This window comes from Stegostoma tigrinum, chromosome 2 (assembly GCF_030684315.1).
Source record: "Stegostoma tigrinum isolate sSteTig4 chromosome 2, sSteTig4.hap1, whole genome shotgun sequence".
Classification (NCBI taxonomy): Eukaryota; Metazoa; Chordata; class Chondrichthyes; order Orectolobiformes; family Stegostomatidae; genus Stegostoma; species Stegostoma tigrinum.
This window is the reverse complement of record NC_081355.1, coordinates 54,571,824-54,817,057: the sequence shown is the minus strand read 5'-3', so window position 1 is coordinate 54,817,057 and position 245,234 is coordinate 54,571,824. Positions and strand designations below refer to the sequence as shown.

The 245,234-nt window shown below is 40.9% G+C and overlaps 2 protein-coding genes across 9 annotated transcripts; one reads left to right on the top strand and one right to left on the bottom strand.

The window, feature by feature from the left end:
* Nucleotides 1–7,241: 7,241 nt before the first annotated feature.
* LOC125463153 (antizyme inhibitor 2-like) lies at nt 7,242–20,789 on the top strand. Of its 2 annotated transcripts, none has more exons than XM_048553980.2 (3): nt 7,242–8,104; nt 9,953–10,034; nt 18,485–20,789. In XM_048553980.2, exons 1-3 carry the CDS (start codon nt 7,908–7,910, stop codon nt 18,560–18,562), a joined length of 357 nt encoding a protein of 118 aa, XP_048409937.1. In that variant the 5' UTR covers nt 7,242–7,907; the 3' UTR covers nt 18,563–20,789. The 2 variants fall into 2 exon arrangements, with proteins under 2 accessions (XP_048409937.1, XP_048409946.1); XM_048553989.2 differs by lacking the exon at nt 18,485–20,789 and adding an exon at nt 10,517–12,965.
* On the bottom strand, nt 10,199–235,800 carry LOC125463139 (apoptosis regulator Bcl-2-like). Of its 7 annotated transcripts, none has more exons than XM_059653999.1 (3): nt 235,079–235,800; nt 87,374–87,434; nt 10,199–10,673 (listed from the first exon to the last, which is right to left on the bottom strand). In XM_059653999.1, the coding sequence occupies exons 1-2, from the start codon at nt 235,544–235,546 to the stop codon at nt 87,393–87,395; spliced, it is 510 nt and encodes a 169-aa protein (XP_059509982.1). In that variant the 5' UTR covers nt 235,547–235,800; the 3' UTR covers nt 10,199–10,673; nt 87,374–87,392. The 7 variants fall into 7 exon arrangements, 4 of the variants coding, with proteins under 4 accessions (XP_059509982.1, XP_059509983.1, XP_048409923.1 ...); XM_048553966.2 differs by lacking the exon at nt 10,199–10,673 and adding an exon at nt 86,206–86,815; XR_009447135.1 differs by lacking the exon at nt 10,199–10,673 and adding an exon at nt 91,050–93,053 and having other exon boundaries at nt 86,850–87,434.
* Nucleotides 235,801–245,234: the final 9,434 nt, after the last annotated feature.

The following is a 245,234-nucleotide window of genomic DNA, read 5'->3' as shown; positions in this document are numbered from 1 at the left end:
GCTCAGGGCAGCTGTTCAATCTTTGCAGTCTCCCCAGGGTCTAAGAGGCAGCAAAGACAGAAATTTTCATTGCAGATTACTGTCCTTGAGCTGTTTATAACAAAGAAGACATCCAGACAATGTCAAACAGATTCATAAAGGCTTTCAAAGCATCAGGTTCCAAATCAATGTCTCCAAAACTGAAATTATGTTTCAGACAGCACCACACATGAGTTTTGAAGCACCAGAAATAACCATTCATGGCACTGATCTCAGATCATAGAAACACTCTCATACCTTGACAGTATGCATGCTGGGAATGTCACATTAAAGAGAAAATCAGGACATGCAGCCAGAAACTAAACGGTGCCCCAGCCCACTCCTTAACCATGTCCAGCAGCAGTCATCAGCCAAAAGTACCATGGGGATGATCCATCTCAACCTCCTCCGTGGTACCCAGCATCACAGATACTCATGTTCAGCCAATACAAATCACTCCACATGTTATCAAGAAATGGTTGGAGGCACTGGATACTACAAAGGCAATGGGTCTGGACAACATTCCAGCAATTGTACTGAAGACATGCACACCAGAACTTGCCACTCCCGAATCAAGTTGTCCAGCATACCCACAACACTGCCATCTACCTGACAGTGTTCAAAATACGTCCTGTACACAAAGAGCATGACAACTCCAACCCAGCCAATTACTGCACCATCAGTCTACTGTCGATCATCACCAAAATGATGGAAGGTGTCATCCATAGTGATATCAAGCAGCACTTGCTCAGCGATAAACTGCCTGAGTGATGCACAGTTTTGGTTTCGCCAGGGCCACTCAGCTCATGGCCTCATAATAGACTTGGTTCAAAAGTGGGTGAAAGAGCTGAATTATCAGCATGGCTACATGTTACTGAGCATAAACATCAAGGAACCCGATCAAAGCTGGAATCAATGAATCTCAGGGGGAAACTCTCCAATGGCACACACAGAGATGGCTGTAGTTGTTGAAGGCCAGTCTTCTCAACTCAAGGACGTCTCTGTAGGAGTACCTCAGGATTGTGTCCTAAGCCTAACCATCTTCAGCTATATCATCAATTACTTTCCCTCCATCATAATGTCAGAACTGGGAATGTTCACCGTTTATTCCACAATGTTCAGCAACTTTCGCAACTCCTCAGATACTGAAGCAGTTGGTAGTCAAATGCAACAAGATCTGGACAATATCCTGGCTTTGGCTGAAAGATAGCAAGTTACATTCATAGAACATAGAACATAGAACATTACAGCACAGTACAGGCCCTTCGGCCCTCGATGTTGTGCCGACCTGTCATACCGATCTCAAGCCCATCTAACCTACACTATTCCATGTACGTCCATATGCTTGTCCAATGACGACTTAAATGTACCTAAAGTTGGCGAATCTACTACCATTGTCGGCAAAGCGTTCCATTCCCTTACTACTCTCATCACACAAATGCCAGACAATGGCTATCTTCAATAACAGACAATTTAACCACCACATCTTGACTTTCAATGGTGTTACCATCACCAAATACCCAATGATCAACATGCTGAGAGTTACCACTGACCAGAATATAATGGGACTCCCAATATAGACTCAGTGGCTACAAGAGCAGGTCAGAATCCAGGAATACTGTCGTGAGTAACTCATGTCCTGACTCCCCAAAGACTGTGCACCAGCTGCAAGACACAGTCAGGAGTGTGATGGAATTATCCCCACTTTCTGACAATACTGAAGAAGCTTGACACCATCCAGGGAAAAGCAGTCTACATGATTGAGAGCACATCCTCTTCCTGCACCACCAGTATTCAGTAGTAGCAGTGTGTATTATCTAAGGTGCACCACAGAATGCACCAAAGATTCTGAGACAGTACCTTCCAAATCCACGTCCACTTCCATCTAGTGGTACGAGGAAGCAGATACTTAGTAACGCCATTACTTGCAAGGTCCCCTCCAAGCCAATCACCACACTGACTTGAAAAGATATTGCTGCTCCTTCACTGTCACAAATCATGGGATTCCCCCTCTAACGGCATTATGGGTCAACATACAACTCACAGACTGTATCAGAGATAATGGGAACTGCAGATGCTGGAGAATCCAAGATAATAAAATGTGAGGCTGGATGAACACAGCAGGCCAAGCAGCATCCCAGGAGCACAAAAGCCGACATTTCGGGCCTAGACCCTTCATCAGAGAGGGGGATGGGGTGAGGGTTCTGGAATAAATAGGGAGAGAGGGGGAAGCGGACCGAAGATGGAGAGAAAAGAAGATAGGTGGAGAGAGTATAGGTGGGGAGGTAGGGAGGGGATAGGTCAGTCCAGGGAAGACGGACAGGTCAAGGAGGTGGGATGAGGTTAGTAGGTAGGAGATGGGGGTGCGGCTTGGGGTGGGAGGAAGGGATGGGTGAGAGGAAGAACAGGTTAGGGAGGCAGAGACAGGTTGGACTGGTTTTGGGATGCAGTGGGTGGAAGGGAAGAGCTGGGCTGGTTGTGCGTAACCATTTCCACTCCCCCTCCCATTCTTTAGATGACATGTCCATCATGGGCCTCCTGCAGTGCCACAATGATGCCACCCGAAAGTTGCAGGAACAGCAACTCATATTCCGCTTGGGAACCCTGCAGCCTAATGGTATCAATGTGGACTTCACCAGCTTCAAAATCTCCCCTTCCCGCACCGCATCCCTAAACCAGCCCAGTTCGTCCCCTCCCCCCACTGCACCACACACCCAGCCCAGCTCTTCCCCTCCACCCACTGCATCCCAAAACCAGTCCAACCTGTCTCTGCCTCCCTAACCTGTTCTTCCTCTCACCCATCCCTTCCTCCCACCCCAAGCCGCACCCCCATCTCCTACCTACTAACCTCATCCCACTTCCTTGACCTGTCCGTCTTCCCTGGACTGACCTATCCCCTCCCTATCTTCCCACCTATACTCTCTCCACCTATCTTCTTTTCTCTCCATCTTCGGTCTGCCTCCCCCTCTCTCCCTATTTATTCCAGAACCCTCACCCCATCCCCCTCTCTGATGAAGGGTCTAGGCCCGAAACGTCGGCTTTTGTGCTCCTGGGATGCTGCTTGGCCTGCTGTGTTCATCCAGCCTCACATTTTATTAACTCACAGACTGTAGCAGTTTGAGAAGGCAGATCTTCATCGCCTTCTCAAGGGCAACGAGGCCAATGAATGTTGGTGAGCTAACGATATCCATATCCCACAAATGAATAAAAGAAAAAGGCAGTCAGTTTTAGACATGACAAACAATGAGGCCATTCATCGTATTGAAACCTTGGCAACTCTACATGGAGAAATCAACTCAGTTCCACTCTGCTGTTCAATCTCCATTGGCCTGCACATTTATTTCTTTCAAGTGCCCATCAAATTTCCTCTTCAAATCTTTGATTTTTTTTCTGCAGCCACCAGCTCTGTGTACAGCAGTTTCAGGATTATTACTGCCATGTCTAAAATGTTCTTCCTAGTTCACCTGTATCTTGTCCAAAAAACAGAGGAGAGCTTTCCCTGTGATTCCCATTTCCACCAGCTTTGAGAGTGTGTCAACAAGGAATCTTAGCAAAAGCGAAGGCAATGAAAATCAGGTGGAAAGATGGTTGTGGTTGTTGGAGGTCAGTCATCTCAGCTCCAGGACATCTCTGCACATGTTCTTCAGGGGAGTGCCCATTGCCAAACCATCTTCAGGTGCTTCACTGATGTCTTTCATAAGGTCAAAAATAGGGATGCTTGCCCAATGATGGCGCAATGTTCATCAGCAACCAAAACTCCTCAGATATAGGCAATCCATGTCCATATGCAAAACGACCTGGATATTCTTTGACATTTTATGAGGGATTCAGCAAATGACATGCCATGATTAATGTCCTGGCAGTTACATTCACCAGGAAATGAACTGGATGGTTGTATAAATACTATATTTGCCTGTGTTAGTGTAGCTCCAACAATACTGAAGAAATGAGAGAATTTCCAGGACAAACAGGGTGAGTAAAATGGAGAGTAGTGTATTCTGTAGAATACTTTTCATTTGCCTGTGTTAGTGTAACTACAACGATATTGAAGGAGCATCCAAATCCAAATCCCACCAACATCGACCCAGTCAAGTCCCCTCAAGATACACATTTCAATTAAACCATTTCTGACTCTTCTAAACCTCAGAGGATCGAGGCTTAGCCTGTGTACCCTTTCCCCAAAGCACTAACTTGCTTACTTTACACAGATGCTACGAGACCTGCGAAGTTTCTCCAGCAATTCCCATTCCTGTTTCATTCATTCCAGGTGCAAGTCTCAGAAATCTTCTCCGAACTGCTTCCAATGCATTCAGATCCTTCACAAATGTAGACTGACTAGTACTTTGTACAATACACTGGATGCAGTCTCATCAATGTCCTGTACAACTGAAGCGTAACCTCACCACTGTTACTTCCCCTTGCAATAAGTCACAACAGTGTTAGTTTTCCTGATAATTTGCTTGAACTGCATAATAACTTTCTGAGATTCATGCACCAGGATACCCAGACCTCTCTGTATTTCAGAATTCGACGAGTTCTCACCATTTATATAATGTGGTTCTTCTTTTACTTTTTTGGGAAAAAATGGGCAATTTCACATTTTGCTTCACTGTCATCCATTGGAGAGATCTTCGCCCACTTACTTAATCTGGCTATGTCCCTTTCCAGGCTCCTGAGGTCCTCTTGACAACTCAGTTTCCTGCCTATCTTTGTGTCATGAACAAATTTAGTTCCCATCCCTTTGGTCCCTTCATCAAAATCATTGATATAAATTGCAAAAAGTTGAGCTCCTAGCACAGCCCTTTGAGGCACACTAGTCCTGACATCCTGCCAGCCTAAAAAACACACATGAATGAGAGCTAGGAACCCAGAAAGCACAGCAACCAGCAGCAGCTGCAGAGGAAGAAACAGCAGATGAAGATCCACCAGGGAAGCAGAGGAGAATATTTTCTAAATGGGGAATAATTTGAGAAACCTGTAGCACAATGGGACTTGGGTGTCCTAGTTCAAGCTTAACTCTAACATTCAATTGGCAGTCAGAAGACAAATACAATGTTAGCGTTCACTTCAGGAAGGCTAGCATACAAGACAAGAAATGTACTGCTGAGGCTCTGTTCAGAAACATTGTGAGCTGTTTTGGGGCCTGTATTTAAGGAAGGGTGTGCTGGCATTGGAGGGGTCCACAGGAGGTTTACAAGAATGATCCTGAGGTTGAAGGGCTTGACATATGACAGGCAGTTGAGGACTCTGGGTCGATACTTGCTAGAGTTCAGAAGGATGAAGGGATATCACATTTAAACTTACAGAAAGGCCTGAATACAGTGGATGTGGAAGTGTTTCCACTGGATGGAGAGATTAGGAGCTAAGGGCACGTCCTCAGATTGAAGGGACTACTCATAGAATGACATGAGGGGGAAATTCTTCAGCAAGAAGTTGGTGAATCTGTGCAACTCATTGCTGCAGAAGAATGTGGACACCAAGTCATTGAATGTACTTAAGACAGAGGTAGAACTGGATATTGATTGGTGAGGGCATCAAATATTACGGGGAGAAGGCAGGGTGATAGGTTTGAGAAACAAATGAGCCATGACATGATGGGTTGAATGTCCTAACTCTGCTCAAATATCTCATGATCTTCAACTGTAAGTGAGAAAATCCAGTCTCTGCATCTTCAACTCTGATCTCACAGGTGATGTTCCCCATATTCCCCCTATCACTGGTGGCAGAAAACATTAGTTTTCTTGCTCTATTTTCTAGAATGACAACTTGGAAATCTCTGTGCCTCACAACATCCACTGCATCCTTAAACCCTTCACAAAATGCTTCCTATCATTTCGGCAAAATCTTCCATTACTTTGAGACATTTGTTGCTTTGAAAGGTACAATGTAACTGCAATTACGATACGTGTGAAATTGTCATTCTTGATGTTTGCACCTGAACAATGAGCATGAATGATCTGATAATGTCCCATGAAAGTTGCTACAAAAAGTCCAGCTTTAGGACTGGAAGCTCCATTTGACTGTGGTACTCTCTCCCTAAACTTGGATGATGAAGTCAATGTGTACCTCCAATGTCAATGGGTAGAGAAATGTAAGAAAAACAGAATAATAACAACAGCAAAGAAAAAATTTTAGAAGAGATTGGCAGCTAACATGAAAGGAAATCTACAGATATCAAAACGGTAAATGGGTGCCAAAGGGAAGTTATTACATGCGAAGCACAGTATCTACAAGCACTCTTCAACAGCCTGTCAGGAGTGAGTGCCTGCTCCTAATGTTTCCTCCCCCCACCCAATCCCCTCTTTCTCCTGTTCCAAGGTAGCCTCCAGATTTCTAATGAAGTTCACTGGCATGGCATGCTCAAGGTGACTAACTCTCATAATTTAAGAGTCCCCTTTGCGTGGAAATTGGCATGCCAGCATGGGGGGAATCAGATTGTAGTGGGGGTGAGTGGCGCACAAGAGAAGAAGGGTGGAGAGAGCTTGGCAGACTGCTGAGCACAATGAGATGCTGTCATATGAGGGGAAGTGCCAGTGTTTTTAAGATACGTTTGCTCGACAGTCGTAATAGTGGCAGAGTTGTATGAACTGTGAGGGCAAGGGTGCTTGACAAACTTGGAAAGGTTGTTATTTGTGGGTAAAAGGGAGAGCAAAGGGGAGGACATGAGAGATGCGTGATAAGGGTGGGCAGTGACTGGTGGAGCTGTAACAGCAACAAGTTGAAGGGACAGTAAGTTGGAAAACCTAAAACAACAACATGGGTTTGTGGGTGCAGTAGGGAGATTGGCAGATCCCTGGGAACAGGGGAGCAAACCACTGGGGGATTTACACAGATGAGAATGGACATATCAAGAACGTAATGCTGCAGATTTCAGGACAAACAGCTTCCTGGGTGGTGGCATTTCAGGACACAGGTTAAATGCTACAAAATAGGAGTTTATGGGATAGTTGCTCACCAGTTGCACTATGATGGCATAGTAACCCTTTGTTCCTCTACATCTCTCAGTAGGTTGAAGCTTGCAGGGCCAATTGCAACCAACCAATTGTTCTCTGCACCCTGGGAATCCAGTTATCGTGATGTATCCACTAATTATGTTTCTCCATTCTCCGTGAGGACAAGAAGTATTGTTGCTCTACATAGAGAGCCATGGAGTCATACAGCTTAGAAGCAGACCCGTCAGTCCATCCACTCCATGCAAACTCTGTTCCCAAACTGAACTCATCACACTTGCCTGCATTTGGCCCATATCCCTCCAAACCTTTCCAATTCATATACTTATCCAAATGTCTTTTAAAGGCTGTGAGTGTACCTGCATTTACCACATTCACTGGTAGTTCATTCCACATACTAACCACTCTGTGTAAAACAGTTGCTGCTCATGTCCTTAAATTTCTCTACTCTCACCTTATAAAAGCTCCCTAGTTTTGAACTTCCCTCCCCGAGGGTAAAGACCTGCGATAGTCACCTTATCTATCCTCTCCAAGATTTAATAAACTTCTGAACAGTCACCCCTCAATCTCCTGCACTCCAGTGGAAAAATGTCCCAGCAAGTCCACCCTATAACTCAAACCGTCTCTTCATGGCAACAACTTGGTGAATCTTTTCTGAATCCTCTCCAGCTTAATAATACCCTTCCCTTCTCTGAAATGTTCCCACTGCGTTTCTGATTGAGCTGGGCAGTTTTGGATTGCTCATCCAGGTACACAATGCCTCATTAATTTGGCATAAAAGTAACCAGTGATAAACTTTTGCCAGAAAAGCACAGACAAACAAGATACTCCAGGGATGTGCATGGTAAGTTGGGCAGAAATCAAGCATGAGAGACATTACAGAGACATGGCAGGTAATGAATGTGGTGCATTTAATTTGGTTTGTTCTCCTTGTTTGAGATGATTCTTGCAATCCTGTTTTATTCTGCAATGCTAAAGTCATTTTCCTACTGCTGTCTCAGAATGGTTCTGCGCATTGCTGTAAATGATTTTACATCCCAATCGCCCTTGAGTGGCAAGTTTGGAGCATCTATGTCTGAGTGCAGACAGCTACTGGAATATGCAAAGGTCTTGAATTTGGACACCATCGGTGTTAGGTAGGACATACATTTTTGCTTCTTCTTATTCTTAACTCTTTTTCATAGGAATTGAGGATTGCGGACAAGGCCAGCATTAGTTGTCCATCTTTGTTTACTTTTGAACTGACCAGCTTGCTTTTATGATTTTATGCACATCGTAAGAATTTATCAGTGTTACTATTCCCTATTTATAGGAAACCCCTGTTTCAATTGGAAGATTTGCACAGCTTACATTGATGACATTCTGCTAATGATCCAAAATTATCTATTTTGTTGCCTTGTTATACAAGAGGTAATAATACAAAAAGGCCATTAAACCCTCTTTCTCCATTAATGTTACAATTGTGAGGTTTGGTTGCCTGTCCTCACTCCTCTGGCAGGTACTGTTTGCTCTTTGTTCATGTAAGGTGAAGATCAAGAGCGTTTAAGGCTGTAATACTGTCGAGCTGAACACCACAAGTCGAATTTGCATGTATTAATTCATACAAAAGTTTAACATTGTCCAAAATTTGTAGCACAGTGAGACTTTCCCTTGGGTAAGGTTGACATGGTCACACGTGTTCTCAGCTTTCCTGAGCAGTGGTTGCTTTGAGGTTCAATTCTGCTCAGTGAGGTGCAAGTCAGAAGTCACATGACATCAGGTTACAGACCGACAGGTTTATTTGAAATCACAAGCTTTTGGAGCAATGCTCCTTCGTCTGGTGAAGTGAAATCCAGATCATGCACTTACTTCATGGCTGTCATCTGCACCCAGCATGCTAAAAAGCCTTTCATATGTCAGACAGAAATGGAGGGACTTCCTGCACCCGACACAGATCCTGATCACACATTATAACCTCTCACCTATCTAACATCCTGTATCACATCTGCTTACTCCAACTGGGTGCCTTCTCCTGCTGTTGTCCAGAAATAATACATAATTATCTCTGTTTTCACTCCTCCTAACATAAACTCAGGGGGGTCTATGCTGATTCTTTGATCTGCACTCTGTGACTGTCTACAGTGCACGAGGCTCTTGTAGACTCAGTTATAAATTGGTCTGCCTGCAACCACATTGACAGCTGATGGAGGTCCATTACATAAGGCCAGCAACATAAAGCTCCCGCCTCTTGAATGTGCCTGTCATCCTGAGCTGAGTGCTGACTGAAGAGATGAGACAGTAATTGGTTGCCAACTGCACAATGACGTCAAGCAAATTTCAACCTAGAAAAAGGTCAGGCTCTGGACTCTCTTTGGAAAATGCAGCCATCTGTTTCTGACAAGTGGCCATTACAGTTAGGCTGAAGAGGGATTCTGTAATTGATAGAGAAGGTTGTGCTCAAATAAATCGTGCTATATTTTACAATGTAGAAATGTGGGCACCTTTGAAAAGTTGTACTGCTGGCAGGTTCAAGCTGCATTTCAGTTTAGAAATGATATGTGTGGCTATGAGTTCTTCTCAAACTGCTGAACACATTCATAGAAAATGAATGGCTGTAATATTCCTTAGATGGCAACATAGTCACTGAACAAGTAATCTCGAGCTTCTTGTTAATTGTCTGAGTACATGGGTTTGAATCTCATTATGGCAGGGATTGTTGTTTATCATCAATAAAAATCTGGAATGAAAACAGCTGGTATAATGCTGGTTATTGAACACTATCCATTGTTGCAAAAACCTATCTGTTTCACAGAATGACTTTAGGCAAGGAACTTTGCCATCCTTACCCAGTCTTGCCGACATGTGTCTCCAGGTCCATGTCAACATTTGGACAGTTGGTGGTGGCCAATAAACATTGGCCAAGCCAGCAATCCCTAAATCTCATAAAACAAATTTTAAAAGTCCTGGATTTCAATTGGCCCTAATGGTACCTCTTCTTTTTCCAGTTTCCATGTTGGAAGTGGTTGTACTGATCCAAAGATTTTTGCTCAGGCCATAGCTGATGCACGTGTTGTCTTTGATATTGGGGTATGTTTTTATTTGGAATTTCGCTTGAAAGGTAAACAAGTAGAAATTTTCAAAAATACATTTACAATAAGACCAAAAAAACTTGTTTGACATTTTAGCAATCAGTGCATTTATTTCAGAAAGATTATCCTTTTATTATAATCATAAAAATGATCAAACTTCATGATTTTTTTTCAACTTTGAGACTACTGCACTTGGTGGTTGAGATAAAAACAGTAAATTTTACATTAAAGGTAAACACAGATGATTACATTACAGTTGCTAAATGCAGCCAGGGTAAATGAAAGTGTATTAGCAACAAGAAGGACATCCACTTGCAATAACCATCCACTAAATCCATAAAACATGCGAATTGATATGGGAGTGAAGAATCAGCATTGTGATAACCTCATAAACCATGATGTAAAACTGTATGAGAAAATCTGATGCTTGACCATTGTGCATTGTGCCAAAGTTGGATACCTTTTCCCCCTATTTTACAGATTAATCTTGGATTTCAGATGTATTTACTTGATATTGGAGGTGGATTTCCAGGAACTGGAAAAGGATAAGTCACGTTGGAACAGGTCGAACTCTTACGATCCCAGCTAATGCTGCTTGAAATCTGGCTTGATAGCTGATAAGTTGTTGATTCTTTCACTGAAACATGAGCACACAAGACTACAGATATGATTTTTACACTAAAACAGAAGTTTATTACACATTGAAATAAAAATCAAATAAAACAAACTATGCAATCTAAATATAATGCAGTTGGAAAAATTTCAAAACACACAGCAAACCAAAGTCCAATCTTTTTACCAACACTTCACATTCAAGAGAACATTGTGCTTTCTATCTAATCTACAGATTTGACTTAACTGCTTCTTTTCAGCTCCTGCCTAGTGGATTGTGAAGTCTTTTTCCTTGAATATTCACACAACTGAGAGACTAAACTTTCTCTGAGGACATTGCTACTCTTTAACTACTTTGAACAATATTCTTTTCTAGAATAAACTATGCAACGCCTGACCCCAATCAGGTCTCCATCAAACTGAACTAAAGCATTTGTACAATATCAAAACAGATACTTACTAATCCTGGATTCTGATGGCTTGGTGTTTTCTCTCCCAGTGCAAACCTCCACACTATTAGCAAAATCCCATTCTTGCAATCATCTGCTCCCTGTCACAAAAGGTTTAAAGCCCATGGTTCCAGAAAGACTCACATAATTAATTTATAAACCCTACACAAAAATATGACCACCATAAAATCCAAACACTACAAAAAAAAGCCTGAAAATGATATTGAAGATGAATAATTTTTTTTATTAACATTAACATTAACGTTTATCTTATGAAGAGAGGTTGACTGAGCTCAGACTTTTTTCATTGGAGAAAAGGAGGAGGAGAGGGGACCTAATTGAGGTATACAAGATAATGAGAGGCATAGATAGAGTTGATAGCCAGAGGCTATTTCCCAGGGCAGAAAAGGCTAACACGAGGGGTCATAGTTTTAAGCTGGTTGGAGGAAAGTATAGAGGGGATGTCAGAGGCGGGTTCTTTACACAGAGAGTTGTGAGAGCATGGAATGCGTTGCCAGCAGCAGTTGTGGAAGCAAGGTCATTGGGGTCATTTAAGAGACTGCTGGACATGCATACGGTCACAGAAATTGGAGGGTGCATACATGAGGATCAATGGTCGGCACAACATCGTGGGCTGAAGGGCCTGTTCTGTGCTGTTCTGTTCTATGTTCTATGTGAAATTGAAAGTGTGTGTGCACAAGCACAGAAACACATACGTTACCTCTTTTAAACTTCACATTACAGCAGCTCTTTTTACTGTTTAACTAATCTTCATAGTCTCATTCGGGGTAGTCCTGGCAGTGTCAGGATAAGCACTAGCTACTGGCTGACTACAAGACATCCTAAGAAGGAAGGCACCATGGATACCAGTCTAAGGTGAGCCCACGTTTCACTGACAGGGAGGGATTAGGTACATTACGGAGATTGAGTTGAGGAATGGGAGGAACTGGCTGGGTTTGGAGGTTAATGTGAAAAGGGAAGAAATATCCTGGGAGTAGGGAATCCCAACTGGAATACAGCAGCTATTGGGTGGAGATAAAATTCTTCCTTACCATATTTATATATGAGATGATAAAGAGGTAGGCTGACATCCTTTGTTCCACTTTTCTCAGCTATATCTAGTAGTGCAGCAGGTCTGTATACAGACTTTCAATTTGGCTAATGATTGGTCTAAGAGAGAACAGCTACATGACGCTCCACCTTCCCATGGTATTACATTGAAGGGGCAGGGGAAAAGCTCAGTAGTCTTGCTATTGTCCCATTTTACATGTGCTTCCCAACTGCAAATATGCCAGCAGCACGGCTATACTATTCACTGGGAAGTGTCGGAGTCTCAGAAGATTTGAATGAGCTGGAGGTCCAAGGCCTGAAACAGTGAAGTAAATATGGCAAAGTACTTGCAATCTTGAACATTTTCTGAGACTCTGTTTGTCCTGTGGGTTAGACAGTGGAAAACTGAACCTCTTATGATTGATTCAGAAACAAGACCTTCCTTACACAGCAATCACAAGTTTGCATTACTGAAATGTGCTAGTTATTTGTAATACATTAATAAATTGTCTGTGCAAGTTATTCCTAGTCAGTGGCCAAGGCTATCATCATAAAAACCAGGCTCGGGGAGTTCTAGTGCCTAATCTATTTAAAAAGGTTGGATTAAAAAAAAGCAGATGTGTTATTGGTTAAATTATTTTGAGGTCACGGTTATACCATTTTACGTATCCTTTGCTGCAATGGTTGAGCCCTTACCCCTGAACCGGGAGGCGTGGCTTCAAAACCCACTTTCTCTAGAGGCATTTAACAATATAAGTCCTGCCAGAGTATTCATGCATTTGTGCTGCTGAAGTTACCAGCCAATAAGATGGAATTTTTTATTGTAAATTTTATGTTTTGATTGCATGTCACTGAATTCGAAATTCAATTGAAAAAAAACAATATTAGTTGTAAAAGAAATATGTAATTGCTTACACATGACTTAATGTAACTAAAATTCAATTGAAACGTAATTATAACTGAAGCCTCGTGGGCAGTTTCATGTTTTTTACCGAAAAGAAAATTTGGATTGATTGGAATTGGGATTATTTTGGGATTATACTTCAGTTAATAGGAGTCTTTTTTCTTTTACGTACCTCCCATCCCTGGCACTACAGTCAAATTCTTTTTATTTTGTGCTTGGATTCCAGAAATTTGCCACTAATTGGCCCAACCTAATATTTTGGCATTCCTTTCAAAACAGCTATTTGAATGCGTCAATTTGCATATTCCATTTCACAGGATTATTATCATAATGTATGCATCTAAAGTAAAGAATAATGCGCTATTCTAAATTGAAGGTGGTGTGGAATTTATGGCACTTCGTTTGAAACTGAGCTTCAAAAGTTTATTGGAAGTAAAATTAACCATAAATAATGTGTTCAATTCTTTTGACTTTAAAGCCTGCTGAGAAAACACACTTTCAATCATGAAATGTTATACCTGACATATTCATAAATTCTACTATCTCGTAAATTATTTTTCTTGCCCTTATTTGTTCAAAAGCAATCACTGCAGATGATCTTTGGGAATGGGTGTGTGCAAATGCATTTAACAAAATATTTCTAATTCATTTTGTTTAGACACTTTTTTAGCTATACCTGTTCTAGTATATGAAGTTCAACACAAAGTAGATTAAAATGTGACATCTGGAACTGCCTAATTACTCATTATGCAGCAATAAAGGCAGCAGTATGTTATCACATGAGACTTTGTATACTGTACGCTCTTTTTTGTGTATCACGGAATTTTTTGGAGAACAAATCTATCTCTACATTTCAGGCAAGAATTAGAGCCATTGGGCCCAATTGGTTGACATTTAACTGACAGATATTTTCTAATCAACCTAATCAGAGGTGTAATTACACAACTATCCAAAATGAGAGGTTTATAATCTTGTATTTACCCACTCACTCAACTTGTCCAAATCACACTGAAGCAATTCTGCAATCTCCCACTCAACTTTGTGTCATCTGCAAGCTTGGAGTTTTTACATTAAAAGTTCCATCATCTAAATCATTGATACATTGTGAAAATATGATCCCCATTTAGCCTGGGAATATTGTTCCATTCAATAAGATCGTGGGTGATTTGGATGAGAATGGACAAGGCATGATTAGTAAGTTTGCGGATGACACTAAAATAAGTAGTATCGTGGACATTGAGGAAGGTTATCAGAAATTGCAGCAGGATCTTGTTTAGATGGCGAACTGGTCCAAGAAATGGCAAATGGGGTTTAATTTAAGTGTGAGGTGTTGCATGTTGAAAAGTCAAATCAAGGTAGCAGTTTTGTGACGACTGATAGTGCCTTAAGGAGTGTCGTGGAACAGAGGGACCTGAGCGATAGTTCAGAGTGCCAGTGTGTTTGCATAAGCAAATAACGGTGTTTAATTGTAGATGTATAAAAGATTGTGCAAATTTAGAATGGGTTAATACTGGTGATTATGGGAGACGAGCACAGCACAACACAATGAGTTTTAGTGGGTTGACTGCCTGCTGGAGTGTCCCGATCTCCAAATGTGTGGCTGGTCTCTTCTCTGGCCAAACCAAATAAGATGTGCCGTGGCAGAATTAAAGGGAAGACGCTGGCACTTACCCTCGGAGAGGGCAGGGCATCAGTGATAATCTCACTGACATGTGCGGCTGTTTGGTCCAGCTTGGGTGGGTCTGCTGATATGCTTTTCTTATCAGTCAGCAAGAAAAAGGACAGCCTTTTCTGTCAGATCTGTGTCCTGGACACAGGAAGTGGTTTGCCATTCCTCTAAAGCACTGTTAAACTTCATTAAACTTGATGGTCAGGCCCAGCAGTTTAAGAGGTAGCTCCTAGCTTCCAGCATCAGGCATGCAATGTAGCAGGGCTTTAGGTATGGCCCCAGAGGCATGTAAGATGGAAGGTCTCACTGGTGCTGAGAACTTCTGCCTCCCCACCACAGGGTTCCATGTGAATTGCATACAACAGCTCAGTTGCAGAATTAAAGAATTGAAAGGTGAGAGAACATCAATAACTCTGTCCAGAGCTATGGTGGACTGGTTGCCTTGACACTCACTCAACATTCTGACAAGGTGCTGCACAGCAGACTGCTAAATAAGATAACAGCCCATGGTATTACAGGCATGGTACTAGCATAGATAGAAGATTGGGTGACTGGCAGAAGGCAAGAGTGTGGAGAAAAAGGAGGTCTTTTCTACAGATGGTGGCCAGTGACAAGCAGAGTTCTGCAGGGGTCACAACTGTGTTCGGACCACAGCTATTCACATTATACATTAACAATCTGGATGAAGGAACTGAGGGCATTGTCACCATTTCTGCACATGCCACAACGATAGGTGTAGGAACAGGAAATGTTGAAGAGGCAGAGAGGCTACAAAAGGATTTGGACATGCTAAGAGTTAGGGGAAGAAGTGGCAGATGAAATATAATGAGGAAAAGTATGAGGTTATGCATTGTGGTAGGAAAAACACAGGAGTAGACTATTTTCTAAATGGGGAAATATTTTGAAAACCTGCAGCAAAAAGGGACTTTTGGAATCCTAATTCAGGGTTCTCTTAAGGATAACGCTGATGTTCAGTTGGCAGTTAGGATACAAATAGAGGGTTAGCATTCGTTTCAAGATGGCTAGAATACAACAGTGAAGATTTACTGCTGAGGCTGCATAAGGTTCTGTTCTGTTCTGACTGTGTTTGGAACATTGTGTTTTGTGCCCTGTATCAAAGGAAGGGCCTGCTGGGAGTTGGATAGGATCCAGAGGAGATTTACAAGAATGATCTCAGAGATGAAGGTTTGTCATGTGAGGAGCAATTAAGGACTCTGGATTGGTACTTAATGGAGTTTAGAAGGACATGGGGATCTTGTTTCAACTTACAGAGAGGCTTAGATCGAGTTGACATGGACATGTTTTCACTAGTAGGAGAAAACAGGACCCAAAGCATAGCCTCAGAGTGAAGGGTCAACCCTTAGAACTGGCATGCGGAACTGCTTCAGCCAGAAGGTGGTGAATTTGTGCCACTCATTGCTGCAGAAATATGTGGACACCAAGACATTGAGTGTGCTTAAGACAGAGATAGATTGGTTATTGACTGGTATGGGATCAAAGATTACAGGGAGAAGGCAGGGTGATGGGATTAAGAATCAGCCTTAATCAAATGGCAGAGCAGACATGTTGGAATGAATGTCTGAATTTTACTCCCATAACTTATGGTCATATGGTCACCACACTTTAACTGCAAAGGAGAAAACCCACACTAACCAACCTTCACACCTTCACCTCTGATCTCATGGGTACTGTTCCCTGTATTCCCTCTGTCACTGCCAGCAGAAAACATAAATTGTCCTGTTCCATTTTTTTGGAACTTCCTGTAACCTCTTTTCCTCACTACATTCCTGATCCTTAAAACTTTCTCAAAATGCTTCCTGTCATTTCTCCAAAATCTTCCATTGTTTAAGGTTTTTGTTGCTATGAAAGGTACAATGTAGTTGCAATTATGATACCTGTCAAATTGTCATTCTTGACTTTTACACCTGAACAGTGAGAATGAACGATCAGATAAAGTCTCATCAAAGTCGTGACAAAAAGTCCAGCTTTAGGAGTGAAAGCTCTGTTTGACTGTTCTACTCTCTCCCTAAACTGGGATGAAGAAGTCAATGTGATCCTCCACTGTTATTAGGCAGAGAAATGTAAGATAAACAGAATAACGTTTAAGAACCGCAAAGAAAAGATGTGAGAAGAGACCGGCATCTAACATGGAATAAAATCTACAGACATTAAAATAGTAATAGCATATAGTGAGGGTGGCAAAGCAAAGTTGTTGAACGGGGAACAGAGTTTCTATAAATGCCCTTGAACAGCCTGTCAGGAGTGTATGCCTGCTCCTTACAATTCCCGCTGCCTCCTCTTTCCTCTCTTTTAAAGTAGCCTCCAGTTTCCTGGTGAAACTCATTGACATTACATGCTCATAGAGACCAACTCTCAGATAATTAATTTAAGGGTATCCTTGGCATCTAAACATGGTGTGTCTGGGGTGAAGGCGGGGGGGGACGTGGTTGCTGAATGTCTGGCAGACACATAAGATGAGGAAATCTGGACAGATCTTGGCAGGCTGCTGAGCATGGTAAGATGCTGGGGTGTGAAGGGAGCTGTCAGTCTTTTAAGAGAAGTTGGCTCAGCAGGGGTAATACTGGTTGAGCTGTATGTGTTGTGAGGACAAGGTACTTGATGGACTTGTACAGGGGTCAAGGAACAGTGGGGGGTATGGGGGCAAGCAAAGGGGCCAAGCAGATGATAGAAATGTGATGAGGGTGGGCAGTACTACACAGTAAGTTGGAGGGGCAGTAAGTTGGCAAATCTAAAATAGTAGTGACATTGGCAGGAGTTTGGTGCTGATGGTGGTGGGGCGGGGGGGCGGAGAAGGCTGTATAGGAGTTGGGAGATATATGCCAGACTTTGACAGTTCCCTGGAACAGGACAGCAAACCACAAGGGGGATTTACACAGATGTGTATGCAAATATTAAACATTTTGTGGTGCAGGTTTCAGGGCAAACAGCTTCCTGGAATGGTGGAAACTGAGGACCCAGGCTCAATGCTACAAAACAGGAGTTTATAGGAAAGCTGCTCACAGGCCACACTTTGATAGAATAGAGACCTTTTGTTCATCTACCCCTCCCCATTTAAATGAAACTTAATTGTTCACTGCACCCATGGAAATCCAATGATTCTGATGTATCCACTCATTCTGTTTCTGCATTCTCTGAGAGGACAAGTGGTATTGTTGTTCTACATGATTCTAACAATTCTGTTTTATTCTACAAGGCTAAATTCATTTTCTTACTGTTGTCTCAGAATGGTTCTACGCATAGCTGTAAGAGGTTCTACCTCCCGATCGCCTTTGAGTGAAAAGTTTGGGCATCTATAAGTGAGTGCAATCAGGTTGCAGACTTGCTCGCTGAGACAGTGTGTCTGATTACAGATGATTCATCACTCTGCTAGGTCACACTGCAGTGCCCAACTGGTGAAACGCTGGTGTTCTGTCCTGCTTGTTATTTATATGCCTCGGTTTACTGGGGTGGTTGGTATTATTTCCACTTCTGTTTTTCAGTGGTTTGTATATTGGGTGCCATTAGATGTGTTTGTTGACAAAGTTCTGATTGGCATGCCAGGCTTGTGCTAATATGGATGTGTTGTCCCAGACAAATTTGTGTCCTTCTTTGTCCATGTGTATTGAGACCAGGGGGAATTGGTCATGTGAATTCTGAGTGCAGACAGCTAATGAATTATGCAAAGGCCTCAACTTTGAACATCATAGGCAAAAATGTATTTCCTATCTCATGCCATGTTTAAAATTCTGAATTCTGTTTCATAGAAAGCGAGGATCCCTGGCAAATCCAGTACTGGTTGTCCATCTGTATTTATTCTTGATCTGACTGGCTTGCTTTTATGATTTTACAGACATCAGGTAAGAATTCATCAGTGTTATTATTCCCTACTTATAGGAAGATGCTGCTTCAATTGGAATGATGACATGCAAAAGACACAATTGTCTATTCTATTGCCTTAGTGAAAAAAAGAGGTAATACTACAAAATGGCAATTAAACCCTCTTCCTCTATTAGCATTAAAACTGAGAGGCTGGCTGCCCACCTCCACTCCTCTGGCAAGTATTGTTTACTCTTTGATCATGCAAGGTGGAGATCAAAAGTGTTTAATGCTGTCATAATCTCTAACTGAACATTATGAGACACATTTGCACATATTGGTTCAAGCATGAGCTCATCACTCTCCAGAAGCTGCAATACACTGAGCCTTTCTCCCAGGTGCGGGTGATCTGGTCACACATGCCCTTAGCCTTCCTGAGCAATGGCTGCTTTGAGGTCCAATTCTGCTCAGTGAGATCTAGATGATGCAGTTGATGCAGTTACTTCATGGCTGTCAGCTGGATCCAGCATGTTACCCACCTTGTCACACATCAGAGAGGAGATGAGGGACTTCCTAAGTCTGACGAAGATCCTGATCACACATTGTAACCTCACACCCCTTTAAAATCCCTTAGTCGTGTCTGCCTACTCTGACTGGGTGACAGTCTCCTGATGTTCTCCAGAAATAATACATTTCTCTAGGTTCTCACTCCTCCTAATGTAAACTCAAAGGAATTTATTATTGAATCTTTGTTCAGCCTTTCCATGACTGTCTACCATGCACTTATTAAATCAGTCTGCCTACAACCACACTGACAGGTGATGGAGGTACACTAAATAGAGCCTGCAACATAAAGATGCTGTCTCTTGAACGTGCCTGTCATCCCAAGCTGGATGGTGACTGAAAGTATCAAACAGTAATTGACTGTCCCCTGTACAATGACTTTGAGCAAATTTGGACCCAAAGAAAGACTCGAGATCGGGTTCCTGACTCTCTCGGGACAATGCAGCCCTGTATTTCTGACATATGGCCCATGCAGTTAGAGGGAAGAGGAATTCAGTAATGAACAGAGATGATTGTGCTTAAATACAGTACGCTATATTTTGAAATGTAGAGATTTGGGCATCTTTGAAAGATTGCACTGCTGACAGTTTCAAGCTACATTTGAGTTGAGAAATAGTATATGTAGCTATGAGTTCCTGTTAACCTATGCATGAATGCTGAATACATTTGTAGAAAATGAATGGCTGTAATATTTGTGTGGTGGTGGCATAGTCACTGAATAAGTCATCCAGAACTTCTTGCTAATGTTCTGAAGACATGGTTTTGAATTTCACTCTGAAAATCAATAAAAATCTAGAATAAAAATGCTGGTCTAATGCTGACTTTTTAACATTATTGATTGTTGCAAAAATCTATCTGGTTCACACAATGACTTTGGGCCAGGAGCTCTGGCATCCTTACCTAGCGTGGCCGACATGTCAACATTTGGGGTGGGCAACTAACAGTGGCCAAGCCAGCAACCCTTATATCACGATATAATTTTGCAAAGTTCTGCATTTCAATTGGAGATTAATGGTAGCTCTACTTTTCACAATTTTCATGTTGGAAGAGGTTGTGCTGAGATGTTAATGGGATAACATCCCATTGATTTTTATGCTCCTTATCTTCTTACACAGGGGTATGTGGAAACTGTCTTAAACTTCCTGCCTGAATAGGAGTGGGTGGGAAACGTTTGTAAAGGTGTGAGACTTCTGTAATTCTGTAAAGGGGTGAAACTTCTGTTTCTACTGAAGTGGCCAGGTCAGTGACCTTTGTTCAAGCCGAAGTGACAGAATGCGATTTCAAGCCGCCAAAGTGTGGCGGCTTGAAATCGCATTCTGTCACTTTGGCAATTTAAAATCGCATCCTGTTGTTATCAGTCACTTCATGAACGATCGATGCTGTATCCTGTTCTTTTTTTGTTCCAAATGTAGTAATTGTTTTAAGTATCAGCCAATTCATAGAGAATAAAAAGCGGGGACTGTCCGCTGTTCGGGGAGAATCCTTTACAGAACTCAGCACTCTGTGCCGGGTTGCGTACAGCGATCCTCCGCAGCTTGTACTTGCTTAATAATAAAGGATTGTGTTTTTGTAGCCAGGTCAGTGTCTTGTTATTGCATCAAGTCCATGAGGGTCTCCGAAAAACAAACTTAACAGTGCTGATATAAAGCTTTTTGCTCAGGCCAAAGCTGATGCATGTGTTGTCTTTGATACTGGGGTATGATTTTCTAATTTCAAGTTTCACTTGAAATTTTAAATAGAGCATTTACAATGAGACCGAAAATAGTTTGTGTGATTTTTACCAATCAGTGCATCTACTTCATAAAGATGATTCCGTTGTTACAATCGTACAGAAAAAAAATCAAACTTCATGAAGTTTTCAATACCACTGCAGTAACTTTTACATTAAAAATACAGGTGATAACATTACACCTGCTGGTATACGAGAGAGTATTAGCAACAGGAAGGGCATCCAGCTGCAAAGACCATCCACCATGTCCAAAAAAATGAAGATTGATATTAAGGTGATAAATCAGCATTATGGTAACCCCATCGACCATGTAGTAAAGCTGAATGAGAAACCATAGAAAATCTACCAGCGCTTGATCATTTTGCATTATACCAAAATTGGATCCCTTTTCCCTATTTTACAGATTCATCATTGATTTCAGATGAAAGACAGGCTTTGGGGAGGCATGAGTTAGTAACAGAGGTCGTACTTCTAGGTTCTGATCTAATCTTGTAGCCACTGTATTTATCTAGACAGTCCCTGTTAAAGGGAGCAGACTGCCTCCCTAATCTGTGTAGCATTGATGAGTAATAAGTTCATTTTTATCCCTGTATGAAAACATATCCCTTGACAGTGAGTTTCATTCCTTGTAAGGCAGCTGCCTTAAAGCATAAGAACAAGGAGCAGGAGTAGGCCATCCAGCCATTTGAGTCTGCACCATTATTGAATAAGATCATGGCTAATCTTTTTGTGGCTTCAGTCCCACTTAACCAACCTCTCACCATAACCCTTAACTCCATTACTGTTCAAAAAAGTAACTATCTTAGTTTTAAAAACATTCAATGAGAAAGCCTCAACTACTTCATTGGGCAAGGAATTCCCTCTGGGTGAAGGCACTCCTCCTCAATTCAGTCTTAAATCTGCTCCCCCACCTAATTTTGAGGCTGTGTCCTCTTGCTCTAGTTTCACCCGCCAGTGGAAAAAACCTCCCTGCTTCTTTTTTATTTATTCCCTTCATAACTTTATATGTATCTAAACGATCCTCCCTCATTCTTCTAAATTCCAATGAATATAATCCCAACATATTCAGCCTCTCCTTATAAGCAGCCCCCTCAATGCTGGAATCAATCTATCTGCACCCTCTCCAGAGCCAGTACATTCATTCGCAAGTAAGGAGACCAAAGCTGCAAGCAGTACACCAGGTGTGGCCTCACCAGCACCCGAATTCAGCTGCAACATAACCTCCCTACTTTTAAACTCAATCCCTCTAGCAATGAAGGACACAATTCCATTTGCTTTCTTAATTACCTGTCGTATCTGCAAACCAACTTTCGGTGATTCGTGCACAAGGACACACTGGTCCCTCTGCACAGCAACATGGTGGAATTTTTTAACATTCAAGTAATATTCTGTCGCAGCTAGGAGACATATCTACCTTTAGCTCTAACAGCTTGCCCAAAACTACCCCTTTCATGATAATGATTGTGTCTAGGTCCTCACGTACCTTAGTCTCCTTGTCATCAGTTACTGGCAAGTTATTTGTGTCCTCCACTGTGAAGACTGACGCAAAATACCCTTTCAGTGCTTCAGCCTTTTCCTCATTTCCCATTATTAAATCTCCATTCTCATCATCTAAAGGACCAATGTTTACCTTAGTCACTCTTTTTCATTTTATATATTTATAGAAACTTTCACTATCTGTCTTTAGATTATGAGACTAAACTAGCTCAGAATATATCTTACTTTTCTTTATAACCTTTTTTGTGGTTTTCTGTTGACTTTTAAAGTTTTCCCAATCTTCTAGTTTCTCACTGGTATTTGACACTTTGTATGCCTTATCTTTCAATTTGAAGGCCTCCCTTATTTCCTTAGACATTAATAGCTGATTACCCCTTTTGATACAGTCCTTCCTATTCATTGGTATATATTTTTTCTGAACACTTTGAAAAATTGCTTTGAAAGTCCTCCATTGTTCTTTAATTGTCCCACCATACAGTCTTTGCTTCCAGTTTACTTTAGCCAACTCCCCCTTTATTCTATTGTAGTCTCCTTTGTTTAAGCACAGAACCCTGGTATTGGATTTTATCTTCTCACTTTACATCTGTATACTAAATTCAACCATACTGTTATTGCTCTTTCGAAAAGGATCCCTAACTATGAGATCATTAATTATCCCTGACTCATTACACAGGACCAGATCTAGGGTAGCTTCTTCCCTCATCAGTTCTATTACATACTGTTCAAGAACGCTATTGCGGATACATTCAATGAACTCTTCCTCAAGGCTGCCTTGGCCAACCTGGTTCAACCAATCGACATGTAGAATAAAATTCCCCATGACAATTGCCATACCATTTTACAGGTATGAGTTATTTCTTTTTTTATTGCCCATTCCAATGTGATGCTATTATTTGGTGGCCTATAACTACACCTATCAGTAATAAAAAATACAATAAGAACTGCAGATGCTGAGAAAGGGTCACTGGACCTGAAACGTTAACTCTGTTTTCTCCTTCACTGATGCTGCCAAACCTGCTGAGCTTTTCCAGCAACTTTGTTTTTGACACCTATCAGTTTCTTTTTCTTCTCATAATTTCTAATTTCCACCCAAATGGATTCAACCTTATTCTCCATAGAACCTATGTCATCTCTCACTACCACCCTGACATCATCCTTAATTATCAAAGCAACACCACCTCACTTACTTTTCTGTTTATCCTTCCAAATAGTCTGATACCCAATCATGGCCATTCTGCAACCATATCTCCATAATAGCTACTAAATCATACTCATTCATGATAATTTGTGCTGTTAACTCATCTATCTTGTTTGGAATGATACAAGCATTTAGGTAAAGTGGCTTTATGCTAGTCTTCATACATTCTTTTTGAATTCTAACATCTCCAATAATAATATCTCCTGAGTTTTCCTTCCTCTTAACTCCCCTCAAAGTCCTTGATGTAGTTAAACCCTCCTGCATAAATGTTAACCTCTGTTTCCTTTTCTATATACCATTCTATTTCTTGTCATTTTCCCCTTCTCTTTCCCTCATTTTATTAGTTTAAAGTCCTAGTGAACAGCCTACTTATCGTTTCCCTGAGAACACTGGTTCCAGATCAGTTCAGGTGGAGACCGCCCCAATGATACAGATCCCTCCTGTTCCACACCTGATGCCAATGCCCCTGAAATAAAATCTCTTTCCCACACCACTCCTCTGGCCAGTTGTTTACTTAATTACCTAATTTTCTTATCCCTATGCCAATTTGCATGTGGCTTGGGTAGTAATCTGGAGATTATAACCCTTGGAGGACCTGTTCCTTGGTTTCATTCCTAGTGCTTGATAATCCCCAAACAGGTCCTCCTTCCTAGCCTTGCCTAAATTGTTTGTCTGAACGTAGACCACAGCAACTGGATCCTCACTCTCCCACTCTAATATCTTTCAAGCCAGTCAGAGATAAACTTAGTGAACTATAACCTGGTGTTGTGTGACTTCCAAGTTAGATAACTCTTGGAAACAAGCAATGCCTGGGTTACTTTCTCTTGTGTATACTTCTCATTTACGCATTCCTTCCTATACTGCTAAGTTTTTTGTTCTAGATTATATACATTATAGAGTGATTTTCCATATGAATACTGTATTACAGTGGTGTGCAGTATTGCAACAATTTACTGTTATATGTAACCACGTAAAATTAGCATATGTAGCTGTGACACACAACACTTTACCACCTTAACTTATGTGCTCATTTAAAGTACCTGATCCACATCTATGATGACTTCCATTCTAGGTCATCTTTACAGCATGTCTACCTCATGAGGCCACTTCAGCTTTGTACTTTTAGATAGTGAACGATATTCACTAGTGCTCTTTTCATTAAATGCAACAGATCATGCAAATGTTCAAGTAAAGCAAATTTTTAAAATGTAACCAGCTACAACAACAGCAACTGAAATGAACAGGGCACAGAAATTAGCCAAAAAGCAAAGTATGGTGGGAACACTCAGTGCAGCACAAAGAGAAAATTCAGTCTGATGAGACTGTTCAGCCGGAAATGCACTACAACACATTAGCAAATGAAAAAAAGAGTGTGGAGCTGGATGAACACAGCAGGCCAAGCAGCATTTTAGGAGCACAAAAGCTGACGTTTCAGGCCTAGACCCTTCATCAGAAAAGGGGGACGGGGAGAGGTTTCTGAAATAAATAGGGAGAGAGGGGGAGGCAGATCAAAGATGGATAGACGAAGGCGGTGGAAAAACTGCTTGATGACCAAACGTGGCTAGTCTTCAGGACATGGTCGAGCAGTTTCAAGGCTGAAGAGATTATAAGAGAGTTGCAGTGGGAGAGAGATCCCCTGAGGTTTGTCCGGAGGGAGGTAACTTCTTCAGGTTAGGCATCCCTGGAAGAGGCTTTGCAGTGAGGTGAAAATTGTATCAGAGATAATGGGAACTGGAGATGCTGGAGAATCCGAGATAACAAAGTAGGGAGCTGGATGAACACAGCAGGCCAAGCAGCATCTTAGGAGCACAAAAGCTGACATTTTGGGCCAAGACCCTTCATCAGAAAAGGGGGATGGGGAGGGGGTTCTGAAATAAATAGGGAGAGAGGGGGAGGCGGATCAAAGATGGATAGGCGGAGGCGGTGGAAAAACTGCAAGATGTCCAAATGTGACTGGTCTTCAGGACATGGCCTAGCAGTTTCAAGGCCAAAGATATTACAAGAGAGTTGCAATGGGAGACAGAGGGAGGAGGGTAACTTCCACGGCCGCTCAACATTTCCTGAGAAACAAGTCATTGCTAAATACATCGGGCAGACAAAAGACCAGGTGTATGTTCTGGGCCAAAACCAGACATCCAGGCTCCAAAGTGGACACAAAGAGGGAAGTTAGCAAGCCACTGAAAACCATGAACAACACTTCAAGGTGATGAAGCGAATTAACCCGAATCCCAGGACTGGACAAGTCTTCGCGAAGGTACCCGCTCTCCAGCGAACCTGAAAGCACGATAGGACAGGACATGGAGCAGAAGGAGAATCAAACCTGAACGGACCAAAGAATTCGACAGACCGGCAAAAGTTACAAGTATCTGAGAAGTATTTAAGTATCTAAAGAATTGGATAGTTGAGAATAAATTTGTTAAACTTGTAAAATTTAGTTCTTGCCTGTATTGTCTTCAAATAAAATCACGCCCGTTCCATTCTCCTCCCCCTACCCCCACACTGACAGACACGCGCAAAGGTACCTGGTTCAATTTCATCTCGCCCATCCTAGTACAGTGGTTCCAAGATAACAAAGTGTGAAGCTGGATGAACACAGCAGGCCAAGCAGCATCTCAGGAGCACAAAAGCTGATGTTTCGGGCCTAGACCCTTCATCAGAGAGGGGGATGGGGTGAGGGTTCTGGAATAAATAGGGCGAGAGGGGGAGGCGGACCGAAGATGGAGAGAAAAGAAGATAGGTGGAGAGGAGAGTATAGGTGGGGAGGTAGGGAGGGGATAGGTCAGTCCAGGGAAGACGGACAGGTCAACGAGGTGGGATGAGGTTAGTACATAGGAAATGGAGGTGCGGCTTGAGGTGGGAGGAAGGGATGGATGAGAGGAAGAACAGGTTAGGGAGGCAGAGACAGGCTGGGCTGGTTTTGGGATGCAGTGGGGCAAGGGGGGATTTTGAAGCTGGTGAAGTCCACATTGATACCATTGGGCTGCAGGGTTCCCAAGCGGAATACGAGTTGCTGTTCCTGCAACCTTGGGCTGCAGGGTTCCCAAGCGGAATACGAGTTGCTGTTCCTGCAACCTTCGGGTGGCATCATTATGGCACTGCAGGAGACCCATGATGGACATGTCATATAAAGAGTGGGAGGGGGGGTTGAAATGGTTCGCGACTGGGAGGTGCAGTTGTTTATTGGGAACCGAGTGGAGATGTTCTGCAAAGCGGTCCATAAGCCTCCAAGATAATAAAATGTGAGGCTGGATGAACACAGCAGGCCAAGCAGCATCTCAGGAGCACAAAAGCTGACGTTTCGGGCCTAGACCCTTCATCAGAGAGGGGGATGGGGGGAGGGAACTGGAATAAATAGGGAGAGAGGGGGAGGCGGACGGAAGATGGAGAGTAAAGAAGATAGGTGGAGAGGGTGTAGGTGGGGAGGTAGGGAGGGGATAGGTCAGTCCAGGGAAGACGGACAGGTCAAGGAGGTGGGATGAGGTTAGTAGGTAGCTGGGGGTGCGGCTTGGGGTGGGAGGAAGGGATGGGTGAGAGGAAGAACCGGTTAGGGAGGCAGAGACAGGTTGGACTGGTTTTGGGATGCAGTGGGTGGGGGGGAAGAGCTGGGCTGGTTGTGTGGTGCAGTGGGGGGAGGGGATGAACTGGGCTGGTTTAGGGATGCAGTGGGGGAAGGGGAGATTTTGAAACTGGTGAAGTCCACATTGATACCATATGGCTGCAGGGTTCCCAGGCGGAATATGAGTTGCTGTTCCTGCAACCTTCGGGTGGCATCATTGTGGCAGTGCAGGAGGCCCATGATGGACATGTCATCGAGAGAATGGGAGGGGGAGTGGAAATGGTTTGCGACTGGGAGGTGCAGTTGTTTGTTGCGAACTGAGCGGAGGTGTTCTGCAAAGCGGTCCCCAAGCCTCCGCTTGGTTTCCCCAATGTAGAGGAAGCTGCACCGGGTACAGTGGATGCAGTATACCACATTGGCAGATGTGCAGGTGAACCTCTGCTTAATGTGGAATGTCATCTTGGGGCCTGGGATGGGGGTGAGGGAGGAGGTGTGGGGACAAGTGTAGCATTTCCTGCGGTTGCAGGGGAAGGTGCCGGGTGTGGTGGGGTTGGAGGGCAGTGTGGAGCGAACAAGGGAGTCACGGAGAGAGTGGTCTCTCCGGAAAGCAGACAGGGGAGGGGATGGAAAAATGTCTTGGGTGGTGGGGTCGGATTGTAAATGGCGGAAGTGTCGGAGGATAATACTCCGATATCCTCCGACACTTCCGCCATTTACAATCCGACCCCACCACCCAAGACATTTTTCCATCCCCTCCCCTGTCTGCTTTCCGGAGAGACCACTCTCTCCGTGACTCCCTTGTTCGCTCCACACTGCCCTCCAACCCCACCACACCCGGCACCTTCCCCTGCAACCGCAGGAAATGCTACACTTGTCCCCACACCTCCTCCCTCACCCCCATCCCAGGCCCCAAGATGACATTCCACATTAAGCAGAGGTTCACCTGCACATCTGCCAATGTGGTATGCTGCATCCACTGTACCCGGTGCAGCTTCCCCAACATTGGGGAAACCAAGCGGAGGCTTGGGGACCGCTTTGCAGAACACCTCCGCTCAGTTCGCAACAAACAACTGCACCTCCCAGTCGCAAACCATTTCCACTCCCCCTCCCATTCTCTCGATGACATGTCCATCATGGGCCTCCTGCACTGCCACAATGATGCCACCCGAAGGTTGCAGGAACAGCAACTCATATTCCGCCTGGGAACCCTGCAGCCATATGGTATCAATGTGGACTTCACCAGTTTCAAAATCTCCCCTTCCCCCACTGCATCCCCAAACCAGCCCAGTTCATCCCCTCCCCCCACTGCACCACACAACCAGCCCAGCTCTTCCCCCCCACCCACTGCATCCCAAAACCAGTCCAACCTGTCTCTGCCTCCCTAACCGGTTCTTCCTCTCACCCATCCCTTCCTCCCACCCCAAGCCGCACCCCCAGCTACCTACTAACCTCATCCCACCTCCTTGACCTGTCCGTCTTCCCTGGACTGACCTATCCCCTCCCTACCTCCCCACCTACACCCTCTCCACCTATCTTCTTTACTCTCCATCTTCGGTCCGCCTCCCCCTCTCTCCCTATTTATTCCAGTTCCCTCCCCCCATCCCCCTCTCTGATGAAGGGTCTAGGCCCGAAACGTCAGCTTTTGTGCTCCTGAGATGCTGCTTGGCCTGCTGTGTTCATCCAGCCTCACATTTTATTATCTTGGAATCTCCAGCATCTGCAGTTCCCATTATCTCTGGTCCATAAGCCTCCGCTTGGTTTCCCCAATGTAGAGGTAGCCACACCAGGTACAATGGATACAGTATACCACATTGGCAGATGTGCAGGTGAACCTCTGCTTAATATGGAAAGTAATCTTGGGGCCTGGGATGGGGGTGAGGGAGGAGGTGTGGGGGCAAGTGTAGCATTTCCTGCAGTTGCAGGGGAAGGTGCCGGGTGTGGTGGGTTTAGAGGGCAGTGTGGAGCGAACAAGGGAATCACAGAGAGAGTGGTCTCTCTGGAAAGCAGACAAGGGTGGGGATGGAAAAATGTCTTGGGTGGTGGGGTGGTTCCTCAGGATCCTAAAAGGACCCTCTGCACCGCAAACTGTTTCCCTGCTGTCAAAAGTCTAAGTCCCACAGACACAGTTGACAGGCAGTTTCAGGCTTAAGTACGTGTTCTTGGATTCGAAGAGGGTCTTGGAATAGGAAAGGAAATACCCAGTCGACATCGTTTGCATAGGGCTGGGACTGGACTTTGGACTCTGGAAGCAATTCTCTGCTCTTGCCTCCGAAACCCCCTTTTCCCACGACTTCCACTTCTCGAGAAGCGACAAAGAAACAACTTCCTTCAAATCTCCCTCTTGGTGAGATGAGCTGCTGGCACCTGAATGGTTGCAATCTCCTGGTGATCTGCTCTTGGTCAGCGCTGGGCAAGGTGATCGGCTCACAAAGTGGTGAGCTCTCTCCACAGCGGGAGGTCAGTCACCATCTGCACCCTCTCCCACAGCGTGAAAACGGGACAACGTGGCCATTGAATAGAAAATGGCAATGCAGTGCGGTATCTTTTTAACAGATCAGACTTCGCTAAGTATGTAGCAATTACCACATCGCAAGATTGTAATTTAGCATTGGTCAAAAAATGGCGCTGTATTGAGTGACATTTCGGTACTGTGTTCACCATAAGTGGCTATAAAGTCAATTAAGTAAAGAAGCTAATCTCATTTCTGTTAAAATATGTAATGCCACAAAGAGATATCTGCTAGATTTGGAAAAGGAGACATCCTAGCAATTTCCTCCAATGTCGAGCCTGATTTGAACTCAGACAAACTTTTTGGCTTGGAATGTTGCTTGTTACATTCTTCATGATAATACACTGACCAATCAGAACCCACATGCCAAACATAACCTTGAGTGCACCGGGGTTTAAACGAAGCTCAGGGATTGAACTGAACTTTCATGTGCCTCCCATGTCTGCAGATCGACACCCACAAAAAAAAACAAAGTACTGCAAATCAGAAACAAAACAGCACGTATTGGAGCGATTCCGGAGGTCTGGCAGAATCTGTAGAAAGAGAGAGTTCACGTTTCCAGTCTGATATGGCTCTTCTTTGAAGTTTGAAATCATATTGAAAGAAAAGCATTAATTCCAGTTCCTCCACGCAACAAACCCTGCCAGATTTGCCAACCGACTACCAGGAGGATGTCTCATTCACAGGCATTTTGCTCTGAGCAAGACAGTGGGCTGAGAAAGAACTATGGAAAGACATCTCCCCACAACCTTGCATTCGGCCTCCTTCTGTCCCCAAGACAGCAACTGTCTCCATTACCTCCATACTGTTTCACCTCTATCTTTTCTGATGTCAGTAGCCACTCTCAATGAAAGCCTCAAGACAACGCAGACAGCAGGCGTAACTCCCAGTGGTAAAGGGAACTGCAGATGCTGGAGAATTCCAAGATAATAAAATGTGAGGCTGGATGAACACAGCAGGCCAAGCAGCATCTCAGGAGCACAAAAGCTGACGTTTCGGGCCTAGACCCTTCATCAGAGAGGGGGATGGGGAGAGGGAACTGGAATAAATAGGGAGAGAGGGGGAGGCGGACCGAAGATGGAGAGTAAAGAAGATTGGTGGAGAGAGTATAGGTGGGGAGATAGGGAGTGGATAGGTCAGTCCAGGGAAGACGGACAGGTCAAGGAGGTGGGATGAGGTTAGTAGGTAGATGGGGGTGCGGCTTGGGGTGGGAGGAAGGGATGGGTGAGAGGAAGAACCGGTAAGGGAGGCAGAGACAGGTTGGACTGGTTTTGGGATGCAGTGGGTGGGGGGGGAAGAGCTGGGCTGGTTGTGTGGTGCAGTGGGGGGAGGGGACGAATTGGGCTGGTTTAGGGATGCAGTAGGGGAGACTGAGAGGTCCAGGAAGGTGAGGGATGTGCTGGAGATGGCCCAGGTGAACTGAAGGTTGGGGTGGAATGTGTTGGTGAAGTGGATGAACTGTTCGAGCTCCTCTGGGGAGCAAGAGGCAGCGCCGATACAGTCATCAATGTACCGGAGGAAGAGGTGGGGTTTGGGGCCTGTGTAGGTGTGGAAGAGGGACTGTTCCACGTAACCTACAAAGAGGCAGGCATAGCTGGGGCCCATGCGGGTGCCCATGGCCACCCCCTTAGTCTGTAGGAAAAGCTACACTTGCCCCCACACCTCCTCCCTCACCTCTATCCCAGGCCCCAAGACGACATTCCACATTAAGCAGAGGTTCACCTGCACATCTGCCAATGTAGTATACTGCATCCATTTTATCCGGTGCGGCTTCCTCTACATTGGGGAAACCAAGCGGAGGCTTGGAGACCGCTTTGCAGAACACCTCCGTCTAGTTCGCAACAAACAACTGCACCTCCCAGTCGCAAACCATTTCCACTCCCCCTCCCATTCCCCAGATTACATGTCCATCATGGGCCTCCTGCACTGCCACAATGTTGCCACCCGAAGGTGGCAGGAACAGCAACTCATATTCCGCCTGGGAACCCTGCAGCCTAATGGTATCAATGTGGACTTCACCAGTTTCAAAATCTCCCCTTCCCCTACTGCATCCCTAAACCAGCCCAGTTCGTCCCCTCCCCCCACTGCACCACACAACCAGCCCAGCTCTTCCCCCCCACCCACTGCATCCCAAAACCAGTCCAACCTGTCTCTGCCTCCCTTACCGGTTCTTCCTCTCACCCATCCCTTCCTCCCACCCCAAGCCGCACCCCCATCTACCTACTAACGTCATCCCACCTCCTTGGCCTGTCCGTCTTCCCTGGACTGACCTATCCCCTCCCTATCTCCCCACCTATACTCTCTCCACCTATCTTCTTTACTCTCCATCTTCGGTCTGCCTCTCCCTCTCTCCCTATTTATTCCAGTTCCCTCTCCCCATCCCCCTCTCTGATGAAGGGTCTAGGCCCGAAACGTCAGCTTTTGTGCTCCTGAGATGCTGCTTGGCCTGCTGTGTTCATCCAGCCTCACATTTTATTATCTTGGTAACTCCCAGTGGCGCTGTTTGTAATGACAGACAGACTGACAGCTCTCAGGGGATGAGAACTCGGCCCTACTAGGGCTTTGACTCAGTGGGGGACTCTGAAACTATCAAGATATGTACCTAATCACACTGAAATACATCAGCCCTTCATGGAAACTTGACACAGAGCTCCCAGAGTTTCTTCAACCAGTTGCTGAGACTTTGATCATCTCAATACGGTGAAATAACTTCTTATGAAGCACAAGGAGTGTGGTCTGCCAAACTGACTATGCGGGGAGGCAATGACCCAGTGGTATAATTGCTAGACGATTAATCCAGAGACCAAGATAACCTTCTGAGTTCGAATCATGACAGTTGGTCGAAATTGAATTCAATAAAAATCTGGAATCAAGAATCTAATTATGACCCTGTAACCATTGTAATAGGAAAAAGATCTAGTTTATCAAAGGGAAAAAACTGCCATCTTTACCTCATCTACACGTGATTCCAGGCCCAAAACAATATGGTTCACTCATGTTTTAACTTAATTAGGGATGGTCTAGGCCAGCGAATGTGAATCCAAAGTTGAATCATTGTCATACAGCATGGAAACGGACCCTCTGGCCCAACTCATCGATGCCCATGCAGGAAGTGCTGCCTGGTTCACTGTCTACCAACTCCCTGGTTCTGACACTGGGCTTATGTGTGTGATATGGTTTGGTGGAATAACTCTGAAGGCAGATGCTTCAGAGGCCAAGAAAACTGATTTAATTAAACAAACAAGCAAAAATTTATATATTTACAAAAGAAGAAAGTGAATATTAAATTGAACGCCCCCCGTCTCTGATTGAGAGTGTTTCCCAGTTATTTAAGTACAGTGGGTAAAATAAATTCAATGGATGACTGTTACTATACTAATAGGGGAAGAGAGAGAGAGAGAGAGAGAGTTACCTGTCTCCAGTAACCCCACCCTCGTCTATGACTGGCCCAGCTGGGTTAGAGGTCTCAATGACCTTAGTCTCTCCCCCCCCGGTATGAAAACCGCGATTTTGACAGCCTCTGGCCGTGGTCACTTGCCGTAGCTGGGACTCCGCGAAGGGCCGCAGGTCCCGATCACAGTCGATCGGGTGGTGTCTGTCGATGCGTTTGGGAGGCGCCTGGTGAGTTCCCTGGGTTTTTATCCTCCTCCTGGTAGTTTTGTGAGTGGGTTGTTGTTGCGGTGGTGGAGAAGAATGTTGGTGGTGTTGCCCGGTTAGTGTGTTGTATCTGAGGATACCTTCGGTTGTCTCCGGACGTCGAGTGGAGGTTCACAGTTAGTTTTCAGTAGTTGGTCTCGATGTGCAGGTTCCGCGGTGTCCCACTCACCGTGTAGTATTATCACTCTCTTTTCTGGCTTCTCTCTCTTTTCCTTTGCTTTTTGCTGCACCTTCCACTTCACTCTCTCTCATGTGCTGGGCTCTGGGTGTCCAGTTATACCCCACTGTAGTCCCCCCGCCCCATCTCCCGCCGAATCTGTGATCACTTGTTCCTCTTCTCAGGGCTGAAAGGGTTTCCTGAGTACTGGAGTGGGTGATTCTCATTTTTTAGATTGGAAAGGATGGGTTTGTAATGTCCGGCATTTCCTTTGGACGAGTATCTGTTTCGCGCAGTGGTGTGAAGGTTCCAAGGTGAAACAGGTTTGCATGTAACACTATGTCCCAGGGCTTGTAATATCCCCACTCTGTTCCAGGCAGCTTTTCCTAGCTCAGTTGCAGCCCCTGCTTCATGAAGTCCGAGTGACTTTAATCCAATATACTATCGTAACTTCTCCCTTGAGAGGGTTTTTAAATCCAGGGTATGTCCAACAACTGAAGGGGATTTTTGGCCCACCTTACACAGCTCCCCGCTTTGATACTGTACATACTACAAGTATCACCTTAGGTGGGCAAAAATCACTGAGACCTCAAAACCAGCTTCCCAGATTACCTCACCTAGACTCGTCTTGCAATGGTGCATGGCCCTCCTCCTGAGGAAGATAAACAGACAGGATCAAGGAAAAATATGTGGTACATGTTATATTACAGTCCAAAACCAACACCAGTATTTTACGGAGATAATAGGAACTGCAGATGCTGGAGAATCCAAGATAATAAAATGTGAGGCTGGATGAACACGGCAGGCCAAGCAGCATCTCAGGAGCACAAAAGCTGACATTTCGGGCCTAGACCCTTCATCAGAGAGGGGGATGGGGAGAGGGAACTGGAATAAATAGGGAGAGAGGAGGAGGCGGACCGAAGATGGAGAGAAAACAAGATAGGTGGGAGAGTATAGGTGGAGAGGGGGTGAGGGAGGTGTAACTGATGTCCATTTCAAGCCCACCGACTCCCACAGCTACCTAGAATACACCTCCTCCCACCCACCCTCCTGCAAAAATTCCATCCCCTATTCCCAATTCCTCCGCCTCTGCCGCATCTGCTCCCACGATAAGACATTCCACTCCCGCACATCCCAGATGTCCAAGTTCTTCAAGGACCGCAACTTTCCCCCCACAGTTATCGAGAACACCCTTGACCACGTCTCCCGCATTTCCCGCAACACATCCCTCACACCCCGCCCCCGCCACAACCGCCCAAAGAGGATCCCCCTCGTTCTCACACACCACCCCACCAACCTCCGGATACAACACATCATCCTCCGACACTTCCGCCATCTACAATCTGACCCCACCACCCAAGACATTTTTCCATCCCCTCCCCTGTCTGCTTTCCGGAGAGACCACTCTCTCCGTGACTCCCTTGTTCGCTCCACACTGCCCTCCAACCCTACCACATCCGGCACCTTCCCCTGCAACCGCAGGAAATGCTACACTTACCCCCACACCTCCTCCCTCACCCCTATCCCAGGCCCCAAGATGACATTCCACATTAAGCAGAGGTTCACCTGCACATCTGCCAATGTGGTATACTGCATCCACTGTACCCGGTGTGGCTTCCTCTACATTGGGGAAACCAAGCGGAGGCTTGGAGACCGCTTTGCAGAACACCTCCGCTCAGTTCGCAACAAAACAACTGCACCTCCCAGTCGCAAACCATTTCCACTCCCCCTCCCATTCTTTAGATGACATGTCCATCATGGGCTTCCTGCAGTGCCACAATGATGCCACCTGAAGGTTGCAGGAACAGCAACTCATATTCCGCCTGGGAACCCTGCAGCCTAATGGTATCATTGTGGACTTCACCAGTTTCAAAATCTCCCCTTCCCGCACCGCATCCCTAAACCAGCCCAGTTCGTCCCCTCCCCCCACTGCACCACACAACCAGCCCAGCTCTTCCCCTCCACCCACTGCATCCCAAAACCAGTCCAACCTGTCTCTGCCTCCCTAACCGGTTCTTCCTCTCACCCATCCCTTCCTCCCACCCCAAGCCGCACCCCCATCTACCTACTAACCTCATCCCACCTCCTTGACCTGTCCATCTTCCCTGGACTGACCTATCCCCTCCCTACCTCCCCACCTATACTCTCTCCACCTATCTTCTTTTCTCTCCATCTTCGGTCCGCCTCCCCCTCTCTCCCTATTTATTCCAGAACCCTCACCCCATCCCCCTCTCTGATGAATGGTCTCGGCCCGAAACGTCAGCTTTTGTGCTCCTGAGATGCTGCTTGGCCTGCTGTGTTCATCCAGCCTCACATTTTATTAACTAGTATTTTACAATGACTTGATCTGTACAAAAACCATGATGTTCCTGCAGAACACAACCGTGTTTTAATTCTGTCCATATGGAACCCCAGGTCTGTTGTGGATGTTTCGTTGCCGGCCCGATAGCTGGCCGGTAGCAGGTACAGCACAATCCCCAACTGACATACTATCCATCCTTGGGAGATCACCCTAATCCAGATGAGGATTTTCAACATCTAACGCCAGGATCCACCATGATTGTAGTGTCACTTCTGTGATCTCCCTTCCGATCTTCCCAGTAGTCTGTTCAATGGCATAGAAGTGCTTTTGCGAGATTTCTACTCCCTTAGACAATGATGTGAGGTATTCTGCTGGGAGGGAAATAGGGTATCCAAAGTGGGCCACACAGTCCAGTAGGTTGGTGACATTTTCCCTTAGTGAGGTAAATTGTGGACGGTTCGGGAATCGGGGTGATGTGTTCCTGGACCACTTGAACGTCCACATGTGGGTTGAAACAAAACTGATGTCACTCGCTGCACATGTCAAGTGCTGTTGTACTAATAGCTGGATACGCTCATGGTGACACAATAGGTCCCATCGCCTGGGAATGCCAGCTGTGGGAGAATGTGGCTAAGTGCTATTATTTCCAAATGCAATTTCTAGGCTCCATATTCACATTTCATATTTCATGGAGGGCCACATGTCCATTTCAAGATGGTCCCACCCTATGTCACAAAGTGGGGTCATTCTATGATGGGGACTGAAATAAACACACACTGGAACCCACACTGGGGTCAAGAGAGGGAATTCAAGTGCTGGGGACACAGTATTACATGTGCTTCCTGGCTGCAGCACCCTGACAGGTCAGTCCCCATCATAGAATGACCCCACTTTGTGACATAGGGTGGGACCATCTTGAAATGGACATGTGGCCCTCCATGAAAGACTCCAATATTCTCCACCCTGTAAACCAGTACAGGGCGCAAGTCTTCAGTAATCACTGACATCCGCATGACTGTTCCCATTAGTGTGTAGTTAGACTGTCCGCAATCTACAGGGACAGGGTAGGACTCTGAGGCCAGATAGAGCTGGCATGGGCTGAGTGAACTGCTGAAGGGTTGGAGTGCCGCGAGGTGTTTATCGCTGATCCAGGAGGGAACCTGGGCCGTGCTGTAAATCCTCCAGTTTATCCTGACCTTTATCCAGTAACCAAGTCCCATACAGCGCACACACCTCATTCCTTATGGCCTCCTCAGAGGCATTTCTGTCCTCCCAAATTAAAGCATTCACGATCTCAGCCTTCTCTCTCCAGCTTGGCAATAATTTCCTTTGGTGAACCATCATGGCCTGGTTCTCCCAGAGTTCTGCTCCCCACCACTGTGTTTTCTCTCTCAGAATTTTGTGGAGCTGGTCCTTCAAACCCTTCATGTGCAGGGCTAGCTGAATGTCATTCAAGTTGTTGAGGACTGACAACCCGATGTTAAGTGCTGTGGCTAAGTTGTTCCAGGCCCCCCCTTTTCTGTCTTCCCATCTCCCACTAGTTGAGATTCCCTGTGGCAGAAGAAGTAGGTCTGTTTTGACATTTTCCTGAAGTCTGGGTTGTAAAATCCATGGAACATTTCCCGGAGCAAGGCCTCAATCTCCCTTGGGCACCACTCAGGTTGCTGGAATTCGTTTAAGTTTAATGTCACTGATGTGGGGCCATAGTGTACCCCCAGTGCAGTAGCTTGTCGATCGGGATTAGAACGAGGCCACTCTTAGGATACTTGGTGGTAGTGGGGGCACCTATCTATGCCAATCCTGACAGGAAGGTGACTAGGTGAGGGTTTTCAGGGGACCTCAACAAGTTCAGTGGTGTTAATGGCAGTTGGGGATTCTTGGGTATGGGAATGGATGCCTCCTTATAGGAATCTGAGGAGGAATGTTGTTTTGTACAGTAAAGAAGCAACAGCCTGGAATTCAGCTTGAGAGTAGTGGAAGTCCAGAGAATATATGATTTCAAAAGGAAATTGAATGAGGGAAATAATCTTGCAAAGCTGCAGGGATAGAGTGAGAAATGGGACTGACTGAGTTATTCTACAAAAAGCCTGCAGAAACTCTGGGCCAAATGGACTCCTCCATTCATACTGGTTCTATGACATAAATATTCAACTAACTGTATTTGTTTATTTCAACTCCAAAATATTGAAGCTGCTTATTTATAGCTGTTGATCACTGAGGAGACAAACTCTTCAGGTTGTTTCTTTTTCCCCTAGACTACTTGCTTATATCACGTTAATTATTTTCATATTTTTATATTTTCATGATGTATTCTGGTGAAGCAAATTTGTCCTGGAATTCCATGAGCATGTGTCCAGTTTCTAACAGCAATTGTAATAGGAGTCTGTCAAAATTGTCCAGACCAGATGCAGCCTGACTTAGAAGATGGCCTGCAGGTGTGTCTTAGCAAAAGAATCATTTAGTTATCTTCCTGATGGTATTCTGGTAGGGGGAGTTAAAGTAGAGAGGGACAAGCTTGTGGGGAGCATAAAGATCAAAGTTGTAAAATTAGACTAAGTAGCCTCTTTGAGTGTTGTAGCTTTGTAATTCGATGTAACTCTGCTTCCATCAAAATTTATATTACTCCCTTTCATTACTTAAGTCTGCTGTTGTGACTAAACACCCTATTAATCAGCTGCAGCATAACCACCTCTTTGCTGTTGTATTTTCTGCTGCAGCTAATAAAAGCAAATATCCCATGTGCCTTCTTAACCATTTCTTTCTACCTACCTTGCTTCTGTCAGGCCTCAGTGGATATGCATACCAATAATCCTCTGATCTGGAGTTACTTTTCATGGTCCTACCATTCAATCCCTTGCTTTGTTAACCTTCCACAACTGCTTTGCCTCACAATTTGCCACCAATCACCCACCCAGCTGGTCCATTGATATCCTCCTACAGTTTACAGCTGTATATCTCACCATTTATCTACTTTTGCATAATCTATATGCTTCTTAAAATTACATCCTACTGTCAAGGCCAAATCATTAATGTAAATCGTAAACAGCAAGGGGCCCAGCACATAGACATGTGGAACCCTACTAGAAATAGACTACCAGTCAGAGAAAAAACACTCTACCATCTTTCTATGATTCCTGCCTCTCTGCCAATTTTGGATCCAATACGCCATGCTGCCTTGGGTCCCTAGGGCTCTTACTTCCTTAACTACCCTGCTACAAGGACCTGTCCATCCTGCTGCCTTTCTGTTCCATTGCAAAGTATATATTGAGAACTGTGCCTAGGTCTTTTGGATCCCCACAATGACTACTGCTATGGCTTTTAATACGCCCTACTCTTTCCCTCTACTGCTCAGCAATGCTTTCGCATGCATTTAGTTTTCTTTCCTAACTACCTTTCTAAGTTCCTTCCATATACTTCTTGTACTTCTCTAGGGACTCTTCTGTATTGAGCCCTGAGGCAGCTGGTGGAACCTCAAGTAGTAGGTTTCTCTTTAATCATTGCTCAAGACATTAATGATAAAAGTAGCCTTTCCAAGCAGTGTAACAGTAGTGTTTCTGGACACTATTTCAAACAAAGCCAGGTTACTAGTGCTGTCCTCCTGTTTCCATAAAGCTGCACGATCCTAAACATATATAAACTGTCTATACCCACATACTGAAGAAGAGTTGGAATGAAGCATTCAGTTTGTTAGTCTTTGAAGACTAACAGCCACAGCAAATTCTTCCCATGTTTATTACCAACCTTTACTTGGAGCCTAAGTGCTAGCTTTGTGAATATTGGATGCAGTGAAGATGAAAGCTCAAGTCTAGCACTTATCATTTTTCTGTGTACAACAACCCGCATAGGGATTTTTTTGTTAGCGAGTTTAGAAATGACAAGTGTCTATATAACGGTCATTATATATTTTTGCCGACACACATATCTTTGCAATAAAACTGCCCAGCAACTGGTTGGAAAAACTGTTCCCAACACGCTTTAGAGCAATGGTCTGTAGCTGGAGTCCAAGGACCATTATTGTCTGTAGCAATACTTGAGACCCACAATATAATGTGCATGGGTTGATTGCTGTGGTGGTGTGGATCAGGTGATCACTGAAGGAAAATATTTTTATTTACCAGATCCAATCTTGTCTGCTGTCCCTATTATTGCCACTGACCGGATGGAATTGAAATCATGTCTTCACGCTGAGCACCCTCAATCATATTGTTGACTACGACTGTGCTAAATGCAGTAGATTCAGAACAGTCTCAGCAGCTCAGAACTAGGCATCCATGAGGCAATGTGGGCTGGTCTAGTGGTTCTTCTGATGCAGTGGTACTAACCCTACCCCGATCCAGGAGGTCGCAAGACCTGCAGATGTTGGAATCAGAGACAACATGGTGTGAAGCTGGAGGAACATAGCAGGCCAAGCAACAAGAGTCCCGACCTGAAATGCCAACCTCCCCCCTCCTCTGATGCTGCCTGACCTGCTGTGTTCCTCCAGCCTCACACTGGGTTATCTCTGATCCAAAAGCCTTGGTTCAAGTATCACCTGCTCTCGAGTATGTAATAGCATCTCTTAAACACGTTGATTAGAAAATATCTAACCTCCATGGCCTGGCACATCCAACTCCACCAAGTTCACCAAGCCAGGCGGTCAACCCTGATTCAATGAAAAGCACAGGAGGGTTGGTCAGAAGCAGCACCAGACACTTCTAAATATTAAGTAACAACTTGTTGAAGCTACAACATAGGACTACTTGTCAAACAGTGGAATATACATGCTTAGTATATAGAGCTCAGTGATCCCACAACCAGTGGTCTGTGGTTACTTCAAGGAGATATGAGATGTTAAGTTCAGAGCTGCTGAGTCTGTTCTGAATCTGTTGCATTTAGCACAGTGATAGTGAACACAATACGTTTCTGAGGGTGCATGTATATCATCGTGAATGGGTACCTGTTGCTCAGAATTTCCTATCATATGCTAAAAGACCCCAGACACCAGGGTATTTTACTGTTCCTCCTCCTCCCCTCCTTGTTCCAACAAAATAAAATCACAAAGCAAAGAATCCTTACTGGAATCTAATGCTGCATTCTTATTTTGTCATTTATAGCAACCCTCTCAAACAAAGAACCGTGAAATAAGCCAACACAAAATAAATGTAAAGCAAGAAGGGTCCCAACCTGAATTGTCAACTTTCCTGCTCCTCTGATACTGCCTGGCCTGCGGTATTCCTCCAGCTCCACACTCTGTTATCTCCGACTTCAGCATCTACAATTTTTACTATCTCTAACTCTAAAACTAATGTCATGATTATTATATGGGAATTTCTGTTCTTGCTGTGATGCATCGCGTATTGGGGGCACAATGAGTATCAGAAAGTCAGGGCTTTGGAGTGCAGGCCTATAAATTATCTGATCTAATCTTCCTTTTATTTTATTAAACAAAGGAAAAACAAGCAAACTCTTTACTGACATTTGCTCTCAATTATTCACTTTTCCATTTTTAGCTGGGCATTCCTACAGCAGACACAATGAAATTTGGGACATCAGTCAGTTATAAACACCCAACTTTAAATCCTTCATTAATACAACTGTACTACTATTAAAACAGATCTTCATCCACGCTCCTTATTGAAGGAACATGACAGCAGAATTTGACAAGAAAGCAGATCAGAGCCATATCTCAGATATTGAAAAGCATTAATAATCCATCATATTTCTGCCAAACAAAACATTACAATTTCTAAGATTTTATCTTTAATTAGAATTTCCTAAAAAAAACCAACACTAAGGTGCAGTTTTAAGTTTCTCCGATTGGTGGGAATGGACCATGGGAGGGGACCATGGGAGCAGTTAGAATGGAATATTTCCACTTCCCACTCTATTCCTGATGCTCCATGGTTTAGCCAAAGAAGTAGTTTCAGTAGAAGTGTGGCAACAGCATCTTTAATAAATGCAAGTTGCAGCCAAGGATTTACATGACCCTTGCTGGAATTTGAATTGCCTGCTAAGGAGGCAAACCTGTCAGTAGCTTATTCAGCTAATTGCAACGAATGAACTCTTTATTGTAATACTGAACAAGTCTGATTCCAGAAATAAACTCCAGGCTTGATGAAGCGACTGTCTGTGTGAGTTTGCACATTCTCCCTGTGTCTGTGTGGGTTTCCTCTGGGTGCTCTGGTTTCCTCCCACAGTCCAAAGATGTGCAGTTTAGGTGGATTGGCTATGCTAAATTGCTCGTAGTGTTTAGGGACTGTGTGGATTAGGTGGGTTATAGGAGCATGGATCTGGGTGGGATTCTCTGAGGGTTGGTGTGGACTTGTTGGCTCGAAGGGCCTGTTTCCACACTGTAGGGATTCTGTGATTCTGTGATATATTTAATTTTTGCTGATGGTTTCTGTGGGGTTAGTTACTGAAATATATTTGTGAGGCTGCAGATGCTGGAAAACATAAATTTATTTCACAAATAATTAAAGGATAAGCACTAAGAAGATTAGAAAGATCTAAACACAAACAAGGAAAAAAGCTCCAACTTTTCTTCAAAGCAATCTTTTATTAGATTCTTATAGATTTGAGACAGGCGTAAAATTTTAGGCTTTAAGTTTTTACTTACCTGACTCCTCACAGTTTCTTTTCCTCAAAATGCAAAGACAGTTCTACAGTTCCTTTCTGAGAATGATGGCATCAGCGTTTCACAATTCTAATGGCCTAAACCTTCAGTTCCAACAACCTCAGGTTTCTATCTGTAGGAGTCACTAATACCTGACCACACTAAGCGGCCCATGCCTGGTTACAAGTTGGCAGACACATGCTAGGCAAAACTAAGCAGCCTGCTCGCAGTGAAATACAATGGTACCTTTTTGATCAGAACTGCTGGAAGGTCAGTAAAGGAACGTTGTATATTCTCATCTGAGACAATTCTGATGAAAGAATGCCTTAGGACAGACAAATCATCAAATTCCAGCCTTATTAATGAAAGGATGATTGTCCCAGTAAATGAATAACATCAGGTACTAGATTAGATCCCTAAGCAGCTGCAACAATAACAGCTCAAGTTATTTCATAGTAAAAGGCTGCCTCTCTGAAGCTCCCAGCCATATTAAATAGTTTCTATCTAAAAATGCTCTCATTGTAGCAATTGGTTTCATTACATAACCTGAATATAATGCAAGTCTTTAAACTAATTAAGCTTAGATGTCAAGATTAACTAACCTTAGGAGACACCACCTCTTTTTGCTCTGAACAACATAGATTGATTACAAAATGCTGACAGTACAAGTAGTTGTATAATGTTATGTTATAAAGTTAATTATAAACATAAGGTAAACTTATAGCAATTATTTAAAACTAACATTTTCTATTTTTACATTACGTAATTGGGACAATGGGAAAGTAAAAGGAGTAACTGAATGTGATAAAAGACAACACCAAAATATAATGGGTAATAGAATTCAAGCTGTCTTTACAGGTAAACAAGCCTAAGAATTCCTGAAGGAGTATAGCCATTAAACCTTTGGAATGCAAATGCATAGAAAGATCCCAAGGCCAAGAGATTACAATGTCTAGCCAATACCATAGGATCTTGGGAACCTGGAGCTGTACATAGAAGTGCCCATCATTGATTAGGTGTCTCACCAGATTGGCTGTTTTGGACTGGGGGAAGCTCGGTGAATGTATTGTATTAAAATTCTGTATTTCTTTGTAAAAGCAGAGGTTGCGTCATTGATCTATCTTCCAAAGCCAGATTCAGGGAAGATCCTTTGGTCCTCTCCCTGCATAAACCGGTTTCTGCTTGAATAAACATCTTCCACTTGCCTGAATCCGGCGTGCCTCCTGAGTCTCTCTCCCGGATCAGGTAAAAATAATGCTCCTACACCATCCAAATGTTCCCTTTTTGTTGTGCAGCTGCTAGATAGTTCTGAACATGCTGGCAGCATGCCAATATATTGGCTTCCACTTGCAGAAGCCATGGCAGCAACTGGACCTTGGAGTTTATGCAGTGGAAAACACTATTCCAGGAATCAGAGATAATGGGAACTGCAGATGCTGGAGAATCCAAGATAATAAAATGTGAGGCTGGATGAACACAGCAGGCCAAGCAGCATCTCAGGAGCACAAAAGCTGACGTTTCGGGCCTAGACCCTTCATCAGAGAAGGGGATGGGGTGAGGGTTCTGGAATAAATAGGGAGAGGGGGAGGCGGACCGAAGATGGAGAGAAAAGAAGATAGGTGGAGAGAGTATAGGTGGGGAGGTAGGGAGGGGATAGATCCTGGCACGGAAACTCCACAAACTAAATATACTTTGCCTTGTGTGATTAGTTCTATTGAACAGAAACTTTGACTCTCCGAACAGGAGAAACTGTTCTCTCCTCTGAACTGAACTCCTGATTCTTCTGAATTAAAACTCAGACGATGAAACTAATGACTCTCCTGATCTGTTTTTAAATCAGCAATATAAACATTCCAAGCGTTAACATTACAGGGGTCTGTGCCGATTGGGATGCCAATGCATCAGCTCCCACTTGTGCATGTTGCTGCCATACGTGGACTTCCAGCTTCTTGACTGCGGTTATACGCTTTCTTTGAATTGATACACTTAGGTTGCTGTTACAAATGACTTTGACACTTTTTTTAAAAAAACCTTAACAGAACTGACTCACATCTATTTTAAAATCCAAATCTCAAAATATAATAGAGACTTAAAAAAAACACTTTCATTACATTCCGTAACTTATCAATCCTTGCGTCCTGGGGTTGAAAGGGCTAGGTGTTCTTGAGGTCCCACAAATCACATCCAAGCCTTCAATTCCTCAGGCTCCCTACTCCTTCGTCCTCATGTAACTCAGCAAATACCAAACTTTCCAGTCCTTTTCTGCTTCTTATTCAAATATAAAACAATTTAGCAAGGAAAACTGTGCAGCTGCTTCTTCACAGGTATAATTTACCAAGCGTTTAACTGTCTAAAAGACAGCACCAAAATATTATGGGTAATAGAATTCAAGCTGTCTTTACAGGTAAACAAGCCTGAGAATTCCTGAAGGAGTCTAGCCATTAAACCTTTGGAATGCAAATGCATAAAGAGATCCCAAGGCCTAGAGATTACAATGTCTAGCCAATACCGTAAGATCATGGGAGCCTGGGGCTGTCTGTAGAAGTGCCCATCATTGATTAGGTGTCCCACCAGATTGGCTGTTTTGAACTGGGGGGGTGGCAAAGACAGTGAATACATTGCGTTTTGCATTTGTATTCTTCAAATGTTTTCCATTTGAATGCATTGATATATTCATTACAGCAAAATTAAATTTGGTCCTTCAGTTAACTCATTACATTTGAACTTCATATTTGGATTAAAACTGACTTTGGGAATTGCAAAATCATTTGTTAATTAGGACCAGCATAAATTGTTCCTTACAGACTCCATTTTGTTTTGTTCACTCATGGGATGTGTGCATCACTGGCTGAGCCAGTACTTATTGCCCATCCCTAGTTGCCCTTGAAGTGATGGTCAGTTCTTTCTTGATCACTATAGTGCATTTTGTCCAGGTAGACCCATAATGCTGTTAAGGAGCAAGTTCACAATTTTGACCTAACAACATTAGAAGGAAAGATATGCTTCCAAAATCAGAGGCTGGGAAGCACAGTTGCGGGTGGTGGTTTTCCCTTGTAACTGCTGCCCTTGTCCCTCCAAGTGGTAGTAGTTTTGGGTTTGGAAGGTGTCATTTGAGGAGTTTTGGGGAATTTCTGCAGGGAATCTTGTAGATAATACATACTGCTGCTACTGAATGTCAGTGGTAGAGGAAGTGAATGTTTGTGGATGTGCTGCTTTCTCCTTGATAGTTTCAACATTCTTAAGTGTTGTTAGAATCTCAAGTGTTATTTCTCTTTAAGAATTGTCTGGAGTCACATGTGGGCAAGACCAGGTAAGGATGGCAGTTTCCTTTTCTAAATCATGTTATTGAACCAGATGGACTTTTCCTGACAATCGACAATGATTTCATGATCATCAATGGACTCTTAATTCGAATTTTTATTTCCTTATTGACTTCAACATCCATTACCTGTCACGGTGGGATTCAAATCCAGATTCCAAGAACATTACCTCAGTCTCTAAATTAATAGTCTAGTGATAATACCATTAGGCCATCTTTTGTCAGAGACTTCATGAGGTCCGGATTCAATGTTGAGGACTCTGAGGGTAACTCTGTCCTAACTGTATATCACTGTGCTGCCACATCTGCCAATAGAACAGAACATACCACAGAATGGTGATGGTGTCATCTGAGACATGGTTGATAAAGGTATAATTCCATGAGTATGATCTTCAAGCTATTGATTAACTAGTCTGGTAGACAGATTGCCCTTTTTTTTCCACTAGCTCTGAAATGCTCGAAAGGAGGACTTCGTAGGGTCAACAGGGGTGTATTAACAATTGTCATTTTTGGTGCTTTAGTCAATACCAGGTGGTCTGACTGGTTCCTTTCCTTTTTTTGATACCTTTTTAGCAGTTGATGCAAGTAGCTTGCAAGCCCACTTTAGATAGCTGTCAGGAGTTAATAGCATTGCTGTAGATCAGGAGTCACATGTAGGTTAGACCAGGTAATGATAACAGATTTCCTTCCCTAAAGGACGTTAGTAAACCTCGTGGGCTTTTGTGGAAATCAGCAGTGGTTTCATGTCATCCATTGGAGTTGAATGAATGAATGTATCAGAACCTCTTGTACAATTATGTAATACTAACATGCTCCTATGTGTCAGATTATATGTTCTGGTTGAAAAGAAACCATTACTATTCTTGTGGTTGTGAAAGTATTTTAACGTGAAAGGGCTTTACCTGACATAAAAATCTTGGAAGGGGGGAGATGAAGAAGTTTACATGAAATGCAAAGTTAGATGCTTAGGATAGATCTACTTCTGTACTATTAGCAAATTTCTGAATTAGGAAATTTTCAGTGATAGAAAAATTGTATTTTTCTTTCTCACAGAAGCCCTCACAAGTTAAATGGAAAGCAGCAATAACGCATCTGGCTTTGTCGTTGTGAAGGATGCTGTCATTAAAAGGGATGTCATTGACCAGAAGATCAAAACACTAACCTGTCAAGGGCAAATGGGAGTGAGCTACAAATGCTGGCTGCCCAGCAACGCTCCTGTCCTACGAGTGAATTTAAAAAACACTCAAGATGAGTGCCCACTTGGTGACAATTGCTGGCAGGAAATTAAGAAATTTCATTGCTCACATTAAAAAAGTAAATAAGATTGCTTCACCTGGTCAAAGATATCTTAGATTCCAGCTTTGGAGTCCTTATATTTAGCCTGACAGTATATTTGGAATGGGAGTCAGAAGCATTTAAAATTGGGACTTAAAGCATTTATATTGTTTTGCCACGAGGGAATGAGGGGATAAATGAGTTTCTGCTCAAAGTATCAACGTCGTGACAAAGTAATTTGTTTCATTTGTTTAATACAAAACATTGAATGTTATAAACAATAACTCTCTAAAGCCCATTAATCCTGACAATATTTTCAAGCTGCTTCAAACACACTATGTTCACAAAGATTTTTAAGGATAGACAGGGTAGATGAAGGTACGATGTTAGGAAGGAACCAGACGGCAGAATTTAATATGAGTGATGACATTATAGGATAGAGATGACAAGAATTTTTTTTAAAAACTCATTGAGTTGTGAATCTTTGGAATTCTCTACTAGAGAGTATTGTGGAAGCCCAGTGTTTGAGTACAGCAGAGTAGAGGTTGGTAGATTTCTGATCACCAATGGTAATGGGTTTTGGAGACAGAGTGTGGTTAAAAGGCAGAAATGTAATCTCTCATTCTTTGTCAAGCTCTATTTCACTTTAAGAAATGATTTACTTAAAGCCCAAACATCATTGTCATAGGTTCCACCTCAGTTGTATTTTTACAGTTCAGCTCTTCTGCAAAAGGTCAACCAATCCTATTCTTTCCAAGCCTCTGCTAACGTATTATCTGCTCCTTTTTTTAAAAAATCTCACTCCACAATTGATGATTGTTCCTGTCTTCTGGAATTCTACCTTGATTCACTAGCTTTACAACCTCCATTCAAAATATTTATTTCAAACAAATATTCTCTTTGATTTTGACCCACAAGTCACCCATCCATTCCCTCTTTTGTCTCTGATATGAGCCTGTTCTTTCCAGCTCAGTGTCAAATATGCTCATTATATTCTGTTGTCCTACTTTTTAAGTGACAAGGAGAGGTACAGTAAGGTTTTCCCTGAGCAAATAATTTATGCTGTTTTTGTCATGAATAAAAAGGGGAATCATGAGAGCAATTGGATCAGGTTAAAACAGCCCATGAAGCCTGCAACAGGGCCTGGATGTTAGAAAACAAAGTGTGGGGCTGTATGAACACAGGCCAAGCAGCATCTCAGGAGCACAAAAGCAGACATTTCGGGTCTAGACGTTTCAGAGACGGAGATGGGGAGAGGGTTCTGAAATAAATAGGGAGAGAGGGGGAGGCGGACCGAAGATGGATGGAGAAGATAGGTGGAGAGGAGAGTATAGGTGGGGAGGGGATAAGTCAGTCCGGGGAGGACGGACAGGTCAAGGAGGCAGGATGAGGTTAGTAGGTGCGGCTTGAGGTGGGAGGAGGGGATAGGTGGGAGGAAGAACAGGTTAGGGAGGCGGGGATGAGCTGTGCTGGTTTTGGGATGCAGTGGGGCAAGGGGAGATTTTGAAGATTGTGAAGTCCACATCGATACCATTAGGCTGCAGGGTTCCCACACAGAATATGAGTTGCTGTTCCTGCAACCTTCGGGTGGCATCATTGTGGCACTGCAGGAGGCCCATGATGGACATGTTGTCTAAGGAATGGGAGGGGGAGTTAAAAAATTTGTGACTGGGAGGTGCAGTTGCTTATTGTGAACAGAGCAGAGGTGTTCCGCAAAGCGGTCCCCAAGCCTCCGCTTGGTTTCACCAATGTAGAGGAAACCACAACGGGTACAGTGGATGCAGTATACCACATTGGCAGATGTGCAGGTGAACATCTGCTTAAGATGGAAAGTCATCTTGGGGCCTGGGATGGGGGTGAGGGAGGTGGTGTGGGGGCAAGTGTAGCACTTCCTGCGGTTGCAGGGGAAGGTGCCGGGTGTGGTGGGGTTGGAGGGCAGTGTGGAGCGAACAAGGGAGTCACGGAGAGAGTGGTCTCTCCGGAAAGCAGACGGGGTGGGGATGGAAAAATGTCTTGAGTGGTGGGGTCAGATTGTAGATGGTGGAAGTGTCGGAGGATGATGCGTTGTATCTGGAGGTTGGTGGGGTGGTATGTGAGGATGAGGGGGATTCTCTTAGGGCGGTTATTGCGGGGGTGGGGTGTGAGGGATGTGTTGCGGGACATAAAGCTACTAACCGTATACTGCAAAAGGTAGAAAGTGGCCTTCTTCAAAGGTCAGAGTGGGGAACACTTATCAAAATCTGGATTTCGGATCATAATTCAATATTCAAATGTGCTACTAATACCAAGCTAGGTGGCAGAGGGCACAGCAACTGGGGGGGGGGGGGGGGGAATTATGGGGGAATGATCTTTTGTTTTCATGCTGTCATCCTGCACTATCCCCTTAGTGTCCAAAAATCTACCAGCTTCAGTCTTTGATGTTCTCAAATGAGAATCCAAAGACTTGCGACAATTTAGAGTAGAATAGCCTTTATTGTCACATTCATTTGAATCAGTGCAGTGAACAGGTTGTAATGTTGCTGCTTTGTTGGCATCTTAAATACAGGGCACCCAGGTGCAGATACTTCAAGTATTTGTTACAGAAAGTCTAGCATAGCTATATAAAGTCTTAAATAGTACTCAACTTACTCAAAGTCCAGAATAAGAATAAAAAAATCGAGACCACTTCCCACGAGAGCCTCTCCTTGACAAAGGCAGACATAGAGAGCAATATTCATCACCTCTGTTGTGCTAGAGTTTGACCGACTGAAGGAATGTATAATTGAGGATCAAGATCCCTAACCCAAGACTAAGTACTAATTCCTGCACTGCTTTATATTTTTGGAAACTTGAACAACCTTAGCAGGTACATCAAAGCACTGGAGAATTATTGTGAGTGGTGCCTTCACAAGATCCTCCAAATCCCAGACAAGAAATTTGGAAAGTTGATCCAGCAACAGCGTTGTCTCCCAAATTAACTTGTCCAACATTGAGACACAAATCATTTAAAACAAGTTCCAGTGTATGGGGTGTGTAATTCAGTCCCTAGTAACAGACTCTCATTATTGCTGCTCTATTTAGAACATAGTCATCCCAGGAGACTGTCAGGAGGACAGTGCAAAGGATTTAGCAATATCCTATGAACATTCTTGAAGATGTAAAACACCCCTTCCATTGGACACTCAGGCCAATGACAGATCAGTGTGGAGAGGCTGATGTGGAAAGGTCCAAACACATTGAGAGATGTTGAGAACATACAGAGAAGCAGATGAGATATTAGGGAAGTGCACAAACTGTAGTGATTATAACAAGGTCAGCCAGTTGGACATAGAATACAAGTTTCTAGATTAACAGCCCCCATCAGGGAGCCCTGGCTGACAGACATAAACAAGAGTGTCAGAGGTTCTGTTTACTGTGAAAAATGGCTGTCTCTCTAGCTCCTGACCTGGATCCCGCTCCTGCCCTCCTTCCCAGTTCCTACATGGCCTGGGATCTGTTCTTCAGCTCTTCTTCTGGTGGCTGCCACACATTCTGCACTGAAGTCCTGTGCTCCATCCAGTGGTAGTGACCAGCTGATACCTGCATCAACCAACCTGTGCTAATAGATAGATTGGAGCCATGTCAATCTAAACATAGTTCTGCAGGTGATTACTTTAAATACTTTTCAAGTTATTGTAATGTATACAATATCCATTTTACATTTAGTGATTTTTTTTTTTACTTTGCAAGTGGGAACTCAAACATGCTTCAAGTGTCCTCAGTGTCCACTTTCACAGCCAGGTTGTCAGATTGAGGACGTGAGCTCAGGCATTTGGAGTTCAGAGACCACTGACAACTCAGCAGCACATTTGCAAGGCTGAGAACCACTTGGAGAGCACATGCTATGAGGTGGTCATCCAACAGCTTCAGGTTGTGCACACAGCGAAAGAATGGCTGACTGCCAGACAGACAAGGAGGGCATGGCTATAAAACAGGAGACCCTTAGTGTACCTTGTTTTCTAACTATTAGTTATTTCTGAATCCAACTGAGGGGACAGCTCTCCCTGGAGAATACAGCCAGTACCACGTCACTTGCACTATGATCCATCTAGCTGTGCCCTGGGGGAGTGCAAAGGAGAGGACAGCAATGGTGATTGCAGATTCAAATATTCAGAGGGAGAGATGAGCCTCCTGCAGAGGGTTTTGAGAGAGCTAGAACAGAAAATAAGGAGTAGGATCTCCAAGGTAGCAGCATTCAGATTACTTACAGTGCTTACGAGTACAGAAATAAGAAGTGAGTGCAGCTGACTGCAAGATTGGAGAAATGGTGCAGGAGGAAGGACTTCAGATTCCTAGGCACTGGAACAATTTTGGGGGAGGTTACAGCTGCATAAATTGGACAGGTTTCCAAGGATTGACAAGGGGGTCAGTATTATAGTCCCTGCACACATTTGATCAAGATGTTTCATTGTGGAAAGGTCATATTTGTACATAGGTGGTCATATTTGTGTGTATATATATATATTTACCTCTAGTGTTCACAAAGAAGAAGGAGGTTGTGAAGAATCAAACAATTCTGATAAATCTGATCATTGGGATATGAGTAGAGTACTTATAGTTGCGACAATACAATTTGTGTCTGAAACCAGTTTAGATCTGCAGAGTCGGACAGACTTGATGACTGAAGTGGAAAATGCAGTTCTAGACCAAGTTCGAATTATGTCTGTGCTAGAGAAAACATCTTGCTAAAGTCAGTCCCAGATGGGTCAAGGTCTTCCCTCAAGTCTTTACTTAAGAATAGGAAAGCAGCGGTTAAGTTGGATTTTTAAAGAATTTAAAAATCAGCAAGATATATAAATTGTATGGAAATTGAACTTGTGCGCAACTTTTCAATTGAGGCAGCAGTATAATCGCGCCCTCTTGTGGCTACCAGGGGCCACTAATTTAAAGTAATTCTCAGGAGAATGAGAGGATTGCCAGTGTAATCATTCCAGCAGAATTTTAAACTTACCTCCTGAAAGTGCTATATACATCTAAAAAAAAATTTAGATATGTGCTTGAACTGCCATATTCCAAATGAACATCATCTTTAAGTTTACTGACCATGGTAGGCCAGATAATAAAACAATGATGAGTCAGAATACAGGAACAAGATAGAGTGCTTGGTATCATGGTGCAATGATAATCTTTCTCAAAATGTCAACAACTGGATATTAACTTCAGGAAGAAAGGAGGAGGACATGCTCCAAAGTACATCAACAGAGCTGAGTTAGAGAGAGTTGAGAGTGTCAAGTTCCTAAGAGTCATGTAACCAACAATCTGTCCTGGACCTCCCATAGTCAAGAAGGCACAGCAATGCCTGTTCATCCTCAAGTGGCTTAGGAAATTTGGCATGTCCAAAACGATGTTCACCACCTTTTACAGAAGTACCATAGAAAGCATTCTAACAAAAACAAAAGTTGCTGGAAAAGCTCAGCAGGTCTGGCAGCATCTGTGGAGGGGAAAAAAAAACAGAGTTAACGTTTCGAGTCCAGTGACCCTTCCTCAGAAAGCATTCTATCCAGGTTCATAATTGTTTGGTATGACGGCTGTTCTGCTCTGGACCTTAAAAAGCGACAAAGTTGCCCAACCCAGACCATCACAGAAACTAACCTCCCATTCATGGACTCCATTCACACTTCTCATTGCCATGGAAAAGCTGCCAACATCAAAGACTCCTCCCACCACCGTAATGCTTTCTTCTAGCTTCTTCCATCAGGCAGAAAATATAGAAGCTTAAACACACATACCAACAGGTTCAAGAACAGCTTCTTCCTTGCTGTTATTAGACTGCACATCTCTAATGTTAATCTTGCTTTGTGCACTCCTGCATAGTCGTAACTTGTATGTTTCACTTTGTCTAAATACCTTATGATCTGTATATCCTTTTTTGCTATGATCTGCCTGTACTACACACAAAACACAATTTTTTTTGCTGTAATCAGGTACATGTGACAACAATAAATCAAATCAAATATTCTAAAGGTCTACAGACGGAAAGCTGGAAAGTGAAATTAAGCTGTATTATCAGATGACACAGACATGATGATCCAATTGGCTTCTATCTATGTTGCAAATATTTCTATTATTTTTAAGCCTTTAAATGCAGTCTTAAGGTTCAGGAAGATGGAGAGAGAATTAGCATGTAGTAAGGACTGGATTATATCTAAGTTCTAACACTTTTGTCCATTTTCCAAACATAATACTCCTTGTTAATTTATTTTGAAAATTAGAGAGAATTCTTTGGATTGCTCTCCAGTGAATACAGAGGAAATTGAAAACTGAGATACTAGTGTACCACTACCAGCAGGAGTGTACAACTGCAGCATGACAAGCTATCAGTAGTTTGCAATCTTGATATGGACATAATCTAATAAATTTGTGGATATGCATACTACCTTTCAATGATTATCTACTTTTAAAGTCCAATGCTTGTTGACGTTATTAGTTGCTATTGTTGCTCATTCTTTCCTTCAAGACTTCCATCATAATTATATTCCTCAACCCAATCCATCTGCTGCCTATTCTTACAATTTCGATCTTCCTTTCTTGAATATGTTGTCACTCCATGTTGTCATTTCCCAGGGTACACATTCATTTCTCCTGAAATCTCATTTTGGTTTTTACCCAACATAATTGTCTTGGCACACAACCTTTTGGAGTTCAATTCAGCCAAAAGCTCAGCTTCAAATGTCCTATCATTATCCACAAATAAGACTATTTACTTCCAGGCTCATAAATAGGAATGCATCAACCCCTCCTGAATTCTCCTGCCACCAAAATCACTACTTCACTACTTACCACACTTTGTGAGCCTGTACCTTTAAATTTTCCTCATCACACTAGGAAACCGCACACTAGCTGTTGAAGTTTTCTTGTCCACCCCTAACACTTACAGCATGCATTAAGTATCGGAAGAACTTGAACATCATGTAAAGGAGTTGAACCTACAATATTGAACTTATGATATTCAACTTTCACACAGGGATGCTTATCATGGCAGTGATACAAGTTACACAAACTGCATAACATTCCCAGCTTCTCTTTTTTTACCCCTTCTGCCAGCAAATCATGGAGCTGCTTCTCGGTGATTTAGAATTTCTTTCAGATCCATTCAAACTGGCAAAAACATACAATACATGTAAAAACATAGATCTCATTTTGCCTAAAGTAAGTGCCGTAAAGGCAGTAACTTCACTTAGATGCCTTTCAAACTGAGAACTGAGGTTACAATGAAGAGTCATTTGGTATTATAGAACTTGAGTATTGCTGGAAAAGTATAGATTTTGTCAAATTGTGCACTCATCAGGACAGTTCATGGTGACACAAAATTTAGGGGGAAACTGTTGTTTGGATTTCTCATGGACTCGGATTGATAGAAGCACTGCAAGTGAGAATGTACAGCCCATGTTGATTGACAGGTAGTCTTAGGTTTCTTTCACTTTAAACCAGACAGATTAACTCTGATTGGTCAAGACATTGCCTTGAAAATGGACCAGTGAATGGCTGTCATGAATAGAGTTGAAATAAGTGCTGTGTATAGAAGTGTTCTTTTAGCCACAAACAGGTGTTCCCTGTCTATTAATAGATGTGGCTTCAATTACATGCAAGTGCACAACACTATGAGCTCAAGTGACCATCCTAAATTGGTTATCAAGGTAGTTCATTGCACACTCAGAATGAAACAATCCCACAGACGGCATGTATCTGTCACCAAGTCATCCTTTATTTACACAGGAACAATCCTAATATTTGGTACTGCCTCATTCAGTCAGATACTAGAGAGTCAGCTTCTCTGATACTCCCCTTTTTATCTGTCAGCCAGGGCTCCTGGTTCAGACCAGATTAGCAGCCCCATTCAGGGACCTATTCTGTGAGGTTCACAGGGCTGGCTTTGTTCCAGTCTCTACACAGAACTATCTGACGATGTAGTCCAATTGCAGAATTACAGCAAACGTTGGACACTGGTCTGCTCATTTTGGAAGTGCAGGGGTGGTTTGGGCCTGGTCAGTATCTTGTTTGTTGTGAACAGTTGAAGAGATATGCTGTTGGATCTTATGGCCTACATACCTGGCATCACACTGGCACTGAAACTCATATCACATCAATCATTTGTGTGATAAGCAAAATGTCTTTTCTCTACTTGACAGTAGCAATGTTAGTGGTAAATACCCCTCGAGCTGCTACTGCATAGAAGTAACTTGAATCAGATAGCTTCGCCTGTTGCTCAAACTTTTAAGGTACCTTACCTTCTGTGGGTCAGACACCTTTTCAGGACCAAATGTGATAATCTTAGGGGAGGTTCACAAGTTTGCATGATATACAAAGATAAATAATCTGATCAGGGTAGCCATTATTCCACAGATGAAGAATATGTCAAGTAAGTTGTTTTCTCATGTTAAGTCCCTGTTAGTTCCCTCACCACCTGGTGCATGTCCAGTTTCACAGGAGTCTGTCTAGACTCAGTCTGCTTAGTCAGTCTCTAGCAAGCAACCTGTGAAAGCAGACATTGCCATGCCTCACTAAGAATACATCTTGTTCTCATTTCTAACCCTCAGTGCTTCCTCCAAGGGATGTTCAACATTGATTCGTTGGTTGGGAATGCTGATGGAGTTAGTGGATGGGTGGACAACAGTTTAAAATTTTCCTTGCTCATCTTTACTTTAAGATCAGAGATTTCTTGGGCCCCAAAGAGACACTAGATCAGGTGATTGTACATAATTTTGATACATCTCATCTAGTCCTGGTGATGTAACTAAGGATATTGAGGGGAGAAAGGGCAGAAATTGCAGATGCATGGGCCATATGTTTTCAATCATGCCTAGAAATAGGTGTGGGGGAAGGCGAAAGAAGACTAAAGAATTTCATCTGTTAGACCCTGATTTATGTGTGTATAAGGGTAAGCCCAGAAATTCCTGGCCACTCAGTTCATCTTTGGTAGTGGGAAAACTTTTAGAAACATAACTCTGGGGCAATATTAACATTCACTTTTTCAAATGCAGGTGGAGTTAAGGAGAACCAGCATTGATTTGTTAGGAGCAAATCATATTTGGCTAAGTTCTCCAGGGGTGCAGTGTTAAGATTCCTGTTTTCCTTTGTTCACACTAATGGTTTAGACTTCAGTATAGAGAACAACATTACTGAATGTATGAATGTCATAAAACTTGGTGGGATTGTGAACTGTGAGGTGGCTAGTGTTAACATTAAGAAAACTTAGACAGGTTGGGGAATGGATTCCAGTGGCGGATAAAACGTAAATATTGAGAAATGTGAAATGATGCATTTTTGATGGGAAGAATGAAGTTAAACAATGCAACATTACAGGCATAATTCACACCCTATGAACCGACCTTTGAAACCATGCCTTTGCAATCAGCTTGGTGTCTGAGATCTTGTCTTGCCAACTGATCTTCCTCTTGTCATCTCAGACAGTTGAGGTGAAAGTGATTCAATTTCTGAATGTGTGGAGTATGTGTTGTCCACATTTAAAGCCATGGTTTTGGAATACAACTTTGACTATTTTGACATTGGTGTGCAGGCTAGTGTCTGTTTTTTCCTTCAGAAATACTCAAATGGAGTTTGCTGAAAGGTAGGGTGGCATTGCCAATTTTAACTCTGATAGGTTGTTACCAGCTTGGTGAATCTGTGCACAGCCTGAAATGTGTGATTGCTGAAAGTCGTTTGACAAACGATAATCAAAATCAAATGGTATGCAGACTTCTAAAACTTAAAAAAAAATTTGGAGGTTAACTTGCTAAAAACGACTTATGTTGTTTCTAAGTCCACTCCAGCTCGAGCTAATGAATGTAGATTGTGAACTGATTCAATGTAGTCTCCAATACCAATGCTACAACACAGGTATCTACTCAACAATGTGGGAAATTGCCCAGTATGTCCTGTGCGTAAAAAGCAGTTCAAATCCAACCTGGCCAATTACTGGTTCATTAGTCTACTTTTGATCACCAGTAAAGTGATGGAGGAGTCAGCAACAGTGCCATCAGGCAACACTTTTAAAGCTGTAACCTGTTCACTGATGCTCAATTTGGGTTCTGCCAGAACCACTCAGATCCTGATCCTATTACATCCTTAATTCAAACATGGCCAGAACAGATGGTACCAAGGGGTGAGCTGAGACTGACAGCCCTCAACATGGCTACATTCAACTGAGTGTAGCATCAAGAAGCCGTAGCAAAACTGAGATCAGTGGGTATCGGGGATAAACTCTGTGCTGGTTGGTCATACCTGGCACGTAGGAAGATGGTCATGGTTGTTTGGAGGTCAGTCATCTCAACTCCAGGACACCTCTGCAGGAGATCCTCAGGGTAGTGACCTAGGTCCAACCATCTTCAAATGATTAATCAATGACCTTCCCTCCATCATAAGGTGAGAAGTAGGATGTTCATTATGCAATCATTAATGTTCAGCACCATTTGTGACTCCTCAGATCCTGAAACAGTCCACGACCATATGCAACAAGATTGAAACAAATGACATCTAATCACATCTTGGTTGATTCCTGACTCAGATCTGTCCCTTACTGCCCAAATATGACTATGTACTGGCTTTTGCCTGTGTTTTCTTTACTCTAGATGTGACTGCCTTTTTATCTCAGAATACACTGCTAACTATTAACCGTTTCCAAGGTCTTGTGCTAACTGACCTCTGTTAAAGTGCTTTCAGCTACTACCCAACTTGGTGCATCTTTCTTTAAATTGCAACGCTTTTAAAGTGGTAACTGAAAAACATTTATTTTTTACTTTTCTCCTTCAGGTTCTTTTAGGTTTCTTTCCAGATGATGGAACTCTTAAACCCCAACCCTCTCGCATGTCTTAAGAGTGATAAGACCTAGCTACCATGTTACGGAACAGTACTGCAAACCTTTCTTTGCTAGTCCAGGGGCTTTATATTAGTCTGTGCTGAAGGATTAGTCACGAGTAAGTTTCAGCAGAAAAGGCTCTCGTCTTAGATAACAAAATGCAGTTTATTGCATCACTGTAACTATATGCAAGTTACATTAACTATTAGGTTAATTAAATATTACTAATAAGAGGTAGGTAAAACATAATGTGAGGCTGGATGAACACAGCAGGCCAAGCAGCATCTCAGGAGCACAAAAGCTGACGTTTCGGGCCTAGACCCTTCATCAGAGAGGGGGATGGGGGGAGGGAACTGGAATAAATAGGGAGAGAGGGGGAGGCGGACCGAAGATGGAGAGTAAAGAAGATAGGTGGAGAGGGTGTAGGTGGGGAGGTAGGGAGGGGATAGGTCAGTCCAGGGAAGACGGACAGGTCAAGGAGGTGGGATGAGGTTAGTAGGTAGCTGGGGGTGCGGCTTGGGGTGGGAGGAAGGGATGGGTGAGAGGAAGAACCGGTTCGGGAGGCAGAGACAGGTTGGACTGGTTTTGGGATGCAGTGGGTGGGGGGGGAAGAGCTGGGCTGGTTGTGTGGTGCAGTGGGGGGAGGGGATGAACTGGGCTGGTTGAGGGATGCAGTGGGGGAAGGGGAGATTTTGAAACTGGTGAAGTCCACATTGATACCATATGGCTGCAGGGTTCCCAGGCGGAATATGAGTTGCTGTTCCTGCAACCTTCGGGTGGCATCATTGTGGCAGTGCAGGAGGCCCATGATGGACATGTCATCAAGACATCCCAGATGTCCAAGTTCTTTAAGGACCGCAACTTCCCCCCCACGGTGATTGAGAACGCCCTTGACCGCGTCTCCCGCATTTCCCGCGACACATCCCTCACACCCCGCCCCCGCCACAACCGCCCCAAGAGGATCCCCCTCGTTCTCACACACCACCCTACCAACCTCCGGATACAACGCATTATCCTCCGACACTTCCGCCATTTACAATCCGACCCCACCACCCAAGACATTTTTCCATCCCCACCCCTGTCTGCTTTCCGGAGAGACCACTCTCTCCGTGACTCCCTTGTTCGCTCCACACTGCCCTCCAACCCCACCACACCCGGCACCTTCCCCTGCAACCGCAGGAAATGCTACACTTGTCCCCACACCTCCTCCCTCACCCCCATCCCAGGCCCCAAGATGACATTCCACATTAAGCAGAGGTTCACCTGCACATCTGCCAATGTGGTATACTGCATCCACTGTACCCGGTGCGGCTTTCTCTACATTGGGGAAACCAAGCGGAGGCTTGGGGACCGCTTTGCAGAACACCTCCGCTCAGTTCGCAACAAACAACTGCACCTCCCAGTCGCAAACCATTTCCACTCCCCCTCCCATTCTCTTGATGACATGTCCATCATGGGCCTCCTGCACTGCCACAATGATGCCACCCGAAGGTTGCAGGAACAGCAACTCATATTCCGCCTGGGAACCCTGCAGCCATATGGTATCAATGTGGACTTCACCAGTTTCAAAATCTCCCCTTCCCCCACTGCATCCCTCAACCAGCCCAGTTCATCCCCTCCCCCCACTGCACCACACAACCAGCCCAGCTCTTCCCCCCCCACCCACTGCATCCCAAAACCAGTCCAACCTGTCTCTGCCTCCCGAACCGGTTCTTCCTCTCACCCATCCCTTCCTCCCACCCCAAGCCGCACCCCCAGCTACCTACTAACCTCATCCCACCTCCTTGACCTGTCCGTCTTCCCTGGACTGACCTATCCCCTCCCTACCTCCCCACCTACACCCTCTCCACCTATCTTCTTTACTCTCCATCTTCGGTCCGCCTCCCCCTCTCTCCCTATTTATTCCAGTTCCCTCCCCCCATCCCCCTCTCTGATGAAGGGTCTAGGCCCGAAACGTCAGCTTTTGTGCTCCTGAGATGCTGCTTGGCCTGCTGTGTTCATCCAGCCTCACATTTTATTATCTTGGAATCTCCAGCATCTGCAGTTCCCGTTATCTCTAGGTAAAACATATCTGGCTCCATGAGGACACTGAGCCAGATATCTGCTAATTGCCTAACTGATCTGAGATTGGCCTGAACTGTCTAATGCTGCACGCTATGGCTATTATATACCAGAGTTGGTGGAGTATCATCCTAGCTAAGATTAAACCTTTTTTGACCTTATATGTCACCCTCAAGACATTTTCTTCTCCTTCGTTAACTCACTGCACGTGATAAAAGCAACTATATTACATTTATCACTATGACCATGTTCAGACCAAGGAGCCAGTCTGAAAGTCTATCACAGGCCCACAAAACAGAGAGCTTTCTGCTGCATATCATGTTTCTCTATCTGATCATGCTCATAGTGCAAAACAGACCCAGTTTGTGACACCCACCCTGTTACCCGTAGCTGAAGAGTGTTTCCCTCTTAAGTTTGTTTTTTGGAGACCCTCACAGACTTGATGCAATAGCAAGACACTGACCTGGTTACAAAAACACAAGCCTTTTATTAGTAAGCAAATACAAGTGGTGGAGGATCGCTGTACACAACCCGGCACAGAGTGCTGAGTTCCATGAGTGATTGTTCCCGAACAGCAGACAGTCCCCACTTTTTATACTCTATGAATTGGCTGATACACAAGACAATTATTTGGAACATAAGACAACAGGATACAGCATTGATCATTCGTGAAGTGACTGATAATGACAGGATGTGATTTCAAGCTGCCGAAGTGTCTGGCTTGAACAAAGGTCACTGACCTGGCCACTTCAGTAGAAAGAGAAGTTTCACCCCTTTACAGAATTACAGAAGTCTCACACCTTTACAAATGTTTCCCACCCAATCCTATTCAGGCAGGAAGTTTAAGATAATAAAATGTGAGGCTGGATGAACACAGCAGGCCAAGCAGCATCTCTGGAGCACAAAAGCTGACGTTTCGGGCCTAGACCCCTCATCAGAGAGGGGGATGGGGAGAGGGAACTGGAATAAATAAGGAGAGAGGGGGAGACGGACCGAAGATGGAGAGTAAAGAAGATAGGTGGGGAGGTAGGGAGGGGATAGGTCAGTCCAGGGAAGACGGACAGGTCAAGGAGGTGGGATGAGGTTAGTAGGTAGATGGGGGTGCGGCTTGGGGTGGGAGGAAGGGATGGGTGAGAGGAAGAACCGGTTAGGGAGGCAGAGACAGGTTGGACTGGTTTTGGGATGCAGTGGGTGGGGGGGGGGGAGAGCTGGGCTGGTTGTGTGGTGCAGTGGGGGGAGGGGACGAACTGGGCTGGTTTAGGGATGCAGTAGGGGAAGGGGGGGATTTTGAAACTGGTGAAGTCCACATTGATACCATTAGGCTGCAGGGTTCCCAGGCGGAATATGAGTTGCTGTTCCTGCAACCTTCGGGTGGCATCATTGTGGCAATGCAGGAGGCCCATGATGGACATGTCATCAAGAGAATGGGAGGGGGAGTGGAAATGGTTTGCGACTGGGAGGTGCAGTTGTTTTGTTGCGAACTGAGCGGAGGTGTTCTGCAAAGCAGTCTCCAAGCCTCCGCTTGGTTTCCCTAATGTAGAGGAAGCCGCACCGGGTACAATGGATGCAGTATACCACATTGGCAGATGTGCAGGTGAACCTCTGCTTAATGTGGAATGTCATCTTGGGGCCTGGGATAGGGGTGAGGGAGGAGGTGTGGGGGCAAGTGTAGCATTTCCTGCAGTTGCAGGGGAAGGTGCCGGGTGTGGTGGGGTTGGAGGGCAATGTGGAGCGAACAAGCGAGTCACGGAGAGAGTGGTCTCTCCGGAAAGCAGACAGGGGTGGGGATGGAAAAATGTCTTGGGTGGTGGGGTCGGATTGTAAATGGCGGAAGTGTCGAAGGATGATGCGTTGTATCCGGAGGTTGGTAGGGTGGTGTGTGAGAATGAGGGGGATCCTCTTAGGGCGGTTGTGGCGGGGGCGGGGTGTGAGGGATGTGTTGCGGGAAATACGGGAGACTCGGTCAAGGGCGTTCTCGATCACTGTTGGGGGGGGAAAGTTGCGGTCCTTAAAGAACTTGGACATCTGGGAATTTAAGACAGTTTCCACATACCCCTGTGTAAGAAGATAAGGAGCATACAAATTAATGGGATGTTATCCCATTAACATCTCATTCTAAGGAGCATAAAAATTAATGGGCTAACTTGTTGGTAGCAGAGTGAGAAGTAAAGCATTGCTACAACAGGTTTCGGTGAGCACAAAGTACAGGTAAGCTCAGATAAAGACCTTTTTAACTTTCCTCTTACTCTAGAGCAGTATGGATGGCAGTTGGGGCGGTGGTATGCTCCTCCTGCAGGATGTGGGAGCTCAGGGAGACTTCCATCATCCCTGATTAGTACACTTGAGGAAAGTGCACCCAGTTGCAGCTCCTGGGAGACTGTGTTAGAGCGCAGGAGCTGGATGCACTCAGGATCATCTGAGATCTCACGCATCATAGATAAGAGTTTTAGTGAGATGGCCACATCTAAGGTGCAGGCAGAGTGTGGCTGGGTGACCACCAGGAAAGGTAAAGGGAATAGGCAGAGAATGCAGGAATCCCCCATGGCCATTCCCCTTGAAAACAAGTATACCATTTTGGATACTGTTGGGATGGATGACCGATCGGGGAAAACAGCAGTAGCCAGGTCGGTGGCACTATGTCTGGCTCTGGGGTACACAGTGGGGAAAGGGTAAATGTAAACAGGACCTTAGGTGATGGGAGACTTGATTAGTTGACTGGACAGACAGAAGATTCAGTGGCTGCAGATCAGAATCCAGGACGGTGTGTTGCTTCTCAGGTGCCATGGTCCAGGATGTTTCAGGGTTGCTGCAGAACATCTTCAAGGGGAAGGGTGAGCAGTCAAAAGTCGTTGTGCACATTGGCACAAATGACATCGGTAGAAATAGGAACGAGGTCCTGCGGAGTGTTTATAGAGAGCTAGGAAACACTTTAAAAACCAGGACCTCAAAAGGTAGTAATTTACAGATTACTTCCAGTGCCACGTGCTAGTGAGGTTAAGGACAGGAGGCTATAGCAGATGAATGTGTGGCTAAAGAATTGCTGCAGGGGGCAGGGATTCAGATTTCTGGATCTTTGGAATCTTTTCTGGAACAGAGGTGTCCTGTTCAAGAGGGACAGGTTGCACCTGAACTGGAGGGAGAACCAATATCCTGGTGAGGAGGTTTGCTCGTGCTGCAAGGGAGGATTTAAACTAGATTGGCAGGGGGGTGGATCCTCAACAGCAGGGAGGCAAGTATGAGGGCTGGAAGGAGATACAGTAATCAATCAGAAATCGCTAGTTGAAGAGACAGTTCAGCAAGAGGGCTGACAGGTAAGGTCGACGAACTCGGGACTTGGATAGATACGTGGGACTAGGATATTACAGCTACTACAGAAACATTGCTAAGGGAGAGACAGAACTGGCACCTTAGTGCGCTGGGGTACAGGTGCTTTCGGAGGGACAGAGGTGGAAGAACGAGGGGAGAGGGAGTTGCAATTTTTGATTAAGGGGAGTATCATAGCAATAGTTAGTGATGAAATAACTGAGGGATCATCGAGTGAAGCTTTGTGAGTGGAGCTAAGAAATAAGAAGGGAATGATGTTGTTATTGGGTTGTACTATAGACTCCCAAATAGTCAACGGGAATTACAGGAACAAATTTGCAGGGAGACTGGGGCAACTTGCAGGAACAATAGGGTGGTCACAGTGGGGGATTTTAAATTTCCTAACAGAGACTAAGACTGCCATAGTGTTAAGGGCTTAGATGGAGTAAAATCTGTTAAATGTGTTCAGGAACATTTCCTCCAAGCAGTATATAGAAAATTCTATTTGGGAAGGGGCAAAACCTGGCCTAATCTTGGGAATTGGGCAGGACATGTGACTGAGGTGACAGTGGGAAGCACATTGGGAACAGTGACCAGACTTCTATTAATTTTAAAATAATAGTGGAAAAAGACAAAACTGTTCTATAGGTTTAAGATCTAAATTGGGGCCAGGTGAATTTTGATTGAATTAGACAGGAGCTTGCAGGGATTGATTGGAACAGTTTGTTTGCAGGCAAGGGAACCTCTGGCAAGTGGGAGGCTTTTAAAAGTGTGATAGCTAGAGTTCAAGGTATATATGTTCCTGTGAGGGTGAAGGGTGAAGTTGGCAGGAGTAGGGAACCCTGGATGACAAGAGATATTGAGGCTTTGACGAGAAAAAAGGAGGCATGGCTCAGGAACAGGCAGCTGGGATTAAGGGAGTCCCTGGAGGTATATAGGGGATTCAGGAGTTTACTGAAGAAAGAAATCAGGAGGATGAAAAGCGGGCTTGAACTAGTTTTGGCTTGGAAGATTAGGGTGGATCCAAAGAGATTCTTTAAGTATGTTAAATGAAAAAGAATAACTAGAGAGAGAATAGAACCCCATAAGAACCAAAAAGTGGACATAAATGTGTGGAACCACAGGAAATGGGTGAGGTCCTCAATGAATATTTCCCCTTTGTTTTTCATGGTGAAACCATGAAGACTTGGTGAAGTTAGTGGTGATATTCCTGGGGATAGTCCATATCACAGAATGAGAGATGTTGGAAGTATTAGAATGTACGAAGGTGGATAAATTTCCTGGTCCTGATCCGATATATCCAAGAAACCTACAAGAGGCTAGAGAAGGAATTGTGTGGGTCCAGGCTGATATATTTACATCATTGTTAGACATAGATGAGGTCCTGGAAGACTGGAGGGTGGTGAAAGTTGTGCCTTTATTCAAGAAGGGCTGCAAAGAAAAACCTGAGAATTATAGACCAGTAAGCTTAACATTTGTGGTAGGTAAGTTACTTGAGAAAATTCTGAGGGATAAGATATACATGCATTTGGAAAGACTGGGTTTGATTAGGAGTAATCAGCATGACTTCGTGTGTGGGAGATCATGCCTCACAACTTTGTTACAGTTCATTGCTTAAGTGATCAGGAAGGTTGATGACAGAAGGGCAGTGTATGTAGTCTATAGGGATTTCAGGCCTTTGATAAAGTTCCACATGGCAGGCTGCCATGGAAGGTTCGATCACATGGAATCCAGGGAGAGCTGGCATATTGGATATACAATTGGCTTGATGGTAGGAAGTAGGAAGTAATACTTGAAGGATGCTGGTCTGCCTGGAGGCCTTTGACTAGTGGTGTGCCTCAGGGTCAGTGCTGGGACCATTGCTGTTTGTTATCGATATCAGTGATTTGGAATGAGAATATACAGGGTGTGATTAGTAAGTTTGTGGATGATACTAAAATATATGGTATTGTGGACAGTGAGGAAAGTTATCAGAAGTTGCAGCAGGATCTTGATCAGCTGGGGAACTGGACCAAGAAATGGCAAATGGAGTTTAATATAGATACGTGTGAGGTATTGCATTTTGGAAAGTCAAATCTAGATAGGAGTTTCATGGTGAATGCTACGGCCTTAAGGGGTGTAATGGAAGAGAGGGACTCTGGAGTTCAGGTGCACGGTTCTCATTAAGTGGAGTCGCGGGTAGACAGGCAGCTTTTGGCACACTGGTCTTCACCAGTCGGGGCATTGAGTATAGAAGTTGGGAACTTATGATGCAGGTGAGGCTGCACTTGGAGTAGTGTGTTCAATTTTGGTCACCTTACTATAGGAAAGATGTTATTAAACTGCAGAGTGCAGAAGGAATTTACAAGGATGTTGCCAGGACTCAAGAGACTGAGTTGTAAGGGAGAGGTTGGACAAGTTAGAACTCCCCCCCCCCCCCCCCCCCCCCCCTTACAGCATCGGAGACTGAGGGGGAATCTTAAAGAAGTATATAAGATCATGAGAGGCATGGCTAGGGAGAATGCACTTTGTCTTTTTTCCCAGGGTTGAAGAAATCAAGGATTAGAGGACATCAGTTTAAGGTAAGAGAAGAAAGAATATATGGGAATCTTAGGGGCAACTTTTTTTGTTTTACACAGTGGGTGGTACACATATGGAATGAGCTGCCAGCAGAAGTGGTTGAGGTGGATACATTAAAAACATTTGAAAGAATAAATGTATACAAAATATTTAGAAGGATATGGGCCAAGTGCAGGGACATGGTCTTAGTGTGGATGGACAGTTTGGTTGGCATGGGCTTGTCTCTGTGCTGTAGGATTCAATCAAGCTTCTGCTTTGATGGTGGGAAACAATGGACTAGGACATCTGTGGATGTCAACATGCTTTTGAGCCTCTGTAAAGCATTCTCCAGATGCATGCTCTGATACCAACTTGTGTCTTCTTGAGAAGTTGACTCAAAGGATCTGTCCTGCTGCCACTTGCTACCATACCCAAGAATCTTTGGAGATCCTGGACTGAATTTGGAAAGGAGAGATGTGTAACAGTTTCCTGAGGATTGCCGATTGCATCTTCACTGTTGACCACGCAACCTATGAATCCAGTAGATTATTTGTAAAATTCACATTAAGGATGAGTCGTTCTGCTGGTCAGTGCTTTAAAACTGTATGAACTCTTTTTGTTCACAATCCCCAAGTGTTTCCCCATTTATCAATATATCATGCATGGGGCATACAAATCTATGAAGACCTTTAGCATATTAGGTATAGTCCACCGGAAAATTTGGATACCATATGTTAAATGATTGAAAAAAAGTCGACCAGTTTGCTGACTGATTGGAAAACACAATCTTCATTGTTTTACCGAGGACATCTCCTAAAATCTACAGTTTACATTAAATCACAAAACCTCTACTTTTGGATAGTTTAGCTTAAAAAAAATTGTCAATCTTATATGGGCCAGAGAAGGACCACAATACAGGCAGTCAGCAGCACCTACAGGAACAAGTGAGCGAAGGATCCAATCACAGAGAAATAGACAGAAACAGGGAACAGTAGTATCACGGGAAAGTTATGAGTTGATTGATTGGTAGGTAAGTAACTGTTGTTAGCCACTATCTATAAGAGTGCTAAAATTGAGAAGAATGTATTATTTTGAAAATTACCTCACTTGTATTTACTTGAGAGAGAGAGATACTGTCAGAAGGGAGGTAAGGAACTAATGATTTTATTGTTTAATTCAGCCACCAGCTTGAGTTACAGATACTGCAACTCATCTGAGATAGGTTGGTCACAGCTCAGGCAAAGGATTGCAAGTAACAGGGAACAAGTGCAGGAGCCTCAGTTTTTACAATTGTTCAGCAAGTGTGAGGTTCTTTCAAATTCTTTGGATGATAGTGAAGACTGCAGGATGGATGAGCTAACTGACTGAAGCACTGGGCTACAGGAAGCCATTCAGTTGGGGAGACCAAAAACAATGTAGCAGAGTAGGCAACGGTATACTGTGTGGGTTTCATACTTTCACTGCAAAAAGGATTAGAGTCCAGAAAGCTGTGCTTCCTTCCCACTCCCGTTGCTGTCAGGTTCAGGCTGATGAAGAACATAATGAGAGAGCGATTCCAATCTTAATAGAACATAGAACATTACAGCACAGTACAGGCCCTTCGGCCCTCGTTGTTGTGCCAACCTGTCATACCGACCTGAAGCCCATCTAACCTACACTATTCCATGTACGTCCATATGCTTGTCCAATTTTCAAAATAATACATTTCTTCTCAATTTTAGCACTTTATAGACAGTGGCTGGCAACAGTTACTTACTTACTAATTAATCAACTCATAACTTTCCTGTGATACTACTGTTCCCTATTTCTGTGATTGATCACAAGATTGGAGAAGGATCCAATGTAGATAAATAAGATGTAGATAGGATAGGAATGAGGTTTTGCATAGTTAATTTAAGAAGCTAGACAAAACTAAAAAGCAGAACTTCAAAGATATTAACTTTTTTGCATTATTGTGAGACGTGCAAATCAGCACAGGGTATATCAGATTAAAGAAATCAGTACATGTCTTAAACGCATGATATAGTACAATTGGGTTCCAGTTTGTGGGCACTGACACCAGCACTGGGAAAAGTAGGGGCTATAATGTTGGCATTAATATCAGAAATGCTAGACTGACATGAAGGAATATAGCGTACAAATCCAAGAGTAAATCAATGGATAAGATTAAAAGTTTTTTTTAAATTATAAAGACAAAACTAAGGGCCTATATCTCAATACATTTAGAATTTGGAACCAGATGAGCTGATGCTGTAAATGGAAACAAACTTCTGATAGCCATTACAGAAACACGACTGCAGGATGACATAGATGGGGATCATCTCCTTTTAGGGCTGATCTGAGTTGCCTCTGAATTTATTCACCATCTGAAGGACTTTATATTTGAGTCGGATTATTTTTGGACAGTCATAAATCTGAAAAAATCCATTAGGAAGTCCAAACACAATTCCATCTCTTATGAATTCTGACTTGAAGTCATCATGGTCACATTTCTCCTTTAAATCTGTAGAGATCATTAATCAAGTTACAGTTTGATTCCCTTGGATGCTTAACTCAAATTAAATCTTGATCTTTCAAGATTTGTATTAGTTCTGTAATTAAAGTAAAGTAATTGTCAAAGACATGCTGTACCTCTCAAAGTATCTGCTGCTACTCTCAGTTCTTAAAGAACTTTGGTATTATAGTCCCAGTTGTGTATACAGTAAAAGTGTATTTAATTGTGCAGCTTCTAATTTTCTATCTAATTACTTATCTGGGAGCTATTCCATATCTCAGATTGTTAGCCAAACTCTGCAATTAAGTCATCTTGGCACTATTATTTCCATTGCCCTATCTTCCTAATGTGTTTATGTATTGTTGCTTTCTTAAAAGATTTTTTATTTAACAGCAATTCTACTTTTTGCTGCTGTGTTGGAGGGTATAAAATGAAGGATTACAAAGTGTGCAGGTGGATGAACAGAGCAGGTCAAGCAGCATCTTAAGAGCACAAAAGCTGACGTTTCAGGCCTAGACCCTTTGTCCAGCTCCACACTTTGTTATCTCGGATTCTCCTGCATCTGCAGTTCCCATTATCTCTGATAAAATGAAGGATTCCTTCTTTTTTCATGGCCTGCCTGTATGAATCCTGTTATTCACAGCTTAGATAAATTATTTTTGCTTTAATCATGGTTATTAAATGATTCTCAGCTTTATTGTGGTTTGTACGTGGGATTCTTCACTTTTTTTACTGGGGCCTGAACTTTCTGCACCTGTTAGACCAGGTCTGCTCAGGCTTTTACTTGCTCAATAAGGTCCTGGAACAGGAGAAGATAATTGAGCCCTGTAAGCCTGCTCCATTATTTTATACCATCATGGCTAATCTCAGCCTCAACTCCACTTTTCTGCCACTCTCCATAACTTTTCAACTCATTACTAATTAAAAATCCATCCATCTTTTCCTTAAATTTACTCAATGTCCCAGTATCCACCGTACTCTGGGGTAATGGATTCCACAGAATTATGGCCCTTTCATAGAAGTAATTTTTCCTCAACTCTGTTTTAAACCCGCCACCCCATTATCTTTTTACTGGATGCCTTAATCTAGATTGCCCCACAAGTAAACATCCTTTCTAATCTGTGTCAATCTCCTTCAGGATTTTATATGCCTCAATTGGATTGCCTCTCATTCTTCTAAACTACAGAGAATATAGATTTAAATTTATTTGTGTCTTGAAGGAAAATACACACCACAGTCTAATACTTTTACTTGAAAGATATAATTAATTGCATGTTAGCAATTAATTACGCATTTATTTTAATATGATAGACATTGTCTGCTATTCTGCAAAGATTCTGACATCAGGTCTCACTCCCTCAAGACGCTGGATCCCCAAATCCAAATGACAACATTGCAGTGGGTGGTGCTGATGACACTCCTTCCTTTAGCCCTAAGAGACCTATCACCTTAGCCACCAACAATACAACCCAGCTACAACCTCATTCAACTCATCGAACAACCCATTCTACCCACTTAACTCATCCAACTACCAATCCTCACACCTGATATTTTAAAGGCTTCCTCTAAATCAGATGACTTGTGATAGTTGCTTGCTTTACTGTAGATCCTCACTGTTTTTTGACCAGTGACTGGCCTGAAGAGATGCTGGTTCATCTGGTTCAGTTAGAGGGAAGTTAGAGTATAAGCTGCATTGGATGAAAGCTTGTTAAAAACAATCTACATAATTCTCTCATTTTTGAGAGAGAGAGAGAAACTCTCGCACTCAGGCTGAAACTATGTGTTTTTTTTGATTGAAGAAGCATTTCAATATTGTATTTCTTGAGCAACTGTAGCTTATTGTTTAAATCCTGATGTAGATAAGGCATTTTAATGGTCAGCTTGGTATGGGAAACATACCTTGATTTTATGCTGTGACCTATGGGTTAGTGGGTCTAGCCTGACAATACAAATCTCCAGCCTCAGTCATTACAGGAAAATGGATGCTTGCAGCATGATACCTGGCAACATTTAATTGGATAAGGATAAATTAAATACACCAGGATTCTTCTGCATTACTATACTAAAATGGTTGTTGTAGTTGCTAAATCTTTTCTAGGTACGGAAGATGTAATCCTAAACACTTTGCAATGAATGACCTGGGCTAGGCAAATTGAATTGGCAGAGCATTTACAGTGAGAGATAATAGTAGAAACTAGGAAAGCAGACACCTTTCAGGTGACGACACTACATTTGAAACTGGAAGAATAACAATGGACACCAAATGGTGACTAAATTGAGTTAGTGAGAATTCAATTGCAGACAAAGCAGTTTGAACAGCAAGATGGAATTGAATTAAAAAGAACTTGAAGTTAAAAAGTTTCCAGGCATTAGTAAAATGAAAGAGGAAAAAGCAATTCAGAGGGAAAAAGAAAACAAACTGAAGAATTTAGAACTAGAGAAAAGGATAGAGAGAGAGTATAACAACAGCCTAAAAGGCTATACCTGAAGAGGTCTCCAACTCCAGGGTTCATGCTTATGAGAAAAGACAGGAGTTTATTTCAAGATCAAATGGGGACTTTTTAACCTTGTGTAGCCCTCCTAAAATTTTGTGAAAGGGATGTAATGGCATATTTCATTTCTTTTCAAAAGACAACTTAGCAGATGAGGTGTCCAAAAAAAAAATTAGCCATTGCTCATGTCAGATCTCATGAAACTTACACCTTCCTTCTATACAAGCTGGGGGAAATAAAAGGCTATTCATAGTGTATACTAGATAAAGTGTGGAGTTGGATGAACACAGCAGGCCAAGCAACATCTTAGGAGCACAAAGGCTGACGTTTCGGGCCTAGACCCTTTTCTGATGAAGGGTCTAGGCCCAAAACAGCAGCATCTTAGGAGCACAAAAGCTGATGTTTTGGGCCTAGACCCTTCATCAGAAAAGGGTCTAGGCCCGAAACGTCAGCCTTTGTGCTCCTAAGATGCTGCTTGGCCTGCTGTGTTCATCCAGCTCCACACTTTGTTATCTCGGATTCTACAGCATCTGCAGTTCCCATTATCTCTTTTAGTGTGTACTAATTGGCCCCTGATGTTTAGCCAGACACATGAACAGGCAGGGAATAGAGGGATATGGAGAAACTTCAGAATATCTGGAAACAAACTTATACAGAATTTAGGAAGGCAAAGCAAAATAATTTGAACACTGGATCTAGGTATTAAAAAGGTAGAGATTACTTATAAAACCTTGAGGGAGCAATTCTTCTGGGAGAATTTAAATATTCATTCCCTTCCATCATACGGCCTTACACAGAATAATGGATGGTTGCAGCAGAAAGACAAATAGTTGGGATGGCTGACAGTATTGAGCTGGTCCAAAACCATGTTGCTCTCAACCCCATAAGAAGAATAGAAAGTGGAAAGGTGAAAGAAATAAAAACAGCAAGGACAACTGGGAAGATCCCAGGATGTCCTCCTCAGGCCTGAAAGTATGGCAGGTGGAAGTGATAGAATATTACAGCACAATAATAGGCCGCTTGGCCCACCATGTCTGTGCTGACCATGGTGCCATACTAAATTAATCCCATCTACCTATGTATGGTCCATATCGCTCTATTCTTTGCCTGTTCATGCGTCTGTCTAAATTCCTCTTAAGCATTGATATTGTACATGCTTTTACCACCTTCCCTGGCAATGTATTCCAGATACCGATCACCCTGTGTCAAACTTTCTTTGCATATCTCCTTTAAATTTTTTTCCCTTTCATCTTAAATCTATGTCACTTAGTATTTGACATTTTCATCCTGGGAAAGACTCTGACTATCCACCCTGTCCAGGCCTCATAAATTTTATATATTTCTATCAGGTTACCCCTCAGCCTCTGATGCTCTGGTGAAAATAATTCACATTTGTCCACCCTCTCCTTATAGGTAATACACTCCAATCTGGGAAACTTAAAAAACCTCTTTTGCACTCTATCCCAAGCCTCTACATCCTTCCAAAGACAGTGACTAGAACTGTACCCAATACTCCAAACGTGATCAAACTCAATCTTTATTTAGCTCCATCTCGACTTGCCAACTTTTATAGTCAATGCCTCAACTGACAAAGGCAAGCATGCCGTAAGCATTCTTTAACCACCTTATCCACTTGGTGTGGCCACTTCCAAGGAGCTATGAACTTGCACCCCAAGATCCCTTTGTATATCAACCCTCTTAAGGGTCTTGCACAGTTGACCTCACGCTTGGAAAAATGTACCATCTCACACTTGTCTGAATTGAATTCCATCTACCATTTCTCCACCCAACTTTCCAACTGATCAAATCCTGCTGCATCCTTTGACAACCTCCTCACTATCCACAACTCCACCAATTTTCATGTTATTTGCAAACTCACTAATCAGACCATTTACATTTGCATTTAAGTCATTTTTACAAAGGCAGTCCCCATCATTCATCCTTGTGGAATACCACTGATGATCACATGCCTTCAAATCAGAAAAACACCCCTCCACAACTATTCTGTCTGACCACGTACCCCACATGACTCAATCTTCTGGACCAGCCTACCCTATCAAATGCTTTACTAAAGTCCATGTAGACAGTATCCGTCATCTTACCTTCAATTATCTTTGTTACTTCCTAAAAAACTCGTGAGTTTGTGAGACAAGATCTCCCCCATACAACACCATGTTGACACTACCCCAAATAAATCCATTCTTTTCCAAATGTGAGTAAAGTCACTAAGAAGCTTGTCCAGAAACTTCCCTATCACTGATGTAAAGCTCACCAGTCTATAAATTCCTTGACTATCCTGTTGCACTTCTTAAACAAAGGAACACCACTGGCTATTCTCCAGTCTTCTGGGATCTCGTCTGTCGCCAATGAGGATACAAAGATCAGTAGAGTAGTTCAGTGGTTAGCACTGCTGCCTCACAGTACCAGGAACCTGTGATCGATTCCACCCTTGAGTGACTGTGGAGCTTGCACATTCTCCCTGTGTCTGTGTAGGTTTCCTCCCACAGTCCAAAGATGTGCAGGCTAGTTGGATTGGGCATGCTAAATTGCCCATAGTGTTCAAGGATGTGTAGAGTAGGTGGGTTATAGGGGAGGTAGTTCTGGGTGGAATGCTCTGAGGGTTGGTGTAGACTTGTTGGGCTGAAGGGCCTGTTTCCATACTGTAGGGATTCTATGATGAAAGATCTCTGCAAAGGCCCCACCAGACTCTTTCCCTTGCTTCCTTCAGTATCCTGAGAGATTCTCAGGTCCTTAGGACTTATTACCTTGATGTTTTTGCAAGTTAGTTAGTCAGATGTTTTACTGCTTAGTATGAAGATACCCTAGAATATTAATATACCCTTCCCAGATCTTGCCATCATTCATGTTCTTCTCTTTGCTGAATACTGATGCAATGTAGTCATTAAGTACCTCACCCACTTCCTCTAGCACTACGCAAACTCCTTCCCTTTTGTCCAGGATGTGCCCGATTTGCTTTGATTTATTGTTGTCAGATATACCTAGGTTCGGTGAAGTTTTGTTTTGTGAGCAGTACAGGCAGATCATAGGAAACAAGGACATTCAGATTATTCAGTGCTTAGAAAAAAAGTGAGGCATACATCTACCATTTCCCTGGCTACTCGTTCCTAATATACATATAAAATGCTGTGGGATTCTCCTTAATTCTACTTGGCAAGGACATTTCATGGCCCCTATTAATCTTTCTGCTTCCTTGTTTAAAGTTCTTTCCTGTTTCCTTTATATTCAACAAATACCTTGTTCAATTTCAGTTACCTATATATTTGCTTCCTTTTCTTTTTACTAAACTTCCAGATGGCACTTGATTGGTCAAACTGCTCAACTTTAAGCAAAACACACATTTTTACACTACAGTTAAAATATAGAAAAAAAATTAAGAATTGGCCAATTGTACCTTTTGAAATGCTTAACATAATAAAACATATTAGCTATTACTAATCAACTGTTCCAATATGGTAGTATCCCATAAACACACCCTTGGCAAAGGCAAATTCAGTAAAATTGATTGTCTCACAAGCAATTTTAGCAGGAAGAGTATCCCAGCTTTTAGCTGTAAGAGAAGTGAATAAAATCTTCCACATCTAGCTTCAAAACCGTAGCAACTGCTATAAACTAAATCTAAAAATCCTGGTTCTATGGGAGCTTGACCCCCACCCATTCAGCTTGCATCTATTGTTCCAAATTGAAATAAAAACCCAAAGCCTCACAAGCCATTACTCTGTTGACTTTGAGCAGACTGCTCGTTGGCTGTGTCTCATCGTTGTTTCATCTTAAAAAAAAGGGCAACATACACCTATTAAAACTATTGTCAAGTCGTAACTATTGATTTGTGTATATTGGGGCATTTAAAGTAACAAAACTAGAATGGGAAAGCTGACCCAGCAGAACACACAATGGTCTCGACGATCTAATGTCTGTTGTTCATTGAATTAAGTCATTGCTGTGCACCTCAACTACATTTATGTCCATCTGCCATAGCCCTGGATATCATAATCCATACAAAACATAACCTATAAAAATCCTAATCCTGAAAATTCTAATGAATCTAAGAATAGCAGTCTTTTGGAGAGAGAGTTTCAGATTTTGACTAGCTTTTTCTGGACTTCTTCCCCCTAAATGGCCGAGTATTAATTTTAAGATTGTGCTCCCTGCCTTGATTCAATTTCCAGAAATATGGCATAACATCTTTGTGTCTACCCTATCACAAACATTTATACTATAAGAATTCTGGTGAATATGCACTGCAACCCTTGAAAATAAAAGGAGAAGATTCTTAACAAATGAGCAATTAAACATGAAACATTTCTGTGAAGGAAGAAAATTTTGATCTTGACCATTAACCAAGTTGGAGCTACAGCTGGAAATGGAAGAATTCACATTTTAAAATGTATGTTGAGAAACAACTTGCAGTTCGCATGTTGCCATGAAATTGCGTGCATGACCACCAGCAGTGATTCTGTGGACTTGAATTTATACAAAGATGATTTCTCAGTGGTCTTATTCTACTGCTGGGTTTCCAAGTTGATAATTGGAGATGTTGATCATGTGTAACAGCCAGTTGCATAATGTTATTATGTTCTGCATATTAACAGATGTGGCTATGGTCTCATTTGGAAACATGACTGCCTGGCCTAAGATAGGATCCTTTCACTAGAGACTGCTAAGTGTAGACCTTTTTGGATATAGGAATATTCCTAACTTGGCATTTTAATAAAAGCAACAAACAATGCTGCCAACAAACTGGGATAATAATCTTGAAGATTAAACAGCTAAAACAAAAATTATCACAATGAAGTAAAATCCAAATTTATGTATTTTAAATTGAAATAAAGCTTATTCCTAAACACATCAACTTTGCATAATTTGAAACAATGTCTCACATTGATCATTCGTGTTATTTGGTAAACTGAGTGCACAATCTATTCCCAGCCAGAACATTGTGTACTATAATCAAAACTAACTTACCAGGTGACTTTTTTTACCTCAGACAAAAGATCACAACGACCCACAAAGACAGACATTAATTTCCAGGCCTCAATCATGCATTCCATTCTGACATTAGTTCAGACAGACGAAAGCATAAATTTTGCTGTTGTTATGGTGGGTAAAACCATGCCACATAACTATTCAGCAAAATTTATGTTTGAGTAAAATTTTCATATTCACAAACCTAATGTTGAAGGCATGATCATGTTCTTCCCTGGGTTGCAGGAGAGTTAACTTTATTGAAATTAGTACATAACAAAACATGTAAGAATTTCTGAGAATGTTGTTTCTGATCTTTTCTTTGATCATGTTCACAGCAAGAATAAACATAGCACAGGTCACTCAGTCGGAACAGCGTGGCAAGGGATCAATAAACATCTTGTTTTCCTCAATTTTCCTTCTCTAGCTTCTTAGTGGTTACTTAAGGCAGACTTCGATCTGATAATGCAGTTCTCATCCTAGCAGTTTTAGTTAATATCTTGCCTCTCACCAACAACTCTCCAGATGAGGTGATCTGTACCTTGCAGATTGATTAGAATGAACATATGGCACTCCAAAACTTAAGATGCATCTATTAAAACTAATGTAACAGTCATCTCAACTCATGCATCATTCTTTCTGGGTGCATGGCCACTTATTTTGCCTCGATGAGGATTCTAAGAGACAGGGCACTGGATACGTAGGGATGGCTGTAGCACAGAGGTAATGTAATTGGACTAGGAATCCAGAGGCACATTCTAATAAGCTTAGGATATGGGCTGGAACTCCAAGACAGATAGCAAAATTTGAGTTCAGTTTAAGTCTGTAGTAAAAGCTAACCTAATGGTAATGGTAGCACAATCTCTGACCGCACAGACTTCCACCAGACTAGCACTGAAAGGCCACCGCAAGGGCTCTTTACACATGTGGTCTGACACCCAACTGACGCATTGCACTATGCTGCAGCTCATGACTGCTCCCTTGCTCTTAGAGTTCACTCAAATGAGCCCCTACATTCTTGCCCTCAGTATCCCTGCCTTGCCTTTGGGTATGTTAGCACAGTAGCAAACACAGGGAGCCTGTCTTGCTGCTAAGCAGCCCTCAGTCCAGGCACTGTACATTTTTTTGAGTGGCAGTGCGCCATGTCAATTTTACACCTATTCCATGTACCTGTAGCATACATAGCTACACACTACACATGCAATCAAGCAACCATGTAACCAACTTGAAGGGGAGCAGTCTTCACTGAAGTCCATGAAAGCACCTATCAGGCACGGAGTCCTGGCTAATGAAATCAAGGCTGGCCTCTTATATCAGTCCACAGCATGGTCAGTAGGGGTGTTCTTGATCAGGGAGTCCATGCCTCTGTAGTCAGGGGAGTGATTCATGTGCAGTCAGAGTGTAGGGCTCATGCAATCGGATGATATATAGACACATGGGACTGAGCTTTGGGGGTCAGTCTTCAACACTAGGGGCTGCAAGCTCAAGGGAAGCGTACCTTGTCAGAGACCATGAAGTGCTGCCAGACAGTCTAACAATATGCTTAGCACCTACCCAGACAGGCACTCAAACCTATAGAGGCTAACATCAGTTTATACGTTAATAGTCACATAAGGGGGAGGCAATAGCCAAGTGGTAATATCATTAGTCTATTAATCCAGAAACTCAGCTATAGTTCTGGGCTCTGGGTTTGAATTCCACCAAAGCAGATGGTGGAATGTGAATTCAATTAAAGATATCTGGAATTAAGAATCTACTATAATTGGAAAAACCCACCTGACTCACTAATGAACTTCATTATTTTTCTTCAGGGAAAGAAATCTGCCATCCTCACCTGGTCTGGCCTACAATGGGACTCTAGGCCCACAGCAATGTGGTTGACTCTCAGCTGCCCTCTGAAATGGCCTGGCAAACTACTTAGCTGTATTAAATGCTATGAGGTCTCAAGAAAGAAATGTAACTGGACAGACCACCTGACATCAACCCAGGCACATTATCTGTTAGGTATGATTCCATGAATATGACTATATCCCAGACACCAACATCACCCGAGTACATCCTGTCCCATCAGCAGGACAGATGCGGCCTAGGAAGAGGCACAGCAGTATACAGAAGAGGAATTTCCCTTAGAGTCCTCAACATTGACTCTGGACCCCAGGAAGTCTCATGGTTTCCGGTTAAACATCGGCAAGGAAACCCCCTCCTGATTATCACATGCCATGCTCCTTTGGCCAATGGATCAGTATTTCTCCATGTTGAGCATTGCATGGAAGAACAACAGAAGGTGACAAGGGGACAAAATGTATTCTGGGGATTTCAATATCCACCATCAAGAATGGCTTGACGGCAGCACTACTGATCAGTTCCTAAAAGACATAACTGCCAGACTGGGTCTGCAGATAGTGAGGGAACCGACAAGAGGGAAAGTAAACTTTGACACCATCCTCATTAAGCTGCCAGCTACAGATGAATCTATCCATGACAGTATCAGTAAAAGTGACCACCGCACAGTCCTTGTGGAGATAAAATCCTTCATTCACAATGAGAATTACCATCCATCATGTTCTGTGACACTATCACAGTGCTAAATGGGATAGACTTTAAACAAATTGAGCAACTCAAGACTGGACATCTATAAGGCACTGTGGGCCATCAACAGCAGAACTGTATTCCAGCGCAATCTGTAACCTGTAATCTATAGTGGCCCAGCATATCCCCCACTCAACCATTACATCAAGACAGGGATCAACCATGGTTCAATGGAGAGTATGGCATGCCAGAGGCAGCACCAGGCTACCTCAAAATGAGGTGTTAACTTGGTGAAGCTACCAAAACAGGACTACTTACATGACAAACAACATAAGCAGTAAGTGTAGACAAAGCGAAGTGATCCCACAACCAACAGATCAGATCTAAGCTCTGCAGCCTTCCACATCCAGTCATGAATGGTGGTGGATGATTAAACAATTTGCTGAAGGAGGCTCCATAAATATCCCCATCCTCAATGATGGAACAGACCAGCACGTCAGTGCAAAAGATAAGGCTGAAACATAACAGCGATCTTCAGCCACAAGTGTTGTGTGGATGCCCACCTCAGTCTTCTCCAGTGGTTCACAGCATTACAGATACTAGTATTCAGTCAATTCAATTCATTCCACGTGATATCAAGAAACAGTTGGAGGCACTGGATACTGCTATGACCCAGACAACATTCTAGCAATAGTCCTAAAGATTTGTGCTCCAAACCTTGCCCCTTCCCAGCCAAGCTATTCAGTGCAGCTATAACATGGGCATCTACCCGACAATGTGGAAGATCACCCAAGTATGCCCTGTACAGGAAAAATCCAACCTGGCCAATTACCACCCCATCAATCCACTATCGATCATCGGCAAAGTGATTGAAGGAGTCATCAACAGTGCTATCAAACAGCACCTGCTCAGCAATAACCTGCTTAGTGATGCCCAGTTTGGGTTCCACCAGGGCCACTCAGCTCCTGACCTCGTTTCAGCCTTGGTTCACATGAATTCCAGAGGTGAGGGGAGTGACAACCCTTGACATCAAGGCTGCATTTGACTGAGTGTGGCATCAATGAGCTCAAGTAAAACTGGGATCAGTGGGTATTGGGAGGCAATTTCTCCACTGGATAGAGTCATACCTGACACATAGGAAGATGGTATCAGTGATAATGGGAACTGCAGATGCTGGAGAATCCAAGATAATAAAATGTGAGGCTGGATGAACACAGCAGGCCCAGCAGCATCTCAGCTTTTGTGCTCCTGAGATGCTGCTGGGCCTGCTGTATTCATCCAGCCTCACATTTTATTACAAAGGAAGATGGTTTTGGTTGATCGAGGGCAGTCATCTCATCTCCAGGACATCTCTGCAGGAGTTCCTCAGGGCAGTGTCCTAGGCCCAACCATCTTCAGCTACTTCATCAATGACTTCCCTCCATCATAAGGTCAGAAGTCAGGTTGTTTGCCAATGATTACACAATGCTCAGCACCATTCGCAACTCCTCAGCTACTGAAACAGTCCATGTTCAAATGCAACAATATCCAGGCTTGCACTGACAAGTGCTAAGTAACATTCATGCCACACAAATGCCAGGCAGCTACCATCTCCAGAGACAAACTAATCACTGCCCCTTGACATTTAATGGTGTTACCATCACTGAATCCCCTACGATTATTGACCTGAAACTTAACCGGACTCATCACATATAAGCACAATGTCTACAGAAGCAGTTCAGAGTGTAGGAATACTGCAGCAAGCAATTCACCTCCCAACTCCACAAAGCCTGTCCACCATCAACAAGGCGCAAGTCAGGAATGTGATGGAATACTCCCCACTTGCTTGGAGGAGTGCAGCTCCAACAACACTCAAGAAGTTTGACACCGCTCGGGACAAAGCAACCTGCTTGACTGGCACCACTGACATGCAGCAGCAGCAGCAATGTGTACAATCTACAAAATGCACTGCAAAAATTCAAAGATCCTCAGACAGTATCTTCCAAACCCATGACGACTTTGATCCAGAAGAACAAGTGCCACAAATACATAGGACACCACTATCTGCAAGTTCCATTCCAAGCCACTTACCATCCTGACTTAGAAATATATTGCTATTCCTTCACTGGCACAGGGTCAAAGTCCTGGGATTTTCTCCCAATTAGTATTGTGGATCAACCTACACAGATGTGGACTGCAGCAGTTTCAGAATACAGCTCACCATCGCCTTCTCAAGGTCAGTCAGGGAGAGGCAACAAATGCTGGCCAGCCAGCAATGTACTTTTTAAAAAATTCACGTAAGTACAGACAAGTCTCTTCAACTGTGCCAAAGTGACCACAGTAGGTTTACTACTTCTTGCTGCTTCCACTATATCTTAGTTTGCACAGCTCGGGCAGAGGCAGTCTGCTCTATGGTTGACTCTGTTGGTCTTGAGGGCACGTGTCTCACTGGACCAAACATGTCAAGGTTTTCTTGCCTAAGGCTAGTTCATGGCAATAGAGTCAGAGAGAGTCAGACAGAGTCAGACAGCACTGAAGTAGGCCCTTTGGTTCACCATGTCTATGTCAACCAACAAACACTAATCCCTGTTGACTGGGGCTTGATCCATAGCTTACCATGCCTCAGCATTTGAAGTACTTATTCAGATGTTTCTTAAGCGTTGCAAGAGTATCTGCCTCTAACACCCACTCAGGCAGCATTATCCATAATACCTACCACCCTCTGGGTGAGATAAAATTTTCTCACATCTCCTCTAAACCACTTGTTCCTCATCTCAAATGTCCTCGCTTCTTAGATATGTCTGCATGGAGAAAATATGTTCAAGTCTACTCTGTTGATGCCTCTCAATTTTGTATTTTTCAAATCAGAACCCCCCCCCCGCCCAGCCTTCTCTGTTTTGATGAGAAACAAACCCAGTCTATCCTCCGAAGACATTTCATCACAGGCAACATCCTGGCGAACCTCATCTGTACGCTGTGCAGAGTCATTGCATTCTCCCGATGGCGTGGCAACCAGAATTGGACACACAGTAATCATCTGAAGCCTCACCAACTTAATTGGAACAATACTTCCTTGTTCCGGTATCCTTTACCCCAGCTAATGAAGACAAGCATCCTGTGTACCTTCTTCACCAGCTGGGATCTGTTGACTTGTATAGTCCATACTCAGATGTACAGCATGGACACAGACCTTTTGGTTCAACTCATCCCAAGACAAGCAGATATCCTAAATTAAACTAGTCCTGTTTTGCAGCATTTGCCCCACATCCCTCCAAACCCTTCCTATTCACATACCCATCAGATGTGTTTTATATGTTGTAATTGTTCCAATTCCCACCATGATTAGATTCCCTACGATGTGGAAACAGGCCCTTTGGCCCAACAAGTCCACACCGCCCCTTGAAGCATCCCACCCAGACCCATCCTTCTAAAACCCACACACCCCTGAACACTACAGGCAATTTAGCATGGCCGATCAACCTAGCCCACACATCTTTGGACTGTGGGAGGAAACCGGAGCACCTGGAGGAAACCCACGCAGACATGGGGAGAATATGCCAACTCCACACAGACAGTTGCCTGAGGCTGGAATTGAACCCAGGTCCCTGCTGCTGTGGTGCTGTGAGGCTGCAGTGCTAACCACTGAGCCACCGTGCCACCCCATCTTCTTTGGCAGCTCATTCCATAAATGCACCACCTTTTGCATGAAAAAGTTGACCCTTAGGACCCTTTTAAATTTTTCCCCTCTCACCTTAAACCTATGCCATCCAGTTTTGGACTCCTCCACCCCAGGCAAAAGACCTTGACTTTGCACCCTATCCATGCCCTTCATGATTTTATAAATCTCTCAAACATCACTCTTCAGCCTCCAATCCTCCGGGGAAAATTGCCTCAGCCTATGTAGTCTCTCCCTATAGCTCAAACTCTCCATCCCTAGCAACAGCCTTATAAATCTTTTCTGAACCCTTTGAAGTTTCCCAACATCCCTCCTATACCAAAGAAGCCAGAATTGAATGCAATATTCCAAAAGTGGCCTAACCATTGTTCTGTACAGCTGCAATATGACATCCCAACTTTTGTACTCAATGCACCGAACAATAAAGGCAAGATTACAAACACCTCCTTCACTATCCTCTCTACTTGTGACTCCACTTTCAAGGAACTATGAACCTTCACCCAAGGTCTCATTGTTCAGCAGCAAAGCTCAGGACCTTGCCATTAAGTGTACCAGCCCTGCCATGATTTATCCTACCAAAATGCAGCAACACATATTTATCTAAATTAAATTCCTTTGGCCAGTCCCCAGCCCATTTGCCCAACTGATCAAGGTCCCATTGTACTGTGAGGTAACCTTCATTGTCCACTATACCATCAATTTTAGTATCATCTGCAAACTTATTAACCATATCTCCTATGTTCCCAAAGTCATTTATATAAATGACAACAAGCAGTGGACTTAGCACTCAACACAAGTTTCTCTTCTGTAATAAGGAGGAGATGACAGTGGATACATGACTGTTTAGTGCTGATGCATGTGGGGAAAGGTGATGTGGTGTTTTAAAGGACTGAGTGTATAGGGCATGCGGGTTAGTGCTGTGGAAATTTGATGGGGAGAGCAAGCGAGGGAAGGTGGCTCATGCAACAGTGAATGTTAGTGAATCAGACTTGATGGGTGACTGGTGCAGTAGAGAGATAAAATGAGTGTAAGGTGTTGGGGGGAAAGAAAAAGGTATGGCACTTACCCTGGTGGAGAGGAGGTCACTGATCTTCTTTCTGCACTGGTGGCTGTTCCTATGCATCCTTGAGATGGCACTGACCCTGGTGGTGAACTCAGAACAGGCTGACAAAATAGAATTGTGCAGCTTCCTCCATTGGTTCTCTAGGAAGAGGATCTCTCACCTCTGGACCACAGCAGGATCTTGTCAGCAAGTTGTGTTGCCACCTTCCCTTTCTCAAACATGTTTCAGACTCCGTCCCTGACGGAGCAGCGCCAGCTTCTAAAAATGTTGCAGATGCAAGGATGTCAATGTTTCAGCAGTTATCCACTGAGTGGTAAGCTGTTGCAAGAATGGTGCGTGGCTTACATGGGTGGAAATCCTACTTAGACATGCCATAGGGGCAGGGTACACAAGCAACGAGGGAGGTTTGGTGAGATTGGGTGAGAAACCTTACCAGGCCTTGGAACAAAAATGCATCCAAAAAAACTATTTGCTTTGTAAAAACGGTATTCATTCCTGTAAGAATTCTTTGATTACAGTAATAATGCAGGGCGTTTAGGGAAGGAAAATCTGTCTTGCTTAGCTCGCCTGGTCCACATGTGCCTTCAAGTCCATATCGATATGAAACCCTTAAATGCCCTCTGAAATGGCCAGGCAACAGCTGAAAGGAATAATCTACACAGATCACCTGGCAGCAATATAAGCACCAGAAATGATTTTGTCAAACTCAAGCCTGTTGACAATAAGAAAAAAAATGGCAGAATCAGAAACAAAAACAAAAATTGCTGGGAAAACTCAGATCTAGCGGCATCTACAGAGAGAAAGCAGAATTAACGTTTCAGGTCCAATGACCCTTCTTCAGAACGCCAAACCTCTCAACACTCTTTCCTAGTTGTCTTCATCAACATCTGGCAGCTTGTCACAGACAAGTCAAATCAACAGCCTAACTCTCAATCATACCATACAAATCCCCACATATAACCATTCCACAGATTGGACAGACCCAGCAGAAATGGTGGCACATACAGTCAGGAAGGAGTAACAATGAGTTCAGATGCCATGAAGTCTCATGATATTGGTCAAACTTTGACAAGGAACTCTCTTGCCACTTACCACCTATACCTCTCTCTCCTGCCTGTCTGATGAATCAGATTTTTTTGATTTGAACACCAATTGAAAGTACCTTGGTGTGTGGAAAGTGCACCAAGTGTATTCCAGGTGGGGGACTTCAATATCTATCACCACTAATCATTGGGATGGCTGATTCCTAAAGTATATGGCTGCTAGGTGGAAATGTTGGAACTAACAAAAAGGGTAAACCTATATCGCCTCATCCTCACCAAACTGCGTACCACAGATACATTTATCCATGACAAGTATCTGTAAGAGTGGTCACTGCACAGTCCTTATGGAGCTATTTGCATATTGTTGCGTGACTCTATCACCATGCTAAATGAGATGGAATTCCAAAAGATCTAATGATACAAAACTGGGCATTGATAATGTACTGTTAGCAATTAACAGCGATGGATTTGAATTTATACACAGTAATCTAATATAACCATCACTCTATTGTTACCATCAACCTAGGGAAACTAATCCTGATCCAAATGAAGAATGTAGGAGGATTTTCCAGGAACAGCACCAGATGTACTGAGAAATCAGGTGTCAACCTGATGACATTATTAACAAAGACTACTTGGAAGCCAAACAGCGTAAGTAACATGCGACTAACCAGGCTAAGTGGTCCCACAATCAAATCGATCTCAAAGCTCTACAGCCCTCCCATCCACTCACGGATGGTGGAGCACAAATAAATAACTAATTAAGTTATTTGTGGAGGGTCCACATATATGCCCATCCTTAAATGATGGGAGAGCCCACCACATTAGTGCAAAAGACAAAGGAGAATTATTTGCTTCCATCCTCAGCTAGAAATCTCTCCTCCAGTGGTCCCAATAATACACATCCCAGTCTTCAGCCAATTCGATTCATATCCATGTAATATCAAGAAATGGCTGAAAGCACTGGATATTGTGAAGACAATGGGTCCCAACATTTGTATTGGAAACTTATGCTCCAGAATTAGGCATGCCCTGAGCAAAGCTGTTCTAATTACAGCTCCAACACTGGCACCTACACAATAATGTGGAAAATTGTCCAGGTATGTCTGTTCACAAAATGCAAAACAAATCAAAGTGGGCCAGTTGGCACCCCATTTATATTCTCTTGATCACTGGCAAACTAATAGAAGAATCAAAAACAATGCTATCGAATGGCAATTGTTCAGTCATAACCTGTTAAACAGCACTTTTCAAACTCTATACCTCTATCACCCAAAGGCCAAGGCCAGCTGTTGTATAGGAACATCACCACTGCAAGTTCCCCCTCCAAGGCACACATCATCCTGACTTGAAGATATATCAAAAGATCAGGGAAATAGTTCATTTAGCTTTCCAGGCACGATTATACTAAATATTAGTGCTCATTGGAAACAAAAGTTGCAGGGGACTGCAAACCTAGAGGTGGTTTCTTTCAGTGGGTAGTATGCAACAAACTTAGGGCAGTCACCATCAGGGAGTAAAATTCAAAATCCAAGCGTTGGTTTCAAAGAATTCCACAGTTACAAACAGCATAAGTAGCACTGTGGTCTCTGCTGCAACATTGACAAATTTGTCAATTCCCTCCCACTACAATCTTACCCTTTGGGAATATTTTAGGCTTTTGTTCAAAAGCTCCGTTAAAGTTGTGGTACTTTTCTTGTGACATTAATGTACCGTGTAATTAGAAAAAATACTGAAATTACCAAATGCACGAGTATTAGTGTCAGTATGGAGGCCTGCATATCACTAATCATATCACCAATCTTTTCTCCTCACTGCATTTTAAAAGAATTTGCTTGTAGATACTGGGTTCAAGCCTGTTTGCTTGTTTCAAACATTGGGGCCTGTTTAAATACATATAGATTTTTTGAATGAACGCACAAATTAGACATAGCAGTACATTTAATACATTTGTTGTCAAAATGGACAGGCGTCTGTTTACTAATTAATTGTAAAGTTTAATTTCAAAAGGGATGATGTGTACTGCCTTAATTAATGGATATTGGCATCTATGATGTTGGGTAACTTCAGAGGAGGCAAAGTGCTATCATTTTTGCTTCAGGCATGTTTCTTCACCTCATCTCAACCTAATTTTATCACTACAGGCCACTCACTTGGAATTTTTAATTCAAAAATTGTAAACATAGCACATCAATTGAAATCTACATTGACCCAGAATCTGAGAAGGTAATTTTCAAAGAAGGTAACTAAACTGATTTATCAAACTACAGACAATTTAGTTTTCCATTAAAATTAATGGAAATTATCTGGAACAAACTGATTCTGATTCTGCAAACAGCAGTCAACACGGTGCTGTAGGTCCAACATAAGAATTTCAATTCATTCTTTAATAATCATATTCATAATGAATTGCAGAAAGCTGTGTGTCATGATCTGTCTCAACTTCCAAAAAAAGCATTTAGCTCTTCAATAAATTTACAAATAGTACTGCAGACATAGTTATGAGAAAACAGGGTAGAAACATGGTGCTTCTTTGTGAAATGTTCTTGGAGCTATATGAGATTGTAAATGATACAAAAACACTTATCCAGAAAATTCAAAGTAAATCATGAAACTAGGATGGGGTAAATTCAAATTAAGAATACAAGCCTTAAAGTTTGTTGTTGAAGAGGTTTTATGACGTGTGGGATCATATCAACAGTTAGTTGCTTGACTGGGAATAGAAAAATCTACTGGATAATTAATATAATCATCATAGAATGAAAAAAAAATCAGTGCCAAAAATATCCAGTATAAACAATAAATTGATCTAATCATTCCTCATTGGCTTCGAAAGGTAGACACTGTCATCTTTCTTTGCTCCCTCCCACCAAACTTCACATTTATGTGAATCCCTGTCAAGGCACAAGGTTTTCATTTCTCCATCAATCAAACTGAATGACGCCATGCTCTGTAAAAATTCAAAGAAATAAAGATCGGCTTCATTAAAAAGCAAAGCAAATTGTTATTTTGTTCTGTGCAACATTACATCAAGAGTGAATGAATATTGACAGTGGCATATTTGTCATGACTGTTACAAAATAATCACACGCAAGTATATTAAAAAGTCTTTAAGTATTTTTGTTAATAAACAACTGTATAAGCATTTGCTACATTAAAGTCACACAATGTTTGAAATCTTTCAACAATTACAAAATTCTTGACATTTTTCATAATACATTTTAAAGGAACTTATACATAATAATGTAGCTTATATAGGAAATCTAGACTATTTACAAGTCATGTGTCCTTAAAATTCATCTCTCCTGAAGGTTACATCAAAAAGGCTGCCATTTGCAACAAATTAGCATTTACTATTTAAATGTGTCCTTTATCCAAAACTTTATTCCAACTCATAACATTCCCAAACGTACAAAGCTTTTCATATTTAACGGAAAGGAAATAGCAGGACTCTCTAACACAAAATAAGGTTTGACTTCACTACTTGCAAATTGCAAATAAAACTTACGAAAATATCGGTGTTAGCATTATCCTTCTTTGTCACTCTGGACTACAGTCAGTGATAGTGCCTGTAATATATACATGCAAAACATTTTATTCTTTTTTTAATTTCACAGTTTACATTAAGGATATAAATAGATGATTGAAACAACACATTTGATTCTGATTGCATTTGAAATTGTGTGGCTAGGAACTTGTGTATGAAAATAATTTCAAAAATGCAGGGAAGAATATTGTTCACCAAAGGAAAAACTTGGTTGCTTCACTGGCAATGCCAGTTCAATAAATCAGTTTTGCAAGGACAAGGCACTCAAATGATTATTTGCTCCTGAACACCAACAGGTCTCAAGCTCATTGAGCAAAACTGGAATTTAATTGGAAATACAAGTGTAATCTGGGCAGGGGGTGGGTTTAACCCTTTTTTGGAAGGGTTAAGAATCCTTTAATGTAGAACAAACAAAAGATCACTTTTGCTACTTCTGAAAGAAGGTTGGCAGCCTGGTGGGAGAAGGGGATTAAATCAGGTGACAGGTACAGGTGGCCTTGCTTGTCAACTGTCCACCTCTACTGGAATTGTACCAGTGACAGGGTAGATATTGGGTGGTCAGCCTGGCTTTGGGTCAACTACACCCTGCTGATCTCTCTCTATCCCTAAAGCATTACAATGTGTTTATTGGGGAGCAGATAGCGGAGTGATATTATCATTGGGCTACTAATCCACAGATCATGTTCTAGGGACCCAGGTTCAAATCCTGGTGGAATTTGACCTCATAATTCTGGAATTAAGAGTCTAATAATGATTGTGAATGCATTGTAAATTGTCAGTAAAACCATCTGGTTCACTAACGTCCTTCAGAGAAGGAAAGTGCCAACCTCACCTGGTCTGGTCTCCCTGTAACTTCAGACTCTCAGCAATGTGGCTGACTCTTAACTTAGGGATGGGAAATAAATGCTGGTCTAGTTAGCAACACCCACATCCCATGAATGTATTTTTTAAAAATGGAAAAGCATGCCCTACATCATGCAATATGCACACAATCTGGGGATGGGAGAATGGTGGGGAGGGGAAATTATTTCAGCAGCCCGCATTGAATATAGGCTCCCCCAGGTATTAGTAGCCAATTTTGACACAACATCTCCTCCATTCAATAGGCTGACCACTGTCAAATAAAATCACAACCACCCAACACTGCAGAGAAGGGCATATTCCGATTATTTCAGCTGGAACACACGTTCACTTCCTCCATGATAGAGCATAGCTGATACTCTAAGAATGGACTACAATAGCATAAAGTAATGGCTCTTTCAACATGCAAGCAACCTCTGAAAAATTGACATTCCATCTAATAAACAAGTATATTAATCTGTAATGTCTGTTAAGTACTTCATCAGCTAAAACGTCAGTAATTATTGGCATGAATTTTTTGTTTTCACTGCAAATAAAAAATAAACACTGGTTGAATTAACATTCAGTTTATATGCAAACCACTTCTGTCTAAAGCAAATTGAAAAGTACCTAAGATGTGGTTCTTGCATACCAGGAGCATGACTAAATGAACAATATTTTCAGTATATCAATAGCCAAACAGGGACAATAGTTAAAATAAAATCAGTCAAGGATTCCTGGTTGGCTTTATAAAAGTGATCAAGTCCTCAGCAACACCTTTCTTACATGCACGATGTCACTTTCATTGCAAAATATGTTTAAAGTCATTATGAGACATGGTACAGTTGATTGTATAGAATATTAAAAAGTATTATGAAACTCAGTATCAAACAGATTTTGATGCTTCGTACCCAGAATCATGACATATCAATTCTAAAGTTACCTATGGTCCATGTATAGACAATGGATTCGTCCATTCTCCCTGACACCCATTCACTGAAGTGGCCACATTCTGTTTACATGTGTGCATATAATTCAAACTACTTTAATGAACTTGGCGACAGTGCACTCAAATCAGAAATCATATACAGCCATCCCCAGTGTTCAAATGTATTCACTCAAAAAAGCTTAAAATGTAAAAAGAAACATTTGCTATCTCGGATTCTTTTCTCACTCAATACCATCTAGAGACAACAAACATACAATGCTTAAAATCAGTTTGGACTAAAGTAAGATTAGCAAAAAAGTTGGCCAACTGAGGTTAAACCATTTAACTTGAGGTTTGTTTGCGAGTCTCTCTTATTTGCCACAAAAGTGGGTACATATCAAATGAAAAATCAGAAATATAAATATAACTCCGGTTTGCTTTTTTTTAAAAAAAAAATTATACCAGAAGCAGACACTTTTGAAGCTAACCCCATTAGACTTCATTCTGTTAGAAAATGACTCAGTTATCTAACGTGTACATTAGTGAGACTTAAAAGAAAACGACAGTTTCAGAATGTCCAATTCAATTTTCAATTACACACTGCTATTTGGTGTTGAGATAGGGGAAAATAAAAACGATAAAATGTCTTTTACCTCTGATGAGATATTAGTCTCCTTACAATACTGTTGGAAGGAAATGAGATTGAAAATCCTTCATTTTAAAAACACAATTCTATCAATAATTTTCCATATGCTGCAGGCATACTTAATAATTTGGAAGTGTGCTAAATCAAAAGAATCCCAGGACAAGGAACAAAAATTTCCTTACAAGCATTAAGTGTACTGAAATGGTGAACCAAATAAAACGTTGTTAACTGAACATGGCGCTGTTGAATTCGGTTTTATAAAACATCATTGGTAACAACTTGTAGAACTTTGTGAAATCAAAAAAACATCACTTGCTTCAATAAATATTGTAGAAATTAGTTACTACGTACTCTGTTTAAATTGAGTCCATAAAGATTACATACTTAAATAAGGCTTGTAAAGCCATCTCCAAAAGAGCACTAAATTCTTTCAGAAAAATACATGAGAATTCCAGATATTGAGAGGTTTTTTTAAGAATTAAAGTCAATAATGTATGTTTTTTAAGTCACTCCTCTGTCTCAGTCACACTGCAGGATAAGTGTGTCCATATAATAGTCTGGATGTTGCATAGTATAAATGGTATCGGGTAGAAAAAGGCTGCTTAATTGGTGCTGGATATTTCATAACAACAATTCAGTATGATAGTGGCAAGATATGTCTACTACAGATCACACCCAACTAGCTTGACTAATTTGCATTAAGGTTAGGGAGTTACTTTGTAATTGTTGCTAGGTATCTAGGTTGGGCTAGACTCCAAATATTCTAAACAATGCATCCAACCTCCCTGTTCCTAAACCAAAACATATGCACAATTCTGTTTGGGCTATATTTAACTTAATTAAACAGTAAGCCAACATCTTGCAGGCCAGTTGTATGTTTCTGCTCATCTGCTAGATTTTTCAGATTTGTAATATCACTGTGGTGTCAAACAACACAGAGCAGTGAATGCAACAGCACAACGGTATATAAAAATAATACATCAGTTAACAAAATATTACACCCAAGATCAAAAGTACAGCATCTAAAATTACAAGAGCTTTCATCCTGCAACAGAAATGACATGCCAAAATATACTGACGGTGCACAAACACACAATTTATACCAAGTATAATTTTTTTTTAGGAAGCACATAAAATGCTTAAAAAAATATTTTTTCTAACGTGCTTAATTTTCTTGATAAGCTTTTATCACTCCACATGAAATTACAATACTGCTAGCTTACTGGTGATTTCAGTTATGCTCATTTCTTCACGGTACATTCACTTTGTCTTATGTGATATTGGTATGGTGAAACTGGTCGTCATCAGTAGATTGAGCACTACTGCAAGTACAGTTTAGTTTTCCCTTAGCATCTGTGAATCATTATGACAATTCACTTCTGCTGCATATGTTTTGTGGATGCATTAGAAATTCTCAAGTTGAAAGGCATCAGAGCACAAGTCTTAACATTTTAAAAACAGAAGTCACCCAAACAAGTTTGATTATTCTGTAAAGGATGGTGAACAGCCCCAAGGTCTCTGATAGGAGTCTCCATGCAAGTATTACAAAAGTGAGCACAGTCTTCCATTGTTTTCTGTTGGCGTGTGGTTTTTACGAGCCAGAGTTACAGCATTCCTTCTGCACATTTTTGTAGAATGAAAATGTTCTAGATTTTGCTGGTGGGCAGAGTTTTTGCAAAATCATGTCACATAGCTGGATATACCTTTTGGAAGTCATTAAATGTATATCTTCCATTAGCACAATGTTCAAAACTAGAGGCATTATCTAAAGCATGCAGTATCTTATAGTCTTCACACTGCAGCAATTTGGGAATCACCCTTTGGTATTTAAACTATGTAAAGCCATAATTATTCTACAACACTCACCTAATAGCAGCCCATTGTAAACTTTAAATAAAAATAATGAAAAAAGTTTTAAGTTAAGTTTAAAATGGAATGGACTTCTCAAAGTTTTTTTTGGAAAGCTCATACCTTCTATATGGACTATGGTTAAAAATAATATTTTAAGAGTTTTGTGCCGAAGTCCCGAAGCTCAAATATGTTATTCACATTAACCCACAAAATACTCTACAAAAACAACATATTTTAGACATTGGAGAACAAATACAAGCCTTTCAGTTTACTCTCAGAAACTAAATTTTGTCACTGCAACTTTTGGCAACATTAGCAAGTTACCAAACATCATTGTATTTTTCCTTTCCTTAAATGCTGATGCACATTTGCAAAACGGATAAAAGTTATTTTACTTCCAGTTTCCATCCAGTTTTAGCTTTCTTCTTGGTTTGTTCAGCACACGTATTTGTTGCCACTGCAATTGCAAGCAGCTCTAAACATAAGCCGAGGATTAAGTTTCTGCTTTATACCAAAATAAACTAACATCCACTCGCTGTTTAATGACACGATGAATAAATTTTTGTATGTTCAAATCCCAGCCCAAAGAAGTCCTCTTCAGCCATTCCGTGAACTTCTGTACAATGTTAAATCTTGAAGATCATGACTAATTTCTAAAGTTTGTTTTTGTAATAAGACAATGACTTCCCCCTTTAGTAAAAGAAAGTTTTTTTCTTAAAAAAAAAAGACAGCCACCTAAACCTCAGTTCCCAACATTTTCAGGAAGTTGAGTATTGGGCAATTTGTGTCGTGCACTGATTGTAATTCATATAATGCTCAATTGTCAAGCAATATATTGTCACCGATATGTTACAAACCAAGGCCAAAATCAGGGTTCTTGCCTCACACATTGCTGTAGGCAAAATTCCATCCAGTTGTATCACCATCTTGTAACACAATCTGTCCAATTTATTATGGAATGTAGAGTCCAGTCAGCCTTAAGAAATTCAACCCACAGAGAAATGTACTTCTAGAATTGGCTTCACATTGACATATTCAACAATGCATTCATTGCGAACTGCAAAGAAACATTATAAATCTACCGCTGTAAAAGACTCAATGATTATAAATAAGAATATTTTACAGTGTCAAATAGGCTGATAATTTGATCCAATTAGATATAACAACTTGTGACATTAAAGCAGCCTAAAGAATTTTTTGCAAGCAGTTTTAGTTAAGAGGAAATTCTTGAATAATCACGGTTAATACTGGTGGGCTAGATAAGCAAAGGTTATACAAGCCCCCACAGCAGCGATGCCCAAGACAGTTCGAAGAGAGGGCCATGGGATGTCGAAATGAGGTTCCATATTGTTTCCATATAGGTCTACAAAAGCATCCTGAAAAAAAAGGAACAAGTAAAAATTAGTGAAGAAACTTTGAGTTACTGAAACATTACACAACTTTTAATACAGCTTTTAGTACAATGAGTGGAATTTAACTGGCCATAGGTCAGTCAAAAGCCACTCTTTTTTGCAAGCCTTTGGGTGTTAAACCCTATAAGACAGCGACAAAGTGATCTATGGTATAGTAGCAAGTGGGTCAAAGTTAACAGTATAACAAAGATTTGTTCTGAAATATATAAGTTAATTAGTATTTTTCTATATTAAACCACAAAATACTCCACAACAGCAACATTTCATTTAAACAATGGAGAACAGTTAAGCATTTTTGTTTACTTGCAAAAACTAATGTTTTACCATGGCAACCTTTGACAACATTAGCAAGCTACTCAAGCAATATTTTGTTTTTTTTCCCTCATTAGTGCTGGTGGACATTTGCAAAATTAATAAAAGCTACTTTCTTTTCCCCCCCAGTCTTCTTTCAGTTTTAGTTTTCCGCCCAGATTGTTCAGTGGAGGTAATAGAAACCATTCTGATTGAAAGCAACTTTAAATTTAAGCTAAATATTAGCTATTTCTATTTTACACAACATGAAATTTAACAGCCACTTGTTCATTGTTCAGAGGCACGATCAATAAATCGCCACATGCTCAAGTCACAGAATGCAGAATTTGGAATGGACTAACAACTCACAGGTTGAGAGTTAAAATCCCACTTCAGCACACTATGAAACTGAATTCAATAAGCACACTAATTTGTCGGCTATGAATATTACACAACCTGATCCGACATACATACATAGCCCCGATGGGCTACATCCTGAGTTCTGAGGGAGGTGCTGAGGAAATAGCGGAGGCTTTGGTTGTGATCTTTCAAAAGTCACGGGAGCCTGGGAAAGTCCCAGATGATTGGAACATTGCTGTTAAAACAAAGGGGGTTACAAGAAAGGATCAGGACAAAAGATGGAAAATTATAGGCCGATTAGCCTAACCTCGGTTGTTGGTAAAATTCTAGAATCCATCATCAAGGATGAGTTTTCTAAATTCCTGGAAATGCAGGGTCAGATTAGAATAAGTCAGCATGGATTTAGTAAGGGAAGGTCGTGATGAACAAAACCTCAAAAACTGATAGATCTCAGCAGCTTCACATTTAACACAGAGTCAGTTCTTGAACGGATGAATACTAACTTACTTCATTGATGAGAAGCACGACTTATCCAACAATTCCAGTAAAGAGGAACAAAACAAAGGTGTTTTGTCTTAATCAATCCTTAAGTTTGACAATTCAGTCTTTCCAAACAAATCAAACTTTGAAGTCATACATGCATAATAGCATAAATTGCACGATGAAAATCTTTCAACCACTAGAGGGCACAGCATAGCATATTCACTACAATGGTGCTTGCATTAACTTTTAAATTTTGGATCTCTGACATAAATGTAGTTTATGATGTACAGTCAAAGCCTTGCAACGCTTTGTCTCTGCAGTTCTTAATATGTGAGGTGAATGAATTTAGAACAGAAACCAACAAGATCCTAAAAATAAACAACTTCATTCATGTATAAACAAAAGCACACAGATGGCAATAGAATGAGAAGGTGAAGTGCCCCAACACGGTAGGGCACCACCAAGCATGAAAAGAATAAGGGAGGTAAACCACTACGTAGGTGGTGCCACATTTATTATTTGTCTGTATTTATTGTCACTGCAATTGCAGGGGAAGGGATGGCACTTTTTGTCAATGCAATCACTGTGCCTGTGCCTTCATTACGAGTGATACCACAGTAAGGTGCTTGCATTAAAGGTACAGGAGCAAGAAAATGAGTGTTTTCAAATGTTTTGAATTAATCTACATCCTGGGATCGCAATTTGATCACTGTCTCACTCCAAACACTTGTCTACCCCTGCTCCTGACTGTTCACTCCCTCTGTCACTCACTGCCGTGCTTTCCTGCCGTTCACTGACCACAGGCAGGAAGGATTGGGTGAGAGACAGTGAGGGGTCAGAAGTGGATTGATCAGCAAGGTTGCATGCATGGGGGTTTATCAAGTAGAGTTGTGGCAAGCATAGTATTGGTGAACAGTGTCTTTGGGCTTCATTGACGTGGTTGTGTGTGTCATGGACAAAGTTTTCACCAGCTACCAGTTGTAGGTGCACATTGATGAGGTCTGTGGTGTGGCTGCCATTGCATGTGACAGGACATATCTTGCATTATTTTCTAAGGCAGAAATGAAAAGACTGCAGCATTTACGACATTCTACAGTTTCAAGTGTAAAAAGTGTCTTTTTTGTTTTCTGTATTTTTAATTCTGGGAAAATAGCTGTTCTTCAAATTAATTAAAAACCAATTGTTTCAGAATTATTACAGTTTTTACAAGTAAGCATTGTACATTCATTGTAAACATTTTACATGGCTTGTTTTTAAAATAAGCTGATGGGTGAGAACAAATAGAGATTGAGCCAGCAACTAGTATTCAGACTAGTGATGAGTTGTCCATGTCAAATACCTTCTGCATGTCAACAATGATGTAGTAGCTGAACAGCTTGGGACTATGAACAGGATAGGGAGTAGCTTTGAGAAATCCACCAGCTCAGAAATTCTCTCTATTCACTGCAGCAAAACCCACTTTAAGCCTGAAGAAAATCTTTCCTTCAGCAGTTGGTGTAAGCTGCACCTATTAATTATGAAGTCAGAGGCCTTTTTAAGAAGTGTGCATCAGCCACCTTGCACCTCTTGCAAAGCAGTGAAAAGCATATGGAAGAAGATAGGCTGAGAAGCAGCATTCTGATCAGCACAAGAAGCATTTGAGCAGATCCTGTGAACAGAGGTCACTGAACTGCTTTCCCAGTTTCCCCCGCATACATATCACATATTTTTGTGTGTGCATAAGGCGGGGAGGTGGTTTAGGAGGGAGCTTTTAAGTGCTACAGTTATAGATCTACAGTTTATAATTGTTCACTGTAGCTAAAGTCTGTTTATTTGTAATAGTCATAATAGTCAAGCTTGCTAAGTACAGAAGCAAGTTCATGCTTTCTATCAACCTGGGTCTACAAATCAAGTAAATAAGGGAATTTTGCATATTTCTATAAAATGTTTTACATTTGTGATGATTCTGGGAATAGGGTGGTTTGATTTCCAGCACAGTACCCTTGACAGGTGTGACACAAGCTCTTGGGAAAAAAATTATTCAGCAAAGAATGTGTAATGAGAGCAGACACTGACTTGTATGTTTACAGTTAAAAGCAGTTAAATCACAGGACACAGGCCAAAAATCAGTAAAATTCCAAGCAGATGCCCTATTACCATGGTCAATAACAAGTTTGACTTAGTCTGAAATCTAAACGTCCCAAACATAGTAAAGAAAATCACGATTCCGATACTTATGTCTCATTTTGCTGGCTATGAAAATTTTATATGAATTAACTCATTCATTCCTGGATGGGTGGCATGGTGGCTCAGTGGTTAGCACTGCATTTATACAGTATATTTAGCATTGTAAAAATATATCATGGTGTTTGTTTCAGTCTAAATGGCAATATCCAGTCTAATTTAAATCCTACACAGAAATGGGAAAATGGCATTTGCTTGGTTACTAGGTCCTCCACTGATGCAAGGTCAATGGCCTTGGGATGGTCATGTACTGTCTCAAAAGCTCCATGTCTCTCCTCAGCCCTGTACAACCTATGTGCCCAATCATTCTGTAATCATTATGAGCAGAACTTAAATCATAGATATTTTTAAAATCAACCTGTTATGGAACATGTACACAGCAGGTGGAACATGAACCTGGACCTTCTGAGCTAAAGGTAGGACGCTACCACTACTCCACAAAGCTGTAATTTCATGAGCCAAGGTGACACCAGGAAGCTGATGAAATGCTCAAGAAATATTTGCAGAAAACACTCTTACCCGGTTTAAAAATGGCCATCTTCAAAGCTCATAAAACAGTGATTGAAATTCTTGGGGGGGGGGGGGGGGGGAAGAGGTGCTGGTTGTGGAGAATCATAAGTGCTCATTAATTTGTTTCCTGAGACCAGGGAGGTGATAGGTGATAGCAGCAGGCTTCCTCATTCATGTTTGAGTTTTTGCCATTAGACCTCAGGAGGTCTGCAGTTAATGACAATGATTCCGAAAACAACTCCCTCTCAACTGTAAGCCACTGGACAATACAGCCCACTTGACTGGTACCCCATCCACTACCTCCATCTTCACCTTTAATGCAGTAATATGCACTGTCTATAACTCACGAAAGCTCTTCCAACAGAGCTTCCAAATGCATAGCTACCACTTAGAAGAGAAAGGGCAGATGAATGAGATCTGCAAGTTTCCCCTCTAAATAATATAATATCTTGACCTGGAACTATTTCCCCACTGTCACTGCGTCAAAATCCTGGATCTGCCTCCCTAATAGCACAGTGTGTATAATTACAATCCAAGGACAGTAGCAGTTTACCACCACCTTCTGCAAGGCAATTTGGATGGTAACAAATGCAGACATCTATGAATGAATTGACAAGAAAGGAAAAGCTACTTGAAGAATACAGGTAAGCTCTCATGATATTCTCCTGGCCAATACTTAATCCTCAATCAACAAAAACTAATCATATATGTCATTGCCGGACATGAGCCCAATGTTTCTCAGAATTGGCTATAATGCCAGTTTAATCATAAGGGTCAACTACATTTCAGGCTAAGTTACTTATCATGAAGTTGTTTGGATGTCCTGAAAATGTGAAAGGCACCAAAGAATGAAAATTTGATTTCTTTCAACTTATTATGAGTTCTAATCAACCAGAACCTGGCATCAACCAAATCTGATTCAGAAACCAAATTACAAATCCATCTCATTTCTGACCATTCTACAATTTGTTTTTCAGATGTTCTGGCAGTTCCTCAACTACCCATCATCTCATCTTAATAGAGCTTATAATCAACAGTAATTAAGAAGAAAAGCAAAATTTCAAATTCCTTTCACTTGTTCAACCATTTTGAGATCAATTTCCTTTCTCTCCTGCCAAATGAACAAATAACCTCCAACTATATATATAACCTCCTGATTCTCCTAACATGCCAGCACAATAACAAATGCTACCACCCTGTAGGACCCAATCCAACTCTCGTAGTCAATGACAGTTACTTGTGGATTTCCATAAAGGCATGCTGAAACCACATGTATGCCGATCATTCCATCTTTCGCATCCGCTTGTATCATCCATATCCACAAAACGTTCTTCAGCTTACTGCCTTTCAATTGCTCTATATTACCTTTGCAACTTCAACTTCTGTGCAAACTGGTACCCACTCGCTCGAGAAGAACCACCTCTTGTCATCTTACATTCACAGCAACTTTAGCCTCGTTCTGAAAATACCAATGTAGCCTATCCTTTCTGACATTCAGCCTGGTTTTTGCAGGCAGTCGTGAAGTAAAGGCACTTGCCACTAACAAAGATCCCGCAATCTCAAAGGCATGGATTTTAGATTTCTCAACATTAATTCAAATTTGGCACCAAGGTGTGTGCGTGTGCGGGGGGGAATTTCTGCTGTTTAGCAGGGGTGATGTCATTAAACAGACTAGGTAGCCAATCACATTAAGGCATTCTCATAGACAACAATACAGAATATAAAATGCACTGTCATTTGTTTCCTATAACTTTTACAAAAATTGAAATTAAAAACTGGAACATACAATTTAGAAGTTGAAATATCAACTGAAAAATTGGAACGAACATTATGAAAAAATGTGGCACAACACAAAGAAAACCAAAATTTCCAGGATGAGGGGGGTACTTCAGCAGTAGTTATGACTTAGTACATCATTAACAACCTAGTTATACCACATTTAACAAGGCACTACTTTTTCAGAGGTTTTTAAATAGCGCTATAACTGAGCAAAAAGGGAAGTTATTGTCAGTTCAGTGATTTCTGAAGATTACCATCTGTGGGGAATTCAACAGTGCACCCTGTGGAGGAGCAAGTAGTCAATGACAGTTACTTGTGGATTTCCGTGTTTAACTGCACATGTGCAGTTGATGTCAATTACACAACTTTATTGATGGCAACTGTGAATAGATTTGTCATACATCCAACTGAAAAACTGAGGCCAATATCTGCCTAACAGTCCTGGGTCTGCTCATGCTTAACTCAAACGCATTTAGTCTCATGTAAATTAAAGACATGAATCTAAATGAGTCTAAAAGTCTTGGTAGAAATTGGACTAATTGTTTGATAACCACTTTTTCATGCATTTAGCACAATTCGCAATGTAGCATTACTTCTATTGTTTGTGGCATTTTTTTTATTCCAGGGGAGGACAAAGGGGAAAGGGGGTTGCTTTCAGCCATCCAGACAATGCCCAACCATTGTAGTTGGTTTTGCAGGAGTTTTGCCCAAATGCTTGAACAGCAGTCTTCAAGAGGGGCACTAATGTTTGTTTATCAGACCTTCAACTGAATCTGGAGAATATGGCAATAACACATTCTATAGTGCTGTTTAAGGTTGTTATTGCTACACAGTTCAGGTCTCTCCACACCACACAAAAAAAAACTGGTGACAACTCCTGAGCACACTAAGACTTTTTTCTGACTGGCAGGTGTCTTTGTTATCAGATTTTCATTTCTGTAGTTTGTAGAAGGCTGAGCTGACGGTCATCAGTGGCCACAATTTGAGAGAAATGGCTGAGATATGGGAAGTGTTAACATTGTTCAGAGTCTCTCCTGCAATAGATATGGAAGGTGCAGTATTTAGCTGACCAGGTCTTGGTTGATATGAGAGCTCTTTTTGCCATCATTCAAGGACAAGGCAAGTCTCTTGTATACAAATGTGAAGAGATCAATTGTGGATAGTTTAGTTTTGGCACTGAGGTGACTTCCTACGTCGGCCTTCATAATGAGAGGATTCCAGCACAACAGCAAGGATATCTTGCTACAATTATATTGGACATTGATGAGGACCAAGTACACCTTGAGCACTGCGTGCAATTTCTGTCTCCTTATCTGACATAAGACGTCTTGCTATTGAGGGAGGGCAACAAACAGTGACTCCTGAGTAATACCAGAACGATTCCAGAGATGGCAGAACTAACGTACAAAGGGAGAAAGGATCAGTTAGGATTACATTCACTGGAGTTTTAAAGAATAAGTGGAATCCTCACAGAAACTTATAAAATTGTAAGAGGACTAGACAGGGTAAAGACAGGAACGATGCTCCTGATGACCAAGGAGTAGAGAACTGAGGGTCAGTCTAAAGATGTGCTGTAGGCCTTTGGAATGTTCTGCCATAAAACACTATGTTTCAAGAAGAAATTGGATATAATTCTCAGGGCTAAAGGGACCAAAGGGCAAAAACAGGAATAGGGTACCAAGTTGGATGATAAACCACGATCGTACTGATTGATGTAGCAGGCTCGATGGACTGAACGGCCTGGCCCTGCTCCTTTTTTTAATTTCTCTATGATGACAGAGGTTGAAGAATTTCCCATCTAGATGGTATTTACTACTGACACCAGAGGGCAATTGATATTTGATGTGGTGAACAGCCACTGTCGAATAAATAGTGAATAGTACGGTGGCTATTACACAGCAATGCTTGATTCAGATTTGAAACACCTCTAATTCAGACCTCCATTTAAGACAGTTGCAGTCTTATCAAGAAATAGCTGCAGGATTAGAGGTATGGAGTCATACATCACAGAAACAGACACTTCAGTCCAACTCATTCACACCAAGTTTCCTAAATTAGACTTATCCCATTTGCCTATGTTTGGCACATATCCCATTGAATCTTTCCCATTCATTTACTTGTCCAAATGTTTTTTTAAATGTAGTAACTGTACCTGCATTAACCACTTCCTCTGGAAGGACATTCCACATACAAACTACCATCTACGTGACAAAGTTGCCCCTCAGGTCTCTTTCAAATTGTTTTCTTCTCAACTTAAAATTATACCTCAGAGTTTTGAAATCCCATACCCTGGGGAAAACACCTTGGCTATTCACCTTACCTATGCCCCTCATAAACCGCTAAGGTCATGCTTCAATCTCTTGACATTCTAGTGGGGGGAGAAAATCCCAGGCTATCCAGCCTCTCCTTATAACACAAACATCCTGAGAAATCTTTTCTGCACCTCTCCAATTTGATCATATGGACATGGCTCTTGGACATTCAGGTCCCTGAAGAACTATCCACAGAGCCTTGAAACTTACTGAATTAAGTGTTCAGTCAGACTGACGAATGCAACAGAGAGTTCCTGGCGTTGTTTACAAAAGTTTTCTTGGATTTGCCTGGCAACAAAGACCACATTAAATATTCTTCTGGAAAACTGAAAGCCACACTGTCTCTCTGGCAGGATTACTTCAAACAGAGGAAGCAGGTAATTTAGAAATATGGCAGGATGTTCCCTTTATGGTCAACAGGGAAGTACCTTGAAAGCTCACATTGCACGATTTATCTCTCTCCTTCAAAATATTTAGACTCCTGACATGTGGTCATGGTGGTGGGGATGGTACAGAAGAAAAGAGAGAGAGAAGAAAGAAGAGGTCAACTTCCTCTCAAATCCACAGGATGAATGCAAATAATCTTGATTTGAATTAAAGCCCATCATGTGCATGAATGAGGTTTCTTACATTATAATAACTACAAAGTGTTTTTCTCTCAAATGCACAATTATTCACTAAGTGTACTTGTATCACCAAGTTTTCTGATTATACAGTCCCATTGACTGTGTCTACAAATTGTGTGCTTTTTGAACAAATTAAAATGTATCTGCAAATACAAAGCTCTGATGCAAATTCAACCCATATATTTACATGTACATGCGAGAGCTCGAGCATGAAGGAGTCTATTGTGACGTGGGGTCACCTGAACTCAAGATCACGATTGATGCCATTCTCACGGGTATCAAACTTGGCTTTGAGGCTCTGCTCAGTGATGCTGCATTGTTGTTTATCCCAGAGTTCACCTTGGAGGATATTTACCCAAAAGATCCAAGGTAAAACATCCCTGACCATTGAAGTGCTCCAACACTGGGAGGGAACTTACCTGCTTGGTGATTGTTGCACGTTGTCATAGTATCTGCATAGTTTTGCCAATATACAATGCCCCGGGCATCCTTGCCTGCAGCGTACGAGATAGACAATGTTAGCAGAGTTACATGAGTATCTGCCATGTACATGGTGGATGGTGTTCCCATGTGTGCCAATAGTATCCATGTCGATGATCTGACATCCCTTTCTGATGTTGCCATAGCAGGGTTGTATGATGTTGTGGTCAATGTTGTCCTGAAGGCTGCGTAGTTTGCTGCAAACAATGGTCTGTTTAAGTTTTGGCAGTTGTTTGAAGGTGAGAAGTGGAGGCATTAGAATGCTCTTGGTGAGATGCCCATCGTCATTGATAATGTATTGCAGGCTGAGAAGAAAATGGCATAGCTTCTCCACTCCAGGGAAGTACTTGATGACGAAGGATACGCTATTGGTCATATCTCATGTCCGTCTTCTAGCTGGTTATTATGGTTTTTTGCTGTGGCTCGTTGGAACTGGCAATCGATGAGTCAAGCGTCATATCCCGTTCTTGTGAGGGCGTCCTTCAATACCTTCAGGTGTCTGTCTTGTTCCTCATCTGAGCAGATCTTATGTACACATAGGGCTTGTCTGTAGGGGATGGCTTTTTAAAAATAGGTTTAGGGTGGAAGCTAGAGAAGTGCAGTATCGTGGGGTTATCCACACACCCACACACACACACCCCTCTATGGGGTGAATTTGCATTTGCAGATAAATTTTATTTTGTTCAAAAAGCTCACAGTCAATGGGACATGTTATAAATTCCAACTTCAGAAATAAAACCAGTCTGACTCCAGGTTAAAACAAAGACAAAGACAGTTTCTAAACAAGGCCTCACACCTAAAATGCATTGTCGGAATTGATGTCACCTCTTAAATAAACTGATAAAACCTTTAGTCACTTTGGGGAAGTGACTTGAAAGAAATTCTGGGATTTTGCATTTTAATCAATCGAAACCTGCATTTCCTTTCTAACTGATTAAAGACTTAACAGAAGGAAGTCAGCCAACCAATTTAAGTTTCTTCAAAACATTCACATTAGTTGTACGATCCTTTGACCTTTTACTTATAAATTCTGTGTCTTGATGCCTCTCTCACTACACCTGAGGGAGGAGCAACGCTCCAAAAGCTTGTGTTTTAAAATAAACCCTGGTGTTGTATCACTTTTCCACATAATTTGATCTTGATCATTGTGCTTCCACTATTGTTTACAATTATAAACTTGTTATCCTTACACTTTTTTGTCCCATGCTGCTTTTGTGTATAGATGCATGAAGGTCCTCTTGATTGTCTATTTGAACTATTTCTTTTTCCATTGTCAAACTGTACTGTAGAAGGCCCCTGTGTTTAGTAACCCCCTTATTCTTTACTCAGAGAGTAGTAAGGGAATGGAACGCTTTGCCTGCAACGGTAGTAGATTCGCCAACTTTAGGTACATTTAAGTTGTCACTGGATAAGCATATGGACGTACGTGGAATAGTGTAGGTCAGATGGGCTTGAGATCGATATGACAGGTCGGCACAACATCGAGGGCCGAAGGGCCTGTACTGTGCTGTTATGTTCTATGTTCTATTATGGTCCATTTTCCATTTCCACTCTGACAGAATGCAACATCTTGCATTTCTGTTCAGTATTCAAAAGGTTTTTTATTAAAGTGTTATCAGATAAAATGTTACATTGCAGTATACGAGACGATATTTACAATTAGTGACCAAAAACTTCAACTGGCAGGTTTAAGGAGTGTCTAAAATAATAAGGATTAGTGGAGAAGTGAAGAGATGCCTTTAAGGAATTTAAATCCTTGGGCCTGAAAAAGCTAAAGAAATGGCCACTATTGTTCATGCGAAGGAATTTTACTATATAAAAAGCCAGGATGTGTAGAACACAGAGTTTTAATCGTGACAGGTTTGGGGAAGGTTACACATTAGGAGGGGAGAGAGCACAGAAGCATTGAAAACGAGGATCCAAATTTTTAATGATGCATTGTTGAAGGTAGATCCAACTTAATTCAGCCAGCTTATGGGTGACAGATGATCAGGACTGGTTGCAATTTAGGATAATGGCAGAGGTTTGAGTGAGCTCAAATTTACACAGCATGGACAACAAATGTAGGGATTTAAAAATATAGTAACCCGTCTTGCTAAAATGCTTGTAATCAAAGTAAAATGAGGTAATTAGTTAATGATTTATATATTTCAGAATATTTCATTCAGTAATGTCTTGCTGTATTATCAATGTAGGCGGGTAAAGCAAAGCAAAAAGGAATGAGAACTTCCTGATGAATTTAGAGTTAAACAGCTGGGCAGGAAGTAGATTTATTTCCATGGTTATCTCTATTGGTTCAACAGGATATCCTTGCCACATTGTGTTGAATGAGGCAGAGCGAGGTTTCCATTTAATGAAAGGGAATGCCCTATTGTTTGCTTGTTTAAAAAATGCAAAATCTGCATCTGTTTGACCTGTACCACATGCTTCTGTTGTCAAACAATGACTACAGACATTTGGAGAAACCAAATTTATCATTTAGGAAAAAGGAAATAAGATTTGAGATTTTGTCTTTATAGAAGTAGTTTATACAAATGCCAAAAATGGGAGTTTAAAAGACCCTGTCAAACTGACTGTTGTTTCATTGGTGTTAAATGAAGTCAACATTTACTAACAATAAAAGGACTCCTCATCAGGAGTCTGAAAATTGCATTATTACTTTGAAAATAAATAATCATTGCATATAATTTGTGAGCTGAATCTTGCGTTATTTTGGAAAAATCCTTGAGTCACATCTGCTTTGTTCGAGCAATTCCTGCTGTAAGGCCAAGTGACTTTTCTAACTGTATCTCACCAAACTCCTGCATTCATAGGTGCTTGAGCTCTTGCAGCAGGAATCATGTGCAGTTTCCACTCCACCTTACCATTCACAGAATTGTCTGATATCCTGGGCACCAGCACTATACTTAAGGGCAGTTGTGCTTGGGACAAGCACTGTTGGTCTGCAGCTACCCAGCACAGTTCAAGATAATTGTCCTGGACATGGCAGACAGAAAGTCAGCACCCTGCTTTGAGGGTATGTTTTTGGAGCGCATGCTGGGATTTCCTCCTCCCTCGGGAGCAGCAGTGGATGATACAATACCAGACCGTGCCAACCTGCTCTGAAGCTGCCGTACAGGTTGAAGTAGTCTCCACTTTCTGGGAAGAGTGACCACAATATGATACAACTCTTCATTTAGATGAGGAGTGGAATAGTCAGACCCAAGACTCAGATCCTGAATCTAAAAAGTGAATTATGAAGGTATGAGGTGCGAATTGGCAAGTATGGATGGGGAATTTTACTACAAATTTAATGCACACCTTCTCTGCAGCCATAACATTGTCTTCTTCGCTCTGTTCTATGATCCTAATGCACTTTGTATGGCATGATCTGCTTGTACGGCATGCAAAACAAAACTTTTCACTTACCCAAGTAATTGTGACAATAATCAATTAAATCAAATCAAAAGAGTTGGCAGTGGATAGGCAATGGCTAAATACTCAATGAACTTGTGCAGGAGTGAACAATTATTATAATAAATTTCATACAAAAATGAGAGGGGAAAGGTGGCTCAATCACTACTTCCAAAAGAAATTGGGGACAGTATTAGATCCAAAGAAGACACATTTTAAATGTCAGAAAAAAAACACAAGCCTAAAGTTTAGGAGCATTTAAGAATTGTGCAGAAAGTCTGATTGAGGAGGGGGAAAATAGAGAATGAGAGCAAAATTGCGAGGAATACAAAAACTGACCATAAAGCCTTTGATGAATGTGTGAAGAGAAAAAGATTAGGAAAGACAAATGTGGGTTCCTTTCAGTCAGAAACTGTGAAATTATAATGGCAGAAGAACTGAAGACGTACTTCAGTTCTAACTTCACAAAAGAGGGTCCAAAGAACCACCCAGAAACATTAAGGTATCACGGGTCTAGTGAGAGGGAGGAATTGAAAATGATCAGACTTGAGAAAATAGCACTAGGGAAATTAATGAGGTCAAAAGGTTGACCTATCACTAAGGCCTGATAATCTACATCGTACAATATTTAAAATACTGGTTTCATTAATGGTGGTCATTTTCTAAATGTTAATAGACTTTACAGATATACAGATTGGAGGGTGGCAAATGTAACCACACTATTCAAAAGAGGGAGCAACAGAAACAGAATTGCAGATCAGTCAGCTTAAAATCAATGGAAAGGTGCCAGTGGACCATTACAAAAGATGAGATAACAACACTTTGAAAGCCTTAATGGGATTGCACAAAACGGCATGTGTTTATAAAAGGCAAAATCATACCTAACAAATCTATTGGAAATTTGCGAATGTAACTGATTGAATTGATAAGGAAGATCCAGTAGACATGATGTTTTTGGATTTCCCAGAAGGTTCCACATAATGGACTGGTGGGCAAAATTAAAGCATATAGGATTGGGTAATATATTGGATTGAAAATTAGTTGACGGACAGGAAATAGAGTAGGAATAAATTAGTGTTTTCCAGCTCGTAGGCAGTGATGAACGGAACACTGCAAGGATCAGTCCTTAAGCCTCAGCCAGTCACGACCAACATAAATGATCTGAAGGAGCAAACCACATGCAACATTTCCAAGTATATTGACAACATAAAACTGAGCGAGATTGAGAGTTTTCAGGAGTGTGCAAGGAAGCTTCTTGGTGATTTAACTGAATGTGCGGGCAAACACAGGGCAGATGCAGTACAACCTGGCTAAATATGAAGTTATATGTTTCGATGTGAAAAGCAGTATTATTTAAATGACGATATATTGGAAAATATGGGTGTACAAAGTGATCTGGGTATCCTTGTACGCCAGCCAATGTAATAGGCAGGTGCAGCAAGAAATGAGGAAGGCTAATGGTATACTGGCTTCCATAGCAGGAGGCTTTGCGTTCAGAAGTAGAGATGTCTTCCTGCTGTTTTACAGAGGATTGGTGAGGCCACATCTTCCAGCCAAGAAAGAATATACTTGTCACAGAGGGAGGAAGCAAAGGTTGATTGTGTTATACTGAGGATGGGAGAACTGTCTGATGAAGACTGATTGGTTTAATTAGGCCCATATTCATCTGGGTTTAAATTGAATGAAAGAGGATCTGATTGAAATATATAAAATACTGATGGGGCTTGACAGACTAGATTGAGCAAGGATATCTCCCTTGTGAGGGGCCTAGAACTAGGAGTGAAACTTGCGATTTTGCCTAGCACCGCCCCATGCAATGTATCCAGTACGCTTCTAAGTCTTTTTGACCTTTGCCTACAATGATCTGCCTGTACTACTCGTAAACAAAGCTTTTCACTGTATTTCAGAACAGATGGCAGTAAATAAATCAAGGTGAAGTTGTTCAGGATAAAGATACAGATTTTTAAGTAATAAGTTATCAAGTTGTGTGGGAGAAAACATGAATTTTACATTGACTTAGAGGAACTGCCATAATCACATTGAATGGTGCAGTACACTGTAAAGGGCAAAAGGCCTACTTTTGCTCCTAGCTTCTATATTTCAATGATTTCTGAAACTATTATTTTCACAATGAGGTGCCTATTCATGGAAAGCAAAGCCTGTCTGTTAAAAGGGAATGTTTGTTTACAAAAGTAACCACATAAAGAAATTGTTTTACTTAGGGGATTTTTTGAAACTATTTTACTCTAGTGGATGATTACCTAGTTTGAATATGGGCTGATTTTCCAATAGAAACATAACCAATAGACTATTAACTTCATCTTTGATCAGGATTCCTTCTGATTAATGCCCGTACCAGACAATGGACAGGTGGGGACAGGAATTGGCAGCCAGAAGAAAAGGCAAAGTGGTGGGTGGGGAATACTGAACTGGCATAGATGCTACAAAAGGGGCATGGGAATAAACCGGAGGAATATGGGATTTGAGGGGTCACAAAAGTTGCGCAGGTGATGGTTCAAAAAGTATGAAGGGCCATGGGGCTGGGTGAATGGGCATAGAGTGGCATATGGAAAATAAGGAGCCATGGGGTGGATGCATAGACATGGGCAGAGAGCGCGAGGGAGGAGAGGGTTTTAAAGTGATGGTATGTTTTCTATTTTAATCTTTGAATACGACACCAGAGGCCCCAGGCAGACTTTCATTCTGGGGCACATCAGAAACTGAGGCAGCTTCTTTGGTTCTTCCTGGGTCACTTCACCTGAATCCTAATGTAGCCCTGAATGCATCGAAGAGTCAACAGGAATAAACTAGAACACTAAAAAAAGAGAACACCAACAAAGAATGCACACAAAATACTGAATGCACACAAAATACTGAATGCACACAAAATACTGAATGCACACAAAATACTGAATGCACACAAAATACTGAATGCACACAAAATACTGAATGCACACAGACCCTTTTAGAAGCTGAGGATACCTCTACGCTTTTAACACCGATGGAAACATTTTGAGGAACTGTCATGTTTGTTCTAGCATAGCAAATCGAACAATAACTTTGTGCCAGTGTTGGAGTTAACTGTTGAATTGTCCTTTTCACTCAAAGGACAAATATTGGCCAGGACACTGAAAAATTTTCCTTCTCTTTCAAACAGTGTCATTGGATCTTTTACATTGACCTGAAAGGGCAGTTGTGGCCACAGTTTAACCTGACAATATACCTCATTTTAATGCAACTTTGTATACTTTTAGCCTAAAACATTTCAAAACTTCTGTTTCAAATAAACGTTCTGCCCGACTAAAGCAAATCTTTTGCATTGCCTAGACCATGTACAAATCATCTTTGGATGAATGATCACCCACTCGTAATTTCAAAAGAAGTTAATTAATTGAACTAAACTTGTAAGCCACGTGGTCCTGTCATTTATAGGGGCAAGAAAGCTATATAAATGGTGTTTGATTAGATGTCCTGATATGACGTGAAAAATATCCCATAAAAACATGGAAAATTGTATGAGAAAGTAAATTAACTGTTAGGGGATTTTTCAAGAGTGCGAAGAGTGTGAAGGGCAAGATACTGCAAGCAGCAACATTGATCTTTCTCTAAGTTCATTCTATAGATTTGAGCAAGGGCAGTGCTTGTTGCTCATCTAATTGCCTTGGAGGTGGATTGTCTTCTCAAACAGCAAAATTTGCTGCAAATATTTAAGCGGGGTTGAAGGAGAAGTAAAGATACAAATATGCCAGAATGGGAAAGTAAAGCACACCAAGGTTTCTTCCTAAAGAATATAAAGGCTCATTTGGTTCACTAATGCCAATTATACAGCTTTGCGGTCACTGCATTTTATTTATTTCTAGAATTCTTAAAGTAAATTCAAAAATCACAAACTGCCATGTGGGATTCAATCAACAATCACTAGAATTAGATTAAAACAGGCTTCTGGATTATGTACAAAAAAGAAAAACACAATTGCAGTTAAATGCACTTTGTGACGATGGGATATCGTAAACAACTTTACAACCAAGTAATACTTTGTTTGAAATATAGTCATTGTCTTAATAGAGGAAGCATGGTGGCAAATTTGTGTACACCAAGTTATCACAAAATAGCAATTTGATTTTGGCAAGATTTATGGGCTTTTGCGATGGTGGTGAAGGAAGGGATATTTGCATGTAGATATTGGCCAAAACACATCAGGGTAACATCGATGCTCTTTTTGTGTGGGGTATGCAAGGAGGATGGAGAAAGAAAAATGACAGTAATACGGTTAAGGCCATCAAGTGACTATATTTGTATTTCATTTAATGAAATGACATGACAACCATCTGGCTAAACAATTAAAGCTCTTAATCAAAGCAAGTACTTTATGGTACAAATAATAACAAGCTTGTAATGTAAACCATATTTATGTCCTTATTGAATAAAAATCAAAATAGATTTCAAAATACAATACTTAAAATTAGTACTTTGCTCCATCCCTTGAAAACGAATGATTAAAATTGAGTGCAACAGTAAAATGAGTGTAATTAGCATCCTTGAGGTAAATGCAATGTAACCAGTTCTAACTTGGACTCTCAGTTGACAGCCACATGTCCTTAGTCATGTGCCATCAACTGATTCATAGGAAGACCTTTTTAATTAGCACAAGATGTATCCACAAAACACTTTTGTTTAGGTAAATACAAGGAAGTACCACCTGAAAGTATTCAAGTTATGCTTATTTTTCACACCCATGTGTGTCCAATGTAACTAATAAGTTATGCAGTTGGCAGGCATCATTGGAAAGCTTGCCCAGGGAAGTCTGCGAAGTTTCAGTTAAAGCAGGCTGTCCCAATGCTGACCACATTTTCAGAAGCTTCTGAACCCCCAGCACTGACTAGACATTTCATCCAAAGAGTTAACATAAAGGACTTGAAGGCAAGCTGCTTCCTCCTGGTAGGCAATGGAAACATCAAAATCCAATATTTTTAAATGGGTGCTAGTGCTTTTAGTTACCTCTTCATCCTGCAAGGAAAACTGTGATGGGGAAGATAGAGCTCCATTATTGGCTTAATATCCTTGCAATTATCCCTAGGAGGTAGGCCTTCAGCACCTGAAAAGCTTGTCATTGTCACAGGGCTGAAATCAAAGCCCGAATTGCTTGAATATACAATTCCAGTCTCCAAGTCAGTTGCTGTTTTGGGCTTGAGGAGAAACAGGATTCCAGACAAATATTTCAGCCTGCCTCAGATACTTCATTGCTTCTAAGTTGCTGAATGTCTAGTCTTTGCCTGAGAGAAGGAAAAACTACTGGGTTCAACCCACAAAGGAAACTATTAATAAACACTGACCTCCTAGATGCAACACAATTTTAAAACCTCGTGTTATAAATTATAAGTTTTGGTAAATCCAATGTCTGCTATCCTGTCTACCTTGATTTCTTGAATGCTTGTGAATGGGGATAGAGTAACAAATCAATTCACCTACAATGTTTCATGAATAAATCCCATCTTTTATTTCATTTTTAAAAACATTTTCTGTAGGTTTGTTCCTCCAGGACTTGAGTAACAGTACAAACATTTATCTCAGTAAGGGATGGGAACTTTTTTAAAAAAATAGGAGAGTAAAATCAAACAATACCTCAAAAGTTACAGGCTTAAGAGGGGAATAGCAATTACAATTTAAACTCCCTATTTTAACAGGCTATAACAAGCATCAATGACAAAATGGCAGAGGTACAATCTAAGTGGTTACTCTGGATGGTTTAGTACGGAAAAGCTACCATATTCGCAGAAGTACGTAATTATTGATGGGAATTAAAATTAAAATCCAGCATTAAGTTCCTGAGCTCCTGCAGAGGTCTCTTCCCCTTATCTCTTACAGAACTACAACAGGAGATTGACGTTGGGCTTTTGCTATTAAATATAAACAATTTAGACTTGAATATAAGAGGTTAATCAGCAAGTTCACAGATGTGAAAATTGGCAATTTGATAAATAGTGAGGAGTATAGCCTTATTTTACTGGAGGATGTAACATGGGCTGGTCAGATGGGCTGTTCAGTGGCAAACGGAATTCAATCCAATATTGTATCAGATAATGGGAACTGCAGATACTGGAGAATCCAAGATAACAAAGTGTGGAGCTGGATGAACACAGCAGGCCAAGCAGCATCTCAGGAGCACAAAAGCTGACGTTTCGGGCCTAGACCCTTCGTGTTCAGTTCAAGCCAATATTGAGTTCAGCTCGAATTTACACAGCATGGACAACAAATATAGGGATTTAAAAATATAGTAACCTGTCTTGCTAAAATGATTGTAATCAAAGTAAAATGAGGTAATTGTTAAATGATTTATATATTTCAGAAAATTTCATTCAGTAATTTCCTACTGTATTATCAATGTAGGTGGGTAAAGCGAAGCAAAAAGGAATGAGTCACCTCATTATAGGAAAGATGTGGAAGCTTTAGAGAGGGTGCAGAGGAGATTTACCAGGATGCTGCCTGGATTGGAGGGCACTTCTTATGAGGAAAGGTTGAGAGCGCTAGGGCTTTTTACATTGGAGAGGAGGCGGAGGAGAGGTGACTTGATGGAGGTGTACAAGATGATGAGTGGCATAGACAGAGTGGATAGCCAGAGACTTTTTCCCAGAGCGGAAATAAAATTATGCCCCCTCATAATAGTTAAAGCGATTGGAGGAAGGAATAGGGGAGATGTTTGAGGTAAGTTCTTTACAGAGAGTGGTGGGCATGTAGAATGCACTGCCGGCAGTGGCAGTGGAATCAGATACTTTAGAAACTTCTAAGTGATTCTTGGATAGGCACATGGAGGTAAGTAAAGTGTAGGATATGCAGGGTAGATTGATCTTAGTAGGATAATAGGTTGGTACAACATCATGGGCCGAAGAGCCTGTACTGTTCTAAGTTCTGTGTGTGTGGGCTGATGCACTTGGGTAGGGCAAACAAATCAAGGGAATATATGATTAACAATAGGATGCTGGGAAGCACCGAGTATCAGAGGGAACTTGGTATGCATGCCCACCAATCCGTCAAATCAGCAGGACAGGTAGATAAAATACTTTAGAACAGATAATGGCATACTGCCTTTATTAGTTAGGTACAGAATTTAAGAGCAGGGTCACTACGGTGGAACTATATAAAAAGTTGGTTAAGCCACATCTACAGTATTGTGTCCAGATCTGGAACCCACGTTACAGGATGGATATAACTGCAATTGAGTGGGTGCAGAGGGGATTTACTGGGGCTAGGCCAAAGAGTTATCATTACAAAGACAGATGGGAAAGACTGGGGTTGATTTCCTTGGAATGGAGGAGAGGTGAGTGAGGACATGATTAAGGACTTTCATTCAGAGGGTGGCAGGTATCTGGGACTCAATGCCTGCAAGGGAGGTAAAAAGCAGAAACCCTCATAACATTTAAGCAGTATTTAGATGTATACTTGCGATGCTGAGGCATGCAAGGCTATGGGCCAAGCACTGGAAAAAGGAATTAGAATAGTTAGGTGGCTGTTTTTGACACAGATTCAAAGGCTCTTTTTCACAGCTGTGAGGATTTAGTAAAAATACACATTTGCCCTGAAATCCTTAAGAATAAGGACCATATTTTTGGGTGGGTGGAAATAAACACATGCACTTGCCGTTTCACATGAAATTATTTCAGTGACAGGCAGTATCTACTAAAGGAACTATGATGTTTGGCCTGTGCTCACAAGGCAGTCATCTGGTCCAGACTGTGTATCGAGGTGCTTGCGAGAGGGCTGCTTCCAGTGTGCATGACTCATGGTAGATGTCAGGTGACTACACAGACCAGGAAGGAGGCTGCATTTCAAACCAAATTTCTTCTGTACCGTTGATAATGGGAACTGCAGATGCTGGAGAATCCAAGATAATAAAATGTGAGGCTGGATGAACACAGCAGGCCCAGCAGCATCTCAGGGGCACAAAAGCTGACGTTTCGGGCCTAGACCCTTCATCAGATTCTCTGAAGAAGGGTCTAGGCCCGAAACATCAGCTTTTGTGCCCCTGAGATGCTGCTGGGCCTGCTGTGTTCATCCAGCCTCACATTTTATTATCTTCTTCTGTACCATGTTATACAACAAATAAGCTAAAAACAAACTTACATACCCTAATTGCAACTGAGTGTTACCTAAGTTATGCACTCTACAAACAAACTTCTCAGGCATTAACAACTGTTCGTTATTCTTGTCAGTGGCTCCATATGGATTGCACATAGTTTTTAAATCATGCTGGTCTCTTAATGATACATACTGTTGCTGTTGGCTGTTCATATTCCTTCCCTGGGAAGTGCCGTTTCCATGTAATTTGCTGTTGCCATGGTACCTATCCGTGATCCATTTCAGTTACTGAGGTTGCTGCAGACCTCTGGGTCCCATTGTTGATGTGTAGTCTGGGTTGGTGTGTAGTGCAGGTGGGCAGTTTGCATGTTCCTGATCAGCCAACTGCAATTGGAAAACAGTTTCTCCAGTTGTTCTTATGTGCGTACAGTTGTCACAGTATCTGGTCATTCACTTGCACCACATACAATCAGGAGGACAGCTGTTCTACAAAAGTCTGGAGTTGCTACCTGGAATAGCTCATGTTGAGAGTATTAAAAGTGTTCACTCTGATGAGTTCTTCAAATCCTCATTTCTGGCAAATCATTGACAGATTTTTCAAATGAAATTTGAGTTTCTAATTGATTTTGTCACCTGCCCGTTAATACTTCAGCTTTCAGCTGCTTCTTTACTTTTGGAAGAGTAGTTCAGGTGCAACATGATAGCCTTTGAACTGGATTATTCTCCATACAGCCCAGCAGCTTTCTAACTACATTTTGGATGCCTGTTGGGATTCCCTTTTGACAAGTCCTTGGTTCCAGAGGAGCATCAATGCTGACAAGACAAGAAAGTGATCTTCCCAGAACAGAAGTCATAGTGGATGATCTGCTGATTTATGGATATGGAAACACAAAGCTATTTCTGACCAGGATCAAAATCTAATCTGACTCTAGATAGAGCTTGTGAGATGATCCTGAAGCTGAACAAAAAGCTCCTGCAATTAAAGATGCCTGAAGTCAAGTACGTAGATGGTGTACCAACTGCATGACAGCTGGGTTTTTGAGAGTAAATTTCCCCTTTTTAGTAGCTGTGCCCTCACTGTAGGATCAATTATGTCTATTAGAATACTGTTTTTAATTACATAATCTTTTTAGTTGCACAATTCACAGGCTGCTGCAAGCTGAGTAAATGATCACACGCAAGGATCAATGGACCATGGGCCCTAATATTGAACATGTACAATTTGTAAGTTATGTTCACTTGGGGTACAAAACATACCTTCAAGGCTTTCAAATTTTCTGCAGTCTGATTTTTCTACTCCTCAGAGAAATTTATCATAGAATACACTTTGCAACAGACTTCACAACAGTAATAGACGAGCAGCTGTTCTGGTTTGTCAAATACATCTGCCGCAATTTCAGAATTTTGCCATTGTGCGTGGGGAAAAAAAGTCAGTATTTTGGCCAGTAATGGGAGAGAAGTATGACTACTTTTACAGCTGTTGTCTATTTCTTGTTCTTTTCCAGTTACTTGCAAGAGTTACTTGCAGCAACGTTCACAGCTCTGAACGTTACTATGTCTCCAACGGTAGCTGTGCATTGTTTTTAAATCAGATCTTCAACACTCAATCCCAACTCTACTACTGACTCAGTCTTCACTGCCAACAGACCAATAGCCTGTGTTGAAATATGTCTTCATTGAGTTACTTGCAAGATGGCTACTTCCAGTATGTGCCTCATGGTTTGGTAGATGACTATGGCAATAGCAGACCAGGAAGGCCATTTATGCAAAATGAGAATACATACTGGTCTGGTAAGAATGAGGATGGATGGTGCTAGGAGGGTGGATGCTCGATAACATTGTGTTCCTGGGCAGAAGACTGGATCTAAGTTGCTCTTGCAGTTTGATGAGTGATTTCATCCTAGAATCTAACCCTTCTGAACAACTCCTATGGTTGCTACCTTTCTTCTATTTTATGCTGTTGTTCCTTCCTCATCGCAACTTCTTTCCTCTTGCTAATTGAAAACAGGTGTGATGTAAGAGGAGTGATTTATCTCAGTTTTAAAATCATTTAGTTTAGAGCTTAGATTCAGCATTGTGGCTGGTGTGTATCTACATGAAGAGGTTTAAGGACTAAAAGGCTAGAGTTTGTCAAGTCATAGTTTGTTTTTAAAAACAAGGACTTTGGGGCTAACTGAGTTTTTTTTTAAATATACTGGAAGAACTTACATGCAAACAAAGATAATCCCTTATAGGAAAACGCCCACGGTTTGAATAAAACGCTTAGTTTCAATTCAGGTATGCTGGATTCCTGGTTGAAAGCAAATGTGTAAAACAATTTCTTCTGAAGAGGGAAATAGTTTAGAATAGTTTCCTCAGTGTAAGGAGTTTAGTTTGAAAATTCCAGGCCATAAACGTTTGGTTAAAACCCTGAAGGGGTTCTTTGAAGCTGAGAAAGCTTAAGATTGGTTGCGTGAAGATTCAAAGGCAGCTCTGATTTTTTGGACTGAGAACTGACATTAAACCCTATCGATATGACAGGGGGAACTCTGTCTGGTATTTGGGAGCCAAAAAAGGATGCTTCTGAGATTAGTAGGATTGAATTTTACAGTCTATTTCAAAATCTTTAAAATTGTGTTATATTTAAATATTATTTGATTTATTCTATTTCTTTTCCATTTTTGTCAAAATGTGCATTTTGTTAAAACCAAATCTGCAGTATTATATGGCTTTACTTGAGTGCAACGCCACCTCATTAAAACAGAAAAAAAGCTATAATATAATCAAGCCAAACTTTAATCTTGGATCTGACTTATATAGGAATAACATCTGACAGGATCTTAACACAGGACTTCTGTCCAAACACTAATATGCTCTCACAGGACTGCTCCCAAGCTCTTAGGTCTCCACCAACACACACAGGCTCTTGCAAACTGAGGGGTCATGACTATTTTCAAAACTTGACATGGAGTAATGGGTGGGAGAAGGTTGGAAGACATTTTTAAAAAAAAGTTTATTTGGCTTTCCGAATATTTAGCACAATACAACTTTTAATCTATTTTCCAAGTTGAGACAAGAATGTTCTCAAAATAAAATCTATCCAATTGCAGGCACAGTACTGGTGAAACTTAATTGATGTTTGCTCTGATAAGGATAAGACAGATCGAAAGAAATCAGGCTGCAGAACAATCCCTTTTATATACATTGTACTTTTCATGTAATAAAATGTACCCAAGATGCATCTCAGGAATGATCATCACACACAGTTTGACACAAAGTTGAACAGGTATACAGATAGGTGACCAATAGATAGACAGAAGAGGTCAGGGGAAAGAATTCCAAAACTCAAGGTCTTAACAGCCACAGACATAGCCCCCAATATCACAGGATGAAACTCAAATATTTCCAAGAATTAGAACAGGTCATAGATAAGATGGGCAAGGCCATGGAGAGCATTAAAAGATACTAAAGTACTTCTGTAAATATGTTGCACTTTATGTAGAATAGTGTGTATAATTGTAAAGAAAGTTCAATCTGGATCATATATTCCCTGCATGCTCTTTAGAAATTAATTATAATGGTGTCACTGATTTGTTGTAAGGAATCCTAAATACTATTACAATGGAACCTTCATTATTACTGTTAAACCGTTGTTTAAGAACAAACAGTTTCAATTATGTAAACAAAACAAAGCAAATATTCAGGTGCAATTTATTTCCCAAGATGAAAAGATAACCTTGTACCAATTCATGGCACACAAGCCCATAAATGTAATATAGGACGAGCTCAAAACAAAGCAGATCCCATGTGACTTCGCCATGAATTTTCATACAATTAATTTGTTTAAACATTACATTTTAGAAGCGAAGTCCTGAGACACAAGTCATTGCTAAAAAATCCAAATGGAAGTTTCTAACCTTGGGGTGGTTATTGAATATCTACGGGAAGGCAATGTCCGAAGGTCACTGGACTAATAATCCAGAGGCTCAGACTAATGTTCTAGGGACACGTTCAAATTGCATAGCAGCTGGTGGAATTGGTATTCAATTGATACATCTGGAATTGAACAGCCCCAGTTATGGTGACAATGTCGATTGTCATAAAAACCCATCTGGTTCACTAATATCCTTCAGGGGGAAAAAAAACTGCTGCCTTTACCTGATCTGGCCTAGATATATGATTCGAGACCCATATGATGTAGCAGTCTCTTAAACCATCTCTGAAGTGGCCTTGCAAGCCACTCAATTGTAACAATCTACCCAGTACAGGTTTATCAGTACATAACACTCGATAGGATGAACAACTGCACAATCCTTATGGAGACAAAGTCTTGTTTTCACATCGAGGATATTCTCCATCATAACATGTATTAAATACCATCACCAAAAATGAGGTAGATTTAAAACAGATCTGGCAGTTCAAAACTAAACATCCATGAGGTACTATGGGCTATCAGCAACAGAATTGAGCCAAAATACGTAATTTCATGGTCCCTATATATCCCTCTGATAATCAAGCAAAGACATCAACCTGGCTCATGAAGAGTAGCAGCAGGCATGTATAAATGAGGTGTCAACTTGGTGAAGCTATTCTTTCATGCCACATTGAAGTAGTCTGCAATGGACAGAGCTAAGCACACTCATAACCAACAGATCAATACAAAATCCTGCACTTCTGCCATATCTAATTGTGAATTGTGATGAACAACCAAATGGATAATCAGAGAAGAGATGATAAATATCCCTATCTTTCAATATTTTCAGGTAAGAGTGCAGACTGCATGATCCATCTCAAGCTTCTCAATTGTAACAGTATTTACGATTCCTCAATCCAGATCCAAATCCTCAGTTAATTCAAGATAACAAAGTGTGAAGCTGGATGAACACAGCAGGCCAAGCAGCATCTCAGGAGCTCAGTTAATTCAATCCACTCAATATGACAACAGAAACAGTGAAGGTGCTGGATATGTAAAGGTTGTCGGCTCAAACAACATTCTGGCAACAGCAGAAAAGCTTTGTACTCCAGAACAAACTATTCCTATAGCCAAGATATTCCAGCACAGATACAACACTGGCAACTACCTGGCACATGGCAAGTTGCCCAGGTATGTTCTGTTAATAAGAAGCAGACAAATTAACACCCCTTAGTCTACTCTTAAATCACTAGCAAGGAGCTGGAGCTGGATGATGACGTCAATGGTGCTCTTGAGCAAAACTAGTACAGCTTGAACCAGCACACTGACACTCGCTTTGTGTTCCACCAGGGCCACTGGCCTCATTCAAGCCTTGGTTCAAACACAGGTAAAACAGCGGAACACCAGACTGTGGTGACAGTGGTCATCCTTAACATTACTAGAAGAGAACGGCATAGTGGTAATTTCATTAGGTTAAACAATTTAGTGGTCTGTGCCAATCCCTTGACAGCAAGTGTTCATAACTAATGTTGTTATTTCAGTGATTCCTTGCCATGAGACCAAAGGCAGCTGATGGAATTCAAATTCAAGTAAACAAAATCCTGGTATTGTAAGTTAGTCTCGGTGATGGTGAGCATGAAATTACCATCCATCATCGTAAAATCCCATCGAGTTCAGGAGTGCCCTTTAGAGAGGGAAATTTGTGATTCTTACCTGATCTGGCCAACATGAGACTCCATGTCCACAGCAATGCTGTTGATGCTTAACTGTTCTCTTAAAGTGCCCTAGCAAGTCACTTGATTCAAGGGCAATTAATGATAGGGAACAAATGTTCGGCCTTGCCAGGCACATTGATATCCCATGGGAGAATAAACAAACAATCAAGGCAGCAATATACTGAGCTTGAGCAAGCAAACCTGAAATTGGATACTCTGCTAGTTACAGTCAGACCTGGCACATAGGAAGGCCCAGGAAATCTCTGCAGGAGTTCCTCGGGGTAGTGTTCTAGGCCCAACTATCTCCAGCTGCTTCTTTAGTGACATTAATGACAATAAAGTGGGGATATTCCCTGATGATTGAGCTATGTTCAACATTGTTCATGACTACTCAGATATTGAAAAAAGTCTCTGTCCTTATCACAGAAGATCATAGAATCCATGTAGGAACAGGCTTTCAGCCCAACAAGTCCACACTGACCCTCAGCAGAATCCCACCCAGACTCATCCCCCTACAACCCACCTAATCTACACAACCCTGAAAACAATGGGCAATTAAGCAATCCAAGTAGCGCGCACATCTTTGGACAGCGGGAGTAAACCGAAGGAAACCCACACAAACACAGGGAGGAATGTGCAAACTCCACACAGATAGTAATCCAAAGGTGGAATTGAACCAAAGCTCCTGATGCTGTGAAACAGCAGTGCTAACCACTAAGGCAGTGTGCAGCAAATCCTGTATAACTTTCAGGAATAGTGGATTTTTTGGCATATCTATTACTTGCAAATTAAGTGCCAGGCCGTTACCATCTCAAATAAAACAGAATCTCTCCTTAACACTCAATGACATTAATACCCTTCACTATCAACATCCTTGGGGTTGCTTTTGACCCGAAAGGCCATATAAATAATGTGACTACAAGAGCAAGTCAAATGCTGTGAATTTGACAATAAGTAATTCACTTCCTATCAGTCCAAGGGTCTAGGCCCAAAATATCAGCTTTCCTGCTCCTAAGATGCTGCTTGGCCTGCTGTGTTCATCCAACTCCACACTTTGTTATCATGGAACACTCTCCAGTTGTCTGAATACGTGCTGCTAGAGAAGTGCAGCATTGTGGAAGGTATCTACAGGCTTGCAGTACAATGAGGTACTGAGGTGTCCGTCCCTGATGGAGATGTGTGTGTCAAAGAATGAGTCTGATTCTAAAGAGTAGTCCATAGTATGTCCGATGTTGGGAATTAAACTTGTTGATATCACTGTCGTTATTTCAGTGATACCTTGCCATGAGACCAAAGGAACATTCAAGAAGCTGGACAGTGACCGAGATAAAGCAACTCACTTGATTGGCACCCAATGCAGCACCTTAAACATTCAGCCCTTCCATGTTGTTATGCAGTGACAGTGTATACCATCTATACAACACATTACAGCAACTCTTCAAATCTCTGGCAACATCAAGAATGGGACCCTGCATGAAAACCTCTCTGGTTATGTTGAGGGCATCTTGAAACCCATCATATAAAAGAAACCCCAGCTTCTGTCATGACACCACAGATTTCCTAAAGAAACTGAGCACCAATGGACCAGTCGAACCAGTAACACATCTTGTCACAATGGAAGTTTTGGCACTCTAAACCAGCATTCTCCACGACGATGGCATTGCTGCAACAGTCTCAGTACTCAATACCAACAGGTCCAACTTCCAGATGCAATCCTGCAACTCACTTGCTTCATCCTTGACCACGTCCTCACTTTCTACAACTGGTTCTTCATTCAGACACACAGAATGGGCACAGGGGCCAAATATCACCCCAATATGCCAACATTTTCATGCACAAGTTCAAACAATACTACTTTGCTGTGCAGGACCTCCAACCAATGCTATACATCGGACTGGACAACGTTTTCTTCCTTTGATCTCATGGCAAGGAATCACTGAAATACTGAAACAGTGATAACAAGTTTCATCCCACCATCAGGCTCTCCCATGGACTACTCTTTAGATTCAACTGATCTCATTCTTGGACACACGCATCTCCATCAGGGAAGGACACCCCAGTACCTCAATCTACCACAAGCCCACAGAACCTCACAATTCTGCGCTTCCCTACACCCGAAACAAATTAAAACACACATCCCCTATGGACTAGCCCTACGCATACACAGGATCTACTCAGATGTGGGGGAATGCAACAGACACCTGAAGGCATTGATGGAAGCCCTCATAAGAGCAGGATACAACGAAGATGGGTCCTGACCCAAAACAAACTAACTTTCTTACTCCACTGATGCTTCCTGACCTGCTGTGTTTCGCCAGCTCCACTATGCGTTGACTCTGACTCCAGAATCTGCATTTCTTGGTATCGATGCTCAAATCATTGATCGCCAGTTCCATCATGCCACAGTGAAAAACTGTAATGACTTCCTCAGAAGACAGACACAAAACGTAACTGATAGGGTACCCTTTTGTTGTCCAGTATTTCCCCAGAGTGAAGAAACTATGCATCGCTCTTCTCAGCCATCAACAAATTAATCAATCAATGATGATGAGTACCTCACTACGATCTTTCCTACGTCTCCATTTCTTGCCTTCAGACAACTGCCAAACATTAAACAGACCATTGCTCGCAGTGAACTACCCAGCCTTCAGGACTATATCAACCCCAACACTAAAATCCTGCCATGGCATCCTCTGCAAGACATGTCAGATCATCGATATGGACACTATCATCACACGTAGGAACACCACCCACCACATGCACAGCAGATACAAATGTGACTCGGCCAACATTATTTATCTCATACGCTGCAGGAAAGTATGCCCTGAGGCATGCATATTGGTGAGACTTTGCAGACACTATGACAACGGATGAACGGACACTGCACAACAATCAACTGATAGGGTGCTCCGTCCCAGAGTGGGGGACACTTCAGGAGTCAGTGACATTCAGTCTCCGATCTTTGGGTAATCATCCTTCAAAGTGAACTTCGGGATGCAAAACAAAGCAAAGTCACTGAGCAGAGGTTGATAGCCAAGTTTCATACCTGTAAGGATGGCCTTTATCTTGGGTTCATGTTGCACTACAGGTGACCCACCACACCATATAATCGCACACTTAGACCCTCTCCCCCTCATTCACACAGGAATTATTTCATTCAAAATGTTTACGTGGCTGCAGATGCATTCCGCTTTGCTCAAAAAAAATTCTGACCTCAGTTTAAAACAGACAGATTCTAAGACCTCACCTAAAATGTCTGGCCTGAGATGTCACTTCTTGTATTCATTGATAAAACCTTCAATTCTCTCAGTACAATGTCCTGAGAGGAATCTGGATTTTGCATTTCAATCAGCAGTCTCCTGCTTAACTGATTAAAGATTGAACAATCTTTGAAGAAGGGTCTAGGCCCGAAACGTCAGCTTTTGTGCTCCTGAGATGCTGCTTGGCCTGCTGTATTCATCCAGCTTCACACTTTATTATCAAAGATTGAACAAGTGGCAGCCAGTTTTGGGGTTGTTGTCTTACTGCTTATAAATTCTGTGTTTTATGCCCTCTCTCTCAGACTACACCTGAGGAAGGAGGTGAGCTTAAACAGTTTATATTTTCAGATAAACCTGTTGGATTATAACCTGGTGTCATGTGAATTATAACCAAGAGAGAGGAGCAGTAGATGTTTGAAAATGCAACTTGTAAGTTCCCCTCCAATCCAGACATATGCTAATTCAGAACTATCAGTATTCCTTCCTTGCTGCTAGGTCAAAATTCTGGAATCCCTCCCCGACTGCAGTGGGTTTACCTACACATTGGGTAGTGCAACGATTCAAGGTGCCAGTTCACGACCACCATCTCAAAGGCAATTAGGGTTTCCAAAATTGCTGGTATAGCCAGCACTGCCTTGGCCCATGAAGAAACGAAAGAAAAGAATGCAAAGTTAAACAGCAGTCGAACATTTCCTAATGAGAAAAGTAAAGGGCAGGAAACAGCAACTTTTGTTAATTCACTTTTACATTTATCTCATCCCAACTATAAAGATGCATCCCAGTAAGTCAAGGTAGAAAAGATGAAATGCCACCCTCACCTCCATGATTCCCAACTCCCTCAAAATCCATAGCCTCCACCACCTAGAAGGACAAATGTATTAAACACACGGGAACACCATCACCTCCAAGTGACACAGTATCTTGACTTGGGCCATATCATCATTTCTTCATTTGTTATTTAGTCAGAATCTTGGCAGACACCTCCCAGCAGCTTCACCCATAAGCTAAAACAATTCAAGGCAATGCTCATTACTACCAGCTCAAGATAACTAGGGATGGCCAATAAATGCTGATACTGCCAGCAATGCATTTTCAAGAACAAACATTTTTGGAGAAACATGTTAAATTAGAGTGAGAAGTAGTTGAAACTGCCGATGCTGGAGAATCTGAGAAAGCGAGGTGTAGAGCTGGATGGACACAGCAGGTCAGGCAGCATCAGAGGAGCTTCCATGGCCTTCGCCACTGTAAATACCGACTTGTAGTTTTTTTGTTGACCAGATGCCAGGAATGCCTCTAAAGAGGAATTTCAAAGATGGGTGGGATTGTGGGTGACAAGGACTGAAATCACATTGATAAACTTATAAACAATACTTTATAAGCAGTACTGACAAGAGATGAAAACAAATAATTTAGGGCAAAACAGTAGCTCAGCATGATGTGTAATTTGCAGCAGAATTTTTATTAACTGATAACACCACCCCACTGGCAAGCCCATTAGAAGAAACTTGTTAAACGTGCCAATAAAGAGAGACATGGAGAACTGCTTTTAGTCACATTTTGGAATTTATATCAAAATAATATTGATCTGTAGAAAAAAAACCTAAAAAAACACAAAAATCCCTCTCAAAAATCTTGGCCATTGCCCTTTAACAATGAAAATCCTGTCATCTATTCATTGTCCATTGAAAATACAGCATAATTATCAAAAAGGTGATGGCAAAATGACAGAAGTAGCATTCCTAAGGCAAGGCATCCAAAAAAAGGAAGTGCACTATATATTAAAGACATAGTTACATAACTGATCCTCATCAAATCAGTTTTGAAAAGGTTTGCACAGGTTTAATTTCAAATGCAAATAAATAAACAGACTTGTACACTTTGTTTGATAACACATTCTTGAAATCTTTTAACAGCCACACAATGAAGCCTGGAAAGAAGTTTCTTTTTAAAATAATTGCTGTGTGGAGTGGCGGGGAAGTAGAAATTAATGTTGTTCTTTGACAAGAATGCTGCAGGCAGTTCAAGTTCATACAATTCACGAACTCATCAGTTCAAACTCACATTTTCAATAGCCCACTTTCATGTGATCATAGAATAAAAGCAAAGGAATTATCACAAGCTGCAACCTACCATTGCACTAGTAGAATGGAATAATGCAATATTTTCCATTTGATCAGTACTTAAAATTACTGAGTTTGTTTCCTAGTAGGAAAGCACTGACAACCAAAAATGCTAATCAAAGAGGTTTTCCATTACTACATTTATTGTTCAACTTTAACACATGATTACATTGGGAGGGATGCAGTGCTGACTTAAGTTGAACTTGTGCTTCAGGTAACTTTCCGTGTGAAAATTAAGTAGGATAGAAGGAGTTAACATTAAAAAAAGTGTACTACTACTTTTCACAGACACTGATCATAACTCTGGCAGCTCACCCAAATATGTATCCTTCTGCTGTGAACAGCGATTGCTTCCTCAACAAAAACATAATCCTGAATTCGTGCATAGTCATACATTCTTGCTTAAGGTCACTGGACAGCAGGCAGCTTTTTTTTCCTTAAAGCAGAGGCACCAAAATCGTTTTAACATTGCTGTACCATTTTGGTTAAGCTCAGTACCTCAACAAAGAGTTGATCAAATGTGGCACACTCCTAATCTAAGCAACTCCAAAGAGGAACTGACCATCAAACCATCAGAAGGCTCAAAAAACAAACATAAATATTTAATGTTAAAATTTAAATTAAATCACTTCACTTCAATGACCTGCATAAAGAATCTTTAACAAACTAGTTTTCTGGAGATCTATGGTTTGACAAACCAATTTTCTGGTCTGCAGGTTCCATTAAATAACTCAAAGCTTATCTGTGCTCAGTCTCAAATTCTGTGGCCTGTATATTACTCACTGTAAAGCATATCATGTATGTTCCAACCAGTTCCATTCTAAAATGGCAATTGTGGTCCAAAGGCCCAAATTTTCTTTTTAAAAAGAGGCCTGTCATTTTGAGCACTCACCACTAAATCCCTTTCAAAATGACACATTGATAAAGTGATTATTTTTATTTTGAGGCTGTTACCGCTCTGTTGCCCATGTTAGACAAAACACATACCAACTATGGATTATACCATACTGAGAAGCTAAGTACTCAGGAGTTCACAAGAAAACAAAAATTTCTATAAATGCTTTTCTTTTGCCCCTATTGGTTTTGAATTCAAACACTGCTGTACGGTGCAGAGTATCATCCAAAGGAGCAACCTAACAGCTTGTCTTAGGTTGTAACTACGGCAAAAGCTGTCAAGGACAGAGGGCACTTAGGAAAGATTATTACACCATTTCAATTTTTCCTTATAGGCCATGAAGAGCAAGAGTATTTTTACGGCCCCTACATGGAATCTTCAGACTTTCCCTGTCCCATTCTTCTTCTCATATCTCCAACACCAGCTTTTGCTGGAAGCTTGAAAGTGCAGTTCCTGGCAGTGGCTTCCCATTACACAAATTGAGCCTCCTTTTAACAAGTTTTTTGGATAGCTTTATCAGCAAGTGACACACTTGCTATTAAGTATGGCCAGCTCTACCTGCTGCTGGTCACAAATGGGTAGCCACTCACTTTGCTACATTTCTGATCAGCAATTAAAAACGTGTGGACTTTGCAACTAACAAGCAATTTATCTTAAGCTTGAACCCATCTGCCTCCATTGGCTGGTGCAGTCCTTTTTTCTTAAAGAGAAGAGAAAGCAGATGTGCTATTTAAATGTGATGTGCTTTTATCAACAAACTATAGTTCCACATGTGTTTCAATTGTAAAGTTCAAGAATACGAGTGAGAATGGCTGTCATTGCATCCAGGAATTTTAAAATCTCAGTTTTGCTGTCAGTATTTGGACTGGGGGGGTGGGAAGAGTGAGAGCGCAAGAGAGCGAGAGCGCGAGAGAGAAAAACAGTTCAAGGTGTTCCATGCGCTGGGACCTGTGTTGCCTCTCAACTGAGCAGCAGCATCTGTAGTGGTTCACAAAGTTGTAACCTGCATGCTTCCCAGGTCACAAGATAATTCACAACAAGAAATGGAAAATGGACAAAAACACTGTTTTAAAAGTGTGCGGTTACTTTTATTATTCATCTTTTTCGCAACCGATCAACTTTCAGGAAAGGGAAAGAGGAGGGAGGACAAGATAGAACATGAAAATGATGCTTGTAATTTAACAGAAGTTTTCATTTGAATACCACCCGCCTACACAGACAGTTATGACTGCCATGTTGAACCACATACTCGATCATGACTAAATCAGACAAGGGAAATTTTCAAAATAATTTTTACAAAACTGGTAAAAAAGAAAACAGTCCCTTTAAAGTACAAAATGACAGATTCTGTGGTAACAACGAAAAGTGAAACACAACACTCTGAATCAATGTGGCACACTTGACAATTAAAAATTCACCATCAACAGAGGGAATTTCCAGTAAAGTTTTTTTAAAAAATTAGTTCAAGAGACTACCTGGATGCAAAGTTGTAAGCATTTAATGTTTGAGAGTTTACATCCATGTCAAATGGGCCAAAACCCATCATACCAAAAGGATCATGCTAATGGAATAACCGAGCAAAGGATTAAAATATACCCCACACCGATAAATTCTACCATGAAACAATATTTGAGGTGAAATGTGTTCAATCAATAACACATACTTATGTACTGATTCTGATGTAGAACAAGGTCCACTCATAGCATAAAATAATAGCCAGGATAAAATAAAAATGCTAACCAAAATGGAGGTAGTGAAGAATCACCAAAACTTTTGTTTAAGCAAATTAAGTTTTAAGGAATATCTTAAAATGAGATGGGAGCAAAAAGAAATGTTGTGTTGCTGAAGACACAGATAACAATATTGTGGGAAAAAGTGTGAGCGGGATGCACAAGAGGCAAATTCATATTCATGGAGTTCACAGGACAATGTAAAATGAAGGTGGGAGAAAGGCTATGAAGGGATTTTAAGGTAAATCAAAGATCATTTTAGTGAGTGGGTTGTGAAATGAAGGTCAACAGGGACACGTGTTTTTGGGAGGAATTTCGATGAAGCATTTAATGGGGAGTAAATTTCTGAATGAGCCAAAGTTTACATAATATGTACTGTGTGTGGTTTGTAGGAGAGTAGAAGAGAACTAGTCGAATCTGTGCCTGCATGGGTCTGTGCCTTTGTGTGCATATGTAAATAAGGGCTTAGAAACTGGACGCAGAGTTTATACCAGCTGTAAGAGAGGAGACAACTCTGTCTCAGATTCTCCCGCATCAGCAGTTCCTACTATCTCTGTAAGACAGGAGTGATCATTTTACAGGATCAGTAATCCTGAGGGCTGAACTAATAATCTGGAAACATGAATTTAAATGGTATTATGGCAGCTAGGGAATCTAAACTAAATGAGTAAATCTAGATCTTTATTAAAAAAAACTAGCAACAGTAATGCCAACTATAAAATTATTAAACATCTCCTTCAGGTGAAGGAAGCTGTCAGCTGTGGGGTTCTGGTCTGCAATGTGGCTCCAAACCCTCAGAAATAGCAAAACGCTCAAGTGAATCAGAAATATATGATAGATAGTAGGCCAACACTGGAGGAACTTCAATTAGCCATTGAATTCAGACAGGACAAAGATTCACCCCAACCACTCAATTCTATAAAGTCCTCTACATCCACATCTGGAGGCTTAAATCAAAATTGGGAAAGCAAAGCTTGATATATTCATGGTCAATGAATCATACTTTACAGTCAATGATCCAGCCATCTCCTCCCTGGTTATGCCCCATGCCATTAGAACAGATCTATAAAGAGTTGATTAACATAGTGGCATACAATTAAGTGTGGGTGGCTCTGACAGGCCATAATATTGACTCCAGACACCATCAGGTTTCATGGGTATCAGATAAGGTTTATTACCACCTCCTGCCTTCCATCAGCAGATGAATATGCAACTGTTTATCCTATACACTTGCAAGAAGGACTGAGTGTAAAAAGGCCACAGTCTGTACTTTGGCTGGATGGTTTTGAAGCACAGCTTCAACAGTGACTTAATCATACAATTCATTAAGGGCATAGCTGCCAGTCAGGACTTGTGGCACCTCATGGCAGATCTTACACAAATAAAAATCGTGGTCAGCTTCATCCTCGTAGGCTTGGTATGTGTAAGCATGTTGAAGACTTAGTTTGAAGATGGGACTAAGGACAATCTATAGCATGTTGTGTACCACTACCAACGTATTAAACAGGAAATATTCAGTACAAATTTACCTAACCAAAACTGGATATCTGTGGAGGTGCAGCCGGCATCAGCAGCAACAGAATTATAAATTACCACATTTATTAAGCTCATGGTCTGACATAGTTCTCAGCGTACCATAGTCCTCAAGTTAGTCCTTCAATCCTTGTTCAATAAGCAGCATAGGGGAGTCCATCAGGATCTGTACAAGGTACAGCTAAAAATGAGGCCTCATCTTGGTAAGGTGGGAGATGATATGCATAGTTATGACTGAGTTTAGAGTGCCAAATCCTTTCCAGTCCTCTCCTCTGCTGTTCATAACAAATTTTAAAATTTAACTACAGGTGGCATGGTGGTTCAGTGGTTTGCACTGCCGCCTCACAATGCCAGGGACCTAAATTCAGTTCCAGCCTCAGGTGATTATCTGCATGGAGTTTGTACATTCTCGCGACTGTGTGGGTTTCCTTCCACAGTTTAAAGATTTGCAGGTTAGTTGGCTTGGCCGTGCTAAATTGCCCACGGTGTCCAGGGATGTATCAGCTAGGTGCATTAGCCATGGGTTGCCGAGTTAAGATGGGGGAGTGGGTATGGCTGGGATGCTCTTTGGAGGGTCAGTGTTGACTCGATGGGCTGAAAGAATTCCTATCGTGTGGAAGCAAGCCTATGATTGATTAAAAGGTCAACAAAGGTCACAGATTGTGTCCGGTTTTGTATTAGAAACTGTTCAGCCACTTCAATCAACCAAGACTAACAATATATTACAAATAAAACAAACAAATCTGTAAAAATTGTTGCCGTAAAAATGTTTAGGCTGCACAAGGATAGAACAGACCTCTATTCTAACATCACACATTTAACTAACAATTAATGGGAGGAGAGGCTCCATGAAAGATTTTCAATAATAGGGAAGTCCCACACATTCAGTGCAAAAGGTGAGGTAGAACCATTTGACCATCTTCAGTTAGAAATACCATGTAGATGGTCCATTTCAGTTCTTTCTTAAAGGTTCTCATCATTAAACTTGTAAGTCATCAGCCAACTTACTTTGCGTGTACCAGAAGGCACTAGATAGATTGAACGCTGTGAGCCCAAGAACATTTCAGGTATGTGCTAATGGCTTATACACCAAACGTCGCTTCATCTTTGGCCAAAGACACCTCAGTTATGAAAGTGACATATTTAGCAAAGTGAAAAGTGACCCATGCATCTCCTGCCCAAAAACACCATAAAGCCAATCTAGTCAATCATTAACCAATGCATATATTCTTAATTAGCAAAAAGATGACAGCAAGTGTTGTCAATAGCCCTATCAAGGGCAACATATTGACTATTAACTTGTTCACCATTGACCCTTGCAGAACATGAGCAAAGCACTTAGCTCCAAGCCCCATTACAGGCTTTACCCAAAGATGAACAGAAAGGCTTAATTCCAGAGGTGAGGTGAGGTGAGAGTGACAGTGACAGCCTTTGACAACAACGCAACATTTGACCAAGTGTGGCCTCAAGGAGGCTAAGCAAAATTGAAGTCGATGGCAATCAAAAGAAAAATTCTCCACTTTACTGGAGTTATGCCAAGTATAATAGAAGACATTTGTAGTTACTGAAGGCCAATTACCTCAAAATCAGGACATCACTGCAGAAATTCCTCAAGGCAGTGTCTAAGCCCAAGCATTTTCTGTTATTTCAGCAATTACTTCCCTCCTTTTTAAAGTCAGAGTGGGAATGCTTTCTACTGATTGCATAATGTTCAGATCTATTTACATTTTCTCAGATCATTCATAAGCCATCACTGACTGCTTAAAGAAAAAAAGAAAGAAGATAGATTTAAAAGTGTTGTGCAGATGAATCAATGGGAAAAAGGCAGGACAAGGAGGCACAAGGTAACAGAACCAGTACAGATGTGATGCACCAAACAGCTTCCCTCTGAGTCAAAACAATGCTGTTAAGACCTAGGTAACATTTAGGCTTGAGCTCACAAATGGCAAGTAATACTTATTCCATTTCTAGTGCTTACAATGAGTCCTATCCCTGGTATTCATTTGTATTACCATCATCAAATTCCCCCACCAACATTCCTGGGCTATCACTAGCCAGAAACCAACTGGGCATCCATCTCAAAAACTGTGGATACAGCAACAGATGGGATGTAATGTACTCTACAGCAAGCAGCTCACTTTCTTGACTCCTGCAAGCTTGGACTCCATCTACAAAGCACAAGTCACTAGTGTCAGGGCTTTCCACTTGTCAGGAAGAGTGGAAGTCCAACCACACTCAAAAAGCTTGCATAATGTAGGACAAAGCAAAGCAAAGCAAATCTTAAAACACTCACTCCAACTCTGGTGCACTTTATCAGCTGTACATAATAATCAACATCCCACACCACTTCAATTTACCAACACTTTCCAAACAGTACCACCCAAACCCATACACTCAATTATTTTGGAGGGACAAGGATAACATCTGCATGGAAACATCACCTCCAATTACCCCTCCAAGTCTTACTCAGTTGCCATCACTTCATTTTTCATTTGGCCAAAATTCTGGAATTTTCCAAGAACACTGTGGTAATACTTCCACTACACAGATTGCACTAGTTGAAGATTGAAGTTCATTGTTATCTGCCTGAGGTCAATCAGGGATTGACCTGATTAACAGAGACACCCGCATCCCATAAATGAAAATAAAAAGGATACCCAAAGTTACAAACAATATGATTCATCCTACAACAATAAGTATGGAAGGGACAGAGTCATTACAAAACAGCAGGATCATGGTATCATCCCAACACTTAGCTGAAGGAAATTATTACTCCAAAACTGGATGTTGACGAGCAAACTGACAGCACAGAAATGGAACACAAATCATCATATAAACAACGTGTATAAAATACAGTTGGAAACTTATTACACAACCTAGGGCTTAGCATTATATCACAAAAATCAGGCTGCACTCAACAAGGGTCACATGGTTAATTGATGCAAGATAATTGTCAAAATAAATAATAGTTTATCAATTGATATTTACACACCCAACCTCCTCAATATGCCAAATATCTGTCTCAATTCCAAGCTTCAAAAAGAATGAGAAGCAAATACTAGACTTGTAGTTTGCTTGACATTTATTATCAACATTAAATGAAAATTATCAAGACAGTATGCATGACTAAATGATAGAGAATATACAATCTCATGGCATGCCATCTAGTGGTCCAGCTCAGCATAGACTACAGAATTTTGAAGCACCAGGCCAGAGGAATCCACCAAAACGAAGGATTGTTCTAAACATTTCATAGGATTATGTAAAATGTTATTCAATTTGAAGTACCTACCCAAATAGGTTAGTTCAAAACATCCTTACTTCTACTCGTAGTGAAACAAATTCCACTCTCAGATTGTGGACGATTACGAATCTTCCATGTCACCTCATTTGGCCGGTAGAGGGCAATTCCACTGATGAATGGCTTTATGAAATCAGTAATTACTGTGAATTTAGTTTGTTAGCTGTTGATCCCAGCACACTGATTTGAAAAAGTCCAGTTTCTGACCAGCTAACTTTAATCTAATATATAGATTTATTGCTCTTAAGTGTGCCCAAGTAAATAAATACAATCACCATGTTAGTGCCATTTTGATGGTAATTTATTGATGAAAAATGTATAGGATTTTATTTTGTTTAAACGTTTCTGAAATTGGTGTCTGGCAGAATCTGATTTTTGACACTACATCTGACCACCTGTACTTCAAATCTGTTAACTTTTTAAAAATATATAAAAAAGCGTCATTTTTGAAGAGAGCAAATATGTTTTAAAAAGAACCGACAATACAGTAAAAAATGTTTCAGTAATTTCTGAAGGTCAACAAGCAGACTCAAATTGAAAGCACACAGTGGATAGTATGAGTCATACATTGTTCACTTGCATTTGCATTCGGTGAAATCCCTGCACTAAACCAAAATTAGCAACAAGTGCACCACCTTGGGCTCCCATGGCGACAATGCTGCTCTAAATTTAGATTCTTTTGTGATTTTCTTAAATAAATTCAAGCGTGAGAATTATGGGTGAAGATTGTATCTGTTCCTGTATTACTAAATTACTTGGGGACTAATTCATTTCACTTAAGAAAAGAAATTGATATTCAGTATTATATTTAGAAATACCGGAAACTAGCTTTGTTGTTTCTAGAGTTTGATATGTTGAATACAATCTTGTGCCCATTAAAAAACAAACAAACCCTTTCCCTTGCAAATTGAGATTTTGTATGGGGGTACGTTGGCAAACTGTCTAATTACAAAGCTGACAATTCTGCTTTTTACCCGAGTTACTTACATTATAAAATATGCAAATAAGCATGTCAGCTGGGTAGAAAATACAACACACTTTATAAAATCCTAAAAACAACTTGTAAAGAAAATCAGCATGTTTCATTATCAGCAATTTAAACCCCAAATAATTTACCGACGTATCATGGGTTCATTGTCATTCTCCAGAATAGTAGTAACAATAGGTGCTCCAAAGCCAATGACATTATTCTAGAGGTGCATCTTTTGGTAGACTAGAACAGATTAGGAGAGTGTCTGGGAGACACTGGTACCGGTCACAAAGTTAATATTTGTTTCCAATAGCATTGACTCCAGCATGGTATTCTCAGCTCAGACTGTCAAAGCATTTACCTAACCTGCAAATGTAAGTAGCCTGAATTCCCACCAGTGGGAATGATCCAACAGCCAGGAATTTCATGAGCGCTGGGAAATTTAATCCATAATGCAAGTGAAGGAAATTCCATTGCGTAAAATGTTTCTTACTAATCTGGTTCACTCAACTCAGCAAAGAACAGATCAGGACAACACACAAATAATGCAAGGAAGATATATATTTGTCAAGTATCTGATTCCAGGTTTCCCCCCCCTCAAAGCAACATTAACTTTTACAGGACAATTATTTATCCACACAAAATCATTTTGGCAGCACTGATAAGATGTGGACTTGATTCACAAGCACAACTAAAATCAATTAACATCAGATCACTCCTGGGAGATTGTTTCACGTCAGTGCAATCTCAATCCAGGAAGAAAACATGCTTTAAAATTGGATTGGTACTCCACTGGCATTCCTGAAAACACTAAAATAAAAACTTCGAATGCGATTTAAAAGATATGAGTACGGTCATCCTACTCTCTCCAGTTGACTGTCTTAGAGAGACTGCACATACATCCAGGCAGCAACTTTTGTGGCTTAATTCAAATGGAACCTTGACAAAAACAAAATCAACATTCAGTTGCTCAAGTAGCCCATCAAGTGGCTACTAATTGACCAAACATGTAGGTCTTCTTTCCTTCCTTATTTTAATTGCTGATTATTTTCATGATGAAATTCCTTCTCTTATCAATTACAAAATTGTCCTTCACAAAACTGAGAAACTAGATCATCTGGATATTCTGTTACGGTTCACTATGCAGTCACACTCCAGTTTACTTATTTCTACAACAGTCCCTCAGTCACCTTCTTTCAAGATCAATGAGTCTCCATTTCTTCTTCAGACCTAATAGAACTCTGCCAGTCAGATAGGGAGGACTGAATTTAAGTAAATTAGTAATGCCGGTTTTCCCTTTGGCTCCTTACAGTATGGTTTAAGAAGAGAATTAGCAATGTCTTGGGAATAGGAAATCGGGATGCACTATTTATTGAGGAGGAATAATATATAAAGATGGCACCAAGAATAAATATAGGTGTAAGGAAGGTGTGAAGAGTTGGAAAACAGAAGTAAATGTACAGCTAAAGGGAGAGACAGCAAGCACTACTATCCCACCCCTCCATTTCCCAATAATGGCAGAACCAAATTGTGTTGTGGTATCACTAAAACTAGGAAGAACATAGGAATATACAAGACTAGAAAAATAGCATTGCAACCCATTCAACTGTACAAGACCAAAATATTATTTAACTGCAACTTTCAGGATTTGAATGGATCTTTTGATTCACTCAATGCTGCATTGTCGAGTGCGGGTAAAACAAAATACGTCATCATTGAGTCAACAGAATGTTGTGCAAGTACTAGAGGTCAGGATACAAGTGATATTTTATTTCCAATCAGAAAAATGAAGCCAGCTTGGGTTTCCCAATTTAGTTCTAGTGGATTTTTTGTGTAACTGTTATTATTCATATTGCTTATGTGGAAACGGGAGGTGAGGGAGAAAAAAAAACGCCTTTTAAGCTTCTGATTCAAAACAAACAATTAAAGCAAAGACTATATATACAATTCATAAATATATATGCATAAATTCTTTGGAAGGGGAACATAATTTCAAAATTAATAAAATTAATATATTTATAATCACATTCAAACTTATGATTTCACAACAAATTTTACAATTGGAAAATTTGAAGCAGCCAGCCAATCGTAGTAAAAGGATATTTAGCTTCCAATGTGCTTTCTATCAGAAGCATGACTCTGTTCTCAAGGTGTTTTCTCACCTGTAAAGCAAAATAGTGTTGAATCTCATGGGATGTTTGTCAGTAATGTGGAAAACTTCTGTATGCAGACAGTTCCTGTAACATTAAACCACACTGATAATGTCACTGTTTCATGTCCTAAAACACTAGTCCCTTGTTTGAGCCCTCGGTGAAATTCAGCTGAAATTCATGCAATGAACGCAACACCCATAAACATTAAAGTCAATAAATTAAAGTTGTTGGGCAAACTGTTCATTACAAAACTCAACTATCTCATTCTTTAGCTTGCTATTAAATTTTAGGGGATAAAGCTCTTGGGAAGTACATGAGATTTCTCACAAAGGTACCATATAACATGTGGGCATTCATTATTTGGAATGGCAGATAAGATATTTGTTGGGGGGTGGGGGCAAATACCAATCTTTGGCCTTAAATCTGCCTTCTCTTTTTAAAAAAAAAAGAGAACAGACTTACTATTTACCCCTTCATGTCCATTTCCACCCAATATTGCTGTCTAAAAACGTTTGATATTAACATCCAAATAATTTATGCTAGTCTTTACGTTTTATAAATCTTCTATAATTTTGGTTTACCTGAGTATTTTGTATGAATAATTACGCATATATACATAATCCATTTCTTCCAGAAACATTATTGCTCTTTACACATACAATGCCATGTTTATGTAAACTTCACAGTGAGTTCACAGATATCCAGCAAAACTGATGAATATTGAATATAGAATATAGCCGACGAAACTCAAGAGCAGTTTCACAAAGGGAGGTCTCTTATTACAGTTAGATAATGCCTTTTAGCTCATATTGAGTGTTTTTTCTTGGCCAATAGCTTGTGAAATAACCACACTGTTAAACCACTCTTCTTGAAAGTTCTTCAGTTATAGGCAAAACAGGAAACAGTGTCATTTTTGTTCAAGCTTGCTACACAGTTCTTGAGCCAAAGAATGCACATTCCACAATACTGTACAGGATTCAGTAGTTTGTGGGGAACCAGCTGCAAGTGTTCATTTACACTGCATGCGGGCAACATTTGGAGGAATGCTATAGCCGACTGATGTCATATTGGTTTAAGAGAAAGCCTTCCCAAAAATATGGCGATTTTTGTGCAATACACTTTCTCAATATTGATAACCTGCAGCTATCTTGCACCCTCACTTTAAACCAACAATTCTGCAAAGTAATAACAATTAATACCAGATGGCCAGTCTTAAATCTCTCAAAGATCTGTTATATCTTTGATAACTGTTTTCAGTGTATAATACCAACTGATTTGATTACTTCTACATCATCAATAATGAAGGAGAAAGCGAAAAATACATCACAGAATGCTAAATGTATCTTATGTAAAAATGTTTTCAAAATTTCTTTTAAATGGACACATCGCTAGATTTTGGCCTGGTCTTTAGTTGCAATAAGATAGTGCAGTATTCCTTCTGAAACAGGTGGGCGAGGAGAGGAGGAAGGAAACTAGCTAGGAAGGATTTACAGAATCAGTCACAGATGACAGAAATCAAACTCCTGTTGGAAGGCCATTGAGCAAGACCAACAGCTGTTAACCCTGCTAGAGGAGAAAAATGCATCAGGGTGACACAACAAAGAGAACTGCGGGAGTGGTGGAGATATCACAAGCTCAAATGGCCTACAAACAATTCAATAAGGGTTAACCTTAAACAGCACTGCGTGGCTTCAAATAAAAGAAAATTATAGCAGGAAATCTGAAATAAAAACAGAAAGAGCGATGGAGAAAATAAATGAGTTTGTATTGACTTAATTTTAAAGTCCTGAAAGACCAAAATATAGAATCACAAACATATTCCATCGAAGGTGATACTGCCGCAGCATTCCAATTTCTAACAAATCAGTAAAAATAATTTTCATCCCCTACCCACTAGACATTTTCCTAATAATTTCAATTGTTCCTACTTATTAACCCAATCAAAGGCATCTTTTTTCCCCACTCACTATTTCAAAAGAGTGCGTTATCCCAAATATTGGTACAGTCACCTTTAAATCTTTTCCCTTGCAAGGAAAACATCTATGACTTTCCCAAAGGTTCATCTCTGGCAACATCCTAATAAGCCTCTTCCATTCTATTCTGAACACTTAAGTTATTACAACAAACAATGGCCAGAATTCTATTGCTGCAGTAGCAACCCCAACAAGAACTGGGGGATGCCACCTTGGTCTTTTGTAGAAATCCTGGAGATGTCTTAGCCATCCAGTACAGTTTTCAGGGATCCCATTCTCTTGAAGTATAAGCACAAGCCTCAAGAGTTTTTGGAGAGTATCTCAAAGCAGTAGCCACCGCTGGTACTGTGCCTTGCAGTCAGGCAAAGAGGCAGGGGGGATACAGAGTTGGTATTAATAGGGCCATAGGAATGGGGAGTAATTGCTGCCAGCAAGGTACTCCTTAGGCCACAGAGTACCCAATTAGGAGAGATTCCCCACCATCAAGCTTGCAGAAAGGGTTCCCAATGGAATAAAATACTTATAGCAGCAGGAAAAAATCCTCAATTGGTCTGAGCAGGTGATCTGTTCTCCATGTTTTCACTGTTCGTAAAATGACTCACCCACTTCTCACTATTCAATGGATGCCCTCCCTGACTTCATCCCCATTGAACTGAATTCAATGTAAACTAGATTTTATAGGAAGGAACACGCATTGCCTTGATTTCAGTTCAATAGAGAGTGAGAGCGCTGCATTATTTAAGCTCCACCTATCCAATGAGACTTGGAACAAAAGTTCTTTCTAGCTGGTTCAGGTAGACAGGACATCTAAGTACTACTTCAAAAGCAATATTATCCAAAACAGTGAAAAAGAATTAATTTGTCCCTCATTCATTTGTTGATCAAATACTGCCTGTTCTTGGCATCTGCTAAAGCATTTACTGTTTTCAATAGGACTCTAACTGCCATTAAGTAATTGACGCCATCCCCCAATGCAACAACCATTGCAGCTGAACCAATCATTTCATAACATCATCCAGAAAAAGTAAGAATGCAAGTCATTGAACATTGGGTTATGAGTGAACAAACATTTTGTGAATGAAGAAAAGGGTAGCAGAGTTTTGGATGAGCTCAAAAGCATTAAACAGGATTTCAGCAGAACTTGGATCCAAAGCAAGCAAAGTTATGGAAGCTGAAATAGGCAGTCTTCATGCTAGGCAGAGACGTTATCCAAACTCACCTCAGTGTAAAAGTAGAATGTCAATCTACATTTCCTGCAATTATTTTTTCTGTTGCATAGACCTCCAAAAAGGTCCATTTGCTGCAGTAGCCTCTGGAACAATTTGCTACGTACAGTGGGACAGGCACCCAACTCACGTGTTGGACAAGGGTGCAGCTCAAGGCTCCTCTCTTGCTACAGCATCACTTTGTCTTCCCTTTTTGTGCTTTACATCCATCAGCCAAGTTTAAGGCTCACAGTCCTTCTGACTTGATTTGCCTTTTAGCATAGATATGCAATTGCTATGCAACTGTTAACATAGTTAAGTTGTAGGGTCAAGGGGACTACATGTGAAATTCAATGTGGTGAAGCATCTGTGGAAGCTCAGTACTGACAGGCTTGACAGCGACCACAAGGGGGGCCCTTGATTACAAGGCTGAGCATGTGACTCACTGTGCCAAGCACAACCAGTACTGCCTTCCATACATATGCAACCGTAAATGTACTCTGGCACCATATCCAGAGGGGGCAGAGTAGTATTTTTTCATGTCTCAGCACACAGGCACTACTTTGAATGATTTAAGGGCCTTTATTAATCCTGGGCTAACAGTGCCCAATTAAGTTATCTATAATCATGTAAAATGCAATGCAGCGTCTAACTGTTTCAAAGACAAATCCTGGCCATATCCAATCTTGACCATGTCACTGGTCATTTCAGAGTGAGAAAAGAGTCATTTCTGTAAAGCATAAGAAATCACTGACAACTGTAAAAGTAGCACCTGCAGGCCATAATTACCAAGATAATTAAAAGTTAATATGCTGTGGAGTTGATTTAATCTCATCTTGAACTCTTCAATGTTTTCCAACATGCTCTTATATACAATGCTGCTTTTTTTTTGAAGGAACAAGATATCAGGAAACCTACAGCATTTACAATCTCTTACCATATTTACAAGATGGCTGGTGTTGCATTAATCAGAGTAAGGTCCCTACCTCAAAGATCCACCTAGAGATGTTTCATGGATCTCCTTGTTGGAACCCACAATGTCCCGCTCCATGAAAGACAATATTAAACTGTCATTTGTGAATGACGTGATTGTTCACATTCACTAAGGAACTGTTCTGTTTCTTATATTCACACTGCAGGTTCATTGGAAGTGGGAGAAAGATACACAAGTTTGGTGATGTGTGTGTAAGGTCATGTCATTAGTTCCTGGATTACAGTCTGTAGTTAATGAGGTTAATTTAGTTAATAAGGTTCACAAAGGCCAGCGAATTTGGCCCTCTGGATTGCTCGTCCTGCGATACATGGGAAACAAAGACGCTTGTGGTATCCATGATGACCATGTATGCAGTAAGGGTACTCAGCTGCAGTTCCTGATTTTCCACATGGAGTGCCTGGAGCGCTGGATGGACTTACTGTGGAGCATCCACAAGGCTGAGAATGTCACAGACAGCACGTTTAGAGAGCTGGTTTCACCACCAGGAAGGGCTACGCAGACAGATAGGCATTGGGTGACCATCAGGAAAGCGAAAAAACATGAGCAGGTAGCTCAAGACCCCAATGTGGTCATTCCTTCCTCAGATATACCATTTTAGATACTGTTGGCGGGGCTGGGAGCCTCTTAGGGGAAAGCAGCAGCCAGATCAGTGGCACCATAAAACTGGCACTGTGGTACAGCAGGTCAGCAAGCAGTACTGACAGGGGACTCGTACTCAAGGGCACAGATACGTCTTTCTGTGGCTGCAACTTTGACTCCAGTAATCCCAGGATTATTTCCTGTGCCACAAACCAATGAGGTCAGAAATGGGGAGATAACACAATTAAATACATGGATTAGGAGGGAGTGATTCAGGTATATGGATCACTGGGATACTTTCCAGGACTGGTGGGTACTGTACAAAGAAGAATAGGTTGCACCTAAACTCAAGGGGCACTAATATCCTGGCAGAGAGGTTTACTGATGACACTCAGGAGGGTTTAAACTAGTATAACATGGGGCAGGAACTACAGCAGTAGATCAGTAGGTAAACGATCAAGAGAATTAGAGACTAAGGCCAGGAAGACTAAGAGGAAGAACAGACAAGGAGAGGTTACCGAACATGGCAGGATTGGCAGTCCAATGTATATTTGTTTTAATGTGAGAAGCAGGACAGGTAAAACGGATGAATTGAGAGCTTGGATCAATACATGGTATAATGAAGTTGCAGCTATCAGAGAGATTTGGTTGAGAGGAGGGACAAGACTGGCAGCTTAATGTTCTGACATTTAGATGTTGCAGGAGAGATTGAGAGGAGAGTAAAGATGTGGGGGAGTCACATTACTGATAAGAGAGAATATCACAGCTGTACTGAGAGAGTCCATGGTGGGGGGCTCATGTGAGGCCATATGGGCACAGCTCAGGACTAGGATGGGTGCAATCACTATGATGGGATTGTGCTACAGGCCTACCAATGCCCAGTGGGTGATGGAGCAACAGATATGTGCACAGAAAATGGGAAAACATATCACCAGTAGGGTTGTTTTGGAGGAGGGTTTTAAATTCCCCTAAATTGACTCACCTGGGGGAAATCTGTTAGGTGCGTCCAGGACGATTTTTTTGAAACAATTTGTAAATAATCCAACTGGGGAAGGGGCTACACTAGGCCCAATACTGGGGAATGAGCCTGTCCAGGGAACTTAAGTTTTTTTGGGGGGGGAGGGAAGGGGTGCGCTATGGGAACGTTGATCATAATTCTATAAGTTTTAATATGCACATGGATACATTACGGTACATAAATCTTTGAAACTTGCGTCACAGGTAGACAAAGTGAATATGGTGGCATTTGGCACGCTTATCCTCATTATTCAGACCTTTGAGAATAGGAGTTGGGATGCCATATAAAAACCAAAAGAACTGTGGATGCTGTAAATCAGGAACAAAAATAAAGCTGCTGGAAAGGCTCAACAGGTCTGGCTGCATCCAAAGAGCAGAAAACCGTTAACGTTTCGGGTCCGGTGACCCTTCCTCAGAACGGATGGTGGGTAGGAAAACAAAGAACAAACAAAGAACAAAGAAACCTACAGCACAGGAACAGGCCCTTCGGCCCTCCAAGCATGCGCCAGTCAAGATCCTCTGTCTAACCTGTCATCTATTTTCTAAAGGTCTGTGTCCATTTGCTCCCCGCCCATCCATGTATCTGTCCAAATATATCTTAAACGACGCTAACGTGTCTGCGTCTACCATCTCCGCTGGCAACGCGTTCCAGGTACCCACCACCCTCTGTGTAAAGAACTTTCCACGCATATCTCCCTTAAACTTTCCTCCTCTCACTTTGAACTCACGACCCCTAGTAATTGAGTCCTCCACTCTGGGGAAAAAGCTTCTTGCTATCCACCCTGTCTATACCCCTCATGATTTTGTAGACCTCAAATCAGGTCCCCCCTCAATCTCCGTCTTTCTCATGAAAATAATCGTAATCTACTCAACCTCTCTTCATAGCTAGCACCCTCCAGACCAGGCAACATCCTCTGCACTCTCTCCAAAGCATCCACATCCTTTTAGTAACGTGGCGACCAGAACTGCACACAGTACTCCAAACCTATACAACTGTAACATGACCTGCCAACTCTTGTACTCAATACCCCGCCCAACGAAGGAAAGCATGCCATATGCCTTTTTGACCACCCTATTGACCTGCATTGTCACCTTCAGGGAACAATGGACCTGAACACCCAGATCTCTCTATTCATCAATTTTCCCTAGGACTTTTCCATTTGCTGTATAGCTCGCCCTTGAATTTGATCTTCCAAAATGCATCACCTCGCATTCGCCTGGATTGAATTCCATCTGCCATTTATCTGCCCAATTCTGCAGTCTATCTACAGTCTGCTGTAATCTCTGACAGTCCCCTTCACTATCAGCTACTCCACCAATCTTAGTGTCATCAGCAATTTTGCTGATCAGACCACCTACACCTTCCTCCAGATAATTTACATATATCACAAACAACTGTGGTCCCAGCACAGATCCCTGTGGAACACCATTAGTCACAGGTCTCCAATTTGAGAAACTCCCTTCTATTACTACCCTGTGTCTCCTGTTGCCTAGCCAGTTTTTTATACATCTAGCTAGCACACCCTGGACCCCATGTGACTTCACATGTGAAAACATCAGCTTATATGTAGAAAATAGGGAGGTGGGTGGGGTAGGGAGTAAACGATAGGATAGAGCCAAAAAGAGAGAGAAAGACAGTTGGACAGACAAAAGGAGTTGCTAACCATCAGGCTGGGAGGTTGAATAGTTGTTAATAGGAACTAACAACAGGGGGTGTCTAGTGGCAGGCTATGTGGTAACAAGGCCTGATGCTTGGGGTGGACGGTGGAGTTTAATGTACAAGTTATCTGTAATCATCAATATCAAATCTTAGAAGTCTACATTAGGAGCTGTCTTGATGCCAATATCCTTGATAACTCTGTCCCTGCTTCCTATGCAACCATCTGATTGAGACTGACAGTCGATATAATGCAGCCCTTTCTTCAACCAGGGCCATAGTGGAGCAAATGATAGGTTTGCTGAAATGAGATTCTGATGCTTAACTCAGTCTGGGGGAGTCATGAACCCAGAAAGGGCATTCCACATAATCCTAGCATGCTGTACTCTGCATAACTGTGAATGAAAAGGGGAGATGCGATAGACACTGAAGAGCTGGGAAAGCAGAAGCAGCAATCTTCTGAAAAAGATGACTCAGACTTGGAGCAAGAGGAAGATCACATTCTGCATGACAGAGCGCTGCAGCGTCAGACTCAGTAAACCAGACCAGACACAATCAACACCCAGTTCCAACAAAGGAGAGCTGCATGCATTGACCACAATTTTGTTGCTGCTCAACGCGTGAGCAGTCCCTATCTGTTCCCAGAGACAAATACAGCTTCATTATTTTTTGTTCCACTTTTGCTGTGACTGAATAAAAGAGGAAGCTCTCAACTATTTGAAAGCCTTTCAAAATGTGATGGTTCCACATTGTTCAATGAGAACATGTTTGGATACACTTGGGGAAAGAGTGGCCTGGTTCTAAGACAGGATGATGTCAAGGTTGGATAATCAGTGCAACTCGTTTCTTAAATAGCAGTACACTTCCGAATGCGCACTTGTATTTGCAATGAAGTGTCAGCTTTGCCATCTCCATGCCTGGAGACCCATTTGTTTTTGGTTCATCTCCCATGCACACAGTGAAGGGCAACTCCCCGTTGGCAGCACTTTAGCTGGTAACAGCTGGCTTTGGCAGTCAAGTCCTGGCAGTGCAGTGTACTTCTACCTCTGGTGAAAGGAAAGGTAGGATGAGTGGGGCACTGTAGGAGGCATGGTGCATTGGTGTTTTTTGGAGAATAGTATGAGAAAACATATTAGGACTCTCAGACAAAAATCTTCCACGAAACTCACCAAAATCAATATTTTACCAATTTATGATAAATTCAGCCTATTCACTCTTTCTCTTCCCATAGATGCTGTTTGATTTGCTGAGTAGTTCCATCATTTTCTGCAGCTTACCCAATCTTTCTCTACTCTTAACTGTGCAATAACAGCATTATTTCAGATCACCCACAGCTTGCTTTGAAGTCTTGGCAGTATACTGTACCCTGTAAAAACAGCATTAGTCATTTCCATAACCGACTCACTACATCAGAAATATAGTATGGTGAACCAAATTGACCATGCACATAATGGGCAAAGAAAATAAATACAGCCCACAATTGTGACCTCTGAATGTTGGCAATTTCTACCCTACAGGGAGATTATCAATTCAAAGACAATTCAGGATATGTAATTGAAAATATGTTTAAATACTTCACGTGGTAGCAACATGCTTGAACATATTAATACAAGCCCATCTTCACAAATTAAGGACAAAGTTGTTCTCTTCTCCCCACTACCCCATTTTGCTTTTTCTTAAAAAATAAATGAAGTAGGGAAAATTTTGGAATATGTACAGATTTGTGCGACTTGAGCTGATTAATGAGATCAGATGCTCCTAAACTGCATAAACCATAGTTTGACCACTGCAAAAGTTAAAGCAGTCATTCACTATATTTAACAAAATGTGCTTCTCAATCATTTAACACTCAAGGCTTCCTCGATCTCATTCAACTCATTTCACTACAAGAACAAAGTAGATTGAAAATATCACAGAAGGCCTCATTTTTCAAAGCAGTGAACTTGCTATCCAATGCCTAACCATGAGTTTAGAAGGAACACTGATTTTTCAGAGTCTGAATTCCTGCAGAGTGGATTGAGGACTTTCAACAAGATTCTCAAGGATACAGAGCGATCACACCATGTGCAAGTTCACCAAATGCACTACTTTTGTCCCACATTATCCGAATGGAGTGGAAAATAAACCTCAAAGATGTATCTTGCTCCATTTTTCACACTACTTACTTTGAATCATTAATATTGATGACTGCTATTCTTTTCAGAACACTAATTAGCATGTTGAAAGTCAAACCATGCAATATGATGATTCTGTTAATTCAGGAGATTCCACTGAGTAAATAGTTTGCAAGAATTGGCTGCTTTGCTGTACTTGCAAGCTGCAGTTCACAAATTTAAAAAAAGATACACAAAGATAAGCTGGCAAGAAGCTACTTCAAGCAAATGCGTAAGTGAAGTCATAGCCAGCAACTGAAGCCTTATTCTATACACGCATAGAAACTTCCCAAGTAATTGTAGGAGTGTGATTCTTACTTGGCATGCAGATTTTCCTTTGTAACTTCTATTCGATAAAAACCATTGTAGGCACCAACAACCACATCTCAGTACTAGTCACTCATTAATGCAATAGTGCATTATTTTAAATAATTATGGGGTTTAGTTAATGAATAGTTAAAGCCTACAGTCGTTTCTCAAACAGGAAGCTAGACATCTATCATTTATTCACTCAGCAGTGAGCAGTTGCTAGCAAGCATTAATGCAACATCTCCTGTACAGTGCTTTTACAAGCTGGGTCCGGTCACTTTTCTCCTATGCAATTTTATATGTGCTCTACAGGAAGCACTAAAAAGTGACAAAAGATTGTATTGCATCAAAACCACCTAATTTCTTAGAACGAAGTTAGTTACCACTACCGGTGTTCTTAGAGTTCAAGTAATACAACCTAACACTTCAACTAATTATAACCAATGAAAACCCACGGTTCATGTTCACCTGGTTTTTAAAGTATTTGCATATTCTGGACTAATGCCACAACAATGGACCGAGCATAATGCAGGGCTCTGTAACATGAAACAAAATCTCAGTCATAACAAAAAAGGGTTCTCCCCACTACCCCAAACTAGGGCTGCAATGGGACATGGCAGCCAATCAGAAGAGTTTCAAAATCAGCATGTGTAAAAAGTCCCTGTCCACTATAAATAATTCTTCCTAACCTAGCTACTGTTTCAGTTTGACTTTTTGGCCAAGGTTACTCAAAAGATAGATTGTCAAAACAAACATATTTGTTGTGAAATTATCTATAATTAGTATTTTTTAAAAATAAGACTCTAGATCTGGCAAAAAGTTTAAAGTGCAAATGTAAAGACACTCATATCAATGCATCAAGATAAATTAGAAAGGCACCAAATTAAAAAATGGAAATACAATGCACAAATACGTTAAAATGTTGCCAAATTATAGTTTCTTAAAGAACTCTTGCAAAACACCGTCTATTAGCCGTTGGCACTCAATTTGCCATAATATTTCTACAACTTCTGTTTTACTCAGCTACACTCGCAGCTCCAATGCTGATATGTCTTAGATCTCAGTGACACTATGGATGGAGATTTTCCATTTACTGAACAATCATTCAACAGCAAATCAAATGTGAAAACGTGATTCCTGTCAGGGAAAAGAATCTCAATTTTTCACCCAAGGTGTTAACAGCGAGATGAGAATCTCATTAGTGAGCAATGACAGGCTCATCTGCAAGCTTTAATAATCGCCTTATTGCTTATTTCCAGCTCCCTTATATGAGGATGGCAGCTTCCTATTCTCTGACAAGGTGGAGAGAAATTAGATACTGACAATTCTTGACATGACAGTCAGAGCAGGCTCCAGCTTGCCACTTGCTCCTCTGGGCCACCACTTGGCCAGGATTTCCCAACATCTCAAGGCACACTTCACAGGCAGTGAGCACTTGCACCCTCTTACCACAGAGGTTGACATCAGACATGCACCAGCCTCAGCATATCAATGACTCATCCTACATATGGTTATCCACTTGAATGCTGCAATGAAAACTTGCATTATGATGTTGCTACCAGACCTATGTACGCAGAGACAAGCAACTTAGTCTCATAGCATTCGCTCACTTTGTGCCAGCTTGGATGCTCACTGCATCTCTGCCTTGCCAACTCATTCAGAACTTATAGACTCTCAATATTTTGTCTCATCCTACCCTTTAAGTGGACACAAAACCAGGCAGCTTGTCATGTTTACCAGTCGTGATCAGTCAAGGGGTAGATGTGTTGCTGTATAGCACTGTGTAACATCAACATGACATGTACTCCATATGTCAGTAACTCAGGTGGCAAATGCAGTGCTTGTGTTTCAACTAAATGATCATGCCTCAAAGTCTACAGGGAGCAGTCCTCAATTAAGTCAAGAGAAACTGCCATCGATACCACCAAAGCCAGTTAGTCAAGGGCAGCATTTGATCTCAGTTCAGCTGCTTGGACACAGTCGGCCATTTGGGGTGATCCGAGACAAAGACAGAGACAATCTCTGACGCTATTGAGTACATTTGGGCTGAGGTAAAAAGAAAACAGCAAAAGACAACATCGGTAACAGTAGTGTACAAACACCCAAGCAGACACAACTCTGATGGAAAGCCTATAAATCAATAAATAATTGGAGCATGTAAAAATAATTATGGATGAATTTAATCATGTTGATTGGGTTAATCAAATTGGAAAGGGTGGCTACAGCAAATTCATGGTATGCATTATGGATAGATTCCTGGAGCAATACGTCATGGAGCCAACCAGGAAATAGGCTATCTTGGGTTTGGTAGTAGGTAATGAGGCAAGTTTAATAAATGACCTCAATGTAAAGATCCCCATGGTAATAATGTTCATAACATGACTGAATATCAAATTCTATTCAAGAATAAGAAAGCTAGGTTGGAAACAACTGTTTTTAACTTAAAAGGGAATTACAATAAAATAAGGATAGAGTTAGCTAAAATTAACTGGGCGGATAGATTTGGAGGAATGACAGTAAGGAACCAGTGATAGACATTTTTTTAAAAAAAGATAACTCAGGACTCTCAGGAAAAATAAATCCCTGTAACGAGGAAAGATTCTAAGAAAAGGATAAACTAATCATGGCCAACCAAGGAAGTTCAGAAAAATATGGTGTTTCAAAAAAAAACAAATAAGGAAACCTAAGTCAGCGATAGTTCCAAAGACTGCTGGATTCTCAATTTTATCCCAAAGGAGAACTAAAAAAGCCAATAAAGATAGAGAAAATAAACTACATTTAAGACTGACATAGATTCTTGATCAGTAGAGGAAATCAAGAGTTATTGGGAAAAGGCAGGAAAGTGGATGTGAGGAATGTCGGATTAACCATGCTCCTTCTGAATGGCGGAGCAGACGGAGAGCTTCAAAGGCCTACTCCTTTTCCTATTTCTTATGATCTTATGGGTCAGGGGTTCCAATATCACTACGGTCAATTGAGTGGACCATGGTCAATCCGGCAGGTCAAAAGGAACCAGTCCAGGAATTAACATTCGCTCAAATTGTGCAGAAATCAGTCATGGTCCGGTCACTCATCAGTTGGGGCTGTCCCTTCTTAATTGGCCAGGGGTGTGGCAGTCAATAGTAAACAATCACATAACCAGCCCTCTCTGACCTTGTTAACTGATATCGTCAAGAGTTGTTCCCCCTCTTTTTCAAGTTTGCATCACCATCTCCTCACAAAATATGACCCTTGAGGCACCATTCTCCCAAACTACCGTCCCATTTCCTGTCACTCCCTTTCTTCTCCGAAGTCTTTGAATAGGTTATCATTTCCCAAATCCAATCCTGTCTTTCCCAGAACTTCATGTCCAAACCCCACACCCCCCAGTCAGATGTTTTCCCTTGCAAATGTATTGAAACTGCTCTTCACCATGTTATGAATGACAACCTATGTTGAATAAAGTTGAACATTTTGTCCTCGACCTGTCTGCAACCTTTGACATGGCTAACCATAACACCTAACCACCACTTCTAATGCCTCTCCATTCTCATCCAGCTGGCATCATTCTGACTCATCCAGCTATGACCAGAGAATTATTTGCAATGTTGTTTTTTGCTTCTGCACTGTTACCAGATAATGCTGCCACATTATCCTCATGCATAGCTTTCGGTCTTACCTATATGCTGGGGGGGGGAAAGAATTCCCCCATCTCACCACTTTTCATAACTCCTTCACTGTTGCTAAAATATCAGAGCAATTAACTGCCACCTTGTAATGGATGAAGTGATATCTCATCCAGTTAAACACTGTTAAGTTTGGAGCTACAGTATTTGGTCCCTGCTCTATCCTCTGTTCTATAGCAACTGACTCCATTCCCTTTCCCTGGCAACAGTTAGAAATTAATACAGTCATTTGTAACATCAGGTTCAAATTTTATCCTGAAATGAACTTCTGTCTTCACGTTCATGCTAGGACTGTATATTTGCATTTGCATAACATTTTCTGACTTCATCCCTCTGAGCTCATGCCCTTTGTTCAAAGCTGGGTTACTTCTAGATTCAACCATTTCAAAACATACCTGGCTGGTCACTCACATTCTACTCACTGTAAACTTGATCATTCAAAATTTTTCACTCATGTCTTAATTCACAGCAAGTCCCATTCCTTTAATCACTCCTGTGCTCATGCAAAACTTCAATTTTAAAGTTCTCATCCTTGCTTTCAAGTCCCTTTTATGGCTTTCCTTCTGCTACCTTTGTAATCTCCCCCAGAACTACAATCCTCAAAAACATTTGTGAGCATCTTGTATGGGCCTCTATTGCATCCCCATATTAATCGCACTGTGATTGGTGGCTGTGCCTACAAAAGGCCCTGTGCCCCCCTCGCCTTACGTTCCACTTTAAGGTACGCCTAAGATATTTCTCTGACCAAGCTTTTGGCTATCTAACTGAAAACCCTCCTGTGTGGCTTGGTGTCATACTTTGCTTTTTTATGCTCCTGTTATGCACCTTTGGACATTCCATTACACTAACTATTCCAAATTAATACAAGTAATTTTGCTTTGCCTGGTTTGGCTCAATTGCTTTTACGTGATCACGTTTTTAAATTGTATTCTCTAGGAGAAGCTTAACAAGGCTTTGTCAAATAATACCATGCCAAGTAGCTACCACAGAATAATGGCTAGCTCAAGAATAATGATAGCTGAGAATGTCTATGTATTTGGCACTATACAATCTGAATGTCATTCTTACAGGGAACACCATACAGTATGTCAAACATTAAATGATTAGGGTAATCATGAAACTAATTTACCAGAAGATGCTGACAAATATCTCTGCATCAGCGTTTAACTTTATCGAAAGATTCCATTTACGAGCATTTTCCTCCCTTTTTTAAATGCCAATAGAATGATTACCTTGCGGTTTTCAGCTCTGACAACAGGTTATACCCATAAGATTACCTGGTCTTATTTTTCAACAGGCACCAAGAGGTTTCCCGTATATTTCCAGAATTTTCTGGTTTTGTTTTTTATATAGACAATTATGTTGTAATTTCAAATGTAAAGCAAGTGTACAGGTGTTATAAACATATATGTTTGTCCCGTTCTCTACTACATCCTGAAATTATAAGATCATAACTTATACATTTTACCTCAAATCCTTCATAAAGAATGTTTCCAGTTTGTTTTCAATTCAAAAATGGGATTACTATCACAGAGAACAGATTTTGAACTCTTGATTCAAACAGCATAGCAGGGGAAACAGTTTAAACATTAGACCTGAGTAACAGGAAAGAAATGAAATAATCTTGTCAATAGTGGGCCAGGCTCCACCACACCATGACTTGACAGACTCACCTTAGGGCTAGTTGAACAAGTCACCAAGGGTGTCCACCATCAACATGAATTAAGGCTTCTAAGTAAGAGATTTACAATGGGCACAACTATCCTCTGGCAAGGACAAATAACTGGGCAAGTTGGGCCCTGAGAGATATCGGATTCCTTCTCACCACCTCCACAATTAAGTGCTGGATGCGAGGATACATCAGACACCTTCTGCTCTTACCATTCAAAGGATCAATTAATGGCTCCTGAAGGACCCCAATTCATCACTGGCCCAATTATTTAGTGGGGAAGAAAAGTTACAGCAATATACTGCTTATGCTGGAGATGTGAAATAAAAGCTGAAACTGCTGTCTGGCCACAACCCTGGAGACAAAAAACAAAAAAGTTAACATTTTGACTATAATATCTCTTCTTCAGACTGAGAAAAGACGATTTTTATGTTGTTGATAAAGGGAGAGGATGAGAGACTGCAGATGAGATGGCAGACTGAACAAAGGACAAAGGGAGAACTAGCCCCAGACCTGCATCTTTCTCTAGTTTGTCATCTAGTTCCGCTTATGTTCTAAGGTGTTTCTTATCCACAAGACCCTGTTCCAGCTAAGGTATAGCTATTCAAGTTCCCCTTGTTCAGAGTGCTAAATAGTTGTAATTTGTAATTAATTCTATATCATACCTAAGAATAATTTGGCAAAACAAAGATATTGAGAAAATAAACATTAGCACAAGGACACACAACCTATGAAAGAATCATACTTAGATACGTACAAACATTTTGCACATACGTAAATTAGACATCCAGTGAAGTCTATTATAAAAAAGACAAAATTTGGGTTCTTGTGGTAAAGTGGCATGTCCCTATCTCTGGAACAGGAAACTCAGGTTCAAGTCCCACCTGCCCCAGAGGTGTGCAATAATATCTCTGAACAGGTTGATTACAAAATAAAAGACAAGATGCTGATGCAAGATTAGTCATGTTATTGGGTTTTTGTTTAACATAGCAGTATTGAACTCTCCAGTCAGCAGTTTCAGGGAAATAAATATGTTAGAAGAAAGAATTTTCATTAATTTGCCCAATTAAACAAATACTGATGTTAATTGTTAATGATTTTTCACATGGAAAACACTCGATTAAAATTGGTTTAAAAAAAAAGACTCACAACCACAACTCAAAATTACAGAGTTGAGATAAGATGACAACAGAAAAAGACAACTATGTCATCAGTGTAGACGAGAAAATATGCAATATTTATAATACATTCACTCATGGCTTTGCTAACAATGACATGGATTGGCTTTACAATGACTAAATAAAACAAACCGCACCATTACAAAAAAGTGTCACCAAAGTCCTAACAGATGATAGTGCTGCTCTCTCATTAGAAACAGATGACTGATGATGGTTTAACCTAAGAGTCACCATACCACAGGTAAGAGTGGAAGTAGAGAAGGAGAGTGCCACATAATAACCTCATCCAATAAGGAATTTAACCCCATTGTTGTTGTCATCTGCAGCACCAACCACCCGTCCAGCCAGCATTACAAAGTAATATCATAGTAAGACAAAATTTTGCAACTTCTATTTCTCCATAATTTTTTTGCACAAAGTTAAGCAATCCTACAAACAACAAACCAGATCCAAGCTCTGTAGTCTTGCTGCATTCAGACATAAATGATTATGGACAACTAAACAACAGGTGGAGGTGTCTCCAGAAATATCTCCATTCTCAATATGGGAACATAAACATCATTGCAAAAAGACAAGGCTGAAGCATGTTTAACCAACTTTAATCAGAAGCACCAAGCAGCTGATCCAACTTGGCCTCCATCTGAAATCACAGCATTGCAGATATCATTCTTCAGCCAATTTCATGCACTCCAAATGATGTCAAATAACAGATATTACCATTCTGTCTTTAGGACTGAAAACCTGTGCTCCACAACCATCTGTGACACCAGTCTAGCTGTTTCAATACAGAGAAAACACTGACATCTATAAATACTTTCATGACAAGAGCAAGTCATAGGCTGGGAATCTGTGATGAGTAGCTCACCTCTTGTCTCCCCAGTGCAGGTCCACAACCTAGAATACACAAATCGAAGAGCGATGGAATACACTCCACTAGCCTTGATGACTGCCGCTCTAACAAATCTGCTCATGGCCAAGCAGTTGATTAGGACCCCACACACAACCTTAGAGATTCACTCTTTTTCTACCAATGAGGCACAGTAGCAGCAAACTGCATCATTTACATGAGATAGGTCACCAAGGCTCCTTCAATTACACCTTCAAAATGCGTGACCTCTACCACCTACAAAGGCAAAGACATCCTGACGACCCTATCCTCCGTTCCCCATTCCCCTGCCCCACGGGCCCTCTCTTGCCCCTACTCCCTAAGTCACGCACCATCCTGACTTTGGAACACCAAAACTGTTCCTTCATAGTCCCTTTCCAAAGCAGTGGAACTCCCACCCTTACAGCATTATGGGTTTACACAGCAAGGGAAAGGGGACAATGGAATAAAAGATCTGTTATGGATTGGAAGGTTGGAGAGATTACATGTCAAAAGGGATGATATACCTCTACCACTTGTACTGCACTGGTTCAAGGTAGCAGTTCACTATGATTTTCTCAAGGTCAATAAACGCAGAACTTGCCAGTGCGACAAAATCCCATGCATAAATAAAAACACTTTGAAATGATGATTCAACGGATCATTTTCAAGTCAGTTGGCAAAATTAAAGAGGTCTTAACAGCACGTGTAGTTGCGTCTTTCCATTCACACTGGGAATTCTAAGAACACGCAAACTCGGTAGTTACACTTTTCCTTCAACTGATAGCATTGTTTTAGGGAAAACCTGGGCTATGTCATTCTTAGATAATGGGAACTGCAGATGCTGGAGAATCCAAGATAACAAAGTGTGAAGCTGGATGAACACAGCAGGCCAAGCAGCATCTCAGGAGCACAAAAGCTGACGTTTCGGGCCTAGACCCCTCTCTGATAAAGGGTCTAGGCCCGAAACGTCAGCTTTTGTGCTCCTGAGATGCTGCTTGGCCTGCTGTGTTCATCCAGCTTCACACTTTGTTATCTATGTCATTCTTAAACGCATACATTGTGAACTTAAACGAGAGGTGTTTTCAACACCAACTTACACTTCCTAAGCATTCACTGCCCAGAAAAGAATCTCTAAAAATTCACATAGGTCTTATGGTACAGCTGTAATGTCCCTACCTCTGGATCTGAAGATCCATCTCCAAAATCCATCTCCCCATAGAATGTGAAAACAGCTTAAAAAAAGGCTTATAGCAATATGGATACAGTAATAACGGACCAAACAGAAGAGATATGAACAGGGTTTATTCAAAGATGATGGTCTGAGGATCGTGTTTCTTGACAGTGGGTGAATAACAAAATAATAATCATTTTACACAAATGACCATCCCCAGTAAGAGACAGACAATCTTACTATCACTCCTTGACATCCAATAGTGTTATAATCACTGAATCTACCACTATCAATATCTCAGGGGAGGGGTTACCTTGACCTGAAACTGAACTGGACTCACCATATAAATATAGTGGCTACAAGCGCAGCTCAGAAGATAGGAATTCTGTAGTGAGTAACGCATCTCCCCAAACCCTCTGGACCATCTACAAATGCATGAGTCAGAAGTGTGACTGAATACTCTAATTTGCCCAGACTGGTGCAGCTCCAACAATGCTCAAGAAACTTGGCATCATCCAGGGCAAAGCAGCCTATTTGATTATCACCACATTCACTAACATCCAGTCCCTCCACCACCCATACTCATTGGTGGTAGCATGTACCATCTACAAGATGCACTGCAGAAATTCATCGAGTTCCCTCAGACAAGACCTTCTGAACCTTCACAACTACTCCCATCTTGAAGTGCAAGGACAGCAGATACATGGAAACATGACCACCTCCAAGTTCCCCTCCAAGCCACTCACCACTTTCACTTGGAAATATACAACCATTCCTTCACTGTTGCTGGGTCAAAATCTCTTCCTAACAGTACTGTGGATTTATCCACAGCAGCATTGACTGCGGCAGTTCAACAAGGCAACTCATCACCACTTTCTCAAGGGGCAACTAGGAAACAGCAATAAATGCTGCACTAGCCAGCAATGCCCACATGTCCATGAATTAATTTTTAAAAAATAATGCCTTAAATGACTCAAAAATATTAAATGTGTTATATAAATGCTAACACGTGGAAACAGTGTTTCAGTGGATAAGAGTTAAGATGCTTAAAAGAAACAAAAATTAAAGAATGGACAAGCACCAGAAGACCTAAGAGTAGATACATGTAGATAGATTTGGAGAAGAAACTGTGCAAGTATAGAAGATCAACACTGTTTACGTACATGCAGTCTGTGAAAAAGTCAAGAAGAATGAGGAAAATTGAGCAACAATCTTAATCCACAAAATATTATTGATGACTAGAAGTAGTTTAGATCTTTTCTGTTGTCATGCTAAAAAAATTGATTAGGTTATGGGGGATATAAGAGTGAAAATGGAAGCATTTTTGTGAAGCAATTATAAATTCAAATGCACTAGAAAGAAAGGGAAGTTTAGAGATAGTGTAATAGTTCACAGTACATTTTATGTCGTGCAACAGGGACTCCGCTCATGTGACTGTCTTTTGCTACTTCTGATAATAGGATGAGGAGGGGAGGTGAATGGCTAAGAGTGGGATGAGTTGTCTGAACAGGAAGCACAATTTGTAGAAGAAATGTTTATTAACAACTAGGGGAATGAAAACAAGAGTAGACTTACTAGGAGTGTATACAGAAGGGATAGTTTGAAGGAAAAGTGAATATGGAAGAATAAAGGATATTGAGGTCAGAGCTCTGGAAAAGTAAATTGAGTGGAAGATGCACAAAAAAGTGCCTTACAGCAACCATAAAAGAGAGAGAGTTGCAGTGAGCATAATGAAGAACACTTCAGTGTAGACTCAGGATGATAATTAGACCTTTCTGTGAAGGATAAAACAAGTCTGGGCCAGTGGAGGGTTCAGTTGGGAGATTCAAAGCAAGTCAGGTTGCTATTGGGTAATTATTTGAAGCAAGCTTTTACGGAGAAAGATGAATAGTGGGAGACAGTTTGGATGGTCTCCAGGGAAGAGTAGGGTAAAACACAAAAAGGAAGAATGACCTCCTTCTGTGCTGTAAACATTGTTGATTCTAAGTAAACACAGGGTGAATGCAAAGATCAAGCTCATTAACAGATTTAATGCATTGTGGCTCAGTACGTTCTACTGCTCGAGAGTTTGTAAATTAATCATTATTTCTGTCTAAGACTTCCCCAATGTCTTGTCCAAGGCTGACCAAAAAGTCCTTATCTTTGCTAGTTTGTAACATCTTGATGTACTGGACAGTAAGAGCTCATGTACTGTATTCTGTTGAAACACAATGGCATCTGACTTACCACAAGAGCTACCTTCTTGATTCATTCAATAAATGATATTAATATTGGATGTCTGGCATGAAAGCATATTTTGTTACAGATGCAAAAACATTATAAAACAAATGCATATGCTTAACAGTGAGTAGTTCTATATAGCTCATACAATTATTCTGATCAAATTATGCATTCTTTAAAGGCAAAGGCAAATTATTAAGTAAACAAAAACTATACGTGACTCCAGAACTCAGCAATGTGGTTGACTCTTCACTGTCCTCTGGACATTTAGGGATGGGCAATAAATGCTGGCCTAACCAACAAAGCCCTTATCCCATGAATGAATAAGAAAAACTTCAGATTACTTAATATAATGGTTGTTTGATCAGGAAACTTTATAGCGTATAAAACGCCTACACTTATAAAACATATGACTTACTGTAAGCAATACCAATTGTAGGTCAGCAATTCATAATAAAAACATTTCATTTGCATGTATTTCCTTTCTTATAACACTTCCTGTGTCACATGTAAATTACAGACAAATTTCTTATGACAAATTGGGAGAAAAAAAACTGAAGGACTGTAATACTTAACTTTTCATTTCTTTATTTCTACCTATGTACCTTTGTCTCTAAGATGGCACCATAAGTGGCAACACTGAACTTTTCACTGCACTCATGTGAGTACATGTGGCAACAAACCTAATTCTATTCCCACTTTAGAAAAAGTAATGCAGTCACCTGGGATACACAGACAGCAGTCCAATCAGGTAGAAGGGCGAGGGATTATATAGATACGGTAAACTACAGTTTGCATTGAAGCACAAGATACAAGAGTTTTGGAAAACAGATAGGCTTCTTGTTCAGTACGTGGTTGATGGACTACGTATCAGAGGAATTAACTTATCTCTTAGGTGGCAGGAATAATAAGAATTTTCTAACAAAAACACTGTTCCTCAAAGCTCCTAATTCCAAATTCCTGTATCATTTTGTGGGCTCTCCAACTAGAATTACATTCTAGTTTTTTGCTAATGTACACTGTATGAATGATGGAAAAATGAGGTGAAAATGTAGATTTGAGTTACTCTATGTAACCAAGAGGAAACAAGTATGGTTTTAGCTTTGTCTTTACCAGGATTAGGAGTAGGATTAGAAGTAAAGTATACTCAAAGTTTGATTTCAGTGATTTGGATTCTATTACAATGTGTGGACAAGTTTTTAAAAAATGATTATTTGTTAGAAGTCTGCAGTGTGTTCAATCATTGATATATTTCAAAAGGTCAAACTGTCCATGGAAGAATTTATTGCAAATTTTTTGATAGGTTTTATCGAAGACAAAGTCAATCTAGACATTCTCGAGTCTGTGCTCGTGTTCAAATTAATAGATTTGAGCATGAATCCCAAAGACATTTGGTTCAATTTTACATTAAAGATTTTCTTTTAAACGAAGGCTATCTTAAAGAAATTTTTGAAAAGACAATTGATTCCCGCCTCCATCATGTCATAAATTGGAAGTACCATAACAGTACAGAGAATAGAGGACTCCATGATTCAAGACTGCTTGGTGTGGGGGTGGGGAGGAGGTTGCTAAACCTAGGCATTTGCACAAAGGTGAAGTTGCTGCATGACATTGAGGTGGACTGCATAAATCTATTAAACAGATTTACAGATGAAACCAAAATATTAAATTGGCATGGCAGCCAAAAGCAAATGAACTGTATTAAATCATTCCCTCGCATTTCTAAGTGTTTTTGCTGTGAGTTAAGGTATCACAACTCAAGGAATTATCTTAAAACAATGAATTGTGCTTTAATTACAAATCAAACAATTGAATTTTAAGTAATTCATAATTGTACACGATTCGGATGACCACTATGATGAGAATAAATGGCATAAAAATATTGTGTTTATTGCAAGTTGAGCTGCAAGTACCTTGCTCATTGATTCATTCAATTATGCTGTATTAGACAGCGGCTGCACCTCTGTTTCTAGAAACAGTACTGAGGCAGGGTCACCGGAACAGAAATGTTAAGTCTGACTTACCCCCCTCCCCCCAAACCAGACCTGCTGAGCTTTTCCAGCAACTTCTGACTTTGTTGCCTGCGTGTGGGGGACTTACTGGCTCAACTATTACTTGATACATATATCACACGATATTTTCAATAATTATTCCTTAACCACAATGCCAACAGAAGTTTTAATTTTTACTGGATGGTGGGAAAATAATCAATGCAATTTCCAAATCCTTGGCATCTGGCCTACGGATGTCAATAATCCTTTGTGAACTGCTCAGCAAAACAAAAGCCTGGTTTCTGGAATGGAACAGAATACAATAACGTCCTGATCCAGTGAACTGTCTTCTATATTACACAACAATCCCCCAGCCTCGGATGAATCAACTGTTTGTTCAGCTTTCTCTCCCACAGAAATGAACCACAAACTGATAACCCCTTTTCTGCAAAAGCCAAGAATTCCAAAAAGATTTGCAAAATGTGAGATTATTGCATAAGACTATCTGAGGGAGTCTTCATTTCTGGTGATATGGTCTATAATAAGGAACAGGAGAATAGGGAATGAAGAGGTTGTAATGGGAAGTCTGTAATATTACATGGGGAATCAGACTGCAAAGGCCCTGCCTCAAATATTAGAACCATATCACAAATTTTCAGATAGAGAATGTTGGAGAAGCTGGTAGTGGTCAGGTATTTTGACAGTTCCAGCCAGCGGGAGAAGATCTGATATTTTGAAGGGTAAATGTCAATGCATATAATCATTATGGTGAACAAGACAAACCGATCTCATCCAGACAGCATCTGCCTCAGCTACGTTTCTAAGTGGTGTACCAACCAGAGAGTTCAGATAATGGGAGAAAGACCACGATAGTGGGAACAGCAAGATGTAAATGGGTAAATGCAAAAGTTGGTTAAATATATAAGTAGTATGGCTCATGGATTGATAAAAGGGAGTAAAAGAATAGAGAATAAGAAAACATGGTTGAAGTAGAAGTAATTATTCAGGAGATAGGTCTGGAGAGAATAAGAGGTCATGTACAGTGGATAGAGAGAGAGATAGTAGGAACTGTTGATGCTGGAGAATCTGAAACAACAAGGTGTAGAGCTGGACGAAGGCAGCAGGCCAAGCAGCATCAGAGCAGGATGGGTCTGGACCCTTCTTCAGAAGTGAATTTCACCTTGTTATCTATGTACAGTGGATAGGCCTTTTTAGTAAGCAGTGTGACAGGAGTAGTCATGAGGGACCTTAACAAGATGGAGATTAAGAGTGTAAAGCTGGACAAGGCAGGCACAGTGTAGCAAAGATGCAAAGCCTTCTCAGCAAAATGACAAAGTCCATGTGGTTGAAAGCCATCAATAAATTAGAAGACAAAGCAGTAAGCAAGATTAAACAGCAATAGTTTAAAAAGCTGGGAAGAATTTAGAATATATTCAGAGGCAGCAGTTACATTCATCTTCAAGAAAGCAGCACACCAACAGTCTTCCTAGAGGGAACCTATAAGGTAATGACTGGATTAGCAGTCAAAGGTTTTGAGGAATGTTTCAGTGATAGAGATAAAAGTAGACTCATCTAGAATCAAAAAATCTCTACACAGCAGAATGAGGCCATTTGGCCTACTGAGTCCATACTTGACACTCAAAGGCATCATACCCAGACCCATTGCTCTACTCCATTCCTGTGATCTCATATTTACCCTAACTAATCCAATTAGCCTACATATTCCTGGACAATATGGGCAATTCTGTCAAATCACCTTGCACATCCTTAGACAGTGGGAGGAAAATAGAAACCTCCGAGGAAACCCACACAGACACAGGGAAAATGAGCAAACTCCACACAGACAGTTGCCCAAGTTTGGAATGGAACCTGGATCACTGATGGTGTGAGGCAGCAGTTGATTTGGAGTTTCTTTGGCCATATTAGTTACCTATGCAGGAAGCTGTAAATCCATAGCGCCATGTGGTTTTCCTACAGGGAAACCCGCTTCAAAAAGAGATGCTTCTTCAGCCTCTGAAGAAAGAATCCAACATGGACAGGAAACTGCACAAACAGATGCATTTATGGATTAAATGATGCATACCTAGAATGATACTTTCCAGTAAGGGCAGGTCTACTAAAGTTAGGCTGTGCACAACACTCTTGATATGATGGAAACCACTACAGCGTCTTCATGATTCATGAGTGTGAACTTTTGATTTTAGGGATTTGAAGAATACGTCATTGATCAGATTAGGAAGGAATTTAAAAATTGGTCATCTGGTCTCTCTTGCTTGTACATATCAGGGGGAGTCAAATGTAATTTTACATCAAGAATATTAAAATCAGAGAGGATCAATCCCTCATAATTGGTTACACCAGGTCATACGAAGAAAAATGCAGCTTCCTCCAAAGTTGAAATGGCACAACCCTGGAGTGTTATCAACAAAACAACTGGTGAGACACACAGACATGTCTCGATATGAGAATTAGTCTTAAGAAATACAATGGAGGTCACACCAATATTCCCAGGTTTAGGTGATCCAAGAGTATGATTTTTCATTTTAAGCAAATCCTCACATGCCAGCCTTAGTGATAGATTTCCTAGAGCAGGTGGGTTTGGTGTTCTATTCATGAGAGAGAATGGAAATGTTGCCCTTTGGCTTGGGAGCTGAAGAAAATAAGCAGGGAAAAGTCAGTCTACTGGCCACAAACCTGTGTACTATTTATCCAAGATCTTAGAAGAAATGTTATATGAAAAAGGGAATGAAAGGACCATACCTATAAAATACTATATGGATAATGAATTCCTTTATGATGGTATACCTTCTGTGAAACACCAAAATGACAGCAGCAGGCCTTAGAAATGTTCAAACTGATATGTGTAAATACAAATTATCATATTGTTTCATGGTTTTCTTCAGTAAAAATTCATGGAAGGATGATACGTCAATGTAAAAATGAAATTTGTTTCTCCGCCGATAAGTATATATACTTTTTTTCAATGCCTCTTAAAAGGGAATCTGGCAATATTATAAAAGATGTCCTTTAAAGTCATGGAGCAGTTCAACTACTGCTGACAATCTCAAAGAGCATTCTACCTTGTGCCACTCCCTGCAAATTATTCCCTTTTCAAATAATGACCTAATTCCTTTTTCAAAGCTTCAATTGATCCTGCCCCTACCAGACATTCAGATTGTGCATTCCAAATTCACTCACTGTCTAAAAAAGGTTTCTCTCGTGTTACTATTGCTTCCTTTGCCAATTGCCTTTTAAAATTGGTGTCCTCTGGTCTTGATCGTCCCTTCAATTGGAAGAGTTTCTCCCTACTTTTCTCATTTCCTACAAGTCTCTCATCATCTTGAATATCTCAAATCTTTTATTAACACTCTTCCTCAGAGAAAATCAGTCCTAACATTTCCAATTTTATACACATAACTGGGATTGTGTGTGCCTGGAATGTTCTAATGAATCGTTTTACCATCCAATCTAATGCTTTCTCATCCTTCGTAAAGTGTAATGCTCGGAATCAGGTGCAGGACTTAAACTGAGGCCAAACAAGAGGGTTTACACAAATTAGTCATAACTTCCTTGCTTTTGTACTGTCCCTATTGATAAAACTGTGCATGTTGTATCCTGCGTTAACAACTCTCCTAACCAGCCTGTCACCTTCAAAGATATATGCACATGTACAGAGAAGTCCCTCCATACTGGCATCCACTTTAGAATTACACCGTTTATAAGTAGGTGTTCTTCCTAACAGAATGAATTACTTTACACTTCTTTACATTTAAATATTATCCGTTATTTGACTGCCCATTCCACAGCTTGTGAGCTTTTGAAATTTTATATTATCCTCCTCATGGTTAACTAGACTTAAGTTTTATATGTGCAAATTTTGAAATTGTGTCCCATACAGCAAGGTCTAAATAATTATTATTTACATCACAAACCTCACTCTAAACTCTTAATTTAGCAATTAAGTTCTGATTAACTTAAGTGAATAATTCAGGTGCCAATGACATGGGTAGAAAGAAGAATGCAAACCTGCAGTTAGATCAATGAGACTTTGTGCGTTAAGGAAAGATTATTTAATCTTCTAAAAAAAGTTTAGGACACATTGCCAAGTATAATACTTCTGACCTTAAATACCGGCTTGCCATTCAAAATACCCCAAACAACGTCACAATGGATCCCCTGCATAAGGAATATTAAACATGGTCATACTGCAACAGCAAACAAAATTATCCTTCCTTTTCAGGGCAGCTTCATAGTTTACATTTCAAATTTGAGCCGACAGTTTTCAAACATATTTGATTGATACCTAATAAACATTAGCATTAAGATAAAATTAAATGGGGCTGAATTACACATGGAGGGCTGACTTCCCAGCAAAATGCTGGAGTTCACCAACACCCTCCCACAACTTGACCAGGTCATTCAGCTTTAAGTTTTTGATGGTGGTTCCTTGACCAATGAAAGGCAGAGCTTCCAAACATCTCCAAAAACAAACCCCACCTCATAAGCCAGTCAAATGGAGGCCCAGAGCTCCTCTCAGCACTAGCACCAAGCAGGAGTTATGGCTACTATCTGCGCTGCAAGTAGACTAAGGAGGTGGCGTTCAGCAACAGAGCCAAACATGCTGATACAGCAGAAATCTCCCTAGAGCCAAGATGACAGATGTCAGCAAGAGTTTGAGAAGGAACGTTGGTCAGGCCAAGTGGTGGAGGTTGAGGAGAGGAAAATGTGCGGGGAGGTGCCTCTGATTCACACAGTGGCCCCAGCAAGAGGCCCCTTTCTACTCCTGCCTTGAACAAGCTAACAGCCCACCAGGTTAAAGCTGCTGGGCTGCATGTTGAGTGCCAGCTGCGACAACTGCCTCCTTCATTAGGCCACTGTCAGGATGATGCCCTTAATTAGACGATAATTGACCACTTCAAAGGTTTCAATTGGGCCAGAGATGGGTATTCACCCAATATCTCCACTGCCTCAGTGGAAGCAGGAGTGGAAGGCCTGTGACAAATCCACCCACCTGTTTTCCTGCCAACCCCGTTACAAGACAGAAGACCAACCTTACACCTAATTAAAAGTGTGACAAATTAAAGCAAACCAAGCTGCATAAGTGGGCAAGAGTGTTCACCCCCAACATAATGTGCAAGCAGTTACACTCTACTGTAGGTTAGTAGCAAAGGTGGTTTGGTGAAAAGAGAACATTATGTATTTGTCAGGAATGACACTAGCCAATTACTTAAATTACTGTGGCTTTGAAACAAGAAATCAGCCCAAGTGATCAGTTGCATTATTGATGCAGTAACAAATACAAATGTAACTATTCTGAAGGCTTAAATTTTCCACAATCAAATTGGGGTGGAAGTAACTCATTCAGCCCTCCCTCTCACACACTTGTAAAGAACGAGGTGTTCATTACTTGCAGCAGTAAAGTCTCAAACTATTTGAATTTTGAAAGACTTAGTTGGAGACTTCAGCCCAGATTTACAGAGCTTCTAAGTTGCACCTTTATTATGCATCATAACCAAGCAGTGGAGGAAGAATTTAACAGTTAACATTTACACAGTGCAAATCATCTTTGAGTTCAGCACTGATAATTTCTGCCTAAATAGCTTGGATATTACTTTGAAGGCTTCAGAAGAGAAACAAAGAAAACAACACATGTAAATCTTGAGAAAACTACATTGATAATAAACATTGAATCATAAAAAAATTAATGTAGCACAACAGTACAACTAATGGGAATGATAGTACAGTTACAATTTCACTAAACTAGAATCTTGTTTAATAACTCCTACCAATGAGCATGAAACTGTCACATTGTCATTAAAGCCCACTTGCTTCACGTACGTGCCTTTCAGCAGAGAAAATCCGCAACCTTTACCCAAACTGGTATACATACAACTCCGGACCCATAGCAATGGGGGTTGGCAACACATTTGCAGTAGCCATGCCAAGTCCTAGCAATGCCAGGGTGCCAAGTTTCAAAGTAACTGAAAAAGTGTACCTGCTTGGCTATAGTCTAATGACTTAGGAGCTGAACCAATAAAGAAAGAATTACATTTGCAAACTAGAATAGTAATTATGCCTTGCTCAGTGTGGTTTTCTTTGTAAAATGCCAGTGAAGCATAAATTTCATTATCTTGTACTGCCTTATCTTTACTGGTCTGTGTTTGACAGTTACACCTTAATGTAAATCACTTTCTCATGGGTAATATCTCAACTGCTAAATCGGCTAAACCTTTACAAAGAAACAATTCGGTTAAACCCGACAGATTGGATTAGCAACCTGATGAACTGATAGCACTATAGTCACTAAGGTTTAAATACTAGGAAACGGGTATTCTTAGAAAATAAACACAAGCGTCTTAGCAAATTCCTGATAAAGCCAACGACATTAAAAAAACCACAAGCCACCAATGCACCCTATATATACACACACACACACACACACACACACACACACACATATATATACACACATATTTAAAGAGACATAACATACCAAATAACTTGGCCTATATCTTTCAAACAATTCAAAACCACTTTCTTCTCTGAATTCTGCATATGACTCTCTTGCCTCAATTACAGTAAAACTTTATAGTAGTTCAACATTTGATTCAAAAATGAAAGTTTACTTGGTAGGTAGCAACTGTTTGTTTCAATGTGTACCTTTATAGGATTACAAATATCATATTGGAAATCATTATGACTACGCATGATCACAAGTACAGCAACATGAACCAATTGTTTAGACGGCATAACCATTATTTTTATAGCTTTCACTTCTGTAATCACATGTAATCTGAATGTTCTGTTTTGAACTATCCATAATGCTATTAGTTTTAAGATTGTGATTGAAAAGTATAGAAAGAATCTAAAAGGTAAAGCTCTAAATTGGAGAAAGGGCAATTTTGATGTTATTAGGGAAGAACTTTCAGAAGTTGATTGGGGCTGGATGTTCGCCGGTAAAGGGGCAGCTGGTAAATGGGAAGCATTCAAAAATGAGATAATGAGAGTCCAGAGACAATATGTGCCTGTTAAGGTGATGGGCAAGGCTGTTACGTTTTGGGAATGTTGGATGACGACAGAAATTGAGGTTTGTTCAAAAAAAAAGGAAGCATTTGTCAGGAAGAAGCAGCAGGGATCAAATGAACCCCTAGAAGAGTATAAAGACTTTAGGAAAGTCTCAAGAGGAAAAACAGGAGGGCAAAAACGAGGCATGAAATAGCTTTGGCAAGTAGGGTTAAGGAGAATCCAAAGAGATTATACCAATACACTACAGACAGAAGGGAAACTAGAGACAGAGTAGGATCCCTTAAAGATGAGCAAGACCGAACCAAAGGAGATGGAGTTGGCGGGGGGGGGGGGGGGGGGGGGACACCAAACAAATATTTTGCATCAATGTTTATTATGGAAAAGGATATAGAAGATTTAGACGGTAGGGGCATGAATAGTGACTCGAAAAATGTCCATATTGAAGAGGTGGTGGTGCTGGATGTCTTAAAATGCATTAAAAAGGTGGCTGAAACCCTGGCACCTAATCAGAGTGTACCCTAGAACTCTGTGGGCAGCTAGGGAAGTGACTGCTGGACCCCTTGCTGAGATATTTGTATCATCGATAACCACAAGTGAGGTGCCAGAAGACTGGAGGTGGGCTAACATGGTGCACTATTTAATAAAGTTAGTAAGGATAGCCAAGAACTATAGACTGGTAAGCCTGACATCAGTGATGGGGAAGTTGTTGGAGAGAATCCCGAGGGACAGGATTTATATATGTTTGGAAAGGCAAGGACTGGTTAGAGAGTAAACACGGCTGTGTGTGCAGGAAGTCGTGTCTCACTAACTTGGAGTTTTTTTGTATAAGTAACGAATAGGACTGCTGAGTGCAGAGCAATGGATGTGATCTATATGGACTTCAGCACGGCATTCGACAAGGTTCCACATAGTAGACAGATTAGCGAGGTTAGATCACATGGAATACAGGGAAAACTAGCCATTCGGATACAGAGCTGGCTCAAAGGTAGAAGACAGAGGGTGGTGGTGGATGGTTGCACTTCAGACTGGAGGCCTGTTACCAGTGGTGTGCCACAAGGATCCGTGCTGGGTCCACTGCTTTTTGTCATTTATATAAATGATTTGGATGTGAAGGTAGGAGGTATGATTAGTAAGTTTGCAGATGACACCAAAAGTGGAGGTGTAGCGGACAGCAAAAGAGGTTACCTCAGAGTACAACAGGATTTTGATTGGATGAACTGTTTGGCTAAGGGGTGGCAGATAGAGTTTAATTTGGATAAATATGAGGTGCAGCATTTTGGAAAGTAAAATCAGGGCAGGACTTATACACTTAACGATAAGGTTCTAGAGAGTGTTGCTGAACAAAGAGACCTCAGAGTGCAGATTCATAGTTACTTGAAAGTGGAGTCGCAGATAGACAGGATACTGAAGGTGTTTAGTATGCTTGTCTTTATTGGCCAGTGCATCGGGTATAGGAGTTGGGAGGTCATGTTGCAGCTGTACATGACAATAGTTTAGCCACTTTTGGAGTATTGCATGCAATTCTGGTCTCCTTCCAACAGGAAAGATGTTGTGAAACTTGAAAGGGTTCCAAAAAGATTTACGAGGATGTTGCCAGAGTTGGAGGATTTGAGCAATAAGGGAAGAGAGCAAATAGGCTGAGGCTATTTTCCTTGGAACATTGGAGGCTGAGGGGTTACCAGACAGAGGTCTATAAAATCATGAGAGGCATGGATAGGGTGAGTAGCCAAGGTCTTTTCCCAAAGTGGTGGAGTCCAAAACCAGAGGGCATTGTTTCAAAGATGACGGGGGCAAGATTTAATAAGGTACCCAAGGGCCAAGTTGTTCACACAAATGTCGGTGCACGTATGAGCTGCCGGAGGAAGTGGAGGAGGCTGGTACAATTACAACATTTAAAAGGCAACTGGTTGGTATATGAATCAGAAGGGTTTAGAGGGAGTTGGGCTAAATGCTGGCAAATGGGACTAGATTTATCTCAGATACTAGTCAGCATGTACAAGTTGAATTGAAAGGTCCGTTTCCATGCTGTATAGTTCTATGACTCTAAATATAATTATTGCATTTTTTGAATATCAGACCTACCACTAAGAACTACAATGGCAACAACTAAATTATGTCTTGCACACAAACAGAAGCAACCATCACAAGACTAAACTGGTTAAAAACTATTTTATTATTCCAGCAAGAGAAAGCAGCACAAAATGGCAAGACTCTTGTTTAAGGCAGTTTTGGTTGACCACCTCCCTTTTTGGGGAATCATGTGTTATCAGCAGTATGTTAAACACCATCACTGTATGTCTCTATCAATTCCATTTTAAAACAATTTGCTACACATGTCGAAGATCAGAGATGACTTTTTCTATCCTGGAAAGAAAATGCTCAAGTAGCTGAATATAACATTTTTTTAACCACCCATATCTAGCTTATTTGCTCTTCTCTACATGAAAATATCTGGCTTCTGTTTAAGCATGCAGTCAAAATAAAAACAATGGCTTGGTCCCTGGCTCTGCATCTGGCAAGGGACTGTCATCCAATAAATGATACAAACACACCCTCCTCACAACATCCCACTTCCAGTTAAAGTTTTGTTCCTTGATTTCATGTTCTTGGAGTCCAACAGAATCTTCAGCTGTGCAAGCTTCAAAAGGCAGTGACATTAACATCTTCAATGCATCGGTATTGGTAACAGGAATATGTTTAACTCATGGCAACAATGCAAAATTAGTGATTTTGAACCACTGCCCATTCCATTTCCTAGTAAAATCAGGTGACTGTAAAGGAAAGTTTGACGAGAATATATCAGGTCGCCAAATTGCCCTATGCTAATATCAAGCTAATTTTAATGTTTGCTCAATGTGTGAAATTCGAAAATTTCGTTTGAATTTACCACTAAAAAGATCTTGAAGACAAATATCCAAAAGTGACTTACTACCAAGATACTACAAATTTAAAGCTTGGTTTTGCAGAATAAGCAATGCAACAGCTCCCAAATTAATTTATTTACAATTAACTCTACGTAGTACATATACCATTTACAGATCAAAACAAGATATTTGAGCATATAAATAGAAGTTTCAAGATAAAGAAAACTGTGGGGGGAAGTGTATTACGACTACTTCCCCAAAGTAACCTTCTGAAGGCCACATCAGCTTGACTATGATGATTACAGGATGTTGTTTCAGTATGGCTGAGTTTTGAAAAGTAAACAAAAATATTACATTATTATAGCACAGTAACAAAAAAGGAAATGTATGACATATGCTTGTTTTGTATTAGTTTTATGTTTTATTTAGTCAAGAAAATTGCAAGATCATGCAACTTTACCACAAAATATGTATTTCCATTACAACTTTGAATTAATATTCTTCAATGTAACAATATTCAAATATAAAAGTCTTCTAAGCAAATCCATTAGGATATTTGCAAGGACTTTTTGTTGTGATTAGCTAGCCTTAGTAATTTTCAAACTTATCTCTGTGGGACTCCCAACAAATATGGAAGTCCTATCCTTAATTCTAGAAAATCACAGGATGACAAAACATGAAGTAGCTGAAAGTGGTTTTAGAGAAACAAAAAAAATGCACATTGCAAACAGCAATATATAAATTTTATGATTCCCCTACATATCCAATAACCTCCAGGATCCCTTCATGGGTTCCAAGGTGTGGAAAACTCCAACTGAAACTTCTATTAACAAAATAGATATTTTTTCTAAAAGTTATAATTCCTTTCAGTAATCAGAGAAACAAAACCATAAATCATTGACTATTAACCTATCTCTCCAAATTCTATAGGACACACTGGCCTACTTCTCTGCAGCTGGGAAAGCAAAGCTGAGGGAAAAAGATCTTCAATCTGACATATACGGATATGTCAGATATCTGTATCTAAAGCACTGGCCTCCAATATTCCCAATTGTTTGGAGCAGGAAAAGCAGTTTTTCCTTTGACTGATCAAACTTCAATACAAGTAAAGGAACAGGCAGGGGGCCAACTGAATAAATAAGTCACTAAGCAGCAGCACAAATAGATTAAGCAACGAAAAAGGCAAATCAAAACTTTGTTTTTGTGTTAAGAGGCAGAGAACACAAAAGCAGAAAAAGAGAAGTTAAATTTGCACAAAACCTTAACTTGAGCTCTAGATAACTTTGGATCACTAACCTATGCATAGAGTCATACAACCATAAATCTGTATAGTGTGGAAACGGGCCCTTCAGTGCAACTTGTCCATGACAACCAGATATCCTAAATTAATCTCATCCCATTTGCCTACATTTGGCCCATATCCCTCTAAACCCTTCCTTTCATGTACCCATCCAGATGCCTTTCAAATGTTGTAATTGTACCAGCTTCCACCACTTCCTCTAGCAGCTCATTCCATACATGCACCACCAGCTGAATAAAAATGTTGCCCCTTAGGTCTCTTCTAAACCTTTACCCCTCTCACTTTAAATATATGCCCTCTGGTTTTGGACTCCACCACCCTAAGAAAAAGACCTTGGCTATTCAACCTATCCATGCCCCTCATGATTTTATATACCTCTATCAGGTCACCCCTCAACCTCCTACGCGCCGAGGAAGATAGCCCCAAGCTATTTAGCCTCTCCCTAAAGCTCAAATCCTCCAACGCGGGCAACATCCTTGTAAAACTTTTCTAAACACTTGCAAGTTTCACAATATCCTTCCCATAACAGGGGGACCAGAATTGAATGTAGTATTCCAAAACTGTCCTAACTAATGTCCTGCACAGCCGCAAGATGACCTCCCAATTCAATGCACGACTAATCAAGGCAAACGTAACAAATGTCTTTTTAACTATCTTTTCTGCCTGCAACTCCACTTTCAAATAACTATGAACCTGCTCTCTGAGGTCTCTTCGTTCAGCAACACTCTCCAGGACCTTACCATTAAGTGTATAAGTCCTGCCCTGATTTGCCTTTCCAAAACGCAGCACCTCACACTTACCCAAATTAAAAACTCCATCTGCCACTCCTCGACCCATCAGCCCATCTGATCAAGATCCTGTTGCACTCTAAAGATAACCTCTTTCACTATCCACTACACGGCCAATTTTTGTGTCATCTGCAAACTTAGTAATCATACCTCATGTTCACATCCAAGTCATTTATATAAATGAAGAAATGCAGTGGACCCAGCATGGATCCTTGAGGCACACCACTAGTCACAGGTCTCCAGTCTGAAAAACAACCCTCCACCACGACACTGTCTTCTTTGAGCCAGTTCTGAGTCCAAATGGCTAATACTCCCTGTAATTCCATGTCAGCCAACCTTGCTAACCAGTCTATCATGCGAAACATTCCCTCCTGATTTATATGAATCAAGCAGTGACAGTAAATTATTTAGTTTGTAATATTGCAATGTTACATTTTTGCATTTTTATCTATTATTGTTATTATGTTAACATTTTCAGATTGAAAACAGGGTCATTTTAAAACCAAGATAACAAAATGTGAGGCTGGATGAACACAGCAGGCCCAGCAGCATCTCAGGAGCACAAAAGCTGACGTTTCGGGCCTAGACCCTTCATCAGAGAGGGGGATGGGGTGAGGGTTCTGGAATAAATAGGGAGAGGGGGGGAGGTGGACTGAAGATGGCGAGAAAAGAAGGTGGAGCATCCAGCCTCCCATTTTATTATCTTGGATTCTCCAACATCTGCAGTTCCCATTATCACTGATACAATTTTAACCTCACTGCGAAGCCTCTTCCAGGGATGCCTAACCTGAAGAAGTTACCCTCCTCCCTCCGGACCACCCTCAGGGAATCTCTCTCCCACTGCAACTCTCTTGTAATCTCTTCAGCCTTGAAACTGCTCGACCATGTCCTGAAGCAAACCAGGACCTGTCCGTCTTCCCTGGACTGACCTATCCCCTCCCTACCTCCCCACCTATAATCTCCTCTCCACCTATCTTCTTTTCTCCATCTTTGGTCCGCCTCCCCATCTCTCCCTATTTATTCCAGAACCCTCACCCCATCCCCCTCTCTGATGAAGGGTCTAGGCCCGAAACGTCAGCTTTTGTGCTCCTGAGATGCTGCTGGGCCTGCTGTGTTCATCCAGCCTCACATTTTATTATCTTGGATTCTCCAGCATCTGCAGTTCCCATTATCACTGATATCATTTTAAAACCAAAAACTTTTGAAATAATTAATCAATGTCTGGAACATTTGAGCAAATGACCTGGTGGGAATTCTATTGGATGTATGAAAAGGAGTCTGTGAACTTCTAAGTTCAATGACTCCCTGAATTAAATGGCAAGATGTGAGAGAATATGTTGGTTAAAAAGTAACAGGTGTTTAGCAGTACTAAAATATGACTGAAATACAGTAGAATCCAGGGTTAGCAAAATGGTGCCAAATGCTCAGGCACATGTAACAACATTCACATATGTGCTTAAATGAAAGCTTCAGCAGAGATAACACATATTTATCATAAGGATATAAAAGGAAAGGATCCACACATTGTAGCTCCCCACCAATGAATCCTCCAAAGATCTTGGGACATGGATAATCGGTGTATCCTTGATGTTTAAGTTGGCATTGTCACGCCACAGCAGGAATGCAGGATAGCATCCCCCTTTCTTCATGCTTCATGTCTCTCATGAAGATTAAATTCATGTTTAAACGTATGCATATGTGTAGCTGTGTCAGATTGAACAGACCTGAAACAACATTATATTTAGAGACGGAAACGCAGCATTTGATTCACAGCTGCAGTTGGAATACTTCTGTAACCTTGGATAAGCAGGTTATATGAGGGATATAAAAGTCATTTTAAAAGTACAGCATAGTTACTGTAGGATTTTACCAGAAATAAGTTTGAAGAAAAGCCCCAGCTTCGAGACTTTGTGACCAGAGTTTAAGACACAACAGAATAAAACTAACTACGATTAGATAAAGAAATAAAAGCATTTTTATATTGGTCAGACAAAGGCATCAGAAAGCCAAATTATGATAGTCACAAAGCAAATTAAACATTAGATTTAAAAATTGGTTAGATTGTAGAGTTCTATTTGACAGGCCTCTTGTTTATAGTTCTTCAATTCTTTTAAAAGATTATTGCTGTTCATGGAAAGGATAACATTAAAAGGATGTGTGAGAACCAACAGAAAAAACTAAGGGAAGAATTTTTCCATTTTAATCTTGTGTTTTGTCATGTGAGATTCATAGTGCCCAGTCCAACATTGAGAGAGAACAGTCACTGAGCAATCTTCTGCTTTTCACCACATTAACTATGTATCTGTGCTCTTGCACACCTTTCACAGTGAATCACACAGCTACAAAGGCATATGTGCTTGCCACTGTCAGCTGCTTCCAGCATTCACACCACTGGCATGATATTTGTGTGCAACCTGGTAAGCCTCTTCTGCACCTCTACAAACTCTCCATATTCTTCCAATAGAGCAGGAACCTGAATTTCACACAACATTCCAAATGTGGCTTAATTAAAGTTTTATACCGCTGCAACATAACTTTATGCTCAGTGCCTCAACTGACTGAAGGCAAACATGCCGTACACCAACTTTACTATCTTATCCACTTGTGTTGCCACTTTAAGGGGACTATGCAACCCAAGGTCCCTCTGTAGAACAAAGTTCCTAAGGGTCCTGCCATTTACTGTATACTTTCCTCTTGCATTTGACCTCCCAAGATGCATTACCTCACATTTTTCCAGATTAAATCCATCTGCAATTTCTCCAACTGATCGTGCTGTATCCTTTGATAACATCAGTATCCGCAACTGTCTAAATTTTTGTGTTGTCTGCAAATTTACTAATCAGTTCACCCACATTTTCTTCCAGATCATTTACATATATTACAAACAACTTCAGTCCCAGCAATGGCCCTTGCAGAACATCACAGATTACGACGGAAGAAACATCCCTCCGTAATTATCATTTGTCTTCTATGACCAAGCCAATTTTGTATCCAACTTAACAACTCACCATGGGATCCCATGTGACTCAATCTTCTGGACCTGACAAATTACCTTGTCAAATGGTTTAACAAAGTCCATATAGATAACAACCGCTGCCCTATCATTAATGATCTTCATCGCTCCCTCAAAAAAACTCAAGTCAACATTGTGAGACAAGGGAGCCCCACACAAAACCTTGCTGACTATCCCTAATAAGTCCATTATTTTCCAATTGCAAGTAAATCCTGTCTCAAAGAATCTTCTCCAATAATCTCCCTACTGCTGATGCAAGGTTCACTGGCCTATCTTGGTTGACCTTCTTAAGCAAAGGAACAACATCAGATATTCTCCAGTATTTTGGGATCTTGTCTGTTGAAGAAGATATGAGATCTATGTTGAGGCTCTAGTAATCTCCACCCTCAATATCCTGGGACAGGTTCCATCAGGCCTGGGACTTATCTACTTTAAATGTTTTATAAAATATTCAACACATTCTCCTCCTTAATATTAATGTGCCCTAGAATATCAGCATATCCTTCACTAACTTATCATCTATGTTCTTCTCCTTGGTGAATACCAATGCAACATTAAGGACCACTTCCTCTGGCTATTTGCATAAATTCCTCCATTGTTCTCGAGTGGACCTACCCTTTACCAAGCTAGCCTCTTGCTCCTAATATACTTATAAAATGCCTTCGGGATTCTCCTCAAAGATTTTTCATGGCCACTTTTAGCCCTCCTGATTCTTTGCCTAAATTATTTCGTGCTTCCTTTATATTGCTCAAGAGCCTTGTATGTCTTCAGTTTGCTAAACTTTATAGTCTCCTTTTCTTTTTGACTAAGCTTTCAATAACTCGCCACCCAGGGTTCGCATAACTTGCCACCATTATCTTTCCTCCTCACGGGGATGAGCTGGTCCTGAACACTAATCAATTGGCCTTTAAAAGGACTCCCACATCAGATGTGGACTTATCCTCAACCAGTTGCTCCCAGTCTAATTTCTTCAGTTTCTGCCTAATACTGCTGAATTTAGCTTTCCCTCAATTTGGTACTTTCACCCTAGGACTAGGCTTATCCTATCTGTAAATATCTTAAAACTTAAAGAATTACGGTCACTTCTCAAAATGCTCTCCCACTAGAGCTTCAATCACATGGCCAGGCTCACTCTTCAAAACAAAGTCTAGTACAGCCCCTTCCCTACTTGGATTGTCTACATATTGCTTCAAGAAACCCTCCTGGATACACCTAACAAATTCTGCACTGTCTCAGCCTCTGACACTAAGTGAGTCCCATTCAATATTAGGGAAGTCAAAATTAATCAGTCCAACAACCCTCTTTTTACATCTTTCCATGATTAGATTAGATTAGATTAGATTCCCTACAGTGTGGAAACAGGCCCTTCGGCCCAACAAGTCCACTCCGCCCCTTGAAGCATCCCACCCAAACCCATCCCCCTATAACCCACACACCCCCGAACACTACGGGCAATTTAGCATGGCCAATCCACCTAGCCTGCACATCTTTGGACTGTGGGAGGAAACCGGAGCACCCGGAGGAAACCCACACAGACACAGGGAGAATGTGCAAACTCCACACAGACAGTCACCCGAGGCGGGAATTACATAAAACTGTTCTTCTATTTCACATTGGCTATTGGGAGGCCTACAGTATAACCCCATTGTAGTGGTTGCACCATTCTTATTCCTGGGTTCTAACCTTACGGTCTCACTGGAGGAGCCCACAAAAACACCCGCTCAGTGCAGCCTATGGCATTCTCCTTAATCAATTATACAACACCCCACTCCAGGCTTTAAGCTCAACTGCTTTATTTGTTATACTCCACGCATTAAAATAAAAGCACTTCAGACACCAGAGCCACTGTGCTCATTCAACTGGCCTTGCCCATTATTCCCATTAGACTTGATTTAACCTCTACCTTCTCCTGAATCACTCCACATACTGATCTACTGCTTTGATTTCCAAACCCTTAGCACATTAGTTTAAACCATCCTGAATGGCTCTAACAAACCTCCCTGCAAGGATATTGGTGCTTTTCCAGCTTAGGTACAATCTATCCTTGCACTGATCCCACCTGTCCTGGAAGAAATCTGAATGATCCAGATATCTGAAGCCCTCTTTCCCTCATCAGCTCGTTAGCCATGCATTCAACTGCATTATCTTCCTGTCATTAGTACTAATTTTGACCCCAAATTCCAGCTGCTTAGTTTCCCCTGTCAGAATATCCTGTACCTGCTCAGAGACAACCTTGATCCTAGCACCAGAGAAACAATGCACTATCCTGGTGCCTCACTCATAGCCACAGAAACACCTATCTGTATCCCTGACTTTACAGTCCTCTATCACTACTGCCTGCTTACACTTTGATGCTAAGAAAGCAACCCAAGATCCACAAGGTGCATCCACTGTAGTTACATGAGATTTGGGTGTCCCTACGTGCAAAGTATGCATGTGTTTAGGCGTTCCTGAGTTCCAAAGTAAAGTGTTGAAGAACTGAAGTCTGTATTAGTCTGAAAGGATACATGATACTATGGGGAGAAGAGTGGTTTGCTGGCAGAGACTTGCGTGGGTTCAGGGTTGTTTGGGATGGTGGCCACAAAGAATGCAGGACTTTGTTGTGAAGCAGTAGTGACACTACAACTGGAACATGCCATTGGGGAACTGCAGCCCCCATGTACCCACTCTGATTTACAAGTCAGGAAATTGTCCATTTTGTTGCTCAGACAAGGAAAGGCAAACTGGAAAATGATGTAAAAATAAGGCGAGTTAGGGCTTTGAGATGCAAACGCATGGAAATAAGTTAGTCATCACTCAGTGGCGAGATTCTGAAGTTGCCCTTTAAGGCTTGATGGAAAAAAAATAATTTTCTTTTGCATGAGGAGACTGATCTTTTAATTCTCTCTATTTTCCACATTTCTTGACACTGCTCATGCTGCATTAGGAAGGGGAAGATTTCACCCTAAGCAGCTGATGGAGGAAAATACTAGTGTAGTTTGCTGGGCCAAATATCCTGCTTGTACAGAAACATTCCACAACTGTATTCTAATCATAAACCATAAAAATGGAGTATCACTAAGTGAAATATTAACATCACTGGAATTTAACCCAATATTTTCCTTTTTCCTAAGTAAAAACATGGGTGGTTTATTACTCTGGGGGCCCAAAGAAAGGGCATCGTTCTAATAAAATTACCAACATTAAAATCATGCAAAAACAAACAACTGACAAAAGAATTTGCTCCAAGCCACAACAGTGATTTATATTTCTTTATTGCTTCAAATTGAAATTATGACTAATTATCCCTGCTGTTAAATACTGAAAGAAAGAATCATTCTAACTTCAATTTGTATTCCCACTGACCTGCTGAAGCTCGTAAGGCATTTCAGGAATTCAGTACAGTGTGCAATATATTTGGCTTTCAAGCCACAGAATTGTTACGAGGTTCAGTACAAAGAACTAAAATACAAACAAACTTATGGATATCACAATGCAATGATTTCTCCTTTTCTGAAATTTTACAAATGACATTGAAAATATGTTTTGCGTACACAACATTGCATTTAATTCTGAATGATAAACAGGCTCATGACATAAAGGGGTAGATTGTCACCAAGGACAGTAAAGATGAAAATCTGGGAGAGTGAACTGATCACCCTTTATAGAAGCTATTTTATTCAGTTCATCAGATTACTATTGATCCAACAAAGGTGAATCTCACCCAAACATTGCCATGAAAATAGAATTAATTTGCATTTGAGGTTATTTTTACATTCAAAAAATAGTGCATTAACAAACAAGTTAGAAAAAAAGCACCAAAATTAAAATGCTAAGCAGCTAATCCTTAACTGATTGTTACAAGACTAAATGATTATCAATTCATGAGACAAGCAAAGAAATCATTCAACAGAATGCATAAGATTAATCAGAAATGATTTTATTCTAACTGAAAAATTGACTGTGCACTCAAGTCAATAATTTGTACTTGGTTTTGCCTTATCAAACAGTTTCTCTGTTGGTCTTCAATTTTTTTTTAAATTAATGCAGTTTATGTATATAAGACAGGAATATTGTTCAGACTACAATGGGGTTCGAAGAATGATGGCACTAATTTACACCCGGATTAGTCTAGTGAGTATTATTAGATAGTGCAAGCTCATACCTCAGTGAAAGAGGCTCAGATTCCTTGCCGAAGTGATGATGAACACTGCTGTATTTGGCACGATGCATCACTTGTGGCAGTTAGTTACTTAGATCACTCTGAAGCATTAACATCAAAGTCAAAAATCCAAGAGTGTGTACTCCAGACTGACACTTCAACATAGTACTGATTGAATGCTTGATTGTCCTTCATAATACATGAAAAACTATTTGCATATTTAAAAAATTTCCATGGTACTGTTAAAAGAACAAGCAGCTTTTGTACAGTGTCATACATTCACCCCTCAACCAACTATCCGATCTGAGTAAAATCCAATTTTTTCTTTATACTTTTTTATACATTCATGGGATGCAGGTGCTATTGGTTAGATTAGCATTTACTGTCCAAATTACTATGGATCTGGAGTCACATGTAGGCAAGACTGGGTAAAGGTTCCAGATTTCCTTTTTCAAAAGGAGATTATTAAACTTGTTGGGTTTTTATATTAAAAATCGATAGTGGTTGCTTGGTTATCATTAGACTAACTTTTTATTTCACCATCTGCCATGGAAAGATTTGAAGCTATGTGCCTACAACATTAACTTCAGATTCTGGATTACCAATCAAATGACAGTACCACTAGGCAACACCTCCCCATTTGCCCTCTCTGCAGATGATGCATAGCACACTGACTTTGTTCCACCAAAATAACCTAACTGATCATCCAATCTCATGTTATGGGAACGAATCTCCAGGCATGTCTACCACACAATATACAATCCAAAGGTCAACTCCAATTTCAGACGGCAGTTAAGAAACAAACACACTGTTTCGGATCTGAAGTCAACCATAGGCCTCATGCTTCCGAGCTTGGATTTTGTGCATTTAGAGAATATTTGACAATCTGATTGGGTGGACAGTCTCACTAGTTATTGGCCTGTACCTTCATAGGACAGGATTTTGTAGTGGGGCCTGCAATACAGCCTGATGATTAGAGGTTTCCATTCTAAAGTAAATCACATCTGCGCAGGTAACATCAGCAAGGTGAACTCCCTCGCTGTTAAACTATGGCTTTGGTTTTGAAGTTATTTCCTTCTATCTACACTATGATCCAAATGATCTTCAAACTTCAGGTCAGAAGTTCCAGAGGAAAGGGTATCAGTCCGTAAACAATTGTGGCAGGAAAACAGCTCAATTCAGATGATCTACTAGATTTCTACCCCATTTGCACAGAAATGGAAATTTTGCATCTACCACCTCCACCTACATCTCAATAGTTCAAATTATGTTTTGGGGTGATCCCGGCATATTAGGTAGACTTTCTGCTAACTACATTTGATGCGGGTCACACTAAAATCTCGAAGATAAAAAGGAACAAAAGCTACTTGCTTTAGAGAAGCCATTTAGTTTTATATTGATTATCCGCTATTTCTTGTCAGAAAAAGTACTTTGAGGACTAAATGTATTTGACATGAAGATCTTAAGTTTCACTGCAGTTGAGGAGCAAGTTGTCACTAATTTTTCAATGTTTAAGCAAGATCAGCACGTCTGTTACACAACTACATCCATATTTCCAATAAAAGCATATATAAGGACAGTTCAAATGACTCTTATTCTCAGTTAATGAGCAGTCTAGATTTACAGTCAGAGATGTATAGCTTGGAATCAGACCCTTCGATCCAACTCATCCATGCCAACCAGATATCCCAAATTAATCTAGTCCCATTTGCCAGCATTTGGCCTGTATCCCTCTAAACCCTTCCTATTTGTGTACCCATCCAGATGCCTTTTAAATGCTGTAATTGTACCAGCCTCCACCACTTTGTCTGGAAGCTCATTCCATACATGCACCACCCTCTGCATGAAAAAGTTGCCCCTTTCATCCTAAATGCCCTCTAGTTTTTGACTTGCCCACTCTGGGGGAAAGACCAAAAGCAATAGACATTTTCCACCCCACAGATTTCGGAATGTTTTCATCCTGCTTTTATCACAGCATAAAGGTGTGCTAACAAATAATCTTGCTCAAAGTCACAACACTCACTAATCAATGTTCAATGAATGTACATTTCAACAAATACATGCTGGAGTTCAAAGCAAAAAAAACAAAACAAATCAGTAACCAGAAGGAGGTAATTGCTTGAATTTAAGTTCTTCTTGGAAAGGTGGACAACCATCAGCTATTAAACAGTAAATAATTCAGCATAGAAATTCAGCTACATCTTAAAATGGATGTTAGACTTTTAATGGGGAGGAAGAAACTTCCAGTCCTGTAAATGTTGTGCCTATCCTAGCATCACAGAATGTCTTTTTTTTTAAATATATAGAAGCTTAATTTGTTCTTCTAAGTTTTCAAGAAGATTTATAGCTTGGGTGGTGGATGAGTTGGTAGACATGCTCACTGAGCTAGTGGGTTTGGTTGCAAATATTTTGTCACCCCGCTAGGTAACATCATCAATGCCTCCAGGGAAGTCAGTCAGTGTTCTGTTCTGCTTGTTATTTATTTGCCTCAGTCTGTTGGGGTGTTTGATACCACTTGCAGTTCTGTTTCTCAGTGGTTTGTATGCTGGGTCTAATTCAATTTGTTGTTTGATGGAGTTATGGTTAGAATACGAGGCCTCCAGGAATTCCCTAGTGTGTCTCTGTTTGGCTTGTGCAATTATGGCTGCATTTTCCCAGTCAACTTTGTGTCCCTCGTTGTCCATGTGTATCGAGACAAGTGAGAACTGGTCGTGTCTCTTGGTGGCTAGTTGGTGTTTATGTATCCATATTGTCAGTTTTCTTCTGGTTTGGCCTACATAGTGCGAAAAACTATGTAGGCCAAACCAGAAGAAAACTGACAATATGGATACATAAACACCAACTAGCCACCAAGAGACACGACCAGTTCTCACTTGTCTCGATACACATGGACAACGAGGGACACAAAGTTGACTGGGAAAATGCAGCCATAATTGCACAAGCCAAACAGAGACACACTAGGGAATTCCTGGAGGCCTCGTATTCTAACCATAACTCCATCAAACAACAAATTGAATTAGACCCAGCATACAAACCACTGAGAAACAGAACTGCAAGTGGTATCAAACACCCCAACAGACTGAGGCAAATAAATAACAAGCAGGACAGAATACTGATCCTTCATCAGAAGCTCACTAACAATGTTAACCGAGTAGTGTGACAAAACATCTGTGACCAAATCCACCAACTCGACAAGCTTATCCTACAACTTTAAGTTTCTACGTATGTAAATCTCACAGCCTCACTGTCAAATTAATTTGATATAGGCAAGATACACTGGATATATTACTAATATTTCAAATTGAAGGTGCTACACCAAAACGCAGCATTCTCTGAGGCTAAGATAAAACTTTAAAAACACAGCTTTTTACTGTTGGGCCATCACCAAAACAATTAATAAAATTTGCAGGCAATTGTGCACAAATGTACACAATGACATTGCCTTGGATTATTAGGGTTTGCACCAATGAACAATGCTTACATCTGTAAAAGTTACGGATTCCCACAGATTTTTTGTCAACGTACAGTCATCACATGCTCAAAATATCTTTTGTAGGGAAGCTGAGACCCAAATGAGCAACACATTCAATTCAACTCATCATACTAGAAAGAGTATTTAGTGAAGCATATGGGACTGAATTTTTCAGAAAGGTCGGTGGTTTCTTCCGATTAAAAATGTTTTACTGTATCCATTCCTGGTGTCCCCAGTTTCCACAACTGCAGGTATGGGTCTGCATTCCTAACATGACCAGCTCCTTTGTAGGGATCAGCATCTCTCAGGCTCTCCCGCAATGTATGCTTCTTTTGCCAACAGCCCAGATATCCACATATCATTAAAACAGATACGTGAAGGAAAACATTGCTTGTCTGCCAGAATTTTCACTTAGGTCTATTTTGTCAATGATTCAATATTTATTTGCACAATAGAAAGAGGTGTCAAGTGTTTGTAGTTTCTACTATTGATACTAATGGTTTGGTTCACTGACATTTGTAGGTTTGTAGGAACAGCAGGATCTTTAATAAATGTATGACCATTTTTTAGCTTTCCCATACTTGTGATTGTTAACCTGCATTTTTTGGTTCTGTACCATGGACATACTGGGTGCATGAGCATAGAACATTTGAGTTGGCATGGAGGATATGAAGGACTACTGGGTCAGGTTGGCATGAAGACAATGAGGGGGCATTGGGAGATGTGGGCAAAATGAGTGGGGGGGTTTGAGGGCTGAACAGTAGCAGGCCTAATATTTAATAAAACTACTCCCAAACACTAGAGGCTTCCTACTATCGGGGCGCTCAGCAGTCCCCAAGACTACCTCAACTATTTCCAAGAGCCTAACAAAAGTACACACCACCCTGCTCCTACCAACCCTTCAGTGAAAATTTCCCCTTTGCAAGCACTTCTTCCAGAGGTGAATGCACAAAGCTAGGAAATTTCTCACTTTTTGATACCCACCTCTGACATGAAAATCCAGCCTCCAGTGCAGAATCCAGGAAATACAAGTTCAGAGTAGATCATTTATTGTACAACCATGTACACAACAAAACAGAGGAAAAGAAACAGATGGGAAAATTAGAAGATTTAGAAAAAAGGTAAAGATATTCTTTCTAAATATCTTCATAGTAAATGAAACCAATAAGAATGGGAATCCACATTTCATTTTCAGTGGAACAGAGGTTGTTTGGTAGAAGTTAACATTTAGCAAACAATTGAAAATTCAGCTGCACAACAACAACAACAGAAAATGCCCAACTTTTTCTAGCAGCTTTGGCTGGTAATTATTAGGCACGCAATGCAATATCCTAGCCTATTTATTTTTAATGCCAAGCACTTTAGTTAGCCTAGAGTCATAGAACTGTACAGCATGGAAACAGACCCTTCGGTCCAACTCGTCCATGCTGAGCAGATATCCCAAATTAATCCCATCCCATTTGCCAGTATGTGGACCAAATCCCTCTAAATGCTTCACATTTGTGTACTCATCCATAGAACATAGGACATAGAACATAACAGCACAGTACAGGCCCTTCGGCCCTCGATGTTGTGCCGACCTGTCATACCGATCTCAAGCCCATCTAACCAACACTATTCCATGTACGTCCATATGCTTATCCAATGACGACTTAAATGTACCTAAAGTTGGCAAATCTACTACCGTTGCAGGCAAAGCATTCCATTCCCTTACTACTCTCTGAGTAAAGAAACTACCTCTGACATCTGTCCTATATCTTTCACCCCTCAATTTAAAGCTATGCCCCCTCGTGCTCGCTGTCACCATCCTAGGAAAAAGGCTCTCCCTATCCACCCTATCTAACCCTCTGATTATTTTATATGTCTCAATTAAATCACCTCTCAACCTTCTTTTCTCTAATGAAAACAGCCTCAAGTCCCTCAGCCTTTCCTCGTAAGATCTTCCCTCCATACCAGGCAACATCCTAGTAAATCTCTGCACCCTTTCCAAAGCTTCCACATCCTTCTTATAATGCGGTGACCAGAACTGTACACAATACTCCAAGTGCGGCTGCACCAGAGTTTTGTACAGCTTCACCATAACCTCTTGGTTCCAGAACTCGATCCCTCTATTAATAAAAGCTAAAACACTGTATGCCTTCTTAACAGCCCTGTCAACCTCGGTGGCAACTTTCAAGGATCTGTGTACGTGGACACCGAGATCTCTCTGCTCATCTACACTACTAAGAATCTTACCATTAGCCCTGTACTTTGCCTTCTGGTTACTCCTACATCACCTCACACTTGTCTGCATTAAACTCCATTTGCCACCTCTCAGCCCAGCTCTGCAGCTTATCCGTCTCCCTGCAACCTACAGCATCCTTCGTCACTATCCACAACTCCATCAACCTTAGTGTCGTCTGCAAATTTACTAACCCATCCTTCTACGCCCTCATCCAGGTCATTTATAAAAATGACAAAACAGCAATGGACCCAACACTGACCCTTGTGGTACACCACTAGTAACTGGTCTCCAGGATGAACATTTCCCATCAACTACCACCCTCTGTCTTCTTTCAGCAAGCCAATTTCCGATCCAAACTGCTATATCTCCCACAATTCCATTCCTCCACATTTTGTACAATAGCCTATTGTGGGGAACCTTATCGAACGCCTAGCTGAAATCCATAGACACCACATCAACCGGTTTACTCTCATCTACCTGTTTGGTCACCTTCTCAAAGAACTCAAGGTTTGTGAGGCACGACCTTCCCTTCACAAAACTGTGCTGACTATCCCTAATCAATTTATTCTTTTCTAGATGACTATAAATCCTATCCCTTATAACCTTTTCCAACACTTTACCAACAACTGAGGTAAGGCTCACTGGTCTATAATTACCAGGGTTGTCTCTACTCCCTCCTTGAACAGGGGAACCACATGCACTCTCCTCCAGTCGTCTGGCACTATTTCTGTAGACAATGACGAGTTAAAGATCAATGCCAAAGGCTCAGCAATCTCCTCCCTGGCTTCCCAGAGGATCCTAGGATAAATCCCATCCGGCCCAGGGGACTTATCTATCTTCACCCTCTGAAGGATTTCCAATACCTCTTCCTTGTGAGCCTCAATCCAACCTAGTCTAGCAGCCTGTATCTCAGATGTCTTTTCAATGTTGTAACCGTACCAGCCTCAACTACTTCCTGCGGCACCTCATTCCACATGTGCACCATCCTCTGCGTGAAAAAGTTACCCCTTAGGTCCCTTTTAAACCTTCTCCCTCAACTTAAACCCATGCCCTCTGGTTTTAGACTCCCTTATTCTGGGGAAAAGACCTTGTCCAGTCACCATATCCATGCCCCTCATGATTTTATAACCTCTAAGGTCACGCCTCTGCCTCCGATGCTCCAGGGAAAACAGATAGCCCCAGCCCATTCAGCCTCTCCTTTGAGCTCAAACCCTCCAACCCTGGCAACATCTTTGCAAATTTTTCCCGAACATCTAAGTTTCGCGACATCCTTCCTTTAAGCAGGGAGACCAAAATTGCATGCAGTATTCCAGAAGTGGTCTAACCAACGTCCTGTACAGCCTCAACATGACCTCCAACTCCTTTACTCAATGCACTGACCAATAAAGACAAGCATACAAAATGCCTTCTTCACTATCCTGTCTACTTATGACTCCACTCACAAGAAAGTGGGAACCTGCATTCGAAGGTGTCTTTGTCTGGCAACCCGTCCTAGTTCTCACGTTTAACTGCATATGCATAGACACAAAGTTATTACTTGATCTAATTCAAAAAAGCAGCAAGCTCGAATGCCCTCACCAGTATTTTGAACAAAAAGTAGTGATCACTTCTGTGGACTAAATGAATACTTGCAATAAAAAGCTAGCATTATAGATATGACCACAAAACAACTGTACGGTTGTTAGAATGACTCTGGTTCATTTCTTGCGTAAAAGAACTAAAACAAATACTTTGCATACATCTTCACTAAAGAACAATATTCTGCTACAGTCTTGGAGAGAGGGCAGGTTAGTTTACACAGCTTGTTAGGATCTGGAAAGCATTCCCTGATGGTGTAGTGGTGACAGAGTCAGAGTCAATCATGGATTTCAACAGGGAATTGATTAATCATATGAAGAGATTTTTCTGGAACACAAAGACACACAGAAATAAGTGAGGTGTAGAATCTGGTTATGAAATTATAAAAAAAACATACAGAGGCACTGAAGAGATGCGAGAAAATTTGTAAGGGTGGTGTGAGACACGTGGGTATGATAAACAGACTGGGTCTCTCGAATGTGGCAATGGTTCAAGGATGACCTTGTATAGACCTTTACAATTAAGAAAATTTTCTAAAGTGGATAAAAAAAAGAATGTTTCTGCTTGTGCGGTACAGTACTAGCGGAGGCCATTAATGTAAGTTTGAATTTCTAGAAATTCAACAGGGCATTCATAAGAAACAATTTAGCGAAGAGAAGAAATTGGAACCCTCTATGTTGACAGTGATTAAACAGAATGAGACAGAAGCAGTTGAGGGGAAGTGAACAAGTACACAGAGAGAGAAGGGATACGAGAGTTACAGTGGTAAATTTAGATGAGGAAAGATAGAAGAATTGAATTAAACATTGATATGGCAGAGATTTTTAGTGCTCATATTAATGCTGTCTAGCTTATGTACCTAAACAATTTACTCGATATAATGAGCGGGGCTAGTTAATTTGCTCTTTCAGAGAATCAGTAGACATAATAGGCCAAATGTCTGCCCTTTGGCATTGTAATTAACCATTTTAGGATTCCAGTCCTATTAAAATGTTAACTGTAAAATTGGAAATAATCCAGCAAAACATTCATATCTCTGAGAACATGTTCTTATTAAAAAAAAACCAAGAACAAAACTGGGCTGACCGTACAGCATTGACATCGGCACCGGACAAGATAAAGGCACATTCACCTGGTCAACACTACAAAAAAAAATCACAGAATTCATAGAATCCCTACAGCATGGAAGCAGCCCATTTGGCCCATCGTGTCCACACTGACCATCTGAACAGCATCCCACCCTATCTATATAACTCTGCATTTCCCATGGCTAACCCACCTAACCTGCACATCTTTCAACTGTGGGAGAAAACCAGAGCATCCAGAGGAAACCCAGACAGTCTCAGGGCAAACATGCAAACTCCATACAGTCACCTAAGGCTGGAATCAAACCCAGGTGCTTGGTACTGTGAGACAGCAGTGCTAACCACTGAGACACCGAGCTGCTCAGTGACGCATAACTGAATCATAACCTCCCTACTATTGCATTCAGCTCCCCCTGCAATAAAACATGTCATATTTTAGCTTTCTTGACTACTTGCTGTGCCTGCATAAGACACCCAGATCTCTCTACATTCCAACAACATTTAGATAAAGGCTGCTTTTTAAATTCCTTGTACCAAAATGGACAATTTCACACATTTCTACATTACATTCCATTTGTCATATCTTTTCTTTGGCCCCTCATTTAACATATTGATATCCCTTTGCAGGTTCCCAACGTCCTCTTCATAACTCACTTTCCTACTATCTTTGCATCATCAGTAAATTCAGCTTCGGTCCCTTCATGTAAATCATTTGTATAAAACTAAGAAGAGTTGAGGTCCAGCACTAATCTCTGTGCCACAACATTCATCATATCCTGCCATCCCATACAAGACTCAATTATTCCCACTTTTTGCTTCATTAGCAAGCCCGGTTTCTATCCATGCCAATGTGTTAACACCTAACCCACAAGATTTTATTTTCCACAATAACCTTTGATGTGACACTTTCTTCAAATACTTTCTGGAAATCTAAGTACAAGACACCCTCTGGTTCCCCTTTCTCCACAGCAGAAGTTAATTCTTACAAAGAACTCCAATCAAATTAGTTAACCACGATTTTCCTTGGAAAAACAACTAATGTTGGCTCCACCTAATTACCTTGAACTTGTCGAAGTCCTCTCTTGTAACATCATTAATAATAGCTAACATCTTCCCCATGATAGATATTAAGCTAACCGGTCTGTAGTTTCCCCGATTTCTGCCCCTTCCCTTTCTGAATGAAGATGTTACATTAGTTATTTTCCAATCTAAAGGAACTTTCTCCCAATCTAATGAGTTTTGAAAAATTGAAACCAATGCAGCAAGTCTCACTAGCCACTTCTTTTGAAACCGTACGATGAAATCCATCAGGATCTAGGGACTTGTCAATTCTCAGTCCCAACATTTACTCAGAACAACTTCCCTGGTAATTGTGATTTTCTTGTGTGCCTCCCTCACTTTCAATTCCTGATTTACAGCTATCTCCAGGATTCTATTTGTATCTTCTCTTGCGAAGACCAATGCAAAATATTTGTTCAATTCATCGCTACCTTCCCATTATTAATTTCCCAGACTCATTTTCTATAGGAGCAAAACTCGTTAGTTTTAAAAACATCAGAACAAACTTTTCCTATTTGTTTTTATATTTTTGGCTAACTTTCCATAGTACCCACATTTCCTTCCTTATTAATCTTTCAGTAATTCTTTGCTGTTTTTGATATTCTGTCCAATCTTCTGAACTGCTCAATATGGTGAGGAAATCTCCTACAGATTACGCTTACTATCCTTCCTCAGTTTATAAATTTGTACTCCACCGTATTGAACATCACTTGGAAGAGGGTAGCAAGATCACAGAATAGACAATACATGAGTAACATTAATGTCAATCCCAAGAGTGGCTCAGTAAGACTGACAGAGCTGGCACAGTCCTGTAGGCTATATCTGACAAGTAGACCTGCAGTATGTGGACAGAGAACAAAAATGAGTGAAAACCTCCTTAATCTCATCCTCATTGATTTACCAATGTGCATTGGTTCATTATCTTTGTGGAGGCCAAGTCCTGTTTTCACACTGAGGGCAACTACCATCATGTTTTATGGAACGACCACCTTGCTGAACAGAATAAACTAAAAACAAATCTCACAAATTACAACTGAGAATGTATAAGGCAGTGAGGGCCATAAGCATAAACAAAATTGTATTTTACTATCATCTGTAACCTCATGGTTCAACGTTACCCTCAACCTTCTGCTACCATCAAGCAATGGGCAAAACTTAGTTCAATAAGGAAGATAGGAGAGGTACACCAGGTGGACAAAAGAGGAGTCTCCAACCCAAGAAGCTACAACTCAGTCCCACCTCCATATAAAACACATGTTGCATGCTACAGTCACAGCCAAGCAATCCCCACATCAGGGGATCATAGTTCAAATTTCTTCAGTCCCGCCACATTTGATTGCACATTGTGTCAACAATTACATAACCAACTGAAGGAATGGGGTCTACAAAGATCTCCATCCTCAGTGGTGGCATAGCCCAGCATTAAAGCAAAAGACAAGACCAAATCATTTGCAATCATCGTCAGCCTGAGGTCCTGAGTGGATGATTCATGTCAGCTTCTCCTGAGCTTCTCACACTTGAAGCCTGTCTTCAACCAAATTTGCTTTCTTCCACACGATTTCTACATTTGAGACTACAATGGCCGTGGATCACCAACATCATGCCACCTCTAATCCTCAACACCTACCTTCTAAAAGTAACTGCAAACTCTAGCCAAGCTACTCAGCATACTTTAACCAACAAATTGAAATCCCCATCTTCAAACACAACAGCAGGCACCTTATATAAAAAAAACCAACATTTTGCTCTTCCTGCTCTCCTCTTGGCCCCACATTTCAAGTGATATTGAGCTTATGTTGCACCCGACATATGCTTCTATCCCATTCCTGCTCCTTGCTCTGGTGAGTTTCTCCCTGGCTCAGCTAATATCCCTTTACCTCAATTTGCCTTTCAAATACCAGACTCTGCTTTCATTGCCATTTTTTAAATCTGTTGCTGCCTCTGTCTGGTCCTGTATGGTTTAGTTGAGGACTGGATGACAACTGAAGGACGATCGGCATCCTTAAACTGACAAGCACTTCACTAGGACAGTACAGCATGTAAATAAGTACATTCAAAAAACTCTTCCTTCCCACTGCACCCCCCCCCCCCACCCCGCAATATTCCCATCGTATACACCCAAGTTTACTGCTGTGGTGAAATGGTAAATCCTCAACTGTACACTAGGTTTATTTTTGGGCTTCTGAATAACTGACCTAAAAATTGCAGAAATGTTTTTTCTTTAAAAAAAGACGTTACACAAGTGCTATTTGCTCATTGACCTCAATGCTGCTGCTCTGGGTAATCCCCAAATTCACATTGGTCCCTTTTTCAAACAAAGCACTGAATTAAATATCTGAAGGTGATAAGTAAAACCGTTGTACTGAAGATTGAGACACCAAAAAAAGGGGACTTTTCCTTTTAATTAGTCACTTGTAACAAAATATCACAACCCTGGAAAATGTTTAATCAAACAGAAACTTGTGGCATTTTCAGTTTCATTCACGCGTAGAGCAGCACAGATGAACGTCACAAGTATAATTCCAGTAAATCACATAAGTATTGGCACAGAATAAGTATTTAAAGAGCAAAAAAAGAAGCACCAGAAAAGCAAATCTAATTAATCAAATAACAGTAATTTGGCATATGCAGTACTGAATACTACACCTCTTAAAAGGTCTTTTGCTCTGTATGTCAAAGAATTCTTTTAACCAGGCAACTGACAGAACATCCATCATGAAAATAAACATTGTCTGCTATTCTGTAATAAGTTGAAAAATTTAAATCAACCAGAGCTTCTACTTCAGATCGTTTACTTGGCAAAAGATGCAGGCAATGAGAACAATGTAGGGTTTGAACATAAAATCTTAAATTCACAACAATTTCACATTAGAATGCACCAAAACGATGAAATACTTTCAGGTACGGCCACTAAAGCAATACAGGAAATTCCCATTTCACTTCCACCCAAGCAGGCAGACAACATCTCAATGTAATGTCTCTTCCAAAAGGCACTGGATCATTAGCCTACATTTTGTTCCCAAGACCCTAAAGTGGCAATTAAACTCAACCTTCTGAATGATGATGGACATGCCACTTGCAGAACCAAGCAAGAGAGCTATGCCAGCATGGGCCAAGCAGCAATGTGTAGGAAGACTCTGAAAACATGGCAAAATATTTTGTAAGAACTCTGATCACAAGAACATAAAAGTAAAAAGCTCAGTGTTAAAAGATCCACTGACATCTGCTGGCACTTCAGTTACTATTCATGACAGTCATGCCTATCTTAACATAGAGGTTTTGGGGTTAGCAGGCATAAACAGAGAAAGGTGATATGCGTTTGTTTCTCTAAGGTTTTGGCACTTGCTGAAAAGCAAGGGGAGACATCATGGGCCTAATCATGGTCAGGAAAAAAATCTACAATAGTGATATTTATCATAAGTGATTCAAAAGGAAATATTATCATAAGAACATTAGGAACCTAAACCATTTGAAGAACACAAACATATCCTACAATTCCATTGTATAGATTATTCAGTGTGTAACATTTCCTGTCACCTTGCCAACTTTTTAAAGAAATTTTTAATATTATACTGCACATATTATACTATGAGCTGTAACTTGTAATGTAATTTCATTACTTTGGATACAGGTAGCTCTCCAGCACATCCTCAAAAGGACTGTTACACATTTTCAAGTGTGGGCATTCTTGATGTTCACATGTCGAAAAACAAAGCAAAGCAATTTCATAATCAATAAGTCCTACTGATTCCTTAACAACCACTACACATTGTTTGTGTACCCATCACTAAATTGGTCATAAAAGATAAAACTTTATTTTAGCAAAAATAGAACCACGAAAGGAAAACCTTCAAAACATTAGATCTTACAAATAAATTAAAATATTCTCAACATTAGTTTACCTAATCAGGTTTAGGCAAAGAGCCATCTACAAACATTTGCAGCGTCAACGCAATGATTAAAAGTTACAAGACACAAAATCATGTAAATTTCTGCAAAGTTGACAAGATTTTCATGACTCATGCAGATCAGGGAATTGTCTTTTTTAATCACACATTGTACAAGAGGCCTGTAATTGTTGTCACCTTTAAATGAGTCCTCGTCACTGATTTCAGTATTGTAACGACCTTAAAAGTACAGCTGCATATGGGGCAGCTTCATTCCATTGCCCGTTCATTGGCATCAGGAAAATGATCTAACTTATCAATCAATACCCTGGTGAGACACTGCAAAATACATCTCAGATAAATGGTGCCACAAATGCTGACCAAGCCATGAGAAAACAAAAGGGCAGGTGGAAGATGGGAGCTCATGTACTGTTCTAGTGTTAGCAATGATGCCATAAGACCACAAGACATAGCAGTGGAAGTAAGGCCATTCAGCCAATCAAGTCCACTCCACCATTTAAATCATGGCTGATGGGCATTTCAACTCCACTTCCCTGCACTCTCCCCGTAGCCCTTGATTCCTTGTGAGATCAAGAATTTGTTGATCTCTGCCTTGAAGGCATCTAACGTCCCGGCCTCCAATGCACTCCGTGGCAATAAGTGTTCATGTCTTTGAACTCAACTTCAACAGACAGCTTAAACTGTTGTGAAGGACACTATTTTGAACAGCTTTTGTTTAACTTTGGAATTAATGAAGCAATGAAGGTATATACAGTTGTTGAACATAATTCATAATTCTTTACTGACCTCTAATTCAACAGGAAGCACAATAAGCCAGTCAAGTGAAAACATTATTTTGATTGTTCTGAATTGAGAGAATTATTTGTGCCTCAACACATCCATTGTTTTGAAAAAAAAAATCTAAATACCCGAGATAAATCAAGCACCATTACGATAAGGGCTGCAGCACTTAAGGAGGTAGCCTCTACCACTTCTAAGTGCAAATGGAAAAAGACAATAAATCCATGTTGGGGACAAAAAAAAAGTATTCCCCTAATATCATCCACCGGTTAGAAAGTCCTAATGAAGGCAATGCATCGTAGCCAAAAGACATTTTAAAGTGAACTAGCTCATGCAAAATTATCATTTTATACACAAGGCCAAGCATTGCCAATAAATAATGAAGAAACTGTTTTCCTCATAGGATGTGTACGTTGTCGGTAATTCAGCATTTGTAAGCCACCTGAAAATCCTATCAGGAGATGGCAATGAACTATCTTCTTGAACTACTACAGTCAATGTGATGACATAAACAGAGGTGCTATAAGAAAGGGCATTACAGGTCTTTGATCCAGCAACACAGAAAAATACTAATAAAGTTCCCATTCAGGGTAATGTGTTGCTGGGGGTGCAATTGCAGGTGGTGGTGTTCCCATGGGTTGTCTGTTCTTTTCAAGGTGGTGTAGCTTGTGCATTTGGAAGGTCAGTCAAAGAAACCTTGGTCAGTTGCTGCACTGCATCTTCAAAATGGTGAACACTGCTGCCACTATGCACCCTAACCCTATTGGGAGGAGTGATTCTTTAGGATGGTGACTGGGGTGTCAGACTGTCATGTTGATTGTTCCTGGACAGCATATAATGTTTTTTTGAGTACTGATATTGATGGGGAGAATACTCCATCACAATCCTGAATTTATGACATTTGAATAGTGGACAGGATTTTGGGTGCAAGGAGGTCAGGAATATACTGCAGAATCCCAGCCTCTGATGTGCTTTTGAGAAAGGAAAATTGAAAGGTTTTGGAGAATGCTTAAACTATAACAGCTGACACTAACGGAATGAACATTGCCTGTTTCATACTCAATTCTGCAAATACCTAGTTGGGGAAGAAACAATTAAATTTATAGCATACAAGTATATTAATAGAAATATAATAGAATAAATTATAATTGGGTTCAGTTTTTGCTCTCTTACACTTACTAGGTAGGCAATAGCCTAATACTATTAACACTAGATTATTAATCAGGTAAAATTCTGGGACCTGCGTTCAAATCCTGCCATGGCAGATGGTGGAATGTGAATTCAATAAAAATCTGAAATTAAATGTCTAATGATGAAGAAACCATTATCTAGAATGGGGGGGAGGGGCAGGATGAGGACGAGGACGAGGACGAGGTGGTGGTGGCGGCTATCTGGTTCACAGCTGTCCTTTAGGAAAGCCAGCTGCCATCCTTGCCTGGCCTAGGCTACACATGATTCCAGATCCACCGCAATGTGGCTGACTGTCAACTGCCCTCTGCACAATTACGGATCGGCAATGAATGCTGGTCTAGCCAGCAACACCCATATCCTATGAATGAATCTAAGAAAAGAACTCTTGAATAAAGTAACTCGTCATGGTATAATTTTATGGACAACAGAAACAAAGTTTGATTCCTTGTTCTGTCCACTACACCTCCAACAAAAAAAAAAATCAGGATTTTGGGTTTCATGACCCTTCATTCTAAAATTTGCCATTTCACAAGTTTTCTACACACACAGTTAATTGTATATGATTTATTTCAAAAAGACAACATATTCTTAGATGTTTCCAGTCAAAGAATAAAGTTACAACTGTGATTGTAACCTCAGTTCAATACACTGCATTTAGGTGAGCAGTGGGTGTACGTCTTTCCAATTGATGCAGTTATTTGGATGGTGAAGGTACTTGGTTTGTTTGGTTGACTTGATGCTAGCATGTGGTTTAGAATATTATTAACAGTGCAAGCTTAAAATCTACATCAGCCAGCATAGAAATTGTGACCTGCCTCTGAGGGTAGAGGGCCATGCAAACCACCACTGGCAGAAATGTGAAGAAAAGCAGGGTAGGATGAATCAATGAACCAACAATATACCTTTGGGCAGAGCACTGGTGGCATGGCATGGCAAAAAAGTTCTTGCTTTACATACCCAATGAAGCAGCAAATCCAGTACAGAAACTGACATATAGTTGGATGAGAGATAATGGGAACTGCAGATGCTGGAGAATTCCAAGATAATAAAATGTGAGGCTGGATGAACACAGCAGGCCAAGCAGCATCTCAGGAGCACAAAAGCTGACGTTTCGGGCCTGGACCCTTCATCAGAGAGGGGGATGGGGAGAGGGAACTGGAATAAATAGGGAGAGAGGGGGAGGCGGACCAAAGATGGAGAGTAAAGAAGATAGGTGGAGAGAGTATAGGTGGGGAGGTAGGGTGGGGATAGGTCAGTCCAGGGAAGACGGACAGGTCAAGGAGGTGGGATGAGGTTAGTAGGTAGATGGGGATGCGGCTTGGGGTGGGAAGAAGGGATGGGTGAGAGGAAGAACCGGTTAGGGAGGCAGAGACAGGTTGGACTGGTATTGGGATGCAGTGGGTTGGGGGGGGGAAGCGGGGAAGAGCTGGGCTGGTTGTGTGGTGCAGTGGGGGGAGGGGACGAACTGGGCTAGTTTAGGGATGCAGTAGGGGAAGGGGAGATTTTTGAAACTAGTGAAGTCCACATTGACATTCCACATTAAGCAGAGGTTCACCTGCACATCTGCCAATGTGCTATACTGCATCCACTGTACCCGGTGTGGCTTCCTCTACATTGGGGAAACCAAGCGGAGGCTTGGAGACCGCTTTGCAGAACACCTCCGCTCAGTTCGCAACAAACAACTGCACCTCCCAGTCGCAAACCATTTCCACTCCCCCTCCCATTCTCTAGATGACATGTCCATCATGGGCCTCCTGCACTGCCACACTGATGCCACCCGAAGGTTGCAGGAAAAGCAACTCATATTCCGCCTGGGAACCCTGCAGCCTAATGGTATCAATGTGGACTTCACCAGTTTCAAAATCTCCCCTTCCCCTACTGCATCCCTAAACCAGCCCAGTTCGTCCCCTCCCCCCACTGCACCACACAACCAGCCCAGCTCTTCCCCCCCACCCACTGCATCCCAATACCAGTCCAACCTGTCTCTGCCTCCCTAACCTGTTCTTCCTCTCACCCATCCCTTCCTCCCACCCCAAGCCGCACCCCCATCTACCTACTAACCTCATCCCACCTCCTTGACCTGTCCGTCTTCCCTGGACTGACCTGTCCCCACCCTACCTCCCCACCTATACTCTCTCCACCTATCTTCTTTATTCTCCATCTTCGGTCTGCCTCCCCCTCTCTCCCTATTTATTCCAGTTCCCTCTCCCCATCCCCCTCTCTGATGAAGGGTCCAGGCCCGAAACGTCAGCTTTTGTGCTCCTGAGATGCTGCTTGGCCTGCTGTATAGTTGGATGGATTCAAAATAGCTTTTAAAAAATAAATGATATGGCATTAATCAGATCAGAATGTCCTTGGATTCTTGGCAATGTGTAACAAATTAGTTCAAAGTTGAATATTTGACCCATAGCAATGTTTTTCTTTGAAACAGTATTACTATGGATCATTGTTTCAGACCAAATTTATTGTCTTATAGAACAATTTTCACATTAATCACACGCCCAATTCCGTGGGTGTTAACAGGAGAACTATGCATCTGGAAAGAATTTGCCAAATTTGTCCACGGCACTATTTATGGTCATTTAAACACAGCTGTGATAAAATATAAAGCTTACCAAAGTAGACAATACAACCGATTTTCTATCTCATACTTCAAAGTTTATACAACAATTTGTGCATAATCTCGGCTCAATTCTCGAATTCATGAATACAAATGGTTCAAGATCATTTCCAAAAAAAGAGACTGTACTTTTAGATTTCATTTATTCACTAAAGGATCAGGTACCAATAACTTAAACCAGAAAAATGCTTGAGCCAGGGTCTGTGTGTGTCTCTGTGTCTCTGACGGAGAAGGCAGAGAGAAGCTCTCTGTGGTGCACAACTGTGTCATTTAAGAGTCTACACAGTACCTTTAAATTTTTGTTTGCACTGCTGCACGTGTATGCTTTTATAAGGCAGCATGTTTGTGAATGGCTTGAGCGACAACTGCACAGCTTAGAGGGTACATCATAAAAGAGATTAAAAGAAAAACTGAGTCACTAAACAATACTAAATGATTTGAGAGATCAGATCACTCATCTGATGAGTACAAAAGTCCCCACGTTATAATAACACCTAGACAGACACTTTTTGGAATTGCAAGTGAAGAAAATAATTTTAAATGGGAAATAATACAAAAAGTCATCTAAAAAGTGCATAGTTGTTTAAATGGCCAAAAGACCATAATTAATTACATATTCGTTTCTATTTCTAATAATAAGGAGACTGAAATCAAAGAAAAAATAAAGTGAAAACAAACATTTTTCAATAGTTATCTATTTTGGTATGCTATGCACAACCAATTAATGTTGCTCTTTCAGCTAATAGATATTTTAAATTTTAAAAAAGTTTATGAATTTTCCCCAGTAATTTGATAATCGTATTTTTAACTTGTGCACCCAAACATCTGTAAAGTTAAAGGAAGGAAAAAATTGTTCAGATCTTCAAGAGAAATCATTTTCACTGACTTATCAAAAAAATGCTGTTAAATAGAACATATGCTTATTAAATCATATAAGCTCACTTTTTACGTTGCAAATATCTCTATGATTTGAGACTACAATTCTATTTCCAATTGAAGTTCATGCTTTCCAAAGCTTTGATGCTATTATTTCAGTTCAATCTCCCTAACTGGGGAAGTTTTGCCAAAAATGGATCACATACTTAGTCTGAAGATGCATTCACTAAGATTGAACTAATGATCCAAAGAACACAAGTTCAAATCTTGATATAGCAACAGGGAATTTGAATTTAATTTTAAAAATCTGTTGTTATCAGTTAATGTAACTGTGAAGCCATTAAAACCCAATTGGTTCATTATTGTCCCTTAAGGAATGAAATCTGCTGACTGATATGCACGACAGATTATGACAAGCTGAGGCATATTAGGTCAACTTTAAGAGGCCCCATAGAATAATACATTATTTCAGTAATGCTAACAGCAACAACAAATCTGGAAAAAACAGTGCTTTATATTCATAAATATGCACAGGTGAAGGTGAATAACAAATAATCTAGATAAAGCATACCAATGACAAGTCTATTTGCATTCTGGAATACTTGCAAATAAAAATACATCATGATTTCTTGATTAACATATTTGTAAAATGTTAATGTAGCACAATACAATAATAGTTTCACAGATCAGCACTTACTAAAATGGAAACAGCAACACAAGCTGCATAAAATTTAAAACCTATTCTTTCATGAATTGTAGACAGCAAATTCACTGATAATGACCTTAAATGATAAACTGCAAAAGTTTATCACTCACTATGCACAATGCTTACTACAGATAATTTCTTGCAACGTTCTTGTCTGTATTTCATTTTTGATGCTTTCCAGCTGTGCAAATTACCTTTTTTCCAGTTATCCTTAAAGCTGCTATTCAAAAAACAGATGTAACATTGCTTCTATATTAGGAAAAGCCAAATGAATCTTATTTGGTTAACTACTGGGTAACAGGTCCCAGTGGGATAAATATCCTTTTTGTGAATAGGATTCCTTGATTTAAACTTGGAAGTGATTTATTTCTCCAATAAGGTTATCAACAACATAGAGTAATCTCTAACCAGAAGCTTTACATATTCAGTTATTATTTCCAAGGCATCTAAAAAGGCATCAACCAAAACATGAAAAATAATTTGAAATGTTTTGATATATGACTGTTCTTTTTTTCCCCCAACTTTATTTCAATGGCATCTTTCATTGGAAAGAAGGATTTTACCTGAAACTCCTTTCTTGAAGAAAGCATTTCATCAGCGCTAGACTCATCACCATCACTGGACATATTTTTATTCTTTTCCTTTTATTCACACATTTGTAGTTGACATCAGTTTTCTTTTCCTTTGCATTTAATTTTATCAAAACTTTTTCAAGTGGGAGCGTGTTGTGCAAAACATTGCACCTCTAGCCAAAGCTATTGCTGCATCCAGTACAGCTTGGAGGGTTTTGTGGAACTGATCTATCAAAAAATTTCAGTTGTAAATGAACCCAAGCTCTAATTTTTCAATTTCCTCTTGCAAAATTTAAGACTCTCCTCTTATTCATTATCTTCAGTGTGAAAATGACTGAAAAAAATATTAATTGAACCGGAACTCAGCTACGGTTGAAGAAGCCTTTAAATGTTTTTCCTACCTAGTGTCAGAGAGACATTTTAATACAGTGGGAATCAGAACCCAAATAAAAATCAGAATAGTGTCTGCATTTTGTAAAAGCAGTGAAGAAAGTGTATATTTACTGAACAACAAAACAAAATTAGTGCATTGAGACAGCAATCAATTGCAGCATAGCCAACTAGATTCAGTAAATGTTCAGTATAGGGAATATGCATACATACTTATTTTGCCCTAGATGTTTTTGATGTCTGCACTATAACTTGCACCACGTTAACTGCATTATCATATAGCCCTCCACTGCACTTACTAAAATCAGCTTTGCAATCTGTGAAACTATTATTGTATTGTGGTACATTAACATTTTACAAATATGTTAATCAAGAAATCATGAAGTATTTTGTTTGCAAGTATTCCAGAATGTGCTTTTCTAAATCAAGGAAAGTTAGAAAGCACTCAGTGAAAACATCATCATTGGATAACACATATTTTACATTAACAGTTGAACAACTCAAAGATCTAGTGCAGACTCAACAAACTGAAGTATCCTGCTTTTCTCTAGCCATCCAAGATACTTTTTCAGCCAAAAGCTGGTTGAGTTAATCAAATATTGTTTTGGATGAATATGAAGTCTGCCTTGATAATGTTTTAATGGCTGGCAAGAAAAGTTGGATGAAACTTAATAATGAGTTGTTCAGGCCATGGAAGTTCCTGTTATGTGCAAAGCCACACTTTTCATAGTTTTTAAACAGAGACAATTTCAAGTAATGTGCATACCACTGCCAGATCATCTTGAAAAACACACCTCCAGTGCTCTTGTTCCTTTCACATCTGTTCTTCCAGATGTGAATCCAAGTTTATCGATGTTGCCTCAGCAAATTTACTTATGTATTTGTTATGATCCCCAGAGTTCTTGTGGTTTTGCATTCCAGCAGCATTTTACCAGTCATTCAATCTATTACTAGCCAGTGCTAGTTTGAATTACACCCACTTGATGCTTAAGCAACATCTTTCTGCTAACTCAGGCAAGGTACATATCCATATACAACATTTGCAATGTACACATGAAATCACTCCCAATCCTTCAATAAGATAAAGTAACACCACACAGTGACATTGTCCAAGTTGCTATGATGCTCAAGTAAGGTCAGTTTGATGAGTATTCAATCCTGTTCCAATCATTTCCCCTCTCTCTTACTGCAATTAAACGGACGTGACAACATTGAAGAGAGTGGGATTTCAGGCTCTAACATTCTCAGGTGATGCAGTCACATTTCCATCTGGATCATTTGTCCTGCTCGAAGAGGTGGATGCTTGTGACGGCTGTGGGCTTGGCTGACCCTCTACAGTGTCAGGTCCCTATTTTGTTACAGTTAAATAGTGATCAACTTTTAATAACTGTTTTAGCTGCCCTTCAAACTGCTGCTTCTTTTTTTTATTTTCTAACATGTATTTTCAATAGATCTCTTTTTAACAGGCCTTACTTTGAGTTTGAGCAATAAACCAGAGCCAAATTATTTGAACATAAGCCTTCATATGTAGAAGGCTTACTGGGTGTTAAGCAGAAAAGGGAGTGTTTTTCAAGCTTTTAGTTTTTAAAATGTTTAGTTTGTTTTTAAAAAAGAAAATTTTAGAATTCAAAAATACGTTATAAAAGCTTTATATGGTATATTTATTTAAAGCAGCTAGATGGATCATGCAATTATGGGAGTTTGGGGCAGGGTGGTGCACCACAGAGGTGCTTCTGACCTGCGTAATGCTGCAGTTATTCAACAAGAGGCGCAGGAGCCTGGTAGTCTGTGCACTGCTTTTCCTGAATGGAGGCAGAGAGGAATCAAAACTTTCTGATCATGTTTATTATCCAAACAGGACTGTTTGGTATAATAATTGTGTGGCTGTATAATTTATATATTTATATTTGTCAAATCAGAATGAAAATGTCTGTTTCAGAAATTATTTTTTCTCTGTCTCCTTTATTTTTGAACTGACCACTTAAAACTTGAATTTCAGACCTTTTACATCTTTAAAGGCCACATAAGTGTTCGTTAACTACTCTCACAAGTGGCCTAGCAACAGCACTCATTCACAAGAATGAATGAAAAATAAATTTCTGGTTTTGACACAGCAACTAAGCGTTCTTGCAGTAACCTTCTTCAATGCCATAAAGCTTAAAACCCCGTTCAGGTCAAAACACTAAGTTGTTAGGCTTCTCAGAAACCAAATATAAGCACACACAACTGCCCGAAATAATACATAGGCAAAGCAACAAAAATATCTGGGCTACCTCACAAATAAAACTAGCAACAAGGCCACCCAAAAGAAACAGTCCATGCTACAGGCTGGTACTCAGGAAGAGGTACACCCATGACCTTTTCAAAAATGATTTAACTTTCACCATGGTAGGAGGATTACGCATCATTATGTATTATCAAAGAATGAAAAGTAAGAAATGCCAATGACTGCTCCACAGGGTGTGGATATTCACAGCAAAGGTCAGCTGTAAAAGTGCCTGCTCTGGTGATTTGTAATGCGCATGACTTTTTTGTGTGCTTTCCCATTCTTGATCTACTCAGCAAGAACAAAAAGTTTAAGATTTCCCTGGTTTGAATTACACCCACTTGATGCTTAAGCAACATCATTCTGCTAACTCAGGCAAGGTACATATCCATATACAACATTTGCAATGTACACATGAAATCACTCCCAATCCTTCAATAAGATAAAGTAACACCACACAGTGACATTGTCCAAGTTGCTATGATGTTCAAGTAAGGTCAGTTTGATGAGTATTCAATCCTGTTCCAATCACTTCCCCTCTCTCTTACTGCAATTAAACGGACGTGACAACATTAGGTCAATGAGAAGCCTCTTGGTAAATTCTATTGGGAACTGTTTGGACACCACGGTGAGGGCACCACCCATGAAATTACTACGTACATCAATCATTTTGCAATTTCCCTCCAAGCAAATCTAAACATGCAACAAATATAAAATGGGTAGTTCAGGAGCAGCCAGCGTCACCTCCAGTCATTGAGAAAACAAAGTAATCTCATCACCTTCAATTTATTCACATAAAAGATAACATTTTACACAGCAAGCAGTTCCACAAGAGAGGTGAAATGAACATGCAGTTCAAAATTTCCAATAATCTTACATTGATAGGAGCAGCCAAATCAGAAGTACTTACTGAAAAACAGTTTGTCAATCAGCCCAAATCAGATGGAAGTTGTGGTGTATGAAAGCAGCATTTCATTTATATGCAATGCATGATTAATTCTCTAATTTGCAAAACACCTGCCAATTGAGAGGATCCACTGTTTAAAAGGCAGGCTTGGGTCATACATGGAACGAATACCAGGGTATATGAACTCATGATACTAACCCATGATTAAAGTTACTAATGAGTGCATTTTAAATAGCTATTTTAATTGCCATGTGAATTTAAAAGTTCACATGTATGGTAACAATTGAAGCATGATGCATAAACAGCTGTGTACAACTCATACACAAGAATTTTGAAGAAGAAATTTATGTTTATGAAAAACAGAAGTCAACCACATGATATACAACTAATGCATCATGAGATGAAGCCCATCTTGTGGAAACTCGGAGCAATATTAGCATTTACTTACTTTTACTGTCTGGATTGTGGCCAGAATCTTTGATGGGCTATGAGGGCAGAGCAGTTGATCAGGAAATTTGACGCATATTTGAAAAAATATTTTAGGACTGGGTAGGAGGGCTAATGGATAGCTCTTAGAGTTCACATTAATACAGTGGGCTGAATTTCTCCTTTTGTGCTTTATTATTGAATGAGTCCCCTCTATTCAATCTACCATTCATTAATCCAAGCCAGAACTTACATTTCATTTATAATCAAGATAATTGATTTACATTCTCTTTCAGTTTTGTATTGCCCACATAATAAATGTTACAAATCTGCTTCATATTTAAATATTGTTGGAGGACTTAAGATTTGAATGATCTTACAAAAAAATTTCAAAGTTATACAGAAATACCTGGAGTGATTTATTTTAAAAAAAAGTCACTGAAAGGTCATTTTAACATTGGAGACTTCTCCCACCAGCCCCAAAAAAAAAACTTTAGAAATCACAAGATTGGTGATAACTGCTTCGGGGTTGACCCTGCTAGGGCTGTGTAAAAAGTGACTGAACAGACGGTGCAATGGCATCTAAAATAAGTTGAAAGAAAAGAATCTTGAGAGGAAGGACTGTCAATCTCATCTCTCTTATTTCTGAAAATATCCTCTGGTTGAGTTCAGGGTAAAAACTAATCATTCTTCTGGAGTGGCATTTGAAGAAACTTCTCTGCAACAACAACTGTGTATGATTACTGAACTGACCACATACACCAAACATCGGCATAAAAGCCTTTGAAACATTCTACAACTTATCTTTTTCACCTTAAAGTTTAACCCTAATAATCAGAAAATATATTCCTTTACTTTCAAATGTAAACCTCAGGTGTGTGCACGCGCGTGCGTGTGTTTTGGGCTATTTATAACTCCACATTATCAACAGCGTATGTTAACTAACTACTGCAACTTCCATGATAACTTGTTTTGATAATAGATAACCTAATTGATTGATTTTTTATTTCAAACCTGACACAAGTTAGATAATGTCATCTTATCAACTGATAAAGTTATTTTTGTTTTATGTTGCAATCCTTCAAATTAAGAAGCAACAGTGCACTCCTCCAGCCTCAGTCATAACAACATACCAGACATTGACCATAATTGTTTCGAGAGTGTTTCTCTGGGTAATTTTACAGCTTCTGTAAAGCTTTTGAATGAATCCCAAGAACAATTCACAGTCCTTTTTCATTTCAAGATATATTCATGTCTAAAGTAAATTTACGCTTTCTTTATCCATTTTGATAGAAATTGATACTAATCTACATTTGCGTTTTGTTAAAACTTGCATTTACTTTATATAATAATGATGCCACGGCAAATGATATTTTAAGAAAGGGTGGGATAATCATAAATTGACTGGAATCTGAAAATTGTAAGCAATTATCAAAGCATAAACTGGTCTTGTGGTGGTTACCTTAAAATTAGGTATAGAATTCGAGTATTAAAAGAAGCATACTTCCACCTTAGAATAAAAAAATTGCGAGATAACAAGGTGTGGAGCTGGATGAACACAGCAGGCCAGGCAGCATCAGAGGAGCAGAAAAGCTGACATTGTTTCAGGTCTGGACCCTTCTTCAGAAATGATAAATAAAAAGTGGTGTTATTTTGCCTAACACTGATCTTCTCTCACACTATCCCCAGTACCATTGTTAAAATTTAGTCCTGCTGTCAATTTTGTGATGAAATGGTGCCTTTCTTTGAAGGCGAAGATTGAGAAGGTAGGACAAAAAAAAAGAAAAAGTAGAGCTAAATGAAAGAAAAATAAGTAGTACATTCCTTCTTACTTAAGACTTGGGATTCACTTTCACTGACACATGAAACTGTTGTCAAACAATAATCTGTTGTTTGCACTGAATTTCTCTCTCAGGATAACATGAAACCAAACAAACTAAAATGCCACTTGAAGACCAAACATCCTGCTGTCAAGCAGAAACCACAAGATTTTTTTTTCCAAAACGAGAGTGCTTTCAACTGAAAGGACAGATGAAGGTAATCGAAGTTTGATGGTTGTCTTGTGGTAAAGTTTTGGCAACAATCTGAATATTCAGCAATGAGTGCCTCATGTCTTTGACTGACTCAGCTTCACCATTATTTTTTCAAACAGCACTTCTGAATTCATCTGGGCTTTTCGGTTGATATATGTGATAATCTCAGTTTCTTTACTGGAGAACACAAGTCAACTGTAACATACCCTGTCTAATAGGTTACTTCTATATAGCAGAATACTTAGTTTCTACAGTTTAATTAATTATCCTAATTACATGCCAACAGACTATGAAGGAATTTGCTAAATATTCCTCCAGTGTTAAATTATCTTAAGACTTGCAGTTTTCCAAGTAAATCATCCAGTGGAAATCAGGCATCAGGTTACATCTGGGCTAAGTGACAATTTGACATATTTTTCATTATTAATGGTTGTGATAGTACATTTAAGGAAAGCTACCTCCTTTTGAAAAAGGAATCATCAATTCAAAATTGTTACTGAGATTTCTCTGAATAAGCCAGTACAGTAGGACCCTCTTGAAGCAAGCTCCAGAAGCATTCAGACATAGCTCCTGATAAAATGGATATGATGGAATGAACACTATGATTAAAACATTTTCCTCTGCCAGGTCCTGATATCTTAACTCTGTAAAGACCTGCATTCCATGGGAGGACAATGAAAAACTATCAAGATTCTGATACATATCACCTCACCCCAAGGGTCAGAGTCTTGATATGAAGAATTGGGAAGAGCTTGTTACCAATCAATGATGAAAATGACAAGTGTCACAATGTCAACAACTTGTATATCACGTTGCATCATATTTCAATCCAGAGATTTTCATGGATGAGACCGAATGGCAACAGAAAAGGAAAAAAAGAGAAAAATCTTGTATTTTAAGTCAACTGTCTCTTGGGATGGCCTGCCCAGATACCAATAAATTGAAAAATGAGCCCATTCGATCACAAGGAGCCCCGTCGTAGAAACTTGCGAGCCTGAATAAACGTCAATTTCAAATTGAGGGGCAACCAACAAGGATGATGGTGGTCTGTTCTGAAAAACAGCCCTACTGGACTCAAAATGTTTACTGTTTCTTGTGCTACAGAGCTGCCTGACCTGCTGTATTTCTCCAGCACTTTTCCATTTCTGTTCTTTAGCATTCATGATGCTCTGCTTTTGCAACAGTAGATGTTGTATATAAAGGGTTTACCAAGACAATTGACAAAAGTATCCTATGAGCGACCTTTTGGAATGTTGAAGTTCATGGTAATAAAGGGACTTTGGTAACTCATACAACAGTAATTGAGGTTTGCAATTGGCTAAGAGATGGAAAACAAACTTACAGTTTTTCTGACCGGAGCAAAGTATCTAACGGGGTCTGCTAAAGGTTAATGTTAGAGACCTGGACTGAAGTACAATTCAAAATTTGACAAGTTTGGCGAGTAGTGAACAGGATGTAAGCAGACTCCTAGCAGATGCAATTTATTGCAAAGAGATATCAAGTGACACACATTAGAAAAATCAACATAAAGCACTATTATCTGAATGATACTGTTTTGAGAAGAGGAGGAAGTGCAAGAGCAGATGGTCCTAAATGTACATATTCAAAAATCCTTGATAATGACAGGGTAAATTTGAAAAGGCAGTTAAGAAACCGTATGAGAAATTTGTCATTGTAAATAGAGATATTGACTACATGCGTTAAAAAAAAGTCATGCTAAAGTCCTACAGTTCACTGTTTAGACCTCAGCTGCAGTACTGCATACAATTCTGTACAGCACTCTTTAAGCAAGTATCAAGACCTTTAAGAAGGTTGACCTAGTTGATACAAGGATAAGGGGGTTCAGTTACGTGGAGTGATTGAATAAACTGGGTTTATTTGTCCTAGAGCAGAGACAGTTAGTGAGATTTAACGGAACTATTTAAAATTGAGGGCTTTTGACAGACCGAGGAGGAAGAAATTGTTTTCCCTGCAAAACCAGTCAACAGCCAAATACCACAGATTTAAACAGTGGCAACAAGTATTTACAAGGTAGATAATAGAACTAAGGTGTTATACTCATCTTGACCTTGCTGATAAGATTATGGAAAGGGTTCAATAGAGCAGACAGAAGATATTTTCATTGTGTGCCTGTCCCCAATGTAAGATTCTTAAGCACAAGGCAAGTCAACAATAAATTCAACACAGAATTCAAGTAAAATATTTTTACTCCAATCACTCACAAGGGGTAACTAAGGTGAATAATCAAATCCATTTTAGAGAAGCTAGGTGAGTATGAGGGAAAAATGAGCAGAAGACTAGATTGATTGGGTTAGATGGTGTGAGAGGAAGAAGGGTGAAGGTTTAAATCTGGCATAAATGCCAACATGGATTAGCTGTGTCAAATAGTATATTTCTGTGCTGTAATCAGAGTATAAGTTTAAGCAAATAACAAGACAGAAGAACGAGAGGGGAAACAGGAGAAATGCTTTCACATGGTGTCTTATGGTCCAGAATACATCATTTAAAAAGACTGAACACAACCAAATTTCACTAGAATAATGAAACGGCAATGAGAAATGTATTTGGAAGACTAACGTGCAGGTCAATAGGAAATTGCTGGAATGTGGGACTAAATTGGGCAGGTCTTTCAAAAAGCCAACCAAGACAAGTCAATACAAGCTTTTAGCGCCTCAAGCTATACATAATTATGAGAGCAAGAGGAGAAATGTTAAGAAACATCTTGCAGAAATGAGCTGACACATGGAATAATTTGGACAGAGCCATCACCCAAGAATGGTTACTGCATGGTCACAATCATGTTTGGGGCTCCGAACCATCAACCTGTGCATGTAACTATGGAAATACTAAATTCTCCACTTAAGACACGGATAGAAAAAAAGAGGACGTAAAACTGGCAGACAGATAGGAATTAAAAAGGAAAGCAGATACAACATTGTCTTAACTGCATAGTTTTGAAATGTTGATAAGAACAGAGGGGGACCTCAAGTTGCGTACACATTGATCTTTGAAAGATTACATTGACAGAGCAGTTAGCAGTGTGTCTGGCAAGTTAAGTTTCATAATTGTAGGTAAAACAGTACTGAAATTATTTTCTATTGTATGAAACATTAGTTAGGCCATACCTAGAGTATTGTGCCCAGTTCTGGTTATATTTGGGGAAGAATGTAAGGTTCTGTCAGAGAGTGCAGAAGAGATTTAGCTGTATGTTCAAGAAAGCAGATATTTAAAGGTTTTGGAGTAGATCTATAGCTTGCATCGTGGATGTTGAAGTTGGTTGGCTGTTCTGCAGACGTTTCGTTACTGCGCTTGGTAACATCCTCAGTGCAGCCTCTGATGAAGCATCAGCATGTTTTCCTGTCTGGTTTTTAAACGCTGGGGTCTGTTGCGATGGATTGCCTCACTTCCGGGTTTCCTCCGTAGTGGAAGGTTAATGGGGTCGAGTTCAACATGTTTATTAATAGCATGCGTTGAGTGCCATGCTTCCAGGAATTCTCGTGCTGGTCTCTGCCTAGCCTGATTCAGGATCTTGGTGTTGCCCCAGTCAAAGTGGTGGTTCTCCTTGTCCACGTGGATTGAGACGAGTGAGTATTGGTCGTGTCTTTTGGTAGCTAGTTGGTGCTCATGTACCCTTGTTGTTAGTTTCCTTCCTGATTGTTCAATTGCAATGTTTCACGCAGTCTCTGCAGGGGATGTTGCAGATGACATTGGTCCAGCTCATGGCAGGAAGTGGGTCTTTAGTTCGGGTGAGCACTTGGAGGGTTGATGTGGGCATGTGTACCACTCTGATACCCAGCGGTCATACAAGTCTTGTGGTGAGTTCTGACGCATTCCTGATGTGGGGTAGTGTGATGAGTGTGTCAGGGCGTGTAGAATCTTTCTGATGCTGTTCTTGCAGGCATCTCCTGACCCAGTTCTTTGGATATCCATTATCCTTGAACACTTGGAAGGGGTGTTCCTCCTCCTCCTGGCATAGTTCCATGTTGCTGCAGTGTGTTGTTGCCCTTTTAAATAGAGTTCACACGCAGCTTCGTTTGTGTGTGCTGGGATGATTACTATTGAAGTTCAATACCTGGTCTGTGTGTGGGGCTCTTCAGTGTACTTTCATTTGCAGTTCCCCACTTGTCTTGCACTCTACCATGACGTCCAGGAATGGGAGCTGTTTGTTCTCCTCTCGCTGGTGAATTTTATTCCAGTGAGGTTTTTTTTAATGAGTTTGTGTGTCTCTTCTAATTTGGTCCATTTGATGATCACAAAAGGTATTGTCTCCGTAGCGTATCCATAGTTTAGGTTGGATTTGCGGAAGGGCAGTCCTTTCCAGTCTTTGCATCAACCAACCTCAACAAGCAGCTATTTTAGCAAAGAAATTCGCTTTGGAAAAAACTGGCTTGTTCTCCTTGCAGTAGAAGGGATCAAAAGGAAAATTGGATAGAGATGCAAAAGATTACGACAGATTAAAAAAGTCTGGTAAAGAAAATGTTATTTCCATTAATTGCTAGTACAAGGAATAGGGAAACACAGATTTAAGATTTTTGGCAAGAAATGCGGAAATTTACACAGCAAACAATAACAATTTGGATAATAAAATGTGAGGCTGGATGAACACAGCAGGCCCAGCAGCATCTCAAGAGCACAAAAACTGACATTTGAAAACTGTCAGCTTTTGTGCTCCCGAGATGCTGCTGGGCCTGCTGTGTTCATCCAGCCTCACATTTTATTATCTTGGATTCTCCAGCATCTGTAGTTCCCATTATCAATAACAATGTGGAAGTTGCTGCCTAGTAGGATGACAGAAACATAAGCGATGACTGATTTCCAAAAGGAAATTGAACAACGGAATGGACTCCTCCATACTGCGATGACTTCCAACTCTATGATGAATACTGGCTCCAGAAGTTCACGGGCCAATTTACCAATATGTCACTTGCTAATGCAATTCAGAGTTGTGTTTTAATGGACAATTGAAAGGGTGGTGGGGAGGGGTGCAGTATGCAGCGGGGACCAGAATGTTCCTGCGTGAACAAGCTGATAGAAGGGAAGATTCTGTCCACACATTTAGCAAGTTACAACCCTGCTATAAAACCAAAATAACCGATTACCAAACCATCTCAAAAGAGGAAACATTTACCAAGGTCATACTTTTTCTAAGTTTTATGTCAACACAGATCAGAATCAACAAATTACCCAAAAATTAACTAGCAAATTACAGTCAGTACAGTATTCAAATTGGCAGATATGACGTTGTGGGCATCTTGGAGACACGCTGCAAGGGGACCAGGATTGGGAGCTGCATATCCAAGGATACACATCTTATCAAAAATATAGGCAGAGAGGGTGCAGTTGTCTTATTAGTAAGAAATGAAATCAAAGCTATAGTAAGAAGTGAACTAGGATCAAATTGTGTAGAATCTGTGTCGATAGAATTGAGGAACTGCAGATGTAGAAAAAAAAAACAATAGTTGGAATTATGTTCAAGCCTCCAAATTGTAGTCAGGAGATGGGGTGCAGGATATACCTGGATATAGAAAAGGCGTGTAAGACAGGCAAAATTACGGTGATCATGGGGAATTTCAATATGCAGGTGGACTGAGAAATTCAGATTGGTAGTGAATTGCAAGAAAAGGAATTTGTGGAATGTCTATGACATGGCTTTTTGGAGCAGCTTGTGGTGGAGCCCACTAGGGAATAGGCAAAACTGGATGCAGTGTTGTGCAACGAGGCAGACTTGATAAAGGAGCTTAACATGAAGGAACCCTTAGGAGTCAGTGATCACAATATTATTGAATTTATTCAGCAATATAGGGGGAGAAGGTACAACCAGAGGGAATGGTATTACAGCTGAATAAAGGCAACTACAGAGGCATGAGGGAGGAGCTAGGCAGAATAGATCAGGAGACGGCCCTAGCAGGAAAGGCAATGGCAGGTGTTTCTAGGAGTAATTCAGGGAGATACAGCTAAAATTTGCCCCAGGAAAAAGAAGCATGGTACAGGGCCAATGAGGCAACCGTGGATGACTAAAGAAGTCAGGGATAGCATAAAAGCAAAGAGAAAGCATATAATGTGGCGAAGGGAAATGGGAAATCAGAGGACTGGGAAGTTTACAAAGACCAACAGTGGACAACAAAAAGAAGAAATAATGTGGAAGAAGATTACATAGGAGGGCAAGCTAGCCAGCAATATAAAAGGAGGGCTGCAAAAAGCTTCTTTCGATATATAAAGGACAAACGTGGGCATTGGACTGCTGGAAAGTGATGCAGGAGAGATAATAATAGGGAAACAAGGAAATGGCTAAGGAACTGAATAATTACTTTGCTTCGGTCTTCAGTGAAAGACACAAGTAACATCCCAAAAATTTGAGACAGTCGGGGGCAGAGCTGGAGTATGATGGCCATCACCAAGGAGAAGGTGCGAGAAAAACAATGGCCTAAAGACGGATAAATAACCAGGACCAGATGGACTACACCGCAGAGTTCTTAAGCAGATAGCTGAAGGAGATAGTGGAGGCTTTAATGGTGATCTTTCAGGAATTGCTAGAGTCAAGAAGGGTCCCAGAAGATTGTAAAATTGCTCACATGATGCTCCTGTTAATAAAGGGAGTAAGACAAAAGACTGAAAAATTACAGGCCGATTAGCCTAACCTCAGTCAGGGGTAAGATTTAAGAGTCCATTGTGAAGGATGAGATTCTGATGACTTGGAAGTGCATGGTAAAATACAGCAAAGTCAGCATGGCTTCATCAAGGGGAGGTCATGCCTGACAAATCTGTTAGAATTCTTTGAGGAAATAATGAACAGGTTAGGCCAAGGAGAGCCAATGCATGTTATCTACCTAGACTTCAAGGCAGCCTTTGACAAGGTGCCGCACAGGAGGCTACTGAGTAAGGTAAGGATTCTAATGTGTGAGAGGCAAGGTGCTAGCATGGATAGAAGATTGGCTGTCTGGCAGAAAGCAGAGAGTGGGGTTAAAAGGGTCTTTCTCAGGACGGCAGCCAGTGACAAGTGGTGTTCCACAAGAGTCAGAGTTGGGAACCACAACTTTTCACTTTATACCTTAATGATCTAAAGAAAGAACTGAGGGTATTCCAGCTAAGTTTGCAGACGATACAAAGACAGGCAGTATTGAGAATATGGGGAGGCTGCAGAAGAATTTGGACAGGTTAGGAGTGTGTGAGGTCATAGACTTTAGTAAGAAGAACAGAGGTAATGGACCAACTTCTAAATGTGGAGAAAATTCAAAAAACCTAAGTGCTAAGAGACTTAGAAGCTCAAGACCAGGATTTTCTCAAGGTAAACTTGCAGGTTGAGTCAGTAGTTAGGAAAGCAAATGCAACTGTGGCATTTATTTTGAGAGGACTTGAATATAAAAGCAGGGGTGTACTTCTGATGCTCTTTCAGGCTCAGATCATGCCACATTTGGAGTCTTGTGCGCAGTTTTGGACTCCATATCTCAGGAAAGATGTCCTCTGAACCCACTTCAGGGCTAGGACATTCACAGGAATGGTCCTAGGACTGAAAAGCTTAATGTATGAGGGAATGTTTAATGATTCTGGGTCTGTACTCGATGGAGTTTAGAAGGATGAAGGGATATCTAATTGAAACTTAAATACTGAATGGCCTGGACAGAGTGGATATTGAGAAGATGTTTCCATTGGTAGAAAAGACTACGGCCCGAGGGCACAGCCTTAGAATAAAGGGAAGGCCTTTTAGAACAGAGATAAGGAGAAATTTCTTTAGTCAGAGAGTGGTGAACCTCTGGAATTCACTGCCACAGAAGGCTGTGGAGACCAAGTCATTGAATATATTTAAAGATGGAGAAAGATAGGTTCTTGATTGTCAAGCGGATCACTGGTTATGGGGAGAAAGCAGGAGAACGAGCTTGAGAAAAACTCATCAGCATGAATGAATAGCAGAGCAGACTCGATGGGTGAATGGCCTAGTTTCTGCTCCCATGTCTGATGGTCTTATTTTCTCAGTTGACTGTTGCTGACACCTTATACTACTGGGTAGGAGTTCTTTGAGGCACTTTGCCACCATGAATCTTCCATTACCTTTGAGGTACTGTGGGTCTATCCAGTGATTAATGAGAAAGGATACACAACAGCCTACACAACAGGCAATGTTCTTGGATGAAATGACAATTGTGATGAAAGTAAAAAATACAGTTTGTTTCAGCCAGGCATGATTACTACCACATTGTAACTGTTCTAGCTACCCAGGTACAAATCCTGAAAGCTAGACCAGAATTCCTCATTTCCATTTACAGACTGCATGTGATAGTCTACACAACAGCCTACATAACATGAACATTAACCCCTTCAGAATCATTTGCTAATACAACATTTAGTAGAAGAAGAAGAAAAAAAAAATCACACATAGAATTGCAGATTATCTCATGAAATTGTAAGCACTCATCATTCAATGCAGTGATGCAAAATCTCCCCAGTCTTCCCAAATCACTATTTTTTTCCCTCACTTAAAAGGAATACAGCAGGAGCTGAACTCTTTTTAAGCTTCCCAGGAACAATCATCATGAAATGGCACACTCATTCAAAACCTCCCTAGTTAGTTTCATAACAGTTTTGATGGCACAGATTCCACAGAGACTCCTTCAGCTAACTCCTTTCATAAACTTTGTTTAACAGTCTGGTCAGCTTCAGCAAAACGAAACCAAAAGGAGTATAATTACCAAATTCATAATCCTAACCTGAATCATGCTTACAGTTTTTGTTGTTTCTTTTACATTACAAACAGATGCTTTTGTAAACATCTATTCCGTTCCACCCCTGCTACAGTTTACTTGTCTCAGGCCACACTATGTTCATGCTTCAACTTCCTTCAAAAGGTCACTAGGTCACATGTTCCAGTGCATCTTATTAATACAATTCCAAATGATCCATTTACGATTGATGCAAACTACTCTTCAACTACTAGTCCTTTTCAAATAAAACATCTTTAAAAACTAAAATGAAAGTGGTTTTAAGACAATCCACTGACATTTAAAATAAATTATAAAATATAATACTTCCCCTCTCATCTAAAGATTGAGAAGTTATGTGAAGACATGAACAAACGCTCATGTGTGAAAAATATAAGACCAAAGACAGTAAGGCGTTTGAATAATACTGATTTACACCAAAAAATTCAAAAATCTGAAATAAAGGCAAAAACTGTTGAAAGACTCAGCTGATCTGGAGGCATTTGTGAAGAGGGAGATATAGAGTTTACATTTTTAGCGCAATATGATTCTTCTTTGGCACCTGATTGTTCTGATATTTGCACACAGATAGATCAAATACCATCCATTGTTTCACATTTAAGTTCTTCAGACTTGCATTATGTCAATAATTTCATTGGTGAAATTTACTGATTTGCAAATTTTTGTTGACCTTACAAAGATATGGATATCTTTTCATGTTTTGATAAAGATCACAAAATGTCAGAGTCAGGTTTCCTTTATGCTATTGGGAATAATTAGAAAATCGGAATGGGAAATCTTAAGCAAAATGTGGAAATCACAGTCTTTATTCTCCATCACTTTTCAAAGGGAAAGCTACCTCAGTATAATCAATTCAAATATTGCAAATGAATACAACACTGAAAAGAATATTTTGAAATCAAGGAATGTCAGTGTTTATAATATTTCAGCAAATATGTTTTTAATCATCTCTAACAAACTGCAAAATACAGAAGTATTGTGTATTAATAATATGGAAGGAACTTGCATCTAAAAAGGTCCCATTGTGCAGTTTTATGGCACTTGTAGGCTGAAGGCGACAGTAAAATGTTATCTCGAAACAATATTTCAAGTTTTCAATTTAGAGATAAAATTTAATTTGCTAGAGGGATTATAATACAAACAATTTACCAAATCGTAAATTTACAAAATGTAATCATGCTATGAAATGTTCAAAATGGTAGCCAACTGGCATCTCAGTAGATGCAAACAAAATTATTAGCGTTAATTAGAGCAACAATACCAAAGTGTAAGTGCAGCCTATGGGGACAACTTCAATCTTAATTTTACATGTTATAAATTGATCTTAATCAAAAAACCAAATGAACTGGATTTATCCATTCAAAGCTTTCCAAACTCAATTTGCATATTGGAATTGTTATTTTAAAAATCCACTGTTTCAAGTATATATTTACGTTACAAATAAAGGAATTGTTAAAACTACTGGAATATATCCCAAGCTCGTTAGAAGATTTTACAAATTGATCCATAACAGCTGTGTCTCAACATTTTGTGCCAGTAACTATGTTCTTCATGCAACCACTTCCACAAATTCACTTTACCACCTTCTATTCAAACAAAACATCATTGTGCATCTAACTTTGCAAAAAGTCAATTTCACATCAGCCCTCGTTTTCTATTCCAGGTAACTGATTTGGTTGAAATTCTTTTCCCTAGATATATTAGTCATCTGGGAGTACCCCCAAGGCTACAGACAACCAGCCAAGTGGACTGCAGCTGGTTCACAGGGGTACAGCAAGGGGAGGGTTTGAAGAGAAAGTTATTTTTAAGATGTATTTACATAGTTTATCTCCTTACTCCTTGAGAATTTCAACAGTTAAAATAATTTGTTTTTCAGCGCAGAATTTTAAGAGGAGCCATTAGAAAGGGATACACAGTTGCCAAAATCTCTCTTATACTGGTGACAAAAAAAGGATTCTTCTCAAAATATTGTCAAAAAATGACCATCTATTAAGACAGTCACTCTGAGGGCTTAGTTTTAAAACTAAATCAAACACTGAATCAGTGTTGCTGAACATCACAATGCATTAGTTTCCTAAACAAACACCCAAGCTGTAATTTAGTAAATTAAATACTAAAACAGCATGATAAGTTGCTACCAACACTTTAAACTTCAATATCACACATTACCTTGCAACAACCCAATATCTCAAGGAAGAATTGAACTGACAGACATTATATTCAAAAACACACACCGCCTAGTGGCTGATTTAACTGAGATAATGACAAAGGCCTGGGAATTACTTCCTTGTCTACCTCCTTGACCACATGGAAGCAAAGAAAACACTTTAACAAGTCTACGCAGAAGGACAGCAGAGAATGAATTACTAGAAATGTAGTGTACTTAGGGGTAGATCATTTGTTCACGTAAGAGTCCAAAACAAAATGGACACAGAAATTAAGATAATAAAATGTGAGGCTGGATGAACACAGCAGGCCAAGCAGCATCTCAGGAGCACAAAAGCTGACGTTTCGGGCCTAGACCCTTCATCAGAGAGGGGGATGGGGGGAGGGAACTGGAATAAATAGGGAGAGAGGGGGAGGCGGACCGAAGATGGAGAGTAAAGAAGATAGGTGGAGAGGTAGGGAGGGGATAGGTCAGTCCAGGGAAGACGGACAGGTCAAGGAGGTGGGATGAGGTTAGTAGGTAGCTGGGGGTGCGGCTTGGGGTGGGAGGAAGGGATGGGTGAGAGGAAGAACCGGTTAGGGAGGCAGAGACAGGTTGGACTGGTTTTGGGATGCAGTGGGTGGGGGGGAAGAGCTGGGCTGGTTGTGTGGTGCAGTGGGGGGAGGGGATGAACTGGGCTGGTTTAGGGATGCAGTGGGGGAAGGGGAGATTTTGAAACTGGTGAAGTCCACATTGATACCATATGGCTGCAGGGTTCCCAGGCGGAATATGAGTTGCTGTTCCTGCAACCTTCGGGTGGCATCATTGTGGCAGTGCAGGAGGCCCATGATGGACATGTCATCAAGAGAATGGGAGGGGGAGTGGAAATGGTTTGCGACTGGGAGGTGCAGTTGTTTGTTGCGAACTGAGCGGAGGTGTTCTGCAAAGCGGTCCCCAAGCCTCCGCTTGGTTTCCCTCTTGGACACAGAAATTAACAAGATTTATTTATGATTCAGTTTTTTCCTCATTCAGTTAAATTAGTATCTCTAGGCTGGCAATGAATAATGAAAGCAACATATTACACGAACAACAGCAAACATCCAGTACATGTTATCAGGTAAGTAAGCTATTGCCCTGATCAGCGACTAATATATATAGCCATTGTCCCAGTTTATATTTTTTTTATAAACAGTCCATCATATCAATGCTATGATCTGTTTCAACAGACATTCTTTGATCTTGTACTGCTTATATCTAAAGAAACCAACATAACATTATTTGCTTACATCAGGCAACTAAACACTTGTCTAAGAAGGTTTCAGTTGAGATCATGCAAGACTTTGATGCATGACAATGTTGGTGATCGAGAACATTGCCTCATAATGTTTGCGACGTTTAGTCATGCACCAAACTAACTGCAACAGTACTGAACAGAAATTTGCTACTTTGATATCTGATGCCCATGTCCAAAGATCCAGATTCAACTCAGCTCAGACAAAGTGGATTATACTTGGTGCAGCAAAGCATCCATTCAAGGCAGCTGAATTTTGGCTTTAATCCACAGACTGATTAAAGCCACAGTCAAATAAAAACATAATATATTAGTTGTTTTGATGCAGTGTCATTAACTTACATATATTCTTGGCTACATTTTTTAAAAAGAACCATAAGTTTACTTCAAGATCACGTTCTAGCTCATTTCCAAGAAACTTCTAAAGCTAGTCTAAATCTGTTCGCAGACCAGAATATGTGCATATGGCAGAGCTGTTGTGCTCATTAAAATGATATCTGAAATCTAAGATCGGGCAAACATTTCAAAATGTACCAATAAGCTAAACAAAAAGATCAGGCACAAAAACAAGTGGGAAGATTTGATTTTCAAAACCTGAATTAAAAGGACAAGGGAAGGGACTGTGGAAAATGTAGTAACCTGTACATTAGTCTTATTTATGACTGATCAGAGTGAGAGACCAACCAAAACCTTTCTATCACTGGCCATAACATTTTTAACAGTTACAAGGGTAAGCTACTCAATTGCATTTTCTAAGTCGACAAGTAAACTACAAATCTCCCATTTCATGGGCAGCAGGTTGCAAACTAATATCAGATAATGATTTTTCCTTGTCAATCTAATCCAAACCTTACATAATCTTAGACACTTGCACCTAATCTTGGATCAATCTCTCTTGTTCTGAAGGAAACAGGCCCAGCTTTACAACCTAATCTTGAAATTAAAATTCTCCATCCCTGCAATAATTCTGAACAATTGCTTCTTGCGTCCTGTCAAAGACCCTCATTCGCATTCTTCCTGGAGCCTAATTAGTGCTTCAGTATAACTTGCCTTCTTTTGAACCCAATGCCTCTAACCATTAAGTCCAAAAATTCCATAGGCTTTGTTAACTACTCTCCCAATATGTCTGACCACCTTCAACAGTCAACATACCTACAGCCTCAGATCCTTCTATTCCAGCACTTTTTTTTTGAAAACTACAGTGCCATTGAATCTTTTTGCCTTTCCTAATTCTTTTGAACAAAATTTGGTACCTCAAACTTCTCTGTACTAGTTTACTTCTGTCACTTATCTGGTCATTCCACTGTATCTTTGACATGTTGCTGGTGATTCAATTTACTCACACTGAATGCCATGCTAAATTTGGGATCATTAGCAAATTTTGAAAGTACACTCTGTATTCAAAAGATTCAGGCCTATTACAACAAAAAGTGGTACCAGCCACGAGTCCTGGGGAATACTGGTGTCTGTCACTCTCCAGCTGGGAAAATAACCAATTACCACACCACACTATTTTCTGTCCTGAAGGAATTTTAATCCAATTCATCATCTATTCTCCTCCTCCATGAGCCTCGATTTTGTTAACCAGCCTTTCATGCAGCACTATGTCAAATTCGTTCTTAAAATCCATTAATATATCCACCATAATCCCCACATTAAACATTTTGATTAAGTAACAAGAGAAGGTTAATTAGTCAAGTCAAACTTAATCTGCCTTTTAAAAAACGTGTATATGAATAAACAGCCTGGAAACAGACAAGGCACCAGACCCAATGACTTCTTTCCCTGGCCCTGCAAACCAGAAGCCCAATATGGATATATTGACCTAAAATTAAACAGGGAATTGAAGAAATGTTGAAGCATTGCCTTTGATGTATAGTGATCACATCCAACCCAAAATATGCTCAAGACAGAAAGAAAAAGCAACAAAGGTATGTTCAACTTTATCTTTTAGCATTTATAAAGTTCAATCTGCATTTGCCTTTGGCCTCTATCATCTCAGTTCAAATTCAACCCAGATGAAAAGGATGAAGGCTTCCCTTACTTTGTTTCAAAATTTCTGCAGAAACGAAAGAGGTCTAACTTCTAGGCTCAACATCGTCCAATCCTGTGTAAACAAAATTCGGTCCAATGGAAGTAAAAGATTATTAGCTCTCTCCAAGAATATAACCAGAGTAACACAAGAGCATTTAACTTTCGAATTACGCATCCACTTTTTTTTCCTAAAAATATAACAATTGTTGTAGATCTCTTTCAATTTCCATACATACTTAAAATTACTTCAAAGAGTATTCAAACTATTTCTTACAGAATTATTCTCTGAACAATGTGGTCTTTGAGTCAAGCACCCAACCTAGCAAAAAGACTAGGAGGCAAAATGAAACAGTTTTCTGTTGTATAATTAACTTATACCTGATAACACTTCCTATTGATGTAAAATAAGATGGCGAGAAAGAGGTGATAATGCTGTTGCCCCTTTGGTAAATGATATGACCTCAAACAGATGTAATTCTTCTCATTCATTCCTTGGAGATATTACACTAATGTTGCCATTCTTGATGAAATGACAAAACACAGTCATACTATTCAAATGTCCATTGTCCACAACAATAAAAAGAAACCTACGTTGAATGGCATTTGAAGACATAGAAAAATTGCTCATATGTGACACTATATCCTTATCAAAGAGTACATTGTCAATGTATCATTTGAAATGTTGAAATGAAAGAAGTCTTGAGGTTCAAATGCTGCTAACTCAACTGGGAGTACACTTGCAGCAGTTCATAAAGGCAGCTCACCACCACCTTAAAGGGCAATTAAGAAAGGGTAATAAATACTGGCCGGCCAGCAACATCCACACCTCATGTGATAGTTTTTAAAAACTAAGACTATGGAGCTTAACATAGGAAACACAGGTTAAGAAAACAAAAACAAAACAAAAATCAGAAAGTCTGTTTGCTTTGTGAGCTGGCATGTCCTAATTCTGTGTTGGCAAATGTCTAACAGGGAAGGAAGTTCCCAGCAGATAAAATAGCATTACCTACCATGGGATCTAAACATGTCTAAAGGCACAAAGAGAAGCTTTGGGGGTGACGTATGCAAGTATAAAGTTGCACCTAGGCAAGTTGAAGGTTGCTGTTACACTGCAAGCTTAACATTAATGCAAACTAATTTGGGTCTACCACCAACCTGTGAAATGTAAATAGGCATGAGGTTCCTCTTCCACCATTCCCAGTTCACTGTGTGGTCCCAATTCTAGTCAGCACTACATCTGAACTATAACTGCAACTATGCAATGCAATCAAGTGTTACAATTATGGCGTAAATTCTTATCATCTTCCATACAGCAGATGCATGTGATCTAGCGCTGAAGTCAACAACTGCCTGAAAATAAAGACGTCTTTCTCTTATGCCTGGCATTCATTGCTAAGATCTCAAATGCAACAAGAAAATGCAGCAACAGTGCATAGTTGTATTGACACACTTCCTTCCCTGTTTCGAATATTTTCAAGCGACCTGTTCAGATGTATGATATGAATGGTGCAAGTAGGGCTTGAACCCGTACCTTCTGTCCCAGAGGTAGGGATACTACCAAAGCACCACAGGTTGACATTCTTACATATTATGAAGGGACTGCATAAAGTAAATAAATTTATTTGCTGTGCAATTTTGCTCATTAGGAATAGTTTATCCATTCATGTAGCCAGGGCTGCCATGATCAATTCCTCATGCTTGTGAGAAGAATTTGCATATAGTTGCAAAGTGGCTTGGGTGAGTTAAAGTACAAACTCTGGGAATGAACTCTCAGTACAATGATATCAATTCCCACCATATGGTGCTTTCTACTCATTGTCCATGCAAATAATGCCTCCATGTCTAAATGTGTTTATGATCTGATAAACCTGTACGTTGATCATCGTGCCTGAGGAGGAACAACAGGGAAACTTTTCCGAATTGAATTTGAATAAGTAAAAGGTCTATTGCTGTCCATAAAAGAACATCATTAAGGTGAGAGGAACATGCAAGATGTCTACATTTGCTAATGGAAGTACATTTGGCAATCCTACTACTTTAAATTGGCTCAATGACTAAGACAACCAAGCAACTGGACACTTTCACAACAAATGTTTAAACCATCATTGTTAAACTTTCTTTCTACAGGCCAGATTTTACATCTAGTGGCATGCTGTGTAAATTAGACTTGCTCTTTACCATATAGGTTCTTCAACAAAAAAGCCGCTGAACTGAAAAAGCAAAGTGAGTGAGCAATAGAAGGCATGGAGAATGACAGATATAGTGTTGATTCTACCAGACAGAAGCATAGAGAAATAAACAGAAGGTGGCCTGAGAAGGATGTTGAATTCAATACCAAAAATCAGGTACATAAAGTGAAATTTTTAAAAAAGGGAAAGAAAGACTGGGCTGACAGAAACTGAAAAACACATTTTCAGAATCTAAGACAATGTATAAACTCGAAGAATAAAAATATACATTTACTTGCTTACTTTCTGAGCAAAAGCAATTTATAACTACTCACAGTTAAACTGTGCTCAACCTATTAACTGAGATAATGGGAACTGCAGATGCTGGAGATTCCAAGATAATAAAATGTGAGGCTGGATGAACACAGCAGGCCAAGCAGCATCTCAGGAGCACAAAAGCTGACGTTTCGGGCCTAGACCCTTCATCAGAGAGGGGGATGGGGGGAGGGAACTGGAATAAATAGGGAGAGAGGGGGAGGCGGACCGAAGATGGAGAGTAAAGAAGATAGGTGGAGAGGGTGTAGGTGGGGAGGTAGGGAGGGGATAGGTCAGTCCAGGGAAGACGGACAGGTCAAGGAGGTGGGATGAGGTTAGTAGGTAGCTGGGGGTGCGGCTTGGGGTGGGAGGAAGGGATGGGTGGGAGGAAGAACCGGTTAGGGAGGCAGAGACAGGTTGGACTGGTTTTGGGATGCAGTGGGTGGGGGGGAAAAACCTATTAACTGCTTGGCTCTATTTTCTGTGGCAACTTTAATGAGGAATTGATATAAACTGCAACATGTTCATACAAATCACAAAGAGGGTAACACAGCGAAGTTATTTGTGCAAGGTTAACAGTGGAACAACCAGAAATTGGCCTGCAAATTGTGGCAATACATAATTTATGAAGTATCTTTTCATTGGTACAAATTGCTGACTAATTTTTGATTCCGCTAATTACTACAAACAACAAAATCATAAACGCACTATTTTTATAAAGTGGATAATAATTTTGTTCCATGCAGAAAATCTACTAGTACAATTAAAGTACATGCTCTATACAACGAAACAGCTAACTTTGAAAAAGTCTATGAAAGGCAATTAGCCTGAAAGAGTTAGATTAGATTAGATTAGATTCCCTACACAGTGTGGAAACAGGCCCTTCGGCCCAACATGTCCACACCGCCCCTTGAAGCATCCCACCCAGACCCATCCCCCTAATAACCCACACACCCCTGAAAGCTACAGGCAATTTAGCATGGCCGATCAACCTAACCTGCACATCTTTGGACTGTGGGAGGAAACCCACGCAGACACAGGGAGAATGTGCAAACTCCACACAGACAGTCACCCGAGGCAAGAATGAAACCCGGGTCCCTGGCACTGAGGCGCTGCAGGGCTAGGCATTGAGCCACCGTGCCGCCCAACTGAAGGCCTTTGTATAGCTCCACCCATTCACGTCTATAGTCAGTTTGCTAGTCAGTATTAGTTTTCAGTATTTGTTGTCTGTCACAGTTGTTCCAACCTGTTATTCTTATTCCACTGTCATCAGACAACTTCACTTAGCCTGTAAGTACCATTGTATCTTGCCCAATAATTACAGTTAACTAGTCTTAAGCCAATGTAACCTGTTAACTTGGTTAGGATGAGATAAACTATTTCTTTAACTCAAGTATGTGGATCTTCTTGAAGACTTAATGGTTAGCACTTCATCATTTAATGCTAGTGAGTCCCACAGCCTAGTATTAAATGAGGGATTATCCAAAAGGAGATCCCAGCAGTATTACACTCAGAGGTCACTTTTACTACAAAGATCTTTCTCAAATTCAAAACATTACACAAGAACAGAAGACACAGCAGGAGTAGAAGACAGAGCTCTTTTGAACCTGCTCTGTATTTTAAAACAATCTGCCTCAAATCCGCTCTCTTGCTCACTTCCCCGTATTATGTGATTCCAAAAGACCGAATATCAGCTCATCTCGGCCCTAAATAACAGTCTCCTGAATCCTCTGACATGGAAAATTGCGAAAGATTCACAACCCTTTGACAGAAATAATTCCTCTACATGTTAGTCTTAAATAGTCAGTCCCTCACCCGAAAGCTGTGTTCTAGAATCCGCAGGTGGGTAAACAGCCCGTGTCTACCTTATCAAGACCTTTCAGAATCTTGTACTGGTCACTTGCAGCAACTGCTGGTTATATAAACGATATAAATTTGAGTCATGCATGTTAAGGGATGATATTATGCCTCAAAAACGGCATCACCAATAAATTAGGGCTATCACCTGGACTCTCTCTCGTGTATAAATTGGCTGCAAAAGCAAAAATGCGGCCACGGATATATAAAATGTGAGGCTGGATGAACACAGCAGGCCCAGCAGCATCTCAGGAGCACAAAAGCTGATGTTGTTTCGGGCCTAGACCCTGCATCAGAGAGGGGGATGGGGTGAAGGTTCTGGAATAAATAGGGAGAGAGGGGGAGGCGGACCGAAGATGGAGAGAAAAGAAGATAGGTGGAGAGGAGAGTATAGGTGGGGAGGTAGGGAGGGGATAGGTCAGTCCAGGGAAGACGGACAGGTCAAGGAGGTGGGATGAGGTTAGTAGGTAGGAGATGGAGGTGCGGCTTGGGGTGGGAGGGAGGGATGGGTGAGAGGAAGAACAGGTTAGGGAGGCAGAGACAGGTTGGACTGGTTTTGGGATGCAGTGGGTGGAGGGGAAGAGCTGGGCTGGTTGTGTGGTGCAGTGGGGGGAGGGGACGAACTGGGCTGGTTGTGGGATGCGGTGGGGGAAGGGGAGATTTTGAAGCTGGTGAAGTCCACATTGATACGATTGGGCTGCAGGGTTCCCAAGCGGAATAGGAGTTGCTGTTCCTGCAACCTTCGGGTGGCATCATTGTGGCACTGCAGGAGGCCCATGATGGACATGTCATCTAAAGAATGGGAGGGGGAGTGGAAATGGTTTGCGACTGGGAGGTGCAGTTGTTTATTGCGAACCGAGTGGAGGTGTTCTGCAAAGCGGTCCCCAAGCCTCCGTTTGGTTTCCCCAACGTGGAGGAAGCCACACCGGGTACAGTGGATGCAGTATACCACAGTGGCAGATGTGCAGGTGAACCTCCGCTTAATGTGGAAAGTCATCTTGGGGCCTGGGATAGGGGTGAGGGAGGAGGTGTGGGGGCAAGTGCAGCATTTCCTGCAGTTGCAGGGGAAGGTGCCGGGTGTGGTGGGGTTGGAGGGCAGTGTGGAGCGAACAAGTGAGTCACGGAGAGAGTGGTCTCTCCGGAAAGCAGACAAGGGTGGGGATGGAAAAATGTCTTGGGTGGTGGGGTCGGATTGTAGATGGCGGAAGTGTCAGACGATGATGCGTTGTATCCGGAGGTTGGTAGGGTGGTGTGTGAGAACGAGGGGGATCCTCTTTGGGCGGTTGTGGCGGGGATGTGTTGCGGGAAATGCGGCAGACGCGGTCAAGGGCGTTCTCGACCACTGTGGGGGGAAAGTTGCGGTCCTTGAAGAACTTGGACATCTGGGATGTGCGGGAGTGGAATGTCTTATCGTAGGAGCAGATGCGGCGGAGGCGGAGGAATTGAGAATAGGGGATGGAAGTTTTGCAGGAGGGTGGGTGGGAGGAGGTGTATTCTAGGTAGCTGTGGGAGTCGGTGGGCTTGAAATGGACATCAGTTACAAGCTGGTTGCCTGAGATGGAGACTGAGAGATCCAGGAAGGTGAGGGATATGCTGGAGATGGCCCAGGTGAACTGAAGGTTGGGGTGGAAGGTGTTGGTGAAGTGGATGAACTGTTCGAGCTCCTCTGGGGAGCAAGAGGCAGCGCCGATACAGTCATCAATGTAACGGAGGAAGAGGTGGGGTTTGGGACCTGTGTAGGTGCGGAAGAGGGACTGTTCCACGTAACCTACAAAGAGGCAGGCATAGCTGGGGCCCATGTGGGTGCCCATGGCCACCCCCTTTGTCTGTAGGAAGTGGGAGGAATCAAAAGAGAAGTTGTTGAGGGTGAGGACGAGTTCGGCTAGGCGGATGAGGGTATCAGTGGAGGGCGACTGGTCGGGCCTGCGGGCCAGGAAGAAGCGGGGGGCCTTGAGGCCACCTGCATGCGGAATACAGGTGTATAGGGACTGGACGTCCATGGTGAAAATGAGGTGTTGGGGGCCAGGGAATTGGAAGTCCTGGAGGAGGTGGAGGGCATGGGTGGTGTCACGGACGTAGGTAGGGAGTTCCTGGACCAAAGGGGAGAAAATGGAGTCCAGATAGGTGGAGAGGAGTTCGGTGGGGCAGGAGCAGGCAGGTTTGTGTATTTTGGGAAGGAGATAGGAGATAGGAGATAGAAACGGGCCGTGTGGGGTTGGGGAACAATGAGGTTGGAGGCTGTGGGTGGGAGGTCCCCTGAGGTGATGAGGTCATGAATGGTGTTGGAGATGGTGGTTTGGTGCTCGGGTGTGGCGTCATGGTCGAGGGGGCGGAAGGAGGTGGTGTCGGAGAGTTGGCGTTTGGCCTCGGCGATGTAGAGGTCACCTGCACATCTGTCAATGTGGTATACTGCATCCACTGTACCCCGGTGTGGCGTCCTCTACATTGGGGAAACCAAGTGGAGGCTTGGGGACCGCTCTGCAGAACACCTCTGCTCGGTTCGCAATAAACAACTGTGCCTCCCAGTCGCAAACCATTTCCACTCCCCCTCCCATTCTTTAGATGACATGTCCATCATGGGCCTCCTGCAGTGCCACAATGATGCCACCTGAAGGTTGCAGGAACAGCAACTCATATTCCGCTTGGGAACCCTGCAGCCCAATGGTATCAATGTGGACTTCACCAGCTTCAAAATCTCCCCTTCCCCCACCGCATCCCAAAACCAGCCCAGTTCGTCCCCTCCCCCCACTGCACCACACAACCAGCCCAGCCCTTCTCCTCCACCCACTGCATCCCAAAACCAGTCCAACCTGTCTCTGCCTCCCTAACCTGTTCTTCCTCCCACCCATCCCTTCCTCCCACCCCAAGCCGCACCTCCATCTCCTACCTACTAACCTCATCCCACCTCCTTGACCTGTCCGTCTTCCCTGGACTGACCTATCCCCTCCCCACCTATACTCTCCTCTCCACCTATCTTCTTTTCTCTCCATCTTCGGTCCGCCTCCCCCTCTCTCCCTATTTATTCCAGAACCCTCACGCCATCCCCCTCTCTGATGAAGGGTCTAGGCCCGAAACATCAGCTTTTGTGCTCCCGAGATGCTGCTGGGCCTGCTGTGTTCATCCAGCCTCACATTTTATTATCTTGGATTCTCCAGCATCTGCAATTCCCATTACCACGGATATATATTTGTTTTCACAGCCAAGTTTTAGTAAGGTCACTGCATACGTTTGACTCAAAACCAAGAGTTTTTATGGATCTCGAGTAACATTTGAGACTCTCAGGGACATTTGCACCTGACATCATACCACGATAGCAGCTTGCCACCTTGCTTGACAGTGTGACTGATATCGCCAGGAACAGCTATGGATAAATCCAAGGTGTTGGCTGATAGAAGTAATTATTTTAATACAATTATTTTAGGCTGGTGCTTGATTGATTCTAAATAGTTCTCTGAACCTAAACACCAACTCAGATGTAAGGAACCAGTTAACTGTACTGAGATGCTCTTTAGTCATTAGACTACTACAATGCCTTTGTCATTGCTGTAAAGCTCAATGATGAGAAGATTGACAATTTTCTTCCTTTGATTACTCGAGAGTGCACTTAGAGTCAGTAACATGTTAAAGTTACAATTTTTAATCAAACGGCAAGGGCTGGCAAACTCCCATTCCTTGAAGGTCATTAGTGAACCGTTTGGGTGCAGGTAAGCTGGCAGTTTTCATGATTATTTTACCTGGCCACAAATCACAGTATTAAAAAAAACTAAATTCCCCAAACTGTTAACAGTTGAATTCTCAACTTCCACGATGCTAATCACAAACATGTGGTGGTCATATTCATTTTAATATACTACCAAAAGTGAAAGGAGAGGGGAATTTATACACCTAAATTGTGACAGTCTCGCTGATCATTGATGCTTTTAACATCTATTCCAATTTATGGGTAGAAACAGTTTTTCTTTACTTCAAAGACTAAATTCCAACTGTAAGTTCAGAGGTGAAGAGAAGATTCTTCACAGCAGCTGCCATCACAGTTCACCACATCAACTGCTTTTCTTTAGACCCAGTAGTCATCAGACCAATTCTGTACCCTGTTTCAACCTCAATTTCTTCTACATGAGTTCCCCCATCCATCTTTTGCTATGGTCCACCCACAATCTAGGTACTGTTTTGCTCCAATTTCCAGCTTGTAATAGGTCCATACTAAAACATTCATCTTCACAGCAGACCCAGATGAACAGTGAACAATACCACAGGAGGAGATCTGTTGGTATGTTTTAAGTAAATTTAATAAACATGATTTATTGACTCCAGTAGGGTCATCTTGTTTCTGGATGTGGTACAGGTTATTACATCATTTGAGAGCGATAAAACTTTCTTGTTTACAATTTTTCCTATTCAGAGAGCTTATCCGATTGTCAAAATGGATTTTTTCAGATAAGCAAATCTTTAAAAAAATATTTGTAATGAGACCTATGGATACCAAGTCAACATAATAGACAGCTGACTATATATGACATTAAGTAAATATAAAAAACTTTACCATGAGGGCTATTCTCTAAATAATTGACTGAGTATGAATGTGAAGTATGCTACTGTTCATCTTGGCCTGCAATTGAGGTTACTGTGGGGCATTCCAGAATAATCCAATAAAGCAGAAAAAACAAACTGTTGTTCTGCATATCTGGTAGGTAAATACAAAAACCAACAGGTGTCAAAGTTCTATAATAATAATGAAAAGAAATTATTTAGGAAATTTTCAACTGAAAATACTGTATTCAAAATGTTATGTGCTAACTCTGAAGTTGTGAAGTATTCTGGATTTCTTCCAGAATTTTTCTGAATGCTTCCTTTGAACAATGTTTTTCTCCTTTTCCAGGTCAACCTTAAATGAACACAGTAGCATTTTGTCAATAAATTATTTGTACATAGCTAATTTCTATTGAACATCTATACAAAGCAGTATTCAGTAAAAAGTAAACAAAAACAGTTTAGTCATTGCTTTCACATGGCAGAGTGCCCCGCACCACATCCAAAAGCATGATCTCAGAGCAAGAAAACAAAAATCAAATATCAGATGTAGGTGTTTGTGGGTTGTTGAGATGAGGAGGAGGTTTGCAGCAACAACCCACACTTTCTTTTCCAGTTATTTTATCAGTGGTTTCTTTACAAGTCCCAATAATTAGATTTCTCAACACCTGTGCACTTTCTCTTGCTGCTCCCTTACGAGCACACCACCCCACCACACAGACACAAACACATAACTTCTGTGCATCCTCCAACCAGCTCAGTTGGTATCAACATGCACACCCACTCCTCCTTTCCACAAAACCACTGATTTTTCTGAAGAAAATCTTTGAGACAACTTGTTTTCACCTAATAAAGTTAGTTGTTCCATTAAATGCAAGTCTGTTTACAACACTTGCAGCTGCTTTTAAAAGCCCAAGACAGAAAATTTGATACTTATGGGAAAGGAAATATTATCCAACTGAATTAGACCTCGTATTCAACTTTACATTCAAAATCCATTCCAGGAGGTTTATTTCCAAATATTAAAAATGAACACAAGTCATGTAGTGCAAAATATTCAATACTAACAATACCAATTTAGTATTGAAGACTGTATGTCTGAGGTGAATAAAATGATGGAATGCAAGCATTTACTATAGACTTTACAAAAGACACTAATCAGAGCATTGGGCACTGGAAAAATGAATGTGCATGTTGTGTGATATTCAATTTACGTCAATGCTGAATGAAATGGATTTAATGGAAAGAAAGCTCAGTCCAGCTTCTATAGAACATTCAATCTATAAAACTGACAGTAGATTTTCTGCCCTGGGTGTCTGATCAGTCGCAACAAAACAGATGTGTGCTGTTCCTTTGAAGTCTAGGGAATTCTAGGCATCTTAAACCTATATGGGAACATCTACAAGCACAGCTGCAGGCCTTTCAGGGCTGTAACTCTATATTAGGCCTTCTGGCTGTTAATGGAGATTAGAAACTAGAAGACATTAAGATGCATCAAAACATCCAGGGGATTTCCTAAAAAAGTAATTTTTGACTTGAATCATTTTTGTCATTGGTCTATGTTTGGTCAGCAGTTCAGACAATGATTTTAGGTTTTAACTGGTGGGTTAATATCAAAATGAGGCAAAAGGCTGGAAACATCCCATGCCAACTCACCAAATAAAACCTCTCTGTTCAATGCAACCTTTGATCAGCCAAAGTATTTTTAATCTAAATATACAGCAAACAAAATCAAATCTTACTACGTTTGTAAACATTTTGTTAAACAAATTAAAATAAACAAATAGTCTAGAAATATAAATTTCTTTCTTGACTCTAAGTAGTTTCTCAAAGGCTGAATATTATTTGCTAAACATATTAAGATTTCTCTCCTGCTTTGATTCGTTCAAATCATGCAAAGAATGCAAATGAATAAAGTTCATATAAAAATTGATCTCTGGTACTATTTATTTGAATTGAATGCCAGATTTCACATCAGGATTGACTAGATTGAAAGGCTACAATCCACACATCATAACCTAAGAAACTGGAAATAAAGCCATAATAAATTGTTTGATTAGGGAAAAGAGATGTTTTGTCTATGACAACTAAAGCTTAGGTAAAGAATTTAGCTGTTTCCAGTTCCCAACTCCCTTGTTTCAACTTTTAAGTGCCATATTGCATGTTTAGGTGGAACTCCATATATCAAACTGCAACATAATATTCTCCAAATACTCAGAAGATTTCATAAGAGAGCTCAAAAGATTTTCAGTACTTTTAGTTTAACTTAAAAATTCATTTAAGTTGAGCTTTTTATTGATTTTTTTTAAATTTGTTGCTTAAAAAAAATAATTTTGGCATTGGCCTGAACATAAAGGATGGTAGCACTGGGTGGTTAGCCCATGCACACCTTGGTTAAAAAGGAACCTGTTAACCATATGGGGCATACTATTCGTGTTCAAGGCACCCTGATGCTTCAGATAAGAGAGACTGGAGTCTGACTCTTGCTATGCACACAAATAAAGACAGCTCAAAAATGTATCTGCATCATGAGTTTGCCTTGCATACACTACAACTGATCATGTGCTCTGTCCAGTTTTGTTTTGACAACTCCAAGAATCATTGAGGAATGTAAAGTAACACTTTAAGATAATAAAAGTGCAGTAAATTTCTTTATGGACACTTTCTTGTCTGTGCAATTTTAAGGCAACTCTAGCATCTCTTCGGCTACAAATATTATGGCAAATAAAACAAACTCCCAATATACCAATATTAATCTTTAATTCTAAAGGAGGTTTCCAAAGATAACCCCAAGAAGAGGGAACTAAACTTAAACAGACGGCTTCAATATTAAAAGTAAACAAATAGATTAAAATTAAAGTTCTTATTCAGTCATTGGGTCTACAGCATGCTGTCTTAGTCACACATTCTCACTCATGCACATTCAGCTGACAGCTCTAAAGTAAACAACTGCAAACTTTATTTTAAATTAACATTGAAAACAGAGATGGAAACTAAAAGCTCTACCTACAAATCTAACTGTGTAGCATTAAAGAGGAGGAAACAATGAAATTGCACTGCTAACTCTATAGGTTTTGTTTGAGGAGGGTTTAAACTCTGCAGACTACACAAGTAGACTGACAAGAAAAAATGATAGGGTTGAAACATTGTTTTTTAACATGCCATCTTCAGCCTGCAGATTCTCATCAAGTAGCATCCACAGCATTTACTGTCTATGCTAAGACAAGAATACTACAGGGCTTCTGCAGTATTACACTTAATGCCCACCTCTCCATTAAAAACAAAGTGCAACTGATTCAACAATGTGGCCACACATTCTGTAGCCATTTTAACACGAGATGCATTTATATAAAATATACTAGAATCAGTTATTGGGAAAATTTCTTCACAGTTTTACAACTGGAGCTCCTTTGTCAGAGCTTCCATACAGTTAATAGGTTTAAAAACAGCATCTGTCATGCATAGTATTTGATAGGGTTCCTTGAATCACCTCCTTTCATCAATTTTTTTAAACAGGGAACTAAATGCTTATTCATAAAATTTACTTGTAAATTCCCAATTCTCATTTCAGAATATCCTACTCTAAGTCAACATAAGTTTCACATAAGTATACAGAATAGGGATCCCTGTTCTGAAGGAGGATCACTGGACCCAAAATATTAACTCTGCTTTCTCACTACAGATGCTGCCAGACCTGCTGCTTTTTTCCAGCAATTCTGTTTTTGTTTCAGATATCTCTGCATTTGTCCATTCCACAAGCTGATGGAATAAGTTATTTGGAAATACATCACATTTTTTAAAAAAAAAGCCAACAAGCAACAAACTTGCAACAAAATACAAATAGTTCTTTACTCAGTTGTGCCAAAAAATATTTTGTGACATCAATAAAACTGCTTTTAGTATTTTCTTTCCTAAAAGGAAAGAAAGAATGTCAGAGGACGAATAAATAGTTTGCTTTTACTTAAGCTTATAAAAGGTTCTTTTAACCAAGGTGCAGTTTAAAAACCAAAATCAACAAAACAACTGAGAAATAACTTTGATCACTTTAACCCTCTCCCTCTGCAAACTGTGAACACTTGAAAAAAGTTAAAATTACTGTCCAGGGGAAAAGCAGGCGAGCATATTGAACTGGTAGATGAGAATTCCAGGTCAGGTAAAACAGGCTGAAAGATCACTTTTTGTGTTGTAGGATTCTATGATTCCAAGTAATTAAACACAGGAGATAAGACAAAATAATTGTCCGACAATCAATTAAACCAAAACAAGAAGATGTAGTGGACAGTAATTGAGTTGCAGGAAACTAGTTTTTGCTTTTAGTAAAATATTGTGTGTGCTGGAAATCTGAAATAAGAGCAGAAAATGCTGGAGAATCTCAGCAGATCTGTCGGCATCTGAGGAGAGAGAGAAACAGAATTTCTGTTAAGTCTTTTATGACACCAGACATAAAACATCAACTAGATTTCTCTCTCCATAGAAACTACCTATTTTTCTGTTAAATTTAGAAAATTTTGAATGGGGTGATTTAAAGGAAAAAGAAATGCCAAGAAGTTTCATTAGAATGGAATAGCTGCTTAAGCATCAACACTCCAGCTGTATAAAACTTCTCAACAAATTTTAACTTGCTTAACTGAGGGAGAAGCTTAAATATATTTATTTACTGAGGGAGAAGCTTAAATAGTTTAAATATATTTATTTACATATTTCCAGTTAACAAACTAGAAATCAATGATTTTTTTTATTTCCAACTAACTACATGGAAGATTATTAGACCTTCTTTGTGGAGTAAACAGTGAAACCCAAATTCTTATTATGCTCAAATATTTGGAACTCAGATGCAGGTGGAACCGATAACGGTTCACAATAAGCATTATTATATAAATTCAAGTACCTGTGCTAAAACCATTAAATTATTGTAAACCCAAGAAAATTTTGCTGCAGAAGCTGTTAAAGCACCTAAGTTTGGTCTGTAATTCAATTTTACAGTGCCCAAACATTTTCAACATTTTTGTTTGAAATGTTTAGGTTTTTCTGCACATGATATACATAGACTGGCTTCATAAACAATAAAAAAATTCATTTTGTCCCTGTAAATCATCCTACTTACTCCAAAATAATCTGCAATTTTGCACCTTTATTTCTGCCACATGTAATTATGCCCATTGGATTATCCAGGTTCACTGATTTACAACAACCATTTAACACTCAAGCAATCGAATAAACATTATTTGATATACACAGAGAATGTACAGTTTCAAGTAGTTGTCAGCAAACCATGGTTCTGGTACAAGTTATCCAACCTTTCTAATATTGACCATTGTGAAATTACTGATGTTAAATGTAGGAAATCTTTATGTACAAAGAAATATTTGCCTGCAGACAAATGCAGAGAAAATCAAAATTCTAGATATAATTTCTTGACTATATAATATACTCAGACTTCTTGTAGTTCCTTCAAACGCCCCAAAAAACTAAAGAACTATTTAATCTCATCACTTCAGAATGGACAGAACCACCTGTAAATGCATACTAGTTGCAAATATAGGTTATCTAATTTGTGGATTATGTTCAAGTGGAACAAAGGTGGGACAAAATTGGAAAAGATGTAACCAAATGTCTCTTCTTCAGACTTTTTCACAAAAACAAAATTCTAAGACTTTCTTTGCCAGAATCAATAATCAGTTTTTGATCCCCAATAAAATTAAAAGAAATCTAAAAAACACTTTAGAGAGCAAAAGCACAATTCAAAAGATTAATTCAACTATAAATCAGTAAGCAATTGCCAATTTTTGCCAAGATCCTGGAGTAAAATAGGAATTTTACAATAAGATCCTGCTAAAACTTTTCCTTAATATAAGGAACTGGAATATTTGCAAACACCAGAATTTTAGATCAAGCATAATAATTGCTATCCAAACTTTGGCTAACCACAGTCACTATAACGAACCAGAAGTTGGTACATTAGCTCTCACCTTGAAATAGCATGGTTCCATAAATCAGGAAGCTACTGTCATTGCTAGAATCTTGAAAACAGCAATTGACAGCATTGATTGAGAAGATAATGCCTCTGTACTGGCTGTGACAAACAGTTCATGCTTACTGCTACATTACCGCCTGTTGTCTATAACCCCATAAATTCTTCACTTTCAACTACCTTGTAGAGTTTCTTTAAAAAATATTGTTGAAATCAAACTTTGATTTTCAACCATTTGTAAGCTCTAGTTACTGATCCAGAGTCATTAGATATTCTCTACCTAATCAAAACCTTATCTTAAACCTTCTATGTTTCAAACAGAGTAGTCACCAAAGGATGTACAGATACAGCAGGAACTAGGAAGGGAACAGATTTGTAGAGAGAAAAATAAATCAATGCTGCAGACAACTGTTGCATAATTTGTAACTAGCTTGTGTACTGCAAAAGAAGAGCTTTTAAATGTGAAAAATATACGAAAAGCATCTTTAATTGCTACAAATTACAAAGCTCTAGTTCAGACTATTGATTATACTCATGGGTCTTTATGATTCCTTTTCCTTGTAAAACTTAAAAAAAAATAATAATTTGAAAGTAAGCATTCAAAGTACAGATCCTACTTGAATTAAAACAGCTTCTCAATGGGAATTGAGGAATGATAATATTGTGACCGGTTTGAATGGTGCAGGCTTCGAGGAGAGTGGCAACAGAAGATATCCTATCCCATACGGTAGACAAAATTATAGATTCAACAAATAATAAAGTATCAATCCGGTTCAGCTTGCATATATTTCATCTCCTGAAAACTATGGGATCAATCTCCATCTCCTAACTGTCTGGTGTAAAGCAGTAATTTAAAAAAAGGAATGTAAAACAATGGAAAGTAAGAATACTGACTAATTGTTTGTGAAAAAGAAAAAAATGAAAAGCAGTTTTGATTTATATGAGATATGTACACTGAATGCTTATATTTGATTTATTTTTGTTAAATTTTACAAGGTAAAGAAATCATGAAGAGTCATCACTATAATCAATAGTCTGAACTAGAGCTTTGTAACTTTTAACCATTAAAGATGTTTTTCCTATATTTTTCACATCTAAAAAGGTAGTCACTGTTATGACTGTAAAGTGCTTTTCAATAGCTTAAAGACAGCATTAATGCTATATAAATACAAGTTCTAAAAATTATTCATTTAATCTGGAGGCTGATCATATTTATGTAGTAAGCACCCTAAGTTTAACTAATTGCACTTGGTATTTTAAAGTAGTTTTGCTGCACAAATTAATCTGAAGTGATTTTAACAGTGTTCTCATTTGGAACTGTCAAATAGAAAGCAAATACAGATATCTAAGATCTCACTAAAAACAATTAATTGTTGACATCATAGTTTAAAGTCCTGTATTCATTACATCAGAACTTCACTGCTGAAAACAACTCATCAGGATTTCAACTTGAACTGATCCTTAATAACATTATCACAGCATAACATTTATATATTTTGTATGTAAGATATTTTGTGAACAGATGTCTAGATGTAGGATGAAGAAGATTTATACAAGAGAGCAAATCCATAATCCCTCAAAAGAACATATGCTGTTGACTAAAATAATACCCAGAACCAGACATAATGCCAGATAAGTAGTGATTAAACTGATTACAACAGCAATATTAAACACAAATGTTTTCTTCACAGTCTTGAACATTTTTAATGGATGAACAATCTTCGTAAAGAATATTTTTCCTCAGAGAAATACTAAATAAATGTTAAGATACCCTATCTCTGACTTACATGGAAAGTCATTACAGCCATATTCTCCCAGAAACACAATCAACCCTAAATATTTACCAGTCAAAAAAATTAACCTTTGACATTTCTTATGCTTTCCAAACATTTTCCAACTATGACCCCCGTTTCTAATTTTGAAAATAATAATGACCCCTCAATGAAATGAGAGATTGGACTTGGGATTTGAGGGGGGCAGAGGTCTATGAGAGATGGAGAACAGCTGTTATAACTCGGTCAGAACTCCACAGCAGCCATGGTTGTCTCGGTGCTTGGAAGCCCAAAGTTTCAACTCTCAATACCACTTTGGGTCCTGAGCCCCATTTTGGGAAGCTCTGTTATTCAAAACTACACACTTATTGGTAATCACCTAAATCTATTCAGACTATCCAAGAGACGCTATGTTATAGGTCAACCAAAATCCTTAGATTCTTGAAATGCAAGCGTGTCTGTTATATCACATCATGATGACTGCTGTGTATGCAAACAAAGACCAAACTTGTACATCTAATGAATGAGATCATCACTCGAAATAACAAGCCTTGCACAGTACATGGATGAAAATATCTTGCAGATAGAATAGCCAGCTGCCCATTGGGGTACAAAGTGGTACGCCATGATTTATGCTTAGCGAAGTAAATATATACACCTCTAAAAGCTATGAACGTAAACGGTACAGCTTTTTGTTGGGGTAGCATCAAGTCATTTTACAGCTTATCCAGGTTTCTACGAGAATACAAGAAAATTGAGGACAGAATGCAATCACAATACAGACTGAAGAAACGATATGGACTAAAGATCCAACAGAAATACATAACTATGGAACAGTTCAAGACCTAACAAGTATGCCATGCAGAAGAAGCTGCATGTATATCGGGCATTCAAACTCAACTAAAAACACGTGGCTTCGGAAACATTAACAAACACCCACCTGTGGCTGGTGATGCAACGTAGAAAAGGGTGGCCAGAAGTGGATGAATGTGAAGGCTGTATAGATATGTTGGGCGATGGAAGTGGGCAGGAAAGGTGATAGGAGGGAAACATTTTATTGAGTGGGAAGGTGTGTAGGTGATGCAAGTGGGCAGGAAACAGACCGTCCCACACAGTCTCTCTCCTTTGCAGGTAAAGGGGGTGGATGATGCTGACAATCTCAAGAATAGTCAAGTGATGAGGGTGAGTGAAGGTGTATCCTGGCCACTGGTTACATACCCAGTCTCCATTGGCGCGGATCCAGTCAGTGAGGCTGCTGTCCAGGTAAGCGGTCATCCAAGCGGCGATGTTATCAATGAGCGATGCCATGTCCCTCCTCTTGGCGCTCTCCACGCACAGGGTGCCACCGAACACGAAGAAAGCCACGACCCGGCCCCAGTTGACTCCATCGCGGAACAGCTCCTCGGCCACCGCCTCGAAGCGGCCGCGGGCACTCTCGGGCTCGAAGCGCATCTGCAGCGCTATGTCGGCGAACTCCTGCTGGTACTGGCGCTCGAAGCTGTCGCCCACCTCGCGGAGGACGCGGTGCGCTTTGTCGGCGGCGGACGCCCGGGGCCGGCCGGGGCTCGGTGAGCTGGGGGTCGGAGAGCCGGCAGCGGTGTCTAGGGGCTCCTCCCACACAAATCCCTGGCGGGACAGCCGGTAATACAGGTAATGGCAAACCAATTCACGGCTGCTGTAAGGCATCTCGTTCGAGCGGGGAAGAAGATGGTATTACAACAAAAACGAAATTGTTCAAATTTTGTCTCACAGCCAACAGCAGCACATCCCTGGAACCACTTCGGGGGACCACTTTGATAAAAAAGGACTTTTTTCCGCCTCAGGTGTCAACTTCACTGCGTCCCTGTAGCCTTAATCAATTTGATTTTGTTCCTCCAAACATGTTCCTTTTTTTGTTTCAAATCTTCCTCATAAAATCGCTCAAACTGCTCCCGGCTCCTCTTCCCCCCCCCCCCACACACACACACACACACACACACACCCCCGTTTTTAATTCCACTTTCCGTGCGTTGCAGTAATGGATTCCGTTTTGGTCGACTGCAAATTGCTCGTAAATTTAAACGCACATTTTCTTTTTCACCCTCTGTCAAAACGCTTGCTCCTCTGATGTGAGACGAATACGAAACTGACCCCAACAGACTGCAGTTTTTGAGAGGTTTTTCAGCTCCGTCCGTTGAAGGAAAGAGGAATTGTTCTGCCGCTCTCTCTCTCTCTCTCTCCCTCGTTATGATGGAGTTTTTGTATGTGTGTGGCGGCGGCTGCTGCTGCCGGATTTTCAGCTCCGAAACCTGACGTGTAGAATTAGATGTAAAGAGGAGCGGGACCAGCTGTCAGCCTCTGTTGCTGGCAAGTCAGTGAAGGGAGTGAGCGATAATCCCAAAGCGGTGGCTGGGTGATGGTGGCTGGTGTCGTACTGTTGAGGAGGAGATGGTGGGTGGGTGGGTGCGGGGGACTGGTGAGAGAAGGCTGCCCGCTTCCCTCAGTCGAAGCCGGCAGATCCAAGACTGCTCCAGCAGCTCCTGTCGATAGTGGGTGGGAGCAGTGTTTCTCCCCAGACCCCAGCCGGCAGCCCTTCCCCACCCCGCTCCACTCTTCCCTCCAGGCGGTTTTCTTTTCCTGTGCAGAGCTCGGTTCACCGCCCCCTCCACCGACTCCTGAAAACCCGGCGGAGAAGGTGTGTCCTGCGGCTCCCAGCCACCTCCAGAGCGGCTGCAGTCAGCGAGAGAGGAGGCCTCGGGCGCTGCAAACCCCGAACCCTTCCTTTTGCCTCTTCCTGCAGTCAGTCAGTCAGAGCCCCCGGGGCACAGATCTCTCTCTGTCTCATTTTCACACTCTGCACTTCATTCTCTTCCCCAGAAAACACGCAATATCCTGTACGTCACCATTTGCCGCTCACGGCATGTTCATTCACTAAAATCACTTACAGCCCGAGTGGGAGGCACCAAAGTGAGCAGTGGCTGCTCAGTGTCCCCGCCTCACTCCTCGTCTCATTCCTGGCCTCTCCACTGCGCCAGTCTGCCAAAAAAAACCAGCCTTCAGCGAGTGAACAAAACGTCTTTCTTGTGTTGAATCCGAAAGAAAGGAGAAACATTTTCAGCTGGTCCACAAACACGTCAAATCCCTCCTTTTTTGGAGGGAGGGCTGGGTGGTTAGGAAGACGTGGACTACAATCCCATGAACAGGTTTACAGGCTGATCATTTCTCGCCAGTAATGTGACAGGCTGCTGTCCTTTCGATGCACAGATCTGAAATCCAAACCTCGGGTGGATTGTAAGGGTTGTCAGCAACCTCCGTCCCTCCACCCCCAATAATTTATGCATGCGAGCTGTGTACCGATTTCAGATAAATACTGTTCTTTAATATTGAGCAACGGTTGGACTGAACACAGTGACACAACATGGAGTAGTCTGGTTGAAAGAGCAATCAAGGTGAAAGAATGTGAGCCTGAGGGTTCAGTTCTCCAAGATAAAGTCGATAATGTATTGTCAGTCAATGATCTACTGCATGAGCCATGTAGAGGGTAGGTGCAAGGAGTAGTTACCAAATTATTATATCGGAAAATATACATCACTTGAGTATTTCTGACTGTCATCTGAACCTAAAGACTTCTATCCTTGTCAGTAGTCCCTTGATTGGAAACACAGAAATTAGGAGCAGGAGTAGGCCATTGAGCCAATACCAGCCTCTCCACCTGCCAACATGATCATGGATCTATCCCAGGTGTTCTGAAGTAGGGCCACGGGATTTTATAAGTCAACTGTGCTTTCTATTCACAGATTCTACCAGACCTGCTGACTGTTCCCAGCAATTTATGTTCTTTGAAATGGAAAGAACTGCGGATGCTGTAAATCAGGAACAAAAACAAAGTTGCTGAAAAAGCCCAACAGGTCTGGCAACATTTGTGAAGGAAAAAAATTGTTAACATTTCGGGTCCGGTGACTGTTCCGTTCTGAAGTGTTCAGAGGAAGGGTCACCGGACCCGAAATGTTAACTCCTTTTTTCCTTCGCAGATGCTTCCAGAGCTATTGAGCTTTCCTGGCAACTTTGTTTACATCTCCGTTCTTTGTTTTTCTATCTCAGAGTCATACAACAGGTAAACAGGCTGTTCGGCCCAACTTGTCCACCAAGTTTCCTCAACTGAGCAAGTCTCATTTGCCTGCTTTTGGCCTATATCCCTCTTAACCTCTCCTATCCATCTACTGTCCAAATGTCTTTTTAATGTTGTAATTGTACCCAACTCTACCACTTCCTCTGGCAGCTTGTTCGTATACTCACCATCCTCTATGTGAAAATGTTGCCTCTCAGGTCCCTTGTAAATCTTTCCCCTCTCACCTTAAACCAATGCCATCTAGTTTTGGACTCACCTACCCTAGAGAAAAGACCTTGGCTTTTCATCTTATCTATGCCCCTTATGATTTTATAAACTTTTATAAGGTTATCCCTCAGCCTCTTATACCCCAGGGAAAAATGTCCTGGCAAGATCCCACGTTTCAGGTTAGTGATGGTGAGAAGGGGCTCAAAGGGGGAGTAAGAGGAGGAGAGGAGAGGAGGAGTTGGCAGTAAGGGCAGCTCTCAGCTGCCAGTGTTTCACTTCCTAATGTGCCTTTGAATGAGGAGGATCGCTTAAACTGGCAAGTGCACATGCCAGAGTTTATTTGTTGTGCAATGATCACAAATCCCTCACCTTCCACTGGGTTAATATCAGCATTTGGCAAGATGAACCCTTTAAGTAGGCATTGTCATCACCTGCTTTCCTCTCTCTTGATTAAATGGCCCGTTTCACCATGAAACCCACTGTGGGGTTGACCAGATGCTTTACCTAATAAAACTAAAGCAAACTAATAGCAATTTTTAAACTGCTCATCTTCTAGGTGATGAAATAACAGTACCATTAACTGAAATGCACCAAAGGGCTCATGAAGTGTTGGAAATTCAGGCTGACCATTTTAAAAATGAAATCATTATTATGACTAAACAATGCTGCTATAACCTAGTGCTTTTTATCTCAACACCCCTTTGATCCTATAGTTTGTGGTGTCTCCCAATTTATTTCTTAAATATATTCAGTGGTTTTGGCCTTGATACTCTTCTGTGGTAAAGAAATCCACAAATTCACCATCATCTGAGTGAGGAAATTTCTCATCTCATTCAGGAAATGGCTCACTGGCTTCCTAAGACTGTAATTCCTTTTTCTAGAGCACCTAGTCAGGGTGAACATCATATCTGCAGCAAGTCTGTTCAGCCTGCCAGAATTTTATACACTTCAATGGAATTTCATGTCCTTCTAAACTACGGTGAATTCAGCTGACCCAGTCTTTCCTCCTAGGAGAAACCTGCCATTGCATGAATCAGTCCGATGAACCTCCATTGCAGTCCAGCTATGATAAGTATATTTTATCAGGTCAGGCATCCGAAACTGCACATGATGCAGCAAGGCCCTGTAAAGTTGCAGCAACCTTGGCCTTGTACTTATATTTCTCAATATATCACTATTTAAATAATGTGGCACGCAATTGCTTTTTCTACTGAAGTATACAATTTCACACTTATCAACATTATTCTGCATCTGCCATGAAATTGCCCATCATGTTTTTTTAAAATCACCCTGAAGCCTTCTTACGTCTTCTAACTGATTCCCAATCATGCCGGTATATTGCACTTTGATTTTGCATTCTCAATTCCCTTTTATTTAGTGTGGTAATTCATTTGCCAACTTCTAGCCCAATGAGATTGTTCCAGAATCATAGAGTCATAGAGTTTTCATAACAAAGAAATAAGTCCTTCACCTATAGTATCCAGACTAGTCATCAAACATCCATCTCTTCTAATCTTATTTCCCAACATTTGGCCCGTAGCCTTGTATGCTAAGGCATTTCAAGTGTTCATCTAAACAGATCTTAAATGTCTTGAAGATTCCTGCCTCTAACACCCTTCCAGGCAGTGAGTTCCAGATATCCACAACCAATTTTGTGAAATAGTTTTCTTAAAGTCCCCTCTAAACCTTCTGCTCCTTATGTTAAGGAATTATCGACCCCTGCACTGAGAGGAAACCTTCTCTCTATTTAACCTGTCTGTGCCCGTCAAAATTATGGACACTTCAATCAGATCCTCTGCTTTCACCTTTGCTCTAATGAAAACACCGTTTGCCTATCTACTCTTCCTTCATACCTGAATCACTTCAGCCAATCAACATCCTGGTGAATCACTTTTGCACCCTCTCCAGCACAATCATATCTTTCCTATATAGTGTGGTAACTAGAACTGCACACAGTACTCCAATTTTGGCCTAACTAATCCTATATACAGCTCTGTCATAACCTTCTTGCTCTTGTATTCAGTGTCTTGACTGATAAGTGCAAGTAACCAAATGCCGCCTTAACCATTTTATCTATCTGTCCAGCTGGCTTTGGGAATCTATGGATGTGTACACCACAGTCTATAATCCTCTGTATTGCCTAGGGTGCTGCCATTCAATATGTACGCCGTTGTCTTGTAAATCTTCCCAAAATGCATTACCTCGTTTTTTAAGAATAAATTCTATTTGCCATCATTCAACCTATCTGTTTAGCCCATCTGTATTGTCCTGAAGTCTAAGGCTTTCCTCCTTATGACTTGCCACACCACCAATTTCTATACAACTGCAGACTTACTGATCATGCCTGCTACATTCACATCTAACTGATAATGTACACAAGAAACAGCAAGGGACCCAGTGCCAAACCATATGGTATACCACTGGACTCAGGGTTCCAGTCACAAAAAAAATCTTTGATCCTCTGATTCCTGTCATGAAGCCTATTTTGGATTTCTTTGCCGAATTGCTCTGGGTCCCATGGGCCCTTAGCTTTTTAACAAATCTACCATATAGAACATAAATCATTACAGTGCACTACAGGCCCAGATTTTGCGCCAACCTATGTAACCAATCTGAAGTCCATTTAACCTACACTATTCCATTATCATCCATATGTTTATCCAATGACCATTTAAATGCCCTTAAAGTTGGCAAGTCTACTACTGTTCCAGGCAGGGCATTCCACGCCCTTACTACTCTCTGAGAAAAGAACCTACCTCTGACATCTGTCCTATATCTATCACCGCTCAATTTAAAGCTATGTCCCCTTGTGCTAGCCATCACCACACGAGGAAAAAGGCCTTAAGGCCTTTGAAAAAAACCTTCCACCCTATCTAATCCTCTGATCATCTTGTATGTCTCTATTAAGTTGCCTCTTAACCTTCTTCTCTCTAACGAAAACAGCCTCAAGTCCCTCAGCCTATGTAAGACCTAGGCAAAAGCCTTCCTGAAATCCATGTAGACACATAAATTGCACTACCCTCATCTATACGCAGTCACATTCACATAAACTTAAATAAAAATTGTTAAATATGATCTTCCCCTTAGAAAGCCGCACTGACTCTCCTTGATTAATCCTTGCCAGTCCATGTGGAAATTAGTACTGACCCTCAGATCTTTTGTCCAGTACCTACCAGAATGTTAGACTCACTGGGCTATAGTTTCTTACTTCCCTGTTTGAATAATGCTACCACATTAGCTGCCTTCCAGTTTTCTGCCACATCTCCTGTGGCCAGAGAGGATTTGAAAATGAATGTCAGAACCACTGCGATCCCCTCCCTTGCTTTGCACAGCAGCCTTGGATCCATTTCATCTGGGCCTCATTACTTATTCAATTTCAAGCCTGCTAAAACACTAATATCTTATTCCTCTGAATACTAATTTGTTCAAGTGTATCACAGTCCCCATCCTTATTTCAACCGCTTGGTCTTTCTTTGTTGACTTACAAACTGCTCCCGGTCCTTAGACTTGATATATTTTTCTAGCAACTTTATATGATTCCTTTTTGGATTGAATACTGGCCTGAAATTTCTTTTGTTATCTATGGTTGCATCACTTTTCCTTTTATGTCTTTCATCCAAAATGGATGTGTACCTGTTGCATTGTGTGTAGGTGTTTCTTAAATATTAACCATTGCCTGACCACTGTAATGTCTTTTAATAAAATTATCAAACCAATGCATTCATATACCTTTGAGATTTCCTTCGTATTTTAGATTTGGAACCTCAGTTTTATATTGTACTACTTCACATTTTATCCCGATGAAGTATTTTATCATGTTGTGATCACTTTTCCCAAAAAAACTTACTACAACAAGATTATTAATTAACCTCTTCTCACTGGATAAAACAAAATCTAGGATGGCCTGTTCCCTTGTTAGTTCCTCCATGTACTGGTCTAAGAAACCATCTTGTATACATTCCAGGAATTCATCCAGTACAGTATTACTGTGAATATGGTTTTGTAAGAAGACTTATATACAAGTCTCAGGAATGTCCCCCCCTCCTTGTTGCTTCTTAGCTTCATACAGACTGATTCCATATTTAAATTTCTGGCACCAATGTCCTCCATTACACTTGCACTGATTTCATCTTTCACAAAAATGCCAACCAACTCCAATTCCTTTCTGCCAGTTCTTCTTAATGATTGATTACTTGGCCATGCTGTTCCAAGCCTTGGTCACCCCAAGTCCATGTTTCCGTAATCTCATCATATCATACCTGTTCATAACTATTTGGTCTGTAAATTCATCTACCTTATTGCAAATGTAGATACAGTGCCCTCAGACTTACCTTTTTGAAATTTTTGCACATTTTTTGTACTCTAGCCCTATTAGCTCTGAGGCCTTGTTTGCTCTGCCTTTGACTTTTGATTCTACTTTTCTATCTTCTATTTCCACCTTTGTCTCTGTGTTCAGATTCCAATCCACCAGCCGCTCTAGTTAAAACCCTACTCCACAATTCTAGCAGACACTCTGTTGAAGATATTAGTGCTGATCCTGCTAGCATGGCACATATCCAGCTTATACAGATACCATCTTCCCCAAAATCGGTTCATTACCTCATAAATCTGAATCCCTCCTTCCTACACCATCCCTCCAGGTACAGATGCCTACTCAGGGTTACAAGTTTCTGCTATGGGTCATCATTGCAAATGAAGAGTCTGATTCCTGACCCATAGATCTTTGGAAAACTGGGGCAAAACTTCCTGTGAGGTAGTGGGATCAGGAGAGCAGGCTTTGATTACTTCCCTTCTGTGCTGCCACTCAGCTCAATCATTAAGACATTGGAACTCATAGTAAAATGCAGCATAAGACATAGGAGTGGAACTAAGGCCATTCGGCCCACCGAGTCCACTCCATCATTTAATCATGGCTGATGGGCATTTCAACTCCACTTACCTGCACTCTCCCCGTAGCACTTAATTCCTTGCAAGATCAAGAATTTATCAATCTCTACCTCAAAGAACTTTAAAGTCCCAGCCTCCACTGCACTCTGTGGCAATGAATTCCACAGGCCCACCACTCTCTGGCTGAAGAAAGGCCTCCTCATTTCCATTCTAAATTGACCCCCTCTAATTCTAAGGCTGTGCGCACGGGTCCTAGTCTCCCCACCTAACGGAAACAACTTCCCAGAGTCCACTCTTTCTAAACCATGCATTATCTTGTTAGTTTCTATTAGATCTCCCCTCAACCTTCTAAACTCTAATGAATACAATCCCAGGATCCTCAGCCGTTCATCGTATGTTAGGCCTACCATTCCAGGGATCATCTGTGTGAATCTCCGCTGGACATGCTCCAGCGCCAGTTTGTCCTTCCTGAGGCGTGGGGCCCAAAATTGGACGCAGTATTCTAAATGGGGCCTAACTAGAACTTTATAAAGTCTCAGAAGCACATCGCAGTTTTAATATTCTACCCCTCTTGAGATAAATGACAACATTACATTCGCTTTCTTAATCACAGACTCAACCTGCAAGTGAACCTTTAGAGAATCCTGGACTAGCACTCCCAGATCCCTTAGTACTTCAGCTTTATGAATTTTCTCACTGTTTAGAAAATAGTCCATGCCTGTATTCTTTTTTCCAACGTGCAAGACCTCGCATTTGCTCATGTTGAATTTCATCAGCCATTTCCTGGACCACTCTCCTAAACTGTCTAAATCTTTCTGCAGCCTCCCCACCTCCTCAGTACTACCTGCCTGTCCACCTAACTTCTTATAATTGGCAAACTTCACCAAAATGCCCCCAGTCCCTTCATCCAGATCAATATATAAAGTGAACAGCTGCGGCCCCAACACTGAACCTTGCGGGACACCAGTCGTCACCGGTTGCCATTCTGAAAAACAGCCTTTTATCCCAACTCTCTGCCTTCTGTCAGACCATCAATCCTCAATCCAAGCCAGTAGCTCACCTCAAACACCATGGGCCCTCACCTTACTCAGCAGCCCCCCGTGAGGCACCTTATCAAAGGCCTTTTGGAAGCCTATATAGATAACATCCACTGGATTTCCCTGGTCCAACCTACTTGTTACCTCTTCAAAGAATTCTAACAGGTTTGTCAGGCACAATCTCCCCTTACTAAATCCATGCTGTCTTGTTCTAATCTGACCCTGCTCTTCCAAGAATTTATAAGTCTCACCCTTAACGATGGATTCTAGAATTTTACCAACAACAGAGGTCAGGCTAATCGGCCTATAATTTTCCATCTTTTGTCTTGATCCTTTCTCCAACAAGGGTGTTACAACAGCGATTTTCCAATCATCTGGGACTTACCCTGACTCTAGTGACTTTTGAAAGATCACAACCAACGCCTCTGCTATTTCCTCAGCCACCTCCCTCAGAACTCTAGGATGTAGCCCATCGGGGCCAGGAGATTTATCAATTTTTAGACCTTGATGGACATGTTGTCACTATCAATGGTCCCCATTCATTAATATCAATGTTGTGGCATTTCAACAAGAGCTTCAAAATGGTTTCAATAATATTCTTTTCCCCGATATTTGAGAGGTAGCTAATGGGGTAGTAGATGCATTGGAGTTAATTTTCCAAAATTCGTTTGATTACGCAAAGGTTCTTTTGGACTGGAAAAATAGCAAACGCAACCCTACTATTCAAGAAAGAAGTAAGGGGAAAAACATATATGTGCTGTTTTACTTAACACTGTTAGAATTATAAGTGGGTACTTGGAAAAACTCAAGGTAATTGGGAAGAGTCAGCATGGTTTCATGAAAAGGAAATCCTGTATAACCAATTTATTGGAATACTTCGAAGGAATGACATGTACTACGACTAAAGGAGAGCCTGTAGCAGTACTGTACTTCCATTCCCAGAAGGCTTTGACAAAGTTCCACATAAAAGATTACATAGAATGTAGGATTTCCTGTTATGGGGTAACATACTAGATGGGTAGAAGATTGGTTGGTTGGCAGAAAAAAGAAAATCTGTATAAATGGATTTGTTTCATAACGGCAGGATGTGGTGAGTGGTATCCCATTGGGGTCTGTGCTGGGCCTCCAACATTTT

Bases quoted from the DNA above. Each gene is read 5' to 3' on its own strand.
- LOC125463153 (XM_048553980.2), top strand. From the start codon at position 7,908: ATGATTCTTGCAATCCTGTTTTATTCTGCAATGCTAAAGTCATTTTCC. The intron at 8,105-9,952 runs GTAGGACATACA...TTCTTTTTCCAG, and splicing joins TTGGACACCATCGGTGTTAG to TTTCCATGTTGGAAGTGGTT. The intron at 10,035-18,484 runs GTATGTTTTTAT...TCTGTTTCATAG, and splicing joins GTGTTGTCTTTGATATTGGG to AAAGCGAGGATCCCTGGCAA.
- LOC125463139 (XM_048553934.2), bottom strand. From the start codon at position 235,546: ATGCCTTACAGCAGCCGTGAATTGGTTTGCCATTACCTGTATTACCGG. The intron at 93,054-235,078 runs GTATGTAACCAG...CTTTTTTTTCAG, and splicing joins TCCGCGCCAATGGAGACTGG to GATGCTTTTGTAGACCTATA.